This window comes from Panthera onca, chromosome E1, assembly GCF_046562875.1.
Source record: "Panthera onca isolate mPanOnc1 chromosome E1, mPanOnc1 haplotype 2, whole genome shotgun sequence".
Lineage (NCBI taxonomy): Eukaryota > Metazoa > Chordata > Mammalia > Carnivora > Felidae > Panthera > Panthera onca.
Window position 1 is genome coordinate 58,868,030 of NC_138352.1, and position 275,324 is coordinate 59,143,353.

Genomic DNA, 275,324 nt, shown 5'->3' on the forward strand with positions numbered 1-275,324 from the left:
CTGCCGACACGGCCCTTCCCCCTTCCTGGGCAGGGATGATGGTCAGAGGGGCACATTCACGCCTCACGCCTGCCACATCTGGTCCCCACGGTGCACCGTGGCTCCAGCGTGGTCTTTCCCAAAGACGTTTGGCTGCTCCCGTGAACTGGACTCCCGCCACGAAAGAGATGTCCTTGGGTAAGCGGGTTCAGAGGACTGCTGTAATCATCGGTTTTGTCTTCTGACAACCCTCCAGAAGGTTGACCCCTCGGGGTCAGCCTCGTTTTCCGAGAGCTTTTCTCCCTGGGCCTTAGCATACAATAATTTTCTGATTTACCTGCTGAGAGTCCTGAAAATGGCTATCCACCTGTGATTTCATGACTATTACAGTCATTATTGAAATTACTAAGTACTTTGAAATGTCCCTGTAGCAGACGGGGCCCATCCCACGGGTGCAGCTGTAGCTAAGGGTGTCTGTGTTTCAAGTTTCATACTATTTGCCTAATTGGGGCCAAATTTACCTTTATCCTTTTGTATTGTCCCAGAAAGGTCATGCTTCAAGATGCTTCTAGGTCCTTTGTCACGAATGCATGCTGCAGGCTGACTAATGGTGACAAAGAGAATTAAGCTCCTGTTCAGAACTTATACAGGGCGCACCCACCTCCTCCATGTAAAATCGGGAGTCACGCTGTATCTTATAAGGCCCTTTCCTATGCAGAAGTTCAGAGACCACTGCCCAACTCATACATTTTTTAAGTTTATTTATGTATTTTGAGAGAGAGAGAAAGTGCGCGCTCGTGAGCGAGTGCATGTGAGTGGGGGAAGGGCGGAGAGGGAGAGACAGAGAGAGAGAGAGAGAGAGAGAGAGAGAAAGAGAATCCCAATCAGGCTTCACATTCAGCATGGAGCCTGATGAGGGGCTCCATCTTCCAAACCAGGAGATCATGACCTGAGCCGAAATCATCAGTGCTTAACCAACTGAGCCACCCAGGTGCCCCTACAACGCGTACGTTTTTAACGGAAGAAAACCTCAGCAAATGTACCTCGGATGGTTGTATTCACTTGTTCAAAGATGATTTGGGATTCATTATAATTGTACTAAGATTTGTGCCAAAGTATAGGAAAGCCCTTTTTATAAAAAGGAGACCCTTTTGGCCCCTAAGAGTAGGGTAGAGGAGACAGAATTTTAGGGTCAAGGGCAGTCCTTTCAAAGGAACGAATTTTGTTTTACAAGACAGTCACGGGGTCTCCTTGGTATCAGTCTGCTGCCGACTGGAGAGCACGCCAGTCAGACCAGTGCAGCTTGGAGGGCAGGTGGGGGGTGGGGGGCCTGGGCTGGAAGGCAGACCTGAGTGAAAGGGAGACAGACCAGGGTCTTGCAGGAAAAGACTGCAGAGTGAAAACCCTTCTCAATGAGTGGCCCAGTTGCATGCAATTCCAATTAGTATCCCCACGGGAAAAGGGCGTACTCCGACAAAATGATCCTAGAGTTCACTTTCTAGAAAAAATAATTACTGAGAAAAATAACACTGATCAAGAGAGTAGTTGAAAACTTTCTTTACTAGATAAGTAAAACATAGAAGTTTCTAAATAATTAAAACCTTGATCATAACGACTAGATTAGATACACAGATGAATGGAATAAGCTAGAAGTTCTCCCTGCTCCCTTGCACATCCTGCTCAGTCCCTCCCAGGGCTGTGGGGTCACCACTAAACCCAGTTCTGAGGGAGGAGGGGCCGGGGCTGGGCGAGCTTTAGACCGTGGGCACCCTCAACCACCTGGCATGCCTGGATCTCTTGAAGAGTTGAATCTGGGGATGGCAAGGTAGCCCACACTTATGCTCATGGTTCCCTTTCTTATCCCATGTTCCTCCTCCACCAAGAGCACCCCACCCTGACTCTGCCAATCTGCCTCGATCTTTGGGAAGCAGCACTGGAAGGAAAGCCCCAGCCTGAGAACCAGGAATCCAGGGGTCTGTTTCAGCTCCGCCAACGACTTTCTGTGTGACATTGGACAAAGCTCATCACCTCTCTAGGTCAGTTTCCCAACTATAATATGATAAGAATCCATTCTGCCCTACTAACCATATGCTACTGTGCCAGGAGGGAAAAAGAATTTTTTAAATGGTGGCAGAATTCCTTTTAGAAATTCAACTATCTTGGGGCGCCTAAGGGGGTCGGTTGAGCGTCCGACTTCAGCTCAGGTCACCATCTCACAGTTCGAGAATTCGAGCCCCTCATCGGGCTCTGTGCTGGCAGCTCAGAGCCTGGAGCCTGCTTCGGATTCTATGTCTCCCTCTCTCTCTGCTCCTCCCCTCTCTCTCTCTCTCTCTCAAAAATAAATAAACATTTAAAAAAGAAATTCAACTATCTTTATTGGGAAAATAGCTTGAGGCCAATTCGGGGCTAAAAGGAGATTTCCTCCACCCCCAAAGTTATGGCGAAAATAGGTGAGCGGTGGTTGGCAATCTTGGCTACAGATTAGAATCACTTGGGGAGCTTTTAAAACACAGGGCTTCCCAGACTCCACTCCCAGCCTGGCGGAGACTGGCTAGATCCCAGTTCTTCTTCCTGAGTACCAAGGAAAACTACATTTCCCAGGCTCCTTTGCAATAATCCAGGGCAACATGATGAGATTCTGGCCAATGGATGTGGACAGGCTGACCTAGCCAATAAAATCCCTGAGTAATACGCTACACTTTATTCCTCTTCCGTGACCTCGGTGGAGCCTGTTAAAGACGGTGGAGTCAAAAATGGAAAGAGGCTGGATCCCTGAGTCACTGCTAGGAGTGACACCCAATTCCTACCAGATGTGATGTGAGCAAGACATTAATGTGAGCGAGAAAAAACAAGGGTTGCTAGGTATGGCAACGAAATATCCATTTTCCAAGGACGCCCTGGAGATGGGAAGAAGGTTGTTCAGCAATGAGAGGAAGAGGGTCCAGCAACACGGAGGGAGGCGGGGGAGCCCAAAGAGAAAGGTTGACCAGAAAAATATTCTATGTGCTGGGAATGATCAGGGAACATTCAGAGTTGGGGTATTTAACATTCAATTCTAAATTCCCATCAGAGCTGTTAGGCGGAAGACGTAAGCCCCTATGGTTGCCTCCAAATCACCAGTAAAGTCAGCCTCCACGCTTGTCCTCGTGCGAGTGGATGCTTTGGGGGAAATGGAAGGAAGAAAGCCAGTTCCACATTTGGTTGTTACAGGGAGAAGGGAACAGCTAGAGCCCCCTGCCGAGAATCCCCAGTGAACATTCCAGGCTCCCCCGAAGAATGCAAGGTGGGAAGGAAGGCTGATGCCTTCACCCTGAAGGATCTGACACACACACACCCACCCATGGTGACATGTGGGTGACATTTCAACCAGCTCTCTATGGCATGTATGTTTGAGCTCCTAGAACCAATCCTAGCATTAGCGCTGGGAGAGTCCATGATACTTTTACAGAGAACGAACCTAAGAGGTACAGGGGCCTGCTCCACACAGCAAGTTCTGGGTGAAGTGATTAGCCATGGAGTCCCTGGGTCCCCTGGCCCCCATGAATGTTCGCAGACCCCCAGCCCTGAGCATTTAGAACAAGCATTTTCTGGGGACGGGGCATGTGGAATGGTGGAATGCGAAATCTTAGAAGACATCACAGGACACAAGACGATTCACTCCAACTCCCATTCCAGAATCACTTGTGCTGGGTGCCCCCCTCTCACCCTGTCCAGAAGCCATCCACTGGGCCCCAAGCAAAGACAAACAGAGCCCAGAAGCCTTTGTTTTCACATTTAATCAAAGGAAAAGAAAGAAAACTAGTCAGAGCAAAAGCTCGAGAATTGACTGAGGGAGGAGAGAAGAGGGGACAGGGCCACCAGGCTGGCACTGAGTGTGGACAGTGGGGGGCAGAGTCCTCATTATCCTGAGGTGCCTCAAATACAAGCGTCTGGGGCGAGGTGGTGGGGGGGTGGGGGAGATGTAACATGATGGGCACACACCTGTTCCAACCCAGCCCTGGGCCAGGGTGGGGGGGGGGGGTGGAGTGGGGTTGGGCAGGGGAGGTAGGATGAAGTTCAGGGAGGGATGAAGACAGGAGAGGAGGGACCCAGCCCAGCCGCCCAGGCATCACTAGAGGTGACAGAACAGCATCAACACAGGAGATCTGCCCTAAAAGGCCAGGTGCCAATGCTCCAGCAAGGTGCCCAGCCTCCTATGCCAACCTCCCTCCACCCCCGTCGGAGGATGGTCTCTCCATCAGGGCACTTTGGAGGTTAACCAAGGGCAGGGGGTTTGCACCAGCAGATCCTCGGGTGCCTCTACTCCCAAGTCCTCCAGGGGAGGCGGGAACTGGCAAAGGATACCGCTGATTGCCTCGGGTGTTTTCCTCCCACTCCTGGTCCCCTTGGGCTGTGGGTAAGGGTGATGCAAGGAAGAGCTGACTTGAGGATGAAAAGAACACTGGCCAAAGGGAAAAGGGGAGTGTAAAGGCGACTGCATAGTGGAGGCAGAGCTACGCAAACGAGATGGGAGCAGGCTTGACCTTTACATCTCATTTGCATATCCTCTGCGAATGCAAATGAGATCCCTACTATAATAAATATATTTCTAACTTTGTAATAAATATTCTGTCTCTTCTCCCTCCCCTTCCCTACGAAATGGGCACACAGTGGTTCAGGGGCCAGCTTGGGCTGAACCTGCAGCGAAGACGGATTAGACACTCAGCAGAACTGGGAAGTCACGGGAGGGGGGACGGGGGGGGGGGGCCGGTGGGGGCGATGGGGTGGTCCCGGCAAGGACAGGCTGACCCCAGGCAGGATCACAAAGAAGGACGAGGGACAGATGCCTGGGGAAGTCTAGGACGGCATTATTTTCTTAAAAGGGATTCTCCTATTTTACACAATTGCCTTCCCCAAGGACTCGGGGGGGTGTCTTTTAGGATAAGGGAACAGCAGGAGAGGTGGAGGAAGACATCTGGGGAGGGCCAAGGCTCTGCAATGTGGGATAAGAGCCTCATAAGAAATGGGGGCTGATGGGGAACCCCCAAAAAAGTGACCTCCAAAGCAAAACCACCCTTTGCTTCTTTTCTCCAAAAAACTAACACTGATACACACACACCAATGGCACACACACAGACCGGGTGCCGCAGCATGAGGAACAGAAGCTGCGCTGAAACCGTGTGGATAGCGCCCCCTGGAGTTGCTCGACAAGAAGCTGGCTAGAGCACAAATGTCCTCCGCCCGAGCCCAGGCCCCATGGCCTGCTCACAAGGTCCCCTCTGCGCCCCATCCTCAGCGCCCCCCCCAGGCAGATCTGATGCAAGTGGGCGACCTGGACCCCCCCCCCCCAGAGAGACCACAATGGACAATGGTCACCAACAGGGAGCCCAGATATGCCCCACCGTGGGCCACGATCAGTAGGAGCAGGCTCCCTGTCACTTGGCTCGGTCTTCAGCCCACCCCTACCCCTGTTGAGCCCACTCACCCCTGCTGGCCTTGCCCCGCGGGGGAGCAGAGCTGACCTGTCAGGGGCACGTTGGAGAAGTCTGTGGAGAGACTTCGGCAGTGAAAAGCTGTGGATGAGGGAAGGACAGGGCGGGGTCCGCTTGTGGGACTCCGCCCGATTCCACGGGAACTGGGACGGCCCTGCTCCCCCCGCCGTGGGAGCTGGTTCAAGCTCGGGTTCCTCCAGCCTTCAGGACGGCACCAGGCTGCCACCACCTCCCAGGACTGCCTGGCTGCTGGGACCTGCACTCCCCGGTCTGGAAACAGCCCAAGGGCCACTCCTAGGCCACAGGTGTGAGAGGTGGGAGGAGCCCAGGAACTGGGTGGGCGTGGCTAGCCCAAGGAGAAAAGGTAACTGCAGAGAGGTGCCCTGGGGGCAGTGTACCTACTGACCACAGGGTCCCAAAGCAGCTTTTCTCTTCTCTGGACTAAGCACTATGGAGGTGACTCTGACACTCCTGGGCACAGCCTGGCCCTCAGAGGGACATCTGGTGGCCAGTGGGCATGGGGAGTGGGCAGCACCTGGGCACAGAGGTACCCCATGAACACCCCATCTCCTTGGCAGTGCATGCCTCTGTGCTGAAGCCAGATTAGGGCCCCCTAGGAGCCATCACCCAGGGAGAGCCAGACCACCAGGGATGAGAGCTAAGGATCATGGCTGGGGGTCATGGCTGGGGAAGGGGATGGGTCGCAACCCAGAGGGGTGAGGTCCACATGAACAGGCTCAGTACACCCAGCTGACAGGCACCCACTGGGGCTCTGTCCGCAGCTTCTCCATGGCAGCCTGGAGCTCACGAAAGGTCCTCTCCAGGTTGGTGTTGACCAGGCTGAGGTCGAAGTAGTGCCCGTAGCCTCTCTGGATGCGGCTGCTCTCTTCCACGGTCCTCCTCAGGTCTGCCTCCTGCTGGCACAAGGGGACCTCGCGGCCATCAGTGTCCCCCAGTCACCCCCATCATCACGGGGGATCTACAGCCTCCCCCATCTATCCCCCTGCCCAGAGCCCAGCCATATCAGGTACAGACTCCCTGGCTAGGGAGGCAGGAGCCATCGCACGTCTCCGGGCGGCTCTCCTGCAACCAGGGACAGACAGATGGGTGAAAAGAAGGAAGGAAGGAAGGAAGGAAATAACCTTTAGTCAGTGCCGAGCATGGCACTAACTGTTTTGCAACCCACGTGATCTTCACGATAGCTCTGCTAGGCAGGACTAATGATTCCCCATTTCCAGTGGAGAAAATTGAGGTTCAAAGAGGTCACCCAGCCAGCCAGTGGCTGCAGAGGGTCTGTCTGACCCCAAGGTCAGTGCTCCCTCCAGTGTGACCAGGCGCCTGAGATGCACCTCCCAAGCACGCCCCCACTAAGGCAATCCACGGGTGCCCCAGGCCACCGCTACCCCACACCTAATCAAAGCTGGCCAGCTGGCTGAGCAGGGGTAGGAAGGACACTTTGAATGCTGACTTAAATGAGCAGAGGTGGAAGCTCTAGGGCTGGCCCAGCTTTGTCCCAGTGGCCCCAGTTGGCTATGTTTGTGGCCAGGGGACTTCAGAGGGGAGCCCAGCCCAGACAGCCTCTGACCAGGGGCCTGAGAACTGCAGTACCAGGCATGGCCAGCAGATGGACCCCTGAGCTCAGGGTTCTGGAAACCGTACATCCCGAGAAGGCGGCTCCAAGGGGTACCTGGGGGGGAGGTAGGCGCCCTGGTGTCCTGTAACCAGTGACTTGAAGCTTCTCCTCCCAGCCTCCTCCCTGATGCTAACTCATCCCTCCAGCCATCCTTCCAGCCTCCAGCCTCCTTCTTCCCTTCAGCTTTTCCCTCCAGCTGTGAATGCCTGGCCCACTTCTGCCCAGAGATCACCCACCGGCCCTCCGGGCTCCCTTAAACACTCTGTCCCCCCACAGTGGATGGAGTGGCAGGCCTTTCAAAAGCTCCTGCACCCCAGGCTAGCTGTATCCCTGACTCTATGAGACTCTGGGCACTTTACTTCCTTGCTCAGATCTCTGTTTCCAAACGGATAAAGTGGGAGTCAGGAGTCCAACGTCACTGATACCTTGGGTGGTCCCCTCTCTCCTTTCCCCAATGCCACCTTCTTCTCCTCATCAGCTCCAGCCTACCTTCTCCCGGGGCAGCCATCAGGCCCCTCCCACCGCACCTCAGAGTCCTCACCGTAAGCTGCTTGGTGGACAGCCCACTCTCCAATGCAGCCCGGTTCATGGCCCGGAGGGTCTCGTAGTCAGGGGCCTCGATGAACACCACATAAGGGACAAACTCAGCTGTTCTCAGCACTTTCACTGCCTGCGGGAGAAGAAGGGGGTGGGGGAGTATATCCCCACGGACATCCTGGAAGGGGGAGGAGGGATAGCTGGGGGCTACCTGGGAGGGTGGGGAAACGGAACCTGGGGATGAATGGGAGAGGAACAGCTGGCAGGTGGCCGGGGACTGGGAAACCGGAAGAGGCTAGAGGGGGCCTGGGAGGGCAAGAAAGAGATTCCAGGTGGGTTGGGTCCCTAGCAGTAGTTGCGGGATATATGAGGGTGCTTGGGAGACCAGTGCCTGGAAGCATATGGGGAGTGCTGGGGGTGGGGCAGCAGAGTACCCAGCGGGGATCTCAGACCGGCTGGGACTTTACCTGGGGGTTGACATCCAGCACGCACACTTTGCCGGCGGCGACCACGCCCCGGATGGAGTCGATGCGCGTGCCATACAGGTTGCCCTCGTACTCGCCATGTTCCAGGTAGCGCCCAGCACGGATGTCCGCCTCCATCTCCCCACGGGACACAAAGCTGTAGCCCTGACCTTCCCGTTCGGAGTCCTTGGGCCGCCGGGACGTGTCTGGGGGGAAGGAGGGGCTGAGTGAGCACAAGCAGGCTGTACCATGTCAGACGCGTACGGTCCTGCAGCCTGGGAGGGGCGGCCTCCCTCCGCCTTCAAAACACTGCCGCCTCCCCACACCCGCACCCTCACCCTCACCCTCACCCCTGCCACACACGCATTCGAGACTCCCACATTGACAGGACCTTCAGAGTTCACTGCGCCAACCTAGTGCTCACAGATGGGGGGCTGAGGCCCAGAGGGGGCGATGTGCACCCCAAAGCCACACACCAAGGTCAAGGAGACCTGGGGTCAGCACTCAAGTTCCCGCCTCCAGGAACCAGGGGCTCTCACCACCCCAGCTGGTTCTGTCACCAAGAAGCCCCGTCTTCCACAAGGCCACACGCAGCCCTGTTTCACAGGGGTTCCCAGCGGAGCTTCTCGTAAGTGAAACTTGAGAGGAGGAAAGGCGAGGCCTGCCCGCAGCCCACCCAGGCCACCCAGGTTCAAAGGACTGCTTCCCCACCCCTCTCCAGCCTGCAGTTCCCCCCTACCACCTACAGAGGGCGCATTCCCCCCACGCCTCACTCAAAAGTACCCCTTGACTTGGGAGTCCATGCAGATGCCTGCTCAGTGGACCCAGCCCCAGCCCCTGCTCCCAGTCCCCTGCCCACCAAGGCCCGGCTCCCACTCACAGGGCACGGTGGTGCCATAGCGATCTGGATCCCACATGATGAGTTTGTTCTTCAGGCTGCGCCGGCCCACACCCTGGGCTCCGATGAGCACCAGGGTTTTCCGGCGGAAGGGGGGCATGCGGGCCACCTCCTCATAAATGAGCAGCTCATGCCGGTCAAACTCTGAACACAGGGAGATGGCGCTCATCAGGCTAAGCGGGAGGCATGGGTGGGGCCGGACCTCAGGGAGGCCAAGGATAAGAGGGCTGGGGCGGTGGTGTGGCGGCGTGGGGGGGGGGGGGTGCAGCAGAGAGAGACTGGGCAGGTCCTGGGGATGGGACTGGCAGCATCAGCACCAACAAGTCACTGGCGGGGGGCGGGAGGGCGCATGCCATATTAGAGGAGGACAGGGAAGGGGGCCCCCAACACCCACCTGCATTCTTCGTAGTCAAATACATCATTCGCTTCTTTTTCTTTCCTGAAAGGCTGCCACATAGGGTCCCTGGCCACAGGGAGATGGGCGAGTGAGGCCAGTCAGGCTTGTGTCACATCCCAGATTAGGGGGTCATGAGGCAGTGGGGCGGGGGGGGGGAACCCTCATACCTGAGGTGGGTGTCAGCTCCAGATCCCGTTTGACAAAGGCTTTCCGCTTCTCCTCCAGCAGCTGGCTGGGGATGAGCCCAGCGCTGCCCCCTTCGACGTGGCATGCCTGAAAACGAACAAGGGAGAAAGATCTGCCTGAGTGAGAAGACACCTCCCTGGGTGCTCACCTCCCCCACACACCACGCCTGGAGAGACAGACACCGAGGGCTCACCTGCCACCAGTTAGCATCGTCCTGGTTTACAATCTGCAGTAAGTCCCCAGCACTGAAGCGCAGGCCGGCTTCCTTGCAGGGGATAAGGCTGTCTCTCGCAGGGTCGTAGTCGAAGTGGCATTTCACAAATACCTGGATGGGGGATCAGAGAAGGGTCAAGGGAAAAAGGTAAGGCTGGAGGTCAGAACCCTTCTCAGACCAGCCCCCTACCCCACTTCCCCCTCTGAGGGTGGGGGGACCGTCACCCGGTCCACTGTCTTCCCCAGGCCCTCACAAAGGTGAAAGAGGCTAAGGCGTGGCCCCCCTAGTAGGGGCATGGTGCCCCCAGGCCCCCCTGGTAGCGGCCTCCCTTTGCATCTAGAACAAAAGGACTCAGACTGATGGGGCCTGTGGTCAGGCCTGGGGCCTGAGGCGGCCACCCGCTGAGGAGGAGGCAGATCACTGGGTAAGGGACACAATCCTGGCACCCATTGCAGGATCCCTCAGTCCACCCACAGCCGCCTGTTGGAACAGGGGGCTCTGGCAGATGGCTACAGAGCCAGTAGGAGAAAGTGGACAGAACGGCCAGACCCCCACCTTCCACCAACCAGGAGGCAGCTGTACAGGGCACCTGGCAACTCAGCATCGTGCATGCGCGCACCCGGTACACATAGGCCCGGGGCTGCATCGATACAGGTTGCCTACGCGGGTACAAACGCACGCACGTCCCTTGCACATGCGTATGAGTGCCCAAGACTCAGGCCAATGCACGAGTATGTGGGCCTGTGACCCTGGCGGCTGGGAGTCCCGGCTGCCCCTTGGGCCTTGGGCTGGGTGGGGAGGTAGGTGGAGGGACCCACCTGGCGGGGCAGATGGGGCTCCTGGTAGCTGGGCAGGATCTTGAGGATGACGCTGCCGCTGGCACTGCGCAAGAGTTCCTGCAGCGCGCGGGGGTCGCTGCCCACTGGCTGCCCGTTCACCTCCTTGATGATGTCGCCCACGTGCAGCAGGCCTTGCTGAGCCACCATGCCGCCGTGCAGAATGCGCGCGATCACCAACTCGCCGCCCTCCACACGGAACGTCACTCCCTGGGGGGTGGAGGGCGGATGTGACTAGGCCCCAGCTGCTCAAGGCAGAATCTTCAAGTGGGTTTCCTAACGGCCCCTCCATTCCCACCCTCACCCCTTCCACCCCGGACTCACAGAGTCCCCCTCTTCCATTTCTCTGCCCCAATCCTTCACTTACAGGGCCACTCATGGATGGAAGGGGGGCAGAGTGGGGAGGGTCCTGGCACGCGGACGTGTGCAGCTCAGGTGCACGGTGTCTGCGGTCTCCTGGGGCTGCACGGGCCTGGCCCTGGGCAAAGCTGGAACCATCTTCCCCTTCAGCCCTCTCCGGGCCAGATCCGGCCTCCACTGCTTACTCTCCACCCCGCCCCCCTCCGGATCCCACCCCCAGCCCTGCCCCGTGGCCTCACCAGATGCTCTCCAGCCGTCTTGCGGATGCCCACCATGCGGACCGCGTCGGGAGGCACCGGCTGGTTGCTGAAGGTGGGGTCCAGGCCAGGGCTGGGCGGGGGAGTCTCATAGGTCTTCGAGGCCACAGAGTCGTGTGTCTCCAGGAGGGACTGGGGAGGTGGAGGAAACAGGAGGGACCGTGGGACAGTGCCCCGTGGCTCTAACTCCCGGCCAGCCCCTCTCCCAGGGGCCGCCCCAGCCACCACCCCAACTCCCCGCCCCCCTCCCCTCCGGGGCCGGAACCTGGAAGTGAGGCTCTTGGAGGATGCGGGCCAGCTCCGCGGCGGTGCTGCTCTGCTCTGCCAGCTGCGCCAGATCCCGAAGGATCTCCTGCACCAGCTCCAGGTTGTTGTCCCGCACGGCCTCCAGCTTGGTCTCCTCCAGCCGCTCGTGGGCCTGGTGGGTGAGGGCGGGGCAGGTAACACCTGAGGCTCCCCGAGAACCCTGAGCTACCAAACACTGCCCCGCCCACCCCAGCGCAAATCCTGACTTCAGACCCCGCCCTTGGCTCCGCTTCTGACATCAGCTTCAGACCCTCACTCACCCAGCAGCGAGCACACTCCCACCTGCGCAGGCACACCTTGCTTTCTCCTTTCACCCCCAAAATGGTGATTAGGACCCAATTTAGGGAAGGGAGAGTACAAAGGATAAACCTTCATCCTGTTGCCACAGAGGGCCGTGAAACTTATCACACTGTCTCCAGCCCCCCCGGGGACCCTATAAGCATGTGAGTTCAAGGACAACTTATTCCACCCAACATCATGGTCTTGGACATCCTGTAGCCCAGGATGAAGAAGCCGGGGAGGTGGAGTAACTTGCTCAAGGTCACAGGGACCCAAACTTGGGTCTCCAGGCCTTCAGCCTAGTGCTCCCAGTGAGGGAGGGGACGAGAAACCGGTGCAGTTGATCTTGAACGACACGAGGGTTTGCCACACCAACCCCAGCACAGTCAAAAATCCACATATAACTTTTTACTCCACAAAGACTTAATTACTAATAGGCTACTGGTGACTGGAAGCCTTATGGGTAGCAAAGAGTTGGTTGGGGTGCCTGAGTGGCTCAGTCGGTTGAGTGCCCAACTCTTGACTTCAGCTCAGATCGTGACCTCAAGGTCGTGGGATTGAGCCCCTATGTCAGGCTCCGCACTGGATGTGGGGCCTTCTTGGGATTCTCTCTCTCCCTCTCCCTCTGCCCCTTCCCTTCTCACATGAGTGTTCCCCCCGTCTCTCTCTCTCTCTCTCAAAAAAACCAAAAACAAAAACAAAGAGTTGGTTAACACATATTTTCTACGTTATATTATTATATACTGTACTCTACAATAAAGTAAGCTAGGGAAAAGAAAATGTTAAGAAAGTCATAAGGAAGAGAAAACATTTACAGTACTGTGCTTTATTTATTGAGAAAAGTCCACAGACGAGTGAACTCGCACAGCTCAAACCCATGTTGCTCAAGGGTCAAATGCACATGGTGCCAGGAGAGGACCTTGCACCTGCTTGTTGATTTATGGACTCTGGGCTCCATGTGCTCTGAAAAGGGGGAAGGAAGGTTTTACCAGTGACCAGTCCAGCAAGGAGAGTTATGTTAGTTGGGTCAGGAAGTAAGGAGTCTTATTTCAGGGATATAAATGAAGACTTTTTTCTCTCTGAACCATTTGAAAAATAGACCTAAGTCACTTCACCCCAGACTATTTCAGCGTACATCACCTAAGAACAAGTAGGAGGCCAGCTACATAAACTATAATACCACCACCACTTGGAAGAAGTTCAACGTTGACACATTGATGTAATATCTAATAGACAGTCTCTATTTAAATACTGGTTAGTGTCCCCAAAGTATCCCTTATAGTTTTGGGGGTTTGTTTTTGTTTTTTTCTGATCAACAATCTCATCAAGGACCATGTGTTACATTTGGTTACAAAAAGGCCACATCTTTTTATTCCCCTTTAGACCAGATCCCAGTAACTTCTGGTCTTTCGGGACATTTTTTTTTTTTTAATTTTTTTTTTAACGTTTATTTATTTTTCAGACAGAGAGAGACAGAGCATGAACGGGGGAGGGTCAGAGAGAGGGAGACACAGAATCTGAAACAGGCTCCAGGCTCTGAGCTGTCAGCACAGAGCCCGACGCGGGGCTCGAACTCACGGACCGCGAGATCCTGACCTGAGCCGAAGTCGGCCGCCCAACCGACTGAGCCACCCAGGTGCCCCTCGGGACATTTTTAAGTTCAGGCAAGTAGTTTGCAAAATGCCCCACAACTGGATTTCTCTGATTGTTTTGCCATGATTAGACTCAGGTTAATCATTTTTGGCCAGGGTTCTACATAAGCAATCTTGTGTCTTTCCCACACCTTGAGACTGTGACTATTCTGTTCCCCAACAATCTTTCATTGATGTATTTAGCGTTCATTTATGACCCCTGCCTAAATCAATTCTTAAGTTGGGGGTTGCAAAATAGTGATTTTCTAACTCCGTTATCCCTTCTACATTTATTAGCTGGCATTCTCCTGTAAGAAAGAACTAGTCCTTTTTCCCTCCCACCCCACCTCCCTCTCACCTAAACTCCCCTCTCTGTATCACTATGGATTCTTTTTTATTCTGCATTATACTCCACCACCGTCGCTATCTTCGTGGTCTCAATTTATCCCAAATTGTGTTCATTGGGAGCTCCAAACACACCTGTGTCCTTTGGACACGGTTCCCATCAGTCCTCGAGCACCTTCTTCCCTCTGCCACAGGCTCATCTTGTACTCTCCCTACCCCACGTCTGGGCTCAGCAATTTCTCCAAGGAACTTGGATTCCTTTTGGCAGAGAATGGTACTTAGAAACCAAGATCTGGGGTACTCAGTGCTCATTGCTTCTGGCATGTCACTTCTTTAGTAACCCTTCGTTGACCCTGATAGTTCCAATTAAAATCTAACGCTGCAAAATTTTCCTCCTCTGCTCCCGTTCCGTATTTGTACCTCCCTTCTCCCTCAGTGAGAACTTATTTCCCAAAAATATGAATATATCTGCTTATCTGTTCCATCCTTCAAAATTCAGAAGGATTTCAAAATTGCTAAACTACTGTGACTACCTATCACAAACTTAAGTAAAAGTCAAGATTTATCTGCAGTCCCTTTTGTCCTCAGAATAGTCTAAAAGCACTTACAGCATTAGGGAGACGTTCTGTATCTGTGCTGTCCAACATGGCAGCCATATGTGGCCATCAAGCAACGGGACTAGTATGACTGAAAAACTGAATTTTTAATTCTACATCAGCAGTGCAGTGTATTTAAGTGTTTTCATTTTAATTTAAGCATTTAAATAAATACTCACATGTGGCTAGTGGCTACTGTATCAAATAGTACAGCCTTAGACTATATCTCACTTAGGGTATACAGTCAGAATACTGTGAGCAAAAGTACCAGAATTAATTCCCTTTTCTGTATAGTTACGCTAACGATTTAATATGTGGACAGATTCGCTTATCTGCACTTAATCTCAGAGTTTGCTTTTTTCATTCTTTTCAATTCATTTGTATTGTTTGAATATTTACAACACTTACATGGTTCACATTTTAAATCTAGGGGCACCTGGGTGGCTCATCCGTTGAGCATCCAACTCTTGATTTCGGTTCAGGTCATGATCTCATGGTCCTGGGATGGAACCCCACATCAGGCTCCATGCTGAGTGTGGAGCCTGCTCGGGATTCTCTCTCTCTCTCTCTCTCTCTCTCTCTCTTTCTCTCTCCCTCTGCCCCTCCCTCCCTCTCTCTCTCCCAAAAAGATAATTTAAATCTATATAAAAAGTAAACCTAGGGACACCTGGGTGACTCGGTTGGTTGAGTGTCCAACTTCAGCTTAGGTCATGGTCAGGGTTCGTGAGTTAGAGCCCTGCATCGGCCTCCCTGCTCTCAGCACAGGGCCTGCTTTGGATCCTCTGTCCTCCTCTCTCTCTGCCCCTCCCTTATTTGCACTCTCTCTCTCTCAAAAATAGATTTTAGGGGCGTCTGGGTGGCTCAGTTGGTTAAGCGTATGACTTCAGCTCAGGTCATGATCTCCTGGTTCACAGGTTCGAGCCCCTTCTTTCTTTTCACAACAGTAAGTAAATATTTCTCTTTCTTTTTTACATACAAGGTAGAACACTATACACACACACTCTTTGCTTTCTTTTTGTTTGTTTGTTTGTTTTTTAATTGGCTTGGTTTGCTGTTTGGCTTTTACTTAACAGTATGCCCTGGAAATCACTCTATGCTGCTACGTGGAGATCTTCCTTTATTATTATTATATATTTTTTTAATTACTGCGTTTGAGTCACCGCACGACCGGAGTACCATAATTCATTCAACCATTCTCAGGGGTATTTAGGTTGTTTCTAATCTCTTACTATTGCAAACAAAGCTAGAGTGAAAAACCTGGCATAGCTGTCGTCTACCTGTAGAGAAGCCTTCCATGTCAATTCCTGGATCAAGCAGTAGATACACTGTGGTTTTGCTAGATATTGACAACCCCCCTCTCCATGGGGCTTGGGCCGCTTTGTCCTCTCACCAGCTTTGGATGAGAGACTTCCCTGAAGCCTTGCCACCGGAGCGTGTGATCAGACCTTTGCGTGTCTGCCAATCACGTGGACGAGAAACAATTTCTCAGTGGGTCTTGATTTGCATTTTGCTTCCGGAGTGAAGCTGAGCATCTCCTCATATGTTTAAAGGCCATCTCTTCATCTTTCTCTGCAAATTGCCTGTTCACGTCTTCTGCCAATTTTTCTATCAGGTCTTGGTTTTTTTTCTTTGTCCCATTTTTCAAATGTGCTCTGTGTTGGAAAGATAAGCCCTTTATCTGTGCTATCTCTTGCAAATATTTTCCCCCAGTTTGTCATTGTCTTTTGATGCTTACGGTTTTCTGTCAATGCAAAGTTTATTAATACATGCATCTGATTTTTAAGGCATAGTTTAAAAGGGGGGCTTTCCCAACACACAGATCCATGTTTTCATCTAGGATATGTATGGTTTATTTTTCACATTTACATCTCCGATCTGCTTTGAGTTTATTCTGGTGTATGGTGTAAGTACGGATCTGCTTTGATATCTTTCCAAAGGACAATCCAGGTATCCCAATACCATTTATTAAAAATCTATAGGAAATTTTTTGTTTAATTTTCTATGTGTGACAATGGTAGTGTGAATATATTTTTAAGAATCTTTATCTTTTAGGGGCGCCTGGGTGGCTCAGTCAGTTAAGTGTCCGACTTCAGCTCAGGTCGCGATCTCACAGTCCGTGAGTTCGAGCCCCGCGTCGGGCTCTGGGCTGATGGCTCGGAGCCTGGAGCCTGCTTCCGGTTCTGTGTCTCCCTCTCTCTCTGCCCCTCCCCCGTTCATGCTCTGTCTCTCTCTGTTTCAAAAATAAACAAACGTTAAAAAAAAATTTAAAAAAGAATCTTTATCTTTTAGTTATATATGTTGAACTACAGATAAAATTATGTCTGAGATTTGCTTCAAAATAATTCAGGAGAGAGGGATGTAGGTGGAGGTATGGATAAAGCAAGATTATTCATGGGTTGTTACGTGTCAATGTGCAGCAATGAACGATGCAGGTTCAGGAGACATGTTTTTCAAGCCCAAGGGAAGAGATTCTAATAACACCTCATAGGGATACCCTGAGGATTCGGGGAGATGCACACAGGGCCTGGCACACAGTAGGTGCTCAGTAAAGGCTAGCTCTTTCTATCTTCTCTTCCCCAAACAGGCCAGGGGAACAGCATCTGCAGGGGGAGGCACGTTAGCCCCACAGTCACTTAAACCAGCCTCTGGCAGGTGAGAAGCATTTCAGACAGACGCCCACAGCCTGGCGGGGCAGAATGTTCCTGCGTGGGAGAAGCAGACAATTGAAGGGGCAAAGGAGTAGCACTCAGAAACCACTTATGCCTTGGGGCACCCAGGTGTCCTAGTCAGTTAAGCTATGGACTCTGGATTTCAGCCTCAAGTCATAATCTCACGGTCATGAGTTCAAGCCCCCACGTGGGGCTCCTCACTGAGCATGCAGGCTGCTTGGGATTCTCTCCCTCCCTCCCTCTGCCTTCCCTACCTCTCTGTGCATTCTGTCTCCCTCCCCCCCCCCCAAAATAAATAAACATTTAAAAAAAAAAAAAGAAAGAAAACAGTTATGCCTTGATGTTCCTTGATGTTCCCCAGGCGCTGAGGCATGTCTCTGAAGGTTCCACCAAAACGTATGTGCTCTTGTCATTTAGCTCAGCACAGCACGCCAAGCTTTCCGGGCCCTGTTACCAGCGACTAGAACAATGCCTGGAGTCCAGGGCCCAGGAACTGTATTTCAAGAATGAACCGTGGCACTGGGGCATGCAACCATCTCACAATGGCCACTTTAGCCGGTCTGTCTCTTCGGCTTAACAGGGGAGAACAGATTTCCCCAGGAGCCCTCCCTAACTGAGCCGGAAGCCAGGGCCCCTCCCAAGCTGCCTACCTCCCATCCCTCCCTTAATGACACCTCCCTGCAGGCTGCTCTATTCGTCCTCCTGTGGCTGCCCCGGGGCGTCTCACCCACTGATATAAAAGCACAGCTCTCCAAGCTGGACCTTCACGGCCCAGAGGAAACTTTACACATTTAACCATTCAAATACAAAAGAAACACTACAGCAGCGTGATCTAAACAGCGGAGTGACGAGCGCTGAGAACACCTAACAGGTACCATAATTTACAACACACTTTTCTGGGACTTTGAAAACCCAGAATTGGATTCATCCTATCCTTGCTCTGTGATATGTTCTCGTCATTGGTTTGGTTTGTGCGTGGCTCCCTTTCAGTTTAGTCGGCATTGAGTTAGACATTTTTATAGTAATATAACAAGGATCGAAGAACCCACCACTCAAACCATACATGAGGATCTTGACAATATCCTACATCTAACCACATGGCCCAGCCACCCATCCACTCCCAGAAACCGCCATCTTGATTCCCTGTCATCATCCTGCCCCGGCTTCCATTTCACGGTTTCATTATCTCTATGCATTATACATATTTCTAGAATTAGTATCATTTTTAATTATTCTTACCTTTTTTAAAAAAGGGCGAATTATGCTATATATAATTCCTGGGGGCCTGATTCTTTTCACTTAACATTATTAAGTGAAAAATTATTTTACCTACTATTTTTTTACCCACTATTATCTTGCTAAAATTTACTCTCACTTTCCATATTAAGAGATAACATTTTACTTTGTTTCACTTATTATTTTTCACTTAACATTATTCTTCTATGATTCATTCTTTTCTCCCCCCCATATCACAGTTGTTCATTTTAACCATATTATATTCCATTGTGTGAATATGCCACATTTGATTCATGCCCCCTCCTTGGGAAGCACCTGGGTCATTTCAGGATTTGGGCATCGTGAACAGCACTGCTATGAACATTCCAGTCTGTATCTCCTGGTGCACATGTAAGAGTTTCTCCCAGAAACAAAATTGCTGGGCCATGGGGTATACGTACGTTCAATGGTAAAGCAGCACATTTACAAAATATCTCATTTAAATGTCATACCAGATGGGTGCACCTGGGTGGCTCAGTTGGTTAAGCGACTGACTTCGGCCCAGGTCATGATCTCACGGTTCGTGGGTTCGAACCCTGCGTCAGGGCTCTGTGCTGACAGCTCGGAGACTGGAGCCTGCTTCAGATTCTGTGTCTCCCTCTCTCTCTCTGTCCCTGGCCCACTCATGCTCTGTCTCTCTCTCTCTCTCTCTCAAAAATAAATAAAATTTTTTAAAAAATGTCATAATGACCCTGTGAGATTAGTAGTCCCAAGGCCATTATCTGAGACTTGAGTGGGTGAAACGAATTCCTTCGGAGCCCAGAACTCATCTGGGTACATCGGGGACTCCAGTCAGTTTCCTGGGCTCCTCCACGGCTGTGGTGCCACCATCTGGGCACCTGTTTTGAGAATGCATGCAGTTGAGAGGCACTAGGCCCCACTACCAGGAAAGTTTTGAGTTTGTGTGGTAACCATTTGTTGAATTCTGCTCTGACAATCATCTTTGGCACAGCAGGGGCTCAAGCTTATTACAGACCAGAAGCCTGGGCCAAGTATACAGTTAGCTAACGGTGCAGCTGGTACTTGAACCCTGATCTGTCAGCTGCTGGTCCGGAAGCAGACTGCAAAAGTAGAAACGTCACACAGCCATTTCTCTGTGAGTTTTTCCCCCTCTGCCCTCACACTCCGACATCTCTGATTGTGGCAAAAGACAGGGAATTCTCATTTGACGCCTATGCTCATAATTAAATAGCTCAAAAACTGAAAGAAGTCCCAGAGGGTGGTGTGCCAGAAGGTAAAGTCACTCTTCAATCGTGATTTGATGATGTGATTTGCTTTGGTCGGGGAACATTAGCAAATATGATGCAAAAAGAGGCTTCGGGGCTTGTCTTCACTTGCTGCTGAGACTGCCATGTGAAGAAACCTGGGCTCTCTCCTAGAGGGTGAGGGACCCTCTAACCACATCTAGACCATCCTAGACACTGCAGCCTTCTCAGCTGAGACACCAGATGTGTGAACGAAAACATCCTAGACCACCCTGCTGAGCAGCCCAGACCAGAAAAACCACCCAAACCATCCAAAAAATCATGAGAAATGAATCATGGTTGTTTAAAGCCACTAAATTGTGGGATGGTTTGTTACACAGCAGAAACCGACTGATACACTGAGCTCCCCACCACCGTAGCTTCCACTTGTCATGTCCCTTGGTCAGAGTCTCTATTTCAGTGACAGCCCCCACCCCGACTCCTTCATTCTTCTAGGACTCTCTCACCCCGGCCTTATTACAGGAGTGGAGTCTCCCAGTGAACTCCAGTCAATGGACAAGACTGCATTGTAACACCTCTTTATGGTTTGAAATGCACTTCTACATCCTTGACTTTCCCCATCCCTACTACAACTCTGAAAGAGAGACATCATCATCCCCACTTTTCCAAAGAAATAACTAAAGCTCAGAGAGGTTGTCAGACATACTAAAATCACACAGCCAACCAAGGACTCTTCTGACTCCAAACCCCATGTTCTGTCTACCTCATCTCATGTGGATTAGATCACAGGCCCCCCAGCTGGCAGATGTCTCCACTGGTAACAGTTTGCCAGAATTTCTGAATGTCAGCTGACTTGGATTCCTCACCTTTGACTTGCCTGTTGTTGGAACACCTGCTGAGGGATCCAAGTCGGCCCTCCCTTATGTCACCCGCCTGCTAAGGCTGCCACCTGTTGTCTGCAGCCAACCCCCTGGATTTATGATCTGTCGGCCAGATTTGATTTCCCTCCAGAGCCTTTACTCTCTGGGTTTGTCCCCTCAGGCCCCGCCCCTCCATCCAAGATCTACTCACCCAGCCCCTCCCAGGCTGTCTGCCACATCCCCAGAGGGAACAGGCAAGTCCCACCCCATAGGGGAAGGGGCCGGGGCTTAATAGCTACTACAGGAAGTTCCAGCTTGTTTATGGGCCACTTTGCCAAGAGAACCAAGTTTTTACAACTGGATCTTTGATCCGAGCCCTTTTGTCTGGTAAGTTGGAAATGTATCTCTGTATGCAAGGCCATTAAAGTTGTGAGAAGGAATAAGTAGGTCCTGTTGTCCAAAGCAGGTCATGGGGTCAAGCCCAGACTGAAGAATGGAGAAACTCTGCCACTCGATGAGACAAGTGACAAAGTTCCATTGCAAAGCGTCACACGTACAGGGATGGGAAGGATTCTTACTGAGCTCAAACAGGCCTTTATGGAGATGCACTTCTTGTCTGTCTCACAGCTCAGTGGAGAGAAGTCACAGGGTCCTCTTGGCCTGTCAGCCTCGTACTGGGGGGTCTCAGAGTTGAAGAAAGGTCCACACTATTCTCTGTTGTGCTTTATGCATCTGGAACCATCCTGGGAATCTCTTGGGAGGAAATTCTGACCAGCTTATCCCCCAAGGACAAGTCTGGAGAAGGGAGTTTATGTTTCCAGTCTGATACGGTTCGTCGGTAACTTCTCAGGTAGGCTGTACCGTGACACCCCAGGGCGACAGACTTGGACTCCATCCGGAGAACAAACTATCTGACCGCTCACTCCCACAGCCCTAGCCCTGTGCCTGGTACTCAGTGAGCACACAACAGATATTCGCTTTATCAGTGATGGCTGACCGGGTGAGTGACGGGAAATCGTACAGCCAGCAATCCCCTCACTGGAGGGCCGTCTCGCGGATCAGACAAAGACACCGAAGAAGGACGCTAGCAAGGGCCATCATGCTTCAGAGGGACCTTCTAACCCCGAGATTCTGCTATCCTAAAAGCTCTCTATTTCATTGGCTGTCTCACTGTAGAAGCAACAGCTAACGTGACCCAGAGGGGACAACGGTCTAAAAAATCCAACTCTGAAATTGGCTTTGGCCGGTTACGGGTGTCGAGGGTCAAAATGTGCATATTCAGCAATGCCACTGCCAAGTGTCCACCCTAGAGAGACTCACACACGTGCAGAAGCAGCTGAATGTGAGGACACTCGCCGCAGCGCTGTCCTTAGTAGAAGAAAGTCAGCAACATCACACCTTTTCTCAGCAGAACCGATAAATAAATACACCAGGCTCTATCTCATAAACTGGAATACCACACAACAGAGAGGGAGACACAGAATCTGAAGCAGGATCCAGGCTCTCAGCTGTCTGCACAGAGCCCACACGGCGGCCCTTGAACTCACGAGCTGTGAGATCGTGACCTGAGCCGAGATCAAGAGTCAGACACTTAACCGACTGAGCCACCCAGGGGCCCCTACAACAACATACTTCCTATTTCTTGCAAAGAAACAACAAGCACTAAAGAAAACAGGGCCAGCACTCACGACCTGGAGATAGGTACTTACACAGCTGTTGGGTTTAACTCCTACACTCGTTGTATTCATTCATTCAGCAAATATTTAGTGACCACCTACTGTATGCCAAGGGCTGTTCTGGGCTCTGGGGATGCAAACAGAAGGACACCCCTGCCCTCCGGGACCTCACATTCTCTTTGTCGGAAACATGCGTGCTGCCTTGTTTTTATTTTTATTTTTTTCAATACTCATTTATTTGTTTATTTATTTAATTGGGGGGGGGGGCAGAGAGAGACGGAGAGAATCCCAAGCAGGCTCTGCGCTGTCATCACGGAGCCGGACAAGGGGCTCAATCTCCCGAACCATGAGATCATGACCTGAGTCGACATCAAGAGTTGGACGCTTCACCGACTGAGCCACCCAGAAGCCCCTTCCTGTTTTTACTTTTAATACACGAATACAGTCCTTGACCATTGAACGAAAAGCAATCGGCCTTTTCTCCAATTCCCCCCAGTCTGCTCACTTTTCTCCTCCCCAGAACATCCCACTACTGACCATTTCAGCCCTTGCCCCCTCCGTGGTTAGCAACCTCCCCAGGTCTTCATACGGAACGTTCCACACGACCAGGCTCTGTCCCCGGGGCACAGTGTCCCCTGAGTAGCTCTCTCCCTCCAGTGGGGCCTGGTCCCTCCCACACCCCATGCTGGAGCCAGCCACGGCTGTCCTGTGCCAGAGTCCCCATCCCTACCCTGAGGAAAAGCCACCACCTGGCTGTACCGCCCTCTACCGCTGTCTCAACAGCATCATTGTCACACTCCTGGTCACTCCATCGCCACTCCTTGAAACCCTGGGCCTGCCTCGGTCTTCTCCCACCCCAATGCCTTGTCGTACCCTAGATTCCCACCCCACCCCCACACAAACCTTTCCTTTCTGAGCCTCTTTAACATCAATGACCTCCCCATCCACTGCAGCCACATCCTAAATTGTCGTGTTACCCCCTAGAGCTGTGCTCCTTGGAAATCTTTCACCTCCCGCCTCCCTCTCTCTAATCTCTGCCTTCTCTTCCAGTTATGCACTCTCTCCCCAAACACTCTATGACCTCAGAGAGCCCCCAGGCCTCCATCTTTTCCCCCCCTCCCTGCTCTCCCAGTCTGGGCCCCAGAAGTGATGCTCTGAGTCCCTCCCTCTCACTGGTCCCCTTCACACTGCCCCCCTGCATCCCAGCCTCCACAGCCCACAAGACCTAGACCAAAGCCACCCCCTTTCCTCCTGGCATCCCGGGACTGAGCCCACCCCCACCTCGAAAGTCCGGCATCTGCCACGGGCAGTCTGGGGCCCTGTCAATCCTGCTCCCTGGCTTTAGTGGGGACCCCTTGCCCTCCCTTCAGCGATTAGTCAAATCTTCATCTCCAAATCCCCCTGCTCCATCCGGATCCCTAATTTCCAGCAGACCACTGCCCCCCGCTTCTCTGAAAACCCTGAGCAATCACACATGATTCTCTGCAACTCCGCTGCCTCCTCCCCAGGAGACGGGGCGCCCTTCTACCCGCCCCCCCACCCCCCGCACCTCAGCTGAGGGCACCACCAGCCTCTTACTTCCCCTATGCAGAATCCTGGGTGCCTTGCAACCTCCACCCCTCACCTTCCACACCCAAACACCAAACGCTGTCAATTTATTTCCTCAATAATTCTTTCCTCTTTCCCTCCCTCAAGCCCTGTTACTAGAGGTCTAGTTCACGGCCATCTCCAACTCAGGTCTTTCCAGCTCCAGCCTTGACCCTCCAACCATCCTCCACATGGCTGCCAGAGGGATGCTCCTAAAATGACCATGTGCCATCAACACACCCTTGCTTAAAACCCACAAAAGGCCCCATGTCACTCACAGGACATCACAGGACGAGGCCCAAGTCCCCAGCACAGCCCCCGGGGCCCGCCACAACCTGTCAGCATCTCGGCAGCTTATACTCTCTGTCTTGCACCCGAAGCTCAAGCCTCACACCGACACTCAGTCCCCCGCATACTTCTGGCTTTTTCTCACTTCTGTTTCTGCTCAAGCTCTTCCCTTGTCCCCAAATGCCCTCTCCCTCCTCTTTGTTCTTCCAGACTCAGCTCAAGTGGCCCTTCTTCCAGGAAGCTTTCACTGGCTACATCGGGCCAGGTTAGGCATCTGTCCTTATATTCCCCAAACACCTAGTGCATCTGCCTCTATCACGGCCATTGCCAACTCGTTTCATGACTTTCTCTCTTAGTGAGTTTCTCCCCCACCTGATGTGTGGCAGGTGGCTTTAAAAAAGACACCTGCACAAAATGCTCGAAGGCAGGGAGAGACAGGCAGGATGAACTCTGGAGATTCCAATGCACAGACGTGCCCGCCCCTCGGCAGACGCACCCTCCACAAGCTGGCGGTCACATCTGCCCACATGGGCCTGTCCACGCTCTCACCAGCCAGGCACGACACAGCCCCCTCACCTGCAGTCATGCAGATCCATCACCTGGGCACCATCATCATGCAGAGACCCTCCCAGGGTCTTCTAAGTGCCACATGCCCCATTCCCAGGCACCCTGTGGCCAACACCCCACAACCTCCCCAGACACCGTGCTCTTATGCCCACCTCCCCGAAGCACTATACCTTGGCCAGGGATCTTACTATGGGACTTTCCATAATGCCTCGAAGGAAGATCAGGTCCAGCTCCGCGGCCCCCGTGGCATTGGGGAGGGATCCCAGGTTGTCCAGGACTTGCTGCATGGCTGGGAAGAAGGGACGGGCAGTGAGACACAGGTACCAGCTGGGCACAGGAGGCCAAAACACACCACAGCAATCCCACCCTCCTGCCCTGTGCGCCACAGAAGACAGCCCCTCTCCAGCAGCAATTCCCTCAATGCCCAGCACCGACACTCCAGGCCCCTGAATGCCTGGGGAAGGGAGGTGGGGGGACAGGGCAGTTTGCTTGGCCTGTTCTCTAGGCCCTAGGTAATGCCAGCCGGGGCAGGTGGGGGGCTCCTGGAAGCAGAAAATGGACTCGAGGTGCGTGGGGGGAGAAACGGAAGCAGTTGTCAGGTTCCAGGTTCTGTCCTAAACCAGAGAATCACAGACTCCTCACTCAAGCTCTGGATGGGCTGGTCCCGGGACTCAGCCACCTGCACCTAGAGGGTTCAAGGATAAGACAGACAGTACTTGGGGGTGTCCCTGAGTGCAGGCCCAGAGTCAAGCAGGCAGCCATGCAGGCGGCCAGAGCCTCTACAGTACCCAGTACAAACAGTACCACTAATTCAGTGTGATTTTTCAAAAGTCACGGTCCCTCACCGGCCTCGGTCTTTCCCTCCTGTAAAACGGGTGGGTGCAACTGTGTCTACAGGCCCTTCAGTTCTGGCAGAGAGTGATCTATTACCATTGAGAAGTTAACATAGAACACAGAGAGCCAAAGCCATAGAACACAGAGAGGCCCAGAACATTGGCAGGAGCTGGGGAAACGGGCACCCAAGGGCAGAGGTTAGACCAAATCAGCCCAGGGATCAGCAAACCCGCAGCCTGGCATGGGACATAACAAGGACGTGAGAACACCTGACACTGGGCCACCAGAGTGGCTGCTGAGATCTGAGGTAGGGGCTGTCTTCACGCACCCACAGAGGTGGGAGCTCCTGGCTGTGGCAGGTTCTAGGAGGAGGACGGGAGAAGCAGAATGTGCCCAGCTGGGGGCAGAGATGGGCAGGGGGTATCATTACTCTGCCACCCAGCCACCCACGCCTGCATCTACGTAACAGCACTCAAGCTATGGAGGAGGGGTGGATACAGTCCCTGCCTCCTCTCACCACTCTTATCAGCGCCCCCTCCTCCAGGCAGGAATGGGGACGAGGAGGAGGGGGCTCTGAACTGGAGAAGCAGTCATGGCTCAAGGACCCCCTCTTTGCCTCCTCCCCTCCCCCCCTCCAGAAACAGCATCCAAGCCAGCCCTCTAGACCCCTCCTACTCAGGCCCAGGCTTGGCATTGATCAGAGACCTGCAAGGCCTTTCGTGGCCTCGGAAAGAAGCCAGGGTAAGGACTCTTCCTGCTCTGCGAGGGCATCCTGGGATCCACCCTCCCCGGCCATCCTCACGTACAGGCTCACAAGCCTGTCAGCCTTGGAGGAGGACAGAGGCAGGGGAGTTAATGCCCTCTGTCCAGGCCAGCTCTCCTGGCAGGCTGTGCCCCCAGACCCTTAGGCTCCTGAGAGCCCGCTCCCAGGACACGCTCTCCAGATGCCCAAACCCCCAGGGAGGAGAGTAGATTAAGGGTCCAGCTTTCCCCCCAGCCTCCCGCCCCGCCTTTCCCTACCTTCCCTCTGGAGATCGGCTTCCTCAGAAGAGCCCAGGGATATACCCTCCAAGGAGGCCCCGCTGCCCGGACTGCCCGCCATGGCTACCCCCCACCCCCGGCTCCGGGGCTCCTGGGGCAGCCTCCACGCAGCCGTCGCTGCCTTCCCTGCCTAAGCAGGGCAGCGCTGGAGGAGGCGGGACTCGGGGAGCGCCCTCTGCAGGATCAGCCAATAGCTAGGCTCAGACTCCCTGCCCGCCCTGCTGATTGGCCAAAGCCCGACTGGAGCAGCCGGGTGGGGAGGGGGCGGTGATAGGGTGCGAGTGGGGCCGAGGGAAAGGGAGTCCTGGTCTTCCTGGTGCTCGATCACCCCCCCACCCGTGTTCGCACCAGCGGGGGTGGGGAGGAGGCGGCAGAGAGGAGGTTTGTGGGGCAGGGGGTTCAGCCTGCTGCCTCTTCACAACTGAGGCGGTGCTCAGAGACCCCTCCTCTCACAGTCCAGCTGCAGGAAACCTAAGGCGGGGCGGGGATTTGGCCCCAGCTTGTTCCCGCCCCCCTTTTCTGGAAGTCTCTTCTCCAGTACACCCAGGCCACTTCCTCCTCTGGCCCTCAGACCTCTACCGTATGTTCCTTCTCCAGACCCAGTTTCCTTTACGATGACCCCCTCAGGATCAAAGGAAGCCCCCAAGAATGACTCTCAGTACCAGGGGCACTCTCACTGCCAGGGGCAGTGGCAGTGGCATGGGGCAGATAACCAAACCCCAAATGCCTCCCCCTACCTGCTAGCCTTGGGGGAGTGGAGGGGGGCGCAGAAGAGGTGTGGGGGGGAACAGGGAGGAAAAGGAGGGGAAGGGAGCACTATTACTGCGGGCAGGGGAGGGTGCCTCAAGCCCTTCTGACCCCACACCTCAGCCGCAGCCTCTCCCCTCCCCCATCACGCATTAGCTTCTCCCCTTAGATTAGGGATGATGCCTGGTGGGCAAGTCAGGCATCTGGGAAGGGAAAAGGTAAAGGTGCATTCTCGCAGCAGGGACACAGGTGGGCAGGAGCAAAGGACTTGGCAGTCACCCCAGCCCGCTGCCTCCATTCCTCTGATACCCTGTACCTATGAGGCCACCTCCAGACACTGCTGCTGCCACCAGCCAGCCAGCCAGCCAGCCATTCCCTGAGGAGTGGCACCAGGTCCTAACGCACCCCTGGTTGCCATGGCAGCAGGAGGGATTACACACCAGGACATTAACCCAGGGATGCAAGAGAGATTTAAAGAGACAGCTCCACCTCAAAACAGCCCACATCCCAGCCTCGATTCAAAGACAAGGGGGAGTCAAGTAAAGAGGGAAGAGAGGGTAGGGCTGCAGGTCTGGAGACTCCAGGGGTAAGTTCTCTAAATACCCAGCCCATGCCATAACCCACACATCTCCCAACCCATCCCCAAGGGGGCCCTCCACTCTACTAGAAGTAGAGTTGGGTCTCTCTGTGAGAATCCCACTCCACAATGACAATGGCCATGTTGACCCGTGGGGAAGGGTAGGAGGACATTGTTAACTTCACTATGCAGATCCCTAGGCTGGGATCTCTCGGGGAAGGGAGTGAGGAGAGGGAGGGTGACCCTGAACTCAGAGGCAGGGCACTGCTATCTGTCTATCAGGCCTGTAGAAAGTGTAACGGCCACAAATGAGCAGAGGCAGATCCATCATTAGATTTTTGAGTCCAGGGGCCAATCCAGCCTGGGGCAGGCAGAGAGGGCTGCCTGCAGGAAGGACCGAGAGGCTCATGGTCTCAGGGTCTCACATCACCTCTTTACAGAAAAGGAAACTCAGGCTCCAAGAGGTTAAGCAGCCTGCTCCTGTCCTCCTTCCTTTGGATGTGGGAAGGCAGAAGTAGCCTATGGCAAAACACCAGGGGATCAGGGTCCCCAGGAGTCCTCAGAGGAAGCAGACTGTACCCATGCCCCTAGACTCCCCTCCCTGCCTGACCCCCCACTGCACCCCCACCATGCCCCTATCAACTGGCCTGCAACAAAGAAGTCAAATTCCCCTCCCTCTACACCCCTTCCAGGCACTATTAATGGGTTTACTGGGCAGCCCCAGATTGAGAGGCCTTTAATCACGGGCTCAGGGATGGGCTTAATTAACTCCCAAGCAGCTTACAGTGGGACCCAGGCAGACTGGAGCAGAGTGGGAGCAGGCTGGACAGGAGGTAGGGGCACTGAGCCCTCCAAGGCGGTCAAAGCTGGGGGACAGTGCCTCTACTACATGGAGAAAAGGCCTTTCTTGTGGGGACAAGGGTGTCACAGTTTAGGGTCTGGCCTACTCACAGCATCCTTCACTTTCCTGGCTCACTTTCTCAGAGGAGAGGGACAGGGGAGTCATTCTAACCAAATTGGGAGGCCTGGAATGTCTTGCAGAGGCAAGGGAAGGGGCTGCATGGACAGGAGGTCAGATAGATCAGAGCAAAACAGAGCAGATTACAGTGTGAGGGCCCCTAGCCTCGAGCATAGGGAACTTCACCTGGTGGGCCCCTGAATGCACAAGGGGGTCCATGAACCCCTGGGGTAGAATGCAGATTTTGTACATAGAAGCATTGGTCTACGATGAGGGCCCACAGCTGTCATCAGATTCTCACAAAGGGATTCAGGACCAAGAAAAGTTAAGAACACTTCTCTCGTCCAATCGCCTCATGTTACAGACGGGAAAACCTAGGTCCTAAACAGGACTCAAGGTCACAGGCTAATTGAGGTAATAACCCAGCAGCACAGCATAACAACTGTGAATAGTCCTATGATGGAAATATCATCACAGCCTTTGAATTTCACATCAACCTCTTGATGGAAGAGGAGACGCAGGCCCCAAGAGGTTAAGTAATTTGCTCCTGAGGCTTCCGAGCTCATCTGGGCGGCTCACTCCCTTGCCCTAAAACCTCCTACAGAACCAGGTCCAGGCTTCCTGAACTGGCACTCCCCACACACAGGTCCTTATGTCCCAGCACACATAGACGCACATGTTGCTGGCACATGCTGGTTTACTCCACCTGTCTGGTGGGCACCGCACTTTGGACTTCTCAGCCCCAGGCTGTTCTGCTATAGTCCCTCTACTCCCAAGCCATCTTCCAAGGGCCAGCTCCTAAGGGCCACCTCCCCAACCAGCCTGGCCCCGTGCCATTGCCCTCCAGCAATACTGTGGATCGTCTCCGGAGCGCACAAGTCCCTGCCCTCCACGGAGGTGAGCTGTGCCACGTCTCTAGCCCCACCCTGGGGCAGACGCAGCAGGGCCATAGAAGCAGCTGGAAGGAAAGGCTGAGTGGCAGGATGGAGCAGCAGTGGGGGCCAGTTTATCCTTAGAGGTAGCCAGGTAGCCGTGGACGTGCCCGACTGCTGCTCTCCAACCCCAAGCCCCTGCCTGGCACTCTCTGAACCACTGATACAAACTGACCTCCTCAGCCCCTTCTTACCGGACTCAGAGTTGGTGGCAGCAACTGGCATGGTGAGGTCTGCAAGGGCTCTGCAGTGTCTCTCCTGGAGGAGGGGAGGAAAACGAATAAGAAGGAACAATGGCACAGCAATGGGGAAGGAATGGCGGCGGCGGTGGGGGGGGGGGGGTTCCCCTCAGGATCAAGGCATTACCCAGAGACTATATGATCCCACAGGAAGGCAGGAAGAGCACATATTACATGCCCATTCCTCCAAGGAGGAGGAAATGAAGGATCAGAGAGGTTCATTGCTTTGCCTAAGGTCACAGAGCTAATATAGAGAGCTACAATGAAAACCCGGGATTTTAACTGTTTCTGTCTGCCATCTGTCCTTTATTCATTTATTTTTTTTGAGGGGGGAGGGTGAGAGTCCAGAATTTGAGGCAAAAGCAGGAAAGATGGGCATTCCCAGGCTGTAAGCTGCGTGAAGTCAAGAACTACACCTGTTTTATTTTGCTTCTGGAACCTAGACGTAGCCAGTGGAGATGCTCTTACAATCTTTCGTCTGTCTGGCCGACAGAAATGAAGTCATACCTTCCCAAGCCCTCTCTGACTTCCTCTTTCTCCCTTTGCCTCTTTTTAGCCCAGAGCTGGGGCAAGGAGAGCAGTGGGCTCCCCAGTCTCCAGTGGGGGGTGGGGTGTGTGCAAGGGAGCCACCCACTACCTTTTCCTCCCTTTGCCTTCCTGGGCACTTGCTGGTGGTGAAAACCCTAATTCCCAGTTGCCGTGACAACTAGAGGCAGTGACTCCCAGCAGGGGTGGGGGAGAGGAGGGAAGCAGCTGGCAGTGCCCACTTTAGGACTGAATGCCTGCTGGGCCCTGGGCGTAGGGAGCCACACCTTCACCTCCCCCTAAAAAAAGGACTCTCCCTAGAGGGACCGATACCAGATTTTAATACAACCCTCCCTGGTCCCATGCCTGCCACCCCCAGGCCAGAGCTGGTCACCTGAACTCAGGTAGCAGTAATTACAAAGGCTGGGGGAAGACTTCGCTTCCTCCTGGATCTGCCCCTTAAAGACATGGAAGAAAGGAGTTTTAGGGGAGAAGAAGGGAACCCCCCCCCACCGTGATGTTAGCACCCAGGCTGGGAGACATGCCCAGCATCTACTGTGCCAGCCAGTGCCCCCACGCCAACCCCTGCTGTCCGGATTCCTTCCCTCCTCCCCCATCCAAAGTCCTGACCACCTGGAACCTGGGGCATTCTCCTGGCTGGTGCCGTTCTCCCCGACAGTTATTGGCAGAGGGGACTCCAGACATCTTCCTTCCTTAGAGAGCGGAAGGTGAGAAGAGGCAGGGAGGATCCTGTCCCCTGGAGTCTTGCCCAGCCTGCCTGGGTTTTTCTCTGGGTAATCCGTTCCCACAGCATCGGCTAGCTCTTCCCCACAGCATCGGCTAGCTCTTCCCCACCCCCACCCAGGCCTCTGAGAGGGCGGGGCCTGGCTTGTGCCCACATGAGAACAGCAGTGCCAGGCAAGCCAGGCTGGCTCTGGGCCAAGGTCCGGGGCCCAGGCTTCTGGGAACGCGCTCCTCGACTTCCAAAAGCCTGCGCCTCGGTGTCCTTTCACCCCTACCTCCAGACCATCCACACCACCCAGGGTCAGTAGGTGATGCGGATCCCTCCATCAATACACATACAAAGAGATGTTGAGGAGAAAGGTCTGACAAAGGAGCTTTGAAGACCGATAGATCGTGGGGAGGGGTAGACAGCCTAAAGGATGGGGGTCTAGGGACGTGCGGACCTGCACGCACCGACAGTCAGAGAGCCCCAGCCCCACCGTCTCGGCCCTAACCCGCTGGGCGCTAGGACCTGGGGGAAGGGGGGCGTGTTGCAAGCCATCAAAGGAGGCTCTTTGCAAGCGCGCCCGCGGGAGTCTAGGGGATGAGGTCACTGACTGGATGCCCCCCGCCTCATCCCCCCGCCCCTTAGTTGACCTAACTTTCTGACCCCCGCTCCTCGCTCCTGGCACCGATCCCCTCCCAGGTCTCCAGGCCGTAGCCCTGGCCTTCGACCCCGACCCGCCCCCGCTACAGCCTGGGAGGCGAAAGAAGCAGCGCGCCCCCCTTCCCAGGACCCCTTCCCAGGGTAGGTTGAAGTGTTGACCTCCCAAGGGGGTCTGAGGGGCCACGGGGACCCACGCAACCTCTGTCTCGCGCCCCCACCCCCCGGAAGCGCTAACAGCGCGGTTCTTACGTAATGCCCGGCTCCAAAGTCCCCCGAATCCGCACGGCCCCCGAAGAGGCCTCGCGGATACCGGAGCCTCGCACAGCTCACCAGCTCTGAGCCCGATGTCACTTTACAGCCCTAACCGCGGGGGCAGCATCACGGGACACCGGGCTTTGATTTCTCCCTAGGAGCCCCCGAGAGAGGAAGGGAGGAGGGAGGTGGAGAGGGAGGGGACGGACCCGAGGGAAGGGACCCGGGGAAAACCGGACCCAGAGAATAGGGCCCCAAGTGCTGTACCTGCACGAAGAGGAAGCAAGGACCTTGGGGTGAGCGCTGGCCCAGGGGTGGGGGGGGAGGCGCCTACCTGCGCCCCGGGGAGTCCGTAGCTCGGTGCGGCTCCAGCGCAACCCGGCTCTTCGCGTTTATTGCTTGTCAATCGTTACCCTGGCTCTTAAAGCGGCGAGGCCTCCTCTGCGCGAGGGGGCGGAGACGGAGAGGGGAGAGGAAGGGAGGGGGATACGGACGTCGCGGGAAAGGCCGGAGAAAGTAGCCTTCCCGAGCGGCTGGAGGGTAGGCGGGGAGGTGGTGGTTTGGGAGACACCAAACAGCCCAAGACCCCCTGCTCTCTTTCCACTAGGGGAAGCACAGGCTGGGACCTGTACCCACCCGTGTCCCTCGGCGCCCAGCGATCCCTTAAAAGGGCGATGGTGAAAGATTGCTCCCTTCTCTCCGCTTAGACCCGCGTTCCAGTTTCAGGCGGGCCTCGCCTCTCCCGGCTATCCCTCTCCCCGCTTCGGAAAAGGGAACAGGAGTTCCCTTTAGGAAGATTCCCCAAGGGGCAAGAGACCCATCCCCAGAGGGTCTCGGGCTCAGGGGCAGCTTCCAAGGACTCGAATGGTGGATAGTTGGATCCCAGCCACTCTGGAAGAATTTGCAAAAATGGGGGAAATGCCTTCCAGGAGTAGTTTGAGATCTTATTTTAAGTCTGGATCGGAGAGCTAGTCCATACCCTTCCTACGGAATAGGGAAAGAAGTAACTTGCTATCCAGTCTTCAGAGTTCCATCTCAAGAAGTAAATAAAGTGTTAAACCCAGTTAGTTGCCTGCCTTAGCCCAGCCTCTGGCTCCACCCCAGACCTGCTTGTAAAAGATCGTGTATGGCCTTGAATACTTGGAAGTTCAGCCTGGAGACCATCCTTGGTTCAAAGGGCTGAGCATTTGGGGCCAGCCACGGTACCTTTCTGACTTCAGTGTTCTCCCACCCCCTCCAATTGCCTTCCGGAATATGCAGAGATTATCCCTCTTTCTTGCTAGCTGGGATCCTAATGTCAGAAATGGAACGAAGCTCCTGGCTGTCTCAGTGGTGGTGCTTGCAGCTCTTGATCTCTGAGTTGTAAGTTGAAGTCCCACTTTGAGTGTCAAAATTACTTTTTAAAAAATCTTAAAGAAGAAAGAAAGAAAGGGGCGCCTGGGTGCTCAGTCCGTTAAGTCTCTGCTTCTTGATTTCAGCTCAAGTCATGATCTCATGTGAGATCAAGCCCCAAGTCAACTCTGCGCTGACAGCTAGCTTGGGATTCTTTTTTTTTTTTTTTTTTTCCTCTCCCCCTCTCTCTCTGCTGGTCCCTGACTTGCGCGTGCACGCTCTCACTGTCAAGATAAACATTTTAAATGAGAGAGAGAGAGAGAGAGAGAGAGAGAGAGAGAGAGAGAGAGAGAAATGGACTACATCCTGGAATCTTGCCTGGAAATCTCAGAAATGGGCTTGACTTGCGATTCCATCCAGGAAGCAGGAGACTGGCCCCAGGGCCCCAAGAGACTCAGTTCACCCCTGATGAGCTCTGGAGGGCTCTTGGTTATATAGGTATAGGGAAAAGGCATAACACCAGGCCAAACTCTGCTGAAAGCCATGAGCATCCATGCTCTCCGCCCTTACTGAGGGAGGAGAAGAAAGGTAGTTAGCGACCCCAGATGGTGAATCCTGGAATTGCAGGCTTCAGTTGCCAACCAGAAGCTTGCTGGGGCACGGTTGTCAACCCCCTCCTCAGCCCTCAAACCAGAAGATCCTCCTAATTCAACTCAGAAAAAAAGTCCCCTTCCCGTTATGAAGGCTACCCTCCACTGTCACTTGTCCACGTCTGAGCAGAGAATCACTCAGCTCATTGCATTTGGTTGGGAAGTAGAAGGATCTTGAATCCCTCTGAAATATTAATTACTTCTTTTCAATCAGGCAACTATAATGCCATAGCAACCCATAACAAACCTTCAATTCCATTCAGGATCCCCAAGACAAGGTGGAATCCCAGACTCTGGCCCACAAGGGAGGTGGAGCCCAATTTGTTATTTTTACCAGCTGCTTTCCCCCACATACACACCCCAGTAGTCAGTCAACAAGTATCTTTCTAAAAGGGCCTTACAGAATGCCAGCCCCTCACATCTTTTTAGGACCTTACAATTGATAAGCTGATTCTCACAACAGCCTGGTGAGGTTCTGGTGTGGGGAGAAGAATTTCTTGATGCAGAGTAGGATGCTCCTATTCTGTTTCAGACAAGGGGCCAGCTTCCATCATACCGAGTCAGATGCCAGCTTGGATGCCAGGTTCAGTGACTCCTGATCTCCTGGAGCTCACAGACTGGGATGGAGATCAGGGAGGCGGGTGGTGCCTGGTGGTATAGTTGAATGTCATAACAGAGGTGCAGTAAGCGGTCCCCAAGGAATGAGAGGTACTACTGGTGGGAGATAGAGTAGCTGAGAAGGGAAGCCGGTTGGAGAGGTTCACAACGCATCCCATGCCAGTCAGTGGCTGCCCACCGTGCTGGGAAAAGGGGGAAAGGGCGAGGGGGATAGAGTCTTCTCTGTGGTCTGTAATTAGTTCGGTCTTCCAGCCTCCGCAGGTCACAAGGGTGCAGGCAGTGTCTCTGCTTCCCCTAAAATCAAGGGCTTTGGGAGTCCCCTTGTTCATCCCAGGGCTTTGGGAATCAGGACACAGAGAGCGGCTGTTCTGAGTTTCAGGCAGCTCTCGCGCGGTGTAGTGTGATGGTACACTCCCGATAATGGCCAGCAGGGGCCGCCAACAGCTATCCCAAGTCTGTCTAGACCCACCTGCTTCAACTTCTCACCCCCCCACCGCTGCAACTTGCCAGTCTTGTTCTGGAAATCTTTCCTATTGGCTATATCTCTCAATAAAATAAATAAATAGATAAATAGATAAACAAACAAACAAACAAACAAGTTTGAAACTATCACTGCATATATATACGTGGGTGATGTGTGTGTCCCAGGCCAGTTACCTCTCTGGGTCTCAATTTTTTTCATGTGTATAATGGTCATAACAGCCTCCGCCTTGGGAGAGGACAGATGTAAAGTGGCTGCCACAATGCAAGGCACACAGAAAGTGCTCCGAAAATGTTCCCCTATGGGTCTGGGTCGAAGAGGCTCTAGCAAGGTGCCCTCTGGGCAGTGGATGTTTAATCTCTGCCTCTGGATATCTGGTGTGCCCATAACTGACCTCAGGTCCTCCAGGGCATGGGACATCCCAGGGCTTCTGGATCCCCAGGTATTTGGTATGGATTGTGTGTCCTCTTCCCGCTGCCCACACAACCATTGGTGGCATCTTGCCCAGCCCTGTCTGTGCCACCCACTTCTCTTTTCCTCTTCTTCCTCCATTTCCCCCACCAGGGTGCCGAGGGCTTTGCTATGGACACCATATCAGGGGGCCAGGAATAAGTAGTCCATCACCAGAGTGGGGACGAGCTTGCAAAAGGCAATGCAGACCTTAAGAGTGGGAGGGAGTCTTGCTAGCCACCCCAGTAGCCCCAAAACCCAATCTCCATTGCTGGAGACCCTCGTAAACCGATTATGCCTTGGACTGCTCCTGTAGACCCGGACAGGCAGGGATGAGGGGCCAAAGGGGGAGAGAGTGGAGGGAGGCTATAGACAGTGGGAATATACGTATGCCCTGTGGGCTGTGTGAGGCACTTGAGTTGTTGTTTAGAGACAGAAAGAAAGGAGAGAGGGGTGTCCCTGCTTGAATCGGTGACCTGGAAGAGGGCTGCATGTGCGGGCGTGCATGCACGCACCCACACCCTGGGCCGAGGGAGCACTCGCAGAGTGGGGTTGGGGCAGAGACAGAAGGGACGGGGGGCCGTGGAGATCATTAGGGCGGCTTGCTGGGAGACTTCAGGCAAGACCAGTTTGGCCTGGGCTGGGTAATATCCATCTCACAGGCCCTGTATAGACTGGAGCGGGTGACCCACATAAAAGTGCTTTGTGAACCACGGCAATGTTGCTCAGGGCATGCCCTGGCCATGGCCCCTTCCCCGGAATGCAGGGAGGCCCCAGGCCCCGATCCGTTTTCTGCCCCTCCCCTGACACACACAGCAAAGGCTCTTCGCCCCCAGCCCTGCTTGGCTCCAACTGCTCAGCTCCAAGCCTCCCCACCACCATCTTCTGCTGCCCTCCGCATCGGGGTTTAGCCACACTGGGCCCACGATGTGCACTCTCCTGTCTGAGGTCACCACCTTCAGGGTCACAGCTCACACGCAAAGCCTGCTTTGCCCGGAGCTGTCTCTAGTGCCTGCCGTGAGAACTGAACTCTGACAGCACCGAAGTGCCCCAGCCTCCTACTTCCTGGGCCAGATGGCCAGATGGGCCCTATTCCACGCTTCCTGGGGGAGGAGGAGAGATAGTATGGAATTAGGAGAAGTGGGGTAGCTCTTTCCTCTCCACTGTGTCTGGGGCATTTGCCTAGTCACTTCACCCCCACTGCTGAGATTTGCCTCCTTTTAATTTTCAGAAAGCTTACTCATAATTCAAAGCTTTATCCTGCACTCGTGGGCTGCCACTCCGTGCTCCAACCACGATCCGCACCACAGCGGCCGTTTGTGAACCCTCGGCCCGCAACAGTTCCAGTCCCTTCGCCCGTATACATGCCTTTGGTCCTCATAACAACTCCTCGAGAGGCGGACTACTATGACCCCATTTTACAGACGAAGGCACTGGGGGCCACAGAGACTAAGAAATTTGCCCAGAGGCATTCCACTGCTAGGTGATGGAGCGGCGATTTGGCCCCAGGTCGTGCGGCCTCGGCCTTACTTCATAGGTACTATTTCTGGCTTTCATTTCTTCATAGATGAAGAAATGAAAGGTTAGACGAGTTCAGTGACTTGTCTGCCCAGGATCGCACAGCAAGCAAGTGGCAGAGCTAAGCTTTAGCAGGTTTTGTTAGTAAAGAAACTTGCTTAGTTTTCTATAAATTGTTCTCCAGTCTACAAAAATATGATAACTCACAGAAACTGCTGCACTTACATAACATTTAAATGCGACTTAATTTAAGACAGTGCATAAAATTATCAGCATTACAAGAAATTAACTTCTAGACACAATTTGTAGTCTTTCTAGCTAATCCTTCGCTGTTATCCGTCACAGCTTAAAGTAATCTTGAATTTGTCTAGGCTTGATTAAAATACTTTTGCGAATGGGTCCTAAATCTTTTATTAACTTGGCATCCGACCCTGGGCTTGAGAACAGCTGAGCAGTTCTCAAGAGTGGCTAGCAGTGAAGCCCTAAGGCAAGAACCTGCTGGCTTTTAGAGACCCCCTTCCTCCTCTAGTGCAGAAAACCTGGCTACTTGGCCTTGGCTTTTCTCATCTACAAAATGGGAGGTTTGGGAATTGGAATTCGTTTCCTGAATTCCCTTCCCACTCCATCAAAATATGTATCCAAGCTGACAACTTCCCACTATGCTCATAAAGGGGCTAATAACCTTTCTTTTTTTTTTAATTTTTAAAAAATGTTTTTATTTACTTTTTAAGGAGAGAGACAGAGCATGAGCGGGGGAGGGGCAGAGACAGAGGGAGACACAGAATCCGAAGCAGGCTCCAGGCTCTGAGCCATCAGCCCAGAGCCCAATGCGGGGCTCGAACTCACGAACTGTGAGATCATGACCTGAGCGGAAGTCAGATGCTTAACCGACTGAGCCACCCAAGCGCCCCCCAAAACCCTCAGGCTTCCGGCCCCAAGTCCCCAACAGGGATTTCCAAGAGGTGGTATCTTGGTAGATCGTTCTTGAACTATTAACTAGTCCATTAGAGAAGTACCTACTCCCACTACTGTGAGGTTCTTTGAAGATAATGACTATATCTTATTGACTGCTGTAACTCCAGCACCTAAAGCCGTGCCTGCCATCAGGTGGGTGATCAATTACACGGTTCGGACCCTGGGGGCAGGACCGTATAGTGGTAGTTGGAAAGTCCTCTGGTTCATTGCAGCGTACAGCCAAGGATGGGAATAGGTAAGGGATCATCATCAGACGATGGGCCTGGCGTGCGGACGGGTGAGGACTGCCAGGCTAGTTAGTGGATATCTGCCTCTCGATATCCGGATATCCTCTCTGCAGAGGAGCCAAGGACCCCGGGGTAGGGCAGGGAGGGGACGGGGGAGGCTTCGCAGAAAAGGAACGGCCAGAACGGAGTCCCACCTGGGACTGTGCCAGGCAGAAGAGTGGAAGACGCTCATTCCAGATAGAAGGGACAAGCAAGGGCTGGGGTATGAAAGTGCAGAGCTGTTCGGGAGGCCACTGGAGTCTTAACAGGCGGAGGGTCAGACAGGTCCATTGAGGGAAGAACCTGCCCATGAGCAGGTGATGTGGCTAAAGAGAGTGGGTGGAAAAGCAAACTTCCAGGACAGGGGAATGATAAACCGATGGTCGGTACGTCCTCATCCAGGGACAGTTCTACTCAGCAATAAAAAAGAACAAATGGCTGATGTGCCTGGCAATACAAAAGAATGTCAAAAACGTTATGCTGAGTGGAAGAAGCCAGACAAAAAGAACAGACTGTTTGATGCCATTTATACGAAGTCGGAAACAGGCAAAACTAATCTATAGAGATCAAATCACTAGTCATTTGGGGCCAGATGAACTGGAAAGGGGCAGGAGCGAACCAGCTCAGGCGATGGAAATGTTCTGTGTCTTGACTGTGGGGGTGGTTACACATTTGTCAAAACTCATCCGCCTGTACACTTCAAATAGGCGAATTTTATTGTGTTTAAATTATACTCCTATAAAATTGTGTTTGAAGGCTTTGTGTGTTTTTTTAAGTGGGCTGTGGTCACATTGTGAGCGACCTCAAACGTCATGCTAAGAAGTTTGGGTTTAATCCAGGAAATAATGGAAGGCTTGTTAGCCAAAGTTTTTTTTTTTTTTTTCAGTTTGCTTTGGTTTGGCTCAGTAACAAGTAAAAATCCAATTTAAGACCAGATGAAGCAAAAGAGGGGGGTTCTCTGAAGGGTCCTGGGACAACTCACAAAATTCAAGGAAGACTCGGGGCCAGAAGCCTGAGAATCCTTCTCTCAGCTTCGTCTCCCAATAGCCCCATGACCTAGCCCTGGTGTTTCCCCCGTAGCTGAGGACATCATGATCAGAGAAGCAAAGCGACTTGTCTAGGGACACACAGCCAACGAGCGATTATGCCAGGCTTGGAACCCAGGTCATTCTGATACCAGTGCCTGTGTCTTGACCACCAGACCTGGAGGAACAGGGAAGAGTTTACTCAAAAAGGCCTCTAGGAGAAACAGAGCCAAGCAGATGGAGGGAGAATGGAAAGGGGGGAGGGGGCACAGAGCATGGCGAGAAACCCCACCCAGAGTCAGGAGTAGCTGACAGGCCAAGGGACCGAGAAGTGATCGAGGGGAACTCCGAACTGCAGATGGCCTGAATCCCGAGGGACAGAGACAGGGTGGCTTCCCAAGAAGCTGAGACCGCTTCTCCAGATCTGAGACAGTCCTGAGCTTGCGTCTCAGCCCCACTAGCCTTGGGTAGTCTCATAATTTCTCTGAGTCTGTTTCCTCAAATGCAAAAGCAGTTGATGATGCCTGAGCAACTGCAGTGATTATCAGTTATTAGTAAATAAATAGATAAGATACTCGGCAGGGCTATTAGGACTGTGATAATATTTTGTGATTGTGATAATAATATTCAGTGCTTTCTGCCTCCTTCCCCAGCCTGCTCACCCCATCAAGCATTTTCTCTTCTTCTGCCAGGAAGGAGGGTAGAGGAACACCATCCCTCAGCACATGACAGTTCCTGGAATGAGTGAGTGAGTGGAGAAGAGTGAGGGACTGAGAGTGAAAGCCCTGGGGTTTGTAAGGGCAGTTTGGGTCCTCAAAGCCAAGGCTGTACGAGGACACATCATTTGAGCTCTTTCAGGCACGGGGTCATCAACAGTGGGCTTGTGCCTAGATGAAATAAAAGATAGCCTGTTTGTGGGCACCCGGGTGGCCAGCCAGTTAAGCATCCAACTCTTGATTTTGGCTCAGGTCATGATCTCACAGTTTGTGAGTTCGAGCCACTACTTGGGAGTCTCTCTCTGCTCTGCCCTCGCTTGAGCAAGGGCATGCTATCTCTCTCTCTCTCTCTCTCTCTCTCTTTCTCTCTCTCTCTCTCTCTCTCTCTCAAAATAAACTAACTTTAATATATATATGGTCCATTTGTTGGGATTTGATATCTACATCTGATATCTACATTTGATATCTACACTGATATCTACATCTGATATCTACATTTGATATCTACACTGATATCTACATCTCCTCCCAATCTGCACTATGGAATTTTATCATAGGAACCTCATTTCTTTTTCTTGAGAGTCTTGGCTCTGTGGGAACGCAGTCCCATCTCACTTGGCTGCTGAACCATCGCAGAAACTTCGGTGACATTGACATTGAGTTTCTCATCCCTTCCCCCAAGGGAGAAGTGAGGATGGGGGCAGAGGGTGCATCCCTGAGTGGAGGGGCTCACATCATTGTGTGCCAGAAGCTGCCCAAGGGCTTCAGCTACATCATCCTACTCAACTGCTCACAACCCCAAGGCTATAGGTGTGGTCAGCTCCATTTCACAGGTGAGGATGCAGAGGCTCAGGGGAGATAATGCCCCTTAATCAGGGTCACACAGCCAGGAAGTAGTAAAGTGAGGATTCCTACCCAGAAGCCCCTGCTCTTCCTACTGTGTCCCTTCTGGGGGGTGGGGGGGCAGGGAGACAGGGACTGGCATGAAAAAGCTTCAGTCCGCTTTTTACAACCCCACCACAGAAAAGCAGCACCATTGGGCAGGTAGAGGGGCCCTGACAGGCCGCACGGCCAAAGCTCTGTGACCTGAGGCAGCTCAAGGCCTGAGTTCATCACTGAGGCAGCCAAGGCCCACCACACTTTAGAAAGTTCTGCAGGTCTCCCATCAGGGTCTCCAAGGTGGCTACACAGGCCGTGAAAATCTCCAGGATGAGCAGTAGGGCTTGCAATCCTAAAGGCAGAAACCTTAACTTCACCCATGCCCCTGCCAGCAGCCCTGAAGCCAGGAGTAGGGCTGCTGAGGCCCCGGCTGAGGGGGGGTGGGGGGGAAGCGCACCTGGTCTCTCAGCACAGCCCCCTCCCAACCCCAAGAACAGTCCCTGGGCGAAGCTCAGCCCCTTCTCAACCCCAGAGACTGTCCCTCCCTAGAATCTTTAGACTCGAAGCAAAACGTGACCCTCCTCCCCGGTGCCTCCAGCCTCCGCCGCCCACACCTCTGGGCCCCTGGCAGGAACTGTGCCCCGGGGTCAGGACAGCTGGCAGTCCATGTGCTTCCACCCCCGCTTTCTCCCTGTTCCCAACTCCCAGGTTAAGACACAGGGGCGGGAGGAGGCCGAGCTGGGGTGGGGGGACCTTAGCGGGGAAGGGGGCATGGATATAAAGAGCCCCGGGGGATCCTGGACAGATGCCCTTCCGCTGTGCCGCTCTGTGCCTGCCCAGAACCATGGTAATGTCTGATGGCCAAGTCCGGGACCCCTGTCAGCTGTGCTCTCCAGGAGCTTGGGGACAGAGGCTGGCACCAAGGGCCCTTCCCCAGGCACTAAGGGCATGAAGGAGTGAGGCCAGGGCAGCCCCTTCTGCCAATCTGATGGCCAGAACAGCTGCCAGGGTCTCCTGCCCCTGCTTTGGGCAGGGAGGATGAGGGGCGTGCCTGGTCAAGAGAGGGCTGAGGGTCCCAGAGGCCCTGGAGGGTGTGTATTAAGTGAATGGGCATCACAGTCTGCGAGTCACCAGACGTGCGCGTGGGTCGCCAGCACAAAGTTCTCCGTGCACAGCTGGGGGCATACGTGGGGATCCCCGGGCGGGCTTTCCAGGATGTGGCCACATTAGGCATTCACGTAACATGTTTTATTGAGCACCTGCGAAGCGTCAGGCACTGTTCTAGGTGCTTGTGCTACATCCGTGAGCAAAACAGGCAAAAGGCCCAGGGGTGATGGTGCTTCCACTGGCCGGGGGCGGGGCGTGCCTCTTGGGAGAGATGAAGACAATTTTTAAAAGCACAGAATATAAAGGTTAAAGGTGAAATGGAGGGGGAAAGTAGAACCAGATGAAGGGATGGGCTGCAATTGTAAACAGGGGTAGGACCCATTTAGGAGGTTGATTTTGAGCTGATGCCCGAGGCGGGGAGGAAGTTGGCCCTGCGGACCCCTGGAGGAAGTCTTCCAGGCAGAGAACGGCCTGTCTGGCATTTTTGAGGAACAGCAAGGAGGCGAGAGAGAGAGAGAGAGAGAGAGAGAGAGAGAGAGAGAGAGAGAGATTGGAGGGGGGGGGAGCTGACCGCTGGCTCCACGCAATCCTCCCGGTCCATCCGAGGGCGCGCGTCCCGGTTCATCCCCGCCAGCCGCGTTTCCCCGGTGCTTTGCGCGCGCAGGCGCATCACTGCGGGTCCAGCTGCGCCCCTCTCGGTCGGGACACCCGGGCACCGGGAGGTCCCTGACGGCCTCGCGCGCCTGTGTGCGTCCCACAGGCAGACGCGCCACTGAGCTTGAGCGCCGGCGCGGGGCTCGCCCACCCGGCCACGGGGCCCCCCCCCCCCGCGTGGGCGTCACGTGACACGCCCCTCCCCCGCGGCTCTGTCTGCCCCACCCCCCCCCCGACGCCGTCTCTGCGCTGCGCGTGCGCACTGGTCCTGGTGTGCCTGGTGCCGCTGCTGCTGCTGCTGCTGCGGCCCCGGGGCGCCCTGGGCTAGGAAATGCGGCTGCCGCAGCCCCCCGGGCCCAGGGCGGCAGATTGGCTCTCCAACTTCGCCCACTTCAACAAGTACCTGGAGAAGCTCTTCAACAGCAGGTGGGCGGGGGGGGAGAGAGCGGGAGGGAGGACGGAGGGGGTGGGGGTGGGGGAGGAAACGGACGCCACCCGCACCCCCACCCACCGCTCCTGGCCGCCCCGTGATCTGTGCAAAGACGTGTGTTCCCCAGCGTGAAGTCTAAGGACCCCAAGAAATCTAAAAACGTTAAAAACCCCAAGAATGCCACGAACACCACAAAAAGTCCACCAGCAAACACCGTGAAACCGCTACCAGAGAATGCTAGGAAACCTCCCCAACAGAACACCGGGAAACCCTAACCACTGACCTCCTCCCAGGGCCCCAGGTAGGAGAACCTGGGCAGGCTGGCACCGATCGATCGATCGATGGATCAATCGGGAGCTGCAGAACTGGGGGCAGGTTGGGCTGGAGGGAGAGGAAGCCCCTGGGGTGGGGGTGGGGATACCGGGGCCGCAGGGACTTCCTTCTCCAGGCCGGGCCTTGACCTCTAGATGCCTGGCTCAAGTCTCCTCGCCCGCCGACCCGCTTTATATTCCGCGAGGAGCCTTAACTCCTACCTGCCCACCTCCCCCACCCCCAGTGAGAACAATAAAGAGAAATCTTTCTACTGCTTTGGTGACTTCTGGGGGGTGACTTCTGGGGGCCATAGGCTGAAGGGGACCTGTCCTTCAAGGGGGAGAGGGGACCCTGGAGCGCCTACTGCGAGTGAAAAAGACTCCCCTGCGGTTCTTCCCCGCCTTCTCCCTGCAGCCCAGCCACCTGCCCTCACCTTACACACATGCACCATTAGGGGGGGCTCTAACTAGAGGGCGAGCAGAGGTAAGAGGAGTCGGTCCCAGCAACCTCAAAGGAGGGGCTTCAGCCATGACCCCCCCTCCCAAACACACACACACACACACACACACACACACACACACACACACAGAAGCTTTGATGCTAGCCCAGATGTCCGTGTTGGCACAGGAACAAGCCGCAGTGCCTTTGCCTGCCCCTCAGGGTAAAGAATGTGTCCTGCCTTTCCTTGCAGGTCTGCCTCAGCCCCTCTGGCGATGAGCAGAGCAGAGGAAGAGGCAGGAGCCCAGCCTGGGGCCTGTCCCTGAGAAGCTGGGTGCCAGCGTGCCACTCTCCTCTGGGGGCTGGTGGCCATCAGAAGGCCTGGGCAGGGGCAGGGGCTGTCAGCAGCAGACGCATCTCTCCTGAGCCAATTCTCACACACAAGTGTGTCCTGAGCAGGATCCTAATTCCTGCCCCGGGGAAGTGTCTACCTCTCTCCCTGTTCAGAGCCTATTCCCTTAGCTGCCAGAGAAAATTCTGGGGCTTCAGCCTCCGTCATCCAAACTCAGACTTTGTTCTGCTGAAACCAGCCCCCTCCCATCCACCCACTTGGGTTTGAGAATCACCTTCAGCCATGCCTTTGGCTCATAGCTGCCACACACACACACACACACACACACACTATCCCATCCCACCTACTCAAGGTGTCCAAGAAGGGCAAGGGCTGGAGAACGCCACTGGGGCCCACCGAGACTCGAGACTTATCCTCAGTGCAGGCCTCCCTGGGGCAGAATCTGGGTCCTCAGCCTCATGGAACCAGAGTGTGAAAGCCGAAGACCGGACTCCTGGGGGTGGCTGGAACTCTCGGCTAACCCAGCCTCCTCCCAGAAGGCCGACTCCCCCTGCAGCCTCCCCTCCTGCAGCTGCGTGAGCAGCTCCTACACCAGGATTTCACTACTTCTCAGGACAAGTTCTCTTTAAGTTTCTGGTCCGTCCAAGACGCTTCCTTCTCATCACGGAAAGCCTGCCCTCCAGAGCCCCATCCAGGAGCCACGCGGAGTTCACCGTCACACTCTTCCAGAAAGTGCAGCTTCGTGTGTTTCCTCTCTGCTCATCTTTCTAGCATGCTTCGTGGATGCAGCTGGTTGGCCAGGAGCTGCAAACCAGTCTGCCCCTCAAAGGCTCCCATTTACTAAGCATTTACCTGGTCGAGGACCATGCTAAGTGTTTTATGTGTTCACATCACGCTCACGACAACCCTGTCATCCTTCCCACTCTACAGATGAGGAATCTGAGGCTCAGAGAGGTTATAGCCCTGCCCCAAAGCACACAGACAGAAAGTGGCAGATCCTGGAATCAGACTCAAGTTCATCTGATTCTATAGCCAATGCCGTAGCCCTGTATTACTAGCTTGTTGTCTGCGCAGGACCTTGGATAAGCGGCTGCACCTCTCTGAGCCTCGGTTTCGTCCTCCGTAGAGTGAGGCTAACAGTATCTCCCTCACAACGTTGTTGATTGCGCCTGGCACACGGTAAGCTCCTTTTCCCAACAGTCTGCACATGACCCCATCTCCAGATCCTTCCCTGTCACAGTCCCCCTCCACCGGCCATGCTTCTGCCGGGCCCCGCGCCCCCTGATGAGCCGTGTTCCTACTGAACATGCACAGTGACACGTCTCTGACCTGTCCAGGGAAGGGTGGCTCTTAATGCCGCTGATACAGCACCAGTCATGACTTAGCACCAGTCATTCCTCAGGGCTGGGCCGTTGCCCCTGCCCACCCCGCCCCCACCCCCCCCGCCCCGTGTCAAGGACACTTTAGTATAAATGAGTACTTCACCTATTGCCTGGGTGTAGGAAAGAATTGGTGGAGGAGAGGATACGTTTAGGGGCAGGGCTGTCATCAGACTGTTGACCAGGAAAGTCTAAAGTGCTGAAATGGGAAAATTCAAGCCTCACTGACTTGCTGAATGGCCTTGAAGGAGTCCCTGCCTCCCCTGGGCCTGCCCCTCTGTGAAGTGGGGAGGAGGAGCTGAAGGGCTCTGAAGACCCCACAGACCTTCTGGATCATTGGCAATACCTTCCTTTCCCTTCTTCACCTCCCTCCCCTCCCCCTTTCTCTCCTGAGCATTCGGCCAGCCTGCTCCTCCCCCCCCCCCCGGCCCCCCCAGGGGTCCACAGAGACACACAGAGAAGCTGTGACTTTGATTTGCTTTATTTAGTCTGCGGAGGAGCAGCGGGGAGCAAGCTTTGGCCATTGCCAAGGGCGCAGAGGGGAGAGCTGGGCCGGCACTGCCCTTGGAGCCAGAGGAAGCAGGCGGTGGCATTACACGTCCATCGGGCTGAGCTCCCTGTGAGGAGAGGGCAGGACATGGCAGTGGGGGTGGACAGTCCTTGCGCCCTCGAGAGACGTCAGGCCAACTCTGGGCCTGTGTTCTCCCCTCCCCCCACCCCCATTACAGCCCCCGGGGACCTGGGCACACACAGCAGGGAAGCAAACCTACCTGGGGGCAGCTGCGTGGGGAGAGCCCCACTCCAAGATATCCAGCGTTTCTCCTCTGTCTCTTTTCCCATACCTGGTGAGGGGGCAGGTGGAGAGGCAGGGGGCGGGAAGACCTGTGCCCAGGGGCCAGCCTACCCGCCTCATGCCCACCCTTGGGCACCATCCCACCCAGGGCCCAGGGCTCCAGGCCTGGTCAGTAGACATGCTCTGCTTTCCCAAGAGCATGGCTGGGCTCGTGGGCCAGGGCCGCGGGGACAGGGATTTCTCTCCCTCTCTCGCACACACACCTGGGCCTGGTCAGCATGTTGATGTATCTGCGGAGCTCGGCCGCATACTGGGCCATCTGCTCCGGCGTGGCATTGTCCCCCGGGTACACCGGCTCCAGCGGCGCTCCCCGGGCACCCAGCGGTGGCTGCAGCAACAGAGCCACACAGGCGGACAGGAGCAGCAGGGAGAGGCAGCGGCGGGCGACAGGCATCTGAGGAACGAGGAGCAGGAGGATAGAGGCAGAGCTGAGTCCACCTGCCCGACCCCTTGACCCATCACTCATTTGTCCAAGCCTGGGGACAAAGGGGCAGAGTGAAGGGCTATTCGGCCCCCACCACCCCACCTGCTAGACCCTGCCCTGGGGGAGCACGGACAGCCAGGTCACGACCTGCCCAGCAGCCGGAGCTCAGCCAGGCCCTCGGCACCGTCGAAAGTGTGGCAGAGAAGGTGGGGGACGTGGGGCAGGGGAGCCAGGGCTCACGACATCCAGAACCTTGTGGCTCTGAGGAGGCAGACGCGGGGTGGGATGTAGGGGTGCTCCAGCTCACCGACCGAGTGGGAGCACACAGAATGAACTTGGGAACCCAAGGACAGAAATCCCCAGCCCGTGGGTCTGCCGCCCCCCTCCGCCGTCAGGGTTGACATCCAGGTACAGGTCCTGGAGAGGACGCTGTCACCCGTGTCACCCTCAGCTGATAGGCACGGTTGCACGGTCAGACCCCCCCCCCCCCGAGGTCATGGTCACGCACATTTGTGTGCGTGGCCACCACCCACTCCCCGCACACGTTTTCTGTCTTCTGGTCAGCAGACTGCTCTTCCAGGGTGGCAGATTCGTCCAGGTGTAGAGTCCACTCCAAGCAGGACCTCAGAACCCCCGACACCCACCCCTGCTTTGCAAGGCATCAAGTCCTTCCCCCATCCCAGGCCCGAGGCCCAAGGAGTCTGCAGAGGCTGGCCCCCACCCCGGCTGAGACCGCTTACCCTGAGTCCTGAGTGCGCGCGCACGCCTGCCTCAAGCCAAAGGGTGCCCGGGCCCCTCAGCCGTACCCTTTTATAGTCCTCAGCCCCCCAGAGTCCCCGCCTCCTGTCAGCCTCTCTCACTCCCCTGCCCTCACCCCTCCTCCCACCATCTCCCTGGTACCCACAACGCCAGCCCTGGGGCCAGGGCCGGGAGGGGGCCAGGGCAGTGTTGGGTGCCAGGCCAGCCGCATAACAGGTAAAAGTGAACCACAGTAAGTCTCCCGTGGGCTCCCGCCCAGGCACCATCACAGGCTTGGTTCCAGGAGGACGTGGGTTCTAGGACCTCAGGATGACTGAAAGGCTCTGGTCGTAGGCCTTGGGACAGCCCCTCAGGCCTCCTGGGGATTAACTGGGATTCTTAGATGAAATCCCTCGGGGCCTAAGATTGAGGCTCTGGGTAGGAGACTCCAGGACCGAGTCTGGACTTCCTTTCCAGGTCGTGAGGAGAACAAAGGGGGAACAGGGCAGTTGCCTGAGGTAACTAGACAGTGTGGGAAGGAGTGGGGACCCAGGCAGGGCGGAACCTTCTCCCCGCTGGTGTGTAGGGTGAACCTGAGAACCGATATGACTGGGGTCGGGGGAACTGGCGTGGGGGGATCGGGTGTCAGACCCATTTCCCAGAGCTCCTTTCCAAGGCACTGATGAAACCAGCATCACCAGCAAAGCCTTGAATTTTCCAGCGTGCTCCAAGCCCCATCAACTCACCGAGTCCTTGCGACAACTCCTCGCACGGACTCAGAAACCAACTCAGAGATACTAAGTAACTAGCCTCAGGCCACGTAACTCGTCCTTGGCAAATCCAGAGTTTAACACGACGCCTGACTCCAAAATCTGGACTCCTTTTTCCTAAGCGGGGCTGTCAAAGTATCGTTATAATTGCCCACCTTTTGGCCAAGAAGTGTGAGGCTCACAGAGGTGAAGACACCTGCCCGAGACCACACAGCTGCGTAAGACACAAGTTCTGGCTTAGAATCCCCACCCCACGATCCCAGCAGTGCCGCCTCACCTGCACCCCCCAGGAGCCGCTGGGTCTGCCCTACTAAGCGCCCCTTCCTCAACCCCAGCCCCCTCCCCAGCTCAGGCCCAGGAGCAGTAACTGGCTGGGCTACAGGGACGACCACATCCTGGCTCTGCTGTTGGCTTGGTGTGAGCCTGGGCAAGAGTCCTTTTTCCGCCTCTCTGAGTTTTGCTTTTCCGCAAGACAGGATAAAAAAGCAAGTCTCAGTAAATGTCAGTGTTCTGCCTTGTTTCTCTCAATTCTTTTGTTTGTTTATTTTTAAGTTTTTATTTATTCCGAGAGGGAGAGAGAGCGCGCTCGCGAGCTAGTGGGGGAGGGGCAGAGAGAGAGAATCCCAAGTAGGCTCCACACTGGCAGCGCGGAGCCCCAAGCGGGGCTGGAATTCACCAACCACCCTGGGATCATGACCCGAGCTGAAACCAAGAGTCTGACGCTTAAGTGACCGAGCCACCCAGGCGCCCCTTGTTTTTCTCAATTCTGATTTCTGGTAACAAGAAGAACAATAATGCTTCACCAGACACCGTTTACATCCCAAAAGCAAATTGGGAGGTGCGTCTGTTTGGGCAAGCCCTGGCCCTGGGCCCACTTTGCAAAACGAGGGTGGCGAGGCGGCAGAGGCTGCATTGTGCCACCAGGGGGCGCCAGGCTCCAACCCTAGTTCGGAGGGCCTGGCCTCCTGCCAGATCACAGCCTGGTGGGACCTGTTTGCCATTACCCCCCCCCCCCCCCCCCCCCCCCCCCCCCGTCAGGACGGAGCCCCTTCGGACAGAGGGTAGATCTGGGGATTGACCTGAGTGCCAGAGCCATGTAGAGCTGTGTCTTGTGCCTAAGAAATGACGTGTATTCCACCACGTCAACCGAACCTATAGCTTTCATTTTTCTCCTTTGCGAACCACAGATTCCCCTTCTGGGTCCTCTCCGGGGTGTTGGGACAAAGAGAAAGAGGCTGTGGATGTGCTTTCTGAGCTGTATGGCCACTTCCAGAACTGAGCTATGCTTCTCACTCGTCTTCATAGGCCCAAAGGCTGCTGTGGAGCCCTGCTTAGAGGAGGCCCCGAGCACTTCCCGGCAGGCAGACTGAAGGAAGGTGAAAACCCCCCTCTCCGCCTGCCCACCCCCATGCCCTCTAGGACGGGGAGGATGGCCACTGGGCAGCGTTGAGGGTGGGGTGAGGGCTCGGCTGAAACTAGGCGAGGAACACCCCAGGAACACGTGGGGTCCCAGGGTGAGGCCGAGGGCGCGGTCGCAAGTGGGATGGGGGGGGTCCCCACATAGGCGACAGGAACGCAAGGGCAGGAATTTGACAAGCCTCGCGTCCTCCATGACCACCTGTCCCAAGGCTGCCTCCAAAGCGGCCTGGCCCAGCTCTTAGGCCAATGCCTCTTTCCCGCACTGGGTGGTCGCAGCAAAGGTGCGGAAAGGCGGCTGCCCCCAGATGCCAGGAACCCAGGGGGTCCCCTCTTCCCTGGAGAAACCCTTAGGCTGAAGATAGCTGTCACACACACACACACACACACACACACGCACACGCCTTGAGCCCCCTTCCCACGCCCTCGAAATCAACTCAGGCCCGACTAGGGGCTCAGGTCACCCATTTGGAGCTTGGACTCTGCCCCCCACTTTTCTCCCCCCAGGAGACTCCATCTGCACCCAGGGTCCTGCAGCACAGAATTCAGTATTTTCCCCTCCCTGCCCACAGCACCTGCAAATATAAATCCTATCCTCGTCAGCCTAGATTTTTCCGAAAGCGGGGGCTGGATGGGGAAGGAGGGGGACTTTCCCTTGGGGTAGTTGGAAGGGAGAGTTGTCACGGCAGTTTGGAGAAGGGTTGGAAGTGGAGGAGAAGAGTGAAGGATAACAGAGGGTGTTAATAAGCCTGTGCCAGGCTGTGCCCAGCTGACCTGGGCTGTCCTCACGAGCTCCACCACCCACCAGCTGTGTGACCTTTGGCAGAGTACATAACCTCTCTGAGTCCCCTTAAAGTAGCGAACTGTCACTATTATCGTGCAAGGTGTAAGTCTCCCCGAATGACCGGCGAAGAAACGTGTGCAGGGAAATGAGATGACGAGGCCGAGGTCACACGGCTGCTAATGGCAGACGGGACGCGAATCCAGATCTTTCGTCTCTGAGGCCCCTGCACCAGCCGTGGGCTCCCTGCCGGTGAAGGACTCGTGGGGGAGAGCCCCGTGTGACAGCTCAGATTCAGACTCTCAGGATTCCCACCTGCTTGATGAAGAGATGGACCCAGATGATTTCCAGACGGTGTTCAAAGGAGATCGTGTTTGTAACAGATAACACGAGTTGCCCCAATACTCACTCTCTCCTCTTTCCATCACAGAAGAGCTTGGGGTCATTGGTGGTATAGCGATCAGGACAGCTGCCTTCCATAAAAGAGCCTGAGGGGCGCCTGGGTGGCTCAGTGGGTTGAGCACCTGACTTCCGCTCAGGTCATGATCTCACGAGTTGGTGAGTTCAAGCCCCACATCGGGCCTTGCCCTGACGGGGTAGAGCCCGCTACGGATTCTCTGCACCCTGCCCCTAAAATAAACGCTAAACAATTTTTTTTTTTTAATAAAGATAATAATAAAAGAGCTTGAGCTGGGCATAGGGCCACCCAGCTAAAGACCTCTCCTGGGTTGCCCTCCCGGTGAGGTGGGGTCACGTGACTAAGTGTTAATCAATGAGACGCGCGTTTACGTGTATCGTGCTGCTCTGTTTCTAGGAGTGGGCGTGGGGTCCCAAGGCAGAGTGTAGCAAAGATGACCACAGAAATAGCTCCTATCCCGTGTGTAGTTCTACAATGGGGTCCGTGTCCCCTCTTCTCGAATGCGGGCGGGCCTGTGACCGCTTTGACCAATAGAGTTGGAAAGGTGATAGGTGGCTTGTGAGGCCAGGTCATAAAAGACGGTCGTTTATGGGTTGAATGGTGTCCCCACCCCCAAATTCGTGTGTCAAAATCCTAACTCCCGGTACCTCGGGATGCAACCTTATTTGGAAATAGAGTCATTGCAGATGTAACTAATTAAGGTGAGGTCAGACTGGAGCAGGGTGGACCCCTATTCTGTTATGACTGCTGTGTTGTTGTTTTTTTCTAAATTTTTTTTCAACATTTATTTATTTTTGAGAGACAGAGAAACAGAGTGTGAGCGGGGGAGGGGCCGGGAGAAAGGGAGACAGAGAATCCGAAGCAGGCTCCAGGCTCTGAGCTGTCAGCACAGAGCCCGACGCGGGGCTCGAACCCACGAACCGTGAGATCGTGACCTGAGCCAAAGTCAGACGCCCCACCGGCGGGGCTCAAACCCACGAACCGTGAGATCGTGACCTGAGCCAAAGTCAGACACCCCACCGGCGGGGCTCAAACCCACGAACCGTGAGATCGTGACCTGGGCCAAAGTCAGACGCCCCACCAACTAAGCCACCGAGGCGCCCCAGCTGCTGTGTTTAAATAAAAGGGCGATTTGGACACAGAGACGTGCAGAGAGGGAAGACGAGGTGAAGAAATAGAGAAACTGTCTACAAGCCATGGAGAGAGGCCTGGAACAGACCCTTCCCTCACAGCCCTGCCAAAGCCTTGGTTCCAGACTTCCCAGCTCCAGAACTGCTGGGAAACCACCCGGTTTGTGGTCTTTTGTCACAGCAGCCCCAGGAATCCCCAGTCACTGGATCCTCCTGGATCCTCCTGGAGCACTCACCCTGGGGGAGCCAGCTACCCGGTAGGTCCCACTACCCCGTCAGTATCGTGCAGGTACGGGGTCAGCAGACCCAGCCGAGCCCCCAGCCAGCAGCCAGCAGTGGCCACGCGAGGAAGCCTTCTTGGGCGTCAGCCACAGGGGTGCCCTCAACCGACCGCAGCCCCAGCCAGCCTCTGACTGTCACTGCGTGAAACATTCCAAGCGGCAGGTGCCGAGCTGAGCCCTTTCCAAGCCTGGCCCACGAAAGCATGAGTGAAAGGAAAGGGTGTTTGAGACTGTTAAGTCTGAGGGTCACTGTGACACAGCATAGTGACAGCACGCCTGCACTTTCCCTTTCCCTCCCTTCCCACTGACTGGAACACAGAGGGGGTGAGGGGCCATCTTCAGTCATGTAGAGGAGGGCATTGGGATGCCACAAAATAGGACCCTGGGCTTTGGGACGTCCTCGGGGAAGGGAGCTGCTGACTCCCCAGATGCCACTTAAATTTTATATAAAAGAGAAAGAAACTTCTGGGGCGCCCGGGGGGGGGGGGGACTCAGTTAGTTAAGCGGCCAACTTCAGCTCAGGTCATGATCTCACGGATGGTGAGTTCGAGCCCCGCGTCGGGCTCTGGGCTAACAGCTCAGAGCCTGGAGCCTGCTTCGGATTCTGTGTCTCTCTCTCTCTGCCCACCCCCCGCCCCTGCTCATATTTTTTCTCTCTCTCTCTCTCTTTCAAAAATTAATAAAACAGTAAAAAATTTTTTAAAAAAAAGAGGAAAGAAATTTCTGTCTTGTTCAAGCCACTGCTGATTCTCCCTCTATTTAAAAAGCCATATCGATATTCTAGCAATACGGTGTGCGTAAGACAAATAGCTCTGTGCTAGAGCACGTAAGTGCTTCTTTCAGAAGGTAGCTATTATTGTCACCATTCATATCACATCTAAGGCCCCTCCGGCTGCCACATGGGTGGGGTCTGGTTAATCCACCGGCTCAATACTCCAAGGGAACAGGTGCACCCCCGTCACTGGCGGTCAACCAGACGTGTCAAACTGAAACGGTCTGTGGTCGCCCATAATTCACAGCAGGGGTCTCTTCCCTCAGCCTCAAACTGACCGAAGCTCTCCCAGGCAGGCCGCCAGCCAGGCGACCATGGACACCGACGCAGGCACGCGCCGTCCCACTCCTCTGACAACACAGAATGAACCAAAGCTCATGGCAGCCATTCTGTGTTCCCACCCCTCCTCTCCTGGTGCGGAGGGAGTGGGATGGGAGAGAGAAGAGGGGGACAAAATGACACGGGAAGCGGCTAGCGCCTAGTGACAGGGCAGTAGGGAGACGGAACCAGAGACGCTAACTCTACCCCCGAGAAATCAGGAGAGGCTTCTGGGAGGAGGTGAATACTACCCTGAAGCTGATTTCCAGACCTTTCCCTGCAGGCAGGAGAGTGGCCTGGACAAAGGCTTGGAGCGTCTGAGTCCGCATCGCTTGCGATGTGCGCCAGGCCCCGGGCCTGCCTTCGCTTCACCCTTCCGGCTCCACTCGAGGCAGCAGCACAGAAGAGGAGAGAGTCAGAGCCCCGGCCCCCTAGGATCTTCTCTCCTCCCATAGCCACCTAAGTGCAAATAGTCCTTGGAGACCCCTACCTCCGAAGTGACGCACGCAGCCTTCCCGACCTTCTGACCCTCTCTGGGTCTGGGGTTTGGGCTTCAATCCAATTCTCCGCCACACCCCCACCCCCAGCTCCCTGCCTTGGGCTTGTCCGTGTCCCGCTGCCCCAGAGGCCCAGGTGAGAACCCACAGATGGAAGAGGCTGTGTTTGAGCGGGCAGACATAGGCCTGTCCTTCAGGGGTTCCGAGGACTTAGCAGGGAGACCGAGCACAGCAACATGGACAGAACAGAGCAGCGGCCATGAGAGCTGGGCTGCCTCAGAGGGAAGTGTGCAGATCAGGGACAATCAGGAAGGCTTCCTGGACGAAAGGGGCTGGGAAGGAAGGGTATCAGGGAAGATCAGCCTGCAGGCAAGCTCTGGGATTCTTCTGTCATCCATACAGAGCGGTCAGGGACTTGGGTCAGACTCCAGTTCAGAGGTCCCAAGCGCCTTCAGCCTTCAGTGTCCAGTCTAGAGAAGGGCGGGGTGGGGGGCAGCACTGGAGGGTGTCACCATAGCCTTGTCACTAGGAAAGCACAGTTAGTGACTTAGCCATGGAGTGGGAATTCAGCAACGTGGGGGAGGGCACTGCTAAGGGAAGGGCACCCTCCACACTCCCACTGCCCCTCGTGCCCAGGGAATGGGAGATGTGAGAAATGACCCCTCCCCCTAGCACACATACACCCACCTCAACCCCGCCCCCTGCCCCATGACTTCCTCCACAGTCCCATCTTGGATCCCATCTCTGCTCCCAGCCACTCTCCTAGGCTGCCTCGCCGGCTCCCTTCCACCCCAGCCCCCCATCCTGTCCCAGCTCTCCTTCCGGCTCCTCCCTGCCCCTTGTCAGGAACTTTCATCCTGCCCCACTTCCAACCCAACAGGAGAGTGCCACCGAGGCCCCTTGCTTGGGCCACAGTGTCTTCTCTTAGCTCAGAGCCCAGGGGAGCTCCCAGCCCTGTCCTGGGAAGTCTTTTGTCTGGGGCGCCCAGTCTTCTCCGATCCTTCCACCCTCCCCTCCCCCCCACCCCGGATGCCACCTCCACGAAGGAGAAGGGAAAGGAAATACGCACACATTCCGTTTCAGTGAAATTTGCTCTTTATTTGGGGACCGGGGAAAGACCACACACAGCTCTCCAGCCCAGGGGCCGGGGGCACGGAGAAATGGGATGAAGACCCCATCCAGCACCCCCACCCCCTCCCAGGCACAGTAGGCAGCGAGAGGAACCCAGATTCCGGGGTCAGGAGCACACATGCAAACGAGGTCGGTGCAGTCGGCGTGTCTCCCAGGAGGCCTTGGGGTCGTCACCACATGTACGCGCCTTCTGGCCTGTAGGACGGAAAGGAAAGGAATCGCCCAGAGCCGGCCTCGGATCCAGGCGTGAGAACGCCAGGTGGTGGGGCCAGGGTGGGGGCTCCGTGGGGCCGCCCATCCCAGACCGAGCACTAGGGGACAAGACGGGTGGCCGGGGCGGGGGGGGGGGGGGAGGAGGAGGGCTTTTACCGTGACTTGACCTGGCGGTCCTCGCCGTCGGGGAAGAGCAGTTTCGAGAGGACCGCTTCCGGGCTGTCTCGTTTCCCGTACCTGGGGGCGGGGGTCGGAGGGGGCGGGGTCAGGCGCGGGCACGCCCCCGGGCGGAGGGGGAGGCGGAGGCGGGGGCGGGAGCCCCAGGGACCCGGCTCCGAGGCCGGCGCACGCGCTCACCGCTGCCGAGTGACCAGGTTGAGGTAGTGGCGCAGCGACGCGTAGTAGCGGCTCAGCTCCTCCGGCGACGCGTCTTCGCCGGGAGCCTCGGGTTTGGCGGGGTAGGCGTGGACCAGCGCCCCCAGGCAGGCGAGCAGGGCCAGCAGCACTGTGGCCACGGCGGGCCACGGCCGGCGCACGGTCACCATCTGGAGAGGGGGCAGTGGGTCGTGGGCCATCCCCCGCCTCGACACCCGACGGCGGGAGGCGGCCTGCCGTCGGGGCCCACGTTTCCCGGCCTGCGCAGGACCGCCAACGGACCGAGGCTCAGCTGCTGGCTCGCCGTGTGTTCTGCTGCACTGCCCCATCTGTGCCTCAGTTTCCCTGTCAGAGAGGCATAAGCCCTGCCGGCCTCCCCAACCCCCGCCCGTGCTAGAGATAAAGGGCTATGCTGGCCACTCAGCCCCAGTTTCCACCATCCCAGCCTCAGTTTCCCCACAAAATAGCCCGGGTTCCCCGGCAACAGACCATTCCTGGTCCCGGGCCACTCACGGCGACAGTTCTGGAAGCGGAGATGAGCAGGTGGAAGGCGAGAGGAGTCCCAAGGGCTGGACTGCTGCAGGTCGGGCTGTGGCCTCCTCCTCTGCTCAGCGCTTTCCCTGCGGGGCTTATATCCCCGGCCTGGGAAGGGAGGGGGAGTCCGAGGAGGGGGGGGGGAGCTCGAGGCGTGGGGAGGGCCCTTCCTCCTCCTTGCCTCCACCCCTGCCAGACCGCTGAGCTTCCACCCAGACAGTGCGTGATGTCTCCACCTTGTAGGAGATGAGGGGGCAGCCGCCAGGCTCAAACTCAGACTCTGGACAGAGCCTGAGCCCCATCTTCACCCCACAGCCCCCCAACAGCAGGTGAGCCTCCTGAGGAGGTGAAGCGTTTGTATCTAGACTCCTGGGGCAGCCCCTAAGGGCAGGGATGAGATTATATCTTCCCTAGCCTGCCCGTGGGTGGGAATAAGGGACACAGACCGGACCCTTGACCTCCAGCCAGTGGGACCTGTGACCATTCCGTGGAAAAGGCAACCTCGCTCAGCAATACCTTGGAGAGGGGCTGAGGAGTGGCAGGATCTGTGGGGAAAGCCTCTTTCTACTGGAGGTGGGGTAGGAGCCATGACCATGACTCTTGACCTTTATGATCCTGGAGGAGAGGCCTCTCTGGACACCCCACTATGTCCCTTCTCTGTGAAACAGTTGGGAAGAGCTGAGAGGAGGCAGAGGCCAGTCCCCCTCCAGAAGCAGCTGAGTCTGCCACCTGCACATCCAGCCTGACACACACAGACCCCCCGCCCCCAGCCCGAGCAGGCCTGGCACAGAGATCCCTCCAAAGCAGTTCACCCCTTCCCCATCCAGCTGTCATCCAGGCTCTGCTGTCTTCTCAGGTTGAGTGATGCCCATGCACGTGCCACTCTCCCCAGCCCGTTGCCGTCTCCACCCGGGTCTGAGGCCAAGATCCTCACCCAGGGCCTTTGAAAGAAAGAGGAAGGGCCCACTGTTTATCAGGCACCTACTGTGCACTGGGCAGAACAGGATTTCAGCGCGATGACACAATGAGCTGAGTTTATCCCCCTTTTACAGATGAGGAAACTGAAGCTCTGAGAGAGGAGGGAACCCGGGATGCAAACAAGAGGAAAGGGCTGGGGCAGGGCCCTCTCGGCCGAGGGGTGGAAAGGCTCACTACCTGGAATAATCAACCACAGGGCTCAGAAGGTGGGCATGGGGGAAGGGGAGGGGAGGCTAATTTGGGGGCCTGCTCCCCTTTCGGAGAGGCCAGCCGCATCGGACCTACCTGCCGCCATTGGAAAAAGGGGGTTGTTGGGGAGTCTCTCCATAAAGCCCTTTCCAGGTCTCCCCTCCCCCATCTGGCCAGAGCCCCCAGTGCTTCCCTCTGTCCCATCGGCCCCTGAGGGCAGGAGGGGCCATCTTGGTTGTGGGCCAGCCCCTCCGCCCTCTAGGACAGATGGCCGTGGGTGTTATTTTTAGAGCTCTCTCAAGGTGGAGAGTCTAAGGCTCCCTCAATCATCTTTTTACAGGTTCAGTCACCTGCACTCTCCGGAAATGGCTCCTTATCAACTAGTCAGGCCCCATGGGCCCCCGCACACCCTAAGAAAGGCCAGGGCAGCACGCTGAGTGTGGAGGCGGAAGGGGGCATAGACCCTATACTCAGAGGGAGGAGAAAAATCATTCACCCCAAGGGCAGGTCTTGGCCCTGTTCTCCAGGAACCCCAGTCTCAGAGGAGAGTCATAGCCATACCCTTGGGGATCCCCAGTCCGAGGGGAGGGGAGCAGCAGTATCACTGGGGAGCCCCAAACCAAGGGAGGAGGCACTCCACGATCCACGTAGAGCCCCAGTCTGGAGAGTTCCCAGGACACAGGGACAGGGAGGAAAACAGAGGGATAAGCCTGGGTCCAGTTGGGGGAGCGGACAGCAAAAATAAAAGAACACTCTTCCAGATGGCCATGGAAAGAAAGAGGCAGGTGCTCACCCTTGGGATGGAAAGGACAGCCAGGGGGGCTGGTTACGGCAGCTGTAACCCAGGGGTCAGAGCCTGGACAAGATCCTACGGGCTAAAGGGGACAAGGATATCTGAGAGTATGGGGGTTGGGGACACAGCGGCACCTGCTGGGGTGGTGACAGGGGGTTTCTAGTGTACTGATCCCAGGCAGAGAGAGATGATAGGGATTGTGAAATGCCCAAAGGGAATGGGTGGCCTTCCTGGAACCTTCTCATGCCTTCAGGAATATGGAGTCTGAGAATAGGTGGGAGCGGAGGAGAAACAGAGGAGCCAGAAGGCACCGGGGAAGGCCCGGATTCAGGGTACCACCCCTAAAGAAGTCACTTCCCTCTTTACGTTTAGAGTGAAAGAGAGAGGGACCTGAGAAGGTCCCTCAGGGCGGACCGGGAGCCAGCCTCCCACACCACACACAAACCTCCCTCCGTCTCGCCCCGCCCTCTGATTCCACTTCGCAATTACAGGGCAAGCCGATTGGTTCATTAATCACCACGTCCTCATTGAAGAGTTTATTAACTTGTTCATTAGTGGGGAGGATGTCTCAGCCCTCGATCAATAGGCTCAGTTACCCCCCCACCCACACACCCGCCACCATCATTGACCCATGACTCAGTTGCTATTAGACATGTCTGGGAGGTGGGGGGACTGATATTCATAAAAGGAGAAACTACAAAATAATGGTTATTGTAGACTTGCGGCCAGCATCTGCCTCCAACCTGTCCTCAAAGGGTGGTGGGGGCAGAATCACTGGGGTTGCCTTGATCCCCGTTCCCAGAATACCTAGCAAGGCCACTCCAGGGATCAGGGAGGCCAGGAACTTGGACCCCAGCTGAGCAGTCCCCTTACCCAGTGGGCTCAAGGGTCACTCATCAAGATAAGATGACCCGTGCCATGCATCCCCAGAGGCTTAGCATTCTGTACCCCATCGCACCACGCACCCACTGTCCCCCACTTTCCCCCACACAAAGGCTCTCTGTGATATACCACGTACTGGGCAGTGCTAGACCACTGCCTTCCACCCTCAGCAAGACCTCAGGCCCAAGGTCCTAGGGACAGCAAGTTGCCATGCAGTAAGAGAGAGTCAATCCTCATTCAACAAGCCCTTATTAAGCCCCTCCTCAGTGGCAGGCACCGTGACGAGCAGAGAGGACAGAGCAGTGAACCAAAAGGCAAAATCCTTGCCCTAATGGAACTTACATTCTAGAGGCGGGAAATACAAAATCAGTAAATAAACAAGAAAGCGTGGAGCATGTCTGTTTATGAGAGGTGTTATAGGAAAAAGTCAGGGTAAGGGGGATAAAGAGTCCTGGGGTGTACAGGGCTTACTTTATGTTGGGGGGTTAGGGAAGGCCTCACCTATAAGATGGCATTTGAAGGAATGCCTACCTTCTTTCTACCTTGGGAAGAATGTTCCAGGTGGGGGAAAGAGCAAGTGCAAAGGCCCTGAGGTAGGAGTGTTCTTGGCAGTTTGAGGAGGGCAAGGAGGCCCATGTGGCTGGAGGGCAGTGAGCAGTGGGGCTGTTAGAAGGAGAGATCAGGGACGCAGGAGGGGACTGGATTATGTAGGGCCTTGTTGCCTGCTATGAGGACTCTGGCTTTTGCTCAGAATGACATGAGAGCTTCAGTCCAAGGAGTGACATGGTGCGACTTAGGTGCTTTTTTTTTTTTTTTTAAGATTTTATTTTACCTTTTAAGTAATCTCTGCACCCAATGGGGGGCTCCGACCCACAACCCTGAGACCAAGAGTCTCACACTCCACCCACTGAGCCAGCCAGGCACCCCCTGACTTGGGTTTTGAAGGAAGCATCCTGGCTGCTGTGTTGAGAATAGACTGAAGGAGGGCAAGGTCAGAAGCAGGAAGGCCCTGGGGCTCCTGGGTGGCTCAGTTGGTTAAGCGTCTGAGTCTTGGTTTGGGCTCAGGTCATGATCTCGAGGTTCGTGAATTTGAGCCCCACATTGGGCTCTGCGCTGACAGTGCAGAACCTGCTTGGAATTCTCTCTTCCCCTCTCTCTCTCTGTCCCTCCTCTGCTTGCTCTCTCTCTCAAAATAAATAACTTCAGCTTAGGTCATGATCTCACGGATTGGGAGTTCAAGCCCACGTCAGGCTCTGTGCTGACAGCTCAGAGCCTGGAGCCTGCTTCGGATTCTGTGTCTCCCTCTCTCTCTGTCCCTCCCCCACTCGCACTCTGTCTCTCAAAAAAAAAAAAAAAAACAAAAAACATTAAAACATTTTAAAGAAGAAGAAGAAGGAAAAGAAGGAGGGGGGGGGAGGAGGAGGGGGAGGGGGGAGGAGGAGAGAAAACAGGGAAGCCAGTCAAGAACCTGCTGCAATAATCCAGCTAAGACTCGATGGTGTCACGGATGTGCACACACACACACACACACACACACACACATACACTCCCCATAGGTGTACATTCCCCATAACCTGCCGTTATGTCCGGACAGTGCTGACAACCTTTCATCTAGCCAAGAAAGTCTCTTGGAGGAGACAGCAGAAAATCAATGGGTGCCAACAGTAGCTAGGCAGTGGACCTGTCTGCTGTCTGATTTTTAAGGCTCCTCATTTATTAGTCCATGTGAAACTCTCCGTGTCACCTTGATTACTAGCCGTAGCCCAGGAAAATATTGGCTACCATGATGGTGCTTATCGAAATGCAAGCTTGTTCATTTTGTCACGAGTGTAAATGTCCTGTTGCCTAAAAACACTCTGGCTCTTGGCCAGAGTCAAGGTGTGAAGCTGTCACACTTTGGATTCTGGTTATATCTAGGGGGTGGGTTGGGGAGGTAGTAATGGCAAGAAAGAAAGGATTTTCACTTCTTACGACAGGAGTGTTCCTAGGAGACCTTCCCTTACCCAGACTTGTTGGTCCTTCTATAAAACGCAGCGACAGATGCCTGTGGCATGGTGGATTCCCAAGATCCAGGCTTCTCTCTGGAACAGGTATCAGCAAAGTCTCTCTGTAAAGGATCAAACAGTAAATATTTTAGTCTCTGTTCAGCGGTTCAACTTGGCTACTATAGCACAAAAGCAGCCATAAAACTATGCAAAAGAAACGAGTGGGCGTGGCTGTGCTCCAATGACACTTTATTTGTGGATATTAAAGATTGAATTTCACGTCATTTTCACGTCATGAACTATTCTTCGATTGTTTTTTTTCAACCGTCTAAAATGTAAAAGCATCCATCGTGAGACCATTTGTACTCAGGACGTAACCGACACAGACCCGCAGGACCACAGTTTGCCGACCCCGTGGTCTCAAAAAGCAGGTACTTCAGTTGCCCCCACCCCGGGGTTGAGTTGTTTGTTTACCAAGACTCAGCTGGATCTCGAGCCTCTTTCAGCCAGGTATCCTTGTCACTGTAATCCTATAATCACATAATCCTATTACCGTGTAATTCAATTAAATATTACACAAACTAATGAAATGTGATGCTCACTTGAAAGAGTCACTTCCTTGAAAACTAAGTTGGGGGCTTTGAAAAGGCTGAACGGAGAATTGCTGAAATGTTGAATTAGGCTCCGGCCCCTGCCCAGAAGGCCTGTGCACACCCCCCCCTCCCACCACATAAATGCTCCTGTTCCTGGGGATGAGCCCCCGGCCTGAGTCCGGAACGTCTCGGGGACCTACAGTCACAGGAGGCCCGTGCTGCTGGTACAGAAACTCGGGTCCTGAAAGTGACGTGATTCGGAGAAGAAGCAATTCTAACCCAGGCCGTTTGAGACTTTGTATCTGTGACTCTGGATGTCTCACGTGGTGCCACCCAGGAAATGGCTGTTGCATCAGTGAACGAGTGGGAATATTAAGTTAAAATATTGGTGCAGCTGTCTTAACAGAGACGAAATAATGGGAGCTTAAATACCATGGAGGTTTATTTCCCTCTCATAAAAGGGTCTGAGCTGGTGGATGGTCCAGAGGTAGGGCTCTGGTCCTGGCTCTGACCCACAAGGAGCCCAGGCACCGTTTGTCTTGTTACCCCAAGATTGTTGCATTCATCTGTATGCTGGGAGAATGCTCATTCCCCGCATCCCCCCCACCATCCACACTCCAGCTCATGGGAATGAGAAGAGGAAGTAGAGAGCGAGGATTTTCCTTTTAAAAAGACAATGGTGGGGGCACCTGGGTGGCTCAGTTGGTTGAGGGCCCGACTCTTGAATTCAGCTCAGGTCATGATCCCAGGGTCTTGGGATCGAGCCTAGCATGGGGTTCCGCACAGACAGCATGGAGCCTTCTTGGGATTCTCTCTCTCCCTCTGCCCTTCTACCCCTGCGCTCTCTCGCTCGCTCTCTCTCTCTCTCTCATAATTAATTAAGCGAGGAAGCTGCACATGTTACTTCGGCTTCTACGCCAGTGGCCAGAATTTGGTCACGTGGTCATTCTTCACCAGGAAGGAGGCCAGGATATGAGGTCCTCACCATGAGGATATCATCTTTCCCCCTCACCCCCCGGTTTTAACCCCCCTCTGTGGTGTTCTCCAACCTCCACAGCCAATGCTCTGATTCTCCTGACACCAGGTGGGTGCTGGACAAGTTGACTCAATTCTGATGTGAACTACGTCAGGTTGGCAGGGCTCCCACAGCTGACGGGTCCAGTCTCACAGAACTGCCCCCTACTTCAGACGCCACCGAAAGTCCTGAGCCTCCTGGACTGCATTTTTTTTTTTTTTTTGGTAATGTTTATTTATTTCTGAGACAATGCGAGCGACAAGAGTGCAAGCAACGGAGGGGCAGACGGAGGGAGACACAGAATCTGAAGCAGGCTCCAGTCTGAGCGGTCAGCCCAGAGCCCGACTCGGGGCTCGAACTCACGAACCGTGAGATCATGACCTGAGCCGAAGTCGGACGCTTCACTGACTGAACCACTCAGGCGCCCCGAGCCTCCTGGACTTCTGATTATAAATCTGGGACCCCCACGGCCCCCTCCTCAGGTTTGACAATTTGCTAGAACATCTCAAAGAACTCAGGAACCCACTTGATTGACATTTCCTGGTTTATTATAAAGGATGTTCTAAGGGATACAAATGAGCAGCCAGACAAAGAGGGATGTAGGGGAAGGTGTGAAAGGGTCCTGAGTGCAGGAGCCACTGCCCTCTTCGGGGATGGGGGTGGGGCCGGAAGTTCCAGGCTTCCCGGCAAAGCTTGGTGTCTCTGTCGACCGGCCCCCACCCGAAGCTATCTAGAGGCCCACTCACCAAGAGGCACCTCATTAAAACAAAAGATACTCCTTTCACCCGGGAAATGCCAAGAGACTTAGGAGCTCTGTCTCAGGAGCTCGGGACGAAGACCAAATATATATTTCTTATTATGCCACAGCCCCCTGTGCTAAGAATCCCCAAATCTTTGTCACCTGCTCCTGTGCTGAGTGCCTGACCCATATGACCCTCTGTCCCAGACGTATCCATTTGGTTGTCTCCCAGTCATCTAAAACTCCTTGTCACCTAGAGAGCAAAAACAATGATTCAGGGGCCCCCGGGGGGCTTAGTCAGTTAAGCGTCCGACTTCGGCGCAGGTCATGATCCCGTGGTTCACAGGTTCGAGCCCTGCATCGGGCTCTGAGCTGACAGCTTGGAGCCTGGAGCCTGCTTCGGATTCTCTCTCTCTCTCTCTCTCTCTCTCTCTGTCTGTCTCTCTCTCTCTGCCCGTCCCCAACCTGCTCTCTCTCTGTGTCTCAAATAAATAAATAAACATTGAAAACAAATAAATAAGTAATGAATCAACATTTCTCAAGTGCTGCCATACATGAGCTCAGTCTCCACTGCAGACATAATTAGCCCCATTTGGGGGGAAGATGGAGTCGAAGCTCAGAGAGGTCAAATCGGTAGCTGGCCCCTGACTTAACCCCCAAATCTCCAGGGATCCCCATCGCTTCAGGCAGCGGCCCCGGAAACCACAAATGGCTTGAATGACTCTTCGGAAGTCTGGAGACAGAGCCGTGCGAATCGAAGAATGAGCAGCAGGTCTCGGAACTGGGGGGGGGGGGGGGGGGGGGGGGGGGGGAGAGCAACAGAGGACTTCTTCATAAAGGGTTTAACTTTATTCTGTGATATTCCCCTGGAATACGAAGAAGCCAGTTGAAATCACAGCTGAGGGGACGCCCCCCCCCCCCTTAATGCTTGTAGAACACATTTTATCCGTCGGTATAAAGGGCGACATGCCGGATATACTGGGTTTTGGCCTACGTTTGTCGTTCAACAATACGTCGCAGACCTCCTTCTGTGCCAATAAATATACACCCAACCCTCCGCGCAGCCCCCCATCCTCCTCACCTGCCCGATTGTTTTCCACAGCACTTACCACTTTCTATCACACTATAGAATAGCTTATTTATTATGTTTATCGTCTGCCTACTTGCAACGGGCTGAATGTCTGTGACTCTTCAAGATTCCTATGGGGACGGGCGCCTGGGCGAGGTCATGATCTCGCGGCCCGAGAGTTCGAGCACCGCGGCGGGCTCTGTGCTGACAGCTTGGAGCCTGGAGCCTGCTTCGGATTCGGTGTCTCCCTCTCTCTCCGCCCCTCCCCTGCTCGCATGCTGTATCTCTCTCTCTCTCTCTCTCTCGTTCTCAGAAATAAAAAAACTTAAAAATAAATAAATGACATTTTTTAAAAAAGAGAAGCAAATATTCGTATGTTGAAGTCCTAACCCCCAAGGTGATGCTCTTAGGAGGTGGGGCCTTTTGTGGGGGATTAGGTTATGAGGACTCATGAAGGAGACACCAGAGAGGTCCCTCAGCCCTTCCGCCACATGAGTAACATAACAAGAACAGTCTTCATGAACCAGGAGGGGGTTCTCATCAGACCCTGCACCTACCAGTGTCTTAATCTTGAATTTCCCGGGGACGCCTGGGTGGCTCAGTCAGTTAAGCCAAACTGAGGAAGCCTGGACACGAGACAGCCGGGAATCCAGAACGTGCACTGCGGTGACGAGAGAGATTGCCCGCAGAAACGCTCTGGTTCTGCCTCGAGGGGCGAAAGGGGGGGTCTAACACTCAGAGTAGTGCAGCCCCTGGTTTTCTCTTCTGCCTCTCTCCTGCCCCAGCCCCCACCCCCACCCCTCGCGACTGTTCCATGGCAGTGGCAGTAGTGACAGTGAGCCCCCTGACACCTTAACCTCTGAGGGAGGAAAACTTCTCCCTCTGATCAAAGAGCTACGGTCCCAAGGGGCTAGGGGTGAGCCTGAACCCCGGGCACAGTCCCAGGAAGTGTGCAGCAGAGAGGGTGACTCAAGCCCCCCCCCACCCCATTTTCTCCCCGGAGAACGAAGAAGGGAAGTCCTGGGAAGTGAGAAGCACGAAAGAAATCACACACAGGGCCGAGCAACCTGGCCAAGTTGTTCACGAGCTGAGCTCACCCCCTCAGCTGTACTCCATGGGTCGGGCCCTGAGCAGTAAACCTACGGTTCTTCTAGAAGGCAGGGAGAAATTGTGCTACCAAAAAAAAAAAAAAAAAGTTTGAAGAGATAATGGCTGAAAACTTCACTTCCCAGATTTGGCAAAAGACCTAAATTTACAGATCCAAGAACCTCAGCAAACCCAAACAGGACAAATTAAGAGCATACTCATACCCCTGACAGCCAAAGCCAAAAAACTCTTGGAAGCAGCCAAGGAAAAAAAGTTGTTCATCAGGAAACAACTATGCAAACGACCTCATATGTTTCACCAGAAACTGTGAGACCAGAAGGAAGTGGAATAACATTCTTCCAGTGCTGAGAGAAGCTGTCAACCCAGAATTCCATATCCAGTGAAAATATCTTCCATAATGAAAGTGAGGTTAGGAAAACCTCAGCGAGGGGCGCCTGGCTGGCTCCGTAGCAGAGCCTGCAACTCTTGATCTTGGGGTTGTGAGTTCGAGCCCCACGTTGGGTGCGGAGGTTACTTAAAAATAAAATCTTTAAGGGGCGCCTGGGTGGCTCAGTAGGTTGAGCTTCCGACTTTGGCTCAGGTCAAGATCTCGCAGTCCGTGGGTTCAAGCCCCGCGTCGGGCTCTGTGCTGACAGCTCGGAGCCTGGAGCCTGCTTCGGATTCTGTGTCTCCCTCTCTCTCTGCCCCCCTACCCCCCGCTTGCACTCTGTGTCTCTCTCTCTCTCTCTCAAAAATAAACGTTAAAAAATTTTAATTATAAAATAAAATAAAATCTTTATAAAAAAGAAATTTTCAGTGAAAAAAAGAGCTAAGAGAATTTGCGGCCGGCATATCTACACTCAAAGAGTTGCTGAAGGAAACTCTTCAGACAGATGTCTAAAGACACAGGCATTTTCTCCTAAAGTTAAACTTTAGAACGTTTAGACCCTGTATGACCCAGAAATCGCGCTGCAAGGCATTTATCCTAGAGAATACACGTGTCCACACAGAAACCTGTACACGAATGTTTACAGCAGCTCTATTCATAATTGCCCTAAGCTGGAAACAATCCGGATGTCCTTCAACGGGTGACTGAATGAACAAGTCACGTTACATTCGTATATTGGGATATTTACTACTTAGCAATTAAGAGGAATGAATTCTTGAGATGCAGGATAAATTCGATTAATGCCAATGGCATTAGGCTGAGTGCACAGGCTGTCTCAAAAGGTCACATACCGTGTAATTCCAGTTATAGGACATTCTCAAAACTATGGTGATAAAGAACAGATCAGGGGCTCCTGGGTGGATCAATCAGTTAAGCCTCCGATTTCGGGTCAGGTCATGATTTCATGGTTCATGAGTTCGAGCCCTGCGTCAGGCTCTGTGCTGACAGCTTGGAGCCTGGAGCCTGCTTCGGATTCTCTGTCTCTGTCTCTGTCTCTCTCTCTCTCTCTCTCTGCCCTCCCCTGCTCACTTTCTCTCTCTCTCCCAAAAATAAATAAACATCAAAAAAAAATTTTAAGGGGTGCCTGGGTGGCTCAGTCGGTTAAGCGTCCAACTCAATCTCGGCTCAGGTCATGATCTCCTGGTTCATGAGTTCAAGCCCCGCATCAGGCTCTGTGCTGACAGCTCGGAGCCTGGAGCCTGCTTCGGATTCTGTGCCTCCCTCTCTCTCTGCCCCTTCCCCGCTCATGCTCTGTCTCTAGCTGTCTCTCAAAAATAAATAAATGTTAAAAAAAATTTTTTTAAGTCAATTTTACCGTACGTTAATTTTTTAACCACTTTCTTAAAGTTACTATCGCTAAAGAGCTCAACACAGTGCGTGGTAAATAGTAAGCTTTCAAAAAGCGTTCAAATAAACTCCTGTCTTTTCGAAGCCGAGGCACCTGCCCGTATAAGGAACACAGGAGAAATGCCAGCTGGGGGCGACTTAAAGACCAGGAGATTATCCCGCTTCACTGGGGTCTGTGCCTTCGTGAGGTCACCCCCTAGGTGGTGTCCCCAGATGATTTTGTGCAAGCAGAAAACAAGCGGCATGAAGATTTATGATCATCAGGTGCAAACAGCTCCCAGGAGGAGGTGAAGTGAGAAGGCACAGACTGTGGGGAGAGGGTCCAGGTGCATTTAGAGAGTGTGGGGTCTTCTAGAAGCTCAGAGTTCAGCTCCAGAGCCAGGCAAATCCTGGTTCAGACTGTGCTCCTTCCGCTCCTAGCCTCCGTGGCCAAGCTGCCTCATCTCTGAGCCTCGGCTTTGTCATCTGTGAAAAGTAGATCGTAAAGCTAGCCATAAAGTGTTATAATGATTTAATATGGTGTCTGTAAGATGTTCGGCACCGTTGCCAGCTCGTTGTAAATGCCCGATAAAATGCTACGCTTTATGGCTATTATTTGCAATAAAGAGATTGGCAGGATACACCCTAAATGTGAACAGAGAGTTATGTTTTGTGGAGGGATTTTTTTTTTTAAGATTTTATTTTTCAGAAAGCTCTGCACCCAATGTGGGGCTTGAATGCACAACCCCGAGATCCAAAGTCACATGTTCGTCCAACTGAGCCAGCTGGGGGCCCCTTATTAGGAATTTTTTTTTTTATCCTCAACATTTCATTACCAAAAAACTTCAAAGTGGGGCGCTTGAGTGGCTCAGTCGGGTTGGGCGTCCGACTTCGGCTCAGGTCATGATCTCACGGTTTGTGAGTTCGGGCCCCACGTCGGGCCCTGGGCTGACAGCTCGGAGCCTGGAGCCCGCTTCGAATTCTGTGTCTCCCTCTGTCTGCCCCTCCCCTGCTTGCACTCTGTCTCTCGCATTGTCTCAGGGATAAATAAACATTAAAAAAAAAATTTTTTTTTAAAGAACAAAAAATAAAAATAAAACAAAAACATTTCAAAGTTACGGCAAGTTGAAAAGACCGTTCAGGGAATGTTCTTAGTGAGATACAGGATGCTTTTTCTTTCTTTTTACTTATCCATAGTTTGTAATTTTCTACAATAGACATATATTGCCTGGATAGTGAAAAATAAATACAAGGGAGGGGAAAAGGAAAAAAACAAAAAAACAACAACTGTGAGGGAGAACAGGACCAAGGACAGAGTCCCATAGTTCAAAGTCACTCTCTCCCACCGACAGCCTCTGCTGTGCCATCAACTGTCTTTAGAAACGGCCCCACATCTAATTAGCAATTCTTTCAGCCATTGGGCCATTTCACCCATACATCACCCTCGTGTCCACGGGATGTCAGGAGAGATTTTGGCCAAGCGCCTTGCTGAAGTCCAGACACAAGGAATCTATAGCACCTCCCCCACCTCCGTCCAAGTAATTCCATTAATGAGGCAAATCAGATCAACCCAGAGTAATCTGTTCTTAGTGGTTTCTGATCATGTCTTCCCCTCCACACACTTGCACACCAAGGGTGGTGGAAAAGGCACGGATTCTGGGGTCAGACCGGTCTGGGTTTGAATCTCGCTTGCATCTCAGCTGGGTGACTTTGGGAAAGTTGCTTGACCTCTCTGAACCTCGCTGCAAAAAGGCAATAACAAAGCCCGTGTCACAGGCTTCTTTTGATACATAAAAAAATTGGATACACCTGTCTCCCTCCCCATCCAAACTGTGGTCTCAAGGCCAAGGCCTGGGCTTCCTATCTCTGCACCCCTCCCCCAGTGCCCAGCAGAGAGGGGGACCCTCACCCCAGCCCCTGACACCCAATACCCCCTCCACTCCTCTCTCTACATCTCTGCCCCCTGCGTCTCCCCCTCCCTCTCCAGAGCTCTCGCCAATTCCCTTTCCACACACTGTCCTCTCCTCCCTCACCCAGAACCTCTGGCATCTCCCTGTCTCCCCCTTACCTCCCTCGCCCAGCCCAGTGACAGGCTTCACCCCTACTCCATTCCACGTCCCCTGTGCAGCCCGTGGCCTGCTCCGTGGCCCTCGGTGGAGTGGTAAAGTGCTGTCGACTCATTTGCTCAATCACTTGTTAGCAGCTTCATTAGTTCTGAGGGCTCCGTGGAAAGCCATTAGTGTGACTCAGTCTGTGTCATCCATGAGGGGAGCGGGGAGGAGACAGCAGAGTCAGGGGAAAACAGAAAACAACTCACCATCCGCTCTCCTGGCGCCTCTCGGGGAGACCGAGGCCCAGGCCAGCTGCACGGAAACTAGGGTTCCGGGGGCCTCTCCTTGACACCCCCTTGCACCTTATGAGACGCAGGGGCTGCTGTCCCCAGCCGGGAGGACCCTGGCCTGAAGCCCGTTCTAGGCCTACCTGTCCCGGCCACAGGCACCACAGACCGGCCCAAACTTCGTATGAAGGGACATCTTTCTGGGGAAGAGCAACCACGGCTCCCATCAATATTTAAAGCCCCCCCACCCTCCCCGAGGTCACCCCCACTCCTGCTCTGTGGCTGGGTCCCCCCCCCAAAAAGCATAGCCCTCAACACCCTGCATTGAACCCTGCCTACTTCTCTCCATCGTGGCGTCCAGCCCAGTGCCAGGCTGGGAAGAGCCTCAGTAAATGTGTGTTGGACAAAGACATGAATGAGTCTCCATTTCATAGACAAAGATATGGGACACAAAGAGGTAAAGTGACTTGCCTTCCCTGACGTCACCCAATCTTAACCAGCTGGGCCTGATCAAGGACTTGATAAGGAGATCACCACATGCTCATATACACTACTCTATGTCTACAGTGTGAACGGTGCCCCGAGATCCGATGCTCTTGCGCAGTGCACAACCTGTATGCTAGTACTTGGTGACTTTGCTCTCAGGCAGGAGTCGGGCAAAAACAGAAGGTTTAGCCAAGGTTCTGGCCAAAGCAGGAGTACTAAGGGAACAAAACAGATTTGGGCATGTGGCAGAGACACGTGGACAGTCTTTCAAGCTAATGAGATGTCAGTAAGGCGTATGCCTGAGGCTGGGCCAAGCTAGATTCTGTGCTCAACTGGGCGTCTGGGCTCAACACCTAGGACCAGTCTGTTCAGTAGGCTTCCCTGGTCTGGGGGCAGCTGCTCATTTTGTCCTAGATAAGACGGTTTGTCCCTCAGACAACCTTGGGGACAGGGTGAACTAAGAAGGAGAAGAATGGTGGTGGCACCGAGTGTGGCTTCCAGCATCGTGCTGAGGTCCTGAAAGCAGCTGGGAGTGGAAAACAGGGAGCCAAGGAGGGTTTAGGGGCAGAGCTACAGCCCTGGATGAAGGAGGCAGAGAGAGGGCGTGGTCACCTTCCAGGGGCTCTCCCAGGGAGGCCCCTCCCCAACTTGCCCCCAGCTCTGGAGGCTGATCAGTGTAGCACAGACCCAGCCCTGCCAGGACTGGCTTTTGGGACCCCACGGGTCTGGGTGCCTGGCCCCCAAGGAGACGAAGGTGAGACCTGATAGCGAGGGGTGGATTAATCCCAGGGGCCTGGCTGGAGGCGACACTGCTGGGTGTGAGGGTTGTTACTCCGCGAGGGGTGGGGGGTGTTCATACATCAGGGGAAGAGTCCTTCAGATGCCCATCTGCACCCACTGCCCACCCTCCCATGCAAGCACGCACCCAGTTCTAGCCCTCGGGGACCTAGATGCTGCAGAGGGACACCCGCGTGCCGGTCCACCCACTCCACACCCTTCCCACCCCTCACCCCACACCCTGCCGGTCGCTGGCTGACCTCCTCGACGGTCGCACGCACGCCCCACCCTCCCGGGGGTCCTGCGCCGGCTGCCAGCCCGAGGCGAGCGGCAGGTGTTTGCACAGCTAAGTGGCGTCTGTGTACAGAGCCGGAAAGCTGCAGCGCAGCGCTTATCTCCCGCAAACACATTATCTCCCGCAACAACATCAGCGCGCCGTGCCGGAACCCCTCGCCCCGCCGCGCTCATCCGGCCAGCGCTGATAAGGACCGGAGGGAGCAGAGGGCACCCCCCACTTCCCGGCACCCCGCCGCCTCCGATCGGCCCGCGGATCCGGAAAGATGATGGGGTCACAGGAGGGCCCCAACCCGGGGAGGCTGGAGCCTCCCCAGCGCCCTGAGTCGCTGCTGCCCTGCTCCCACCCATCAGCTCTCGTCCCTCCTCTCCCAGGGCCTTGGCTACCAGCCCTGTCTGCCCTGAGCCACCTTCCCCTTGTGGCAGCGACGACACAGCCAGGGACCCATGTCTTGACCTGGATTCCCAATGGGTGGGAGCAGGAGACTCGTCAGGAATTACAGTAGTAGGAGGAGGTATGTAATTTGATCGAGGCTTAACTGGGCCGCAGGGCTGCCTGAGAAGCATTACAAGCATCTGATTTCATTTTCCCAACAATTCAGGGAAGTAGGTACTGTTATTATTCCCATTTTGCAGAGGTGGAAACTTACTTAGGTTCGAAACCTTAGCATATGGATTTGAACCTGGCACCGTCTGAACCCAGAGCCTACCCTGGCCTCCTCCTCCTAAGAGACCAGCGAGTTAGTCCAGCCTCCGCGGTTAACCGAGTTCACGGAGGAAGACGACGAGGCACATCGGGGGAGGCAGCTGGCATCTGGATGTCAGGCACACAGTCAGGGCGCTGAGGTCACTGAAATTGATCGCCTAAGTCTAGACCCGCGACCTGGCCAGATCGTTAAATCTCGATTTTGCTCTTAATTAAATCCAGTCTGGTTGCATGAGGCGGTGGTTCTGGGCATGAGTTTGTTACTCTTCCAAACTTGTACGAAAGTGCTTATATGACTTTCATAATGAAAAAGGAAAAAGCCCTCCTAAACACAAAACAAATAAAATAAATATTTTAAAATATGTGGGACTACGTTAATATGGAACACTTTTCAATCTAATAAAAAAACGAAGTGAAAAGACAGGCTTTGAAATTAAGAGAATGTATTTACAACATATAAAACTAAAGAAGCATTAATTAAGATCTGGAATATATGAAGAGTACCTACAAATCAATAACAAAATGACCGAGACCCCCGTTTTAAAAAGCAAGCAAAGGTGGGGCACCTGGGTGGCTCAGTCAGTTGAGTGTCTGACTCTGGGTTTCCGTTCAGGTTATGATCTGATGGTTTGAGGGATGGAGACCCGCATAGGGCTCTGGGCTGACAGTGCAGAGCCTGCTTGGGATTCTCTCTCTCTCTCTCTCTCTCTCTCTCTGCCCATCCTCTGCTCAGGTGCTTGCACGCTTTCTCTCTCTCTCAAAATAAATAAATAAACTTCAAAAAAAGTGAGCAAGGACAATAATCAAGTCACCAAAAAATGTGAAAAATATTGATCCTATTTCACTATTAATCAAAGGAATACATATTAAAAGAAAGAGATACTTTTTTTCCTATTAAAAAATTGGGGGCAAAGATTTTTTTCAATGATAATACCCAGTGCTGCCCAGGCTATGACCAGCCCCTCTGCAAACACTGGAGATGAGACCTGCAGGAGAATTTTCAGAACGCTGGCTTAGGGTAATGGGTGTCTACCTTTTATCCAGGTTTCCATTTCTGTGAAGGTAACAGTAGATATATCCAGAGGTTAAGTACAAGGATACTCAGCACAGTGGTAATTAACAAAACACACACAAAAAGGGAAACACAAAATTCCCAAGTGTCCAACAATGGGTAAACTATGACACATATGAAAGACGTACTATGTTAATGGAGCCGTTAAAAATCACAGTTTTGAAAACTGTTGAACGACATGGAAATATTTAGGACATATGCTTACAGGTGAAGAAAGCTGAGTACAAAAAAAAATTGTAGCGGCACCTGGGTGGCTCAGGCAGTTGAACATCCGACTCTTGCTTTTGGTTCAGGTCATGATCCCAGGGTCATGGGATCGAGCCCCTGGCCGGCTCCAAGATGAACATGGAGACTGCTTGGGATTCTCTTCCTGTCTCCTTCTCTCCCTCTACCCCACTTACACATACACACACTCTCTCTCTCTCTGTCTCTCTCTCAAAATAAAAACCTTAAAAAATTGTATAGGGGTGCGTGGCTGGCTCAGTCAGAAGAGCATCCGACTCTTGATCTTGGGGGTTGTGAGTGCCAGCCCCATGCTGTGTGTAGAGATTATTTAAATCAATTTTTTTAAAAATAAAAAAAAAATAGTACATACAAAAAAGCTCCAAGTCCCCCCCTCTCTCTTTCTCATATATATATATACATATATATATGTATATATATACACACACATACATATATATACATATATACATATGTGTATATATACACGTATATGTGTACACGTATATGTGTATACACATATATGTGTATATATACGCATATATGTGTATACACATATACACGTACACATATACGCGTGTATATACATATATACACATATGTGTATATATACATATACACCCACATATACGTGTATATATACATATATGTATATATACACATATATGTGGGTGTGTGTGTGTGTATATATATATATATATATATATATATATATATATATGCCTATACATGGAAGGAAATCTCTCAGAGATATTCTATACATAAAAATGTCAAGGATAGTTGTCTCTTGGGATGGAACTACAGGTGATTTTTTCTTCATATTTTTACGGAATTTTTATAGTTTGCAATGGGTATTACTTTTATAATCAGAAAAGTTGTAACTGAGAAAATTAAAAACAAAAGAAATAAGAACACAAAAAATGTATAATCCATCAAACATTGTTCTCTTTGTTTTCTTGGCACCCTAGCCCGGGCCAGGGAACCGTACTTTTGAAGATTGCTCTGGGGGAGGAGACCCCACTTCCTCCTCCCAGGGCCCCAGACTTCCTGAAAGCTGCCCCAGGCTGGTCACCTCCCCGCCCCCCACCTCCGCAGGGACTTCTACCCTGGCCCACAGGTGTCTCACCCGAACCCCACCTGCTGCCATCCCCTTCTTTCCTGCCTGCCTTCTGCATGGCGGGAATTCGTCCTGTCCCCCAGCTCCCTGTCCCCTCTCCCTCCATCTTGTCGTATAACTTAATGTCTTCCACTGACACCTTCCTACCCTAGTCCCAAAGCCCAGCACCCTCCCCCTCCCCCCTGCAGCCTCTAGCCAGGAATGAGACCAGAGGAAGGACCAGAGCCCAGAAGGGCTGTGGTCTCAGCAAGGAAAGTGCCTGCGCCAGGCTCAGTGCCTGGGAGGAGCAGAGACTCAAGATTGGCCAGGATTGGGCAACACGGTGGGCCCTTGGCCCATAAAGGGAGGTGAGCGCCCAGGTCTTTTTCTCCTGAAGACATATGCCCAAGTGTCTGTCCCAGAGGGATGGCATTTGGGGTGTCTGAGGAGGAGGCTAGGTGCCCCCATTGCTCCCGTGGTTCTCCCAGGGTTTCTTTCAGTCCAAAGGGAAGAGTCATTTGAGGACTGTGGCCCCAGACGGGCCTAAAGTGGAATCTCAATTCTATAGCCCACTGATTTTGCCTCTCTGAGCCTCAGTTTTCTCACCTGTAAATGGGAATAAGAATAATACCCTTGCAAGGTCATTGTAAGGAGCACAGAAAATGGAGCAGAAACACAGAGGAGGTGGCCATGAACCCGACCCACGGCTGTTACGCCTGCCCCAGCACTCGGAACCGTGTGCCACTGTCAAGGGAGCCTGCGCGCCCCTGCCCCTCCATCCGGTGCCCCGCTCGCAGGTGGATGCACTGTCGTGCCCAGCCACCACAAACTGGCTTTCGAATCCCAGCTCCGCGTGTCTGCTGCAAGCTAGGCACACTACTAAGCCGTCCCACAAGGTCTGCGTTGTCAGCTCCCTGTTACTGATAAGGAAACTGAAGCTCAGAGAGGTTAAGCAACTTGCCCCAGGTCCCACAGCAGGTAAACGGATACCAGGGCGGAAGCTCAGGCCAGTGTGGCCCCAGGCCCAAGCTCTTTCCTCTGTCTCAGGCCGTCCTCATGGAGCCAGACGCCCGCCCATTCCTCGAGCCTCTGTGTCCACGCCTGTGGGGGTCAGCACAGATGTAGGTGACTGTGGTTCTGAAGCCACGTCTCTATTACCAATATGCCCAGACCGTGCAGAGCTCTCCCCGCCTCCACCCTTATTAATTACACCAGGAGCCACCCCAGGAAATCAGGCCTCCCTCCCTGCAACCCCTGCTGCTCTGTGGCTTAATTACTTCTCCTCCTGGCTGTAATGAATGTCTCTGAGCCCCTGAGACAGGAAACTTCATCAGGAACAGCCGCCTCCGTGATTCAGCCCTGCCTCCCCCAGCCCTGTCCCTTTGGACCCAGACAGCGGCTCAGCCTCTGCCCCATCTCCCACCTAGTCCCAGCTTCAGCTACAGAGGGCATCTGGGGGTGGGAGGCTCCTTCCGGCCTTCAGCCTCCCCGCCCCCCCCCATGGAATGCAGGCCCTAAAACCAGACCACAAGGGGTCTGCCCCAGACTGGGGGCGGGGGGGGGGGGGGGGGTTCAGATCCTCAGTCCCTCATCCAGCAATCTGCCCAGAGGCATTGGAGCAGACAGCTCAGAATGGCAGCTCCTCCTGGTTTTCTGCACACCCACACCCGCGGGGGGCAGCACAGAGAGATCATTCTTTCCTCTTATTCATTCACCCCACATTCCAGGAGCACCTATTCTGTGCCAGTCCCTGCCCCAGGCACCGGGAACACGACAGGGAACAAGGCAGACAAGATGCGTGCCTTCTAGGAACTTATGGTCCAGCCAGAACAAAGCCCAAAACAAGGGAACAAGCAGATAAATAAAACTACTCTTGACTCTTGAACGACATGGGTTTGAACTATACGATCCACTTACTTGCGGGCCTTTTCAATAAATACAGTACAGCATCGTAAATGTATTTTACATTTCTTCTTTATGATTTTCTTTTTTTAATAATTTTTCTTCTTTATGTATTTACATCTTTATGGTTTTCTTTTTTTAATATTTTTTTTTCATTTTTTAAAGTTGCTTTATTTTGAAAGAGAGAGAGAGAGGGAGAAAGAGAATGAGTGAGGGAAGGGCAGAGAGAGGAGAGAGAGAATCCCAAGCAGGCTCTGTGCTGTCCGTGCAGAGCCTCTTGAGGGGCTCGATCCCATGAACAGTGAGATCATAACCTGAGGCAGAATCAGGTCTCAGACGTTTAACCAACTGAGCCACTCTGGCGTCCCAATAACATTTTCTTTTCTCCAGCTTACTTTATTGTAAGAACACAATATAGTGTAATTATAACACACAAAATATGTGTAATCGACTGTTTATGTTATCCATAAGGCTTCCGGTCAACAGTGGGCTATTAGTAAAGTTTTGGGGGAGTCAAAAATCATACATAGATTTTTGACTGTGCAGGGGGTTGACATCCCTAACACCCGCGTCGTTCCAGAGTCAACTGTATTTTTTTTAAGTGACTTTTTAAAACATTTTTTTAAGTTTATTTTGAGAGAGACAGAGACAGTGCAAGTGGGGGATGAGCAGAGAGAGAGGGGGAGGGAGAGAATCCCCAGCAGGCTTCACGTTGTCAGCGCAGATCCCGACTCGGGGCTCCAACTCACAAACCATGAGATCCTGACCTGAGCTGAAACCAAGAGTCAGACCCGGAAGCAACTGAGCCACCCACATGTCCCAGGGGTCAACTGTATTTATAGGGAGGGGGGAAAAGTGGGAGCTGAGATGGAGTGATAGCTTGAGTAGCAGGGATGGGCAGAGAGAGAGATGCCACATTCACTTCCAGCCCATCCTGTTCAATCCCTACATCAGAAGTCCTCCAGCCGTCTTCCCTACATCCTTTGTACTTCAGGGCCAACCCATGGATTATCACCTCCAATCACCCAGGGCTTTGGCTACATACCCACCCTACCTATCACCTCAAACAACCAGAGGGAAGAGGACCAGACGGTCCTCACTGTGGGAGCCTGAGCCACCATGTCAGGAAAGAGGACAGCAAAATGAAGACAGTATTCCCTGCAGCCACCCAACATCCCCTTTCTGTCTCTCCACCCTCCCAATGGGGTCCCCCATCCCCCCACCCCCTGCCCATTACTGAAGTAATTTCCAGGCAGACTCAAGAATTACAAGTAAAAGTAAACTGAACCATAGAAAATCGGGAAGAAAGAACAACCAGACCTCTCGAGGGAAGAGATCTTTGTGAGTATAAAGAAAGCACGGGACGAAATCACAGAGAAAGGTCACCGACCTTGCCCACAGAAGCGTTAAACGCATGTGTGTGTCATAAACACGTAACTGAAATTACGCACGAACCGCTTCTCTTTGCCAAGCTCACTTCTCACCCGTCCTAGATCCAGCCCGCAGGGAACTTTCCCTCACGTCGCCCCCACCCTTCACCTTACCCAGTGTGGATTGGCTGTTGCCCCTGAATGTTCCCCGGCCCCCCCGGCTGCTCCATGTTCTATCAAAGCACAGATGAAACTGTGTTGTGAGTGTTGGTTTCTATTTCGATCCTCGTGGTCCGTGGGCACCTGGACATCTTATTGATTTTATAATCTCCATGCCCAGCACACAGACTTTACAGAGTAGAATTAAGTTTTTTTTACTGAATATCTGTTATATTTTCTCCTTCCCTAGGTTTTTTTTTTTTTTTTATGTAGCAAAAGACACATAACAGACACCAGAAAAATACACATAATGCAAAATTTACCACCTTAATTTTTGGAGGAAACGCCAGCCTGTTTCCATAGCAGCTACACCGCTTCACATTCCCGCCAACAGCGCACAGGGATTCCAATTTCTCCGCATCCTCACCGACACTTGTTATTTTCCGGTGTTTTTGTCAGTAGCCATCCTAACGTGTGTGAGGTGGCGCCTTGCTGTCGTTTCGATGTGCATTTCCCAACCAGCCGTTTTTATTTCTATTGATTTTTAAATATGAAACTTATTGTCAAATTGGTTTCCATACAACACCCAGTGCTCTTCCCAACAGGTGCCCTCCTCGATACCCATCACCCACCCTCCCCTCCCTCCCACCCCCCATCAACCCTCAGTTTGGTCTCAGTTTTTAAGAGTCTCTTATGTTTTGGCTCCCTCCCTCTCTAACCTCTTTTTTTTTTTCCCCCCTCCCCCATGGTCTTCTGGTAAGTTTCTCAGGATCTACATAAGAATGAAAACATACGGTATCCGTCTTTCTCTGTATGACTTATTTCACTTAGCATAACGGTCTCCAGTTCCATCCACGTTGCCCAACCAGTCGTTTTTAAATGAAAGAGCCAACAGACTAAAAAAAAAAAAAAAAATCCATATGGCAGATATGAGAAGGGGTTGATATCTTTTTTTAAGTTTGTTTATTTATTTTTGAGAGAGAGCATGAGCAAGGGAGGGGCAGAGAGAGAGAGAGGGAGAGAGAGAGAGAATCCCAAGCAGGCTCCACGCTCTGTGCGGAGCCCGACTCAGGGCTCGATCCCACGACCGTGAGATCATGACCTGAGGCAGAATCAGGACTCAGACATTTAACCAACTGAGCCACCCAGGCGCCCCAGAAAAGGCTAATGCTTTATATGTGAAGTGACTACACAGATCTTGAAGTAAAACATTAGGGTCCCCAAAAGATAAATGGATATGAACAGACAACTCCGAAAGAGGAAAGGTAACACTGAACAAATGGCATCCCTGGTAACCCAAAAAGACAAAACAGAATACCGTGCTTTACCTGGTAAGATTTCAAGATTTAAAAATAAATAAAACTGGGGCACCTGGGTGGCTCAGTCGGTTGGGTGTCTGGCTCTTGCTCATTCATGCTCACGCACAAGGAGTGGGCATTGGTATGACCCTTTTGAAAAGCAACTTCCAAAGATTCAAGAGCATCCAAAGCACATGGGGGCGCCTGGGTGGTTCAGTCGGTTGAGCGTCCGACTTCAGCTCAGGTCACGTTCTCACGGTTCGTGAGTTTGAGCCCCACATGGGGCTCGCTGCTATCAGCCCAGAGCCCGCTTTGGATCCCCTGTCCCCCTCTCTTTTGGCCCCTCCTCGGCTCACTCTCTCTAAAAAATGAAGACACATTTAAAAAAAGAAAAAGTATTTACACACTTTAACCTAGGAATTCAGTTTCTGAACACTTACTGAAATAGACTTCTTTCAGCAATAGAAGCACAAAAATGTGTACCTCGGTTTATTTATCACAGGGAAAACGTGGAAGCATCGTAAATATCTAACAACAGCACGTTCAATATTAAATTGTAATAGATTCCTATAGTGTTAACATCACGCAGTCGCCCAAAAGGTGATTATGAATTATATGAGATGAGAAGCTGTCTTGGATTCTAAGTGGGAAAAGCAGGATACAAAATGTTACCTGCAAAATAAGCTCTCAGCTCAGAAAAAAAAATAAATAAGGGTAGTAAGTGTATGTACAAATATACAGCAGAGCATGCGACTCTTGATCTTGGGGTTGTGAGGTGGCCCTGTGGACGCCTCCCTCTAGGACTTCCAGTCTCCCCACCTGTGAGACCATACATTTCTGCTATTTCAAGTCACCCGGGCTGTGGTTCTTTGTGAGGGCAAGCCTCAGAAACTAATACAGGACCTACTATGGAAAATGTGTCTGATATCCTTTTTTTTTTTTTTTTTAATGTTTTATTTATTTTTGAGAGAGACAGAGCACAAGCGGGGGAGGGGCAGAGAGAGAGGGAGGCACAGAATCCGAAGCAGACTCCAGGCTCTGAGCTGTCAGCACAGGGCCCGATGCGGGGCTCGAACTTATGAATCATGAGATCACGACCTGAGCGGAAGACCCACGCTTAACCGACTGAGCCCACCCAGGTGCCCTTGTTTCTGCCATCCTAAGTGAAGATGAGGAAAATAATTATAGGTGCACAATAACACAGCCATATTTGTTTGTTTAATGTAGAAGAGCTTGGAAAGAAATAGACCAAAGGCAAACAGCAGCTATATTAGTAGACTAGGGAGGTTTTATTTATCCAGTTTTCAGTAATTTTCCTAGATTACTTACAAAAAATGCTTTTAATGTTTATTTTTGAGAGAGAGGGCGCGCGCAGGGGAGGGGCAGAGAGAGGGAGACAGAGGTTCCAAGGCGGAAGTTGCCACGTGTGGACAGCAGAGAGCCCCATGTGGGGCTGGAACTCACCTGAGGGGAGAGGGGGGAGATCATGACTTGAGCCAAAGTAGGCTGCTTAACCGACTGAGCTACCCGGGCGCCCCCTAAATTACTTTTATGATGAAAAAAAAGAAGTGTTTGGTTTGTTTGTTTGCTCTTAAGTATACCCTAAACATGTAACCACCAGCTCCTCTTCCAGCCCCACCCTCAGGCCTCCCGTCTCTGCCTGGGGTCCCCCACCTCCGCCCCACCCCTGAACTTGCAGGAGCCCAGCTGAGGTCGGGCCACTCTGCTCCTCCAAGCCCTGGTCTCCTCAAGGCACACCCACACCACTGGCCTCCCTTCCCTGGGCTTTTCCCTTCCGTGCCCTGGCCTGGCCCTGCCACGCTAGCCGGTTCGGGAACGCTGGTACTTTCCCTGGGGTTTCTCAGTCCGACAGGCAAAGACCAGCGAGTCACCGGTGAATGGAAGGGAAGCCAGCTTTCTCCCCACAGAGAACAGGAAACAAAAGACCCCTGCAGTGGGAGGGACCGTCTGGCTCTAAGCAAGCCCGAGGCCACTCTGTGAGGCTGGGACTCCAACGCCTGGGGTCTGACCCCAGATGAAGGCAAGGGGACCCGAGCCCTGCCCCCGGATTCACTCGCCCAGCACCCTGCCCGGTCCATACTGGGAGAGCCCTTCATGTGTCCCGACTGAGGACGGCTGAGCCCCTTCTTCCCACCTTTGCTCCCAGTAAAACTTCCCACTCCTCTCAATGCCTTTACCCCTGACTCTCCCTCCCTTTGGCTGCACCCTCAATCGCCCACCCTCCCCTACCCTCCCCACCTCCCCTCCCCTCCCCTCCCCTCCCCACCTCCCTTGCCCTCCCGGGCAAGTGCCCACCCCGGGCTGGTGGTCTTCAAGCAGGAGGGTTGGGGTTTCGAGATGCGATGCGAGAGCGACGCATGAAGATGGGGTGGCTCTGGAAGGGTGTTGGCTGGGATGGGGGCAGCCAGACCCGGAGGGAGGGGCGGCAAGCCTGGGCACCAGGGGACCAAAAGTCAACACCCCGCCCCCTCGTCCAACCCGCTGCCCAGGGCGGGTTTTCACTCGCCCCCTCGAGCAGAGCGGATCGCTGTAACTTCGGAAGGAGCGCACCTCGTGCCTCCAGGCCGGGCCGACACTGCCCTCTCGTGGCAAGAGTGTGTAATTACAATCTGCGGGCGCACGACGGAACCCGCGTCCTTATCCACTGAGGACAGGTGGGGTACCGCCCAGAGTTCCCTGAGTCCAGGAGGCTGGCTGTTCAACTCCAGGAGAGTTTCCTAAGCCCTGATACCCCACAATCGCTGCCTACACGTTAACTTCACCTTGGGACATGCGTATATTAAGATGAGCCATATGAAACGTCCATTTGCTGACTTCTGGCATATAAAAACACAAAAATATACAAAAGTCACACATGAACTCTGCCCCACACCTCACCCTTCACACATGCTAAACCCTCAAACACACACACACACACACACACACACACACACACGAGCGCCTCTACACATTCCTCTTTCCTCTGGGGGACACACACATGGGTATCCCTCCAGGGCTCTCATTCGCAGGCCAGAAAGTACCACCCAGGACTACTGCTTCACCCACGAGCCCCACATAACACCCAACCCCCACAAAGCCGTAACCACGTCACCCCTGAGTCCAGCTCCTCCCCAGCGTCTTCACCTCTTCCTTGGCCTCAAACTCACCAGGGACATCCCCATATTGAATGCCACCTCTCTTGACCTCTAGGGGCCAGCCCACATCTCTGCTCCAATACTTTTCAGATTTTAATGCCCACAGAATCCCCTGGGGACCTCATTAAAATGCAGATGCTAATTCAGTAAGCCTAGAGAGGGCCCCAGATTCCTCATTTCCAACCAACTCCCAGGTGATGCCGTGAACCATACTTTGAATAACGAGGTTCTGTTTCTTTCTCCAGCCATAATTCCCCCAGGATTTCCTATGGGCTCAGCCTAGGCCCCTCTCCAACCACTTGCTCCCTGGCTTTCCCACCCTATGTCCCCTTCCCAGCCCACTGAAATGGAAAAGTCACGTGTGAGTGAAGCCAATAGCCTTTTCTCAGGATTTGAAGCATCTGTGCCCCTTCCTTCTTGAAGCATCTCCCCCTATAGATTCTGGGTGACTTCTGGCGGGCCCCCTTCTACCTCTCCATGTGTTCTTCCCTTTCTACAGCCCCTCTCTGGCAGCTCCTGGCCACACTCAGGGCTTCATCCATCACCTGCTCCAGGGCCTCGCCAGCCCTGACCTCTCTCCTGAGCTCCAGGATCCTTTTCCACTCGTCTGCTAGGAAGCTCCACTTGTGCCTTGAAAGCACTTGACTTCCACTTGTCTAAAATCCACTCCTAGGATCTCTGTACTAATGGTAACACCTACTTCATGGTGTTAGTGTGGGAATTAAATTACGTGAATATGTATCATGGGCTTAGAATAGCACCTGAGGAAGGGTTTGCCATTATTACCTTCAAGACAGTAGCCTTTTCTAAATACCCCCAACCCCCAGAGATGCTAAACTGTAGGAAGACTTCCAATCATAGGGTTATCATAAGGTATGGACAAATTCTCCCCCCGCCCCCGCCCCCGCCCCCGCTTTCTGTGTGTGTGTGTGTGTGTGTGTGTGTGTTCTGTCACCTCAGAGGTCTCGATCAGACGCTAACGGGTCTGCAGGTCTGCAATAACTCCCTCACACTGCTGATGGTTTCCTCCTTTTAGCCCCCAGAGCAGCAGCCAGAAAGAGAGGCAGAGAATAGGGAGTCCCCTGCTGGACAAGAGGCTCATGGCACACTTGGAATTGAAACACTCATAAATTATGTATTTGTGGAGTATTTACCATTTCACACATTTGTGCCTTGAAGGCAAACTACTCATGGAAGAAGCAAACTAGCTTTTACTGAGTGTTTACGTGTCAGGCTGGTAACTTGCGCATATGGGAATTCACCGAACTTTTTTTTTCATCCGTCTTATCATACATAGGAGTCGAGAGATAGTATAATGAATCCCCTGGGCCCGCTGTCCAGTTTCAACAGATATCAACTTCTGACTCATAGCCAGCCCCGTTGCACCTGTTCCCCTACCCTGCCTTCTCCCCTCCAGGGGTATTTTCAAGCAAATGCGAGACATGTTACCATTTCATCTATAAATATGCAGTATGCACGCTAAAATCCTTGGAGTAGTTTAAAAAAAAACATAACACACAATCATAGCACACCTAAAAACTAATAGCTCAAATATCCTATGTGCAAAAAATTTTTCCAATTGTTGAATTTTTTACGGCTTGTTTCAGTCAGAATCCAAACATGGATTAAAAGAGACTTTTTTTTTTAAGTTATTTATTTTGAGAGAGAGAGAGAGAGAGAGCCGGTGTGCCTGAGCAGGGGAGGGGCAGAGAGAGAGGGAGAAAGAGAGAATCCCAAGCAGGCCCTGCACTGTCAATGCAGAGCCCAATGCGGGGCTCAAACCCACACACCATGAGATCATGACCCGAGCCCAAATCAAGAGTCAGATGCTTATCCAACTGAGCAACCCGGGTGCCCGGAGACTTTCAAAAACATCTTTTTGGAGCACCCAGCTGGCTCAGTCTGTAGAGCATACAACCCTCCATCTCAGAGTCGTGAGTTCAAGCCCCACATTGGGTTTAGAAATTACTTCATTGAAAAAAACACATCTTTTCATCCAATTCCACCTTTCCTACTCTTATAATTTACTGGTTGAAGAAACCAGGGCATTTGTGTCCCACAGGGGGGATTTTGCTGACTGTATGCCCACAGAGAACTTTTCGTCTTCACTACTACGTAAAGAGACTTAAGCTTTGTTCTCTTCCCCCCTTTTACAGGTGACAAAAGGGAGGCTCAGAGAAGTCAAATGCCTTGCCCAAACCTTTGCAGCCAAGAAAGTGGCAGATTCCAGCCTCCTGAGCCAGGGCAAGTGGGACTACATCTTCAGAGAGCCCTGCTCACTACCTGACGCATAGCGCGTGCTCACAAGACTGCGGCTGGTGCAGAAGGCCTTCGTACATTCCCACTGGGCTCGGCCCCCTCACAGCTGGAGAGCCACCTTGGGGCCACCTGCGCAGTCCTGGGGCCAGTCCCATGACACAGACTCCACAGAGCCAGGTCTCCCTTTCCACAGGCCCCTACCTCTTTTTTTCTGCCTTCTGCTCGTTCATTCATTCGTTCATTCATTCCATAAACGTCTACTGGACACTTCTCCCGCGCCAGGCACCATTGAGGCACGTGAACGAGTACGGCTCTGTGCCTCTGCACGTGGGTGGATGGATGTGCTCTCAGGAAGGGTGTCTGTTTCTACCTCTGTATGGTGTGTGTGTGTGTGTGTGTGTGTGTGTGTGTGTGTGTGTACAAAAGTCTGTACATTCATGTCCCAGATCTGAGTGTCCCTGTAGCTGTCCATGACGACAGCTGGGTGTTGTGCTCAAGGCTGAGGGCCCCCCGCTGAGGGGAAGTATCTGGAGGGGTCGGAAGGTTGTGTCTGTTCCCCAGCATCTCCAGGACCCAGGGCCTGGTGAGGGAAGACTGGAGCCCGATTCCGGGCACGGTGACAACATTTTTTGCCTTGAAAAACGAAACAAGGGCCCGCTTCAGAGGGGAACAAAGAAAATTCGAGCTGCGGGGAGCGCCTGGGTGGCTCAGTCGGTTGAGCGTCTGACTTCCGCTCGGGTCATGATCTCATGGTCTGTGAGTTTGAGCCCCGCGTCCGGCTCTGTGCTGATGGCTCGGAGCCTGGAGCCTGCTTCGGATTCTGTGGCTCCCTCTCTCTCTGCCCCTCCCCTGCTCATGCTCTGTCTGTCTCTCTCTCTCTCTGTCAAAAATAAATAAACATTTAAAAAAAAAACATAAAGAAAATTCGAGCTGGAACCCCAGACTGACAGTGATCCTGCAGACCTTCTATTCAGAGCGGTAGGGTCAGGTAGGGGTGTTGACTTCATACACCCACATCCATCCCCCCCACAAAGCAGGGTCAGTTTTCCAACCAGAGGCTGGCCTTACCCCAGGGAGAGGCAGTGGGGACACAGTGGCCCCAGGGTCATTGGGCCTGGAGTTAATCATCTACCCAGGGTATCCCTGGGCCCATTGGCTGCCTGGGGACACGGCCCTCTGGGCTAACACCCAAAGCAGTGGGAAGCAGCTCCCCAGCCAGGGTCTGCCCCACTGGCCCAGGGGCAATGGGGTTGATGCTGTTGGCTACTGAAATGAGTGATCCCCAGTCTGAGGAGGGAGACAATCATCCCTGCCCTCAGGGGAGCCCCAGTCTGAAGGGAGAAACCCATCCTTGCCCTCACATAGGCCCTGAGTTGGCAGGAGGCAGGCCTCAGCTGCAGCGAGGCGGGGAGCGGGGGGCCTGGAAGGGGCGTACATTTGGGAGGGGAGGAATGAAGAGAGGCCAGGGCTGAGGCGGAGAGACCCAGCCAGCGTAGCAGAGGTGGGAGAAACAGAGAAGGAGGAATCCTGTGCGGGGAGGGGCCAGGGAGGGTGGGAGCTCAGATGAGGGGCTTGGAAAATGATTAGGCCCCCTGGAGCTAGGACCACCTCTTCTGATGGATTCTGGGAAGTGTAGGAAAGTAGGGAGTGGGCAGCAGTAAGTGGGAAGAGAAAGAAGGCCCTAGAGGTGACCCCACAGTAGGGGGTACAGACTCTCCATGCTTCACTGTCTAATGAAACCCGGAATTTCCAGGTAGAAAAATGGAAAAGTCAGTGGAAGAGGTCACAAGTTCAACTCCGACCCCTCTGCCAGGAGTCTCCTGCCTGGGACAGTGCATGCATGTGCTGGCTGTGCACACGTGTTGGTGCGTGCATGAGGGTGTTGGCAGGAGATCCCGGGAAGAGTGTGCTCACCCAGCATCCTCCGGGAGACTCAGGAGAGAAGCAGCTCAGGCCACGACTCGCCATTCAGGCAGCGCCCCGAGAGTCCTGACTCCCGGCACCGGGAGTGTAGAGCTGGGTAGAAGGAAGGGAAGAGCAGTGGTGAGAACTCAGGATGACTAGCCTCTGGCCATGACACTAACAGCTGGGTGACCTTGGTCAAGTCACTGCTCCTCTACAGTTGGGTGTCCTACTCTACAACAGCGGAGAGTGGGACTCCCAGTGTACCTGAATGCAGGATGTGTCCAACTGATAGTGTACCCCGAGCTTTCTCGGGCAGCGGATGGATACAATATCAAGTAACAATGAATCATATTCTGTGAAAGTTGTCGCTGTCCTTTTCAACTCTTAAGAGCATGGATCTGGAGCAGACCTGCTTTGTTTGAAAGAGCAGCTGCACTGGTAATGAGCTGAATGACCTTGACCCTCACATATTTCTGTGCCTTGATTTCCTCATCTGTAAAATGGGCATTATAATAATACCCATCCTGGAGTCATTGTGAGGACTACATATGAAGTGCTTTGCCCAGTGCCTGCCATTCTACATGTGTTGGCTGTTTTTTGACCCAGGAGAAGGTCTCTCGGGGGCCCAGGGGACCTCTGACATTGGGCACCTGCCAGCCTTCTGTGTTACCAGCAGAGCAGGAAACACTATCCAGCTAGAATTTAATATTTTATTCTGGCTTTATTCTTAAGGCTTTCTTCTGTTTAGAGCAAGTGATACTGGCCTTCTAGTTACAATTTCGATAGGGATAAATTTTAAACTTGAAAACTTTAATACTAGGGGTGCCTGGGTGGCTCAGTGAAGCATTGGACTCTTGGTTTTGGCTCAGGTCATGATCTCGTGGGTTCAGGGGTTCCAGCCCCAAGTAGAGATCCACGCTGGCAATGTAGATCCTGCTTAGGATTCTCTCTCTCTCCGACACCCCCTTTCAAAATAAATAAATAAACTTTTAGATAGATGGATAGATAGATAGGTAGATAGATAGATAGATAAAAACTGTATTACTAATAAGGATGATTTACCCTCCGGTTCCCTTTCCCATCAAATCTGAACACTGGTTTTGGTGATCATAAGAGGAGGAAGAGAAACACTGAAGCTGGCCTCACAGTGCTTATGGTCTGGTATATAACCCATGGGCTAGTTTCAAACAAGGTAAAAAAAAAAAAAAATAGGGCTGGCTGAGTCAGTTGAGCCTGGGACTTTGGGTGGGAGGGGACACTTCGGGTCCTCTGTCCCCCTCTCTCTGCCCCTTCCCTGCTCTCTCTCAAAAATAAACGTTTTTTTAAAAATTTTAAAAAAATAAGGGGTGATCTGAGGATATGACAAAATTCTTCAAAGTGGTACCCAACGTCTGGAGCTTGGCATACCCTGGTAATCCCATAATTCCTGATCTTCTTTGAACTCAGAGGACAGGACAGAGGCACACCGGACCTCCAGCAGAGAGCTGGCACTCCCCCCACTCTCCTTCCACTCTTCCCCACCTCTCCTTCAGGTCTCCTTCCTCAGTCCCACGGTAACTGCCACTTTGCTCTCCCCTTTAATCATCCAGAACCCCGCAGACTGCCAAAGCCAGTCAGGGTCCCCCGAGCCCTTCCTGGAACCGGCCTTGGCAACAGATTAAAGACGCCCCACCACGGTTTATCTCTGCCTCGTGACCCGCACTAGTGGGTTCCGTCCCCCGCGGGGGCGGGGGTTTCTGTTGGCCCCGCCCCCTGACCCATGGCCTGACCCTCTTCAAACGCACCCAGAGACTACTCTGCGCCCCCAGTCTGCGCCCCGCCCCGGCTGGTCCAGCCCCTCCTTGTAGCAGGTTAAGAGCCCCCCAGAGCCGGGAGCTGCGGACAGAAGCGCACTCGTTGGGGGTGGGGGTGGGGGGGCCAGTCGTTCTCGTTGTCATGGCGACGGCGCGGGTGGCCTGGGCCCTGCGAGCCACCTCTATGGGCGGAAGGCTGCGCGGTCCCCGAGGCACCGGGGGCGCCCGGAGGCTGAGTGGCAGCGCGCGACGGCGGGCGGCCAGGGGCACCAGCCCGGGGCGCCGGCTCAGCACCGCCTGGGCGCCCGCCCAGCCCGCGCGAGAAGCGGCCGGGGACGACACCCACTCGCCTGCCGCGGAGGAGCCTGAGTGGACACCGCCCCCCGCGCCCCCGCTGCCCCCCGAGCCCCCCGGGCGCGAGGCCGGCCGCTCGCTGGTGCAGCGGGACATCCAGGCCTTCCTGAACCAGTGCGGGGCCAGCCCCGGGGAGGCGCGCCACTGGCTCACGCAGTTTCAGACCTGCTACCACTCCGCGGACAGGCCCTTCGCAGTCATCGAGGTGAGCGGAGCCCGGCGCCGGCCGTGTCACAGCGAGGGGATCGGGGTTGTGCGGCAACGTGTCACCAGGCAGGGCGGGACCGACCGCAGACTCTGCGCAGCGGAAGCGGGAAGGGGCGCGACGGAGCCCGGACAAGTGCCCCGCGGACTGGGTGAGGCTGCGCGCTCCTCCAGCAGTCTCACGCCCGGCCCCGGGTGAGGAGCCTGAGGCCCCTGATCCGCCAAGTGTGATGCCCTGGAGAACTCCCCTTCGCCGCGGGCGCAGTTAGGGGTTCAGATGGCAAGTGGGGAACCTGGACGGGAGCCGCTTGGGTTACCCCTCCCCCCAAGGAGTCCTAGAGTCCAAGGTCGCAGGGAGGCACAGAGGGAGGAACACCAGTGTGAGATAAGAGGATGGCAAGACCCAACAGGGCAAAGGGCGGAGCAGGTGCTCGCCGTTGGCCAGAAATGGGACCTGACTGCTCCTGGGCAGGGAAGGGGCACCACGGGGCCCCTGCTGCTGGAGTGAGCAGGTTCGGCAGGAGTCGGGGCCAATGTCGCCGCTCCTGAACGCTCACTCTTCCGCAGGTGGACGAGGAGGTCCTCAAGTGCCGACGGGCGGTAACCAGTCTGGCCTTCGCCCTGGCATTCCTGCAGCGCATGGACATGAAGCCGCTAGTCGTCCTCGGGCTGCCGGCTCCCACGGCGCCCTCTGGCTGCCTCTCCTTCTGGGAGGCCAAGGCACAGCTTGCCCAGAACTGCAAGGTGCTGGTGGATGAGCTGCGGCACAACGCTGCCACTGCCGTGCCTTTTTTTGGTGGCGGGTCGGTGCTGAGCGCGGCTGAGCCAGCCCCACATGCCAGGTTAGTGCGGGTCTTCCCTGCCCGGCGTCTTTAGACCTCGCTACCCCGCCCGCCCGCCCCTGCCAGCCCGGCAGGCCTGGTGGGAGCCTTCTTGAGCACCACGTCTGGCCCACAGCTATGGCGGCATCGTCTCGGTGGAGACCGACCTGCTACAGTGGTGCCTGGAATCGGGCAGCATCCCCATCCTGTGCCCCATCGGGGAGACGACCGCACGGCGCTCCGTGCTCCTCGACTCGCTGGAGGTGACCGCGGCTCTAGCCAAGGCGCTCCAGCCCACCAAAATCATCTTCCTCAATACCACAGGCGGCCTGCGCGACAGCAGTCAAAAGGTGTGTCCCCTCTTTACCGGCCCCATTCTCGCGATTCTGGGCCTGGCCGAACCCCTCTTGTGCTCCCTGCTCGCCTCCCAGACGGGCCCCAGAGTCATTCTCCAGCCGGGTGGGTCGGGAGTGGAGTGCTGCTCAAATCTGAGCCCTCCCCAGCCTAGGACTCCGAGAGGAAGGGAGGGTAAAGGGGTCAGCGAGGAAGGGTCTGTGGGGCAGGAGCACAGTCGTGGCCGGCTACGGGCCAGAGGCTCACCCCCTGGCCCCGGACGCAGGTCCTGAGTAACGTGAACCTGCCCGCCGATCTGGACCTGGTGACCAACGCTGAGTGGGTGAGCACCAAAGAACGGCAGCAGATGCGGCTCATCGTGGACGTGCTCAGCCGCCTGCCGCACCACTCCTCTGCCGTCATCACCGCCGCCAGCACACTACTCACCGAACTCTTCAGCAACAAGGGTGAGGGCCTCGCCTCGGAGGCAGGGGGGGGGGGGGGAGGGAAGGGGGGCTGGGTCCCAGGAGTGAGCAGGGGAGGTGGCTTTCTGCCAGTCAGGAAGCCGCAGGGGGCCGCCACCCCACAAGCTCTCCGCTCTGGCTGCACCTGGGGGAGGTGAGCGCAGAGCAGGTGGGCGGGACTGGATAGACGCCCGCGCCAAGTGGGACGGACCAGGCTAGGAACCTGGGGCGGGAACTGGAGGAGGGGTGGGGAGACCAGGGGCTGGAGACCGGGTTTCGGCGAGGTAGGCGGGCCTAGGGGAAGTCAGTGGGACCACAGGCGATGGACGGACGTTGAGGGACAAACTGCCAGGGAAAAGCATCTCCCAGTGTGAAAATCACCCACGTATCTATGCAGTCCGCAGAACGCATTTCATTGTGGAGGTCTTCCAAAGAGGGTCACTGTCCCACGAGCCCCTGTCCTACCTGGAACCCCCGCCAGGACGCGCAAATGCAAGAGCGGATGGGACCTGGCTCTTGGGCGAAACTAACACCTCCTCCTCCATCCCACCCCCAGGGTCCGGGACCCTGTTCAAGAACGCCGAGCGGATGCTGCGAGTGCGCAGCCTGGACAGCCTGGACCAGGGCCGCCTAGTGAACCTGGTCAACGCCAGCTTCGGCAAGAAGCTCCGGGACGACTACTTGGCCTCGTTGCGCCCGCGGCTGCACTCTGTCTACCTCTCTGAGGGGTGAGCCTGCGAGCCCCAGAGGGCGAGGGACAGAGCAGGGCAGCTTGGGGCCGAAGGGAGGTCCCAGCCTGCCTCTCCCCTGCTGCGCCAGGTACAACGCGGCCGCCATTCTGACCTCGGAGCCCGTACTGGGGGGCACCCCCTATCTAGACAAGTTTGTGGTGAGCTCCAGCCGCCAGGGCCAAGGCTCCGGGCAGATGTTGTGGGAGTGCCTGCGGCGGGACCTGCAGACGCTTTTCTGGCGCTCCCGGGTCACCAACCCCATCAATCCCTGGTAGGTCCCGCCCCTCCCGCCTCCGGGCCGCCCCACCCCCCCCACCCCCCCCCCCCCCCGCCCTCCACAGCCACGCCCCAGAAGGCCGGGCTTCCCCCAAGGAAAAGGCCCCATTCTGTGAGGCCCGACATTCCCCAAGGGAGCAGACCACACACGGAGCCTGAGATTTCCCCCTCGAGCAGAGCACACTTAACCCCGCTCTGCCCCGCTGCAGTGGATTCCTTGAAGACACTCCCCGACTCTCCCGGAGTCTTGAGAAATCCTGACCCTCCAGGCTTCATTCTAGGTCCAGTTGCCAAGCTCTGACCCCAGGCCCACTGCATCTCCAGCGGAGCATTTTCTCCTCTCTTTTTCCTTCTGCAACTATCCCTTCACCAGGGTCTGTGGGCACCAAGAGGTGAACAAGAACCCCACCCCTGGGGGGTGCCTGGGGGGCTCAGTCAGTTGAGGGTTGAGCGTCTGACTCTTGGTTTTGGCTCAGGTCATGATCGTGGGATAGAGCCCCGCCCTCAGGCTCAGATAATAGCAGGGTGTCTAGCATGTAGTAGGTCCTCAAAATAACCAGTGAGTAGTGAGCTCTGGCCTTGCCCTAAAAGATCCTTCCTCCCACCCCCCCCCCCCCCCCCCCCCCCAAATCAGGTACTTCAAACACAGTGATGGCAGCTTCTCCAACAAGCAGTGGATCTTCTTCTGGTTTGGCCTGGCTGACATCCGGGACTCTTATGAGCTGGTCAACCATGCCAAGGGGCTGCCTGACTCCTTCTGCAAGCCGGCTTCTGACCCAGGCAGCTGACCCTCACCACCAGCCCCGCAGGCCCTGGGATAACCAGGGTGAACCAAAAGCCATGCCTGCTGGAGGTGACCCCAGGCAGCCGCAGGCTGGACCAGGCTTGTTGGCTAAGGATCTGCAGAGGAGGAAGCAGCCCCTACTCTACTCTGCCCAGAGGGGGGCACCCAAGTGGGGACAAGCACAGGAAGAAGGGTGTGCCCAAGACCCCCCCCCCCCACTGGCTCCAAAGCTAGAACCAGACAGCCTTCAATTTTCAGTCTAGAGATCTTGGGGGTGGGGGGGAGGAGTGGGGGGCTTGCCTTCCAGGGCTCCACTCAGGGCTAATCTTATAGGTGGGCCAGTCTTCTGGCCTCTGTGCTGTTTTGAGGCTCCCTTGCCCACAATATTACCCTCATTTGCTTGATATTCCACCACTTATTTTAATTCTTTTGGGTCTTACAACTTTCCAGGAGGCCTCGATTAAAACACAAACACTTGTCTTGAGAGTGAAGTAAAACACACTTGAAAAGAAATGAGCAGTGACCCTCTGAGAGCAAGATCCCGAGGGCCGGGGAACCAGGGGAAGAGGAGAGCTCAATGAGATGGAGTGCCCCCAAGATCAATGCTGCCACCGTCTCCCTCAGCTGGGTGTCAGCAGCCCCCCGAGGGGCTCCCTTACTCTGGAGTTAGGAAGCATCCTCCACCCCACAGACCAGACCGACAGCAGCCGCAGCTGTCTCTCCAAGCCAGGCTCTGAGCCAAGCGCAGACTTGCATGTTTTCCCCTAGGCCCCACTGGAGGCTGTCTGCATCTGTGGGAGGGGAACACCTCAGCCTCCCGGAGCCCAAAGTCAGAGGTTTCATTCCGCATTTTTGGCCCCCACAATGCACCAGGCCCCAGGCTGGCCGCCAGGCTACTTTCAATCAAGAAGTGCATGGACAAGTAGGGGAAAGACCACCACAGCACAGCAGGGGCCACGACAGAACCAAACCCCCAGAGCAGCCTCTGACTTCCCTCGGGAGAGGGGTGGCGTGGGGGGCACGGCTATGCACGGGCATCAGACAGGCCTGACCTAGAATCCAGCTCTGCGATTGGAAGCAAGCTTACCTTCTTGGAGCTTCCATTTCCTCATCTGTAAGATGTCAAACCCTCGTAGGGGAACCTTAACATTAGCTCTCCCCCTCTCGTTGCCCTCCAAGAATTCTTCAAAAGAAAGCAGGAGGACTGAAAAGGGGAGGACAAGACAACCTACAACACAGGGACCGAGGGTATGGGTCAAAAGCAGACCACAGGGAGGGTCTTGACCAGACAGCCAAGGATTGTGGGAACTCTCAGAACAGGGCAGAGATCACGGGAAGACTAAAGTGGGGCTTAACCAGATGTGGTCTTTCAAGAAACCCAAGATCAATCCCAGCCAATGGCAAAGTGCCCTGTGGGGAGAGCGGAGAAGCAAAGCCAAACATCTATATAAAATGTTTATTTTTGGAGGACTGTGTGGTCTGGTGTTTGGGAGGGCACTCACCCCAACCAGGCCAACCATACGGCTGGAAACAGAAGGCAGGAGGCGGGAAGTTGGCCGATGCCCGCCCTACCCCTGCACACCCCAGACTGGGGCCTGCTCTGCTTTCAAGGTGGGGACAGCTAGTGCGGTTTCTGCCCCTGGCATACCCTGAGAACTCACGTGACTCCTGTGGTGCCCCGCCCCTCAGCATCTCCCGGCCCGATCCACACATCAACACACATATATGCACTCTCAGCCTCCAAAAAAGCACTGTAGAGCCCAGCTGCTCTTGCCAGGTTCGAAAAGGAATTTTTCACATTTGCTCACTTCCGGTTCGTGAGCAGTCTTCCTTCCTCTGTCTCCCACTCTCAGTACCCCCACCCGAGCCCTGCCTTACTCCCTTCTCTGGGACTGCAGACCCAGGGAGCAGTCGGCCTCGGCTCTCCTCCTAACGAACAGGAAAAAACAACCCCGTAAGGCATCATCCTCAGGGCTCCCACGCCCAAGGGCTGAGCCCAGGCACTGGGGAAGAGACCTGCGTCTTACCGACACACACATAGCAAAGAACCAAACCAACAGAGCAGAAAGCATAAAGAAACAACTGGGCCAGCAAGGAGGAAGGCAGGGTGGCCCTCAGTGGCTCCCTGCACCCGTCTCAGCCTCTTGTCGTGCAACTCAGCCATCGGTGGCCAGGATGACAGCGGCCCCGAAGATGCCCACGCTCTCTCCAAGGAGCTTCATCTGGTTCCAGAACTCAACGCGCCGTGTGTTGTGCCAGTAGGCAACGTTGCCGTCAATGAGCAGCATGACTGGGGGTAGCAGGACAGCCAGGATCTGGGCGGCCAGCGTCACGTAGTAGCCCGACAGGAAGGCCAGCGCCAGGACGCCGTAGAGCACAAAGAACAGCTGGATCATCAGCTCCCCTCCCGGGAGATGGTTCAGATACGCCAGCCGGTCCTCCTTGCTGTGCTGCAGTGAGTAGGCCTAGGGACACACATCTGCTAAGTCTCTCCAACGGGCGGGGGAGCCTGTCTGGGGAGCGCTGGCCCTGAGATGGCACCTGAAAGTCAGCCTCTGCAAGCTGGGCTTCTGGCTCCCATCTCGGACTTGGGGGTCTCTGAAAAGTAGGACCTGCGTCTCCCTCACAGACGCGGGAGCTCACGAGGTTAGGGCCTGTCTCTCCTCACCCTGGAGGGGGGGCCGCTCAGGAGGACGGAAGTGTGTCTCCACAGCCAGACTGGGGCTCTCACCTCTGAATACACAGCGCTGCGTGTGGAATATGGTGCCCAGTAACTGAGATGGGGCCAAGCGACCCGGAGCCTGTCCAGGTCCCCATCCACACTGGCCCGCCCCTAGGTCCTCCACTGGTACCATAACTGGCCACCCTAGTCAACCTCCATCAACTCTGAGTGGCAGAGCCCCGTCTGGGGCCTGGACCCCACCAAACCTCTCCTTGGCCCCCTCTCCCAGCCCTCTGGGGGCTGAATCCACGAGAGGACCGGTCCATCTCATTCTCCTGACTCTCGGGCTTGGGACTGACAGGTCAAGCCAATGTCTTCTCTCCCCAGTGCAACGATGTTGGAAGAAGGGACTCTCAGCCAGGTCTCAGGCCCTGGAAGCCGAGGCCCAGAAGCTGACCGGGGTAATTCCCAGGAGGCAGACCATCGGGAACTACATGCCCACGTCCCTGGGCTCTGCCAGGCATGGGCTCAAACCTCACGCCCAGGCAAGCGCTTCCAGCCAGCGGTCCCCCGACCTACCACGCAGATGAGGTAGATGCCCAGGAACACCTGGCCGGTGGACTGGAGGGAGCGGCTGCGGGGCTTCCGGCGGTACAGCTCCCCAGCGCCGCTGGCCAGCACGAGAAAGCCGCCGATGATAGCAACCGTCCGCGAGTACATACGGACCTAGGCCGAGGTGAGGGGACCCAGTCAGAAACTGCAGCCACCACATTTCTCCCGGCTGTCCAGAGCACCGAACTGCCCATCTCTATACACCCCATTCCATCTGATAAACCCTTTCACCAATTCCAAGTGTGGTGGGCAGGTGCAGCAGACAAGGATAACTCTTTTAATCAGAGTGGAAACTGAGGCCTGGCAGGGTTCGTAAAATTGGCCAAGGTCCTACAGAAGGTGGCAGAATCCAGATGCCAAGGGTTGCCCCATCCATCTCTACTCGCAGGTGTGCAGACTCGAATCCCAATGTTCCTTCTCCTATATAGTGCAGAGTCTGTGCCATTAAGAAAACCATTGGTCTCACTATCCTGTTCACACTTCTGCCTCCTCTACTGGATTGACAGTGCATTCCTTGAGGGTGGGTAGTGCCTTTGTCCAGGCTTATCTCCAAGGCTGCATTCTGGCGTTTTAAGGTTTAAATGCTGCACGAAGATTAATTAGATTTCATAAAAATCAGATGGTTGCAACCGGTTACTCTCCAAGGTCCCTTTTGCCCTATAGTCTGAAATTACTAAACTAATGCTTTAAAGGGTTCTGGGAACTAGGTGACCTGGGTTCTGGTCTCACCTGCAATGCTATCTGTGATGTGACCCTGGGAAAATCTGTTTCTCATCTTCCCACCTCGGTTTTCACACTCTGAAAGGCAGTCCTGCGTGGTCCCTAAGTTCCTTTCATTCTTCCAGTCTGTAATAATGTCCACAAGCCTGGGGGTTCTGCCTTCCCAGGCTTCACACTGTGCACCTAGCTGGCACCATGCATTACCCAACTGCCCCGGGGGCACCGGCCTCTGGCTCCCTATCCCCATCTCCCCTTAGGCCGAGGTGCTCACCTTCAGCCAGTCCCCGTAGTGGACGTAGCCCCCGATGTAGGCGGCGTAGGTGCTAATGGCCAGCTGGAGTGCGGCCCCCAGCGCGAACCAACGCCGCTTCACTCCAAAGGACATGAAGCTGGCGCACAGTACGGCCGCCCCCAAGTCGAAGTACAAGTAGGGCACTGGGATGTCGGGCTTCCTGCGAGCCGGAGAGGAAAAGAAGCAACGGGGACAGGATGAAGCGGGAGAAGAGCCTTGCGACCCCTTGAGTTCCCACAAGCTCCAAGCTCCCCCAAACCGGAGACCCTTCTCACGGCCAGGACCCCGGCACTACGCCCGATGCCCACCTTGCCCCAGACCAGAGCCCTTAACAAGTCCAAGGTCCCAATCCCTCCCCAGCCCAAGGGTCCCAACTTCTTCCCCACCTCACCGCACCCCCGTTCCTGGGGCGGGCCGTACCGCCCCCCACCGCGTTCGGCGGCCGCGTGGGCCCGCTCACCGGCGCGCCTCGGCTCTTTCAGCGTACAGCATGAGCTGGCTGAAGCAGCCCCAGAAGGGGCAGCGTGTGAGCAACACCGAACCCAGCTGCATGATCAGCTGCAGCATCCACCGTCGCGAACCCATCTTCGACGCCATCTTGGAGAAGGGCAGTCCGCTGCGGCGTCACTCCCGACGGGGAGGCCGGCGCCGGGATGCGACACGCAGCTTCCGGGTCCCGAGGAGCGGAGGAGGGTGAGGGGGTAGCATCTTTCCCTTCCGACGGGAAACAACGCTCTCGCTTTCTAGTTCCGGACCGAAGGAGGTGTTCCAACTGGGAGTTCGGCCTTAATCGCCGCTCATGGAGACTAAAGGATCCCTTGTGTGGCTGCAAAATTGAAAACTAGACTAGAGGAAGGTTCCTTATCAGAACCATGGGCAATAACTTGATGTAATGAAGCGAACTAGTCTTTGACTGATGCTAGACCTGGGCTCAATGCTAACTCCCAACTCTTTGACTTTGAGTATATCACCTACACTTTCCAAGACCCATCTCTAAAATGGAGAGGACACCTACCTCAGGGTTGTTCTGATGTGTACATGTGGCAGTGTGGGTCCTAGCTCATAGTAGGGTGCAACACACACACACACAAAATCTCTCTACTTTTGTTTAATTTCAGAGTAAGGTGTTCCCTTGGCTAGGTCACTTGTAGACAAGTCTGGCTTTCCCTCTGTCCCCTGAGAGGAGTAAAATCTGATGTGGATATATGGGACATCTTAAATCAGTGTATTCTCTCTAGCTCCAATGCTCCTGCTCTAGCCCAAACTACCATCTTTTGTTGGTTTGACTGCAGCAGGCTTCCAACTGGCCTCCTGGCTTCTCCTTTGGCCTCCTTGTTTATTCTCAGCTCCTCTATGTTTTCATAACTATCAGGTACCCTTCTTTTGAATCCCTGAGCACATTGTTAATTATATATTTGGGATTCTTTGCTAATGACCAGATTAACAATAGATTGTGAGTTTCTTTTTTTAACGTTTATTTATTTTTGAGACAGAGAGAGACAGAGTGTGAAGAGGGGAGGGGCAGAGAGAGAGGGAGACACAGAATCTGAAACAGGCTCCAGGCTCTGAGCGGTCAGCACAGAGCCCGATGCGGGGCTCGAACTCACAGACCGTGAGATCATGACCTGAGCCGAAGTCGGACGCTTAACCGACTGAGCCACCCAGGCGCCCCTAGATTGTGTTTCATTAGGGCAAGGTTTCTGCTCACAGCCTAGTGTAAGATGCATTCAGGAAACATGTGCTAAATAGATACAAGAACAAAGGATGTCGCCACTATGTCTCATTCATAGTACTCAGTGATTATTTGTTGAATAAGTGGACAAAAGTTCCCGGCCCTCCAGGATTGCCACCACAAAGCCACCCCACTCATCTCTCTGCACCCTCCTACCACCCTGCAACACAAATTCTTCTTCCCATATTGAAGTTAAGACTCTACAAGCACTCCCACTAGACTGTTTAATTCAGGTCTGATTGTTTCCAGTTCCCTGGGGTCGGGAGAGGGGCCTCGTGTCCAAACAGTATTTCTGACAATGTGAATTAAAAATTCCCGATCAGCCAGTGAAAGCTGACAAAACATCTCTCACATTTTTTACAAAGTCACTGGGATAAACAGTGGGTATAACAGAAATGTGATGGAGGGATAGATATATTCATGCAAAACAAAACAAAACAAAACAAAAACTAGGGAACAGGATTGTGTATGTGCATGCTGGGATTGGGGGTGGGGGAAAGGAATCTCCAGGCAAAGGGAATGAGAAAAGGCCTGGATTAAAGGCCATTTTGTCTATCTCTGCCCACGTGCCAGTGACAAACACATGACGTTAAGTTTTCCACAGGCACATAGCATAGAATCAAGTTTTCAATTGTTTTTGTTTTGTTTTGTTTTTCCCAGGCTCCATCCTTGAGTTAAATGTGACAAGATGAACAGCCCTTGGAAAGGAGCTAAGGTGTTGAGGACAACCGGAACGGACTGGGGTGTTGCCCATGGGAGCAGTACCCCTACCCCATCCCACCATCCTCATGACTTTAGCAACAACAGAGGCCAAGGACATGTGTGGGGAGGGGCAGGAGACCAGGATTAACCAAGCTTCCCTTGGTTCCCAGCCCACCCCCAGTTCCCTCTGGTCTTGTCTCCACCTTTTACTGCCCTAGTCCCCAGAGGGTTGTTGAGAAGCACTAAGGGCCAAATCCTTCTTTCTCGGGTTGAGAAAGATGCTGACATTGTGCTAGGTCAGAGAATAGATGAATGGGCGGGTCAGAGGCTCTGGGAGAGGAACACAGCCATTTGTCCCCCTGCCCCCCACTCCTCCCACTCCTGCCTGGGGTGACAACTGAGCTGTAAAGACTTCTGAAGAACAACCCTTCCCCATCTCTATCCACTCTCCCTCCTCCAGCTGCCTCCACTTCTCTCTGCAGCGCCCCTCCCCCACCTCTCCAGAGGGCTCTCCCACCCCCCAGCTCCTCTGAAGCCCTGCCTGCACTTGCGCTCTGCCACGACCAGAGCCACAGTGGCCAGCATGGTGCCCAGGATACCCAGCGTGGTAGTCGTCTCAGCCAGGCAGAGCCGGGCCTCCGCGCTGTTCAGCACCACCCCTGACTGCCGAGGGCCAGCATGTGTCAGGTTGCCAAGGTCGGCCACCCATAAAAGTACCACAGGTGGACCAAGCTTCCCAAAGGCCCACTGCAGGTCACAGTCGTGCAACCTGGTTTTTGGCCAGCAGCAGCTGCGTGCCCACCATCCAGATGTCCGCTGTCACCTTGAAACCAAAGTGCTACAGCCAGTCACCTATGAGAGGGGACGCCCAGCACCAACAAGGCCACAAAGGCCTCAGTCTCTAGCTCACTGATGTCATCCCCAGTCAGAGAGAGGACCTCCAGGCCTGGCATGGTGGCCAGGCCCCAGACAGCAGTTCCCAGCCTGCAAGAGTCAGTGTAGACAGAAGAGGCCCCCGAGCCTGGCTGTGCCCAGCTTGGTCAGCCAGTCGTGACTCAGGTCCAACTGCTCTAGGTGCCCCAGGCCCCACAGGCTGCAGGGGTCCCGGGTGACAAGCAGGTTGTGAGAGCAGTCCAGGCGGCGTACAAAGCCCAGGCTGGCAAAGAAGTCCAGGGGCAGGCAGGCCAGCTGGTTGTGGCTGAGGCGCAGCCGCTCCAGGAAACCCAGGTGCCCCAGGGCTCCAGCAGCTGGATCCCACAGGACGCTGTGAGAAACAGCAGCACCCGGTCACCACAGGCTCTGGAAGGAGCCTCCTGGCAGGCGACTCAGATCATCGTGGCGCAGCTACGACACCCACTCTGCCAGGGAGCCTGGGACGGAGCCTCAGAGGGTAGAGGCCCCCGCAGTCCACAACACTGCCGGCGGCTGGACGGGTGCGTGGTGCTGGGCATGCTGCCGCCGGATTCCCAAGGAAGGCCGATGCCACCACCGTGGCCATGGCCACTGTGAGGAAGCGGCCACACCAGCCCCAGGCACTCGTGGATGCATCGATCTTCGTGCCTCACTCCTTCACCCAGGACTCTGGGGAAGCGTGGGCATGCTAGGGGGAGAAAAATAAAGGCACCATTCAGGGGTCTCACCGTTTGCCACGTGCCCCAACATGATCTTAAGGACACCTGCCTCCATCTCCCACAAATTTACGTGCTACCGAGGCTTCTGGCAAGAGCCGTCACAGCCTGAGACCCCAGCACCCTGATCCCCCACCCCAGCCACTTCTCATTCCCTTCTCCCTACTAGGATGAAAAGCAATCAGGGAAGATGGCCTTTTTAATCCCCGGCGCCCCTTCTTTACTCCCTCTCCATACCCACCCTCACCCCCACTTATTTCCCACACAGCCCAGGAGCTACTCTGCCTTCTCCTGCCCCTAAACACGCCCTTGGTCACTCAACCAGCTAACATTCGCAGAGTCATTGTTCTGCAAGAGGACACAGCCTCGCCGAGATCCTGGCCCTATCTGACCACCTAGATGCTGGCCTAATCTGACCACCGAGGTCAGGGCCTCAGGCCATGGAAGTTCAACACACTCACCAGTGTTCCTGGCACCACCACCTGCCGAGTGCAGCCCCAGCCCAGGAATGACAGTGGAGAGATCTCAGCTCTAGTTACCTGCCCTCCTGCCCTCACCCCAGCCCCAAGCAGTAAACAGATAAGCTCTCAGGGTAGCCACAGCTCCGAGCGAGGATTGGGGGCGAAGAGGGGGGGCAGGTTGAGGAAATCTCCAAGGCCTTGTGGCCTTATATGCAGGGGAACAGGACTTTGCCCCGCTTTTCTAAGAACGCCACTCTCATCCCACCGTATGGCCTTCTCCCCGAGCCCCACACCCTGCTCTATCTCTTGTCCAGATGGCAGCTTGGAGGACCTTGGAGGCCTCAAGTCACCACATCACAGGTCCACAAGTCAGGAAAGAGCCAGGCATCTCCTCTTTCATTCTATATATACTATACTGTCTGCCTAAGACATCTGCCACCATCTATAATTCAGCTAGGTCTTGTCTAGACACAAAGGAAGATGTTCTCTCTTGTTCTCACTAGGCCAAAGGTTGAGATACCCGTTCTGGTCTTCGAGGAGTGTCCAGCATCACCTTCTGAAATAGAGAGGGATCTGGGGCCAGGTTGTCTGTACCCAGCTCTTCTGCCTTGCCCTAGGAGGCCAACCAAAAAAGTTATTTTCTAGGTTTCCTAGTGTGTGTGCTCACCACCCCCACCCAGCAAACTCTTAAGAGAATCATAATGGCCATATGGAAGAGCTGGTTACCAAGGGCCTGGCGTCTCATTAAAGGCTTCATTTAATCCTCAACTGAGACATTCATTTTACGAAGGAAACTAATGCTTGGCAAGGATACAGAAGTTGCCAAGTCATACCGCTAATTAGTGGCTGAGGTGCAATCTTCTACAACCTAGACCTGTCTGAATCCAGCCATGCTCCTGACCACTGAACTACAGTGCTCCAAAGACTGGGCCGCTGCCCCGCATGCCAGCCAAACACCCCTCAAAGAAGTTAAGGTCTACAGGTGAATAACACAGACGATCTTCAGAAAGGGAAGAAGAGCTGAGCCACCATCAACTTAGGATATGAATCTGACCCATCGGTTGATCAGATCTGAGCCCCTTTGAATTAATTCAAGGGATCTGGCTCAGAGAAATTATGGTGAAAATTTTGAAAACTGTCAATAATCTTTGAGGGGTGCCTGGCTGGCTCAGTTGGTAGAGTTTGAGCCCCACGTTTGGTGTAGAGATTACATAAATCCTTTTTAAAAAAATTAAAAGGGGATTCTCTCTGTCACTCTCTCGCACTGCCCCCCCACCCCCGCTTGCATGTGATGTCTCAATATAATTTTTTTAATGTTTAATTTTTTTTTTTAATCTTTTTAACATTTATTCATTTTTGAGAGACAGAGAGAGACAGAGTACAAGCAGGGGAAGGACAGAGAGAGAGGGAGACATTCCACGGCAGGCTCCAGGCTTTGAGTTATCAGCACAGAGACCGACATGGGGCTCGAACTCACGAACTGTGAGATCATGACCTGAGCCAAAGTCAGACACTTAACCAACTGAGCCACCCAGGCGCCCCTCAATATAATAAACATTAAAAATTTTTATAATAAGGGTGCCTGGGTGGCTCAGTTGGTTAAGCATCTGATTTCAGTTCAGGTCACGATCTCATGGTGAGTTCGGGCCCCGCATCAGGCTCTGTGCTGACTGCTCAGAACCTGGAGCCTGCTTTGGATTCTGTGTCTCCCTCGCTCTCTGCCCATCCCCGACTCCTGCTCTCTTTCTCTCTCAAAAATAAACATGAAAACAAATTTTAAATAAATTACAATAATCTCTGAGAAAATATTACAGACGGTTGCCAGAGACGAGCTCAGCAAAAGTTCCAATTTTCACAAGTCAGACAAGTGTTAACAATAGTTAAAATTCAGAGCGTGTTGTGTGACCGGTTACCTAAAACATGATGACACTAGGTGCCCACATGAGTGCACCCAAAATAAGTTCCACTCAGACAACTTTAATTCCTTTTTTGATAGGGTTAACCAGATGACTATTGCAGACAAACATCTGGATCTTATTAAAGTCTCTCATCATATCCCTCGGGATAATGAAAACACAGAAGACAGTTTATACAAATTGGAACTAATACAACCCTGGGATGGATAACTGCTATATTACAGAGTTAAGATTTTTTAAAAACTCTTAACAGGTTGGAAAAGCTGGTTGAAAAAAAAAAAAGCCATTTCACTGGAGAAAACAAGACAGCTCCCAGTCACATCTGTGTGCCCCTTACCCAGGGGCTGCGAGGAAAAGGAAACATCCTGAAGAGCAAGGGCTAGCATGCAGGAGACCTAAGCTCCAGCCACAGTTCTAGAAATGAGCTGCTGCTTAGGACAAAAGGGCAGAGTACCATGTGTTGCTTCTCAAAGCAACTGAGCTCCCCCATCAAGGAAAGTGTTCAAGTAGAAGGGTGCCTGGGGGGCTCAGTCGGTTGAGCGTCCGACTCTTGATTTTGGCTCAGGTCATGATCTCACGGTTTGGGAGTTCGAGCCCCGCGTCGGGCTCTACGCTAACAGTGCGGAGCCTGCCCGGGATTCTCCCTCCCTCCCTCTCTCTCTCCCCGCCCCTCCCCACTTGTGTGCACACATCTCTCAAAATAAACTTTAAAAAAACGTTAAAAAAAAAAAAAGTGTTCAAGTAGAGACAATCTGTCAAGGATGCTATGGAGGAGGATATTTCAACTGGAAGGCTGGACTGTTCCATATGAACTCTAACATCCCTGGCGTCTCTAAGTGCTGAGCTTCTGATACTGCCTGGGCCATCCCTGGCACTGGAAGCATCCTCTATTTGCACAATATTCACACACTGACTTCTGGATTTACACGGCTGCAGATCCTTCCTATAGCCTGGACCTGAGGATGACAGCGGGACGCTTTCAGAAAGCCTAATCTGAACAAAAACCAAAGTACATCTGATGACAGCCTCCATCTGTAGGGGTGAAGGGTCCCATTACTATAAACACTTCCTTGCAGATATCCTCAGCGGAACGCCCGTCTCCCTCCATCGTACAGACCTGATGAACACCCTTGGTTGTACCCAGTACCCACCTAAGTCACTTGACGTGACGAACATGAAGTGACACAATGGGCATCTGGTTAAACCCTAAATGCACGAGTACGAACCTGAGCAATCATGGCATTACCCGTGTTTACTGAACTACTGGACACGTGCTCCTTCACCCTCACCTCCCTGCCAAATCTACGAACCCACCAGCAACTGTATTGTCTTCTCTTGCCTTCTTCATGGTGGGAGAAAGTCACCCTCCTGTCAGAGACCAAAACATCTTCTGTGGCCACGGTTCTCACCTCCCATCTTCGCGGAGTTTGCAATAAGACAGTAACTCCTAAACACCTGGCTCCAGCCCAGTCCTCCCCACTGGACGCCAGGCTTGTCATTCAGCTGCCCATCTGCCAGCTGCTCTTTAGTTTCATGGGCAAGACAAAAATGAGAAAAGACTTGATTTTTCCACGAGCCTCTTCCTCTCCCACCATTCACCATCCACACACAAGCCACTCTCCGTTCCTCTCCCCCTCACCACCTTGGCCTCAAACCATATCCATCAGCAAGCCCTGTCAGTCGTGAAGTCATCTGTCACCACCGCGTCTTACCTAGGTTTCTGCAACAGGCTCTTACCGCGGCGGTCTTTCTGCTTCCCTTTGCCACCTGACACCAGACTAAAGCCTTCAGCAGCTTAAAACCCCCTTACAGCTCCCCATTGTGCCCAGGACAGACTCCAATACCTACAATGGCAAGAAGGCCTTGCATGATCGAGCTCCTGCCAATTCCTCCTTCTTGCTCACTAGGCTTTAGCCAACCTATCTTCTAGCATTTCCTAAACACCCCAAGTTCTTATCACCTTCAACTTAGTACTAGCTCTTCCCTCTCTCCAAGTACTCTTGGCTGGCACCTCATTCAGATTTCTACTTAAATGGCAGCTCAGAGACCATCCCAGAATATTCTCTTCAGAGCAGTACACGTACACCCCTATACTAGGCACGAGCAGCTGCTTGAAACTCCGATAGAGACCAGAAAAAAAGGGGCCGGATTAGAAAAAGTAGGGGCCAGCTACTATAGCCCCTCTGCTAAAACTAACTGCTGGAAGGGCACCTGGGTGGCTCGGTCAGTTGAGTGACCCTTGGTTTCAGCTCAGGTCATGGTCCCAGGGTGGTGGGATTGAGCCCTACGTTGGGCTCTGTGCGGAGCATAGAACCTGCTTAACATTCTCTCCCTCTCTCCCTCTCCTCAACTGACATTTGTGCTCTCTAAAATTTAAAAAAAAAAATAAATAAATAAATTTTTTTTTAATTAGGGTTGCCTGGGTGGCTCGGTCAGTTAAGCAACCAACTCTTTTTTTTTTTTTTTTCTTCAATATATGAAGTTTATTGTCAAATTGGTTTCCATACAACACCCAGTGCTCATCCCAAAAGGTGCCCTCCTCAATACCCATCACCCACCCTCCCCTCCCTCCCACCCCCCATCAACCCTCAGTTTGTTCTCAGTTTTTAAGAGTCTCTTAGGCTTTGGCTCTCTCCCACTCTAACCTCTTTTTTTTTTTTTTTTCCTTCCCCTCCCCTATGGGTTTCTGTTAAGTTTCTCAGGATCCACATAAGAGTGAAACCATATGGTATCTGTCTTTCTCTGTATGGCTTATTTCACTTAGCATCACACTCTCCAGTTCCATCCACGTAAGCAACCAACTCTTAATTTCGGCTCGGGTCCCGATATCCTGGTTCATGAGATCAAGCCCCATGTCAAGCTCTGCACTGACAGTATGGAGCCTGCTTGGGATTCTCTCTCTTCCTCTCTGCCCCTTCCCCACTGGTGCTCCCTGGGTCTCTCTCAAAATAAATAAACTTAAAAAAAACAAAAAAACAAAAAACCAAAACTGTTGAAGTCAGCATCAGAAGGGTTAATTGGGAGAAAGGGAAGAGAAGTTAGTTGAGAGAGAAGTCACTAGAAATATACTTCCCCCTCACCTCTCTTTGCCTGTTTAGGAAGAGATTTAGTTCCACTTTAGACTTTTCAACAAAATTGAGAGTTGCAGGGAAAATGGGACAGGAAGGCCACAACCTGACCAGGGTTGGTCCCAGCTGCCAAAGTTTGCTCTCCATAAACCTGAGGGACAGCCCTGCTGCTTCCACCTCACTCATCTCCCACGTCCTTTACTGGTCCCTTGTCCTCTTGCCATGCTTGACTTCAGGCGTTCCTCAAATCACGGTCAGTCCTGGATCACTTGTCAACGTGACTCAGGCAACTCATCTAGTTATTGAACTGGTAACTTTCAAAGATCTACCTTCAGTCATACAATGGCTGGGTGCTGGGGAATAATACAAAAATGAGTTAGTCACTATTTCTGCCTTGGAGCCTCAAAATCCCATTAGACCACTCAAGAGAAACCTGAACAAGTTACTATAAGTAAGTCATACGTGCCACAGGAGTGCTACAAAACAATTCTAGGAATAACTTTCCACTAATTAAAAAGTCAAGGATGACTTCACAGGTGGCTTTGAAGCAAGGCATTGTAGGGTAAGACAGATGAGATAAGATAGGCTGGGAGTAATCTGAGAGATCACCTAGCCCCATACCTTTCCTATAGAACAATTCCTGAGATGCTAATATTACAGAGCAAGACAACCAACTGGCAAGTTTCTTCTGACATTGTGAAGCACCCCGCACTGTCAGAAACGCAAGGGGCAGGGAGAAAGAAGTGTCTTAGAATCCGGAGGGCATGAGAGACGTTAACAATGGGGGGGGGGGGGGGCTGCTGGAGGGAAAATGTTTGCCTCATCTTCTAGTGTCCATATTATGAGCCACGTAAGGCTCTTAGAATATAAAAGAACAGGGGCGCCTGGGTGGCTCAGTCGGTTAAGCGTCCAATTCAGCTCAGGTCACGATCTCGCGGTCTGTGAGTTCGAGCCCCGCGTCGGGCCCTGAGCTGATGGCTCAGAGCCTGGAGCCTGCTTCCGATTCTGTGTCTCCCTCCCTCTCTGCCCCTCCCCTGTTCATGCTCTGTCTCTCTCTGTCTCAAAAATAAATAAACGTTAAAAAAAAAAAAAAAAAAGAATATAAAAGAACAAACTCGTTTTGAAACTTGATTACCTAGCAGCAGTCTACGACCAGTGGATCAGCCCAACCTGTTAGGCTGTTTTCACCTGTTAAGTACTTGGGGCTGTTATGTCAAACCCCTTAAGTTTACACAGTACATGGTGGTGACTTCGAGGTTCTCAAAGGGGAATTCCCTGGCATGAGCAGACTCCAACAGCGATGAGAAAGCAAATCCATCACGCAGAGCAGACAATGGCCAATCCCAGTTCCCAAACTTGCCCCTGCCACTCTCCCCACTGCTCACACTGCAACGTGGAAGGTCCTGGCCTTATACACTCTTACCACAGTATCCTATCAACGGACAGCCGAGTCTATCCAGGTGTAGGACTGAAAGCTCTACATCTTTTACTAACTAGTGGGTCTTGTGGAAGAACAGATTGCGACACACACATTCTTAGCTTCAAAAACGTCAAGGAGCCTTTACCCTGAATCACTGGCTCCGGGCTGAAGCCCCTGACCTAATACTGAAGTGCCTGAGCAATTTTCAAAGCAGCCAAGAAGCTGCTCAGACTCTTAACAGCACAGACTCAGCATCAACTCACCACAGGAAGGCTACATATGCCCTACAGACAGTTCTACGCAGCAGTAAACTCAAAGGCATGTGGCAGTGGGAGGTCATCAGGTGCTGGGGTGGAGAGGTCCGTGTGCACTGGGGTGGGGGGGGGGGGGGGAGAATGCCACAAAACCAAGGAGACATTGCAAAACCACCTGTACATGTGCCATCAGAGACACGAGCCCCCCGCACTGTACTCTTCAGCAGTTCAGTGTGCTTCCAACCTAGCAGGCAACCTCACCCAGTCCTGTGTTCCACCCTACACCTGGCGAACAAGTGAGCGACGCACAAGCCGTCAGTTTGGAAAGTCTCAGAGCAGTGACAGGAGTCCACGAGTGGATAAAAGGCTGGGGTTTTGCTCCAGCTCCACCACGACAGGCAGCAGTCATTTAACCCCGCGGACCCCGCTCTCCTTTTGTAAAATGAGGGCTTTTCAAAATACAATCAAAGGAATTCCCTGGGACTCCAGAGCAGAGATACAGTAAGATCTGTGAGAGACAGAGGGCAGAGCTCTGAGACCCCTTCCCCACTTGCCTGACTGCTTTACGTATTAGCTTCACTTAAAACGCCATCTAAGAAAGACCTGAGGCGAACCTAGGTGGCTCAGTAGGTTAAGTGTCCGAAACCTTGATTTCGGCTGAGATCATGATCTCACGGTTCATGAGTTCAAGCCCCGTGTTAGACTCTGTGCTGTCAGTGCAGAGCCTGCTTGAGATTCTCTCTCCCTCTCTCTCTGGCCCTCCCTCCTCACTCTCTCTCAAAATAAATAAACTTAAAAAAAAATTTTTTTTTAATAAAAATCAAGACTTCGACAGCAAAGCTGGAGCCTCTGACAATCACCTAATCCAAACTCAACCCCAGACTCAACCATCCCAGGATCCAGCTAACATTTATATTAACATTTACAGAGCACCTTCTAGGTATCAAGCAGTTGAAGTAGCTTTAACTTCCACACCAATCCTAGGAAATGGGTAGGTGTTCCACGTGTACAGTTGGGGAAGCTAAGGCTCAGACTCATGAACTGACTTACCCACAGTCTCAAAGTGAAGGATGGGAGGTGTGGGGATTTGAGCCCAACTATCCATGCGGCTAAAGCCCTTGTTCTTTCTTCTTCACCTCCCTGCCTTCCACTCGACCTTAATTCCACCTCTTGAAGTGCTTCCTACCAGAAACCGTTGCTACCTACTGTCTCCCATTCATAGACTTAAAAGGGAGGAAGTGATGGTGTGGGACATGTGACACGGAGCTTCCTTCCAGCCTTCCAGTTTCCATGATTCACACTACTTTAACGGCATCTCTTAGCATTTCTGGAGCGTACAAGGTCCCTCTCCTTTCTCCCTTTTACCTTCTCCAGAAGCTTATACTTCTGTGCAGACTAAATTGAAGGCCTGGTACTTTAAACCTAGCTCTGGCCAGGGGCGCCTGGGTGGTTGATTCAGTTAAGCATCTGATTCGGCTCAGGTCGTGATCTCACGGCTCGTGAGTTCAAGCCACCCATCGGGCTCTATGCTGACAGTTCAGAGCCTGGAGCCTGCTTTGGATTCTGTGTCCCTCTCTCCTCTGCTCCTCCCCCACTCACGTTCTGTCTCTCTCTCAAAAACAAACATTAAAAAAAATAATCTAGATCTTGCCAATGGCAAGTGGGTATGCAAGTACACGTATCAGTCTTCTCTTTTCTTCCAAACAGCCATAACAAACAGCCTTGCATACGTGCCCACCCCTCTGTGCCCCTACCCCACTCACACACACCTCCCAACCCAGGATCCCTTTCTTAAATTATATACTTTGCACTGTATCACCGGGAGAGCTCCAGGAGATGGGAGGAGAGAGAATAAAGAGTAGGAAGCAGAGAATCTAAAGGGAAAGATTACCAAACACTTACTCCCCCCTCACACCGCTCCCCCCTGGGGTCTCTAAAGCACGTACAAACCTGAGACATGAGTGATGGTTAAAAAAATTTGGGTTTTATTGTTTTTGCTAAACAATACTAAAAAAAAAAAAAAAAAAATTCATTTTGAAGGCAGGGCTTGAATTATTTTTGATCCATTTATTTAATTAAAAAAAAAAAAAGGAAGGGGAAAGAGATCATGGCCAAAAAGATAGTAGTTACCCCCCACCCCACCCCCAAAGCTCTAGCCAGTCACATGAGCATCACCCACTTCCCACTCGGTGCCTGACATTCAGCTGGTGGCACACTCTGCCCCCCCGGGCTGCCCTGAAGGCATGGGGGCAACAGGTGCCAGTTTTAGCACTCAGCAGGTTAGTCAAACCAGACAAACTGGTGGGCTAAAGTCCAGAAATTCTCTCCAGGTTTTCTGCCCATTGGCTGAGCACATACAAACTATCATAAGCTTGTAAAATTTCAGGGGGGTGGGGAAGGGCATAAAAGCAGGAGGTTGGTGGGAGCAGAGAAACTACAGGTCACCCAAGCTTTCTCCTGGGCTACTGGCTCTGGATACAGACTCCGAGAGACTGGGAGAGGTGGGCTCCAGGTTTCTTAGGAAGAAAATCATCCTTCGAGGAGGAGCTGAGACGTGCCATGCAAAATAGTTCTTCCTGCAGAGGGCACAGGAGACAGGGCAGCTGACTCTCCCATCTAGGAGACAGGAGTGTGGTGAGGAAGTTCTTCTAGTACCATGAAGTAAGACAAAAGGCAGAGGGAGAATCCTGAGGTTTTGGCCAAATGTGAGACTGGTACACACACACAGTTAAAGACTAAAAAGCCATCAGGAACCCTCACAGCCGAATCCCACCTGCAAACACCGGCTCTAGAAAGTGCTGCAGAAGATTCTTGCTGTGAACCAAGTCAAGTTAGTTGCCTGGCTATAGGTGGTGGGGAGGGGAATACATTTTTATTTTCGAAGGGAGGAGGTGGGAAGAGCGGCCATGATCTAGTAAAAAGAGACCTGCAAGAAGCAGAAAATATTTAGAGAACATTTTAATATATATTTTCATATATATATTTAAAGTTAAGAAAAATAAAACTAATTCAAGCCATGCCCTGTGCAAAAAAAAGAAAAAAAAAAGAAAAAGAAAACCAAAGACAAATTTAAAGTGAGACCTCTGTCTGCTGCTCTAGTCTCGACTTCAGTGTCACAGTCAACTTGTTACTTTTATTTTGGAAGAGATGTAAAAGTTTCTTTCAATCACTCAGAAGGCAAGTGAAGCCACTTATAAAAACAGAATGGCAGGGACAGACTAGGAAAGTCAAAGGTGAAAGGGCAGAGCAGGAAAGGAATTTTCAAAAATAAAATTAACAAGGTGACTGTTCCAGAAGGGGACTGTGAAAAGGACATGGTGGACCGAAGTCTGTTAGTCAAGTAATGATTCAACTTTTAAATTATTCTCTTGTTCTTTTTTGTTGGGTGTTTTGTTTGTTCAAGTCTAAGATTTGGAAATGCTGACCCTTTGTTAACAAGAGCCAACAGGAAATATAGGATCCCTTCCCTCCCCCGGCCTGCCTCCGCCGAAGCCACCACCATCGCCTCGCTGGCTGGATGCTGGAAGAGTCCTCCGTGTGTGTGGACTCAGGATGACAGGGCAGCCTCCTTCTGTGGTTGCTGGGCTTGTGAACGCTGCAGTATCTTTTGGCTTTCCACGTCTCTAAAATGTTTTTCAACCTGAAAGAGACCAGTTCAGCCTAGGTCAGAACAGGAGATGGGCACCGAGGCCTCCCCAACAGTTCACTCCAGGTCTCCACAGCCTCATGGACTATTCAGGCATCTCTGCCCTTGCTGTCTGCTGGTCTTGCCAGCCAAAGGTAGGCAGGGGCCTCTTGTTTCAACCACATTTGCTGCAGCTTTGGCCAAGACTATCTAGAAGAAAGTGAGTCCGTAAGCTCAAACACAGTATGAAAGGAGATTATTATGCCCCAAACTGCCTCGCCCCTCTTCATCTAAGAGCAGAATGAAAAGCTAATAGGGAATTAGCAGTCTTGGACTTTTTACATCCACGACATTGGTCCCTCAACCCTCAGAGTGTTTTTTCCTAAATGCTACAACGCAACCTAGATAGTCATGTGACATATGCAGGGTCAGAGACCCAACAGCAACTGACTTCTACCAACCAGCTCCTCCTGAGAGGAACCCAGACTGGGATGAGAGGAACTGTTCAGGTGCAATACCACAGAATGGTCTGGCTAATTCCAAAAAGCCATACCAGGGAGGACACGGGGCTGGCCGCTTGCTTTACTGCATGCTGCCCAGCGGGTTCCATCCCCACAGAAGTGGCCAAACCGTAAGCTCCAGAGCACTGCAGTGCTGGGGGCAGGTGGCTAGGCAGGGCTGCTCTCAGGCTTGTAGGTCGGAGGCAGGGAGCTCAGCACAGTGTCCTGCCCTGATGCTGGGGAGGGGTGAAGGTCAAGGAATCATCCTCTCTCTAAAGGTTCATGGCTCCTTTACTTACTATTTTGCGTACATGGCTCAGTGCACTCCCCTCTTTGCCTTTACAGTTTTCCACTTGATATGGGGGTGTAATAACAACTTCTTCCATGACTACGATGTTTTTTTCTTGCCATTTACAGTCTTTAATGCTGGAAGGAGAAGAGAGCAGGTGAAAGTTGCCTCTTGCGGCATCCCACACCTCCTGCCTGATGAATAAGTAACTCCAGGAAACTGACCCCAAGTTCTCAGCTCACAACGCAGCCAACAACTAGATGCCAGCAGCCTACAGGGAAGAGTAGCCACGACACATTTCCTGGGCACCAGTGGCTAGGAAAAGCAATGACCTGATGTGTACTTATTCTGAGAAGGGCCCAGAAGAGGCACTCTGAAGCATTAGGGACCTGGAAAACCCGAACAAACTTGGTGGCAGCCTCAGAAGTCCAAACCAAATTGAATTCAAATAAAGAGCTAGGCTCAGGCCACTAGATGCAACTTAAGTAGCAGCCTAGGGCAGGGGGTTGGCAAACTTTTTCTATGAAGAGTCAGACAGCAAATATTTTAGGCTCTGAAGGTCATACAACCTCTGTCACAACTACTGAACTCTGCTGCTGTACTACACAAGCAGCCACAGATAATACAATACATAAACAAAGGAACAGATGTGCCCACTACCTGGAGTTTGCCGGCCTTTGGCCTGGGGGGAAATGGCACCTTTAGAAAGACAGGAAAAGAAATCCCCCCATTTTCCTGTGATCTGTACTCTGCCACCCACCTCCTGAAACAGTAACTGCTCCTCAAACCGGCCCCTCTCAGTTATCAGACAGCTGGGCACTTGCCAGACTGGGAAAACCCATTCCAGTTCACACTCGGGGAAACACAGGGCAGCTGATATTCCTAAGAGTTCCTTCACATACCTGTAAATGTTCAGATACTCATACCATGGCCTCGAACAGCTCTGATGCCAGCTGCCATCTGTGCACCAGACCCAGGTGGTTAAATAGGGTAACAGAAGGCAGCAGGGGGGAGGGGGAGTGTCAAATGTTTCAGTGTTTCGGCAGCTAGGGAAGCTAGCGGAGAGTCAAATGACTTCTGCTGTGACAAAATGTCTTTTAGGAGGTGGTAATAAGGTGGCCTTCTGCTCTCCCTAACTCCCTATGTTTATCCCAGGGTACAATTAGAGACAGACTTGTAACTCCCTTAATAAAACCCCATCAGCTTCTGGAGAAAGGTATGACAAGGTCAAAATAATGAAAGAGAAAGAAGCCCCGTGTTCTAAATTATGGAATACCAGTTCTGAAAGGGACTCGGGATAATCTAATCCCAAACCAAGTTTTACACATGAAGAAACTGAAGCCCCAAAAAACCAACTTGTCCACGATTACACCATTCTCCTGTATGGAAGGGCAACAGACACCCACATCCCTGGACACCAAGGTGCTGCAGACACACTAACCAGCATCTCTGCTGACTTTCGGGAACACAACTACCCACACAGCACAGCCTGGCAGCGCTGCCCCCGGGGACAAGGGACCCCTATGCTCCCCCAACTCACGTCTTGTGTATGGTCTGGAAGAGCTGCTGGCCCTCTAGGGAAACACCAGCGCTGATTGCATAGGCCTGGCTCAGCTTCTCCTCCTTCTCTGTCCGTGCTTTGCTGGCAAGCTAGGGTGGGGGAGAGGAAAGAGACTCAGAAAAGCATTCACCTTCATTCTTCCCAACAGTCAGGACCTGTTGAGGAAAGGAGGCTGGAAGAGACTAGTTTGGTAGATTCAATTCTCTCAGAGTTCAAAAGCGAAACATACACATACATAATATGCCTGAGGGGTTATTGCCACTGCGGCAGACATTCCTTCCATCCAGTACTTACTAAGTGCCTACACATACCAGACATGCACTGTGCTGAACTAGAGGACAGCACTGCCACCGGGACTGGACAGACTACGAACAGAAACAAAGTTAACTACAGATAGTGCCAAGGAGCTGGGAAGAAAATAAAGCAGGGCAACGTTACACAGCGGGACTGGGAAGTGACCGTCAGATAAAAGGTAATGCATACATCTCTATGAAAGGAGAGAATTAAGACCTTTTATCAGCCACTGCTAGTCTCAGTTTTAGAAATCAACATCTGCAACACCTTCAGAGACCAGAATATGAGGTTCAAAAGACTATCTTTCTGGTACCACACTATCTGTGCTCACATGGGGAGCCAAGACCCAAGTAAACCTAACCCAATACTGTCCACCTTCAACTTGAGCTACCGTCACCCTGCTCTTTAGAAAAAGGAATGGTCTACATTCTACCTTATGTCTTTCCTTAACTGCCCTCTAGTGGAATGCTCACAGACTGATCAAAAGAAATTCTAGTAAAATCTAGTACAGTAGTCGCTCCCCACCCACCCCCGGCCCTGATCCAGAGTCAACCTCGGTCTGGAAGCAGATGATCCTCCTCCAGACATATCATCAGGTCAACAGTAACCCAACGCTACACCACAGCTCCTACATCATTCACCTCACTTCATCTCTTCACGTAGGCATTTTATCACCTCACATCATCACAAGAAGGGTAACTAAGAACAGTACAATGAGGTATTTAGAGAGAGACAACCATATTCACGTAACTGTCAGGACAGCACACTATTATAATTTTTCCATTTTATAGCTATTGTTGTTGATCTTTACTGCGCCTAATTATAAATTAAACTATCATAGGTATGTACGTACAGGAAAAAAGCCAGTAGATACAGGGCTCCGTACTATGCATGGTTTCAGGCAGCCTCCAGGGTCTTGGAATGCACACCCTGCAGGTAAGGGGGGAATACCGCAGTCTACTAAAATCTAGGAAATCCCTCCCAACAGGGGTGGGTTGCCCCGTCAACGCCTACTGCCCCTCTAACACACTTCTAGTCCCCACCCTACACTACTGGTTGCTAGAGACTCCAGAAGGGCAAATTCGCTAGAGCATAAGACACAACAAATATGCTGGACAAGACGGTTAAAATGAAAGGCAGACAATGCATCCGAAAGTCAAACAAATGATTTAGAGATTTTTCAGACCCATGATCGTTAAGGGCTTAGTATACTGATGCTGCAGCTCACCAAACACAGACACACAAACACACACATGAATACACATAATTTGTCCCCAAATACCAGCTCCTTAAGATAGAGATCATACCTCTTGCACATCCCCAAAGTACCTAGACATTTGGAATTCTTAAACATTTATATTCCGCCTAACAGTGACCCTTCAAACCACAGACCAAATTTAGTTGTACAGGCAAAGTGTCTAATCGCTTGTTAGCAACATGAAGCACTTTATTAAGGTGTGGGTTGGACTATGAAGAAGAGAAAAGGAGACCTTCAACTGGGTCATGGGGAGCCCTGCCTCTGAGCTTCAAAGATCTGAGCGGGGGAGGGGTGTGAGCACCGAAGAGAGAGGTCACGCGCAGGGTCATTTCAGTCTCCCTAGGGCAGAGAGGGAAGAAAGGCCAAAACTACAGCGATTGGAAGCTGGAGATCCTTTCTCACATGGTCCCCGGTACATGGAGAGAGATAGATAAAGCAGGAGTAAATAAATAATCTTTCAAGCCTGGTCCTGCCAATCTGGCCCCACCAGGCCAGAAGTCTGCAGAGAAATCAATGCACAGGGCTGACAGTATCCCCTGGAGCCTGGGCAATCCCAGCTGCAGCAAGAAAGCACACTCGGTCTCTCTGCAGAAAGAGCTGCCGCCGGTGTGATTTAAGCAGCAACAGGCAAAACTTAATCACCAAGAAAACCCTGATAACAAGGAGGTTCCTTGAGTCTCATTTTTCAAACACCCTGTACACACCTGAAGTCTCCAAAGACAGAAGGTAAAACCAGGGGGTAACAAAAGCTCCCCTGGATTAACCACACTCCTACGGGGCTCCTGGGAAGCACAAGTGACCAAGCAGATGTTTATCTTACCCCATGAACGAGCAGGAGGGTCTCACATTTTGAGGTTTTTTTAAAAAAAATGTTTATCCCCGAAAACCAAAAACATCTCCCAGTGTGGGGTCTGACAAAGCTGCATCTATAAAGCTTGTGTCGACTAGACAATACGGATACCAGAGCAAAACATCCTTGTCATCCACCTAGTAGATTAAAAACCTAACATGACCCATTCAGTGGGAGGAACTGGCTCAGGGAAACCAGGCACCTATGCAGAACGGTTAAGAATGGATTGGACAAGTTAAGCTAGAAGAGGAGGTAGAAAGGCTGGGAGCCACTTTTGAATTTTTGCCAGAGGCATAATGAAATACATATAAATCTTAGCCAGAGTGATTCGTTTGGACAGCCTGAGTAATAGCAACACAATGACTAGAGAACAGTGGTTTCAAAATACACTTCTAGCCCCCCAAAACACCTCTTCTAAAGGCTCTGCAAGCAAAGGAGAATAAACTGGGTAATTCTCCATTTCAAGTCACAGTGCAAACAGATCCCAAATGCTACATGATATACAAACCTCAGAAAAGTCAACAGAAATCAGAGTAAGCTGTTATTTCAATTTGCCCCAATATCCTCAACTACTCTACCTGGACCTGCAATTGTGCTTTGGGGGGTCTGGATGCACTGCAAACCCTGAATCCTCCAGCTGTCAGTTTATGAACTGTATTTTCACGGCAATCTGAAAAATGCTTAAATCTGACATTCAGCTATACAGATGTGCTTTCACCAGGAACTTGTACAAATGGGGTAAATCTCTCCTACGAAGGATCCAATCGGTTAGGCACAAGGAAGGTTACCCTCACAAAAGGAATCTAGAAGTCTTTCTTCTCTCAAAATTGGAGTTGAGAAGGGAAGAAGATTACCTTGCTCTTTTTAGGCAGGTTCCTTAAAACCCATGAAAAGTGTAGATAAGCGTCCCTTTGTAAAGCAAATAACTATCACTCCACCCTCAAGTTCGCAGTTACACAGATGTAAATTTCCCCACATTTTTGTAAAGTAATGCATATGTATAAATGGTCCAGTTATTCCAAGATAGTAAGTTTACAGTTTTTGTCAAACCACTAGAGGGAACCAATGGAAGCTGCCCTCGGTAGAGGTGGAGAGTGTGCCTTCTCAGCTTGGGAAGGTTAGCAGGATCATGATTTTTTAAATTCAATGACCGTCACCACACTACATCTATTTTCAATGCAAACATGCTAGCTGCTGGCCTCTCTTCCAATCAAATCTGAAGCACAAACTGGTTAGAATCTCAGAGAATACTAAAGGCACCACTTTACAAACACTGGGTTCGGGCAAACTGAGAAGCAAAACCCCACAAATATGTGTCACTAACATGCACGTGGCTTAAATGAAATGACTGCACAAGACAACCTGTGCTAACACGCCTCTCCTTTTATTTTGTACGAGACCCGGTGAAAAAGTGATTCCCTGTCTACTAACCAGCACTTCCTCCTGTGGCCATTTTATACATAGCAACTTGACACGGGCTACAGAGAAAAGTACAGGAACTTGACACCGGAGCACATCAATATTAAAAGGCATCCAGTCAGGCCTGCTGTTGGGTAACCCTTGAGTGAGTGAACGAATGAACACCAGTGACACACACCTCCTGCACTCAGTGACACGGGGAAAAGGAAGCAGCCACAACAACAAAATCCAAGCACCATGCACTTCATCTTGTTATTCAGTCACCAGCTGGGCCATCTTATTTCCACACACCCAGACCAGGAAAGCACAGGTGCTGTGGGGAACCCAGAGGGATTCCTACCGCAAGTATTTAACAGGCTGTGACAGCTGATACAACAAGGGAAGCAGAGTCCAAAGAGGAACATGCTGGATGTGACCTACTGACTCCGATGAGCCACTCTCAGTTTGTCTTCTCTGTGTACACGGGCTTTCCAACCAGCTGCCCTCACAGAGAGGTTAGGAAGCACCGCAGCTGCTGCCCGCACGGCCTGGTGGAGGCTCAGGGAAGACAGACTGCAGCGACCAAGGACAATTGTCACCAGGAGGGCCCACGCTTGTTTCCGTGGCTTCGACTCTGGGGTGCACTCTTAGAAAGCCCTCCTTCCTAGCTAGCAATAAGCGGGCTCGCAAAAATATTTCTTCCAACTATCAAATCAATATCCCCAAGTCTTCTTGTTCCCTAGCTGAAAGCTCCTGTCTGCTGGTTTCAATAAAATACAGTTCTTTACAAACAGTAAAGAAGAACCATACTTTGCATGGTTGGGAACTCCAAAAATAGAGTATCCCACTTGCCGTTGTGTCCTAGAATACATAATAATGAATCAAAACACTGAATCAAACAGGAACCGCAGAGCCCAAGAGGCCTGGCAGTGAATACTAAAATTCTAAGAACCAACTTGTTGAGAGCTTACTCCGCCCTAAGCGCCAAGCTACACACTTTACGTGTATTCAGCATTTAATCTGCACAACAAGCCTATGAAATAGGGACTAAAATTCCTCCTACTTAATAGATGGAGAAACTAATCACAGCTGTTAAGAAACTTGCCCAAGTCTACCAAGCCACAAGTGGGAGAGTGGATTGGAACCCAGTCTGACTCCAAAGCTTGCACTCTTAACCCTGTCACTATAAACAGTTCCACCTAAGGAAGTCTAAATGACTGCTGAAAATATCAATTTAAATGCAAAAGAAAGTATTTTCAGAAAGGAAAAAAGTTTTTTTCCACAAAGGAAAAATATTTTAAAACTTAGCTGCCACCTTCTCTCTTTGTCAGCGCATTCTGGCATTTCCATCAATGTCCCCAGTGCAGAACACAGCTGTCTGCTTTCTAGTAAAGGGTATCTCTTCTGAAAAGGGCCTCAGTCTCACCCTGAACTTCAAGGACAGCCTTTATTTCTTTTGTTAAAGGTAACTTGCAGGAATGCTTTTCAGAAAACAGACCTTATATAAGAAAGCAGTTCAGACCAATAATGACAGGTATTCCCTGGATCCATCTTTTTTTTTTTTTTTTTTTTTTAAATATTTAAGTAATCTCTACACCCAATGTGGGGCTTGAACTCAAGACCCCAAGATCAAAAGCTGCATGCTCCTCTGACTGAGCAAGCCAGCCAGCCAGATGCCCCACGGACCCATCATTTTCTGACTGGGGTGAGACTAGGGAAGCTAAGTCAAGCAAGTCTCTTGTACTTGCATGTTAAGGTATGTCGAGTGCTTTGAACTACGAGGAAAAACAACGTGCAAACCCAGGGGCCACAGCCCCACCTAAAATCTCCAAGCTTCAACACCATCCTTGTCACCATGATGTAGCTGCTGCACAATACAGACCAGCCTTGAGTCACAGTCCCCTCCATAGGGAAAGCTTTTTCTTTCACTGGGTTAAAACAAAAACTAGTTGTCAGTAAGTCAAGAGTTCGTCAGCTATTTGTAAGTTATGTCACCAAACACAATTCATAGCTACGACAGAAAACTAAACCTCCAGGACACTGAGTAATTTCCTAGTCCTGAGACCCTGAAACCAGTACTGCCATGGAACCTGCACATGGCCCTGTCAGAGAGAAAACTGGCTGGGATATAGGCTGAAATTTGATCTCGACAACCCATCTCTGAGAATGTGCGCTCAAATCAGCCAGCTCACACCTGGCAGTGGGGATTAAGGGAGACAGTCTGGGTGAAAGCACTAGGTGTAAAGCACTGTGCAAATATTAGCTGTTAACATCGTTATTATAACATCGTTACTGTTAGCACAGAGAAGGTGGCCCGTGGGTCATTTCAGAAAAATTCATACAATCCAACCTTCCTTTAGCCAATGGGCTCAGTGCTTCCCTTTCTGGTTTCTGTAAGAGCTGCTAGATAGGTTGTAAGTCCTAAAGAAGACATCTTTCAAAATATAACTGAAATAATCTATTGGAAATCCCTTTCCCCTTCACATGCCAAAATGGGTACACTATCTAGTGAGTAAAGAGGTGATCTTATTCATGATAGTGAAAGAGCCATGCACTGCTCTTCCCTGGGCTCTGAAAAGAGAGAAAGCAGAGGAAAATAGAAGAGCCACCCCCTTACGCCTAGATTCCAGCTCAAACCCCTGCCTACCACGCCCCAGCTGCACGAACCTGAGCAAGATGCATAACCCCTCCAGAGCCTCAGTTCGTTCATCTGGGGCCCATCCTGAAGGGTTACTGTTGGGAGTTCAGTAAGCATGGAAAGCACCTAACACCAATACGGCACACAACTCATCCCCTTACTCCCTGAGAACAACCAACCTCCGGGTTAGCTTACTAAAAGAAGTTTCCAAATTGCAGAGATGGACAAAGTGAGCACCTTCCAAATCCGCTGGATTCCATTTAACTCCCTTCCTTTTATCTAATATTCTTCAAGACCCTACTCCATTGTTACATCAGAAAAGCCTTCCCTAAAATGTTTACTACTCTATGCCAAGGACTGGCAAACTATAGCCTGTGGGCCAAATTCAGCCCAACACCTGTTTTAGTTATGCTTTATTGGAAAGACCGTGCCCATCTGTTTACATATCATCTATGGCTGCTTTTGCTACAAAGGCAAAGTTGAGTAGTTGTGACAGAATGTACAGCCCACAAACCTAAAACATTTGCTATCTGGCCCTTCCAGGAGAGTCTGCTGCCCCCTGCTCTATGCTCTCACAGCACCTCGCTCACACCCCCACTAACACTGACCCTGCCACATTGTCAGCACTAGTTAAATGCAGCTCTCCCTCACCCTGCCAACAAACAGGAGATTCTTTTTTTTTTTAATTTATTTATTTTGAGAGAGAGCAAGAGAGGAGGAGGGGCAGAGAGAATCCCAAGCAGGCTCCATGCTGTCGGCGCAAAGCCTGACACAGGGCTCAATCTCATGAACTGTGAGATCATAACCTGAGCTGAAATCAAGAGTCAGATGCTTAACTGACTGAGCCACCCAGGCGCCCCCAAACAGGAGATTCTTGTGGGCAAAGGCAGTGTTAATCATCTTGACATTCCCAGCACCTGGAAGGAAGGGGGAGCAAGAGGAAAGGAGGATAAAAGGAACAGAAACCTTGACTATTAGAGATTCACAGAACTAACAGATCCAGGTTCCAGTTAAGTGACTAACACACGGTCACACAAATTACTAACGGCCCAGCTGCAAAAAGAACCCAGTTCTTTAAATTCCCCACATTCTACCACACATACTGCTAGCTTTTGACACAGCGTGCAGATCCTTTCATTTCCCACTTCAGGTACAGTTTGCTTCCCTCTCCAGGGTAGTGTCTGGTATTTACCTAAGCTGGTCTCAAAATTCCAATGCTAGAACTTGACTGCATCACCTTTCCCCCCGGCCTTTTCCCCTCAAGCCTGTTCTGTAGCAGGAAGACCAAACCAGTTAGAATGCCCCTTTCTTAAAGCAGAAGAGATACCACCACTGACCCACCAGAAAAATCCTTATTGCCAATCATCTCTGTGTCAAAGAGTGCAGACGTGCCTTCAATAACACACCTGTGGCACACCTCCGCTAGTCACTCGAGCACAGCAATTTGTCTTTTCAGGTGGACAGCGATTGTCCCCACACCCTGTAATGTCAAGAAAGCCCCCTTCCAAAGCGAAACCGTAACCTAACGAGGGCTCACAGAGTCAGCTGGCAGCCATGCACCCTAGCTTGAATGGAGTCATGAGCCCTCGCCCGGAGCACCGCATCCCCCACTAGGGGGGTCAGTCTGACCCCAAAGTTTAAATGCCACAGAACGTGACATCCTTCAACAGACTAGTGATTTCGGAAACGGCAGTCAATCGTTCTACCTCTCTGACTCCATCTGACACCACTCGCTACTTAACGTGTCCCGTCACTCAGCAGTCACCCCCCACCTCTACCTTCGTGACACTTTCATGAAGAACAGCTGTGTCTGCTCACAGCCAGGTGCAAAACTTACTGGTGGACTCTAACCTAGTACTGGGGCCTTGACAATATATTCTAATCAAGGAGCCAATAGGTTAGACGCGACTCCTAGAGGCTAGAAAAATTTTATCTGACAAAAAAAATCCCGCTTTCTCTAGAAAAGTTCTTTCCCTTCCCATTTACACGTACTATGAACACCTTCTACCTCCTACCAATATACACATAACCTAAAATCAGGCCATCTGATTCTACTTGGTGTGAACTCCATACCCCGATACATTAGGGTCACAATATGGTCAAGGACCTGGCTAACAGGATAGGTCCGTGAACGCAGGCCACAATGCAGTAGCTATTAACTACCCCAGGAGTTTACTCACACTGAGAATTAACCCTCACATCACTGGAAAGTCTATGGTTATGCTAAATATTAGCTTTGAACTGGGAGAACTCAAAACAAAAAGAGTCAGGTCTTCCCTCCGTGTGACATCACACCTAAAGGTGAGCACTGAGGTCAGGTTTAAAAAAAAATTTTTTTTAATGTTTATTTTTGAGAGAGAGACAGAGTACAAGCAGGAGAGGGGCAGAGAGAGAGATACACAGAATCGGAAAGTGGGAGGGGGGGGGGAGAGAGAGAGAGAGAGAGAGAGAGAGAGAGAGGGAGGGAGGGATACACAGAATCAGATGCAGGATCCAGGCACTGAGCTGTCAGCACAGAGCCCAATGCGGGGCTCGAACTCACGAACCCTGAGATCATGACCTGAGCCGAAGTAGGACGCTTATCCAACTGAGCCATCCAAGGTCCCCGAGGTCAGTTTTTTTAAAAAGTCAACTTTGTGACTCTTCCATTTTCTCAGCCTTTCTTTCCAGACCTCCCCACAATCACCACCAATCTCCAAATACCCTTCTTATTCAAAGGCAGCCAACTCACTCTTCATTACCAAGGGCTAATGATAAGCCCTTTCAATCTCTTTCTTCTTTCTGGTTGCATCAGATAACTCACTGCTTGTTAGTAAAGTATAAATGGGTCATAAATGGATAAAAGAAGCTAAAAAATTAGTCAGTGGTCTGGTAAGGGAGGTGGACACCTTACCTGTGGATTTCAATTTTCGATGTTTTGTCACTTTCCCTGCCTCCCCCCACAACATACAACTATCTCAAGAAAGTCTTCTCCGACTCAGCAAAGTGAGAACTTACATCTCATTCAACGCAGACGATTTATCTAAACAAATACATACACACGTGCCTTGGCTGTGTCGGTGAGTTTTTTCCCAGGAATCTCAGAGGCTAAAAAAGCACAGCCTCCTTCGCTGTGTGACTGCTCACTCTAAACTCCAGTACTCGGCCAAGTGTTCACTTAACTATGCCACCTGATAACACTGCTCTGGAAGTTCAAGTTAATTCTGGTCACCAAGAAGACATCTCTTAAAAACACGTTTTAACTACATTACATATTAATGGTATTCAATACAATTTTGATTTTCCCCAGTCCTGGGTTGGCAAGTTTGGATATCTGAATGAATGTCAGACCAAATCCAGGCTAGAATGACATAGTAATGGCATTCATGTTCTTAGCTGCCTTCCCGCTGTCATACTGCCCCTTTTTCCCCATCTTGCCCCCATGCCATAATTCAAGGAACATCAGTTGGCTACACACAGCTAATGCAAAAGAACAGAACTAACATTTGCCAATTCCAGTCAACGTGACCTAATCCCCATAACAACTCTACGAGATAGACACTAACATTATCCCATTTTTATCGTGAGAAAACTGATGCTCAGTAAGGTTAAGAGGCAAAGTGACTTTTAAAGACTTACCCATGTAGCCCGTTTTTTCTACTAGACCGCACTCTTCCTGACCACACAATGCAGAGGTTCTCTCTACGTAGAAACATTACTTAACATGGGACTTTGCAGTCAAAATATTAGACCCGAGTTCAAATCCCAGCTCCATCACGAGTTGCAGGACACTGAGCTAGTGACTCATTTTCTCTGAGCCCCCAGTTTACTCTTCTCTAAGATGGTGATGGTAGCCACACCGTAAGAACTATTGTTAGAATTAAATGAGATATCTACCAATTGCTAGTTCAGAGAATGGCACATAAAAACATGAGCTCCCACACTACTGGCCATATAACCTAGACAAGTCACTTAAACTAATAAGCCTGTTAAATGAAAAGGAAAAGAATATACTACAAAGATCACATGGTGGTGGTGAGAATGAAATGAGAGGTGTCAAAGCTCTTTGTAATCTGTAAAGCTCTAGAAAAATAAATGTGGTCCCCGACAGAGCTTACCACAACACCTACACGAAACAGATTTCAGGAAATGTTTTATAATGCTACATAAAAGAGACCCTTGTTAATGTTGACATGTCCCAAATCATCTCCTGAGAGCACTACTAATCCATGGGCAATCTTCATCCCCAGGGAACAAGATGCTGAGTCAATGCAAAAGAACTTGTTAAGAAACACCCAACTTCATTCTGCCACAGGGACCCTAGGGTTCTTCTCACCCTAAAGCAGTATTTAAGTTCCTCACGACAGAATAAACTAATAAGCCACATAGTGAGTAATCTGAACCTCACTTATGACTGGCTTTGATGCGCTTTTGTATTTTTGCTGAAACGCTTCTGTCTTAGAACACTTTAACAGTACAATAGTACCGTGGAGTAGATTGAGTGATACTCATGAACTTCAGCAACCCCACTGTCCTCCTCCAAGCTGCCTCTCACATCCCACATCCCTGTAGACACAGGACTTCTTAGCCTGCAGTACACTGTCAACTGAAAACAAAACGGGCTCATCTCTAAGAACTGCTAGTTCATACCTTCTCTAGTTGGGCTGGAATTAAGGATTTTCTTTTATTGAAGGACCTTCTCTTCCAGTTCCTGCTGGGCCAGAGTAAACAAATATCCATTTTATATCAACAGGATTAAACAGAGGACTTACTATGTCAGCAACATGAGCCAACATGTGATGGTATCTTCCACTGGAAGTGGTACACACAGGTGGTGCTTCCCCAGACTGTGAGCAGCAAGTTTTCTTCCAGGGATCTCTGAGCACTTTAGTTCTAACATGCTTAAACAACCCTCCATCTTTAGCAAAAAACCCAAGTCCATGCTCTTCCATGGGATGAACTTTCCATGGCATTCAATCAATAGGTAAACAGCCGCCCAGATTAAGTTTTCAGTAACAGTGCAGCAGGCTCTTCTAATTCTAACTGAATCCAGGGAGGAATCGCAAAGCATCCTCAAACGCTGGGTTTCAGAAAGCCAATATAAGCTTACTCATAAACATCTCTGCAAGTGAAAGAGGGAATAAATGAAATCCAAAGATAGCCCTCCAACCTAATTTTAGTTGACTCCTCTCTCCAGAAAACAAACCCTTTTCAAGACTTGGCAAGCAGGCCACAAAGAAAAGTAAAAATTTCTGATATTCCCCAACCTATAACACAACCACTTTCTTGAAAGAGTGGGTAAACAACTAGTTTACAACAATGCTAATAAGCTAAAACTGAGCAGCAGAAAGCAAAACCCCAAAGATAATCTACAAAAGTAAATAACCAAGAACTATTTCTATTTGAGGTCAAACATAAGAGAGTGACCTTTTAACAGTCCCACCCATAACACTCCAAGCCCTCTCAGATAAATGGTGGCACTTACTGGTCACAAGAGCAGAAACTTACCATGTTTTACATTAGAGAAAATCATCCCTTTCAGATAACCTTTCCTCTACTACTCACTAAAGATTTAGTTATTTAGTGACAGACTTCTCCTACCCTATAAAAACTAACTCAGAGCCTATTTTCAACATATGAGGAATAAACTAGTTCACTTGAATCTTTTAAAATCTCTTCAGCCAAAAGAAGACGATGCAAAAAACTCCTACACTCTAGAAGGTACCTAAGCCAGGGTTTCAAAAATCTAGAAGTTTCTTAAGAATGGAAATATTTATTTAAGTTTATTTATTCATTTTTAAGGAGAGAGAGAGAGAGAGAGAGAGAGAGAGAGAGAGAGAGAAAGAGAGAGAGACAATTCCAAGCAAGCTCCACACTATCAGTGCAGAGCCCAACGCAGGGCTCGAACCCACGAACCGAGAGATCACGACCTGAGCCAAAATCAGGAGTCGGACACTTAACTGACTGAGCCACCCAGGCACCCAAGACTGGGATGTTCTATATGCAATAGCCTTTAATGCGGAACCCAAGACCTTTCTGAATCTGTCCTCAGCCATCACTAAAAAAACGAGTGGCATTTCTCTGGAACCTGGAAAGGGAGCTCCCAATCTGAGGTAAGTATATTCTGCCAGCCTCAGTTACCCTCTATTGTTTCAGCTGCCTGAGTGTTTCCTTGCTTTGCTGAATTGTAGCCAACACACCACATTCCCAAGAGAGGTTAAGAGAATATACATTATTACAAGACTCCTCTAGAGGGAAAAACTTCCACCATACGAATTCAAGAGACTAAAGGAAAGGCAGCTGCTATTAAAATCAAAGGTCTAACTTATTTATTCAAAGAATATTAAGCACCTATCCTGTGCAAGGCTCTGTATATTCAGCCATGAGCAAAACAGGTATGGTTCCCATCCTCACAGAACAAAGTTTGATGAGATAAAAAAGTAAACAAATGACACACAATTATAATTATACAAAGACTACGAACAGGTAACCTTAAAGTTCCAATTTGCCCAGGATACACTGATCTATGCTTGTCTCAGTGTAAAACAAAAGCACTCTGCTTTCCTTTCAAAAATGTCCCAAGTTGGACTATAAATGCTATGTCACCTGAACTCTGGAAGATAAGGTACTGTAAAGAGAATGGGGGCAAATTCCTTTAGCCTCTGTGATCAGAGAAGACTTCTCAGAAGAGGTGCCATTTAACTAAGTCCTGAAGGATGAGGCTCCAGACACTCTGGAAGAAAGAGCATTCCAAATACAAGGATAGCAAAGACTACAAGGCATGGAGTGGTATTATTATTACGATACGTGAACTTTGGCTGATAGAAGTGAAGAGTCAAAAAAAGTGATTTGAGGGCTCCCAGATATCAGTACGTACATCCAAGATTAAAATATCCTAAGCCTCTAATTTTATCAGACCTCAAAATTCAAACATAAAGACAAAAATGAAGCTTGAAGGCAGTAGTTTTCAATTTTTTGTATGTCATGAATTGAGAATCTCCAAAATACTCCATGTGTTCACCCAAAACCACATACACACATACACACAATTTCAGGAGGTTCACAGGCAACGCCCCTACCCAACCCCACAAACACCAAAAGTTCGCACATGGACTCCAGGTTTAAAACAAAAACAAAAAAAAAAAAAAACCCTCTTTCACAAAGGACAAAAGCAAGCTTGCAACTTTATTTCTTTATTTGGGCATTAAAAGGTTTCTTAAAATTTTTTAAGGCATGCAGGAATAAAGAGAAAACTTAAATTGGTGTTTCTTCAAAAAGGTTATCAGAACAAACCGTTAAGTCAGTGAAAACGTGAAAAACAATGGACAACGTATGTACCACCAGGGGTCAATGAGTCTCAATTTTTCCCACCATTTTAAAGAGCCAGAACTGCCCTCAAGTCCTTACCTTACTAACATTGAGTGAAGCTAGGGGAGGAGGGGTTTCTGTTCGGTCATTAATTATTTCCACTTCTGAAACATACTGTAAGTTTATGAGCAAGATGTCTGCATGGTTGGGCTTTCCACTGGAAGAGGGACATTCTGGTGAGAAAATAAAGTTAAGGAAAATAGGGGCATGGAGAACACAACTCACACAAGGCTGGTGTAGAAGGTATGTCACGAGCAAGAGGGGGGCAGGGGAGCCTCGCAAGAATCACAGCTCTCCTCAGGAAATCTCTGCCTGTCACCTTCCACCCGCTCAAAACCCCAGAACCAAAAGATCTCAAGCTTTTCAAAGCCAAGTATTATCTAAAATTGGAAGCCTCAAAAAGGGTTTCTGTCACCTCTCTACTGGTCGTATGGAGGCATAATGCTGTGTTAATGCTGTATATATAGTTTTTCTTGAACCTAAGGAATCACACAGGAGAGGCAGTGCTTTCTGTTCCTGGTATAATAGTTCTTATATCTAGATACTGCTCTTTCCACTTTTTTAGATTTCAGATTTCCCATTCTGCAGAAGAGAAAACTACAGCACTGGGAATGAGGGTCACTCAAGGTGACCCAGCCAGTTAACGCATTTGTTTATATATCCATTCATTCATTCACTCACCCATCCTCCAACTATTTATCAAGAGCATATCACATGCCAATTAAAAGTAATTCCTCATTCCAAAACCCTTCCACTAATGTAAAAGGTCTCACAGGGTCTAGGTCTGAGTTTTTATATTTTACAAAAAAAAAAAAAAAAAAAAAAAAAAAGATGTTCAGAGGACATCTTCCTAAACTGGAAATCTACAACTAGTGGTTAAATAAATTAAAATACTTGCCACTCAAATGCAGCACTCAGTAGGAAACTTCCTTTTGAAAGATGCCATAAAGGATTACGCCTCAAAAAAAAAAAAAAAAAAAAATCCAAATAAACCCACCTGTGGCTCAAAAAGAAGGGGAAAGGGTGGCACATTTATTACAACCAGGAAGTATTTTGTTTCCAAGACTGAGTTTCCTGGAGTAACTCAGAAATCATTTCCACCCCCAAAGAAGCAGGCCTTCTCTTCCATTCTGTTTAACACCGCCACTTCCAAAAGGGGAGGCAACTACTATGGAAAAGTCAGGACTCCATGTGCTGGGCTGAGCAAGAGAAGATTAACTTACTCTTTCACCTGTAACCCACACAACCCCACATAAGCCCCTAAAAAACGTGGTCTTCTCTCTGGACCAGGTTTCCAGTGCAAACATCCTCAAAACAGCAATCTTCAAATGACTGAGGAACCTAATTCAGTACTCCCCGCCCCCAACAGCACCACGCATACACACGCACCAGCAAAACAAGCCCCTATCCCCATTTCAAATACAAACTGTCCTGCAGTTACTCTCCCCCAAAGCAGGCAAGGCCCATTTGGTCACCACCCCACCGCCCTTCCTTGGACTAAATCCCACCAGGAGACACCCCCTCGTAAACTCCATAGCCTTGCCCCACTAGCAGATCCTTACTCTACACACCCCCTCCCCACATGATTCTACCCGCCCCCCTTCCATCCGGGCTCCAATCCACCAGCCCCCTCCCACGACCACCCTCTCTCCTGATGACTGTGTCCCCTCTCATAGCGTTTCCCCCCAAAAAGCATCCGCGTGTCAAGCCCCCCTCCACCCACTGACCCTCGCTCGGGGCCCAGCTCCCACAAGGGGTGGGAGACAGGGTCCCCAGAGCTGACCGAGGGATACACGAAGAGGGGGAGGGGAGCTCAGGGCCGTGCGCATGCGCTCCGGGCGCCGCGGTAGCCGGTCGCCCCTAGGCCCGGAGAGGGCCCCAGCCGCCGCCGTCGTCCCCCACCCCCCCACCACCGCACATACACGCCGGCCCGGCCTCGGGCTCCGCGCAGCGAAGGATACTTAAAGCCAGCATTTTGGACTGGTAGTCGAAGGCTACCACCTCGCCCTGCAGCCGCTGCTCCTGGCACGTCCGGCACGACACCTGGCTCCCAACGCTGAAGTACTCGCCCGGAGGAGCCGCCATCTTGGGAGAGCAGCCGCGGCCGGCGGCGGCGGCGGCAGCAGCGGGCGAAAGCCGGGCCCCCAGTGAGCGCCGCGACGCGACGCACGAGGCGTGCTGACGTCACACGCCAGGGCGTGGCCTGGCGCTGGGTGGGGCGGGAGCCTAGGTGGAAAAGGAAAGAAGAGGAAATAAAGGAGAATCTGAGTGTTTGTGCAAGTGCGCCCGCTTGGTAAAGTGCTTGCAGAGTCCATTTTAGAAGTTAAAGGTAAATAACCTACGTTGAACGAGAAGGGGAAGGTGGAGGGAGCTGCAGTCTCCATTATGTGCCCACGTTGACACAAGAGTTTAATGAATGAACTCTGTATTTTACATATGACGAATCCCAGACCCGGGGGATTTAAGGAAATTTGCTCAGAATGATTATACCCAGTCACAAAGTGGCAGTGGAAAGAACACTGGCTATAGGATTAGCTAAACTGGGATTGGGATCCCAGGTCTGCCACTTATTAAATTCTATGACCTTGAGAAAATTACTAAACCTGACCCCGTATCTTTATTTCTTCTGTATTATCACTTACTGATGATCCAACGATCTTTTGAGGTAGGAATCAACATCTTCCTTTTACAGATGAAGAAACTGAAGTCTTAGACTAAACTTGGCCAGGGTCGCACAACCAAAAAGAATTCGGTCTACCTGTTCCCCAAGATGGTTCTATTTGATGCTCTACTGTATTAGATAATACCTTCTAGAGTAGTTAGGTTAAGTGAGATAATGTGTACAAATGAATGGCATGTAGTAGGTCTTTAATAAATGATCCTCCATGATCACCCATCACCCTTGGAACTCAAGATGCTTCCCCATCTCCCTTCTTGCCCTCTCTAGAAAGCCAGGCAAAGGGCAGGAATTACAAAGATGGCCTTGGGGCAGGAGTTTTGCCCCTCCCCCTACTAGTGTCCATTCTGATCTATGACAGTTTTAACACATAAGGTGTATTTCCCAGCCCTGTCATCACCAGATTCCATCCCTAACCCACCTACCTGCCTACATCCCACCCCCACCACCCCCATAGAAATTCTGGAGCCTCATGTATGAGTAACAATAGGTTGAACTTTCTCTAGGTGGAGGCAAAGACCAGCCCTGGCACTACTTGAACACAGTTCAAAAGTGTTTCCTTGCCCTTCAAGAGACATCAACTTCCTGATGTTGGGCATATATTAGTCCAATCATTTAATAGGAATAAATATACTGATGCCTTTTAGTTGTGGTATTTCAGAGAACTTTCAACTCTGACCCCAAGTCACATGTAACTGCCGCTCCACTTTTTATATGGCATTGTGATTATAGTTTTCATATATATGACTGCCAGGTACTGTTAGGAAAAGCTTCCTGGAGAAAGTGAAAAAATCTGAGACCTGAAGGACACTCAAGATCTCTAAAAGGAGACAGAGCCTGTGGATTTCAAGGAACATAAAGTAGCTCAGAAATATTATGAAATGGAGTGGTAGGGGTAGGCTGGTAAAGGTTGTCTGGCTAGAACCTGAGCAAACTTTCAAAGACCTAGAAAATGTAGGCTTTCTCCTTGGGGCAAATGAAAAACAGCAAGGGAGTGAAGTAACGTTTATATCCAGCTTCCATTCCCCACACCTTTTTAATTAGTGAAATTAATTTCTCCCCCAAGAAGAACCATATTTACATTCTCATTTTCATTCACCCAGCAGAAAACTCTCCAAGAACAAAGTTGCTTGAGGTGGGAAGGAACTGGGGAGCCACTCAACAGTCTCCTCCCACCCCAACTCTGCCTCTAGGCAGGACCTCGCCTAGAATAGGTGAGGATTCTATTTCGTGTGTGTTCCTAGAGAGGATTATTCCAGATTTTGCCGTGGGTGTGTGCCCTTCCTCTTCCCATGCCAACCCAGCTACTACCTCATGGTTTACCTGCCCAGCGGGGTTTTGGAAGGCAAGGAGGGAGGTAAGGCAAGCTTAGAAGTGGAAGTGAGACTTGGACTGCTTGCTATGTGTAAGAATTCGCAAGCGTTTAGGTTAGACGCCTCAGAATCAAGAGGCTTATCTGTCAGCTTCCAAATCAATAGCGGACGAATTCGGGCGGGAGATTCTTGGGCTGGGGGAGAAAGGCAAGGGCCGATTAGCGGTGTCCGAAAATGTAGAGCCCCGCTTCAGCGCCGACCGGAGATGCCTGGCTCCTCGGAGGAGTCTCCGTAGCGCTCTCTCCAAGAAATCTCAGAATATCTTTGGAGGGCAGCGATACTGGAGAAAAGAGGTCTGGTCTGGAAGGAATCCTGACCTTGGAGATTACATATCCATCTTCGCAGCAGCAAAGCAAGAACCCTGGGCACGTCGCCCACCCGCAGGTTAGTCCTTCCCTTGACCCGGAACAGCAGCGGGAGCCGACTCTGCGCCCAATGCCCACGTGCCGGCAACAGCAGCCACGTGGGGCTTTGCGGAAACGCCTTCGCAAAGATTTGTCCCCTGCGCTGCCCAGTAGAAAGGAAGACCCGGGTGGAACACTAGAGGAAACGGTACCGGCTAGAGGCCGGGCTCGCGCGAGTCAGGGACTACCGGGGGAGGGGGGGGGACGGGGGAGGGGCGGGGCTTGTGCCGGTCGCTGGCAGGGGGCGGGGCCTAGGGCTCCGAAAGGTGGGCTTTTGGACGGCAGCGGGGAGAGCAGCATCCTCGTCTCCGAGGCGTCTCCGAGGCGTCTCCGACACTCCTCGGCTTCCACCATAGAGCAAACCCCCGCCCGGCCGGTCCCTCGGTCGCCATGGAGTCCACGCTGGGCGCGGGCATCGCAATGGCCGAGGCGCTGCAGAACCAGCTGCCTTGGCTGGAAAACGTGTGGCTCTGGGTCACCTTTCTGGGCGATCCCAAGAGCCTCTTTCTGTTCTACTTCCCCGCGGCCTACTACGCCTCCCGCCGCGTGGGCATCGCAGTGCTCTGGATCAGCCTCATCACCGAGTGGCTCAACCTCGTCTTCAAGTGGTGAGACACCGAAGCCCTCGGCGTCCTGGTCCCCCACCCCCAACGGCCCTGAGTCCTGGGCAAGCCCTGATCTCCCTCAGCAGGTGCCTCAAAGGCTCGGACCTCCCCCACCACCCCGCCCCACTGAACCCATGGCCTTAAGATCTCTTCACCCCTACCCCCGGGTCCCTGACTTTTTCCTTTGAGCATCTTCATGCATTTTGGACTCAGACCTAAGAGTCCCCATCTTACTCATGAGACCAGTGTTTCTCAAACAGGCCTGATGGGAGAAATCACCTAAGGGGTGCAATGCAACATTTAAAACGCAAATACCTCATCCCACCGCAGACATACTGACTTAGAAATTTAAGGGAAGGGGTTGGGAATCTGTATTTTAAGAAGCATCTGTGGTGACTTAAGTAGCAAAAGGTCCTGCTTGTCAGCTCACTCTTTCATTCATCTATTCATTCATTTGACATAGTTGTTAAGAAGCATGCTTTGTGCCAGGCTTTACACTAGCAGCTAAGGACAGAGGGCTCAAAATTTAAGGTATGTTTCCCCAGACCATGACCAGCAGCATAGGAAGCACTTTGAAAACTTGCTAGAAATGCAAGATCTCAGGCCCCGGGCCAGAGCTTCTGAATCAGAATCTGCATTTTAACAGGGACCTCAGGTGATTGCAGTGCATAGTAAGACTTGAAAAGCACTGCCTTCCAGGGAACACTTTTCTTCCTTCTCTCCTTCATTCACTGGTAGACTTCACACAGACTTAGAAGCCAGGAATCCCAGGCAAGTGGGTGGGGCCCCCAGGCCTTATCTCTTTGTGCCACCTGGTCTCTCTCGGGTGCAGCGGGGAGCTGTGCCTCCCCTCACCTCAACCTCTGCTGCCTGGGGGAGGGAAGGGAGTTCATAGGAGACACTTGAATGGGCTGGAATGACTTTGCTGAAAAACAAAATAGGAATTACCTTCCCTCCCACTCTTCCCTGCAAAGGCTTCATTCCTCCTGAAAATGGAAAAACAGCTGTCTACTCATTTCCTTCTTGCCTAACTGCCCTTTGCTTTGTGCTCTCTCCCCGCTCAGAGTCCGTATAAGCCTCCCCCTCTACTGTTCCCGACAGGACAGACCACTCCCTTGGGTAGACATTCTCAATGCCCGCCCCCCCCCCCCCCCCCAACAAGTGACAAAGCTCCTATTCATTTCCTAAGTGTGTTTTGAGCACCTGGCGTGCGAACCTAGTGGTGAGGAGAGGCAGGTGCCTTTTGTCTCCCTCCCCAGCAGCATCTTTCTGCTCTCCTGCCTTTCCTCTTTCTGGCCACAGCAGCCTCGCCTCTTCAGGATGTGGTTTCCCAGGGTCCAGTGAAGTCACCAGCCAGGGGACTTTGAGCTTTTTGTCCTCTTTATTCTTTCTCAGCCTCCTCTGTCCATTTCCCACTTCCGTTCTCAAACAAGAGAGTCTCACCCAAGGAGTTCACATGTAGGTAATTCAGACTGGAGTTTGGGAACTGGAGAGAGGAAGATTCAGGAGGGTCAGTGGGGAGTCTGGGAGCAACAGAAAGTCAAGTCCTGGGCTCTCTAGGAATGGGAAGAGCAGAGCTGGCCCTGCAGTGGGAGGAGTAAGAGCGGGACTAGTGAGCATTTCAGAGCGTTCATGTGCATACACACACACACACACACACACACACACACACACACACACACACGATCTCTTTCCTCCTTATCACTTCTTTAAAAATAGCATGTGTTCTTCTGTTCCAAGGTGAAAACTCATGGCAAGGTAATGCACAGACTTGGACTCCCTTCCCGACTCCACCCTGCAGGCCCTCCAGAGTACTCCCGGGGATCCTTCTGCTCCCGCCTGTTCCCCTGGCTGCGTGCGCATATAATGTCATCTTCTGTCTGTTCTCTTCTAGGCTTCTGTTTGGAGACAGGCCCTTTTGGTGGGTCCATGAGTCTGGCTACTACAGCCAGGCCCCAGCCCAGGTCCACCAGTTCTCTGCTTCTTGTGAAACTGGTCCAGGTGGGAAGCCCCAAATCTCCCTGTCCCAGTGTGGTTAGGGTTCAGTGAGTGTTTCAGGGTACTTTTCAGCCAGGGTGGCCTAACCAGAGGCCCAGCCTCTCAGTTACTGACCCAGAGAGCTAAGAAACCCCAGGAAGACTGATCTGAATTCCAGAGGAGGGCACCCAGGCTAGAGTGCCAGCTGCCCACCTTGTTTAGAGTAGATCTGAGAGACAAAGCAGAAGCCTGAGAGCGGTGGCCTCAGGCAGGGGTGAAGAAGGCTTCAGGGCAGAGAGAGCCGTGGACCAATGCAGGGGGTGGGCAACGGGGTTCAGCTATTGCCAGGGGCTCCTGGGTTCCACCCTCATCCTCTCACCTCAATCTTCTGGATCCTCTGGCAGGCAGCCCTTCTGGACATTGCATGATCACGGGAGCAGCGCTCTGGCCCATAATGACGGCCATCTCTTCCCAGATGGCCACTCGGGCCCACAGGTACACGTTGGCATTGCCTACCAATGAGGACAGGGGTGATGGTGCCCTGGACCCAAAGAACGCAGCAGCAGGGCAGCCTGGGAGCTGGAGTTCTGGGGACCCTGGGGGCATTTGGTCAAACCATGAAGTGCTTGGGTGCTGAGGGAAGCCAAGCTGTGTGTGGACACCCCCTGAACCGTTTGCTTTTCTTCTTTGTAGCCGCTGGGTGAGGGTGATACCTAGTCTGGCTTACTGCACCTTCCTACTGGCGGTCGGCCTGTCCCGGGTCTTCCTCTTAGCACATTTCCCCCACCAGGTGCTGGCTGGCCTAATAACTGGTGAGCAACTGGGGCAACATGGTGGGCCTACGGGGTGCCACTGGCAGTGGGAGGACCCGTATAGGATCCTCCCATCGTATAGCTGACCCCAAGGCCCTTTTATACCTGTCTATTCTGCCAAGCTGCCCTTCAGCTCAGGGGGCTCATATCCCCCAAACTCCCTGAAGCTGCTGTCACCTTACTTCCCTAGGTGCTGCGCTGGGCTGGCTGATGGCCCCCCGGGTACCCATGGAGCGGGAGCTAAGCTTCTATGGATTGACCTCACTGGCCCTCCTGCTGGGTGCCAGCCTCATCTATTGGACCCTTTTTACACTGGGCCTGGATCTTTCTTGGTAAGTCCTGCTTTGAAGTTTGGGCAGGCCGGAGCCCGTTTTGCCTCACCCGTACCCAGCCCGGTGGGTCCCTGGTTTGTCGTAGCCAAAAAGGAACATGTGACCTGTTCACACAGACTCTCCTGGGGTCACAGCACAACATGGGGGTAGACTCCAAAGGGGCTGAGAGCCATTGGCCCTCTAGGTTCCAGAGGGGGGAGGTCTCTCCTGCAAAGACCCCCTCCTCCCCACAGGTCCATCAGTCTGGCCTCCAAGTGGTGTGAGCGGCCTGAGTGGGTGCACTTGGATAGCCGGCCCTTTGCCTCCCTGAGCCGTGACTCAGGGGCCGCCCTGGGTCTGGGCATTGCCCTGCACTCTCCCTGCTATGCCCAGGTACGGCGAGCATACCTGGGACATGGCCAGAAGATAGTCTGTCTTGTGCTGGCCGTGGGGCTGCTGGGCCCCCTGGACTGGCTGGGCTACCCACCTCAGATCAGCCTTTTCTATATCTTCAATTTCCTCAAGTACACCCTCTGGCCATGCCTCGTCCTGGCCCTTGTGCCCTGGGTGGTGCACACGTTCAGTGCCCAGGAAATACCACCCATCCGCTCTTCCTGACTTCAAGTGCCTCCTATTGCCACTTGCCCCGCCCCCCCCAAAGCCAACACTCCGTGATCTGTGACCTCCCTCCCCACTCCAGGAGGCAGCCCCATCCCCTTCCAGCTCCCACAGGCCCCGGTCGTCCTCAGTCTCCCACTTCTCCAGCATCTGGTCTTCACCCCAAAGGGCCTTCTTTCTCCCAAAAATGCCGGTCCTTTTGCCTTCCCCTGAGTCCCCGGAGAGCTAAGGCAACATCAAGACCAGTGGGGTCCTGTAACACTGTGAGGGGTTCACAGAGGCCCCAATAAAAGCCCTTGAATACATCTGGATTTCTTTTTTGCCTATGCGCACATTTCCATTGAACTTGCCTGTGTGTGTGCAAGTGAGACCCTTGCCAGGCCACCTGTTGTACACTCCCCCTCCCCCTACAACGTTTGTTTCCAGAGACCCTCAGCCTGAGCCCAGCATCATCGGCTAGGCCACAAGAGAGGTCCCGTGAGATGCTATGGCTACATTCAGTGACACCTTGTCTTTAATCTACAGGACAGAGACTCCACTCCCTCCCACCCCAGCCTCCTGTTTCCTAAATTGGCCAGTCCAGGGGCTGGAGAAAAGAAGAGCCGTTTTTTTTGGCCAGGGTGGGGAATGGGAACCTCTACTCCATTTGGAAGCCCAGAGAAGAGAGACATCAGCCCCAGAAGGCACTGCCAGAAACAAGTTTATTTACATAAGGACACACAGTTTAACAGATTACAAAATACTTAACTGAAATCCATATCCAGGGAGACAAAGCAAGGAGTGGGTTTACATGAGAACCAGACCAGCCATGGGAGAGAGAGAAGGGCCTGGAGCTGGGGCTCGGCATGGAGAGGCCTGGTACACTGGGCCTAGCCCCATCCACATCCCCCAGGAGGATCTAGAATACACTAACAACACACAGGACACAAGCACGCAACGAACCAGTGGTGGTGGGGCTCCTGCCCCTCCCCTGGCTCCCTCAACCCTACTCAGGCCCCCATTAGGATAATATGTAAACAGACGGTGGGCGGGGGGGGCCCTCGGGATGGGGCAGAAAAGAAGCGTATGTGGTGTTGACAAGAGGACCGAGGAAGACGCAGCCCCCTAGGAGCCACTTCCCATCTTTGGTTTCCTACAGGCTAGACGGCATTCCCTAGGCCTTGCGGGCCCCCAGCCCCTCCTGGTCTTAGCTCCCTTGGGCTAGTGGCCAGGAGAGGCAGCCCAGGAGGAAGGGAAGCTACAGGTGAGGGCAGACTCCTGGGTTCTGGCCCTGCCCCCTTCTAGAAACCCCACTCTCACCATCCCCAGGCTTCAACGTAAAAGGCCCCAGAAGGGAGGTGGGCCAGTGACCACTGGATAGCTGGGGAAATCTAGTCCTGAACAGCAAGGGGGCTCTCACCAGCCTGGAGGCTCCACCACCCCCGGCCCTTGCAGGGACCACCTCCCCGTCCGCAGGCTGTGCCAGCAGAGGGGCAGGGAAGCCCACAGAGTAAGGCTGAGAGCAAGCCTGGTTCTAAGACTCCTCCTGGTCCCTCCGAACCCAGGAGTCCAGCCCCATCCCTCCCCACACACTTTGACCCTCTCCAACCCCTGGGAAGGGCAAAGAGGTCCTGAGGAGTATGAGGCCAGACAGCCCTGCCCACAGACCACAGGCCCACATCCTAGGGCACAAGTCTTCCCCCGGTGCTGAGGCCAGGAGAAAGGAGGAGGAGAAGGGGTCTATGCAGAGATGGTGAGGACAACAAAGAGGGAAAAGGGTGGGGAATCGCGGGGTGGGAGCCCACCTCCCCTCCACTCTGTATCTTAGACTGTAGAGCAACCTTCCGGATCTTCCCCTGAGGTTGGAGAGGGGAGGAGGGTGAAATTAAGGCATTTCCCCCAGTTAGCTGAAGCCAAGGCACCAAACTTACTGTTCCCTCCTCACTTAGCGAGACTCCAAAACTAGAAGGTACTATCTGGGCCCCACACCCACTTTAAGCCGGCCCAGTCTCCAAGGTGGAAAAGGACAGAATGCAGAGAAGCGGGTACGGGACACAGCATGGAGGTGAGGCTGGAAAGGGTACCCCCGTACCTTTCAGGGGGAGGAAACTTCTAGAGTGGAGACGTGGGTCTTGCTGGGGGGAGTTGGGCAGGAGGCCTGAGGCGGCTTAGAGGAGCAGGGGGGGGCGAGGCTGAGAGACCCACACAGCACACGTTGTTGAATGTGTGACTTTTTGTTTTTAATAGAAAAAATAAACAAAATCACAATGATGAAGCCCAGAGGGACGGGGGCCAGGGTGTCACAGGGCAGGCTCCTGTTCCATGGGCTCCTCTGCCGGCCTGTGGGAACAAGCACAGGGAGGGGCATTGAGGTGGGGGCACCGGCTTGGGTGAGGGCAGAGGTCAGGAGGAACCTTACCTGGGGCTGTGCTCCCGGGCTGCAGCAGCCTGGGCCTGCTCGGCCCCCACCGACAGCAAGGCCATGGCGCTCACAGTCTCAGCCTCCTCCGTCTCCCCTGCCTGGGCCTCCCGCAGGGAACGGCCTAGACCAGCAGCGAACCTCTGTACGCAGCTCCAGTGTTTGCCTGTGGACGAGGGGTAGACGGGGATCAGGGAGGACAGAAAGCATACTACATCCCCAGCCCTGGCAAACCCACAAGCTTCTGCCCCTTTGGCAAGCCGAGGTCTGAGCCTCTCTGCCTTGTCCCCACGCACTCTGGATCTCGATGACTTTCTCTAGCGTGGCCACTGCGTTGATGTTGGGCTTTTGTTGCAAGACTGCCTCGTCCAAGGGCTGCAGCTGGCAGGGGAAAGAAGAGAAGGCGTACGGCTTATGGTGGGGAGTGGGTGGCGGTGCCTGGCCCTCTGAGCACCCCATTCAGCCCCAACCATCTCCCGTGACAAGGGTAAACAGCAGAAAGGAACCCTGAGGAACCCAGGAGGAACCCTGAGTCAGAAAGCCCTCCCTAGCCACCGGGTGTCTTTGGAACCCAGGAAAACCTTCCCAAGGGTGCTCAGTGCTGCTTAATCAGGAAAGGGGCCCTTCCTTACTGGCCTCTCCCTGGGCCCTCACCCCCTGGCTTACTAGTCCACTTCCCCCAGTGCCTCCCTGCATCCCTTACCTCCACGCTGAGCAGAGCTGAGACACAGGCCTCAGAGGCATCACAGATGGCGGTCAAGTCGTGGCCTCCCTCCAGGGCCAGCACCACCCGGCCCCCTGCCAGCGTCATCAGCTGCCTGGTTAAGTGGCCAAAACCTTTAGGGATGGGCGAAGTGAGGAAACCAAAATGGTTTGGAAAAAAAAAAAAATTCAAAAGAAGATAAGAAAGGAGAGAAAAAGCAACGTGAGAGGAGGAACAAACAGCACAAAATAAAATAGTAGACTTAAACCCAGATATATATCCGTGATAAAATTCAATGTCAACGGACTAAATGCTCCGTTAAAGGCAAAAGACAACAGGGGAGCCTGACTGGCTCAGTCGGTGGAGCATGCGGCTCTTGATCTCAGGGTCGTGAGTTTGAGACCCACATTGGGTGTAGAGATTGCTTAAATAAATAAAACTTTTTAAAAATCTTAATAAATAAAGACAAAACAGAACGAGTGGGCTAAAAGAAATTCCAATTATGTCATGAGGAGCACCACCGAAACATAGGGATCAACAAGTCCCACCCCTATGGCTCTGGGAGGAGATCTACCCTCTGCTACCCCACACCCACATGCCTGCCCGCCACCCCAAGGCCAAGGTTGGCAGAGGGAGTGGGAAGCCCCTCCAAGATGATTCCACGTCTTGGACCTGCCCCTCCGCTTTCCTCCTCCCCACCTCCGCAATGCCAGTCTATTCCTGCTCCACGCCCTCCCTCAATCCCCCAGCAGCTCACATCTGGCGGTGACAGAGTAGCCACCCAGTGGAGACAGGTGTCCCTCAACAGCATCAAACCCGGCAGAGACCAGGACCACGTCAGGTGAGAACTCGTGGGCAATGGGCATCACCACTGTCCTGCAAAGGGAGGGCCCAAGCTGACCCTGGCAGGTGGCTAGGCCAGGCCTCCCCTCACTCTGTGTTCCCCCCCCCCGAGACAAGACCCCTCACCCACACCAACCTGAGTGCCTTCTGCCCCTCCCATGGCAGGGCCCAGGGGGCTCCCACCCTGCCCTTGGCCCTTCTCAGTGCCCACCTGAAGGCCGTTAGGTACTCCACATCTCCGATGGGGGGATCCACACCTCCCGTCCATGCCACGTTCACATTGTACCCCACACCTGGCCCTCCGCCAACCTGGCAGTGTGGTGGGGAGGGGTTATTCTCACTGCCTGGGGATCCCAGACATCGGCCCCGCCCTCAGCCCTGAGTCCAGCCCTTACTCCACTCACTGCTGCTCTTGGTGGAGGGACAGTTGGCCTGCGTGGTCCTCCCGCTAGAAGCCCGGACTCCCTGGATGTCAGCACCACCACAGGCCTCCCTGGCTCCCTGCTAGGTCCCATTCTGCTACCTCCCCAAGGGGCCCCATATTTGATTGAACCCAGGAACTGTACCTCTTCAGGAGCCCCAGAGCCTGGAAAGAAGTTCCCGTTGTCATAGCGATGCAGGGAGATGTAGAGCACAGACGGGTCATTGTAAAACGCTTGTTGGGTGCCATTGCCGTGGTGAATGTCCTAGACGGCAGAGGTGGGAGCGTCAGAAAAAAGGTCCAGTCTCGGGCCCAATGGTCAAAATTCCACTTGCCCCCCACCTCCACCCTATGGTGAACTCTGGGGATGCAAGGCAGCGTGTTCTGTCCGCAACAGTATCTCCCCACACTTCTCTACCCAGGGTCTGTGGGCCAGAACATGGCACGGTACAGAAGAGATACAAAGCCGTGGGACGAATACGGCGGGTCGCCCTGCACCATTGTCCTCAACAGCGTGGAGGAAAACCTTAAGGCTAGTAAGGAACCGAAAGCAGATACACTCCGAAGGACCCAACTTACGTGAGTTTTTAAGCCAAAGTTGGGCTTCAAAGAGTCCTCATCTTTGATGAGCACTGCTCCTGGCTACTTCCCAGTTATGGGGAGTGGCAGGTGCCTTTCCCTCTGCCGTGAGAGGCGGGGTTTGAGAAGTGGCGCCCAGGAGCAAGAGCAGAAGTGCTGGGGCCAAAAGGTCTCATCCGAAGCACAGTGCCAACATCCCAAACTCTGTGACTTTGGTCGGCTATTTCACCCAACAGCTCAGTGTCTCTCCATTTATAGAAATGCGCATCCTGACTCCTACCACTCGAGACGAACCACGAGCAGTACCGTGTGTCCTGGCACACAGCCAACCCCAGTCAAGAGTACCTCTAGCAACGGTGGCAACAGTCTACACTGCTCACGGTAGAAAATCTTGGTTGCTTGAGGCTACAAGGTCGGGGCCAAGGTGGACTGGGGCTCAGGCCACTTTTGAGTCTCTCTTAGCAAGGAGGGAGGCCCATGGGAATGGGAGGGCTGGGCTGATGCTCCAGCAGGAAGATACAAGGTAAGTCATCAGGCCCAGCAGCAGTGTGGGCACCTAAGGAATAGGTGGCAGTGTTGGGGGGGGGGGGGGGTGCCTTCCTGAAGGCTGACCCTGGTCCCACCAGCCCCCTGCCTACCCAGTCCACGATGAGAACCTTGCCCACGTTCAGCTTCTGCTGTAGGAGTTTGGCTGTGATGGCTACAGAGTTGAAGAAGCAGAATCCCCTGGTGGGTGGGGGGGAGAAAAGGATGGGGGAGGTCAGCTTTAGCAGACTGTTTACTGCATGAGCAAAAGATACACATCAGCTCAGCTGAGAGGGAGAGGGGAAGGGAGGACGGCAGCGGGTCTAGGGCAGGGCGGGCGTGGCACTCACATGGCTGTGGATTCCTCTGCGTGGTGTCCTGGGGGCCGGATGATGGCAAATCCATTCTGAAGAGGTGCAGACAGGGGGACGGGGACGACAGATAGACAGGCAAGGTGGCCACAGAAGGGGTGGACGCAGAGGAGAGAAACACAAACCAGGCAGGGAAGAGAACACAGGTCAAAAACATGTATCCCACACACTAAGAACACAGCCGCAGGCCACGTGGGCAAGTAGACACCACCTCTGATCTCAAGAGACCCACGAGAGCATCAGATGTTAGTGCCTCTTTGCCAGTCCCTCTTTACCACTCACCCCCCCGGCTGGCCCGGGAGCCATCACCTCCCCCCCACTCTGGCACCTGAGAGTTAAGGTTGCCTGCTTGCTCAGGGGAAAGCCAAGGCTGCCCCCGTCCTCTACCCCTGAGGATGCAGGACCAGGCCACGTGATGCCGAGGCCCCAGGCACACACTCACCTTGAGCTCTCCTGCTGCCACCTTGAAAGCCAGCTCTACCAGGCAGCCCACTGCCATGCGCACGGCACTGGAGGAGTGCATCTCGTTCCACACAGTGTCACTGTCCACCTGCGGGGGCAGGAGAGCAGGCTTCAGCGTGCCCCCTGCAGGGGGAGGGCAAGAATGGGGGTGGGCACCTGGACAGTGGGCCAGCGGCCATGGTGGGCGGGGAAGGGGGGTGGGGGGCAAGAGCTGGGAGTGCCGCCCATCCATCCCTACTGGCAGGTGCCCTACTCACCCCAATGCCCCCACAAGGCAGCATGGCATACATCTTCTGGCTGATGGGACCTGCAAGGAAGAGGGACAAAGCTACTCTGGAAGTTGCCTCAAGTGCCAAGGCTACAGGCTGGGGCCTCCAGAGGGCAGTGAGCTCCAGCACCAAAAAAAGAAGGCCAGACCCAAGCACAGGCCTCTGCACCCCACGCCAGCTGGGAGAGGTCTGTCCCCTGTCCTCTGGCGGGAACACCTTACCTCTGGGGCAGACGGCGGGGAAAAAGGGGCATGGATCGATTAGGGAGACGAGCAAAGCCCTCCCCCATCACTAAGCCTGACCTGTCACCCTCCACCCTCCTGCAATGCACCCCACCCACACGGTGGTCTATGTGAATGGCGCCCCCTGGAGGTGTGCAATGTGGCGGCTGTGCCACCTCGGCCAAGGGTATGATCTGTGCCCACTGGGACCCACTTGCCTACGCCGACAGCTCCCTATCCCCCAGGGCAGCGCACACAGCCTGCCCCATGCCTGCTGGCTCACCAAGCAGCTTCTTGCTGTCAAGCTTCTGTCGGTTGAGGGGGCTGGTCCCATAGAGCAGGGTGTGGTATTCGGAGTGCACCGTCTGGATCTCGTCCAGTGTGGCTTTGCGACCCCGGATCCGCTGTACGGGAAGCGCAGAAGAGGCCAGTGAGGGGATGCACTGAAGGCCCAGCTCTCCCTGATGCCCAGACCCTCTCTCTGTCCTACCGCCCGGGACACATGAAGCTGCTTTCCGGCCTTAAGAGATCCAAAGGATTTTGAGAGAGTACAGTAAGACCTTGCTTTGGGAACATACTTTGTTCCGGAAACATGCTTATAATCCAAAGCACTTGTATATCAAAGCGAATTTCAAGAACCATTGGCTCAGTGGTGATCATGTGACGTTCGGCGTCCCGTACCACTCGTATTGCAAGACATCGCTTGTTTATCAAGTTCAAATTGATTAGAGGCGTCTTGTGGAACACTCGCAGAACAAGTTCCTCACAATCCCAGGTTTTACTGTATGCCCTGGCCCCCCACGTACCCCAGTCCGGGACCACCCCCGCTCGGCAAAATGCACTATGAGGGATGGAACCGAGAGGTGGCTGAAGGGACTGACCCTGAGGTCAGGGGTTGAAACAAAAATGAGGAAGACACAGAGAGAGGCCTCATGGACACAGAGACACAAAGGCCTGGGCTGGGTTTGGGCAGTGGGGGGCAGGGAGCTGGAAGAAGGAGAGGCTCCCTCACCTCACACTTGCTAAGCAGGCCTGTCTCCTGCAGCCGAGACCAGATGCTCTGGATCCGGCCGGCATGCTCAGGGTGCACGTGTGTGTTCCCGCACATGCACTGATGCTTCAGCATGAACGTGTCGTAGACCACACCTGGACCGGAGACATACCCGTCAGCCAGCACCGCTCTGGGCCACGGCAGCCTGGCCACTGCCATCCCCGGCAGAGCTCACCAAGCTCTCCCCAGTCAGCCCTGGCCCCAGTACCTCCCCACGGCCACCCCGGCCCCACCCCAGCCGCCTTCCCACACACCGGCCCCTCTCCTCTCCTCGCGCGGTTCCTTTCTCCCATTACCGCCCGTCAAAAGCCCCCCCTGCTCCTCAAGCCTCAACCAGCCTGCCCCTGAATGTTTATGTATTTATTTGGAGAGAAGAGAGACAGAGAGAGAGAATCCCAAGCAGGCTCTGCGCGGTCAGCGCACAGTCTGATGCGGGGCTGGATCTCAGGTGAGATCATAGACCTGAGCTGAAATCAAGAGTCAGACGCTTAACTGACTGAGCCACCCAGGCACCCCCCCCCCCCGCCCCCCCGCCACTGGTTTTGATTTCTGCACATCATGCTCTCAACACTCTACTCCCTTCAGGGCACATCCACCTTTCCCCCTTCTGTCACAGCCCGTGTGCCGTTCCCCCAGCCCCCCACACCCCACTGGTGAGGCAGGGCCATCCCCAGGCAACTGTGCCCCCTCAGAGCCCAGCATAGGGCAGCTTCGTGTGGGAAAGCTTTCTGGAACGGACTGAGGCCTCACTTTTGACCCCACAGGGAGGAGGACAGGAAGCTAGAAGGGCAGGGACCAACTGAGACAGTGAGCTCTCTTCACCCAGGGCCCCAAGGGCTTATGCGGCCATGGTGCGAAAAACAGGTGGTCCCTCAGCGGGTCGCACGAGGCTGGACACGATGCACAGGCACCCTGGCACACGGTGGAAGGACAGCTGGCGGGGGTGGGGCTCACCTGTGGTGAAGAGGTGCTTGGTGGGCTGGTCTGGGGGGCTCTTCATGCCCCCAGGGGCAGCAGGTGAGGACTGGGTGCGGCCCAGGGCCTGGTGGGGCACAGTGGCCAGGCTGAGGGGTGCCTGATACACCTGAAGGGGCTGCAGCTGCTGGGCATCTGAGAACACCTGGGCAGGAGGAGAGTGGGAGGGAGCGTGAGACGCAAGTGAGGGCAAATGTCCCGGGCCCCCCAAAGGGGCCCCTGTTCCAGTCCTTCTCTTCCAAACCTCCCCCTTCCCCCATCTCCTCCCACCAGGGACAGGAGGCACTCCAGCCTTCACCATCTCCACTTCCCAGGAGATAGGGGGGTGGGGGGAAGGGATGAGTCACGCCAGAGTAGCATTGAGGTAAGAGGCTGGGAGGGACGGGGGCGTGGGAGGGGGCAGGATGAGTCAGGCCCGGAGGGCTCGGCTGTGTCCGCAATGAATGGAGTGCGTTCTAGGTGCAGGGGGACTGTAGTAACAGCGGGGTGTGTGTGTACACACGCGCATGCTCGCAGAGACCAATGCGCAACCGGCCCTACGCAAGCAGAAACGCAGATACACAGGCCATGTGCGCGCGCGCGCGCGCGCACACACACACACACACACACACACACACACAAGCAGCCTGTGGCAAGGGCAGACACAGACACAGGGAGGGGCTGGCAGACTGGGGCACAGATGGCTCTGAGACCAACACAAGCAGCGCCCCCTTCCATAGCCCCTTGTCTCTTTCCCACTCTGCTTTGGCTCTCTTCAGAAAGCCTGGGAAGCGCAGACCAGGGAGAGGGAAAGGCAAAGATGGGAAGGGGCTGCAGGGGACAGAGGGGTGGCGAACAAGGGCCGGGGTGGAGGGAGCACCTTCTTGTAACCAGCACTGGACTCCTCCGAGTCGGGCCCCTCCTCAGTGCCGCTCTCGCCCTCCTCGTCCTTGACCTGGATGCAGTCCTCCTCCTCCTCTTCCTCCTCCTCCTCCTCCTCCTCTTCCTCCTCCTCCAGGTCTTCCTGCGTACTCTCACTCTCCGTGGAGCCTTCCCGGGGGATGGTCAGGGCCCCCTCCCCAAGCAAGGCCTCCTGCTGCTCAGTCAGTTCCTCCTCTGTCTCCTCGGGGTGGGTGGTGGGCTGCCGTGGCAGCTCCCCAGTCTTGGTGAGGATCTGGGAGCAGAGCAAAGGGACACGCCGGCTGGAAGGGGGAGCGACCGTGCGGTCCGTGGCCCAGGAGGGTCCGTCCTCCCTTTGCCTCTCCCTGGTAGCCGCCCTGCCCGTACAGAGCTTCCGCGTGAGGCAAGGTGGCAACTCGGAGCAGATACGGCGTGGGGAGTGGCCCCGGGCGTCAGCCCCCGCTCCCTGCCTGCCGGCCCGGTGCCGTCCGGTGTCCTGCCCCCAGCACAGCCCTGGCCATTCGCCTCCCCCAGCTCACCTTGCCCAGCTGCAGCTGCTGTTGCTTCTGTTTCTCCAGGAACTGCTGGTGCTGCTGCTGCATGACCAGCTGCTGCAGGGCCTGGGGGCTCTGGGGTAGCGGGGAGGACTGAGTGCGGCTCAAGGGCCGGTGCCGCGGGAGCTTGCCCACTGTCCGCATGCTGGTGGCCACACGTTCACCTGTCACCAGCGGGGACTGCCCGTGGAGTGGCACTGTGCAGTGGGGAAAGGCGAGTAACCATCACTGTCGGGGCTCCGGGCTGCCCCCCCTCTACCCCGAGGCTTTCCCCCTCCTGGAACACCACCACCGACATGATCAGACGAAACCTTGGAGGGGCCTGGGGCACCCTGCCCCCAAACCTGAGCCCCCTTCTTCCTCCTCCCCACAATGCAACAGTTTTGTGGCTCAGAGCCACTGCCTCCTGTAAGCCATCCTGGACTCACCACTCTCTCTCTTTGATTCCCTTATGACTGCACATACGGTCTTAGGCCCTCAGTATGGCTGAACAAGGACTAGCTTTCCCCAACGGCAACGAGACCCCCCTGATCATAGACAAGGATCCCATCAGGTGGGGAAGTCTGGGGGCCAGGATCACTTGTCTTTTAAGCAGAACCTCTTCTGATGCCACCAGCTGCTTATGGTCTGACTGCCCAAAGCTGTGCCATCCAATCCCACAGTTGCAGCCACATGTGACTCCTGAGCACTTAAGACGTGGCCTGAGTTGAGATGTGCTCTAAACATGAAATACACACTGGATTTCCAAGACAGTATGAAGCACAAAGTAAATGGTCTCATCGGTAACCCTTTATATTGATTATATGCTGACATGATAATATTCCAGACCTAGCGAATTAAACATATATCAAAGTTGGGGCACCCAGCTGGTTCAGTCGGAGGAGCGTGAGACTCTTGATCTCAGGGTTGTGAGTTCAAGCCCTTCGCTGGGTGTGCACAATAACTAAATAAATAAAATCTTAAAAATATGTATGTGTACGTGTATATATATTAAAGTTAATTTCACCTGTTTCCTTTCACAATTTTTTTAAAGCTTTTATTTTTGGGGTGCCTGGGTGGCTCAGTCGGTTGAGGGTCTAACTCTTGATGTCAGCTCAGGTCATGATCCCAGGGTCATGGGATCAAGCCCCATGTCAGGCTCTACACTAAGCATGAAGCCTGCTTAAAGATATTCTCTCTCTCTCTCTCTCTCTCTCTCTCTTTCTCTCTCTCTCTCTCTTTCCCCCTCTGCCCCACTTGTGTGCTCTTTAAAATAAAAAATAAATGAAAAATAAAAATAAAAAGATTCTGGGGCACCTGGATGGCTCAGTTGGTTAAGTGTCCAACTCCTGATCTCGGCTCAGGTCACGATCTCACGGTTCGGGAGATCAAGCCCTTCACTAGGCTCTGCACTGACAACATGGAGCCTGCTTGGGATTCTCTCTCCCCCTCTCTCTCTCCTTCTCCCTCCCTTGCTCACGAGCTCACGTGCACACCTGTGCATGTGTGCGTGCTCTCTCCCTCTCTCTCTCTCAAAATAAACTTTAAAACAATGAAATGAAATGAAATGAAATGAAATTCAAATTAAAAAAAGATTTTAAGTAAGCTCTACGCCCAACACGGGACTCAGACTTACAATCCCGAGATCAAAAGTCACATGCTAGGCTGATCGAGCCAGCCAGGCGCCCCTCTTTTTATATATATTTTTAACGCGGTTCTAGAAAACTTTAAGTTGCATATGTGGCTTGTGTTGTATTTCTTTTTTTTTTTTTTTTTTTCAACGTTTTTTATTTATTTTTGGGACAGAGAGAGACAGAGCATGAACAGGGGAGGGGCAGAGAGAGAGGGAGACACAGATTCGGAAACAGGCTCCAGGCTCCGAGCCATCAGCCCAGAGCCTGACGCGGGGCTCGAACTCACGGACCGCGAGATCGTGACCTGGCTGAAGTCGGACGCTTAACCGACTGCGCCACCCAGGCGCCCCTGTGTTGTATTTCTACTGGACGGCACTGCTCTGGAACCTGAGCACATCGCAGCAATCGATGTCGTCGAGAACAGCACCTGGAGGGCTGGAGGTGCTCGATAATGTCCGAGCAACGCGATACAGAAGAAATCAACGATGCCATGGAGGGGAGCTGTGGTAGAGCTGAAGAGTGTCCCCGGCTACTCCCTGGTGGTTGCCTCGCGCCCTCGGAGGAGGAGCCTGACACCCACTCCCTCGCACAGCTGCCGCCCCCACTCACCAGCGATGAGGGTGCTTTGCTGCCGAGCCTGCTCCAGCAGCAGCACGTGCTGCAGCAGGGAGGCATGCCCGTGAGGGCTGGTGTCACCCTCCAGCGCCACGCCCAGCAGGCAGCCGGGGATGGAGGATGTGCTCATGAACTTGCCCGTCAGCGCGCCACCCTGCCGCAGGGACTGGAGGGCCTGCCTCTCGGCCTCCTGCTGCGTTGACAGCTTCGGGGAGGCCTGGGGGAGGGAAAGAGAGACGGAAATGAAGGAGAGGCACATACCATGCCCAGTCCCGCCAACTTTGGATCGGCATCCCTCACCCACCCACCTCCCACCGCCCAACTCTGAGGAAGGCCATCTGATCTCCTTCGGGGCCTTGTGAGGACAAAAACCCCAGCTGGGGGCACCCAGGACCACAAACCCAGACACCAGAGGGAGGATGGGGCGTGTGCCTCACACTTACCGTGAGGTGCGAGTTGGTGACAGTGACTGTGGCCTGCAGCCCTAGGGAGATGTTGGGCAGAGAGGGAGACGTGTAGAGGCTGAACTGGTTGGGGGAGCTGTCCAGAGGGAGGGCCCGGTGCTGGGGGAGCATCTAGGGAGCAGTCGGGAGAGACAGGCATGAGAGCAGGCAAAGGCAGGGCCACCTGGGGCCGAGGGCTCTGAATGGTGCCTCGCTCCCCGCTCCCCACACCAAGCCCCACCTGGGCAGTACTGAGAGATCATAGTCCTTCAGAGGCCCATGGGACAAATCCCACTTAGAGGCAACAGGTCCCTCTAGCCTGTCCACGTGGGCGGAGAGGTCCCTGCCGGGTACTCTCAGCAAGACAGACAGGAAGGAGCTGCCTTCCTTCTTCCAAGGGAAACAGAGCAGCTCTGGCCCGCCCGCCCAGCCCTCAGCAGGCCTGTACCTCAGTGGGGATGTTGGGGACTGAGCCAGTAAAGCCATTCTCAGCAATGGTGCTGTGGGAGCTGTTGGGAGAGCTGGGGCCGGAGCCTGGTGCGCTGTTACACACGGACGACACTATGGGAGAACTGGCTGTCACCTGGGCTTGCTCAGAGCCACCCCCCACTCCCAGGACCTCAGAACAGGAACAAAAGAGGAGGCCTTACCTCCAGGCCCAGCACCAGTGATCTCAACAGCTCTCTTCTTAAAGGTGCTAATGACTGTCCCATCCTTGCGACGCAGGAGGGGACTGCTTCTCCGCTCAGCCACCTTCTGCTTTAGCCTCGAACGCACTTTCAAGTTGGGTTCAGAGGCTAGGGAGAAGGTAGGCAGGGCTCAGATACAGCTACACGGATGCGCACACGCCTGCAGCCTGGCCCCTTCACACTCCCACCCCTACCTCCAAGGAGCCATACTCTGGGAGGCCAGGTTGGGCACTGCTCACCTGTTTTGCGGAGGGGGAAGTCATCGCGGCTGTCATAGGGCCCAAGCAAAGGCAGTTTGTAGGAGGGAGGCGTCCCAGGGGGGCCACTCTGGGGAGGGGAACTCTGGTCCAAAGAAGCATGGTGGGCTCCCCTGGGGGGTGTGGGGTGGGGATGGAAACAGACCTAGATTATTACCCAGCCAGCTGGGCCTGCCACCTAGTGGCAGTCACATTTAGGAAATACCCACTGCATAAAGGGACAGGAAGTGAATCTGGGGAGGGGAACAAGGAGGGAAGCCAGGGGTGGCAATCTCGTCTCCTGAGAGAGATCGCAGGGCCTGTATCTAGCTTCCGGCCAGGAGCCCCCTGCCATCCTGCAACTGGGCAGCCCCTGATGGGGGGGAGGGGGGGGACGCACCTCTGTGACCCATGCCCGCCCAGGGCCATTACCAGCATTTGGGATGCTGTGGGAGGGAATGGTTGAGGCCGCCTGGTGTGGGCTCCTTTGACTTCGACAAGAGGAATTCCTGGAGCCTCAGCTTCACCTCAGTGCTGGCGATGGCACCTGCAGGACAGGGCGCCGCTGATCTGGGTGCTCAGGGCCAGGAGTCCACAGCTTGGGGGCTGGGGGGGGGGGGGGGGCCGCAGGAGCGGGAGGCCCCAGGCCTTACTCTCTTTGCTCTTCTCCTTGTTTCGCAGGATAAGCAGCTGCTGCTCCAGCCGCTGCTTCTCCAGCTCTTCCTGCCGCTGCTGCTCCCGCTGCCGCTGCTGCTCCAGCTCCTGCTGCCTCTTGGCCGCCAGCATCTCCTGCTGCTGCTGCAGAGGCACAGGGAGGGGGCAGGGGGAAGGAGGGATGGGGTGAGCCAGGTCCGGGCGGGGGTCGGAGGTCTGGGCAGCCCCCCCGCGCCCCCCTCGCTCACCTTGAGGTGCTTCTGCAGCTGGACCTCATGCTGCCGCGTCAGGTGGTCGTGCTGTTTCTGGAACTCGGCGAACAGGAGCTGCTTCTGCAGCTGCTGCTGCTGCTTGAGCGCCAGGAGCTCCTGCTGCAGCTGCTGCTCCCTCAGTGAGGGGTCCACAGGGCCCGCCAGGGCACCCCGCAGCTCCGCGGGGCTGGGGCTGCCTCCACCCCCGCCCCCCATGGAGCTGGGCATGGCTCCCGGCAGCACCGGCTTCACCTCCACTGCAGGGAGAAGAGACAGGCGTCAGTGAGCCCGATCCTACCGCTACTAGGCCGTGGTAGCCATGCTGGGGGCCCAGAAAGCTCCCCGGCAGGCCCACTAGATCCAAGAGAATAGATGGCAGGCGGGGTGGGGGGTGGAGGCAGTCAAAGCCCTCTGCTCCACAGAATCAGTGTTCTTCCTTAATTGAGGTCCAAGCCATGAACTTCAATAAGAAAATACGCAAAAGCGTGAAGCACGGCACCGGGAAGATTGTGAGTGCTCAACGCGTAATAAATTGTCTTGTTAACACCACTGGGCATCTTACACGAGTTACCTTCCTAACGAGAAAGCCGGGCTTTAGAAAGGTTCAAGTACAGGGACACCTGGGTGGCTCAGTCGGTTAGGTTAAGCGCCTGACCCTTGATTTCAGCTCAGATCGTGATCCCGCCGTTCGTGAGATCAAGCCCCGACTCAAGCTCCACGCTGAGTGTGGAACCTGCTTGGGATTCTCCCTCTGTCTCTGTCTCCCCACCCCCCAAAATAAATAAATAAAGTTAAAAAGAGAAAGAAAATAGGTTGTTGTGTTTTTAAAAGTTTTTTTAATATTTATTTAGTTTTGAGAGAGAGAGAGAGACACAGAGCATGAGCAGGGAAGGGTCAGAGAGAGAGGGAGACACAGAATCCGAAGCAGGCTCCAGGCTCGGAGCTGTCAGCACAGAGCCTGACGTGGGGCTCGAACTCACAAACTGTGAAATCGTGACCTGAGCCTAAGCTGGCCGCTCAACCAACCGAGCCACCCGGGCGCCCCGAAAGAAAAAAAGGTTTAAGTACATGACCAAACACACACAGCCAGGTGATCAAAGAACCAGAATGTGAATCCAAACCCTATGCTTTTAACCACTATCCTTCCCATGCCGCCTCCCCACCTCTCAGCATCACACATTCCCTGCCAAGAAACCTAAAGAAACTGAAGCACAGAGGCTGGTTCTAGAACTGATGGGGCTGGCAGCCAGGGCCCTTGGGAAACCCAGGAGAAGCCTGTGGGGACCCTCAGGACACCCGTACCCTTTCCCCTTTTCTCTGCCCCACACCCAGCTAGGGAAGATGGGGCCCAAGGGAGAGGCTGTAAGAATGGCGCGGGGGGGGGGGGGGGGGGTGTGGTTGGAGCAGGACTCAGGGAAAGGGGGTGCAGGGCTGCACCAAACCAGGGACAGGAGGGGGCTGGGAGTCAGACTCTGCTTCCTTTGCTGGATTATCTCCTTTCAACAGTTTTATTGTAATTACCCTGAAAATGCCGCTATATATAGAGTGAGCCAAACAGCAGCTGTGCCTGGGGGGAGGGGGAATGAGAGAATGGGCGGGCAGGAGCAGGGAGGAGGTGGGAGGAGGAGACAGGAAAGGAAAGGGAATCAGACAGGAAGAAGGGTAATGGCAAGGGGGGCGGAGGCTGGAGTTCAGGCAGAGATCTCAGAACTCTGGTCTCAGGGAGAACCCGCTGGGGAGGGGAAAGGGGTGGAGCGGTCTGCTGGGTCCCAAGACTTCGGGTCCAGGCCCCCATGCGGGCAATGGGCTGAGGGGGCCCCAGGGAGAGGCAAATGTTCCAATGGGCTTATGGGAAGCATGGGTCTCGACCTCTTGATCCCTGTACACTGTCCTCTGGTCACTGAATGTCACTCCCCACCACTGCCCCGTGGTTGCCAGGGCAACTGGGCAAACACCACACCAGCAGGGAGCCCCAAGCCCAACCCACACTCCACAGAGCCTCCAGCAGGAAGGGGAAGGCAGGCTACCCACTGCCTAGGAAGGAGGAAGTGAGAGAGGCAGGGCCGACCCACCTTGTTTCTTTTCCATTTCATTCTCCAAAGAAAGCCCTCACTTTTCTCACTCTAGCCCAGGGAGGCCACAGGGAGCTGGGAAGACCTTCCTGTGGCAAGGAAGGGCCTGGAGATGGAAGGACCCCAACATCTTGGTGGCTACCAGTGTCTCCTCCCCTCATAAGCAGGGGTCTGCCCAGGCCCCCATCATCGATCCTCATCGGGAGTGGAGAGGGAGCTGGGAGAGGACTAAGGGCTGAGCTAAGAGAGGCTTCTAGACCCTGTGCAACTCATGGGCCTGGATCTCTCCAGGGAACCCATACTGAATGAGTGTCACCCAGGCAGGGGCAAAGCCTGCTGAAGGCTAAGGCCCCGCTACCACCCTTATGCCTGAATATGGCCCCTGGGACCCAGTGGAGGTGGGGATGGGACGGTAAAGCCTGAGCAGAGCATCTCGGTCCCCACCAGCCCCTTCTCCGCCCAGCACTGCTAGGCACATTCCTCTGCGGTTTGCCCGCCAGCCACACTGACGACTCTGTGGCCACGAGGCCAGAGCCACATGTGCAGGAGTGGCCAGATGTGGCCAGGAGGGTGGGGTTCCATACACAGACACACACACACTCGCTCACTTTCCCTCCCAACCCACGTCCTGCCCCAGCACCGGGAGGAAGCGCCCTCGGAAAGGCCCTGCAAAGGGCTTTTCTGGAGGTGGCCGACCCCACCCAGGGTGCAAAGCAGGGTGACAGCAAGGAACCAGCAGCCAGCCTCAGGTCTCCCCAGTGCTAGAAGTGCTCAACAAAGCCCCAAGCCGGCTGGAGAGTTATCTATTCCTCAGTGAGGCTGGCTTGGCCCGTGGCACTCTGACCACTCAGCCAAGAGGAGGACAGGCTTCAACCTGCTGCTCCCGACGGTGCTGGGGCTGCTGGGGCTGCAGGAGCCGGATGCCTGCCAGCCTGCCTGCCCAGGGAAGGGCAGGGGTCCAAGCACTCCTGGCTCCCAGCAGATAACCCTGCTAGGGATGGAACTACAGCCAGCAGTGCTGGCTTCCCTTGCAGGAGCCCTGCAGAGAGGGCACGGGCTCAGGCAAGGGGAATCTCCCACCAGGGCTCCCACGCAGCCGCCGCCACAGCAGAGATGCTAGGCCCCAATGCAGTGGGAGCCACAGCCCCATTGGTATGCAGGTGGCAGGACGGCCAACGGGCTCCGGGAACAGCCTTGTTCCCATGCAAGCAGGAAGCACAGCCAACTAGAGAATGTTAACCTGCAGGCCTTGGGAGGGCCTTGACAAAATGCAGCACCCCAGGGCTCTGCCGGGCCATAACCTGGCTCCATCTATGATGGAAGGGGTGACGGCTGGGCAGCTGGAGTCAGGGAAAGGATGTGGGGGAGGCACAGAACTTCCTGGATGAAGTCTGCTGGGCACAAAACCTAGAGCCCGGCTGGCCTTGCACCCCCTAGAGGATTTGTGCCCTCTGCCAGCTTGGCATGAGTGGAGCAGGTGGCAGTGGCTGCCATTAGAACCAAGCACCTGGCAGGAGAAATGGGTGTGTCAAGATAAGAGAAGGCTCTCGACCGCCTCCTGGTGGACCAAGAAAGTGGGAGGACGTTGGAAAGGGAAGAGAGGGGGGTGGGGTGGAATTTTCCCTAAGAGGAAAGGCTGGGAACTCTGGCTAGCAAAGAGCCCCCTGAAAGGCCAGGAGAGGGATCAGTTGGGAGGGCAAGGCCCTGGGTCCTTCCCCCAGCCCCCATGCCTCCTTCTGACAGAGAGCTGTAGAGAACAGAGTGGAAGCCAGACAGCCCACACAGTAATCTCTCCTACAGAGGGAAGCTAGAAGGGTCCAGGTCTACCCTGCTCCATACTCTACTCCTGAAGGACTCTGCCCCCTCTGCCTGGGAGTGGTGGCCTTAGGAAAAAGTGGCAATACCATCCTGTCCTCGGCCTTCTGCAAGACTGACTCACACTGCCTCCGTGGAGAAGCCCCAGCCCAGGTAGGTGAGTGGGCAGGGCTGCGTATTTCTAGCCATCCGAGTGGCCCCACGCATACCAGGCGCTGGCTCAGAAGGGGCCACCCTGCCTAGCTCACAGGCACACCTGGGCAGTGGCGAAATCTTAACAATGACACTTCTCTCCCATCCATCTGGGCCTCCCGCCTCTCCATGAACCCCAGCAGCCCAGTCGGGGCTCCCACGGCAGATGGTTCGGGTGGCGCAAGCAGAGATAGCCTGGCTCCTCAGGGGGAGATAGTACAGGTGCTGACGGGACAACTTCTGGGACGGCCACCAGCACAGCCTTAGACCAAAAGGAGTGTCCGGACAAAGAGGGACAGAGCGGGCAGGAGCTCTGGGACAGGAGGAGCAGGTTTTCGCGGTACTTTGGGAACAAGGGTTCAAAACGAAAAACAAATCTGGTTGCTCCAGGGCACGGCCAAGCTGTCCTCCTGCTCTAAGCATACTGCAAGCCATGCCCCAGCTCCAAGCCCTCAAATGGAGAAATCACCAACTCCAGAATACCTGTCACCCAAACCCTGGCAGCGGATAGATGGCACCTTTCATTCCCCCTGGAGAAGACGTAGATGGAAGGGGCCAGCACAGCGAGTGGACCCGTCCAACAGACCTAAAAAGCTTAACGCTGGGTTCTAAAAAGACCCTGCTCCCAGGAGCCACCAGCCACAGAAGGCTAGGGGGGAAGGAAGGGACCCAGGGTACACAGAGTGTGAGAGAGGGGTGAGCTGAGCTGTTTGGGACAAACAGGACCAAAAAAAAAAAAAAAAAAAAAAAAGAATGAGGCCTCTGCAGATACTCCCTGGATCTAAGGAGCTACCCTATCAAAAGAGGGGAAGGGGGGAAAAAGGCCTTTGAGATCATTGTTTCGGCCCCCTCTTTTGCACAAACCTCTTAGGCCTCTGTGTAGAAGATTCCACCGGCTAAGTAGCAGGGAATCACACCCTCTGAACACTAACCTAAACAGCCTGGCTCCAATGCGGGGCATCCCGGGCCCTCCACACCCGCCAGCCTGGATAACTGGCCCCACTGGAGAGCAACGCGTGGGCGGCACCTTCCACCAGCACCCCGTACCCTCAAGAGCTCCCTCTCCACGCGGGGCAGTCAGCAGCTTCCTTAAATGGCCAATGACCTCGTTCTGTCCCTCCGGAGAATGGGAAAAGGGGTTTGTCCTTTCCTCGGCCTTTGGGAAGGAGGCAGGGAACAGCCTTTCACACTCCTCCCCGTGATGCCGATGACTCCTCCCCACCAAGGACGGTTTCCCAGGATCTATTTCTGTGCTCTTACGTGACTAGTGAGGCCAATTTAGGCTCAACAGGTTCTACCACAATTCAGACGGTATTTCCACATGTGCGAGCTGGGGAAGACTCTCACCTAGCAATCGTCACAGCTCCTCACGTAACGCAAGCAGACACATCACATAATGGTTAAGAGCCAGGGCTCTGGAGCAAGAGAATGCCAGGGTTCAAGTCAGGCTCCGCCACTTCCCAGGGCAAGGCACCGAGCACCTTCTCTGTGCTCCGTGCGGGCATCTGTGAAATGGGAGTAAGACTAGTACCTTCCCCCCAGAGCGCTTAGGCTCAGGGGAGGACACGCCGGGGAGCTTGGCGCTGTGCCCGGGAAGATCTCAGGAGATGCTAGTCAGGGCTGTTACTAATGGCTCCTGGTATCTGTTTCTATCCTCGACCCCTCTGGCAGTCTAGGTGAAGATTTCGGGACCACTTCTCAGAATGTTTCTAAAGTGCATGATACAAAATACTTAGCACTACGCCAAGCTCAGACCCCCGCCAGAGCGAGGCCTCAGCTCTCTCATTTCAGACTGTTGCAAGGTCACTCTGTGGTCCTGTCCCGATCAAAGCCCTGCCTGTGGGGCACAACATGAACTGGACCGGCCAGCGGCGAGAGATCCCAGAGCCAGAGAAGGAATCCTGAGAACGGCCTCCTCCCAACCACAGCACATCCAGGCTGTTTCTGCTGCTTTGCTACCTCCAAGAAGGGCCGCTCTGTCCTCTGCGGCTCAGCCCACGGCCGTGGCATCCCTCTGGTCCCTCAAAAGCATTGCTTAGCCCAGAGGAGCAAAGGTTTCGATCCCTGCTCTGGGGGTCCCGACTCCAAGCAGTCAGAAAGCCTTCTCTGGTATCTAACCTCACTCCACCGCAGGCTCCAACTGTCTCCCCAGTACCATCCCACATCTTCCTGGGCCCCTCTTCTGGAAAGGCAGAAGCAACGTGCAATTGACTTCAGAGACTCTCAGAATATCAGTGCAGGATGGGCTCGCAGATCAGCAACTCAACTTCCCAAAGTGACAGAGGACAGTGAGGCCACAGATCAAAGAGATCTGTCCAACATCATCTGGAAGGGAGGCAGGGGAGCTAAGGCTTAGCTCAGGTCTTCTGGCTCTCCATCTGCCTCCCACTAAAAAAGAAGAAAAAACAAACAAACAAACAAACAAACAAACAGGAGAAACCTTGAGGGCTGCTCCTGCATTTAATGAGAGATGGGGCAAGGAGCCAAACTTTGCATTAAGGATGCAGGGATCTAGATGGGGCACCCCGTTGGCCTCCAGAACACCAGAGTCCAGGAGCACCAGTGAGAAGGGGGCTGAGTGGTTGGAACCCCCAGAAATCTTGAGGCAGACCGGGCCTCTGATGGACCTTAAGCCTAGGGGGTGCAGAGAGTCCTGGTGCAACGCACGAGCATCTCTCACTGGTGAAGAGAGAGTTACTCGCTCATCTCAGACAGCTATCTGGAAGAGAAACAGACTCACTTCTCCCAGCCCCACCATTTCCAGGAAACACTGGGGCACCAAGCGAGAAGCAGTTAAAAGGCGCATTAATCGCAAAGCCTGCAGCTGTCGCTGGGACTGCTCACTCCACACCTGGGGTAGACAGCAGGGGCCCCAGGGCAGGGGCTCTGCCTCCACTCCCCCTCCACCCCCCCCCCCCCCCCGCCCGCCGCAAGTACAACGCAGCCCTGAGCATCCAGCGGGGTGCCCTGCCCACCTGGCCACTTGCCATAATCCTCCACCCCAGCTGGGGTTCACACACCTGCTGCCCAGCGTCTCAAGACACCCCCCCTCTGCAGACCGCCAGGCTGCCGGGGGCTGTGTTTGACTCTGACCGGGGCCACAGCCTTCCTCCCGGTGCGGTCAACCCTTCTCCGAGGAGTCCCAGAGCCCACTGAGGGCTTCCGGGGATGCTGGTGACAACCACAGGCAGGCTGCCGGGCCCCACGACCCCGTCCACATGATTCCTGTCCACACAGCCCTTATTCCAAGCGTAGGCCGGGTCTACACACATCAGAACCATTTGACATGCGTCCCAAATCCTGGTTCCTGGGTTGCCCTACAGAATCCAAACCCTTCAGTGGGGGAGGGCAGGGGCGAAGCCTTGGAGCTCTGCATTTTAATATATTCCCTTGGTATTTTGGATACGACTGAAAGTTGGAGAACTACTTTTTCTCACTGTGTCCCCGGTCCGGCTGCACTCATTTCTGCTGCCAACCTGACAGCTGTTACAGCTGTGTGTGTGGACACAGTTAATCTGATTTCCTGTCTGGCAGCTGTGCAGCAGGGAAGGGACAGCTGAGGGTCTCAAAAACAAGAAGAGGTGATGAAGTCGGAGGGGCTGGGGGGGGGGGGGTGGGACGGGGGAGGGGAGGCTGTCTGAATGCGATGGAGTGTTCAACTTTGTTCCTGAGCCCGCTTCTCTCCTGAAATCCCTGCAGGGAGGGGGAGAGCTGACCAAGTGGCTCCCCACTACTCATAGAGAACAAAGTCTCCTCTCAGAAACCTCAGAAGTCCCCCCAAAGCCAGACTGGTCTCTACTCTCCAGGAACACAAACTGGAGAGGCACAAAGGCAGGTTGTGGATACATGCTGTGTATACAAAGAGCAACCAACTTAAAGGGGCAAGTTGGGGCTGAAATCTAGCCCACGCTCCAATTGCTAAGCCACGTGGCCTGGCGTGAAGATGTATCCACCTGGAAGAAGGACCCCCTCTAAAAAAGGTGCACAAAGGAACGCTTGTGTGGGTTGGCCGCAGCCCTTCACAGAGACCTGAATCTGAATCCCAGCTGTCACTTACTCTGCGACCTTGGGCGAGTTCCTTAACCTCTCTGATCTTTCTCAATCGTACAACATGGCTAATAATATCTTCCTAAAAGAGACGAGGTAAGGAAAGCACCTGATACTCTTGTCACTTAGTGCATTATAATATTAGTTCCCTTCCCACCTGAGCCTCGCCCTTCCTACCTTCCCCGCACCCCTACACCTACACACCCACACACCCAGCCAAGCTGGGAATGGCCTGAAGAACGTGCATAAGAATATCCAGGGGAAACCCCAATACCAAACCCCAACCCCATGGCACTTCCCAGCATTCAGAGCATCCCTTCCTGGCACAGGCAGGATTCACACCCTCCCTCACTGGGTAAAGGAGATTCCTCTTCCATGCCTGCTCAGAAAATCCGGCACGATGCCCAAGCATCAGCTCTGTCCAGTCCAGGCCACAGGGGAATCCAGAGCCCACAGAAGGGTGACGGGGGATCCCCCAGAACCGCATCTTTGGGAATCCCACACAGGGGTGCAAGCTCCGAGGCTCCCCAAGCTGCAACCAGGCCTGAGTGAGGGGAGTGCCCACTGTGGGCTGGGCTGTTGTAGAGGGGCCAGGCAGAGACCGCACCCGTCAAGGAAGACCTCTGATGGCACCATTGGCAGCTGCAATCTGTGCCCCTCATCAAGCAGCAACAGCAAAGAGTGCCCTGCATCCCCCGGGAGCACCCCCTGCCAAGGCTCTGGCTCTCCCATGGGGGCAACTCACCGTATCTGTCTACTCACCCAGAGGGCCAAGCCCCAGAATAGAACCCAGGAATCCTGACGTCAGCTCTGGACGCCAGCCCTTCAAGCAACATTCATTCACCCATGTGCCAGGCACTGTGCTAAGTGATGGGGAACAAGACAGCCCACGGAGCGAAGGATAGCCCTAAAACAGGGTTCCCAAGATTTGCCACTGGAGTAGGCAGAGTCCAGGGTAGACAGCCACCCCGGAAAGTCCTCTTCCCCAATCCCTCGGGCTGGGGAGGCCTGGCGACACACACTGCCCAAGAAGCGTCCCTGGACACCTGCTTTTTTAGCCACAGGCTTTTGCATCCTGTCTGGAGACTGATCAAGAGATGGGGAGAGGAGGCGGGAGGGGGTGGGGGTGGGGGAACACCAGGCTGCCTGGGCCCTCATGGCCGTGTTTATCCGGGGTGGATTTTTTTTAACCCAAAGGTTAAAGCGTTTCTATTTGAAACATCTATTTACATTCCAGAGTCCAAAAAAAAAAAAACAAGGCAGCCGAGCTCCAGGCCTATATCTGTCCCCAGCCGCGTCACAGACACAGCATCAGAGCTGCGCAGGGGGAACATTCTTAGCCCTCTCCCCGAGCCGCTGAGGTGACTCACACCTCCCTCCTGCCAGCATGGACCACACCACCGATCAGAAGGCTAGGCAGTGCGCGTGTGGCGGGGGCACAGGGATCTAGAGAGAGATGCTGGCAGGGGGTGGGGGGGTCTATGCAAGGACAGGAGGCTCAGGGAAGGGATAAGAGTAGCAGGGTTCCAGCCCACAAGGATTCTGAGGTCTAACTTGAAAGAAGGTAAGAGAACATGCTGAGGAGGAAACTTCAGGCCAACCGCCAGCTGCTGCTGGGAAGCAAGGGACAGCGGGGAGAAGGGCAGGATGGGTGGACCGATATGGCATCTGCCTGCAAGCAATGCTCTACACAGTCAGTCCTCTGCTCTCTAAGAGACCAGCTCGACTCCCAGGGGCTTCAGGCCGGGTCTTCAGTTAGAGCCGCTGGCTCAACCAGACCAGGGTTAGAGCGCTCCTGTGTTTATACTCCCTCCCAGTGTAGGTCCTCTGCACGGCCAGCCCCCAGGGTCATGCCCCCAACACAGGGGCCTGCGTGGGCACCCTGCAGGGCCGGTTCCCAGGGTTATGCCCCTTCCCTAAGAAACACTGCGGGCATCACTGCCCAGGCAGATGGCAGGCCTTATCCCAAAGATTTTCCAAAACTTCCCAAAACATTCATCCTCTCACGTATCCTAGTTCAGCTGCAACCTCATCCTTGGACAGCTTAGAGCCAAATCACAGGTACCCACGGAGGCACACAGCTCCCACCTTCCAATTCAAAGCCTGGGACCCACACCCACTATCCAAAGGCAAAGACTCCTGATACATATGCACACAGACACCCACACCCAAGCACCAAGGCACTGCCAGGAGGGGCCAAGCGGGCATGGGGCCAGCAGGCCCCTCCCTAGAAGAAGCATCTTGTGGTGCCGGCCTGGTGGGAAGGCTGTGCCAGAAAGGCCTCATGCTGCCAACAGGTTCCTGAGAGGAGGGAGGGAGTGGCCCAGCTCTGGGGGACCCCACCCCCCGGCAAGAGCCAAAAATGTCCCTACTGATAAAGTGGCAGTCCTAGGGGGTCCTCAAGCCCATAAGAATCAGAGTGACATGCCTTCGCCGTCATGAGATGGGATAAAATCAAGGCCAGACAGAAGGAGAGATGGGGAGCTAAGGAAGTCAAGACCCCCGACACCCCAAAGCTGCCAGCCTCTACCCAACCCTACCACAACTGCCTCGCGTCTGGGGAACTCCTGACTGGGGACTTGCAGAAGTCACTGCCCCCAAGAACTCAGTCACAGGAGCTGGGGTGGCCTTTACTCTTGTGAACACTCAGCAATGGCTCATGCCCCTGTCCAGACCTGGGGAGCAGGCCGCTGGGAGGCAGGTCACTGACCCACTTCCTCCCCTCTGACCACAGTGCCAACTAGGCCAGGATCCTCCAGTACTCCACAGCCCCCAGCAGCTTACGCCGACCCTGCCACCCTGCCGGAGGCCAAAGAGACTCCAGAATGCAGCAGAGTGCAGCTGGAGGGCACGGCGGGAAGGCAGGTTTGGGCCAGGGAGGGCAGGGGAGTCGACTTCAGTGAGCACGGCTCCCCTGACCACACATTCTCAACAAAGCCCTCCAAAAACATCTAAGCAGGACCCCATCGGGGCAATGCTCGGAGCCAGGTGCTCAGCCCCAGGGACAAGGATGCCCAATGGCAGAGGGCAGGCGGGGACAAGCAAAGCACTTACCTGCCACAGGGATGCCGTGTAGAGGGGTCCGAGGCAGGATTTCCAAGGATGGTTCCCGGCCTGACATCCCATCTGCTGAGAAACAGGATTCCGTCTCATAGATGGTCTGCAGCATCTCCACGAGCCCCTGAGCCTTGGGCACCAGCAGCATGCCAGGGAGGGGGCCGCCAGAGGCGGGAGGCGGCCAGAGGGAAGGTGGTCGGGCGGGGCCCTCACTGCTCAGGGGCTCCCCTAGGCCACTGCTGCTGGGACCCGTGCTGTGGGGAGGTGCCTCATCCGGCCCGGGCACTCCTGGCGGCAGGAGGAGCCAGGAGGCTCTGGAGCTACAGGCCCGGTTCTCCTCTAGAGGGGCATGGGACCACTGGCCTTTCCCCAGCTCCCAGGAGCCGGGGTATGGCTGGGCGCTCAGGGGACAGGAAGGGGAGCTCAGCAGGCAGGCGGGCTCTCTGTGTTCCCTCCCAGCCCTGGGTGACAGCTCTGGGCCTGGCTCCCTGCTCCTCCTTCCCGAATGAGCCGCCGGCAGCTGGCAGGAGACTGAAATAGCAGTTGGGGGAGGGCCCTGTCTATAAATAGGTGGAGCATGCTCAGGGAGCCGCCGGCCGGCTGCCAGGAGCCCGGGCCTGGCGGAGGCCCCATGGGGGGGGGGGGGGGGGGGAGGCGCGTTCCACCCCAGGAGGAAGCGCCAGGCAGGGGGATGGGAACAGGGGAGGGCCTGCACTCAGGGCCAAGGCCACAGAAGCGGGTGGCCAGAGGCTGAGCTGGAGAAGGGCACAGGCCAGAGGACCCATGTGTTCAGGAGCCGCTCTGGCACTATTCTTGGCAGGCGAGGGGCTGGAGACCAAAAAGCCAGATTCCATCTCTATGTTCCCTCTCGCCATCAGAGCAGGTAAAGAAACCAGAAGGGTCTGGGAGAGGGTGGCAGACAGGGCCACCTGGCCTAACCTCACATCTTCCCTGGAGTCCTTCTAACAGCCAGATGGGAGTTGATTTAACTTCCGCCCTCCCTCGGAGCTGGAAGGTGCCTCCCCACCCCCTCAACCAGCAGGGAGACCCCTGAGCAGCAGCTAAATGGCAGCTCCCTCCTACCCACTAGGGGTGTCGCCTCCATGGGCTGCTCCACTTCCTTCCAGGGGGCAGGGAGAGTTCCTCGATAGGCCTTGCGGCATCCATGGAAGGGAGCGGGTGGGGGGGGCGGGGCGGGGGGCGGGGGCACCTGCCCACTCTGGGCACACGGAGCTCCTCCCTGGCTATGTACCAGGTGCGATGCTAACGGCAGCACATACATCACCTCGTTTACTCTGCACGATGACCTCAGGAGATAGGTGCAGATGGGGAAACTGAGGCAGAGATGAAGTCACTCACTCTAGGTCATACAGCTGCTTAAATGGTAAGGCCGGGATGTCTGAGGCTCCAGTCTGAGTGCTAACCACCACAGCCCACTGCCTCCTACACAAAGGAACACATGAAGCTGCCCCAGGGTTTCCATTCACAGGTACGATGACCCCCAGTACCCAGGGAGGAAGACACGTGAGGACAGAGCCCCTCTAAGAAGACTCCAGAGGCTGCCAGGATCCAGCCCTTCCTGACCGGCTCCAGGCCTGGCACGGCAGCCCATGCTCCTGGGGCCTTACTGGGACCTAGGGCTAGTGCACACGAGGACCTGTGACACCCGCCTACCCTGCTCACTGCTGGCTCGTCCCTTCTCCTCGGGTTATACCTCCCACTGGTACAGAGATCCCACTTGGCCCCCTGACCTCACTGGAGCCTTTTAATAGCCTGGTTATTCCTGGGTCTCGGTCCCCCTCCCCCTTCCTGATGTCACGGTTGCTATTTTGGAGCCCCCTCCTGGCCCCTCCTTGCCCCCAACTCCAGGCACGGAGCCAGGGACACCTGTCCTCTCCCTGGACTGGATGACCTCACCCTCCTGTCAGGAGCCCTGAAGGAGCTGGCCAACCAAGGACATGGTAGCCGTGGCTCCTGCAGCCCGGTATTCTAGCCAGCTTCTGCCAAGCAGGGATGACAGCAGAGGGGCCTCCTGCCCTCAGGTGGGGGACCATATAGACAGGGAGGTGGCAGAAATGGGCTTTCCCAGGCGCTAGACGAGCTGATCTTACACAATAAGACAGACACTGGGGTGGAGGGCGGGAAACAGGACCCGAACAAAGATCTGGAGCTTCAGCTTCTCTGCCGAGGCAGACTCTAAAAAAATGGTGATGCGGCAGTGCTCCCCGCAGGGGTTTGGCGTTGGCAGACATCTCAGGGTGGGTCTGGGGACCTCATTCACCACCTCCTGCCCCAACCTCATCCTGGCCAACCAGACTCTCTAAAGAGGAAGGGAAGCAAAGACCCCAAGTCCCCTCAGTGAGGGGATGGGCAGGAGACTCAAGGCAGCCCAGAGAGCCAGGGGCAGGAGCCCCTCCCAGCTCAGGACTCCACCCACCCACGCTGGGAGCAACCAGAAGGGCTGGCTAGCCCTGTCCTGGCTCTCTCTGCCTGCCCCAGGCACGGGAGAATATGGTCGGGGAGCCCTGTTCTGGAGGAAAGGAGGTCCTCAAAAGCAGAGCCCCCAGAACCTGGAGCAGCCAGAAACATAAGGAAAGAGAACTCCTTGCATGGGAAAGATAGGAGCACCCAGGAGACTGGGCAACCAGAGGTGGCCACAGCCTGGGGCTCGGGGCAGTTCCCAGCACTGTTAGGACTTCCTGTAACAGCACGAAGTGGGAAGCAAAGCGTCAGACAACCAGACAATCCTCAACGCACTTCCCAGAATCCTCCAGGGGAGCTGGAGACGAGGCCTGGGGTGAGAACAAGTGGCTTTTCTCCTTCTGAGATTCAGGTGATGCGATAAGGTCTTCCTCATGTCCAACCCTCAGTGTTTCCCACTCTATAGCCCCTCTCCTCGTGGTTCATTTCCCTGTCTCCAGGCATCCAGCCCCCCACCATGTGTCATCCCACAAACCTCACAGAGCACCCACCAAGCCTAGGGTGCGTGAACGCCATTGGCAGCTGGCACCATCCCCTCCAGACCACAATGATCTCATTCCCTCCCTCAGAGGCCGGCCTCAGGCCTCCTAACCTTCCAAATCTAGAGGAGGGGAAGAGGCCATTGCTGGCTCCTTGAGTTCCTCCAGGCTCCCATTTCCTGGGCACAAAAGGTTGGGGTAGCGCCCTGACCTAAGAGAAGAAAGCAAATCTTACTCGTGCACAGTGAAAACCCGAGGGCTGGCTCAGGAGCACCCTGGATCGAGGGAGGGTACCAGGTGCCCTGCGGCCCTGGGGACATCAGGCCTGCCTGCCCTCCAGCTTTCTCCTGCCCTTTGAGCCCCCATCATGCTGGAGCCCGTCAGCCCCATGGCACCAGACAGAGCTGCCGTGTGCCAGGTTCCACGCTAGGTGCTGGCTGAAGCCTCCCATTTGAAACCAAGTCCCGGAAAAACGTGAACACCTACTTTGGCAGCTTTCACATCCCCTCAGGGTTGACCCTGCCATCCCATCTGAGCCTTCAATCCCTTTCGACTCATGAAGCAGGGAAGAGGAGGGCGGAGCAGATCCCAATCTACAGTAAGCACAGGTGTGCCAGGGGGCATCTAAGTAGAGAGTCCACTTCCCAGACCCCAGGCCCACGCCCATACTGACCCACTTTCTCCTTCTCGGGGCTGGGTGCCTGCCTCCCCTGATGGGGGGGGGGGGGGGGCGTCAGAGGCAGAGCCTGGGCCCGAGGCTGGGAGGCAGGACGCCGAGGTTCCTGGCTCCACCCCACACCCATGCCCCAGTTTCTCTGGTCACCCGGAGGGGGCAGCTGCCTTCCCTCCCTCCTTCCTGGGAAAGGGAAGGAGAGAAAGTGTGGAGTGTGTTGGGAGGTGCTGGCCAGGCAGGTGTTGTCATGAAGCTTGTCTCCCCTCCCACGCTGGGGATAAGGAACCTGGCCGCCTCCTCCTGGGGCCCTGCCGCCATCCAGACTGGCTCCCACGGCGGGCCTCACTCTTGCCCTCCCTTCTGAGCAACAGCACAGAGGACGGGGCAGGGACCAGCGCAGGCCTCGGTCCCAGGTCCCAGGTGCCAGGGCATCTCCTCCAACCTGGCCTGTTTGAGCCCAGACAGGTGGCAGGTTCTGTCAGTCCTTCAACCCCACTGAGGGGAGCAGAAACGACCAGTTCCAGAAAAATAAAGAAAGCCTCGATCCTTGAGCCCCCTTTGGCTCGAAGAGAAGCCAGACACCAGGGAGTGGCCTCCTCAGGGAAGCAGGCGGCCCCATCAATGGCCTCTGCCTGTACTCCCAAGATGGCAAAAGAGGCAAATCAGGTCAAATGCTGGCATTCAGCCCAGCCCAGAGGTAAGTCAATCAGCTCCTACCCCCGGGGGAGGAGGGGTGAGCCCCAGAAGCAAACTGCTCCCTCTGCCTGCCGCCCCTCACCCAGGAGACTCTCTCCCACTAACTCGTTTGTTAGGAGGACAGGGATGGACCATCTTCTATTTTCCTTCTGTGTCCCCTCCGTAGGCTGAGCTCAGGGTTGGGCACGCTGGGGATACTCAGCAAGCACTGGCCAAATAGGAAAGCTCCCACCCTGAGAGAGTGGAGGGAACCAAGGAACAGTGCTGTTCTGTGCCCTAAGGAGAGAGGAGGGAGTCTTCGGGGATTCAGGAGAGGGAGAGGGGTGCTCAGGGGCCAGGGCACCCAGGTCCCGGGCACTACCCATTCTCATCATTCCTACCTCTGTCCCCAGCCCCAGGGCCCCACGCTCTTTCTGGGGCTCCCTTCAGAGTGTCCACGGGCCAAGTGGACACCCACCTGCCCAGCTACAGTTTCATTTTACTTCTGCGGAGCCAAAGGCACGTGCTTTCCAGGCCCATGCGAGGCACAGGCACCAGGAGCCCCAGCCCAGATACCGCTCTGAGCCCTGGGAACAGGAGACGCGGGGGCCCCTCAAAAAGGAAGAGCTGTGTGGAGGCCAGCCATCCCCCCCTCCCCCCCCCCCGCCCCAGAGCAGCTCTGCCTCCGCAAGGAGAGGCAGCCCCGGAGCCCCAGGAAAACTGGACGGGAAGAGCCTCCGGGCGACGATCCCCAGCTCTGAGGCCTCTCCACAGTCCTGAAATGTGGTTCCCAGTCTCTTGGCCCCCTCCTCCTCTAACTCCTTCCCAAACGTGAGAAGACAGCATCTCCCCCTGCTGGGGGGATCTGGAAAACCAGCCAGGAGGTGAGGCCAGCTCTCCAGGCCCCAGAGGCCCCTCCTGGCCAGGCTCAGCAGCCACTCCCAGGCTGCCTGCCTCCCGCGCTGGTGGACACCTCCATCTACCACCACACTCCTACCAGCTCTGGCAGAACCAGCTGCCAGGGGAACCTGGGCCACCAGCATCTGGCAAGGCAACCTAGTGACCGCATCTAGCCAAGGGTGATGTTTTTTAGCCTTTCGCTGTAAGGGAATAAAATCCCAAAGCCGGGAAATGTCCTTCCCAAGCCACAGCCAGATGCCTCCGGGCAGTTTCTGTTCCCTTGACCAAGGGTTTGACCCAGGCTCAGTGTGACTGCAGGTGGCGCCTAGATAGGTCAGCACAGTAGCTCAGAGGAAAGGAGCAGCTGGGCCCTGCTGCTGGGCACAAGCGACCAGGGCACAAGCGACCATGCCGCAGCAGGGCCCAGCTGAGGTGGGCCCGGGACTGCAGAGAACCCACCAGGCCTCTCCCTTCCCTTGGCCAGCCCCGCCTCAGAGGAGGAAGCAGGAAGTCAGAGCCTCCCCCAGCACGGGAGTCACCCAGACCTCTCCACTCTAACTCCCGCCACAGCCCCCAAAGGTTGACTGAAGGCAAAGACAGAGACTAGAGGCTCCAAAGGGGAAACAAAAACCCTGCAGGAGGGGGCTCAGCAGGCAAAGCTGATGTGGGGAGTCTTAGGAGTACAGCCCTCACCAGCCGGGGCCCTACTCTGCCAGCGGCCCATGCCCTGAGTATGTCATGCCGGAAAGGGGAAGGGGCACAACCTTGACCAAAACAAACGGCGCAAAGCCAAACAATCCCCCCAGCTGCCAGCTTCCCTGAGTCTACAGAACCCCTAGGACCCTGGTCAGGACCTCTGCCACAGAGTGCCAGCACTGGGTCCCCACAACAGAAAGCATCAGGTCCAGGGCGCCTGGGTGGCTCAGCTGGTTAAGCATCCAACTTCGGCTCAGGTCATGATCTCACGGTTTGTGAGTTCGAGTCCCGCATCAGGGTCTGTGCAGACAGCTCAGAGCCTGGAGCCTGCTTCTGATTCTGTCTCCCTCTCTCTCTGCCCCTCCCCCACTTGTACTATGTCTCTCTCTCAAAAATAAACATTAAAAAAACCATCTTTTTAGGGGTGCCTGGGTGGCTCAGTAGGTTGAGCACCCAATCTTGGCTCAGGTCATGATCTCACGATTCATGGGTTCAAGCCCCTCATCGGGCTCCGTGCTGAGAGCTCAGAGCCTAGAGGCTCCTTTGGACTCTGTGTCTCCCCCTCTCTCTCTCTGCCTCTTCCCCGCTTGTGTGCGCTCACGCTCTCTCTCTCTCTCTCTCTCTCTCTCTCTCTCTCTCTCTCAGAAACAAATAAACAAAATAAACATAATAAAAAAAAAATTTTTTTAAGAAAGCATCAGGTCCAGCAAATCCATGATCAGCAATGAGATGGGAGAAGCCTTGGATCCTGATGCTGCTTCCATCCTGCAAATGGGTTTTCATCTCTAGGCCCTAGTTCTCTTGCCTCTACAAGATGGGGAAATATCCCTCTACCCCTACGGAAAAAGATGTGGGGGACAGGCTGGGCTGGGGTGGGGGGGCGGGTAAAATGGAACATGATAGACTCTGACCCTCTAAGACTGTGCCGAAGGAGACAGCCAGGGAAAGAAGGTAGTTATTACTCTGACCACACTGACCCATGACCCTCCTGTGAAACTCCTGAGGGTCCAGCTCGGGCCACTTGGACACATCCTCATGGGCATACACCCAGACCCACCCATCCATAAATCTGCCTGGAGACTCACCCATAGACTATTTCTGGCAGTACTAGGCAGCCTCCTAGGAGCAAAGGGGACTAGGAAATTGCAGGGCCAAAGACCCCAAATTAGGAACCCACCATGTCCAGGGCCCAAGAAGAGAGGGGGTACCCAGACTCTAAGGAGAAAGCCAAGACTCCTCTACCAACACATCACTGCACCCCTCCATCCCGGTACCACACATCCCAGCAAAGGCTAAGGCCAAAGGCCCTGCGAACCTCCACTAAGAAAAAAACATGGAACACAGGGAAACTCTCCACCAGGAGGAGAAACACCACCACAAAAAAGGAAGCTGCATTCGGCTGCTGTAGGAAATCTTCCAGTATCATCCTCAGATGGCCCAGAGACATTCAGAGATACATGTCCCCTTCTCAGGCCTGCCTGTCTTGGCAAACAGGGCAGGGCAGAAGGGGGACTGGAGGCTCCCTAGTTGAGAAGGTAAGCATGGGGACAGAGTTGGACCCATGTCCTCCCAGGGCCAGGCTGTACTGTCAGCTCATCAATTTCCAGCTCTACCCCATGGTCAATAACTTCATGTTTGCCTTGGTCTTTTTCTCCAAAGGTTTCTCCATTCCTGACCCCCCTTGTTCCTTTACAGCTCAGACCCCAAAGGTCAGCTGGCCTTGGCTGGAAACTCACACAAGCTCATTTAGCCAAAACCACCCCAGGGTGCCCTTCTCTGGCCTCCCAGCTCTTACCCGACTCGGTGGGAGAGTTCATGCCGGCTCTGGGCCCACAGGAAGCTGGCGTTGGGGGCTGGGACGGGAGGGGGTGGAGCTGCGGTGATGTCAAGAGAGACAGACGAAAACAGACAGACGGACGGGACAGGAGCCCGGGGCAGCTGTGCCTCTAATGCCCATCAGAGGCCATCCTTCGGGGCGAGGCAGTCAGGCACTCAGAACGGCATCCCTAGGGAGAGACGGAGCAGGGTTAGAGGCCCCCAACTCAGGAATGAGAGTTGAAGGAGACCTCAGGGCTTGTGAGTTTACACCTGGGGAAGAGAAGGAGGGACATCTGCCCCAGGGACCCAGAGGAAATCAGCAAAAACAGCCAGACCCTCGCTTCTTCTCTAACTGGTGAGGCTGCCAGCACTCGAGGAAAGGGAAATGGCTACAGAAGCCACGCCCAAACTCCTTTTCAGGTGACAGTGTCCACTACCAGGTGCGGAGACCTTACAGACTCGTTCGCTCGGGTCCCTGATGTGGGACTGGGCGTACACGAAAGGAAAAAAGTGCAGGGAGGCTTTGAACCGTCTACAGCAGTGGGGCGAGGCAGGCTGATCTGGAGTCTCTGGCAAAAGTTACGGGAGAAACTGGTACCCCAGCCCCAGAAGCCGGAGCTGGGATCGGAACGCAGTCACTTTCTCCCTCCTCTCTGATCCTCGTGTCACCTGACTCTGGAATCGTGAAGGGTTTCTGTCTTGGTCTCCCCCATTCAACAACAGGTCCAGGAAAGAGGGTAGCCGCCTCTTCTACCCATAACCCATGCTGTTTCCAGGGATTTGGAAAAGCAGACACACGCACCCCACATCTAGCACTCCCCGGACTAGGGTCCAGGGCCCAAACCCAGGGCTTTGCGTGTGTTGTACAGGTTGTACAACCTCCCTGTGCAAGGAGGTCTGAAGACCAACCTGTTCTCTGCCTGCCAAGCAATGAGTCAGCCAGGCTGAGACCACCCAGAATAAGGGACACCTTCTTTCCAGTTTGTACCAAGGCACCAAAGACCCCAATAACAGGTATGCCCAGACCAATACAATAATGGAGGATAGCCCAGTATTACAGGACCGTGAGTTTTCCAACCTGGCCTCACTCCTTCAGCAACTCGCCCCCCTCCCCTCCAGCCCCACAGATACTCTTCAAGCCTCAGACGCTACACAGGCACCCACCGGGGCCCATCCCTAAACAGCCCATGATCCACCCCAGACATGATCTCATTCATCTGATCCAAATGAAGGCAGGTCTTCCAATACCGAGTGAAAACTAGGTAGCTGAGTGATCCAGTGAGGCTGAAAGGAGGTATATGTTTAAGCCCTCACCTGGTTCCCCAGCCAGGGACAAGCAACCAGCTCTCCCCCCTGGACAGCCCCACCTCCTGGCAGGATTAATTCTCAGTAAGCCCTGCACTGTCATCAAGGATTCCAGGAGTGGGGTCCATTTGGAGCCAGTAGCCAGGGAGTCAGGCATGGCCCGGACACAGGAAACACACACACACACACACACACACACACACACACACACACACACACAGAAGACCTCAAGTCTTCCTAAGCCTGCTGTCCCCTGCTTTCATCCACAAGGTTTGCACTCTATAGCTGGGGAAAGGTGCACTCAGATGGGGAGTTAGGATGAGGCAGAGTAAAGGGGTTGAATTGTTCCCAGCAGGCACAGATGTGGGGCAAGGACAAAAGAGGCTGCACAGGGCTCAGGCCAAGCTCAGGAATGTAGCAGGTGGGGCTGTTGGTGCCCTGGCCGGGCCCGCGTGGGCAGGCAGCTCAGCCCGTGCCCACCCCAGGGCTGGCGCCCAGTCCTGTTCACACCCTTTCCCGTGGGCTGGGGAACACACGTTAAGAAATTCCCACGATTCCCAGCAGCCCGAGTGGCCCAGCCCATCTCGGCACCTCCATAGCAGGGCACACTCAGAAGGGGCAGGACCTCAACGGTACAAAACCTAAGTTAAGATCAACTTTGAGTCCCCCCCCCCCCGCCCCCGCCCCCATCCCTCTGACAAGCCTCCTGAGTGAACAGGGGCCTCCCTGGGAAACAAAGCAGAGTTCACTGCCTGATCTGGACAGGCAAAGATTCTTGTCTGGGGTGGGGCATGAAAGGGAAAAAGGACAGGGGAATGGTTAAAACCTGGCTCTTTGGTCCTTCCTCTGCTGCAAAAACTCCACTGTTGGCTATAGTTATACGAGGGTCTCGGTGAGCAGTGAGGGACTGACAGAGGTGTCACTTCTGGGTAACAGAACACTTTGATGCCTGACCAGTGAGCAGCCTGGCTTCCGTGACATCATCAGCAGGCAGACCCCCAGAGCCCAGTCTCCAACCCATCAACTCTCTCTTGTAGTGAGACCTCTGTCCCACTCCAGGATCCAAACCCACCTCCCACCTCCAGCCAGGATGGCAGGGCGTGGAATGAGGGAAACCGGCCCCGCCTCACCCCACAAGCTCATGGCTAGACCAGGGGAGGTAGGGCAAAGACTCCCCCACCCCATTCATGAGTAATAAAAACTCTGGCAGAGGGTGGGAGGAGAAGGGCAGACAAATAAGGGAGGCATGGAACAATGTAATGACCCCAAGGCCACAAGTTCACAGGGCTGCCCTGCAGGGATCTGTCCCTCAAACAACTCCCTCAGAATTCCTGGGGAATTCCTTCTCCCAGGTCCTGAGCACTGCAGCCTGGGGTCCCCTCCCCAGGTCACAGACAGTTGGGTGGAGCTGTCTGAACCAAACCCTGTGAACCTGAGATTACCCAGAATCTGAGATCAGTTGCAAAGACCTCATCAGAAAGCTGCAAGCCCAGACATCCCATCCCACGGGCACAAAAGACCTATGATCTTGACCCCTGCTGACTGTGGCCCTAGCAGATCACTTTCCCCAGCCTCCAAGAGCTCCCTCCACCTTGTGCCTCCCCCAAGCTGGGCCACCAGAAGCCCAGGATTATCAGAGCCAGGAGGGGTGGCTGACTTGGATCTCTAGGCCCCAAACTAAGGGAAGGGGGAGAGAACAGGAAAGGAAAAAAGGCACCAGGCTGACAAATTCATTTTTGCAATCGGCCCATTTCTGTTTGTCTGCTCAGACGCAGCTCCAGGCATCTGCACAAGCCAGATGGAGGAGGCTGCTATTTCTAGAAAAAAAAAGGGGGGGGGGGGAATGAGAGGGGAGGGAGGGAGGAGGTGGAGGCAGAGGGCAGAAGACCGGGTCTGTTTGCCCTAAAACCTCAGGCAGACCGATACCCCCCTCCCCAGCACTACCAGACAGGGTCCTCATTCAAGAAAGGGCTGAGGCGGGGGCTGGGGTGAGGTGGGGTAGGGGAGAAGAAAGGCAGAGAAAGTTTAATTAGCCAAAGTCGACTACAATAGGCCCCCTCATGGGCTGCATCAGGTTTTCATTCATGAGCAAGCGACAGTGCTCCAAAAATGCCAAGAACCGCCCCCCCTCGCAGTCTCTCCCCCACCCCCCCCCCAACAGGAGTGCGTCCTCTAGCAGGCTGGCTGAGCCTGATGCCGTGTTCCAGACATCCCTCCTCAAAGGGATGTGAGTAGGAAGAATTAATTATTAAAGAGCAGCTGGTATTTCGGCACCGACTGCACTCCCCCCAGCTCCTATAGCTGATCCCCCTCCCCCTTAGGCAGAAACACAAACTACACCACCCCCCATCCCCAGGCCCCATTTCTAAACACATAGCTAAGATGCCACCCCTAGGGAAAGGAAAGCAAACCTTTGTCTCTGCTGCTACTTGGAGTGGGTGGGGCATGTGATACCGCTGCCCCCCCACCTCCATTACTAGGTCCAGCTACTGGGGAGGATATACTGGGGAGGAAGGGAAGGCTGGCACAGAGTTAACCTGTCCTCCAGCCTTGCCCAAGTAACTTACACCTGATCTCTGTCTCTCTGGCCCCTGACATGCATATACAGGACAGAGTGGGGATACTGGGGGCCCACCCCTCTAACTCAGAAAGACCTCCGCCTGCCTTATCAAGACAGAGTCCACATTTAAGTCCAAGGGGAGACAGAGCAAAGAGACAATTCAAAAGGGGCAGGGGGCAAACCAAGATGTCCCAAGCTTTGTGTTTTAGGAAGGAGAGAAGACTGGAAGGAAGAAGCAGGCAGCCCCCAACATGGCTCACCCACCAGCCCCAGCCCAGCCCAGCCCAGCCCAGCCCAGCATCTCAACAGCCAGCACAGACTCCGGGGCCCTCGCACCTGAACTCGGACTGAGGATCCTTTCTGCCTAAGTCCTCGGAACCTGAAGAGGCCCGGGGCAAGACCCAGTCTCCAGCTCCAGTCCTGCAGGGCAGTCTGGCCAGGAGTCCCTCTGGCCAAGCCTCCTGGATCTCCCATCCCCTGCCTCCTTTTGTTCCTCAGATCTGGCATCATCCTCCCTTCTCAGGTGAACCCAATCATCACCATCATCACCCCAAATTGCCAAAACTAATTCCAGGCCCCAGAAGCACAGGGATCACTGTCAGGGTGGTGGGTCTCTTGAGCACCCCCCCCCCAAAAGTAACTGCAGCTACTCTTCCTCTTTGGGGACACACCTCATCTCAGAAGGCCAACAGTGGAGGTATCAGATGGTCACCTCTTCCCCCAAATGAGGCACCCCCACCTTCCCCTCTTCTCCCCCCAACAACCAGACTCCCAAATCAATTCCTTATCACCCAGCCAGTTCTCATCTTCCCCAGGGCCCCAGAGAAGGGTGGGGTAGGGAGGCAGCCTCCCTCAAGTTAAAAGGCAAGAGCAGACCCTGCCTCTATGAGATACAGATCCAGGATTAAAAACGGGGGGCATCTACCCCAGACAGGAAGGAGGGTAGCTTTCATCTCTCTCTGGCCCCAGGGTGTCAGACGGTGGAGAGGGTGGGAACAAACGCAATAACGCCTCACGGGGGAGGGGGTGAGAATAATGGGAGAGAGAAGTAAGGTGGGCCCACAGGCCCCCTCCTCACGCACGGAAGTCAAGGACACAAAATCAAGGATGCGTTCTTAGGTCTGGGTGGAAGCGCTGCGGGGTGGGCAGCGCCCCTCACCTCAGAGTACCAAGAAAGGAGTGTCCAGCGTAGAGGGGTCTGCATAGAATCCGGGTGCAGGGCTCAAATCGCTCTGCAACGCAACATGCGCCGCCTGGGAAGGGGCAAATCAGGAAGCCCCGGCTGGTCTCCGGGCCATTTGGGGGTGCGGGTCGCGGGGAGGCGGGCCCCTCCCTCACCTGCAGGGAACGCGCCCCTGCACGGGAGTGGCGGGGAGGGGCGCGCGCAATAACCCCGAGGCCCGGCTCCCGGGCTGGCGATGCTCCCGGGGGGCGCCGCCGGGCACCGGGAGCCGGGAGGAAGGAAGGGGGGCGCGGAGCTCGGCGCGCGCGCGGGGAGCCCGCGGGCAGCGACGGCAGGAGGAGGGGGCGCCGCCTCGCGTCGCGGGCACCCGGGGGAGATGGGATCCGGGGTGGTTCGGCGGGCTCACCCCCTGCGGCTCGAGCTCCGGCTTCGCGGGCGGCGGCGGCAGCAGCGGCGGCGGCAGCAGCGGCAGCGCCTCCTCGACGGCTCCTCCATCTTTGCGGCGGCTCCTCCGGCTCCGCTCGCCGCCGCCACCAACAACAACATTCGGAGACGTCACTCCCGTCACGTGACCCGACCCAGAGCTAAAAATAGACCCAGACCCCCCCCCCCCCCCCAACACCCTAGCTTCAGCCACCACCAACTCCTCCCCTCCCTCTCGGCCCTCCCCGCCGGGCGGGGCCAGCAGCGCCACCGGGATAGGTTCTTAAAGGGCCGACACCCAGCAAAGGGTTGGGCTGGGGAGGGGGTGGAAGGCAAGGGATCCGAGCCCTGCGAGAAGGGGTGGAAGGAGCGCTGCAGGGGACCCGGTCTGACTCCTGGGCCCCGGCCTTTGGGACGCTCGACTTTCCTCCCTGCGCTCCCTCTACTTCCTTTTCAAACCGTGGATGGTGCAATCGCTGCCTGCCTAAGCTTCTCCCTGACCCGTCCTCCCGCGGTGGGGGAGGGCAACTGGAGATGGGTTCCTGGCGACTGGGAGAGCCGCCGAGACCCCACCTAGGGGGCTAGGCTGGAGGCGGAGGGCTGGCACAGGTCCCGAATCCGCCAGATCCCACCGCCCACACTGCATCCTTGCCAGGGAAAGGAGAAACTGAGAAAGGGCAGAGTATGGCTGTAACAGTTCAAGGCCTTCAAAAGGAAGACTTCCGGTTCCCGACTTTGATGCCCTGCTCCTCTACAACTCCCCTTAGGACACTCTATGAGTATGTGTAATTAAACCTGGACAGTTTGTCAATGACCGGTAATTTCACTAACAAAAGTTTGTTCTGAGGAAATAGGAATTGCGTTCAAAAATATGTACAGAGGTAAGAAGGTTCTTTATAATAATGTGAAAAGTTGGAAACAACCTAACTAGTCATCAGTAGGGAACTGGCATACACCCACTAAGCAGCATACCATCCAGCCATTAAAAATTATGCACGTCTATGTTGACCTGAAAGATGCACACGATACACACTGTTCTCTTGAAAATGATTGATCCGGGGATGCCTGGGTGGCTCAGTGGGTTGGGCGTCTGACTTCGGCTCGGGTCATGATCTCCTGGTTTGTGAGTTCGACCCCCCCCCCCCCCCCCCCCCGTGGGGCTCTGTGCTGACAGCTCTGGCCTGGAGCCTGCTTCGGATTCTGTGTCTTCTCCTCTCTCTGCCCCTCCCCTGCTCATGCTCTGTCTCTCTGTCTCTCAATAATAAATAAACGTTAAAAATTTTTTAAAAAGAAAAAAAAAAAAGAAAATCATTGATCCAGCATTACAGAACTGTTTCATTATTGTACACGACAAACTAGATCCATATGTCTGAATACGTATGCGTATAAAAAAGCCTAAAATAATATATACCTAAATATTTACCTTTGCTTTCTTCATCTTTTTCTGTATAGCCGAAGTTTTTCTGTATATCTGATTTGCTTAATCAGAAAAAGTAAATGACCGAAATAAATGTTTCTGTAATGAATGATAAAGGTTCTTCCTACAAAGTGTCTCGGGAATCAGTCCACTCTGACCCATCTCTAACCCCACCCCTTGGTCTAAAACAAATCATACCTCACCTGAAATACTAGCTGCCTCCATGACAGGTCCATTCCCTGCCTCCATCCCAGTGTTCTTCCAAAGCCAGGGTGACCCCTTCAGAACACACATCTAATAGAGGGAGGGCTTAAAACCTTTCCATTTTTGTCACTGAAATCTGTATCTGGCCCAGAAAAGTGGTTTCCAAACTTTGGGGTACCTACAAATTACCTTTGTCAGTGGGGATGGGACCACAAATATTATAAGTACCCCAGGGGATTTTGCTGCAGCCAGCCCTTTCTTCATACTTGGAGAAAAAAGCAAACAGCCTAGAAGCTTCTACATGATCTGGTCCCTACCCACCTCACCTTTCTTCCTTTAGCTGGCTTTTTCTTATGTTCTTGAACTGTGTGCCCCTTGCTCCTCAGGGCCTTTGCATACGCTTTTTTTTTTTTTTTTTTTTTAATTTGTGGAATGCTCCACTCCCTTCTTCTCTTTGCCTGGCTAACTCTTACTCATCCATAGAACTCAATAAAATATCACTTCCTGAAAGTGGCCTTCTTTGGTTCTTAAGCTAAATTAATTCCCCTTGTTCTATATGCTTTAACTGACCCTGATAGCAACTTGCAAATATGCACCTATTTATGGCATTATTGGTTCAGTGTCCGTGTCTTCCCCTAAACTGTAAGCTTCTTGAGTGCAGAAACCCTACATTTCCTCTCAGCACAGTGCCTGGAACAACAACAAAAAGACTTAATGAATATTTGTTGAGTGAAATGAATGAGTATTAAAAGATTAAGCTGGGGTGGCTGGGTGCTCAGTCAGCTAAGCCATCAGATTCTTGATCTCTGCTCAGGTCACGATCTCACGGTTCATGAGACTGAGCCCCACATGGAGCTCTGCACTGACAGCTTGGAGCCTGCTTGGGATTCTCTCTCTCCCTCTCAAAGTAAATAAACATAAAAAAAATTGGGGCACCGGGGTGGCTCAGTCCATTAAGTGTTGGACTTCAGCTCAGGGCATGATCTTGCACTCCGTGAGTTCGAGCCCCACATCAGGCTCTGTGCTGACAGCTCAGAGCACAAAGCCTGCTTCAGATTCTGTGTCTCCCCCTCTCACTCCCCTCCCCCACTCGATCTCTCAATCAATAAATGTTACAAAAATTAAAAAAAAAAAATTAAGCCAAAGGAAGCACATTCTGACTAGACAATGGACTCTAGGCAGAAAGACCAACCCCCCCCCCCCCCCCCCCCGCCCAGGTCATCCCCTGTCGCTCCAAGACAGGGATCCTCTTGCCTCCACCCCATAAAGATGGTGCCACCCAATTGCTGTTACTCTTGATCAACCTTATGTTGTCTCTAGGGCGGTTGGGTTGGGCTGGATTGGGTTGGGATTTTGCTTTCCCAGTGCATGTTTTGCCTACCCAAAAAGAGTATAAGCCACTTGAGAAAGGAGATAAGATCATATTTCTTTGTGCTTTCCCAGTACCTAGCACTGAACCCTGCACATAGCAGGTACTCAGTCAAGGCCTCGGGATACTGAAGACTCTAGAATTTCTTCTCTCAAGATCTCAGAACACAGGGAAAGAATCTCCCCATGTGGGATCATAGATGTCAATAACTGTCACAGAGCACCTTGGCTAGGCCCTTCCCATTCCAGAGACGAGGGGACTGAGGCGCAGCAAAGCTGAGCTGACTCGCCCAACGTCACAGAGTTCACACAGGCAAGAACTGGGATTCAAACTCAGGTCCGTCTGTCTCCCAAATACAAGGGACAAGGCCCGAAGGGGCTGGGCTCCCAGCACTGTAGGTGTCTCCTCCAGATGCCCCTGAGATTATCACCTCGGTTCCCCAGGGGCCAAATGCCCCAGGGGTTATAAGAATTCACCACGAGGAGCCCTCAGATTTCCCCTTCTCAGGTAAGCAGGGGTTAAATAATCCTGCACTCACTCTACATTATGTTTTTGAGTACCTGTGGTAGGTGCTGGGGATACAGAAACGAATCTGCCTTTAAGGAACTTAGAGTTCCTCACAGAAAATAAAACTGTCTTTTGTTATGAGTCCCTAGAGTAGGCCCTTGCTAAGACCATTCACCATGGAAACAGGGATCAGGGGTCTGTCTCAAATGCTGCCTCAGTTTCCCAATGTAGAATGAGCCTGCAGATAGAACCTAGTAGATGATTAGGGAACTTCTGTCCCTGGGATCCAATAGTGAATTTGGCCCCTTGGTAGGAAGGAAATCAATCTTGGAGGAGAGCTGGACATTTAACCTATTAGCCTGACAGGTTGGCAGCGCTACTGGACTTTAAGAAGAAGCATCAGGGGCACCTGGGTGGCTCAGTCGGTTGAGCGGCCGACTTCGGCTCAGGTCACGATCTTGCACTCTGTGAGTTCGAGCCCCGCGTCGGGCTCTGTGCTGACAGCCTGGAGCCTGCTTCGGATTCTGTGTCTCCCTCTCTCTGACCCTCCCCCGTTTATGCTCTGTCTCTCTCTGTCTCAAAAATAAATAAACGTTAAAAAAATTTAAAAAAAAAAAAAAAGAAGAAGAAGAAGCATCAGGGGAGAAGAATAAGGATGGCGAACAACGTTGCTAAGGGCTATGGGAGTTGCAACTCCCATTTGGAATCATGAGAAACGCCCTGGCCAGTACCTGGACCAGGAGACAGAACAAGCTTCCTCCGTGATCAGTGGACACTCCTGAACTGATAGCACCCGCTGCTGCCACACCCCTCTGGCTCACCCAGGCCTAGGCCCTCCAAAGTTAGCATAGCCTAGGGGCACCTGGTCGGCTGCTCAGTCAGTAAAGCAGATGACTTTTGATCTCAGGGTTGTGAGTTCAAGCCCCATGTTGGGTGTTGGGATTACTTAAAAATAAATTTAAAAAAAACTAATACAAATTTAAAAAGATAAGGTTAGCATTCCTGGGGAACAGACAGGGCACCCTTACTTCCAAACTCTCACCCAGAATTTCTTATGCAGTAGAAATCCTCAGATCCACAGACAGGATTCCAGAGGCTCTGGTCAGTTCCAGTCTATGGTGGAGGAGCGCTTAAGTGGTCTTGCTGGCCTCCAAAGAGTGCCTGGGGTGGAAATAGTCCAATTGTGCCTAAATATGGCCTCCGGCAGAAAATAATATAGAACAAGGGAAAAGTGAGCTGATAAGCCCAAGCAATAGATATTTACTAGATATTTATCAAAGGAAATGTACATTCTTTAAGTCTTTTGTCAATTACCAAGGGTGATTTGTACATAAGGCACCTTGTTTCTATTCCATCCAGCAAGAACTTATTGAGCATATTGAAAGGTTATGAGGCTAACACAGTGCAAGGTACTGTGGGGACTGCACAAAAAAATAAGAAAACAGGACAGGAAGTGAGACAATCTGGGTCCTACGATCAGCTCTATCCCGGTGTGTTGCTGGATGAGTCATTTTCCCTCTGGACCTTCGTGTCCTTATCTGGGAAACAGGACTTGGACTTCTGTTCTCTAAGGTCTCTTTCAGTTCTGACATTCTGTGAATTCCAAATTAGATGTGATGGCAGATGTGACCACATCCAGCATAAAGCTGGACTTCAAAGTTTGGGCTGGACCTTCATTCCCTGAGATGCTTTAAGTCCTGCCCTTGGGCTGTTTACAATGTTGTTCTAGGGGCAGAAGAGTTTATTTCAGGGCAAACAATTCATGTGCCCTGAGGCACAAAGCAAAGGCATCACTGAGGACTGAGTTGTGCAGAATATAATGAAAACTGCCCCCAGGATGCCTGAGTTTGGCTCAGGTCTCTCTATGTGACCCTGAATAAGTCCCTTCCTCTCTCTGGGCCTCTGCTTGTGTATCTGTAGGATTAGAGGGTTGGACTGGATTCCCTTCCTTCCAGCTAGAGACTTTTCTGGATGGTCCAACAAGGTGAAGTTGAGAAGGAAGGATGGAAAAGGAGTTCCTTCTTCCTGCCCTTCCTTCCTCTCCCCTAGGGCCCTCTTCTCTGGGCTTAGGGCTGAAGGGAACTGCTTTCAGGCCAGCATCCAGGAAGAGTCATCTTGACTGAGATGTTTTGGGGGAAGAGTGACAGGTGCCTGGCAAGCTGCCATTCCTCTGCCAGTTTCCTCATCGGTAAAATGGTATGATTGGATGGCTAACTTCCGAGGATTTTTCCAGCTCTGCGAGCCAACAATTCTACAGTTGTAGCTCACAAAAACAAAACCAAAACCAAGAAGGCCTGGCTGGAGGTGAGAGCCTCAGTCATTCACTTGAGTGTTACCTGGCCCTCAACACTTTCTGTCCCTTCCTACGCCACCCAGCTCCTGCCTTCCTGGACCAGAGATCAGGAGCAGGTCCCTGTCTCTATACTCAGTAATGACCAAGCCTGGGGAAAGCCAGCCAGCATCATGGCTCATAGATTAAGTTATGAATTTGTTTTTTTTTTTTTTAAGCTTATTTATTTATTGTGAGAGAGACAAAGACAGCGTGAGTGGGTGAGGGGCAGAGAGAGAGCGAGAGAGGGAGAATCCCAAGCAGACTCAGCATGGTCAGCACGCAGAGGCTGACGTGGGACTCAAACTCACAAAACCACAAGATCATGACCTGAGCCGAAATCAAGAGTCAGACACTTAGCTGACTGAGCCACTCAGGCCCCATGAATTTGCTTAAAATAGACTGTTCTGGGGGCGCGTGGGTGGCTCGGTCAATCGTCCAACTTCAGCTCAGGTCATGATCTCGTGGTTCATGAGTTCAAGCCTGGCATTGGGCTCTCTCCTGTCAGCACAGAGTCCACTTCAGATCCTGTGTCTCCCCTTTCTGCCGCTAACCCCTCTCAAAAATGAATAAACATTAAAAAAAAAATAGACTGCTCTGGGCGCAGCTACCACAATTTGTCATGGTGCATTCACACACACACACACACACACACACACACACACACACACACAAAGAGAACGAGCAGAGGGGCACCTGGGTGGCTCAGTGGGTTAAGCGTTTGACTCGATCTCTGCTCAGGTCATGATCTCATGGTTTGTGAGATCAAGTTCTATGTCGGGCTCTGTGCTCACAGCACAGAGCCTGCTTAGGATTCTCTCTCTGCCTCTCTCTGTCTCTCTCTGTCTCTCTCTCTCTCTCTCAAAATAAATAAACTTAAAAAGAGTGGGGGGGGGTGGAGAGAGCAGCTTCTCTGCCAGACCTCTGGTCACATCTACCAAGAGCCTCCCACAGCAGCCAGGTAGGTACCTGCTAAGGGACAGCAGGTGACCAGAAGGCCTAGCACAGAAGACAATGCTTCTTAGCCCAGGTTCCCCCACGAGCCTGGAGCGGTTCACACAGAACCTTCTTACCCCTCTAACAGCAAGAAGAGTAGGAGGTCCAGGGGGATGGCTGAAAAGGAAGCCTATCCTCTCCCCCACATCACTGCTGGGACCTGGAGATGAGGCCCGGGATTTCCTGGACTATACAGGGCTACTCTCTGCCTGCTCAAGAGTCGAGGCCACATGAACACAAGACTGGAAGTGACAGCTGTGGTCAGTCACATCCCACATGTCCGCAGGTTCCTCCAGAAGCTCTTCTCTGGGCAGAGCATGGGTGTTTGGGAGGGAACAGAGTATGCAAATGTGCCTGCCCTCTCAGAACTTTATGATCCTTTGGAAACAACAGAGCCCCAGAAAACAAGATGGAGCAGTGGGGAAGGAGGGAGTCCGGGAGACACAGGTCAGGTTGGCCTAGAAGCTCACGCACATCATCTGCTCTCTCTGAGCCTCAGTTTCCCCTCTGTGATTGGAGGTTTGGACCCTCTGATTCTGGAAGACCCTCTTGGCCCAAAGGTCATAAAACAAAAGAGAACAAGACATGGACTTACATGCTATGTGGAGGGGCAAGGACTATCACCACTCAAAACCCGGCCTAATTGCCTTCCCTCCAGCAAACAGTCTTCAGGTGACATACGTTTCGCCCCCCCTTTTTGTAAATATTTGTCGAGCGACTTCCTTTTTGAAGGGCCTTGTCTCCTATGTTCTCGTTCTCACAACTCTACAAGGCCGATATTATGAACTCCATCTTGTAGACAAGGAGAGGAGGACCAGGGAGGTTGAGCAACCAGTATGTGGCAGGCCAGGGCACAACCCAGGCTCTCTGGGTACAGCACCAGGTGAGGTCTCCCCAGCTTTGAGGGGGTCTTCCCCAAACGGGCGGAGACAGCTCTGTCATCTTTCTCCAGGAAACTCCTTGAGGACCCAGGACCTCCGCAGGAAATCCTTGATTCATATGTCTGGAAGGCACATTCCATCATCCTTAAGCAGCAGGGTCTCTGGCACGTCCATTCTGCCTGGCAGACAGAGCAGCAGACAACAGACTTTCCCTGTACCATTCGGTGTCATCCTCTGACCCATAGGTAGGTGTGATTGTTATTAGCTCACTTTTAAGATGAGGTTCAGGAGGGGCGCCTGAGTGGCTAAGTTGGTTGAGCATCCGACTCTTGGTTTCGGTGCAGGGCATGATCCCAAGGCTCCTGGGATCAAGCCCCGCATCGGGCTCCATGCTGAGCGTGGAGCCCGCTTAAGAGTCTCTCTCACTCTCACCTGCTCTCTATCTAAAAAAAAAAAAAAAAAGATGATGTTCAAGAGACTTAACAAACCTGCCAAAAGCCACAAACCCAGTAAGTGAAGATGCCTCCCTGGCCCAGACCCCTGTCTCCACACTCAGCAACAGCCATGCCTGGGGAAAGCTAGCGTCATGGCTCCTACGACAAGCTAGGCATTTGTTTAAAAACAAAGACTATTCTGGGGCGCCTGGGTAGCTCAGTTGGTTAAACGTCTGGGTCTTGATCTTGGCTCAGGTCATCTCACTCAGGTCATGATCACTCAGGTCATGATCTCACTTGATCTTGGCTCAGGTCATGTGTGATCTGACAGCAGGGAGCCTGCTTGGCCTGCACGGACAGTGCTGGGATTATGTCTCTCCCTCTCTCTGCCCCTCCCTCGCTTGCTCGTGCTCTCTCTCTAAAAATAAATAAATAAACTTAAAAAAATAAAATAAAGTAAAAACAAAGGCTATTCTGGGTGCAGCTATTGCCCAGGTTTGTGGAACCCAGAGCTTGCTTGTTTTAACCATTGGATTCCACCCCAAAGACGGAGTATAAAGACCCAGTTGGCCACTTCCTAGCCATGAACTTGGAAACGTACTTAAAACTCTTCCAATCTGTTTTAGACGGACAACATCCTCCTCACTGCGTTGTTGGGGCCTGACGCCCAGTACTTGTGTGAAAGGCTGGCCGGCTAGGCTCCAGGTAAGCCCCTCCTCCCCCTGCAACCTCGGAGTTACCACTCCAGGGTTCTGAGGTGGTTGATAGGCTACTGGCCACTCCCATTCCCTGGGCAAAGTACTCACCTTCCTCACCGGAAATGACTCCTTCCCCACCCTCTCTCACCTTGCTGTTTCTGGCTCCTGAGCTCCCCATTTCACACTCCCAGGCTTTATAGAATTGCCCTGGGGATGGGTGGGGGTGCAAGCCCAGATATCCACCCCCAAGTCTGTTTCCCTGCTCCAGGAAACCTGCAGGAGCAAGGACTCCAGGCGAGGGTAGCCAGAATTAGCAAATAAAAATACATACAGGATGCCCAGTTATATTTGAATTTCAGATAAAGAAAGAATAATTTTGTATACTTATTATATTAAGTTCATAACTTTTTAACTTATTCATTTTTATACTTATATTAAAAGATTATTCCTTATCTGAAATTCAAATTTAAGTGGGTGTCCTTTATTTTATCTGGCATCCACGCCCCAGATCCCCTTGGAAGACTGACCTTAATGGCAGACAGCCCAGGAAATGGCTTTTATCAGGAGTTTTTAAGCACTTTTAAGTACAATTTGCATAACATAACAGTTACCCATGTTCGGTGTACAAGTCAATATTTGTTAGTAAATTTACCACGTTGTACAACCATCACAAAAATCCAGCTTTAAAACATTGTCATCACCCCAATAAGTACCCACTTACAATTAATTCCCATGACTGTGCCCACAAATTGCTTTTTTAAACATTTAATAAATCGTTTTTTTCTCCTGTATAAAGCCACAATTTCTTTTTTTTTTTTTTTTTTAAGTTTTTAAAATTTATTTTGGGAGAGACAGAGTGTGAGCAGGGGAGGGACAGAGAGAGAGGCAGAAAGAGAGAATCCCAAGCAGGCTTCTCACTGTCAGCACAGAGCTGAAATCAAGGGTCCCACGCTTCACCAACAGAGCCACCCAAGCGCCCTTCAATTATTATTTTCTTAGGATAAATTCTTAGAAGTGGAGTTGTTTTGTCAAAGGGTCTACACATTTTTAAGGCTTTGGATAGTATTTTCCGACCCAGTAAGTGACACTACCATGGGACCCGTTGTCCAAGTCAGAAGCCTCAGGTAGGGGGTTCAGTACAAGAGAAGACGACTGATGGCTGAAGGCTGACGTGGGAGTGGCGGTGTATAGGTGACAGGGGGAACAAGCGGGGGGGGGGGGGGGGGGATGCAGAGGAGAGAAGCTACCAGGCATTGAAGACTGTCAGGTACTGGGGATACTGGGGAGACACCATGTAGGACTTCCTTGGAAACCAGAGGAATACTCTTGCCCCCCCTTCCCCCCACCAGCCACAGGTGCTCGAGGCAGCACACTTCGGGAACTCCTTCCCTGCCACCCCCTGTTCCTCTTGAAGCTCCTCCAAGCAAGCTGGATGCCAGCTCTCCAAGATCCAGCCAGCTGCAGCCTGCCCAGAGTCCTGCCCACCCCCACAGCTCTGAGTGGGTCAGTCTGGCTTCCAAAGGCGGACCCTGGCACCCCACCAGGGGTCCAGCCTCCTTTCCCCTCCCCCTCCCCCAACCTTGGAGGAAGACCAACTGGGAGAGGCTAGAGCAGGTGGGTGTCGGATTGGGGGCGTAGATCTTGAGATGACTCATAAGGCCACCCGCCACCCGACGGGAGAAAGGGGCTGGGGGATGAATGGATTGCAAACCAGAGGGAGGGGCTGAGGAGATGAGCTTTGGTGCCTTGATTCGCCCGCGTCAGTTTCTTCAACATCTGCAGTGCGTGGGGTTGAGCGATCCCACTGGGGGGTTGTAGGGGGTAGGGCTGGGAGGCTGGCTGACGTTTGCTTCCCGCCTGCTGGGTCGGCCGAGCAGTTCATGAATGACTCACCTCATTGTCAGGCTGATTCACTGCTCTCCTGGGGACTTGGAGGGCGGGGGGAGGCTGCAGCAGCCCCCTCTGTACGACTCAGACTGTCGCACACACACGCACACGGGCGCGCACACGGGCGCACACGCGCGCGCGCGGGGGGGCGGGGCTCCAGCGGGTCCACTTACCTGCTGGGGTCAGTGCCCCATAGATGGGTTTCTGGGATAAGACGGAGGGGGTTGCACACCACTTGGTCTGTGGAGAACAAGTCTTGAGGTTCCTGTCTAGTCTACCCATGGCTATTTACATTCAAATTAATTAAAATTAAATACAAAAAACTTCAGTTCCTCAGTTTCACTAGCCACATTCCAAGTGCTCAAAGCCTCAGGTTACTAGTGGCTACTCCATCGCACAGAGTGGATAGAAAACACCTCCATCAACACAGAATGGTCTATCAGTAGCGCTGGTCTGCACAACCTTCACGCACACAAAGCCACACAAACAGATCAGCCCTCCCCCAGCCCAGACGCTCAGCACCCCCACCCACTATGCAGCACGCAACAGTCATTTCATTCCATACACACGCTCACACAGCACCCAACTGCCAACGTGGCCACGCGAGACTCACAATGTCCATACCAAGGAAAATCTAAACACAAACACACAAACGCACACATCAGCACACCGATTCACATACAACTGTTGGCACAATAAAAATACAAGTTAGGGGAAAATGCATTTGCAAACATGCTGAAATAGATACAAACTCAAACCATGTGGTTCTCATAACAAATCTCAGCACATGTTTGCCAACTCAAGTAGGGGGGAAGGGAACCCACATTGTTGAGTCCCTGCCAACGTGCCAGGCATGGAGTTAGCCATTTCAATGCGTTAATTCAGTTAATCTCACAGCAACTTTGCAAGGAAGGTATATTGTCCCATTTCTATAGATGAGGCAGCTAAGTTTCAGAGAAGAAAAGTAACTTAACGCAAACGGTCACACAGCCAGTTAGCAACAGGGTCAAATACAAACCAAGATTTGTTTAACTTCTTGGTCAATGCAGCATGCTGTCTCCAAACACACATGCACTGGCATTGGTGCACGTGCACACACACACACGTGCACACACACACACACACACACACTCAAGGTGCGTCCTCCTTTGTACCTAAGAAGGTGAGTCTCCTCATCCAGCAACTGCAGGATTTGGGGAAGTAAGCAGATTCATTTATACTCCCTCTTGACAAATGGCATTAAGTCATTCAACAAACGCTTGCTAAGTGTCTTCGGTGTTCAAGTCCTATTCCAAGTACCAGTTCACAAAAGGAACGCCACAGTTGTCACCCTGAAGGAGTTTGAAATCCAGCAGAGAGGTGTGAGGGAAGCCTAAAGACAATACAAGGTATATAAGAGACCCAAGTCATAATGGAAGTAGGCCAAAATTGCAGGGGACCAAAGAGAAGGTAAGCTCTCTTACCTTCTGGGTAAGATCTCCTGGGGCAGTAAGGAAGGCTTCTTAGAGGAGGCAGCCTGTGAGCCAGGGCATGAAGAACGAGTGGGGTGGAGAAGGATTGGTATTGATTAGGAGATTGGTTGAGAGATGAGCTAGGGCAGGGAGGCACACACCAGGCCATTGCAGGCCCTGGGGATTTTATATGTCATCCCTCAGCAACTGAGAGGACTGAAATTTTTTTATGATGGAAACTAGTATCCCGTTGGCATGTTAGAAAGAATGGACAGAGGGAAGAGAGCTTGGACTAGGGAGACCATGCAGGAAGCTACCACCATAGCTCAGGTGGGAGTTTGTAAGGCCTGATGTACATACAGTTGGAAGGCATCTGGACAAGGTGAGGGATAGATGGGGATGGGGGAGTTGGGGTGTATCCTAGTCCCAAGAAAGAGCAAGGCAACAGGTTTCTGACCCCTGAAAATGTGATCAAAGCCATGGCTTCTCGCTCAGAACAGGGCATATAGGCATAGGTGCACAGTTTTTGTGCATAATTAAAATTATAGGGGGCTTATATTCCCTGAAGCCCCAGGTTAAGAACCCCGTTCCTTGGAATTCTAACAGGCAGAACGACATAGTGGTTAAACCTGTGTGGAATCAGACTGCCTGCTTCCTCATCTCAGCTCCACCACCTATTAACTATAGGAGCTTGGGCAAGACATTGACCTTTTCCTCCTCTGTAAGGCAGAAGTAGTCCTAGCACCTATGTCGAGGCTTGTTACGATGATCAAGTGAGCCAATACATGGAAAGTTCCAGAACAGTGCTCAGGAAGTACCGGCTGTTATAACAGGTTACGTCAGAGTGCTATTAAGACCCTCTCACTACACTCACTCCTTTTTGTACCCCACTTCATAGCTGGGGGGCTGGTGTCTTCTCGTGTGGCCCTCTAGCCCAAGTCCGGGCAGCCCACTTTGCCCTTTCCTGGAACCCACCCCTTCCTTTTTGGCCTGAGTCTCCATTATCCTCAAGGCTGGTTCTTAGAGTGAACACTAACCTCTCTTCTAGGAGGAGGGAGAAAAGGATCGAGGTCCCATCACCATGGAGACCCAATCCTTGCTTTTCCCTTAAGATGACATTTGATTTGGGGGAAGGGAGACCCTTCAGTACGGGGGTCCTTCCCAACTGTAAAATCGCAGACCACCTCCTCACTGTGTCCTGCCATCTCCTCTCTAAAATGTCGCAGGTCCACATTTTCCCTTTGCTCCAACCACCTATCCCCAACTCCATCCAGGTTCTAACAAGAGGTGGGGCAGTAGATGGCCAAGTTCATTTAACTTAGAAAAGTGATGGAGGAGAAAATAGGATTTCCCATCAGAAGATCCACCACTAAGTGACTGTGTGACCCTCAGGGGGTCTCTTATCCCCTGGACCTCAGTTTCCTAACCTGTAAAATAATACTGGCCCCTCACTCTTCACGGGATCTTTGTGGAGACAAAATGAGCTCGTGATTAACACTGGAAGGCTCAGACTCCAGTGTGGATAGGAGTTGCTGTTAGTCCTCTTGGCCTTTTGGGGTCTGTGATCCCCCTTCAGCTGGAGCTGACAGAGCCCGGATGCCTGAGGGGCCCTGAGACTGGGTCTCCAGGATCATCCATAGCTGAGCAGGAAGAGCTGTGCCCAGGATTCCAGTAAGGAGAGGAGGTCCCAGGTCAGACGAAGCACAGAGGCTATGAAGGAATTCCCAGCTTGGATGAGAGGAGTCCAGCTTTTCACCTCCCATTGCCATTTTGGCTTCCATTCTGACATGTGTTGGGTAAACTGGTCCACATGAAGCTAGGACGGCTGTCCAGAGGTGAGGCCAGTCCAGGCCACCCTAGAGAAGATCCAAGGCTGGCTCAGATCAGATCACATCATTAAGAACTTGAATCAGCTACCTTCCTCCTGCCTTTTGAGTCCTCAAAACTATGCAGCTCTAGGGGCACCTGGGTAGCACTGTTGGTTAAGCCTCAGACTCTTTTTTTTTTTTTTAATTTTTTTTTTAAACGTTTATTTATTTTTGAGACAGAGAGAGGCAGAGCACGAACAGGGGAGGGGCAGAGAGAGAGGGAGACACAGAATCTGAAACAGGCTCCAGGCTTCGAGCTGTCAGCACAGAGCCCGATGCGGGGCTCAAACTCACGGACCGTGAGATCATGACCTGAGCCGAAGTCGGACGCTTAACCGACTGAGCCACCCAGGCGCCCCTTGCCTCAGACTCTTGATCTCAGCTCAGGTCTTGATCTTAGGGTCATGAGTTCGGGCCCCACGTTGGGCTCCAAGCTGGGTGGGAAGCTTACTTATAAATAAATAAATAAATAAATAAATAAATAAATAAATAAGTAAATACATACATACATACATACATACATACATAAATAAATGACTATGCGGCTCTCATGTCACTCCCTATAGTGACAAGCAAGAAGGAAAACAGGAGGACTGAGGACTGGCTCAGTGATAAGAGCTAACTAGCTATGCCAGCTCACTGGGACCCTGTGCATCTCTCTGCACAACTATCCTAAACTATTTTTTGACCTATGTCTCCTTGACTTGTGAACTTGAGGGACAAGGACTCTTCTTAACGTCTCTATCCCCAGTGTTAAGCATTGTGCCAGATACACGGTATTCATTGTGTCATTCATTCAATAATTCTATTGAGCGTTGTGCTAAGTGCTGGAGATACAAAGTTGAACAAGCCAAAGTCCCTGCCCCCATGGAACTCATATTTTTTGCTTGTTTGTTGTTTGTTTGATTGGTTTGTTTTGGTTTTGGTACTGAAACCCGGGAGCTCATATTTTAGTGAGGAAGACACACAATAAAGATGTAAACCATGGGCGGAGGGATGTTACCTGAGAGACCAGTGACAGGGAAGATCTGAGATCTAAGCTGAAATATGAAGGATAAAAGAGCAAGACCAAGAACATCTTTGCTTAATACCTACGTGTTGCAAGGATGGATGGACAGATGAATGGATAGACAGACCAATGGGGCGGATTCTGATGTGAATGAGACTCACGCTCTAGTGCCAGGTCCCTGGTGTGCTTAACTCTAGAGAGGAGGGTGTGGGCGGCACTGGGGACCCAGGATTCCCAGCCTGCTCTCCCAGAACTCCTGTTGAAGCCGCCGACCTGACCCGAGGGGCCGCTGGGGGGCGACCGAGAGCCCATTCATTTCCCTTTAAGGCCGAGGCGGAAGACTGACGGAGGAAGGGCCTTTGTGTCGGCGGGATAGAAATAGGCCAGCCCCTTTAAGAGGGCGGAGACTCAGGAGTCGCGGCCACTTCGAAAGTGGCCTCGGGCGCTGGTGCTCGACTTCCCGGGTTTGTCGGCCCCCGCCAGGGTCGCTGAGTAGCCTTTCTCCGACCACGCCTCAGAGACCGTGCGGCCCGGACTCCGACGCTCCCACCGCAACCAAGACCGAGGCCCCGGCGACCCCTCGAGTCGGGGGCTTCCCGGCCACCCCCCCTCGCCGGAGCCCGCCGGCCGTCGCCATGGTAATGCCGCGCCCGAGGCCGCAGAACTGCCTTCCGGCTTCCAGCCCTTCTCTCGTGCTAGCTGCAAGGCCGGCTAGGGTTTGGGTCAGAGCTTGGTGGCTTCGGGAGACCTAGGTTCTAGTCAGTGCTTGCCCGGAGACCCTTGGGAAGGTCCTCGCCACACACCTCCCTCCCTCTGGGCCTCAGTTTCCCTCCTGTTGCCTTCCATCTCTTCTTGGAGAACTCCTGGTCATCCTCCCCGCTGGGCTCAAACGTCACGCCTCCGGAGCCCCCACCCCCTCCACCTAACCCGGACACTCTGATCCTTGGACGCTTGGGGGTGGGGGTGCCTAACTGTAGCTCTTGCTCTTTTGGCAACCGGGGTTTAGGCACAGCCCGCTGCTCTTGAGTTTGACGCCAGTCTAAGAGCTGGCCACAGTAGCCCTGCTGCCTAGAAAGAAGGAACCGTGGACTGGGACATCCTACCCTCCTGGGACGCTGGCTTTGGGGCATGGGATTAGATAGAAGGAAACCACTGGTTTGGCTTTCAGAAACAAGGACACTAGCACTGCTGGGCATGCTTGGATTTATGGTGGCCTCTCTCTTGTTTGACATGGGTTCCCCAGGCCGGGTCTTTGGGATGTTGCAAAATCCTTAGGCCCATGTGCACGGCGCAGAGTCCAAAGAATGACCCAGGTTCCCTCTGGCAGCCTTCCTCTTGCCTCCTCCCCCCTCTCCCAGGGCTAATGCAGCTGTATCTGGGTGGATTATTTTACAAGAAGGGATTCTAAATCATCCAAGCCTTTAAGTAAATCCCATCTCTCCCCTCCTCATCCCTTATTCCTCCCTCAGCACTAGCAAAAAAATAAAAATAAAAAACAGTACACCTGGTGGTCGTGTTAGAATTGGAAAGAAGCGTAGTGAGGACAGAATGTACTTGCAAGCAGAATTTCTCCTCCAACCTCAATTGCTTTGTTTTCCTCTCAGGCATGCAGTTTGCAGAAGCTGTTTACTGTGGAAGAGGAGTTTGAAGATGAGGTAAGGAAGTGTTGGTGATCAGAGATAGCAGAGGAGGTCTTGAGTTGTAAACACCCAGACTCAGAACATTTCGAAGCAGCCTGCCCCAGCCTCCTTTCTTTTGACATGTATAGCTTTTTTGTCTGTGAGAGGCTGAGAAAACATGAGACATGTAAACAGCCTACTTAACCGTTTTAGAAACACAAAGCCAGAGACGTGAGGTGCCTAAATGGTAAGGGCCCTGGTCTGGAAGCGATATTATGTGGATGATGCGATTCACCTTTACGATGACATACTTGAGGTGGGAAAGAAAGTTTATGGAGAGCCAGAGACAACACAGTGACTGGATGACGGGAGGCCTGAGGTCAGTCGCCAAGTGGCTATGTGAGCCAGGGAAAATTACTTCATTCTCTGGCCTTCTGTTTTCTACAGTATGAGAGAGATTCTTTTGCTCCAAAGGCTCTTCCCTTCCCTCTTTCTCAGAAGATGAGGGATTAGACTGGATCGGAAGCCAGCACATTAGAATCACCCCTGCTGAGGCCCTAACACATACCAATTAAACCAGGACTTCTAGGGATGGGCCCAGGCAGGGCTATTTCTAATCTGGGGGTATAGTCAGAGATCACTGAACAAGCTAGCCATCCCCACAGCTCTCTTCCTGCTCAGATCCAATGGATATAGTTTCATCTGGGAGGCCCAAAATTGCTACCTGAAATCCTTTTCAGAAAGAGGTAGGATTGAAGTGAGTAAAACCCAAATAGGTAAATTAACCTGCTTAAGAATACAGCACCAACAATCCGGGTGAGGTCCTCGCCTCCTGATTCCAGTCTACATATATGGAAACTATTAAGCTGCATTTATAGAGTAGAATTGCTTTACTTTATCGGCGACAAGCCATTCCAGCCTATTTTTTGTCTCCCAGCTCTGTGCTTTAAAAATCATGTTTAAGGGGGCGCCTGGGTGGCTCGGTCGGTTAGGCATCTGACTTCGGCTCAGGTCATGATCTCACGGTCCGTGAGTTCAAGCCCCGCGTCAGGCTCTGTGCTGACAGCTTAGAGCCTGGAGCCTGTTTCAGATTCTGTGTCTCCCTCTCTCTCTGCCCCTCCCCTGTTCATGCTCTGTCTCAAAAATAAACGTTAAAAAAAAAAAAAAAATTAAAAAGAAAAATAAAAATCATGTTTAGGAATGGGGCGCTCAGTCAGTTAAGCATCTGACTCCAGCTCAGGTCATGATCTTACATGGTTCGTGGGTTCAAGCCCCACATCAGGCTCTGTGCTGACAGCTCAGAGCCTGGAGCCTGCTTCAGATTCTGTGTCTCTCTCTCTCTGCCCCTCCCCTGCTCATGCTCTGCCTCTCTCTCTCAAAAATAAACATTAAAAAAATTTTTTTTAATCATGTTTAGTAAATAACATAAAAATCACATTTAGAATTTGTCCAGATGCCCAGTTTGTACCTAGTATGGTGATGAATGCTGCACCGGGGCCCCACAGTCCTTTTCACAGTTCTTTTGAGGCTTTTGGAACCTGAGGTTTGAAAGGGAAAACAGAACTTCCTCAGATCCCTTAAAAATCAGTCTCTGGGGGCGCCTGGGTGGCTCAGTCGGTTAAGCGTCCGACTTCAGCTCAGGTCATGATCTCACGGTCTGTGAGTTCGAGCCCCGAGTCAGGCTCTGTGCTGACAGCTCAGAGCCTGGAGCCTGTTTCAGATTCTGTGTCTCCCTGTCTCTCTGCCCCTCCCCTGTTCATGCTCTGTCTCTCTCTGTCTCAAAAATAAATAAACGTTAAAAAAAAAAAAAACATTAAAAAAAAAAAATCAGTCTCTGGCTTTGCTCATTCACAGAAGCCCTAAGACATAGTGACAGGGGCACATAGGAGTTCTAATCCTGATTCTGTGAAAGTACTTAACTTCTTTGAGTCTCCATTTCTGAATCCATAAAACAGGAATAATAATATCTATTAGGGCCATTGTGAAAATTCATTGCGAGAATTCTGGTAAAATGTTTACATGGTCCCTGGCACCCGGCATGGTTTCAGATTGTTACATGTTTTTGTTATCACTTGGGGACTTTAATTCGGTTTTAAAAAAAATTCAAAATTGCCAGCTTTGTCGAGGAGATGTGTCCTTGTCCTTGTCTTTCAGCTTTGTAGATGTGTATTTACAGGCTGCAAAAGTGGCTAAGTGCCCCACTTGGTTCTTACCAGGTGATGGTAGGACGGCTGGGCCAGTAATGGGATTAAGGATGAAGGTCTTGGGACACCTGGGTGGCTCAGTCGGTTGAGCGACTGACTTCAGTTCAGGTCTTATGACTCACGGTCCATGAGTTCGAGCCCCGCATCAGGCTCCGTGCTGACAGCTCAGAGCCTGGAGCCTGCTTCTGATTCTGATTCTGTGTCTCCCTCCCTCTCCACCCCTCTCCCACTCATGCTCTGTCTCTCTCTGCCTCAGAAATAAATAAACATTTAAAAAAGTTTTTTTTTAAAAAAAGAACGAAGGTCTGTGGGGTGCCTGGCCAGCTCAGTGGGTAGAGCACGTGACTCTTGATCTTGGGGTCGTGAGTTCAAGTCCTACATTGGGCATAGAGATTACTTTAAAAAAAAAAAAAGAAGAGTGAAGGACTCTGACAGTTCAAGTTTCTGTTCCATGGCCAGTCCGTTTCCCCCTTCCCAAGGCAGATGACATCATGTCTAAGAGTGAGCTCTTTTCTTTTTTTTAATGTTTATTTATTTTGAGAGAGACAGAGCTTGAGGGTGGGGTGGGACAGAGGGAGAGACACAGAATCCAAAGTGGGCTCCAGGCTCAGAGCTGTCAGCACAGAGCCCGACGTGGGGCTCAAACTCACAGACGCGAGATCATGACCTCAGCCAGAGTCGGAAACTCAGCCGACTGAGCCACCCAGGCACCCCTATGAGTGAGCTCTTTAGGAGAAAAGGGATCTGTCAACCTCCAGGATCATCAGGATTTTATTGCTGCTGTAATTCTAATATTGTTATTATTGCTAAATCCCATGATAGTCCTGCTAGAGTATGCTACACCCCCGATAATACACAAAGCCAGAAAAAACCTTTCTCTGGCCCAGACACTCCAATGCAGCAGCACGGGTTGGGGGTGGAGGGGACCTTCCTGTCAGTTAAATCAGCAGTTCTAACTCAAAAACACCCTCAGAACAGGTCTGTTGCTCTCGAAGGTGTCAATCTCACCTTGCTTCCCAACTGGAATCCATACTTAATTTAACTTGCCTGAAAAGCTATATTTAACTTCTGCCTATTTTGCTGGATCCAAGGCCTCTGGCTTAGTGAAGGCTGTGTGTGTGTGTGTGTGTGTGTGTGTGTGTGTGTGTGGGTGGGTGTGTGGTGGAAGAGGGGGGAGGAGTGCGTTGAGAACAGGCAGCATGACCAGCTGGATAGACCCCTGTTGCACAGGCTGGACACCAGAAAGCTTGTTTTCTTGAGATGGGTGTGTGGCCTTGGGTGATTGGATTCCTTTGTGCCCTGGTATGTTTGCTTCTCCTGCCACTCCCCTGACTGCCACCGCTTCCCTGTCCCCCGAGAGAAGCTACCTGAAGACTTAGCCTTAGAATGTTTGTTTCTTGGGGCACCTGGGTGGCTCAGTCGGTTAAGCGGCCGACTTCAGCTCAGGTCATGATTTCTCGGTCTGTGAGTTCGAGCCCCGCGTCGGGCTCTGTGCTGACAGCTCAGAGCCTGGAGCCTGTTTCAGATTCTGTGTCTCCCCCTCTTTGACCCTCCCCCATACATGCTCTGTCTCAAAATAAATAAACGTTATAAAAAAAATTTTTTTTAAAGAATGTTTCTTTCATTCCTTATTTCCTTTTTTTTTTTTTTTAAAGATTTTATTTTTAACTAATCTCTATACCCAACGTGGGCTCAAACTTACAACCCTGAGATCTAGAGTCCCATGCTCCACCGACTGAGCTAGCCAGGCATCCCACCACCTCCAGGCTTCTACCAGAAACATTCTGGGGCACCTGGCTGGCTCAGTGGGTGGAACATGAGACTTTTTTTTTTTTTTTTTTTAACATTTATTTATTTTTGAAGGAGAGAGAGACAGAGCATGAGCAGGGGAGGGGCAGAGAGAGAGAGGAAGACCTAGAATCTGAAGCAGGCTCCAGGCTCTGAGCTGTCAGCACAGAGCCTGACACGGGGCTCAAACTCACAACCTGTGAGATCATGACCTGGGCTGAAGTCAGATGCTTAACCGACTGAGCCACGAGGCGCCCCTGTGGAGCATGGGACTCGATCTCTAGGTTGTAAATTCGAGCCCCACGTTGGATATAGATACTACTTAGAAATAAAATCTTTAAAAAAAAAAAAAAAGTCTGGAGGTGGGCTCATAGACAAGGTCAAAGATGGTGAGAGACTCCACCGTTGCCTTTCATGGCTTGGTTTCTCACTTACATATATCTGTGCTTATATACACGCCACATACATGAAACAGTAAGAGCAAGAGTGTTCCTTTGGGGCACCTGGGTGGCTCAGTCGGTTGAGTGTCCAGCTCATATTTTTGGCTCAGTTTCACAGTTCCTGAGTTCAAGCCCTGTGTTGGGCTCTGTGCTGACAGCACGGAGCCTGCTTGGGATTCTCTTGTCTCCCTCTCTGTCTGCCCCACCCCCCACTTGTATGTGTGGGTGTGTGCTCTCTCTCTCTCTCTCTCAAAAATAAATAAATAAATGTTAAAAAAAAGAGAGAGTGTGTTTCTTGATTTCCAGATGCCAAGACCCACTATCTCTGCTTCTTTGTAGGATTTTTTATCTGCTGTGGAGGATGCAGAGAACGAGTTTGCTGGCTCACGGCCTTTGAATGCTGGATGCCTGAGACCTGTCTCTTCTAGGCCACAGGAAACCGTGTCGGCACAGTCTTCTGGGCAGCTGCCGTCATGCCCCACTGCTCCTTCAGAGGCTTTGGGCCCGTCAGCCCTGGGACTCCGCCTTCCTACCTCCAGCATGCCCAGGGCCATCAGGGACCCACCTTCCATAGGAACAGCCCCCCTAAGGCCTGTCTCGACTTCTAGCAACTGGACTGGCCATCAGAGACGAGTGACCCTGCCAGAAGTGCTCAAAGAGCCAGCGAGACCCCAGACATCAGCCTCCCGCCCCCTGCTCACCTTTGAGAGCCAACAGCAGGTGATTAGTGGCTTTGAGGGGCCTGAACAAGATGAATTTGATAAGGTCCTGGCAAGCATGGAGCTGGAGGGGCCTGGCGTGGAGCTGGAACTTGGAATCAGCAGTGAGGCCACGGGAATCCCGCCCACCTGGCAGCAGGAGGACTTAGCTTTGGCTAAAAAGGCTCGCGTAGCTGAGCTGAGCAGGTCTTGCCAAAAGGGGCCCACGCCTGCCTCCCACATAACGAGTGTCATGTCAGCCAACGATGAGCCCCCAGCACCTGGGGTCCACTGTAGGACTGCACAGCCCCACCTGAGACCCGGTGCCGTGAGCAACCTTCCTACCCCAACTGCCTCAACAGTTCCTGCTCAGCAACCCCACTCGGAAGCCTGCCCTCAGGGGCCCGCTCTTCGAGCGGCACAGCCTCTCCAAGCTGCTGGTCGGCCTGTTCAGAGCAGCCCGCAAAGTCCTTTCCCTGGTCAGTCATTCCAGCGTCCAAATGCCTGCTTACGTGGCAAATCTCACCTTCCTGGACCACGAACTCCCAACTCGATCTGTTCTACTCCCTCGAGGACTATCTCTGCGCTATTTCCTCGGAGCCCCTTACAACCCCGAGCTCCAGCGGCTTCCGTCAAGTGTCCTGCCGGCACCCCAAAGAGCCCCCATTCCTCCCTGGTTCCCCAAGCAGTTCTCCAGCCACCCATAGTCACCAACCACCTGGTGCAGCTGGTCACTGCTGCCAACCGGACACCCCAGCGACCCGCCCGCACCAAAACCCGCCGCTTCCCTGGCCCCGCAGGGATCCTGCCCCACCAGGTGAGTGACGGCTTCTCGTTGGCAGAAGGGGTCCAGGACATTGCGGGGACAAGGGGGAGAATCTGGTCCCAGAATATCTTCACTCCTGGGGGAGGGAGGGAAGGAGAAAGTGCAGAGAGAGGGCTGTTTTGTTTTTTTTTAGTGTTTATTTTATTTGAGAGAGAGGGAGACACAGAATCCGAAGCAGGATCCTGGCTCGGATCTGTCAGCACAGAGCCTGACGCGGGCCTCGAATCCACAAACCGCGAGATTATGACCTGATCCGAAGTCGGGTATTTAACCAACTGAGCCACGCAGGCACCCCAGAGAGGGGGGCTTTCCAAGTGGTAGAAGAAGTCAAAAAAAGTGGGAAGAAAGAAATCAAGTGCTTGAAAAACCACAGGCGAGAGAGGTGCTTTGGCTCTGAGAACCTCACAACCTTTATTCTTCTGTTGAGCACCTCCTGTTTGCTAGCACTAAGGCAAGGCAGATTCATTCACGTCTGTTTCCTAAGGACTTGTATGTGTTGGTCAGTTCGCTTGGAACTGGGAATGCAGAGGTTAAAACAGAAGTAGTTCCAGCGCAGTGGAAGAAGCAGACGCGAACGAGCGATTAGGCATAAGATGCATAGTGTGAGTAGAGGTCATTCCCTAGGTGCAGGGGAGACACTGGACTCCTTATGCTTACCGAGTGGGCTTTGGAGGGAGGGCTAGGACGTTAACAGGTGTGTGTAGGAAGGCTGTGCTCCGGGAGGCATGTCAGCGGTGGCAAGACCGGGGAGAGCGCGTGCGAAGGCACAGCGGCGTAAGAGCAAGATGCCATCAGAGGCGCAGAGAACAGCTCGCTGTGGCTGGTGTGCGGGGTCGGCGTGGGGAAGCCGGGCTGTGCTGAGAGTTTGAATTTCAGCGGTGGTGGAGGGACAGTATCCGTCAAACCATCTTGGATCAGATCCCAGATAACGGGATTCTGCGGGTCTGGTCTGGTGGTGATTGGTGTGCTCCTTTTCTCACGTTTTAGGGCGGTTCAGATAATTTCTACCTGTTCCTTGCTCTTCGCTGGCACTTTAAGGGAAATCCAAGGAGGCCATCTACCTTCGTCCTGGGCTAGATCTCTGCAGGGAAGGGTTCGGTCCCTGAGAAGGGATTTGGGGAAAGCTGCCCCTTTGCCTAGCCCAGGCCTCTCTATCCGGGTCATTGCCTCCTTCAGGAAGCCCTGGGTTTTGTTCCTGGGCCAGCTCCAGCTCCCTCACATTCCCAAAACAGTCCCCAAAGCATCTTTTTTTGAGCTGCCAACAAGGCTCCTGAGACTTCGTTAGGAGAGACGTAATATGTGTTAATTGTCCCTGATAGTTTCCTGAACTCATTATGTAACCCAGACAAGAAGCTGCAATTTGTAAATAACAGCTGCTGAGCTCGCTCTCGCCTTCTTCTCTCTCCCCTTGCAGCACAGTGGGAAAAATCTGGAGGAGATCATGGTTTCCACACCCCAGACTCCGACTCATGGTGCCCTGGCTAAATTCCGGGCCGAGGTAACTGGTTCCCTGCGGATGTTCACTTCCTGGGCATCACTTAGGAGTGAGGGACATCCCTGCACGTTTTAGGAGTTGAGAAGCAGAGTCTATGCTGCTAGGCCTCCCCGTGGTGACGCACCAAAGGGCACGTGGCGAAGGCCCTTTGGGGAAGTGGCGATTCTCCTGGCACAAAGTGAAGCCCGTCCTGATGCTGACCGAGGCCAGGGGTCCGGTCTTCCCTACTCCTCTAAGAAAGAAAGGCCCAGCTAACTCCCGTCTTTCCTCAGGGGAGGGGAGCGTAATAGGTATTAGGAAATTGTATCTCAGGAACCCCTCCTCTCAGGTTTCTGAGAATTGAGTGGGGAACAATCTGCCTTCATCTTGCCTCCAGTGGATTCCTTTTTGGTGGGGGAGACCCATCTTTCCTCCTCACTGGGATTCTCGTTGACCTACTCTGCCCTCACACCCACTTTTGCTTTTAATTCTCTAGCAGTTTTTCTCTTTGCTGTAGTTCCACAGATCTATCAGTCCGCTTCAGGTCCAAAGCAGCAAATACTCCTCTGGGTTCAAAGCATTTTTTTTTTTCTTTTTAACGTTTATTTTTCAGAGAGGACACAGAGTGCGGGCAGGGGAGGGTAAAGAGAGAGGGAGACACAGAATCTGAAGCAGGCTCCAGGCTCCGAGCTGTCAGCGCAGAGCCCAACCTGGGGCTCGAACCCATGAACCACGAGATCATGACCTGAGCCGAAGCCAGACGCTTAACCGACTGAGCCACCCAGGCATTTTTTTAATATGAGCATTTTTTAATATAAGAAGGTTAATAGTTAAGCCAGAGGCATCCCAAATAAAATATGACTGTTTCGAAATGACTTAAGGCACTGTGAAAGCCTATCATTGTAAGTGGGGGCTCCCTGGCCCTAAGACTTTTCGAGGCTGTTACACAAGAGACAAGCATGGATAGACCATCATTTGCTTCGGGACAACTAAAGTCAGGAACTGATTTAAAATTTAAAAAAAATTTTTGAGAGAGAGGGTGCAAGTGAGTGAGGGACAAAGAGAGAGAGAGAGAGGATCCCAGGAGGGGCAGAGGGAGAGAGAGAAAGAGGGGTGAGAGAGAGAGTGGGGCTCACCCGAAGCGGGGCTTGTGCTCACCCAATGTGGGACTCGAACTCATGAACTGTGAATCACGATCTGAGTCGAAGTCAGATGCTTAACGACTGAGCCACCCAGGTGCCCTAAAATGAAATAAAATAAACAAGGAGCACCTTTGCTATTGCTGTTAAATGAAAGATGTGCTGTGCAACCAGATCTCACGTACCATTCTGAGACCTAGGGGATAAACGAAAGCAGAGACTGTGGCTACCGTGTTGCAGGGAATGTGCCCTTCCCTCCCACCCCTCCATCCTGTCTCGGTCAAGGTCTGTAGCAAGGTGGGTCCATTAACACAGGCTCCCCCTCTGCTCTGTGGTGCCAGATTGTTACTAGTTCCCAGGCGTCGGTGGAGGAGGATTTTGGGCGAGGGCCCTGGCTGGCCATGAAATCTGCTCTGGGCCTGGAGGAGAGAGACCCCACCTGCTTTCTCTGTACCTATAGCATCGTCATGGTGCTGCGGAAGGTAAGGGTCCTGGGTGCTGAGATGTGCAAGAAAGACCGTTTTTACCCTTCCTACCAACCTGCTGTCCTACTCCACCTTAGGAAAGGGGCTGTCCGTTTGCTCCCTCTTACCCCAGGCCTGTCTCTGAGCAGCAGCACGGGGTCCCTTTTGGTTGTATCATCTTCCGCTCACCTAGCATTTCACTAGCATCGACAGTATCAGGCACAGGTGGAAGCAGAAAGTGGGTTATGGCTATGTCTCTGCACGTCCAGGCCCTGGATGAGGTGGGGGTAAGCACACGGTTACCCTTCGAGCTCCCTAGAGGTCAAGGGTCATATGCAGACACATTCTCGTGGCCTGCTGTGATGTAGCTCTCTATAAATACATATATGCTAGAGAAAGGAAGCAGGGGGCAGAAAGGACCTGCCAGCTTCGGGTCTGCTAGAGAGAGACAGGATGGGTCCTTCAGACGGCCCTTTTGCCCCCCACAAAAAGAGCATCACCACACCTGTACTCTCCTCCCCTCCTCCTCCCCTCCGGTTGCCCTGGTGCACTTGGGAACCTTACAGGTGGGATGTGGCTTACTCAGCAAATGCCTCTCCTTGTAACCAGGCAGCCCTGAGGCAGCTTCCCAGGAACAAGGTCCCCAACATGGCAGTGATGATCAAGTCCCTGAGTCGGAGCACGATGGATGCCAGTGTGGTTTTCAAGGACCCCACGGGTGAGAAGTTAGGTCCTGGGGGTGTCTGATGAGTGGCCTTCGTGGAGTTCAGGAGATGAGGAGGAGTCACCCTCTTCATTTGCAGATGGGAAAATTGAGGCAGTGAGCAGCCCACTTCCCAGCCAGGGCCCAAACCAGTCACTGCGCTGTCCTTGACCCAGACTGATGGGCCGCGCGGTATTTGCAGGAGAGATGCAGGGCACGGTGCACAGGTTGCTGCTCGAGGCCCGGCAGAGTGAGCTGAAGCCTGGCTCAGTGCTGCTGCTGAAGCAGGTATGGGGGGCTCCAAATGGGGACCTCCTCTCCAACCCTCCCAACCCTGGAGAAGGCCCCTGAGTTGTCCGTCTGGCTCCCTTCCCTCCCCGGTCCCCAGGCCAGGAATGGTTGGGCTGGTGCTAGACCCCGCCTCCTATTCTGTGGGGCGGATGGGGATGGGGTGGGGGGTTGTGTTGTGTGGGGAGGAGGGTGTGGTATGTGCTTCTACAGGGCGGGGGCAGGAGCGGTTTGGGTGAGCCTGGTGCAGAAGCCAGAGAGGGAGAGGCAGGCGGGGACCAGGTGGCATGGGACAGCATCTTAGCGCCCCGTCAGGGCACTGACCTTCCCCTTCCTCGACCCCAGGTTGGAGTGTTTTCTCCTTCGCTCCGAAATCACTACCTCAACGTGACGCCCAACAACCTGGTCCATATTTACGGCCCAGATTCTGGGGATGGGAACTTCCTCAAGCCATCTCCGCCCTTCCCTAAGGTAAGAGGAGCGGGATGGAACGGGGCCCGGGAGATCCGCTTTCTGCCTGTATATTCTGGTGTCTTCCCCTCCTTCACCCTGGGGAGCAGAGGTGTGAAGGGGGCAGTTGCCCTGAGGTGAAGAGATGCCTCTGGGGACAGGGTCATCTCCTTCTGTTCCTGGTCCAGCCGCCTGCCAGATGGCACAGTAACAGGACCTAGAGCAGCTGGCTTCTTGGGGATCGTGATCTGATGGCAGGCTTGAGCACTGGAGAGGATAGGAGTCACTTGAGAACTAAGCAAGTTGTGCGTCCCCCAGAGGGTGTGGCCCTCAGTAAGTGACGGAGGCTCAGATCTGCTGCAGGTGGCAGAGAACAGTGAGCTACATACAGACTGTCGGGTGAGCTGGCACTTAGTCTGCATCTTCCCTCCTGGCCCCCACCTACGCTCGGTGAGGCGGCACCCACACAGAAGCCAGGTGGGGACACCCCCCTTGGGAACTAAAGGAGCCCGGGGTTCCAGGCAGCTCCACTCCAGGTTAAGAGTGCAGAGCCTGGCCTTGACTTGGCACACAGTGTCCCCTCTGTGGCCACTTCCACACTTCCCGGGATCCTGGGTTGTTATCATGGCCCAGCCTGGAGGTCAGGAGACCTGGGTCATGTCCCCACTCTGCTGGTAATTTGTAACGTGACCTTGGGCAAGTCCGGTCCCTGCCCCTGCTGTTGCTTCATCTCTGAAATGAACGGGTTAGACCTGATGACTTCTGTTCATGCTCCACCCTTGGCTCTAATGGCCTACTTCCATTTCTCTTATCTTTCCCCTTAACCTTCCACATTTTCTCAAAATCACCCTGCTTCCAAAAGATCATCTTTCTTTTTCTTTTAAGTTTCAAGATATCCATACCCCTTGACAAAAATCGAAATGGTACAGAGAATAAAGCAAAGCTTGTAACTTACTCTTCTCCGCTGCCATCCCCTAGGGCTAACCATAGTTAACAGTTTAATTACTAATTTCCACTACCTGCTCATATATCAGCTAGTGTGGGGATTATTAAAAGCTTTTTAATCCCAGGCTAACTCCTCAGCATATTTTTGAATGGCTTCTTCACTCTCTGCTCCAACTATATATAGATTTCCTAAAGCACCAGATGCCAACAAAATTAGGAAAGAAGAGTGCCCAAAAATCGTTTTGTTTTTTTAATTACCTGATGTTTTGGGTGTTGGGTATTTTTATCTCCCTCCCCTGGGTGACTGGCCCCTGCCACACTCCTCTGTATTGTCTTTCCTGAACCCCCACCTATTCCATTGAGGTCATCTGGGTGGATGTGGAATTGTCCAGAGGGGTATCCAGAACACAGGCTTTGGTAACCAGGCCGTCTGTCCCCAGGACCCAGGGAGCTTCCCTGGCAGCCTCCACCATGAGACTGCGAAGTCTGGAAGAGGCCTCAGAACAGCGCACGATGCAGAAGCAGGGGCATCCCCTGAGGAAGAACTCCCAGAAGCAGGTAAGGCAGTCAGCTCCCCAGGAGCAAAAGAGGTTCTCCTTCTATTTCCTCTTGAATAGCACAGCCAGAAGAACCTGGCTGCATCTTTCTCCTCCTCCTGTGAATCTTTGGGTCTTACACAACCTTACAGAAATCGGATGTGGTGTCTTTTCTGGCCAGGCTGCAAGGCCCCGAACTAACTACCGGTGTGATAGGGGCCACATGAAGCAGATACAGCGTGAGCCACAGGTCTCTCCCATTTCCAGGCCGTGTGCTTTTAGCCACAAGGAGGAGATGAACCGGCACCGTCCTTCTGCCACAGCTTGAGTCTTCTGTGGGCTGATGGCCAGGCCCCAGAGGCAGATTTCCGTATCCTGACCAAGCTCAGAGGCCCTGCAGGCGGTGCTGAGGACTCACACGTCCGTGTGGGACCAGGACCCAGACCCGAGAGGCCCAAATACTGGGTTAGGGTACAGCCAGCTTGTTCCTTGGGGGGCAGCATCCCCCAGATGAAGCTAGCACAATCCAAGTCTGCGCCTTAGCTTTTCGATTCCATAAATTCAACCCTGTCTGGCCTCACAGTTCATTATGGGTAAGTGTCTCGTGTTAGGGGCGCCTGACTAGCTCAGTCGGAACAGTGTACGACTCTTGATCTCAGGGTTGTGAGTTCAAGCCCCACACCGGGTGTAGAGGTTACTTAAATAAATAAATAAATCTTTAAGTGTCTCACATGAACCAATTTCGCATTAGACCAACGGATAAACCACAGAGCCCATTTACTTATAGCCTATGAGAAAGTACTCCTTATGCTGGAATCTTCTCTGCAATGTCCTTGTAAGTAAGCTTGCTGACAAGCCAAACCATCCTCAGGAGGTCGCCGGTGGTCAGGGAGGGAGACTGAGGAGACTTGCCTGTACGATATTGTGGCTGGTGTCACGTCTCCGCTGTAGGGACAGACATGCCGAGCGGACAACTACTCGTGGTGGCTGGACAGGGCCTGGAGACGCCAATACTCGTTCTTACTCTGATTCCCAGTTTCCTAGGCCCTCACTGATTGCTCATTCCCCTTCATTAAATATAGAGTTTCCCCGAACCGTCCTAATGTAGCTAGTGAGGGGCACCTTTTTTTGTTGCAAATTTCAGTCCCACTTCCCCGAGTACAGGGCTGGTCACCTTAATCAAATTCTGAATGCCCCCAAACAGGCTTCTATCCTTCCAGCAGCCATGTTTATCACGTGGCCAGACCAGACTCGCCTCTGCAGGGGTAGTTTCCAGCCCGACTTACTCCGCGGGCGGCCTGATCCCGTCCGTGGCGCGGGAGTTTTCTAGCTGGAAGCCGTGGCTCTGGCATGGGATGGAGCTTGAGTAGGCTCACCACGGGCAGGCCGTTTGACCGCTTTGAACTCGGTTCTCTCAAATAAAGTGGGGATTCTAACAGGAAGCACCATGAACTGCCCCGTGAAGTATACTGTGAGGACTGGAAGGAAGGGGTGAGTACGGCGGGTGCGGCCCCGCACCCGGTACAGCACACGCTCAGTACGTGTTAGCTGCTGTGTCAGCAGTAACAGTACCAAGCTCCATTTCCAAGTTCTCAGACACAAGCACCCGTCTGAGAACTACAGTCAGGGCCAGTTACTTTCATTCCAAACGCCCCTGAATGCCCTTTGGGGAAGGGGATGATGTTGTCTCACGCTCTTGAGGTGAGAAACCAGATTAGGGAATGCCGTGATTCTGAACACCTGAAATGGCTTTCCCCGCCTTTTTTCTCCCTCTGGCCAGTGAGAGGGTAGCACTAGAGAACGTCTGTCTGCGCAAGCACTCTGGATGGAAAGAGAGGAACCACTGAGGCCCAGGCAAAGCGTCTTTCTTGACAGAACGGCCCAGGCATTTTGTCCATACCCTGTGTGTGTGTGTGTGTGTGTGTGTGTGTGTGTGTGTGTGGGAAGCAGAGGGAAGGTGGGAGTCAGGCCGGCCTTGGGCCCATTAGTGCGGTCACCACTGCCCAACTGTGTGGCCTGGTCCAGGCCTCCCTGAAGGGCAGGAGCTTTGGACCTGAGTCACGTGGAACCCTAACGCTGACACTAAGTCTGCCTACCCTCTCCATCTCCCCCTGCAGATGACCTAGATGGACTCCTGAGTGAGCTCCCTGAGGACTTTTTCTGTGGGACCAGCAGTTGGGACTGCCCCGAGGCAAGGCACCCACCGTGAGCAGGCAGCCTCTCAGCACCCGAGCAAGGCCCCGGTTGTGTCTGATCGGGTCCCCGGGAGAGAGGAGGCCTGGCACGACTGGGGAATAAACACAGCTGAGGACTTTTATGGCCGCCCCCACCCTGGATGCTTTCCCTGGGAACGCCCTTGTCCCTCGGACTCTCCGCTGCTGTCACTCATACCGGAACTCAGCCCAGGGGTGGCCCTTCTGCTCCTCTGTCCTCCAAGCCCTTGGGTGCATCCGTTCCTTCTGCCATCAGGGAAGGTGTGGCACTCTCCTGCCTCACCTTGACTTTGGAGGCCCCTGAGCTCCTTACTCCCTATCCCCTGAACACCTGAGGAGCCACACCACAGCAGTGGCGGCCGTCCCCCCGGTCGGGGAAGGAACACACTCAGACTTCCCTCTGCTTTGTCTCTTGAGGCCTGTGGCTGCCCAGCTCACCCGTGCCCAAGGTTCCCAGGTGTGGGGGGCAGGGGTGTGGCTGTGGTGTCTTGTTCTGAAATAAAGCAGCTGCCTGTTCCGCCCGCCTCCCTCTCCCCTCCACCCTCGCTGCTCCTGGTCCTATCTGTCCTGCCAGCGGGGCTTTGGCCAGGGTGGAGCCAGGCCGCTCATTTTCCTTCTCTCTCTGTCTCTCTCTGTCTCTTTCTTCATAAACTTTTCTTCTGGACAGTTTGAGATTTACAGAATTATCGCAAAGATAATACAGGGAGTTCCTGTGTATCCCACACCCAGTTTCCCTGTCGGCATCTTACGTTAGCATGGACACTTCTTACAACCAAAGAACCGGTATCCGTACATGATGATTATTAACTGGACTTCGTGCTTGCTTCAGATTTACAGTTTCCCTGCTGTCCTTTTTCTGGTCCAGGACCCCACATTCCATTCAGTTGTCCTGTCTCCTCAGGCTCCTCCTGGCTCTGGCAGACTCTCCTTGTTTTTTATGAGTTTGACAGCTTGGAAGAGTATGGGTCCAGCATATTCCAGGAGGCCCCCTATTGGAATTTGTCTCATTAAAAAAAAAAAAAAAATGAGACTAGGGCTACATGTCTTGTGGAGGAAGACCACAGAAGTAAGACCACACATCAAGGGTTGATGTTGACCTTGACCACCTGGCTGAAGGAGGCGTTTGTCAGGGTTCTCCACTGTAAATTTTCTTCTTCTCTCTTTTCATACTGTCCTCTTTGGCAGAAAGTCACTAGGTGTTGCCCATGCTGAGGAATGAGGAGTCCTGTTCTACCCTCTCTAAGGGCAGGATGTCTGTATAGATTATTGGGGATTCTCCCTCATTTCTTACTCAGTCCTACATTTATATCAGTGTGGGCTCATGGGTATTTGTTTTATGTGTCGGGTCATAACCCAACGCTACTTTATCGTGTTGTCCAACAGTTCCTTGTCCTGTAGCTTTGCTGTGCTACCTTTCAGACCAGAGTTGGACAAGGGGCATGTGTACAAGGTGTGATTATACGAAGTTGTCAACCTTGTTTTCCTCTCTGGAATGAAGGGAAGAAAGGAATTGTCCCCCAGCTCATGGTTGAGGGGGTGTGGGTTAAAGACCCTAGTCTGACTGCCAGCCTCCCCTGTGTTGGCCTCAGCCTTCCCTAAGCTGCTGTGCGTCTGAGGCCTCCAGTGGGTCTGGTGCCGCTCTGGGGGAAGGCGCTAATCTCTTTCTTCCCGAAGAAAGGCTGATCCCCTGGCTCCCTGTCTCAAGGCTGAAGTGAGTGAGTGCTTTAAGAACGCCATGTTCAGCTGGCTTCTGGTTGCCGTGGGGCCCTGCTCTGAAAGGCTTTTGTGTTCCAAGCCCAGGAGCAAGAAGGGGCTAATTTGCTAGCAACCTTCCTACCTGAACAGATCCTGCACTTCTCCCTCTTCTAGCCACTGCGAATTCCCCAGCCCTGCTGACGCAGCTCAGATCTGGGACACGGCCCACCTGTGCTGGGGGGTCGTCCGGTACCTAAAACCGCTCCGTGCCCCTTGGCCTGCAATACCACTCCCCACTCAGTCCCCTTGAGCCCCGCTCTCTACCACTCACAGTCCTGACCGGCATCCTGGAATCTTGTGTCCTTCCTTACCCTACAGGCTCAGCTCCCAGAGGGCAGGGTGGGTATCCAGTCACCTGGCACTGTTCCCACCACTCGAACTGGGCTCCCTGGGGGTTTGTGTGGGGGTTGGAGTAAAAGCCTCCATTTTCTGCCCTCAGGAGGCTAAGGCTAAAGACAGGAGACAACACACGGTATCTCTGAGGACTGGGTTGTAGTCAGAGCACCTTCAGGCCTGCGTGACAGACAAGAAGGCTGCGGAGGGGCTGAGGAGGTCAACACAGCCCTTCACCCTACACATCATGACCACTGTGTGCCTCAGAAGGACGGGGACACCCACCCCAGCTTGGCCCCTCTTGGCCCCACCTGGCCCATCGGCTCCCAACCCTGGGAACCCAGCTGTGGGTGCTGAGCTAGGCCGTTGGCGGGGCAATTAAAACACCAAATGGGTTCCAACAGGGTTAATCACAGCCGCATTTATAGAGGCGCCTTTCTCTGAGGATCTCCAAAGACCTCGCTGCGCATGATGTCATTCCTCCTCTGGGATCCCCCACCCTGGAATACCACCAAGAAGCTGGGGCCAGAGTGGGTGAACAGCAGGGTAAGGGCAGTGCCGGAAACAGCCCAGGCTGCTGCCACCCACTTGGGCAGGCAGATGAGTGTTCGGGCTGGCAGAGAACAAGGGCCCTCAGTCAATGCACTACACATAAGGGGCCAGCCTGCTGCCAGCCAAGCGCTTCTAAACACCACATCCAGACCTATTGTGTGCCAGGCCCTTGCTGGGCCACAGAGACCCAGCTGAATAAATCCTGGCCCTGCCCTGGCCCAGCATGGCTGACTTCTGTCCACGGGACACTGGGCTAGGTCCTTCGCAAAGTCCGTGTGAAGTCCTCCTGGAGCGCGGGGCAGGGGAGTGGCAGGGAAGGGTGAGGAGCCTCAATGAGGATGCTTCGGGCCCGAGGAACTGGGCTTCACTTTGGAGAGGGCAGCTGTTGGAAGCCAGCAGACACCGTCAAGCTAGGAAATGAACCATTTTAGATCCCTCCACTTGGGTGGCAGAGCAGAGGGATTGTGGCCAGAGAAAGGAACAGCAGGAGGCTGGGCCCGTCTGAGTTAAGGGCACTGAGATGGTGACTGACAGTGCGAGAAGCAGCGCTGGGACTTTGTGTGAGGGATCAGGGGGAGGAAGTAGTCGGAGGTAAGGGAGCAGGGGCTGCTGCGGTGCCAGGGAGGGGAGGAGGTGCTGCGGGCCGAGGAGCCAGGAGAGCCCGCAGCGCTGGGGCAGATGGACCGGGGCGCCGTGGGGCTTGGCTGGCCCTGAGGGGCCGAGGGGCCTCCTGCCAGCACACTGGGAGAGGTCGGGGATTGGGACAGCCGAGGCTGGGGCATCCCTTGTACCCTCCCCTTCCCCCCGGCTTGGCCGCAGCACCAGCCAGTGCTATTTCACGGCCTCGTTCCTCCCCCTAGAGGCTCCTGGAAGGACAGCTGCTTTCTCTTGGTGAATGAGTTTGTGGTTTGTAGGTGTCTTTGGTCCTAGTGCCCAGTTGCCAGGTGGACCCCTTGCCTGGCAGGCAGGTGAGCCCTTTCAGGTGCCGGGGGATGGGGGGGGGGCGGGGACACAAAATTCATTGCAGGCAGTTTCTAGAGATCATGCTGGCCTGCTGGGAAGGTGGGGAGAGGCTCTCACCACTGTCCGCCCTCATGTGGCCACAGCAGCTGGAGCCAAAGTGCACCATCTATGCAGTCTGGCCACCTGGGGTCCTAATCCTGGCTCCGCTCCAAGCGGTGACCTTGGAGCCAGTAATTTCCCCTTGTTAATTTCCCCTTAAGTTCCTCATCGTTAAAACCGACATAAAACCACCCACCTCAGAGGTGCTCAAGTGTGATCAGTGGCTTGATTGTATAATTTATTGTCAAAACCAAGCTTTTTACCTCTGTGAGCCAGGAAGTATGGCCCTTGGAGTGAAGATGGGTGTAAAAGTTGGGGTGCCTGGGTGGCTCAGTTGGCTAAACATCCATCTCTTAATTTCGGTTCAGGTCATGACTTCATGGTTCGTGGGTTTGAGCTCTGAATCAGGCTCTGCGCTGACAGCGAGGCACCTGCTTGAGATTCTCTCCCCCCCCCCCGCCCCCCCGCCCTCTGCTCCTCCCTGCTTGCACATTCTCTCTCAAAATAAATAAATAAACATCAAAAAAAAAGAAGATGAACGTAAAGGTAATGTAATTACTTGCAAAGCCCTGTGCATATGTGTGCAGAGTTATCCCTACCACGGCAGACGCTGGAAGACCTGGCTGCATCCTGTCTCCACCTGCCCGTATCTCCTGGGCTGGGCTCCGCCCTCCAGCCAATAGCTGAGAGGCAGGAGCACTCAGGCTCTTCCTCCCTATCCTCCCCGTCTCCCAGATTGACTGTTTCACTCCCCTCGGCCCTTGCCAACCCAAGATGCTCTCTCCAGAGAAGTAGGGGATGCTGACCATGAAGTTCCGTCCCGGATGGCCTCAGCTGAGGGCTACTGCCCCATTGGGAGGCTGTCAGCCGGGGCAGGCGTTGGCCCAACACCTTCTCTGCACCAGGATCACGACTCTGGGCAAACGGTGTTTACTAAACCAGCGAAGGACCTATTTATAGCCTCAGCTGCTCTTCTTGCTGGGTCACGAGTGAGGGGCAGGGTGGCTGCTCAGAGCGAGGGAGGCAGTCGGCCGAGGGAACCGGGCTGTGCCCAGCTGCCACTGCCCAGACCCCTGGGCCCCTCCGCATGGCAGAGGAGACCTTCCCCTTCACCTCCTCCACGCTGCGCGCGCTCCGCCTGCAGCGGGAGTGGCTGGAGTGGGAGGACCGGCGGCGGGCTGCGGCCCAGCAGTGCCGAAGCCAAAGGTGCCCGCCCAGCACCCGGGCCCGACTCACCAGGCCACGCCGCTGCTGCCGAGACCCGGCCGTGCACAATGCTCTGTTCTCCGGTGACCTGCCACAGGTCCAAGCCCTGTTCCAAGATGAAGACGCTGCCAACATGATTGTGGAGACTGTGAGCAACCAGCTGGCCTGGTCAGCTGAACAGGGTAGGGAGCACCCAGTGGGGCAGAAGATGAGGGAGGGTAAGGGGGTGGGGGTGGGGGTGGGGAAGAGGACAGCCTTGGCCCCGCCGCCTCCCTCCCGACCACAGCCTTGACCATTCCTTCCTACAGCCCATTCTAGCTCCCTCCTAAGCAGAGATGAAGCGTAGTTAGTGGTTTGTATGTCTTTTCAGAGTTAAAGTTATATTAACATATCAATTACATGGGAACAGTTATTCTAATGCAATTTTTTCTCTGAATACATATATATATACACACACACACACACACACACACATATTTAAGGTTTTTTTTTAAGTTTTTTTATTTTGAGAGAGAGAGAGAGAGAGTCATGTAAACACGATCGCAAGCAGGGGAGGGGCAGAGAGAGAGGGAAGGAGAGAATCCCAAGCAGGTGACGCAGGGTTCAATCTCACAAACGTGGGATCATGACCTGAGCCGAAAGCAGGAGTTGGACGCTTAACCGACTGAGCCACCCAAGCACGCCTAAGATTTTATTTTTAAGGATTTCTGCTCAGGTCATGATCTCATGGTTTGTGAGTTTGAGCCCCGTGTCTGGCTTTGTGCTGACAGTGCTGAGCCTGCTTGGGATTCTCCATCTCCCCCTCTCTCTGCCCCCCCATCCCCGTGCATGCGCGCACATGCACCCACTCACTCTCTCTCTCTCTCTCTCTCTAAAATGAATAAACACTTTAAGATTTTTTAAATAAAATAAGTAAGATTTTATTTTTAAGTGATCTGTACACCCTATGTGGGGCTCAAACTCACAACCCCAAGATCAAGAGTCACGCACTTCACTAACTGAGCCAGCCAGGCGCCTCCACATAATATTTTAAATAGATGCATAAATTATATTGTATGAGTGTGCCATGATTTATATAACCAGCCCCCAAATAGACTGGGTAGATAGGGTTCCCTTTTTAGAAAATTATTTTAAATAGCAATATGATGAACATCTTTGTGTACTTGCCAGAGAATTTCCTTAGGTGCTATTCTGACCCGTGGGTTTGTCCATGTAAACCAAATACCTCAATTGAGATCGCCCTGCTCTTAAGACCGACAGAGATTGCCTCAAATCCCACACATGGATCTGGGGGCTCAAAATCCTCGGAGAGCTTATGTTCTCACAGTCACTGCCAGCGTCAGGCTCCTGCTTGCCCTTAACTGTTAGAGATGTGACCCGACCCAGGGTATCCTGGTCTCATCCTGCAGCATATCTATCCCCAAATGGAAGTCGGCCTTAATTTCAATCCTAATAAAAAACAAAGCATGCTTTACCCCAAATTTGGCAAACCCAGGAATCTCCTTCACCGTAATGCAAACAACTTACAGTTGGATATTAGGCATCTGCGTCCTAAGCCCTTGGGGGTGCCTGGTTGGCTCAGTCGGTTGAGCATGTCTGACTCTTGATTTCAGCTCAGGTCATGATCTCACCTAGGATCAAGCGTCGAGTCAGGTTCCACACTGAGCGTAGAGCCTGCTTGGGATTCTCTCTGTCTCTGTCTCTCCCTCTTTCTCTCTGCCCCCTTCCCCCACTCTCGTGTGTGTGCTCTCTCTCTCTCTCTCAAATAAAAATTTAAAAATTTAAGTAAAATAAAATAAAAGGCTGTCCCAATTTATATTGAGTGAGCCCCTCTCCATAGGTACAGCTCTGCACAGCGTTCGTGCTCAGCCAAGGGTGCAGAGGGAAGGCCAGGGTCAATTGCATGCCACAACCTGCCCTGTGGATATCACATACCCCGCCCCCAACACTGCCTCCTCTCCCCAGGGTTCTGGGTGCTGACGCCTAAGACGAAGCAGACGGCACCCCTCACCATCACTGCTGCCCGAGGCTACACTGACTGTGCCCGCCACCTGATCCGGCAGGGAGCTGAGCTGGACGCCCGGGTCGGAGGCCGGGCAGCCTTGCATGAGGCCTGTGCCCGGGCCCAGTCTGACTGTGTGCAGCTGCTGCTGACCTTCGGTGCCAAGGCCAACGTGTTGTCCGAGGAGGGCACGACCCCCTTGCACCTCTGCACAGTCCCTGAGTCCTTGCAGTAGGTGCCCAGGGGAGGGGTGTGTGTGTGTGTGTGTGTGTGTGTGTGTGTCCAGCTCACATAGCCGGAAGAAGGGGAAACACCTCACATACACATGTCCTCACAACAACCTGGGAGACAGGTGTCATCCTATGGGTGAGAAAACTGAGGCTCAAAAAGTTTTAGTAACTTGTCCATCATGTGAGCTAAGCCCAGGGGGCAGAAGCCTTGTTGCTTTTTTGGAAAACCTATCCCAACCACAGTCTCTTAGCCTCTATGCATCCTCTGTAGCCAAATTCCTACCTGTTTTAAGGCAAGCATCAAGAAAGATGTAGCCCAGTGTTTCCCAACCTTAGTACAAGCCCTGGCCACACACACACCTCCTCCTCCCAAATTTTAAGATCGACAAGTTTTTCCAGGGGTCGAGGGTTGTGCCAAATGGGTGAAGGGGAGGGGGAGATACAGGTCTCCAGTTACGGAATGGATAAGGCAGGGGAATAAAAGGCACAGCATAAGGAACATTGTTATAGCGATGTAACAGGACAGACGGTAGCTACACTTGTGAACATAGAATAATGTATAAACTTGTCAAATCACTAAGTTGTACACTTGAAATTAATGTAACATTGTGTGTCAACTATACTAAAAAAAAAAAAAAAAAAAAAAAAAAAAACTTAAAAAAAAAAGATTAACAGGGTTTTGGCCCCCCCTACATGACAGTATTCGTACTTTTCCAAATCAGGTCCCCAGCCAGGGCTGGCAGTGGTAGGGAGTCAAGGGCTTCTGGGAGACACTCCGCAGCCCACATGCTGGGGACCTCTCCCCAGCTGGATCTAGATCAGCGATGGACCCAAGTGATTCTAAGTTTCCATTCCTTTCTTGAATTCTTACCAGCACACGGTGCACTTTCCAACCGACTTTATCCTTTTAAGTGAAACTTACCGAAACCCTCCTGAGTGAGCTCTCCAGTGTTATTTATTTATTTTTCATTAAAATTTTTTTTAATCTTTATTCATTTTTTTTTTGAGAGACAGAGCGCGAGCGGGGGAGGGGCAGAGAGAGAGAGGGAGACCCAGAATCCAAAGCAGGCTCCAGGCTCCGAGCTGTCAGCACAGAGCCCAACGTGGGGCTCCAATGCCCCAACCACGAGATCATGACCTGAGCCGAAGTCAGATGCTTTACCAACACTGAGCCACTCAGGCACCCCTCTTCAGTGTTACTTAAGTGTAGTATTTAAATTTTTTTTTTCAACGTTTTTTATTTATTTTTGGGACAGAGAGAGACAGAGCATGAACGGGGGAGGGGCAGAGAGAGAGGGAGACACAGAATCGGAAACAGGCTCCAGGCTCCGAGCCATCAGCCCAGAGCCTGACGCGGGGCTCGAACTCACGGACCGCGAGATCGTGACCTGGCTGAAGTCGGACGCTCAACTGACTGCGCCACCCAGGTGCCCCTTAAGTGTAGTATTTAGAGACAAAAATTAGCCCATGATTAGAACTGACCGAGGAAATAAAGTTTACGGATGACTGGGCTGCTACTCCATTCTTGGCCACGGAGCATGGAGCCTCCTGCATCTGTGAACTGAGGGGGGTGGTGCTGGAATACTGGCCATTTGGGGGAGGGACACTGACACCTGGTCATCAGGGTTTTGCTGGGGATGCCGGATCTGCTCCTGGGCTTCCGGTGGCTCCCATTCTGGCTTTTTAATTATAAATTACTGTTAGTTTAATTGCATCATTAATGGAGTTTGTTTCGTGTTTGTTTTACCCCGTGGTGGTTAATGATCTATGTTTGCCTCAACAGCGTTCTGGCCTATAATTTTTCCAGGGACTGGAAGACCGTGAAACATGTGCTCCCTAAAATCTGGGTTTTGTTGCTTTCTCTAGGGGAAAGGGGAGCGGGTGGGTCTTCAGGTGCCTTCCTCTGCTTGAGTGGATATCACTGGTCCAGAAGGGTGGTCTTCCAGGTTGGAGGCATGAAGAAAATATTAGGACTTCTATTTCTTTTTCTTTCCGTCTCATACTCTAATTTTCTATGCGTAACATTCATCACGGACACAGTAGTGGGTTTTCAAAACATTTTGTGCTATCAAAATGTTAGGAGACCACTGGCAAGGGGATCAGAACCAGGCCCGGGGGGGGGGGGGCGGCGGGCGGGGTCCCAATCCGCTTGGGGAGTCAGGTTTCAGAAACAAAAATTAGCCCATGATTAGAATTTACCGAGGAAATAGATTCTGGGAGGAACTGTCTGAAGCAGTGAGTACTAATTCTGACGCTGCCTCTAACTTGCTGTGGGTCCTTGGCCGTGCTGAGCCCTTTCTTGGCTGAGGTTTTATCTGAAACCTGGAGATGTTCCTGGTGACGATAGGCCTTGAAGCTCTGCCGTCTGTCCTGGGGCTTCTGTGAGTCTGATGGTGCACACCACGCTCGCTTCCAGCCTCTAGGCGAGCGGGATGGGAAGCAAGGGGGAAGGGGATGACCGCAGGCCAGGCCTTGGTCCCTCAGCATTGGCCTCTGGGCCTTGCGCCTTGCCCCCAGGTGCGCCAAGCTGCTGCTGGAAGCGGGCGCGACTGTGAACCTGGCGGCGCAGGACAGCGCGATGACACCCCTGCACGTGGCGGCGGCTCGCGGCCTGGAGGAGCACGTGGCCCTCTACCTGGAGCACGGCGCCAACGTGCACCTGCGCACCAGCCAGGGCGAGACGGCCCTGAACGCGGCGTGCGCGGGGGCCGAGGGCCCAGGCAGCTGCCGACGTCACCAGGCGGCAGCGCGCCGGCTCCTGGCGGCCGGGGCAGATGCCCGCGCCGCCGGGCGCAAGCGCCACACGCCGCTGCACAACGCCTGTGCCAATGGCTGCGGGGGCCTGGCCGAGCTGCTGCTGCGCCACGGGGCCTGCGCTGGAGTGCCCAACGGGGCGGGCCACACGCCCATGGACTGCGCGCTGCAGGCCGTCCAGGACGCCCCCAACTGGGAGCCCGAGGTCCTCTTCTCAGCGCTGCTTGACTACGGGGCCGAGCCTGTGCGCCCTGAGGTGTGCAGGGAGGGCCTGTGCAAGGAGGCCCGAGTTGGGTGGGGAGCTCACAGCTGGAATCCCCCCCCCCCCCCCCGCCCCCGGGAAGAGGGGGACCGAGAGACTGAGAGCCCGGCTCTGTGGTCGTCTGTCCCCACCTTGGAAAGGACCACTGAGGGCTATAGGGGAGCGTGTCTAAGGAGAAGAGAGCTCCCAAGGAGACTGGTTGGGGCCAACAGGTTGCAGCCCACTTGAAGGTGGGGTAAACCGAGGCATGGGAAAGAGTGGGGAGAGACTCAGACTCTAGCCTCCCAAATTTGGGTGTGAATGGGGCTTCGGCTTCGGCTGGGCTTGGGTCTGCCCTTGGCTGGGAGAGCCATGGTGACCCTAAGACCCTCTTTTGATTCCTAGATGCTGAAACACTGTGCCAACTTCCCTCGGGCCCTGGAAGTCCTGCTTAATGCCTACCCTTATGTCCCATCCTGTGATACCTGGGTGGAGGCAGTGCTCCCAGAGCTGTGGCAGGTAAGCATGTCCACCCCAGGGGCACAGCTCCTTCCTGGGCTCTGGGGGAGATGGAGAGGAAGGATGAGCCCCAGGCCTTATCCGTCCGGGATGGGCTTCCCAGGGCCCCCCTCCCCCTGGCACCTCAGAACAACCTCTAATCCCACACACCTCTCCTGCCTCTGTCACTTGTGCCAGCATGGGCATTTATCATCGGGCTGTGTTGGCATCTTTGGAGTTGGGCATGGGTGCAGTCATGGCTGAGACCCTGCCCTACAGCGCGGCCCCATCTCCCGTGACCCCTGCCGAGCCTCTGGGCTCTGAATCTGAGTCTTTCAAGATGCACCAAACACCTGGGGCGGGGGGTGCATGTTGCAAATGCCCCCGGGGCCCCCAGCTCTAGGTCATCCTGAGAGGTCAGAGTCAAGGGTACTGGGCCATCTGATCCCGTTCCACTCCTGGCCTAGGAGCACGAAGCCTTCTACACCTCGGCCCTGTGCATGGTGAACCAGCCCAGGCGGTTGCAGCACCTGGCCCGGCTGGCTGTGCGGGCCCAGTTGGGTGGCCGCTGCCGCCAGGCCGTCGCCAGCCTCCCACTGCCCCCGGTCCTCAGGGACTACCTGATGCTGCGTGCTGAGGGGCGTATCCAGTGAGCCCCACGCCAGCTCATCCCTCCGGCGGCTTCCCGAGCTGCTTGCTGACCTCCAACCCCACCCGGGCTTCCGCTGTCCGATGGGAAGATCTGCACACTCCGCCTTCACCCACCTCCATCTCCTTTGCTTACGTGGATGCCCCCCCCATCCACCCGGCCCCCGGGTGAGGAGGGGGGGATCCTTGTTGTTCCCCCCATCCCCTGCCACCCGTGTACTTGTCTGGCCTCATCAAGAGTCACAGACTGCCTGTACCTGCACTGCCTCTGCCCGAACTGCCTTTGTTGCTTGAAGGGAAGACCTCGCTGCCTGGTCTTGAGACCCATACCCGGCAAGGATGCCGGAACTCCCTTTGGGAATCACAACTCTGATCATGCCCTTCAGCGGCTCCTCACTACCTGCAGGCTAAAATCCAAATTCAGTAAGATTGATACATCTTCCACCGCTGCCTCCGCCAAGCTCTCGGGTCCTCTGACCCTCCCCCCCTTCTCCCTCTGAGGTTCCTGTGACCCAGCCTTAGCAAACTTAGCAGCTGGTTGCTGGATAAGAGCCACCCTGCTTCACTTCCAGGCACCTGTATGCGCTGTTCCCTCTCCCTGGTGTACCCTTCCCGCATTTTTTTGGTCTGGTCGAAGCTGAGGACAAAGTAGCACTATCAGCCCAATAGCACGATCTCCTCAGAGCCCTCTTTGGATTGCACTTTTAAAAATAAGAGCCTGTGTCTGCATCGGCTTGGCTGAGACCGGGACTGCATTCCTGGAACAGGCATTTCAGCAAATGGTTGTTGAGGAAGGAATAAATGCGTGATGCCTGGGACCTGTTTACGGTCGTGCCCCCCTGTGCCCCCACCGGTGATGCATGGTGTCTTAAACAATGGTCACTACACTTGTGGTCTCTAAGGGCCTGTGACAGGAGGACAAGCCAGCAGCTGTCCCCCTTCTCACTTCCTCCTCCGACCCCAGAGTCTAAAGTACCATCATTCATCTTTAAGAGGAACCTTTTGAGCCAAAGCAGTTTTTATGAATGCAAATAAATGACTTGTGCCCAGAATCAAAGCGTGGATGTGTGAGGTTGAAATGTGGCTGAGATATGGGGCACCTGGGTGGCTCAGTCGGTTGAGCGTCCGACTTCGGCTCAGGTCATGGTCTCACGGCTCAAGGGTTCGAGGGTTCGAGGCTTTGAGCCCCACATCGGGCTCTGTGCTGACAGCGCGGAGCCTGGAGCCTGCTGCAGATTCTGTCTCCTTCTCTCTCTGCCCCTTCCCTGCTCACGCTCTGTCTCTCAAAAGTAAACATTAAAAAATTAAAAAAAGAAATGTGGCTGAGGTCCCCCTCACTCCATTTCTTTCACCCCACCTTTGTGCTCTTCCGTGGTTCCCAAGTTTTCTGCACGGAGCACCTGTTACTCCTGTGATAGGAAAAAGGGTATAAGAACAACAGAAGGCCCCTGCCAGACCCTGAGCCTGTCGTACCCACCGCAGGAGAGTCCTTTTGCTGAGGGACCTGGGCTGTCCCCTGCCATTACTACCTGGAGTCACACGGTAGAGATGGGTCAGGAGTCCTGGGGGCCGCCTCCTGCTGCTGTCGCCCGGCCCGCACTCCTCCGTGGAGAGTTGCATCTGAGGATCTTCCCTTCCCCCAACACAAGGACGGTTTTGTACCTTGGCATGCAGAGAGGCAACCTCTCCTTTCTGGAAGAAAGTTTTGCTTTAATTTCGCAGTCCCAAAGAGAAGAAAGGGAAATCCTCTCTAGTCCTGGGCCCAAGCCGGGAGCCTCGATCTCAGGGAAGGATGCTGAGGGGTCCACCCCTTAACAGTAGGCAGACCCCAGTGAGCTCTGCCTTTTCTGTTCTTACAGCCATGACAAAATACCCACTTAATAAAACCCCCAAAGAGATATGAGATTATGTATGTTATTTGGGGGTAGGAGAAGATCTTCCAGGGTGAAAGCATACAAGATTAATAGATTGGATACAGAAAAAAAAATTTTATTTGGTTATAAAACCAGCAGATCATAAGCACAAGTAAACGACAAAATAATGGGGGGGGGCCCGGGTGGCTCAATCGGTTGAGCGTCTGACTCTTGATTTCGGCTCAGGTCGTGATCTCACAGTTCATGTGTTCGAGCCCCCACTGGTAGCATGGAGCCTGCTTGGGAGTCTCTCTCTTCCTCTCTCTCTGCCCCTCCCCCCTCAAAATAAATAAACTTTTTAAAAAAAGACAAAATATTGGGGGGAAATCTGCAACTAAAAGATTTCACTTCCTTCATCTGTGAGGATAGGAACAGTATCTGGGTTTTTTGTTTGTTTTTAATGTTTATTTATTTTTGAGAGAGAGACAGAGCGGGGGAAGGGCAGAGAGAGAGAGACAGACAGTATCCAAAGCTCTGAGCTGTCAGCACAGAGCCCGACGTGGGGCCCGAACCCACAAACTTCGAGATCATGACCTGAGCCAAAGTTGGACGATTAACTGACTAAGCCCCCGGGCGCCCCAGGAACAGCATCTGGTTTATTCACCACTGGTGACTGGGTGCCTGTGCAGGGCTTTGCGGAGAGTGGACCCTCCGATATCTGTCGAATCCATGAATGGTGATGCTCAACCTCGCCAGCAATCAGGAAAATGCAAACTGAAACAATAATAAGATATTATTCACCCACCAGGTTGAGGGAATTAATTGGTAAAGACTGATAACACACAGTGCCCAGGAAGATGGAACTTTTTGCTCATCCTGTTGGTGGGAAGGGAAATTGCCTTTTTGGTGGGCGATTTAGCAGCACCCTTAAACACTGCTCCCCAGTTACACAAAAGGCTGGCACACATGGGAACGTTCGCCCCAGCACTGCCTGCAAGGAGGACACAACGAAGAGGGAAATAGTGAACAAATCCATACTCTGGCGTACGACGCGGCCCTTACAAAGGGTAGTGCCTCCAGCAGGAAAGAACTGGGGAGGACTTCCACGTGACCAGCACAAGGTATTACCTTGGAAAGATTTTCAAGGCCGTTGTTGAAGAGAAAAAAATAGGTTGGAATGCGATACGTCCAGCAAACAAACAAAACCAGACCCCACGATCGCAGATGAAGAGAGAAAGGCCCAGAGGCAGGTGCCCAAAAATTCTCCTCTGGGAGGGGAGAAGGACTGTGACGGTGGGGCATTTCACGGTCTGTATTTAAGGGGCGCCTGGGTGGCTCAGTCGGTTAAGCGTCCCACTTCCGCTCAGGTCATGATCTCGTGGTTTGTGGGTTCGGGCCCCACATCGGGCTCTGTGCTGACAGCTCAGAGCCTGGAGCCTGCTTTGGATTCTGTGTCTCCCTCTCTCTCTGACCCTTCCCCACTCATGCTCTGTCTCTCTCTGTCTCAAAAATAAACATTAAACAACAACAACAACAACAACAATACACATTTATTATCTTATGGTTCCTATGGGTTAGAAGTCCAGACATGGACTTCTATTCATTCTCTCTATTCTATTCTCTTCTATTCTCTCTCTCAAAAATAAACATTAAAAAGGAAAGAAAAAATACATGGTCCATATTTTAAATTTTTTAAAAAAATTCAATCCCACCATGTGTTTGTTGTTGTTGTTGTTGAAGTAGGCTCCATGCCTAGTGTGGGGCTTGAACTCACAACCCTGAGATCAAGAGTCTCATGCTGTATGACTGAGCCAGCCAGGCACCCTGCCACTATGTGGGTTTTTTTTTTTTAAGTTTTTTTTTTTCATATTTGAATTTTTTACAAACAAGTAAAAAATCCATGGATTCTTGTGAAATTAAAAGTTTTTTAAGGGAAGAAAACACAAAAGGCCTAAACAATTAATTTACAAAGTGATTGAAGAAATAACGAAAAATGGAAAACTCTCTAGTAAGCCAATGAAGGAAATCAAAGGAACAGACACGCCTCTCTCTATCAGATTGGCAAACATGGATGAATGACACAGAGTGCTTGGGGAAGGAGCAGTTTTAGTAAAACAGACTTACTGTACACATTCCAATCCAGGTGCCCCGGAAAGCCCCTTTCAAAACACTCTTAACTGTTTCTTGTCCTTTTCTCTCCACATCCATAAAATGCATCCTTTGCTAGACTCAACCTCCCCGGTTTCTTTTTTCTCTTTAAAAAAATTTTTTTCTTAATGTTTATTTATTTTTGAGACAGAGAGAGACAGAACATGAACGGGGGAGGGTCAGAGCGAGAGAGGGAGACACAGAATCTGAAACAGGCTCCAGGCTCTGAGCTGTCAGCACAGAGCCCGACGCGGGGCTTGAACTCACGAACCGCAAGATCATGACCTGAGCCGAAGTCGGATACTTAACCAACTGAGCCACCCAGGCGCCCCTCTTTTTTCTCTTTAAAAAAATGTTTAGGGGCACTTAGGTGGCTCGGTGGGTTAAGCGTCTGACTTCAGCTCAGGTCATGATCTCGTTGTTTGAGAGTTCGAGCCCCGCATCGGGCTCTACTGTCAGCGCAGAGCCTGCTTCAGATCTTCTGTTCCCTTCTCTCTCTGCCCCTCCCCTACTTGGTCTCTCCCCTCCCCTCTCAAAAATAAATAAACATAAAAAATGTCTACTTCTGGGGGCGCCTGGGTGGCTCAGTCGGTTAAGCATCCATGTTGGGCTCTCAGGGCTCTGCACAAGGAGCACAGAGCCTACTCGAGATTCTCTCTCTTTCCTTCTTTCTCTGCCCCTCCCCTGCTTGCTCTCTCTCTCTCTCTCTCTCTCAAATATAAATAATCTTTAAAAATTTTTTTGTATTCTTGAAGTATGGTTGACATACAATGTTACATTAGTTTCGCATATACAACATAGTGATTCTACAATTCTGTACATTATGCCCAACCTCCACTTTTATCAACCCTTCATCCCAGCAGCTGAGCATTCCAAGTCTACCTCACCCCTAGCCAATCCTTCTTCCTTTTCTGTTCCATCCATTTTCTTCCCTGCCACGGCCGTCTTAGGACTTCACCTTTGGCCAGCAGAGAAGAGAACTCTCTCAAATTCCCCATCTCTTCCCTCCAGCTTCTCCGAATCCAACCATCATTCATTGAATATATCTTGACCAAGTAACTCCTGTAGGCAGGCACCGGAATCGATTGGGGGGATAGTGGAGTAAAAATAAATAAATAAATAAATAAATAAATAAATAAATAAATAAATAAGACACGAAAATAAATAAGTAAATAAGACACGAAAACCGCAGCTCCTCCCTTTAAGGAATTTGGTAAAACCAAAAAATTAAAAATGACAATACAGTATGATAAGCGTCCTGGCAGCAGTCGGTCCATGCAGCTTACGAAACCCGAGAGTGTTTGTGCCTAGTCCCCAGATGGATTAGTCAGATAGCTGGGGCAGTCAAAAAGCCGGATTTCCAGCCTCCTATGCAGGGCAGCCCTGGCCACTGGCTCCGCCCTCCTGGGCTTCAGAGGTCACTGCTCAGTCAAGTATTCCCTTCTCAGATAGCCTTGATTTTCACTTCCCCCTTTCCCTCTGCTCTCTCCTCCTTGTAGGATCTTGTATCAGGATTCTCAGAACCTCCCCCCATTAATCCCCGTTCTCTCTAGCCTCCACCCTGTTTTGGGGGAAGGAAACAGTAGTGGGTGCCACTCACGCTGCTACAGGAATGGAAATAGGTACAACCTGCTAGAGGGCATGTATCAAAAACCTTGATAATGTGAACACCCTTCGATCCAGCAATTCCATTTTTAGGAATTTATCCTAGGGAAAAAATCATGGATGTGTACAAAAATCTGTCATCAAAGACACACAAAAATTTTTATTGAGACTCGGTTAAGCGTCCAACTTTGGCCCAGGTCATGATCTCATGGCTTGTGGATTCAAGCCCTGCGTTGGTCTCTGTGCTGACAGCTCGGAGCCTGGAGCCTGCTTCGGATTCTCTGTCTCTGTCTCTGTCTCTGTCTGCCCTCCCCCGCTCATGCTCTCTCTCTCTCTCTCTCAAAAACAAATAAACATTAAAAAAAGATTACGGTGCAACATGGAAGATAATACTGTTGAACAGCTATTTAAAGCTACGCTATGATGCTATAAAAATATTCAGTGACATAGGAGACGCTTCATGGTATACAATTAATGAAAAAAGGAAGGGACCAAATACTGACAATAAGATCACACTGACAGAGAGATAGAGAGAGAGAGAGAGAAAGAGAGAGACAGCTCGAGCACAGGCACTGGATGACTTCAGCTATAGCACAAATGGCCTCATTATTTATTCTCTGTGAGCCTCAGTTCCCAAACCTATAAAATGTGTATAATAAGAGCTACTTGATTGGGCTCCATAAGATAATGTATATGAAGTACTTAGCACAGTACCTGGCACATAATAAACTCTCAAAAGCGCTAATAGTGGGTCAGCTCATTGGCTTATTCGTTCCCTCAAGTATTTATTGAGAGCCCTTGAACTTGCTACTCTCTCTGTTTGGAACTTTGCTTGATAAATCTCTATTCACTCTTCAAAACTCCGTGTAGCTATATTATGATGCCCTGCCCCCTCCAGCATTCTTCAAAATAAAAACACTAAATTTTAACCCCCCAAAATACACATATGCAGGCATTAAAACAATACCTTACCTTTCAGGGGCACCTGGGTGGCTCAGCCGGTTAAGTGACCGACTTCTGCTCAGGTCATGATCTCACGGTTCATGCGTTCGAGCCCTGTGACAGGCTCTGGGATGACCGCTCAGAAACTGGAGACTGCTTATGATCCTGTGTCTCCCTCTCTCTCTTTTTGCCCCTCCCCCACTCGTGCTCTCCCTGTCTTTCAAAAATAAATAAACATAAAAAAAAAAAACCCTTGCTGGGGCCCTGGGTGGCTCCTTCGGTTAAGCGTCCGACTTCGGCTTAGGTCACGATCTAGCGGTTTGTGGGTTCGAGCCCTGCGTCGGGCTCTGTGCTGACAGCTCGGAGCCTGGAGCCTGCTTCGGATTCTGTGTCTCCTTCTCTCTCTGCCCCTCCGCAACTTGTGCTCTGTCTCTCTATGTCTCTCAAAAAATAAATAAATGTAAAAAAAAAATTTTTTTTAAATACCTTGCATTTCACAAATATACTGTTGATCAAAAGAAGCCAGACAAAAGAATTGAAAGCAGGGACTCAAATAGATAACTCGTACATCAATGTGCGAAGCAGCACTATTCACAATAGCCACAAGGTGGAAACAACACAAATGTCCATTAACAGATTAACGGATGAAGAAAATGTGCTATAAAAAAAAAAAAAAAATTAAAAAAAAAAAAAAAAGAAAATGTGCTATATACATACGATGAAATATTATTCAGCCTGAAAAAGGAATGACATTTTGGTAGAGTCTACAACATGGATGAGCCCTGAAAACATGGTTAAGTGAAATAAGCCGGATACAAAAAAGACAAATATTGTACGATTCCACTTATATGAGATACCTGGAATAGGAAAATTCACAGGAAGTATAATAGAGGTGGGAAGGAGGCATGGGTATAGGAAATGGATAGTGGTGATGTGTGCATGACATTATGAATGTCCTTAATGCCACTGACTTAGCCACTTAAAATGGTTACAGTGGGGGCGCCTGGCTGGCTCAGGTGGTAAAGCATGTGACTCTTGATCTTGATCGCGGTCATGAGTTTGAGCCTCAGGTTGGGTGTAGAGATTACTTACATAAATAAAACAGGGGCACCTAGGTGGCTCAGTCAGTTGAGCATCCGACTCTTGGTTGCAGCTCAGGTCATGATCCCAGGGTTGTGGGATTGAGCCCCGCATCAGGCTCCATGCTGAGTGTGGAGCCTGCTTAAGATTCTCTCTCCTTCTGCTCCTCTCCCTCACTTGCGCATGCTCTCTCTCTAAAACATAAATCAACCAGTAAGTAAATAAATCAATTATATGGTCACAACGGTAAATTTATGTGTATTTCACAATAAGACTTGGGGGAAAAAAGCTAGATGGTTTGATTCCATTTACACAAAGTACAAAACCAGAGAAAACTAATCTATGGTGACAGAAGTCAGTGGCTGGAAAAGGACATGAAGAGGGGTTATGGGGTCACTTGCTATGTTTTTATCTGAGTGTGGGTTCCACTGGTATTCAATTGGTGAAAACCACCAGCTCTTCACTTATAAGTTTACCCCTGTCTGCCTTTTTTATACTTCATTCAATAGTTCACCAGAAAATGACAAAAATCCTAACATGTCTTTTGGGAAAAAAAATTTTTTTTTAATTTTTTTTTTTTTAACGTTTATTTATTTTTGAGACAGAGAGAGACAGAGCATGAACGGGGGAGGGGCAGAGAGAGAGGGAGACAGAATGGGAAGCAGGCTCCAGGCTCTGAGCCATCAGCCCAGAGCCCGACGCGGAGCTCGAACTCACGGACCGCGAGATCGTGACCCGGGCTGAAGTCGGACGCTTAACCGACTGAGCCACCCAGGCGCCCCCCCAAAAAAAAATTTTTTTTAAATAATCTCTATGTCCAATGTGGGGCTCAAACTCACACCCCCAACTGAGCCAGCCAGGCACCCCTAAAAGAATTTTATTTTTGAGAGAGAGAGAGAGAGGCGCAGAGTGTGAGCAAGGGAGGGGCAGAGTGAGAGGGAGACAGAATTCGAAGCAGGCTCCAGGCTCTGAGTCGTCAGCGCAGAGCCGGATGAGGGGTTAGAACTCACGGACTGCGAGATCATGACCTGAGCCGAAGTTCGACGCCCAACGGACTGAGGCACCCAGGCGCCCCATGAAAGAATTTTAATTGCAAAAATCCGGATAAGTTCTTGGGAGATGAACCTTTTTCCCCCTGTCTTTTTCTGTGCTCCTTTTCTTGCGCCTTAAGCCTGCGCTGAATCTGTGCCTTCTTTGAAATGCTTTCTCGCCTTATTCACCAAGGTCCCACGCTACCTGGGGCCACATTCTTGGAGCAGCCGGCCGGTGACTAAATTGCCTCCTGTCTGTCTCTGGACTAGCCTGAGTTGAACTTTTGGAGGTCAGTCCTCACTGATCCCGCTAACCAGGAACTCAGTGCACAGGACAGAGCAGTATTAAATCCAATCAGCCCGGGAGGCTGGGAACAAGACCGGAAGAACAGGCTGCGACAAGGGAAGCGCCGCTCACGTTCTGCCCAGCTGTGCCAGCCCGCCTCAGTTTTCCAGACGCGAAGCCACGCCCTCCCCCAAGCACCTCCCCCAATCCCATCTGGCCCCGCCCCCCACCCATGGGCTCCTTAGGCCCCTCCCAGTGAGTGTGGCCCCGCCCCGGGAGGGCGACGATCCCGCCAACAGTGACTCCGCCCCTCCTTCCGCTGAGAAACCTGTCCCTTTTATTTAAAGAATACATTTACGTCAGCCCGCCTTACGTAGATTTACGTCATCAGTGCAAAGCGCGGAGGCGGGACTTCCTTCTCTGGTTCAAACAGCTTCCGGGAGAAGCCGGAAGAAACCGGACCCTGGACAGAATCGGGGATAGCCAGCCCCTCCCCCGGCCCCTACGGAAAGGTGAGTCCATGGGCCTTCCTGGCGAAGTCAAAACACTTGGTCTGGCCCTTTCTGGTGAGGATCTCCTTCCCTATCCAGGCACCGTACTGGTCCAATCCCCCTTTAATTTCCCATGACTCCCCGCGTACTCAAGCCCCGCCCCCAGGCCCTCAGCCCCGCCCCGAAGTTTGAGGGGTGTGGATGGTTTGTGACCCCCTCTTCCGACTCTACCCCTTACGGGCTGGGAGAACTGAGCTTGCTGGCCAGGGACCGGGCAGCCTTTCGGCTCAGGTGGGCCCACGGACTTCTCTCCGGCGCCGCGGGAATAGGACCGCCCAACGCGGAGCCTGCGCCTCAGAAAACGCAGGGTCGGGACCCCTCCTCACCGCTCCGTCAGTGTCGCTCACAGGCTGAGGAGAGAGCAGAGGCCTCTGAGGCCGGAGACCTGGGGTCCTGCCTGGCCCCTGCCCCCGAAAGTTCCCTGTGTCTGTGCCAGTCGTTTTCGCTTCTCTTCGCCGCAGTTTCCTTTTCTGTAAATCAGGGTTGGTGACATTAACCTTCTTACCATCAGGGGCTAGTCTGGGGAGCGAGAAGTAACTGCTACCATTTATTTATTGAACCGTTGCCATGTGCCAGACCCTGTGCTAGGTATCTTGCTTCGATGATTTCCCGTCACCGTCAAAACAACCTTATGAGGTAGGTGCTATTTTTAACCCCATTTTACTGATCAGAAAGCTGAGGCTCTGAGAAAGTTGTCCGAGGTTACAGAGCTAGTAAGAGGCAAGAGCAGGATTGTAATTAGTGTTCTGTTTTTGTTTTCACTCCAGGGCCCATGTTCTAAATAAGGATGTGGAAGCTATTCAGATGTTGACATGTCACGCACATATTCTTTGAGCAGTTTGTATGGCATCATGCTAGGCACTAGGGTACAGAGAAAAATACTTGTCATCCAGAAGTCTAGTAGGGAGAGATGGACAAGTAGATGAGTGTAATGAAATGTTATAGGTATCGTGAGAATAGTTTATTAATGATGATCATCCGATCGGATTTGCCCGGGGCAGCTGTGAAAACAGCACACTCTCCAAGGGAAAGAGTAGGTCCTCTAAGGAGCAAAAGAAAGGCTTTCCTGCCTTTCTAAGGAACTACCAAGGGAGAAACTACACGGTACGAGAAGAGAGATACAGGTATGGATTGTGAGAGCTTTTTTGGAATCTCTTCCAAGTCATTTCCACCTAGGTAATGGTTTTGCAGTCGTGAGCCTACGATGACCCAGAAGGGTGGTGTTTCTGGTGTCCGTCCTCCTTCGCTCCCTAGGGCTCGCCGGAAGTGTTTCAGAGGCGGGAGACACAGTGCCTGCTGCATAATGTCTGCTGATGGGCCCTACACAGTTGTCCCTTTGGGGTGGTCTGTGACTCTGCTTCTGGTGAAAAAATGTTTTTTTGGTTCTTGACACCTGCACCTGAATAGGTGACCACGAACGAGGTAGGGTTCAAATGAGACAATCTGGCAAGAGTGGCCGCACTGTGTTTCCAGAAGGCCCTAGAATGAAATATTTCAGGCTCTTTGGTCTCTCTGAAGCCTCCTTGGAGGCTTCTCGGGGCGGGCATAGTTGCTGGACCAAGTGATAGAAATCCTAGAGAAACTCAGGGCTCAAAGAGGCAAATGTTTTTGCCCGCCTACCAAAAAAGCAACGACGGGTTGCAGCAGCAGCAGCAACAAAGTCATGAGGTTTTCCTGATGATCCATGCTCTCGGGAGGTTGAAATGTGAGAGAGGGAGGGTGTGGATCCCGAAAGCTAGTGTTTCGCATTGGAGACAAAAGGGAAGTCCTCAGCTTTAGGTTGGGGGTCCGGAGGTAGGAAGGTTTGTTCCCCCTTCTACGGGGAGCCGAACTCCCATTTTCTTTCAGGGCTGGCTCAGTTAAACGTAAACAAGCTAGGGACCTGGCTGCAACCCCACATACCCTGCTTATGCTATCCCCCTTTGTTCCTGCAGTGTCGACCCAGTCAGCAGCCAGGCCATGGAGCTCTCTGATGTCACCCTCATTGAGGGTGTGGGTAATGAGGTGACTGTGGTGGCAGGTGTGGTGGTGCTGATTCTAGCCTTGGTCCTAGCTTGGCTCTCTACCTACGTAGCAGACAGCGGTAGCAACCAGCTCCTGGGCACCATTGTGTCAGCTGGCGACACATCCGTCCTCCACCTGGGACACGTGGACCATCTAGTAGCGGGCCAAGGCACCCCAGAGCCCACTGAACTTCCCCATCCATCAGAGGGTAATGACGAGAAGGCTGAAGAGGCTGGCGAAGGTGGGGGAGACCCCACAGGGGAGCCTGGAGCCGGGGGTGGCGTTGAGCCGAGCCTTGAGCATCTGCTTGACATCCAAGGCCTGACCAAAAGACAAGCGGGCCCAGAAAGCAGCAGTCCAGAGGCCCCCCTGAGACCTGAGGATGGCAGCTGCCTCCCCCCCAGCCCTGGCCTCATCAATGTGCGGCTCAAATTCCTCAATGACACCGAGGAGCTGGCTGTGGCCAGGCCGGAGGATACTGTGGGTGCCCTGAAGAGGTGAGTGGCCTGGAGAGCGGGAGGCTTCTCGTAGCCCGTGCCCTCAGCCCTTGGTCACCTGGGAGGAGGCTGGTGTCCACATGGGAGCAGCAGGGATGGGTCAGGTCCATCCAGCCCCCACTAGGATTGTGGAGGATACTTCTTAGAAACTCACCCTTTGGTTTTTCCCCTCGTTGCCCTGCTCTGTCAGTCCAGGCCTGTTTGCCTTCTCATTCCTCGCCTTCTGTGTTTCCTTCTGCCTCTTTCATCCTTACAGTAAGTACTTCCCTGGACAAGAGAGCCAGATGAAACTGATCTACCAGGGCCGTCTGCTGCAGGACCCAGCCCGCACACTGCGTTCTCTGAACATTACCGACAACTGTGTGATTCACTGCCACCGCTCCCCCCCAGGGTCAGCTGTTCCGGGCCCCTCAGCATCCTTGGCCCCCTCTTCGGCCACTGAACCCCCCAGCCTTGGCGTCAGTGTGGGCAGCCTCATGGTGCCCGTGTTTGTGGTGCTGTTGGGTGTGGTCTGGTACTTCCGTATCAATTACCGCCAGTTCTTCACAGCACCTGCCACCGTCTCCCTGGTGGGGGTCACCGTCTTTTTCAGCTTCCTAGTATTTGGGATGTATGGACGATAAGGATACAGGGCGAAAATGAAAGGCATGGTCTTCCTTCTTTATGGACTCCCCCCTTTCCTGGCCAGAGCTGGGCCCAAGGGCTTGGGAGGGAGGGGTGGAGAGGATGTGGTGGGTCCTCCTCCTTAGGACATAGGAGGCAGGTACGGGGCCTCCCCTTCACGTCCACGAGGGTACAGACGTCCCCTCTGTGCAAGCACAACTCAGGTAGAAAACGAGGACGTCCTCTTCTTTCACTTTTAGGGTCCAGAAATTCAGAGCTGAGCTGGCGGTCTAGCTCAGTGGGCAGCCGGGGCTCGGAGGATTCCCTCCCAGCTGTGGCCCTAGCTCTTTCCATTGTCTTGCATGTCTGCTCCTCAGTACCCAGGGCTGCCTGCCAGGGCAGCTCAGCATGGCCCCAGCATACTTCTGTAGGGAGCCTGGAGTATTTTTCTGTTTCTTAAGGGAATATCCATCTTTTGAGACTAAAGTCACACAGCAGGAATGAAGGTTGTGTCCGCTTCCCCTGTAGGCACCTAGCCGCCTCTACCTTCTCCCTCCACCCCTGTAGCAGGAATAGGGTGTTCTCTGTGTTCTGGATAGTTTCCAGTGTTCTCCCCTTTTTCAAAGCACTTTGCTTGTATTTTTTTTTTTTTTTTCTAATAGTCCTTTATAGAGCTCAGTCAGGAAGGGGAGTGCGGCACAAAGCCAAGCCCCCAGCATTGGGAGAGGCCAAGCCACAGCTGCTGCTACCCTAGGCCTAAGGCTGTAAGCTAGAGACAGCTCTGGCCCTCAGCCAGTGTCCTACCCTGCCCAGCTCCAAGGACGAGCTCTGGGTATGGAGCCCTGGGCCCCAGGCCCTTGCCTCTGGGGCTCATGGATGGAGGGTCAGTGTCTGTGACTAAATAAAGTTCCGTTTTGTGGCTGTGGAGCCTCCTTCTGTGACCTTAAGAGAATGGCTTTGCTCTGTCCCCATCAACATGGTAATGAGGGTGGATAGGCTGGGCTACCAATGGGAAATGCAGTTTATTTACACCAGCAGCCATGGGGGCGGGGGGAAATACACAGCGTTTACAAAGTTAGCTACCTGTACAGGATGGATTACATATGCAAAAATAAAAATCTCAAGACCACAGGACAGCGTGAGCCCCACCCCCCTCCCCCAATGACCCCAGCATGCGGTAATGCCAGGCGGGTGGCCCCTGGGCATGCGGGGGGGAGTGATGCATGGAAGGAAAAGCCACCGGCCATGGAAATTAGTACAGAACCCCCCCCACACACACTCAGACACATGATAGGATACAGGGTGGACGACACCTAGCCGGGGTGGGAAGGATGGGAATTGAAACCCACACAGCCTGCTGTTAGAGGGGAGTGGGGAGCTCCTAGCCCCTGTTCAACTACATGGTAGGGGGGGCACACTCTCCCCGGAAGGAAAAGGGTTTGCTCCCTCAGGGTCCCTGCTGGACCAAGCCCATCTCTTACCCAGCTTGGGCAGGGGGCTCTGCCCTGAGGGCGGGCCAAGGAACAATGGGGAAGTGGATGTGGACAAACCAGTTCCCAAACTACTTCCCACTTCTCCCTCCTCCAACCAGAAGGGGGAAAGGGAGAGGCCAGAGGGGAAAGGGTATGGTAGGGCCTGAGCTGCAGCTGCCTCTCAGAAGGGAGAATGGCCTGTGGCCTTCCTCCCTTCACCTTCAACCCACTCCCAAGACTTCATTTGGAAGCAGGCTGGAGGCTGGCTGAAATCCTCCTTCCCCTCTGGCTTCCCCTTAGAGGGAGAAGGCTACAGAGGGTCAAGAACAGAGGAGCCCAGGCCCTAGGATTTATTCTAACTCCTGCCAAAATTTGGCTTTTTAAAAAATAATCACAATTCGTGGGTTAAAAACCAATTTGTAACCAGGCGTCAGCCACAATCAGAACCACCCGGGGGGGGGGGGGGGGGGGAGGGGAGGGGAGGGGGGGATTGGGGTTCCAGACAGGGTACTGCAGCCCTAGCTCTTGTTGTTCCCTTAACCCTCTAGGGTCCCTAACCCAAATCAGTCCAACCAGTCCTGGGTACTAGCTACCCAAATGTGGGATGGCTCCTCCTGGGAAGAGGGCAGGGGACACATCCAGCAAATGCCAGAGAACACAGCTCAGGGTCAACTCCGTGCCGTGTCATCAGTCAGCTCTGCTCCCAGCCCAGACTGCAGTCCTCCAGCTCGGCTCCTGGGAGTGATGGCGCCCACATGGAGGCGGGATGGTGTAGCTCTTCAGGATGTAGACCAGGCAGGTGGCCGCGCTGGCAGGGTAGTCCCACCGGAGGGCATGACACCCCTTCCCCCTCCACGGACGACCCAGAGCACGGAGACTAGCCTCTTCCCACCCCACTCCTAGCAGGGGGGGAGAGGTAAAAGGTCAGGATTTTCCTCAGAGCCCCAAACCACAAGTACAGAATAAATAACTTAAAAGCGGCTAAGGAAGGGGGAACAGGGCAGGCTTCGGAGGCAGGAGCATTGAGAGAGGAACTGAAGCTGGTCAAGGTGAAAGAGGGGGGTAGCAAGCAGCAGTCGGGAACTTGGGCTGCCCTGCTAGGGCAGTGGGGCAGGGGAGGCAGGAGGAACATGGGGCCACCCCAGGAGGGTGAGGCTGGGCCCCTTCCTGGGGCAGGGAATGAGGTAAGAAAACATTTCAAATAAAGCAGCACCGTTCCCTCTCACCTTGGGGCCCCACTCCTCACCAGCCCTGGGTCAGGGAGGAAAGGTAGGGGGGAGTCATTTTGATACACAGCTCCCTCTTCCTACCCTCCCCTTGCCCGTTCCGTGAAGCTGTAGAGGCTGGAGGCCCTTTCCTGGCACCCAACAACAAAAGGACAGCTCCTGCTGCCAAGGAGGCCCATGGGGACTGAGGGGAAAGGGCTGCCCCTGTGAGGGGCAGGGAAGGCGGTGGCAGTTCTGGACACCCACCTCAGCAGACAGCTTGCTGTGCCTGCCTACCCCTGGGATTGGGGGCATTTGATAGGATTCTGCACACAGACAGGACACGCCCAGCCCTGCCCCTCAGCTCCAAGCACCGGACCCATTCACATTGCTGAGGGCAGCTGGGGGAGGCCCCCTCCAGGCTCAGCTTCCAGCCCACAGCCTCCCGGGTAGCCGCGATGCTCCTCGGCAGGGCTGAGTCCAGTTCCTGGGGTGGGGGGCAGGCAGTGCCCTGGCACAGTGCCCAGGTCAGGCCCCTGGCCTAGCTGGACATCCAGTAACTCACAGAATAAATAGGAAAACCGCCTCCCCACCAAACTTATGTCCAAGGCATAATATGTCCAGGTCTGAGTCCTGCATGCCAAGGGGTCGTGCTCCATCGCAGAGGACCCTGACACCCCCCAGGGGCGCATAACTGGATCCTCTGCTTGCCTGGCCCACCAAGCTTCCCAAGCCCAAACCCCCAGCAGCCGTCCATTTGCCAGGCTTCGCCACCTGGGTGGGGGTTGGGAGAGAGGGCTCTGCTCAGCCAAAGGCTATCCCTTGCACCCAAGTCAGTTGATGTCATCGTAGATGCTGGGCGTTGGGGGTGCCGGTGGCTTTGGCTTCTTCTTCTTGTTGGAGCCTAGGCTGGAGGCAGTCCCTACCAGGCTCAGATGGGATTTCTTTTTCTTGGTTTTCCGTGACTCTGAGCTGTTGGTACCTGAAAAGAAAGAGGCACGCGGGATGAGGGCTGGGCTGTGTCAGGAGAACGCAGGTGTCCCCACATCCTCGGCTTCGGGCAGAGAGACCAGGGGGCCCAGATGTATCACCTACCTAGACCCCATCCCTGATTCTCACTCGTCTTGGAGGAGCCCGAATCAGAGGGTGAGAGATCAGAGGAGCCGTCCCACTGAAGCCGGCTGATCAGGGCCTGGCTGTCAGTCATGTCAAAGCTGTCGTTATCCAGGGAACTCTCGACCTCTGGAAGGACGCTGGAAAGAGAAGGGGCCAAAGAAGGGCTTGAGGGATACCAATCATGATCTTAATCTTTCACAACCCACCACCCTTCTCGGGGGGTCACTTACGCTGAGGGTCCGAGGAAGTAAATCCGCACGGCTCGCCGCTGCTCATCTGTGTGCTGGGGGCAGCGCAGGGACCTGGCAAGGACAGAATTAATCAGACCCTCCTGACAAGGCAGGAAGAAGGGTAGGAGGAACTCAGGTGAAGCCCCTTCCCTCAACAGAGGAGGGACAAACAGACAGACAGGGGAGGGATACACAGGGTGCCCCCAGATCGTGGCCTAAGGCCTGACCATTAGAGGAGGGAGGGGAGGAGTGGGGGCCCCATTGCTGAAGTCCAAGGGTACTCCCACCCCATGCCCAGGATGCGTGTGCAGGAGGCCCCTGGGCGCCTTTTCTAGGTTCTGAGCTCACCTTGTGCACATCTTCTTGGTGTGTTCAGAGATCACCCCACATTGCTGGAAGAGGAACAGAAGCTGAAAGGAGGGGCGGAGGGGAGCCCACTCCAGACACTAGATATTCTCTTCTGTACAAACTCTAGATTGCACGAGCAGAAACGGCCCCGGGGTGTCCAGAACAGACAGTCCCAGACCACCACTGGCCAGGAGACCTAATTCCAGAGAGAGTGAGCTATATGGCCCTGCCTGCTGTCACCAGCCTCCTCCAGGGACGTGACCACCGCCTGTGGCTCCAGCCCACTCCCAAGGGCCTTCCCTTCCCTGGTCTCTCACCGTGGTGAGCAGGCTACGCAGCTCCTCCGGCCCCAGGGTCTCGTAGCTGATCCCAGTTGAGTTGTTATACTGGGCGAGAACCAAAGGCACAGGTCAGAGAAGGGGCAGCCCAAGAGTGAGGGGGGAGTGGAGGACAGGGAACCCATCCCTCTCATCCTTTTCTACATGGGACTGCCCAGCAGTTCTCCAGTGATTCTTTCCACCCCACCTGCTCATCGGGGAGGGGCTGGGACCCAGCGAGAACGTCAACATGCCAAGACCTAAATACCCCATCTAGTGCTTGGGGCCATCAGCATCCTGACCCCACCTGCCCAAATCCCACCCAACTCCCAACAAGAAAAACGGGAGAGAACCTAAGAGGGGCAGCACCTACTCACCTTAAAAGGATCCGAATTGCTAAGTTCCCCTGAAGAAGAAAAAAGAAGGGGAAGGGTGTTTGATGCAGAGGTACAGACAGAGAACCCTGAAAATAACCAGAGAGGAAGTGGGGGTGACAGAAGGATCACAGGCCCTCCCTCGATACCCCTGTCCCCTAAGCTCCCCACCTCCACCCTCCGGCAATGAGTCCCAGAAGACACAGCTAGAATCGCTCCCATTGTTCAAGACCCACTTACCATTTTTGTGTTTTAAAGACTTGGATCTTCGAGGGGAATTGGGGTTCTGGAATGGGAGATACCATAGCTTTGGGGAAAGGGTAACGATAAGGGGGAGCCGAGAACCCAGGGAAGGAAAAAAGATTTGACAAAGAAACATCCTCAAATTCCTACTCTTCCTCCCCAGTAAGAGGCCCATCTACCCATATTCCCTCCTCCCCCATTCCCCCAGGGCCTCCGCTGCCCTCCTGCCCACCACAGACACCCTCATCCCGAAACCCAGAGAGGCACCCGATGACCTCAGACTTGAGTCAAGAGACCTGAGGACTCCCTGCCCAAAAGGGAGGGTGTCTGTCCTTTGCCCAAATTTCCCTCATGCTTGCCCCCGCTCTCACCTTGTCTGATTTCCTCTTCTTGGCTGTGTAGGACAAAAGGACAAAGCACAGGGTCACTTTAAGTTCTCAATTTAAGGACCTCTACGGAAAAGGACAAAGCTGCATTCTCTCCTCCTCATTCAAGATAACTTGTGACCCAACTCCCACTTGCCACCTCACCCCAATGCCCCCCAAGTTCCCCCAGATCCCCAAACACCTTTCTTCTCTGAGCCGTACGACCAGTCGTTGTCATTGATGTCGTCATTATCCTCTTGGTCACTCTCCGACTTGTTCATATTGTTGCTGTTGGCAATCCTGCCGACGGGAGGGGAGAGAACGGGTCAAGGCGGCCACCTCTCTGCCCCCAACTTCACGGGTACAGTGCAGCGTCGGAGGCCAAGCACGAGCCACCCTCTGTGCCCTACCAACGCCCCCGAGGGACTACACCACGGCACAGGGTACAGAAGACGCGCAGCTCTGGTTCCGGCAGCGGGAGAAGCCCTCACCGGCGGTTGGCGATCCGGCTGCTGTTCCGGCCCATTCCCAGGCACTTCTCCAGATGTGGAGCAAAGCGGGAGGCGGCAATGCTGCGGCTGCAATTGGGGCAAACACACTCCTTGCTCTTCCACTGGTTGAAAACCTGTCCAAAGATGTCCAACCCCGGCTGGTCCACGATCTCTGGGGACAGGAGAGGCGTGGCGATCAGGGTGGGCAGGGGACCCTCACCTCGTGTTCCCGCCCATGGCCCCGTGGCCTCGTGAAACCCCCCCGCCTAAGCTCACAGGAGCTCCAGGCACTACTTCTGGCGCAGTTTCCAGAGAAGGGACCTCCGAGCGCCCCCGGGGCTGGGCTGGACTGCTCTCCTTCAACCCTGAAGCTCACCAAAATCCTTCATGCTATCAGGGTCCGTGTCGTCCAGGAAGAAGTAGCCACACTTGACAGCCCGGTGTACCTCAAAGCAGAATCCCAAACAAGAATCCTCGACCAGGTCCGCGTATATCTCCTGAGCGATGGCCTGGGCCCAGGGGAGAACATCCGCGGTCAGGAGCGTCACAGCCCCCTGGACTGAGAGCAACTCTCTCTCACCAACCAAGTCTGCCAATTCGCCCTGGCCAAAAATAATGCTTTCTTTGCCATTTTCCCCATCTTGACTTCGCGTCCTTTCTTCTTCCGGAGCCTTGGACCTTTTCAGCTGGCTATTCCCTTTAAGGAACCAGGCTGACTACCCAAATTCCTCTTTGGTGTGAATGCCAGATATAGCGACGTAGAGACATCAAGAGAAAGAACTAGAGGCACACGTGGGGGAGCCCTCACCTCTAGTTTGCTGTTATCCAGGCCAGACAAAGACATTTCCTCCATTTTCATTTGTAAACTCTTGTGGAGACGGCGCTCTGACTGCTCATAGCACAGCGGGCGGCAACACGGCTGCACACACGGGGGTGGGGGGTGCTGGTGTGAGTCCAAGGCACCTGTGAAGACTGCCACCTCCCCTCTGCACCTCACTGCCCAGAGCTTAATCCTGGCATCAAGATATACCCCTCCCCAAGGCCTAGGCTCACTAAGTCTGGATGGTCCTGCAGGGCCCGAAACCCAAAGGCGGCCTAGTCTTTCCCAGGACTGAACTCAGGCCCTGGACTCGGCTGCCAGTCAGTGTCTGGGTCTATAGGAGGCAGCAGCTCAACCCAGGTCCCCCAAACTCAAACCCCTCTTCGATACCCATGGTGCAATGCAGCAGGGGGAGGAGAAGGAACTCTAAGGCCTCAAAGCAAACCCACAGGGTGTGGCAAAGAACTGCACAGACTCCTAAATACCCCCCCCCCCCTTCCCTAGGCTCTCCTCAGAGTCACCTCTGCTTTCAGCCAGGATGTCCACTTGGGGGGGTACTGCTACCAGAAGTAGGAACGGCCCTAGAACCCTACAACCTTCACCCCACTCTGTCTTCCCTTGAAATAAGCCTGTGACCACGGAAGGGGAGCAGAGCCCACAGAAACCTAGAGCCGAAGGAGCATTTCTAGCCCCCATGAGCAAGAAGAGGGGGTAGAGCCCGGTTGGGATGGCATGCCAGGAGTGGGCACTCCCCTTACCAGCTCTTCTTTTAGATAACCACCCTCCCTCCCTCAGGACCAGCCCGGAAGTCTCTCCAAGAGCCCCAAAGTCCAGGAATCCCCACCAAAGGATTCAGAAACAGCGCCCACAGTCCGGGGCCCCTCTGAACGGTGGGTACGAGTTTAAGGAGCTGCCGGCCTAGAGTGGGGTGGGGACTGACAAATGAGCCAGGGGCACTGGGGAGGGTAGGAGGCCGGGCCTCGGCTCTTCCCCCGTCCCTGCGGCACTGCTGCTGCATCATACCGACTGGGGGGAGGAGAGCCGAGCCGCCCGAGGCCGGCGCCGGTCCGGGACAGACCGACCCCTAGAGAGTGGGCAGAGTGGGACGCGTCCCGGCCCCTCTCCTTCCCCGCCCGCCGACAGCCCCAGCCGGCCGGGGAGAGGAGTCCGGGAGGGTGTCTCTATTGTCCCGGGGGCTGGGGCCTGGCTCCCTAACAAAGGCCCCGCGCCCCCTCCCCGGCCGGCCCTGCCCCGCCCAGGGGGGACCCAGACAGGGGGAGAGCTGGGGGCCCCGGCCGGGCCGGGAAGCCGGGGGAAGCCGGGCGTTTCCGCGTCGGCCCGGGGGGAGGGGAAGGGGCGCTGACCCAGACCTGGGGGGAGGGGGCCCAAGCCCCGCCTCGGGCCCCGCCCCCCGCCCCCCGCAGGCCCCTCCCCCGTCCCCGTCTCCGTCCCGTACTCACCCCGCCCGGGGGGCCGCGCCGGGGCCCGGCGGCCTCTCAGGGCCGCGTCCTCCGGCGGCGGCGGCGGCGGCGGCTGCTCCGGAGCCCCATGTCCGTCGGTCCGTCCTCGCCTCTCCCCGGGGCCCAGGGCCCGGGGCCGGGGGGTCGGGCCGCCCCCCCGCCTCGCCGCCTCACCGGGCGGCCATGGCCCCTTCCCCTCCCTTCTCGTCCCGTCGCCGCCTCCTCCTCCTCACCTCACCCCGCCCGCGCGCAGTCCGCGCGCCGTCCGCGCGCCCCTCCCCCCGCCCCCCACTCCAGCCCGCCTCTCCCGGGCGGGGGGTGCGGCGCGAGCCCGGAGCGCGCGCGCGTGCCGCGACCGGAGGATGGATGGATGGGGCGAGCGAGAACGCGAGCGTGCGCGCGCGCGCCCCTCTCCCCCTCCCTCCGCGCGGGCGCGAGGCCAAGCGCGAGCGCGCTCCAACCTCCTCCTCTTCCTCCTCCCGCCCCTCTTCAACACCCCGCCCCCGCCCTCCCTTCCTCTTCCTTCTTTCGCTTTCGCGCGCCCAGCGACTGCTCGCGCCTGCTAGAAGGGCCCGAGCGCGTGCATCTGCCCCGCGGCCGCAGCTCGGCAGCATTTGCTCCAGGGGGCGGGGACCGGGCGGGGAGGAGGGGCGCCACGCCGCCGTCCAAAGTACCGGCGGACGGGGACGGGGGCGGGGAGATGGGCGGGGCCTTCTGGAGCCACCTCGGCCAATCGCCGTCTCGCCTCGGTCCGGTCGGCCCAATAGGATGGCGGTGGGTGGAGCGACGTTCAAGGTGAGGTGCGCGGTGCGCTGGGGGCGGAGACGTTGTGCCGTCCCGGCCGGCTCCGGGGCGGGGGCAGCGGGTGGCGTCGAAAGAGAGCGCCGGCTCCCAGCCGAGCCTGGGACGCCTTCCGGCCCAGGCTCCCCCGCCCTTCCCTCGGGGCTCCCGGCTCTTCCCCCCCCCCCCCCCCCCGCCCCGTGTAGTCCCCCGGCGCCCCCACTCCGGCATTTACCCCGAAGCGTGCAGCCACTTCTCTGAAGAGGCCGGAGTTGAAGTGGGGCTCTGTTAGCACCTCAGGGCAGAAAACCTATGGAGCCAAAGGGGCTCGTCTGAGCCTCCGTTCCCCTGTTTCTGGGCGGGTCTCAGCCCACTCCAGGCCTGCGAGCCAACGAATGCCCGAGATGAGGGTCCTCCACTGAGAGCGAAGGCCGAGCTGTGCCCTTCTGAGCCGAGCGCCCTCCCCGCCCTCAGCCTAATTTAGATCCCACACCTGCTCGCTTTTCCTGCTTCCGGAACCCACGCTGGACCCCCACCTCTCAGCCAGCCTGCCCGGCACTAGCCAGACCCTTCCTCCGACCCAGTGCTACTCCCCTGGGTGTGCCCGTATCCGCGGGCTCTCACGGTCCCCCATTACCTTCTGGAGGAAAGGACCTTTCCTAGCCGCACCGATACCCAGACTAGCGCTTCAATCTGGGTTATTCTCTAGGTCTGGAGTTTTGGAGCGGGTGTCTGACAGCTCTCTCCCCCCTAGAAGATGAGATTAAACGAGGAAAGTCTTCATATACTTGGTTGGGACCATCACTGGCTGTTTAGTCTTCAGCAAACATTTTTTGCGACAATAATCCTAAGTGTTTCAGACCAGGAGTCAGATTAGAATTTAAATCTGTGGATTTGAAAAATGAACTTGGCCAAATGAGCTCTCTGTTGCCTCAGTTTCCTCTGTTGTCACTGGGTATAATGATAGTACCTATCTCATTAGGTCGTTGTGAGGACTGACAAGTCAGTGCATGTGAAACTCTTAGCTCAGTGTAAGTGCTTTATAAATCTTACCTGTTATTCTTACGTGCCCTGTAAGAATTCTTACAGTGCGCTGTGCTGGGATGCAAAGATGAAATAAGACAGTTGTGCTTCCTCAAGAAGTTCACAGTTTGTCAGATAAAACTGTAGGAAAATAATTGCCAAACACTATGATAAAAACAGAGATGCACAGGGGATGGGGTGGCCAGAAAGATAGATAAAATGATGTAAGAGAGTTGGTCAGTAAAGGCTTTTTGTAGTGGGAGATTAGGAGGGCACTAGACATCCTAAACAGCAAGCTTCAGGAATATGGCTCAGTTTGGGGACTGGCTGGAACACAGGAATGAGTGGGGAAGCAGCAGGAGGTGAGCAGGTCAGACCATAGAGGACTAAAGGTGTGTTGAGCAATATGGACTTAAACCCTATAGGCCACGAAGAGTCCTCAAGGGGAAGGACTCATTTGACCAGATTTTAATTTTTTTCAATGTTTATTTATTTTTGAAAGGAGAGAGAGAGAGCACAAGCAGGGGAGAGACAGACAGCAAGGGAGACAGAGGATCCAAAGTGGGCTCTGTGCTGACAGCAGAGAGCCTGGTGCGGGGCTCGAACCCACAAACTGCGAGATCATGACCTGAGCTGAAGCCAGGAATCGGATGCTTAACCAACTACGCCACCCAGGTGCCCGTGACCAGATTTGAATTTTAAGTAGAATCACTCTGGCATGTGGATAATTATCAATTGGGGTATATGGGCTAAAGGACAAAGAGGCCCTGAAAACATCTTTAAGCTCTGAGGAGGAGATGCGAGGATATAAGGAGAATGACAAGTTCGACTTGGTTTATGTTGTAGGTGCTGTGGGATGAGCTGGTGGAGACTCTGAAGGTCGTTGAACTTGCAAAAGAATGAGGCCAAGTCTTCAGGAAGCTCCCAAGTGTGAATCAGGAATTCTCCACACCAGTGATGCTGATCGGCTTCCTAGTCTCTAAATATGCCCAGCGTATCTGCCCTGAGGAACTTACACATGCCCAAGAAGCCTTCCTGTCTCCTCTCTGTTTACCTAAATACTTCCTCACTTTCCCACCCGTGGCCATCCTCACACCAACTCCTTTACAACTGGATGGTTCTGTTCATCCAGGCCCTGGCCTGGGCTGCTCTGTGGCGGTGACCTCTTTGGGAACATGCCTGGCCTCCCCAGGTAGCATCAAGCAGTCCGCAAATACTGAGGACTGTGCTGGTCTGGGCTGTGGGTGAGGCCGTGGCGTTAGGGCAGCGAGCCAGAGAAACCCACAGACTTTGTCCTAGTAGAGTCTACACCCCAGCAAAGCCTGATGTGGGTGAAACAAGACTGTGAAGGCATCGGGCTGCTGAAGAAACAAATGGCATGGGCACTTGGGTGGCTCAGTTGGTTAAGCATCTGACTCTGGCTCAGGTCATGATCTCACAATTCATGAGTTGGAGCCCCGCATTGGGTTCTCCGCTCTCAGCAAGGAGCCTGCTGTAGATCCTCTGTCTCCTCTCTCTGCCCCCTTCCCTGCTTGCTCTCTCTCTCAGAAATAAACATTAAAAAAAAAAAAAAAAAAAGGAACTGGGGGCACCTGGGTGGCTCAGTTGGTTAAGCGGTGAAGCGTCCAACTTCGGCTCACGTCGTGATCTCATGGTTCATGGGTTCAAGCCTCGCCTCGGGCTCTGTGCTGACAGCCCAGAGCCTGGAGCCTGCTTCCGATTCTGTGTCTCCCTCACTCTCTGCCCCTCCCCCACTCATGCTCTGTCTCTATCTCTCAAAAATAAATAAAAGCATTAAAAAAAAGGGGGGGGGGACAAATGACAGGAAGATGTTCTTGTCAAGGGGTCAGAGAAGACCCCCCCCCCCGGGAGAAGTGATCTTTTAAGGGGAGCCCTGAATTAACTACACAGTGAGGTGACGAGGAACATGGGGGCAGAGGGAATGGTTATGTGTATAGGCAGAATGGGTACCAGCCCCGGAGGAGAGACGTGAATGGCTGGCGTAGCTGGGGTTGGTGCAGAGGCAACAGGCAGCAGGAGCAACAGATCTGCCAGGGCCTTGTCAGCCATACTTTGTCTCTCATTCGACAAATGTTTCTTGAGTGTCAAGTTTGTGTGCCAGGGCACTTTAAAAGGCGCTGGGATTACTGTAATGGACAAGCAGATAAGGTGTTAAGCGTCTTTTACTTGGGGAGATAGACAAGAAACAAACAAATAGTAGAAACAAGATGTAGGAGGAGGCCTCACCAGAAAGGGTTGTTAGGGAAGGCCTGTCTGTGAGGTGACATTTAATCTGAAGCCTGAGGGTTAAGAAAACCAGCTATGTGTAGAATTGAGGGATTGGCATCTGGGGCAGAAAGAACCAAGTACAAACGCCCTGTGGTAGGCATGTCTGAAGAACAAAAGAGAACACTTGGCTGGATCATTGTGGGTGAGCGAAGGTGGGAGATGGGAAGCAGGGGCCAGGCCTTGTAGAGTCATGCAAGTTGTTAGTACAGAGGTCATGAGATTTCTTTTTAAAAGATAACTTTGTGGCTGTGTGCAGAATGGACTGAGGGGGCAGGAGTACAAGCAGGAAGACCAGTTTTAGGAAGTCTTTGCAGAAGTTGGGCAATGGTGGTGGCCTTGAATAGGATGGGGATGACAGCAATGGCGAAAGGGTAGACAGATTTGAGAGAGACACAGGAAGTGGAATGGACAGGGCTAGGTGAGCAAATGAACATGGAGGTGAACGAGAGAGAAGTCAAGGCTGACACCCTAGTTTCTAGATTGAATAACCAGATGGCGATCATTTTGGGTCTTGAGGTGAGGTGCCTGGCAGATATTCCAGAGGGCACACAAATCTACAGATTTGCAGCTTGGAAGACTGGTCTCTGGAGATACCACCTTTTGGATTGGTTACCTACGGGTGACAATTAGAGGTTCATAGGGTGACATGAACACCTAGGATAGAACGAGGAGGAACCAATGCCTGCAGAATAGACCAAGAAGTCAAGAGATGGACAGGTGTCCACCAGATGGGATGATGAACATGCTTGGTGAATTGAGTCACCCCAGGGGAGGTGAGGAAATGGAGACCACAAAGGGCAGTGAGTTTTCTAGCAGTTTGACCAAGAACAGGAGAAGGGTGTGGGGCCAAGGGAGAGCTCTTGGATGAGGCCTAGGTCTCCAGCGTCGGTGGCTGCAGGAATCCAGCCAAGGCCTGTGCAGGGATTCACTTTTTTTTTTTTTTTTTAACTTTTGAAGTTTATTTATTTATTTATTTATTTTGAGAGAAAGTGTGAACCGGCGAGGGGCAGAAGACAGGGGGAGAGAATCCCAAGCAGACTCCGTGCTGTGTGGAGCCCCACGCGGGGCTTGATCTCACCAACCATGAGATCATGACCTGAGCCAAAACCAAGAGTGGGGTACTTAACCAACCGAGCCACCCAGGCACCCCAGGAAGGCCATCTTCCTTAACTTCAGAGGAATCGTCTAGGTTCAGCCTACTTCCTATCAGAGCCCTGGGTGGAGTTAGGAAAGTCATCTCTAACCCTGGGAGAGGCGGACGGCTCAAGGTGGGAGAGTTACCCCAACTCCCAATGATAAACCTTTGCATGGTTAGGGCGAATAGTCATAAAGTGACCCCTTATTAGGGTCAGGGTTTCACCCTAGTCATGCAAAGCTGATCATCACCCCTAATTTCCCAAGGCAACGCACTCTGGGGGAAAATATTGTTACCTGTTCCCTCAAATTCTCCGAGTCCTTAGTGGTCTGACAACCCAAGGTGTACAGACAGAATCGGAAGCTCAGTAACAACCCAGAACAATGTGAAGGTAGGTTGCCTGTGGAGCCTTCAGCAAGAGAAAGCTGGTTCTAGAGAGAAGCGCAAACAAGCCAGACTTCAAGTCTTTCCCATTGAACCTGTTGGGTCACCCCTACACCCTGCCCTTGATTCCAGTGACCAGACAGCAGTCAAACCTTTGTTTTTTGCTTTATTGTACAAAAAGAGGGAAAACAAAACTTCTACAGTTGGCCTTAAGCTTAGGCAGACACCTCTAAGACATTCCCTCCCACCTCCCGTGGTACAAATTCAAGTTGCGGTTGTTGTTGAAACCTACAAAAACACTCCTTAAATATTAGAAAAAAAGGGGAGAGAGTGGGGGGGTCCTCTGACTCCAACCATCCCATCCCAGTGCCAAAATGCACTCAGAGTGACCTCTTACAGCACCAACACCCCCACCCCCACAGCCCTGTTTGTACTGTAAGAATTTTTCAATTTTTAAAACAGGAAAAAAAAGCGCCCCATTCAAAGTTGTTTTTAAATGAAAACACATTCCACTAAAACACAACAGCGCAGGGGCATTCAAACAGGGAAATGGGGTTCTTTGCAGGGGCTCCTGGGAAGAAATAGAACCTATGAACCCCTGCGTCAGGGTCAGGACAAAGGAAGGGGAGTGGGAGCGGGGAGTGTCCCCCCCCCCCCAATTCCCCCAACCCCAGCACCATGTCCAAGGCAAAGCAGATTGTCTGCCTTCCTTTGGGAGCGGGACCCACCTTTCCCATTCCACCTCCTGGGTAGAATTCCCACTCTTTCCCCATCACTTGACTTTCATTCAGGGGGAGAAGGCAGAAAAGCACAAAGCCCCAATTAAATAGGTCATTGACATGATTATAAGGAGAGAAAAAAAAGGCGCCAAAATGTAATCAAAAATTAAAAAATTTAAATCCACAGAGACCAGGCGGCTTGGCTTACTAAGGTTCTAGGAATCAGGGTACCCCAAATTTTGAGATGGCCAGGAAGGGTTAAAGGGACAGCCGCAAAAGCAGCCTTTGCAGACCCCTTCCCCAGCTGGGGGTTTGGAGGGACGGGGAAGGGAGCAGACCTGAGAAATCATAGGGAATGGGGGTGGGGAGCTGGAAGAGAGAGGGACAGGGAGGAGGGATGTGTGTTAAGAGCTTGAAGCCCAATTTCTGAGCCTCAGGTGGCCAGGCAACCTCTCAGATGAACTGGAAAGGCCTTTCCCACCAAGTAGAAGCTCTCGGGTCCACCCAATCTGTCCCTCTCCCCGGTGCCCTGCTGGAGACCAGCAGCAGCTCAGAGCCCTGTGGCCCTGGCAGAGGGAAGCAGGTACAGGAAGCATCAGAGTGGCTTCAGTAACCCCCCCGCCCCCCCAAATTGAATCAGAGATTAGGCAAAGCAGAGGATGTGGAGAAAGGGGCTGACCCAGCCTGTTCCCACCAGGATCAACGTCTCCCTGGGCCTCACCAACCCATTCAACCAGATTCACAGACTGAAGTGGGCTCCCCCTTCTCTCTTCCACACACACACTCACACGTGCCTTTGCACACATCCACAGGTGCACCCATGCTATGTACAGGCGACACACACACACACACACGCACGCACACACTTTTCCATTCGTGCCAAGACCGTTTTAAAAAAGTCCCAAACCTACCCCCCTAAACCCACCCTCTCCCAGAAATGACAACAGAGACGGCAGCCGAGATCGGTAGGAAACGTCTCGTTGACAGCTCAGAGCTTAAAAAAAAAAATATATACACATATATAAAAAACACTTCTGCCCCCTCCCCCCATGAGTGGGTCCAGGCAGCTCCTTCCTGCAGAGGGCAGGGGAGAGGGCTATGGGGCAGTGCCTGTTTGCTCTTAGGCACCCACCCTCCTCTCCCCACCTGTTCCCTGCCTCCAGTTCCAATGTAGGGGTCCAGTCGGCAAGCCCCTCTGGGAAGGGAGGGGTCTTCCCCAAGCTTCCACCCTCCCATGGGTTGGGCTGCAGGTGTAGAGGGCCTCACCGAACTCTTTGGGACCCCCCACCCCACTCCCAGGTCCATTGTCCATGACGGAGCCGCAAGTGCAGAAGAGGGGTGGGCCGGCCCGGTCCAGTGGTGGCTCAGTCTGATGGTTGCGTTCCCTGGAGGGCCCCCCAGGGCTGATGTCTCTGAGGCAGCAGAGTCCTGGCCTGGGCTCCTCCAGCCCCTCCCCCACCGTATTTTGTTTAAAAAAAAAAAAAAAAGAAAAGAAAAAGAAAAAAGAAAAAGAAAGTGGGGGAGGCCAGGGAGTGGGGGATAGAACATGGGGGAGAAACAAAGGTGGTTGGTTGGGGAGGGGAGCCCCGGGTGGGGCTGAGCCTCAGTTGGAGTCAGAGTCCGAGGAGTCTCCCGACGAGGAGGAACTGGAGCTGCTGCCCTCAGACTCGTTGTCCTCGTCCTCGTCGTCATCCTCGTCGTCGTCCTCGTCCTCATCATCCTCCTCGTTCTGGGGGGCAAGGGGCGGGCAGTCAGCGGGTGGAGTTCGTGGCAAGGTCCGCCCGACCCTCCCACCGAGCCCGGCCGCCTCGCCTCGTCTCCGTCCTCGCTCTCATCCTCGCTGCTGGACTCGGAGGAGTCCCCGCCGTCCTCAGAGGAGTCCCCGTTCTCATCCTCCTCCTCCTCTTCATCCTCGTCCTCGTCGTCCTCGTCCTCATCCTCGTCCTCCTCAGACTCCTGGGAGGGAAGGAGGTGCGTCAGTGGTCTCCGTCCCGGCACTCGGGGCACCGCAGACCCCTTCCTGGCCTTCCCCCGGCCGGGCGGAGCTCCTTACCGACTTGGACTGCAAGGCGGTCCGGCTGGACTTGGGGTTCGGGCCTCGCAGCTTGGTCATGCTCTTACGTTTCTGTAGGAAAGGCCAGAGACAGACAAAGGGAGCAGCCGTGAGTTCCACACGACTCCCCGAACCCTTCCTTTCCCCGGCGCCGCCCTGCTCCCCGACTCACATTGGAGATGTACTCTTTATATGCTGCACGGTCCTGGGGAGACAGACTCTGTGGGAGACAGAGGAGGAGGGAAAGGTCGGAACACGCCGCCCCCCCCCCCCCCCGCCCCCTTGAACTTCTGCTGACCAAGCGTGTTGACCAAGAGCCAGGCAGTGGGCTAAGCATTGAATGCCATCATCCCATCTTTACCCCTGCTTCCCTCCCCATACCTTGGGCCTCCGCAGAGAGCCCCCCCCCCCAGGATCTGAGAACACAGCTCCCGTACTACTGCTTAAGATGCCCCGAATCCTTTTCTAAGCTACCTCCTCCTAGGGCTGTTGGTTTTCCTGTCCCTCCTGTTGTTTTACCCGAGTGCAGACTCAAGTTAGGGCCTTCCTCAGCTCAGAGAAGCCTCCCCCCCCCCCCACCCCGACAATGGCTAACATAGCCTGGCATCATCATTCCCACCCAGCAGGCCTGGAGCCACAGATGAGGCAGTCTGGGGCTCCCCAAACTTCTGCACACCTAAACCCTGCTAACCTAAACCTATTTCCCAGGGTCCCTGGCGAACCTGCCCGGATGGCTGGTCAGGGACACAGGGGACTCTCCCGTTACAGATCTGACCACTCAACCAAGGGACAGAAGGGGAGCTCAGAGGCTTGGGGCCAAACCAGAGTCTGGGAGAGGTCCTCTGGTCCTGGATGGAAGTAGGAAAAGACAATCTGATTTGGACTATTCTGCCTACTAGCTGTAGGACCTTGGGTAACCTACTTAACCTCTCTGAGCCCTAGTTTCTCTTCTTTAATAGCAACTGCTGGGACTTCAATAGCAACTACAGGGCTGCTAGGACGCTGACTGCAATCACGAATGCGGACCAGCTAGATGAGGCCTCCTTCTTCCCAGGGTCCAAGCCCGCTCACCTTGACCCAGAGGTCCAGGTGTACTTTGTACTGCTTCTGCTGCTCCTCTGCCAACTTTTTGTAGTGCTCCTTCTGGCTCTGGGAGATGCGCTGCCAGCGGCTGCCAATCTCGACCATGCGCTCCTTCAGCGGCAGGTGGTTCAGCTCCCCGTTGGACAGCAGCTCCTGGGAGAACTTCTGGTAACCGTTCCTAGGAGGTGGGGTGGTGCAGGCAGGGTTAGAACCCTGGCCCAGCAGCCCTTCAGCCGTGACCTTCCCCAGCGCCAGGGTGGGTTCCGGACACGGGACTCACATGGGAGGCTTCTTGGGCTCTCCTTGGAACTTCATCTTTTTGGACGAGTTCGCGGCAGCTGGGGGTGCCCGCATCTCGCTCAGCTCTCTCTGCGGGGACACCCCGAAAGGTCACACTCGCTCCACCCCCCCTCCCACCCAGAAACATTCCTACCTCCTGCCCCGTGCCATCAGTGCCTGAGCCGGCTCTCCTCTTACGTCCCGGGGGAGGAGGAGAAACCGAGGCAGAGCCAGGGAGCCACTTCCCAACAGCTCACACCTGGGTCAGGCGCCGTTGCTCGAAAGTGCAGTCACAACCGCACCCATGTGACCGGCATCACTGTCCCCACTTTACTGATGTGTGACCGAGGCTCAGAAAAGGAAGTTGGGAGATTTGCTCGGGGTCACACAACCGAGGCTGGGCCTTTTGGGTCCATGGCCCACCCAGGGAGGAAAGCTGCCCACCCAAAAGGATGCTCCCACCAGTGCAGTGGAGGGAGGCAGCCCCAGCTCCACCCCGCCCACTGGGCCGAGCAGCAGAATCCTTCCCACCTCGTATCGCTTTTGGTCTTCGGCTGCCTTCTTAATCCACATCAGTTTCTCCTTCTTCTCCATGTTGTTCCAGGTCATCTCCATGGCTTTCAAGGCCTTTACCCGGTCATTCTGGAGACAAACAGGGGTGTCAGCTACGGCAAGGGTCCCCTGGGGCCGGAGGCGGCCCGTGTAGGCAGCCTGCTGAGCAACCCCTTTCCAGCTCCCTGCCACCTTGAAGCGGGCCAGGTAGTCCCCGATGACGCTCTGTTGCCAGATCTCCTCAGCTCTCTTGGGCGACTCAGGCAGCTTGCCCCGTTCCTCGCGGTCCCCGCCTGGCTTCCTCTCCGACTGGGCCTTCAGCGCAGCCTCCCGGGCCTTGTACTTGGCCTGCGGAGGGATGGCAGTGGCGTCAGCCTTCCGGCCGCCCCAAGGGGGCGCGCGTTCCTCAGCCAGCAGTTGAAATCTCCCCCCCCCCCCCCCAACCCCCTCCGCAAGGGCGGGGAGCGCAGAGCAGAGGCAGAGGCGTGGGCTGGTGCAGATGTCTCCAGCCTGGGGCTCAGCCCGCCAACCGGCTCTGCTCCCCAGGGAGCCAGAGCCCTCAGCTGACAGCTTCCCGCCTTCCGGCCTGCGGAGCTCCCAGCCTCGCTCGCTCACTCACTCACTCGCTCGCTCGCTCGCTCTGAGCTCAGGCACACGTGTGGCTCACACAGGCCAAGGGTGAGGAAGTGAAGCTAGCCCCTGGGGGAGAAGCGGCCTGGTCTCGGCCCGGCAGCCCCTCTGGCCTAGGGAGCCTGACCTTCTTCTTTTCCGACAAGTCGTTCCACATGCGGGCCAGAAGCCGGGTCAGCTCGCTCTCCGAGAGCTCGGGCCGTTCCTCTTGCAGCTGCCGCCGCTTTTCTTCAGAGAAGATGAACATGGCCGACACGGGCCGCTTGGGCTTCTCTGAGCCTCCCTACAGGTGAACGAAGAGGGCCGGGTTCCATGGGGTGTTGGTGGGGAGCCGCATCTTCCCCCCTCCGCCCCAGTTCTGCCCCCTGCCCACCTTGCCCCCTTCCTGGGAGGGCTTCTTGGAGGCTGGGCTGGTGGCCTGCTTCTTGTTGATGCTTAACATCTTCTCCTCCCCCAGGACCCGCTGCTGTTCCTCCTCAGGAAGGCTCTGGTCCAGAGACAAGAGGTGGCATGGGGTTGTGCACCTGGCTCCCAGCCTGCTCCCAGGTTGTCCAAAGGGACTTGTTCCATCCCAATGCCTGTCTGCCCAATGCCCCGCCTATAACAACGCTCACCTCTAGAAAACGGAGCAGCTCCACTTCGTAATCTTTCTTTTTCTGGGGAAGGAAGGGGGAGTCAGAGTCAGACCCTCCAGTTCTCAAGGGACAGTAGTCCTCTGCAAGATGTCCAGAACCTGGACAGGACCTCGTTTTCCCCTATAGATGGTAGACATCAGCCCAGACACCACCAAGTCTGCAGCAGGCGCCCGAGATCCGTTTGGTCAATTCCTGACTGACCCCTAGCTGGGGCCAGATGTCATGCTTCAGGTTTCTGAGGCCAGGCCCAAGGGTCTCCAGAAGTTCCTCAGCATAGCTCACCTGGTCACACTTCTTGTGATAGGCATCCTTCTCCTTCTGGGAGAGCAGCTTCCACTGCTGGCTGCATAACACCATTCGCTCAGTGCTGGGCACGTCCTTCATGTTGGCCATCAACTCCGCGCAGTACAGCGAGTAGCTGTTCCTATCAGAACCAGCAGGAAAGGAGGAGCATCTCCCTGAGCGACCAGGGCGGCTCAGGGCGACAGGCTTCCTCAACTTCGGACGCTGGCCAATGTTGCTGGCCCAGCTCCCTAGATGCCCGCTTGCCCACTCGCCCACCCCACCCCAGGGCAGCGCTCACGGAGGTGGCTTGGTGGGTCGCCCATCAAACTTGTCCTTGAGCTGGCGTTCGGCCTTGGTGAGGGTGGACTTGGTGATGCCCTCCTCACTGATGTTCAGCTCGGGGTGCTTCTGGATATAGTCACGCATAATCTCCTGCAGAGTGAGGTGGGGGGACGGAGGGCAACGGGGTGTGGGGTTAGCCGGGGCCGGGGAGGGGGGAGAGCCGCTGGGGAGGGGAGGCAGGGAGCAAAGCTGGGGGGGTGGCCGTGTGTCTGCTATGTCACACGAGACGTGGTGCCCTGCCCTGCCCTAGCCTGAGATCTCATGGAGGGGAGGGGGGCGGGGAAGGTAGGGGCAGAGGTGAGGGGCCCAGAAGGCCCCTCCCTCAATGGAGGGACAGGGAGTGACCGCCTCCCGCAGAGTGCGGAGGTCACAGAGATGGAGGGCAGAGGCTCTTGAAGAGCCGGATGGGGAGGAGCGCAGCGGAAGCCTAACCTCGTACTCCTTCCGCTGCTCCAGGGCCTTATGAATCCATTTCAGCCTCTTTTTGTCCGAGAGCTGAGACCACTGCTTCCCCAGGGAGTCCTTCACCTCCTTCGTAGTGGCCTGCAAACCAAAAGCCGTCAGACACACACAGGCAGCCAGGGGCAGGGAGAGGGGAGGGGGAGGGGGGCACAGAGGCCCCCGCCCCCTCAGGCCACAGGAGGTCACATGAGTGTCCCCCACAGGCCAGGAGGGGAAGGTGGAGAGGCGGGGGTCCCGCCTGGGTGCAAGGGGACAGGCTCACACACGCACGCACACACACGCTCGCACGCCAGCTGGCCCAGGCCCTGTCCATGCAGCCCACCCCTGGGGAGGGGCCTCCTCTCCTGCTCCCCTGCACCGTGCCCGGCCGACCTGGCGCGGCTCCCCCCTTGCCACCACCGTGCGCCCTCCATCCCCACCCCCTGGCCGGACACTCACATCTGGCCGCACTTTGAGATACACCTTCTTCTCATGGGTGTACCACAGCTGCTGGGGGGTTTTGGGCTTCTCGGGGATGTCCGACTTCTTGGCATTCTGGATTAGGTCAGGGTGATCCTCCCTAGCCAGGGCACGGGGAGCAACAATCAGCAGGTGCGGGGGGTGGGAATCCTGCCCGGGAGACCCCGTCTAGCTGCCCCACCCACCCAAGGCTCCTAGGCCTATCAATCGGGGCCTCTTGGGACAGCAGCCGCCTGCCTGTCCCTGCCCTTGAGCATGACCCACTAGGGTCTACACATGACCCATCCATCTTCCGTGCCTCACAAATGGCAAACTCGAGGCTCTGGTCAGTGTCACCCTATCCTGCCACACCCAATGCCCTGTGGCCCTCCTCTGGGCTCCACTGCCTTACCTGAACCGGGCCAGGTTTCGCTCGAACTCCTGTTTTTCTCTCTGGAAGTCCTGAATATATTTCATCTGGGGGAGGAGGGGACGGGGTCATCCAGGACCCAAAGCCTGAGCTATAAAAACCACCGAGTCCTCCTTGCTAGCTATTCTGCCTCCCAGTGGTGACGTGGACAGAGGGTGGCATGAGCTCGCAGGAGATGGTGGCCTGCCTTCCAGTGGGTTGGGGAGACTCAACCGTAGCCAGTCACAGTGAGCAGTGACCGGGCTGGGACTCCCCCTGACCCTACCTCCCCACCTTTCCCCAGCACCGCAAAACTCTCCATGATGAGGAGCTGGGGGTGGGGGCGGGGTGTAGGCCTCCTCCGGATCATTCCCTCCTCCAATGTCTGTAGCAGCTGATAATGGTTTGCTGCCTCAGGGGTGGCCCACAGGGCCAGGGCCAGGCTGGACCCTGTTTTCGAGGGCTGAGGGGAGATGGTGTTGAAGGAACCTAGAGTGAGTTCTTGCAATGTAAATGACATTCTGACAGATCTGTCTCTTGAATTTGGGTTTTCTTCCCAAGCCACTACATCCAGTTCCCATTCCTAACCCCCTCCCATCACCTTCTTCCCTGCCTCCAATCCTTTCTTCCAGGCTCCTTCCTCAAACTTCCTTTCCTTTCCTCATCTGCCTCCTGTCCTGGCTCCCACTCGATGTCCAGCTCTCCTTTCTCCCCCATTCACAAGAGTCAGCCTTAGAAGGGACCAGGGGCTCATGACAACCGAGCCTAACCCCTGCCTCTCACAGAAGAGGCACGAGGCACGGGAAGGGACAGCTTCACTTTCCCCTGTGGTTCCTGCAGAAGACAGGGAGCAGCGCCCAGCCTACCCTGCCCCAATTTTGGCCCTCCTCACACAACTCAGCAGCCTTCAGAACAGGAAGGCACCGTACGGATCGGGCTTACTCTCTGCACCTCAGATAAAGACCATGTCCAGAGAAACGAAGTAACTTACCAAAGGTCACATACAGAGCAATTCAGTGGTAGTCAGGACACCAGGCCCCAGTCTTGCGTCCCCCAGGCCAGCACCCTGTCCACCCTAACATGTAGCTTCTTGTCCTTCCCTGGTCCTTGGACCCTCTGCCTCTCCCTCCCATCCTGTGTGTGTCTGGGCATCGTGTGTGCAGCCAGCTCTGCAACATCCCCATCAGAGGGGTCAAGGAGAACTCCGCCAGTTCCTACTCCTGCTTGGCCTGGGCAGCCGGTTTCCCCCAGCCAAGCTGGCTCCTTTTTGGGCACAGAACCAAGGGCACGTGAGCCTGCAGCCAGAGTACACAGACCAGAAGAGGGCTGCGCGTGGTGTGCCGGCTGGGTTATGGCTTTGTTTCCTCTTCCGGCAAACGTGCCCTCTTGCCTCTCCCGCTGCCCCTCCCCGACTCCTCTCCCTGGCTCCACCCTGCAAGTCCAGCACCAGCGGTGTCTGTCTCTCTCCCCACCCCACCTCCCTCGGGCCCTGCTACAGGCTTTGCTGCCAGCTTCTGTGAGGGTCCACCTGACCTTACTGCGCTTGTGTCCACCCCTGCCCTGGGCGACTCGGGTAACCTCCGCCCAAGGTTAAGGATCTCCGATGGCCCGGGATAGCACAAGGCCCCAAAGGACAAGGTATGTCCTTGGGTGAACATGCGTATGAAGGAAGGAAGCCCACCTAATAATGTACGGACGGACATGGCAGTGAGAAGAGCACCGGACCCAAGTCCTGCTCTGCTGTCACTAGTTGTGGGACCCGGGACACGGGTGCCACCTGAGCCTCAGTTCCTTGCCCACAGGATCGGAATAACCCCTCCTCCGGGGGGTTACCTTTCCAAGGATACGGCACACGTCAAATGAGACCACGCTGGGAAATGTCAGAGGGTGGACCTGCTGTGCCAGCCTCAGAGCGAGGATGCGTGCACAGGGGCAGAGCCGTGTGAGAGAACGCGGTGAATGGGCCGGGGGGCAAAATGTTGGTCTGAGCGCCTGCTTCAGTTTGGATTACACCTTCGACAGTGCCCGTGCCTGACGGTGTGCGGGACGGGGAGATCAAGTGTGGCTGCCCAAGACCCTACACTCTGCTACGCTGACCCACCCGTATCCCTGACACCGAGTCCCTCTGTCTGAGCCTCCCCCCGACGGCTGACCTACACCACACCGGCTGCTCCCTGCCTCTCCCTTCCTCCCGCCAAAGCCCCCCTCCCCCCACCTTCTTCTTCTCCGGCAGCTCCTTGTATTTCTTGGACAAAATCTTGGTCAGGTCCAGGTTGCTCATCTCAGGGTGGAGTTTCGCATACTTGGCCCGCTTCTCCATGAAGAAGCGGAAATAAGGGGTCAGGGGCTTCTTTGGGAAGTCCGGGTGTTTCTGGAAGGAGGGTCAAGGACACGGTGAAGGTCAGACAGCATCCGTTCTTTGGACCATTCCTCTCCTACATGCCATGCTCCTCCTCTTGGAAACTCACCTTGAGTTTTTTGCCTTTGTAAGGATTTTTAACGTGTTCCTGAGCATCAAGGATCAATTCTGTCAACGTACGGAACTTCCTCACCTGGAGGAAGAAGGGAAGTGAGTGCAAGAGGACGTTCAGGACAGGGAAACACCACCCCAGAGCCTACCCCCTTTTCCAGCGGGTCTCCTCTATTTTCCACTAGGCTGAATTTATCACGGGAGGAGCAGAGGCCAACAGCCACACAACTCAGACAGCCCCTGACACCCCAGGCAGGCACCCAGGCGCTGGCCCATGCCTACTGCAGAGGACCAGGCAGTCCGTATACACCAAAGGACAGCAACAAGGTGACCACCTGACCTCGATGCGGTTGTCCATGCCAGCACCTCATTCAATCCCCAGAACAGCTCAGGCGACAGAAGCTCCAAGACGGTAAGTATTCAAGGCCACACAGCTAGAAAGTGGCAGAACTGAGAACTCTAGGCCAGTGCTGTCAACCATGCCACCTCCCAAACGCACAAGGGCGACCACATGAGCACCTCGCCTGGTCTCTTTCCTTCCTGTTTACAGACTTCTGTTTCCTCTCCCCCACCAGGAAGGTTGAGGCAGAGTTCGTGTAGCTGTGTCAGGAAGGGGGGGGGGGGGGGGAGATCAGTTACCTCATTAGAAATCTCCACCCATTTGAGCTTGCACATATCTCCAGAAAAGTCTTTAAATGCTACTTTTTCCCAGTCCATATGTGACTCGGTGGTTTTGAACTTGGAGCTGTCGTTGGATGGAAGGTTGTTCTTCATGCATTCCAGCAAAGTCAGCATGTCTTCCTGAGACCAGCGGTCTGGGGAGGGGGAAGAAAGGCAGTCATGCCCAGCTCCATCCTTTCCCCTCATCTCTTCCCTAGTCCTTCTTTCCCAGAGAACCCCACATCCCTGGTTGCCTCCTATGGGAAGGCACGGACAAGACACGACCTTGTCATAAGGGAAAACTGTGACCATATGGATTAGAGCTGGGATTCCCGTCCAGAAGGCATCAAGACTACGACCGTTTCTAACACGCTAGGCCGCCACAGGCTACTATTTATTACAGGGGAGAGGAAGAAATGAGCTACAGTGATTTGGGGCTCGGTGGGAAAACAGCTAACTTACTGGGAGAGGGGAGGGAGGCACAACACATTTATATGTGTTGCCAAGTTTAAGTTCTAGGCAGACACCGGAGATGTGCAAAGACAGGATGGAGTGTGGGCAGTAAGGAGAATCCGTGCAGACGTTTTTCTCCAGCGTAACTGGAAACTAACCTTAAAGACATGGGTATCCCATCATCCCCCACTCCCTCTTGGCCTCTCAGGGAAGACCAAAGGAAAATTTGGGGCAAGTAAGAAAAATGGAGTGGAAACAGACGAACCATACAGGGGAGTTGGGAGGCAAGACGGGCAGGTGGGCAAAGGGCTCTGGCTCCAGGGAGAACCGGATCCCCTGGGTCCAGGGAGTTGAGCCCAACTCCCTAGGGAGGCAAAAAAAAGGGGTGGGTCTGAACCAGCGATTTCCAGTCACTGAAATACAGCTCCAGAAGGCCTCCCTGGAGGTTGGTGACTCTGGAAGGTGAGGTAGGAGAACAGATATCCAAGGCTAGTAGTCAAAAGGGCTCTTCATTTGCATTTGCATCTGGTCAGGGTTTCCGCAGGGTGGGTCACATGGACCCATAATCCTTTCTCCTCTCAGTGTCCCACAGTCATGGCCAGATGCTCATCTTCATCCTACCCCCTGCCCCCCCCCCCCCCATGGGATCCCTACTGGATGGGGTAGGGTCTAGTTATGGACGGCCTATGGCTTGGAGCCTCAAAGCCACCAAAACATCCTCTCTCTCCACCTGCCTCACCAAAAATCTTGTCCTCTTAATAACAATAAAAACCTGAAAAGCCTTTCCAATCCCTCTTTTCTCCCTCTTCCCCCCACATTCCTCGTCCTACCTCCCATTCCCCGACACCGGGTGTAGAGAGGGCACACTGGGGTCTGCCTGGGAACCCCAGAAAGAAGGCTCGCACAGGCCTCCCTCTCCCTCTCTAAGAGAGGAAACGGAGTGTGAAAAATACAGCTTACTGTCTCAAGGCCAAATAATTTGGGTTTGGTCGAACTTAACTCATAAAACTGAAGACGCCGACCTCATCTCAATTCAGAGAATGCAGACGGCAACCCTTTTGAAGGAGAGCGGACCCTGCAGACAGCCATGTGAAAAAGAGAGCTTAAGTTAAAGAGCTCCTACCTTGGCCTTTGGGGGCGGCCATTTCCAGGTCTGTGGGGCAGTCAGCTTCTCCGTTCATTCTTCAGCCGTCCAGCCACCTCCTCCAGCCACCTCCTCGGGTCGTGCTGGCCGGGCAACCCGCGGTCAAAACCACCTCACCCTTTAGGAGAGATACCAGTCCCCACTCAGGCGGGATGCGAGGTGAGGGACTTTCTATTCCTCCCTCCCCCAAAGGGGAGGGGGGCACAAGTCCACACTTTCACGGAGACTGCCAAGACCCTAGTAGACCCAATGGGTCGGTGGGTGTGGGAGCGCCCCCCCTCCCCCCCGCCCCAGCCCCTGCAGCCCGGCTCCACCGCGTGCGCCCTCCCCTGCCCACGCGAGAGACTGCTCCCAGCTCCCGCGTGCAGCTAGCGCCCGCCCTCCACCCTCCTTCCCCCACCCGGGCCAAAAAAAAAAAAAAAAAAAAAAAAAAAAAATCTCCTCCTCCTCCTCCGTGCGCCCGCCCCGGGGAGGCCCCAGGCTGGAGGGCGGGGGAGGAGGAAGGGCGGGTAAAGGGCGCGCGCGACCGCGAAAGCGGGCACGCGCCGCAGTCTCCTCCTCCCGCCTCCCCCCGGCCGGTTCCCCCCGCCTCCGCAACCCGGCGGGGACCCGGACGCAGCGCAGCCGCCGCCGGCCCCGGAGCGCAGCGGCCGCACCGCCCCCGGGGACCGGATCCGGATTCCCGCCGCCCCCCCTCTCGGGCTCCCGACGCCGTCCCCGCCCGCCTGGGCGGGCGAGCAGCCGGAGAGAAGCGGCCTAGCCTGCCCCCCGCCCCCGAGCCACCCACCCCGGCCAGAGGCGCCGCCACCGCCCAGCCACCCCGACGCGCACGGAGGAGCCCGGCGCAGAGGCGCGACCACGGCGGGAACCGCCGCCTCCTCCCCCGAGCTTGCGGCCCAGCCCCGCCGGCGCCCCCGCCCCGGCCTCCGGGGAGCCGAGCCAAGGAGAGGGCGGGAGGACGGCGGCCGGGAGGCGGGGGCGCAGCGCTCACCGGCCCCGCCGCCCCCTCCGGCGGCCGGCGAGAACTGCGCCTGCCGGCTCGGAGAAGCGCGGGCTCCTCTGCCCGTGGCCCGGGCCCGGGCCTCGCTTCCTGCCCTCCCCTCCCCCGGCTCTCGGCGTCCTCTCCAGTGCCCTGATCCTCTTTCGTCCAGTCCCCCTGCCTGGAGGGCGCCCCGGGTCCCCCTCGGCGTCTACGGCACCCGCGGCTCGCTCCCCGCCGCCCGGCCCCGACCCCGGCGCGCGTCCTCAGCCGCCTCGGTTACCCGGCGCAGCGCGGCCTCCGGGCTTCCCGCTCCGGCGTCTCCCTCCCCGGCTCTGAGCGGCGGCGCCCTCCCCCGCTCGGCCGGGCACAGCCGCAGCTCCCTCCCGCGGCGGCAGCGGCTCCTCCTCCGGGCGCGGCGGCGGCGGCGCTGGGGCGGCGGCTGCTGCTGTGGCGGCGGCGGCGGCGGCTGTGGCTGCTGCTGCCTGCTGCTCCTCGCGGCGAAAAGCACAAAGCACAGCGCCCTCCGCCTGCAGGCAGCCCGCCCGCCGCCCGCCCGCCGGCCCCGGCCTCAGCTCGCACACCCCCCGCCGCCGCCGCAGCCTCCGCCGCCGGAGCGGGGAGGAGGAGGGAGAAGGGAGGAGGAGGAGCGGGAGGGGGGGCGGGAGAAGCGGGGCAGCGAGCGCGTCCTTCCCCGTAGAGCGCACACCGACCCCCGGGGAGCGAGCGCCAGCCCGCCCGCCTCGCCGGCTCCGCTCCCTCCCACAGCCTGCCCGGGCGGGCTCCGCGGGGGGCAGCTGGGAGGAGGGGCGGGAGCTGGGGGGACCCGGGCGGCCGAGGCGGAGGGAAGGAAGGAGGGGAGGGGGGTGGTGGTGGTGCTGGTGCTGGTGGTGGTGGTGGTGGCGGCGGCGGCGGCTGCTGCTGCTGCCGCCGGGGAGGGGGGGGGCCGGGGCAGGGAGACACGCAGCCGCCCGGATGGCGGCGGGGCTCGGAGCCGAGGCGGGCGGGCGCCGAGAGCGACCTCGCCAGACCCGCGGGGGAACTAGCAGACTCGGCCGGCGCGGGAGGGAGGGCGCGAGGCGCGGCCGCGAGATGGTGCCCGGAGGGGCCCCCCGGCGGCTGGGAAGGCTGAAGGGGTGCCTGCAGCCCTGCTTCGGAGCTCTCCCCCAAGTCCTCCCAGCTCAGATTCGGGCTTCCACGGCCGTCCTCACCAGCTCCCCTCTCCCGCCTCCTGGAGCGGGCGCTCCGCGCCCACCCTCATCCCCGGAGCGTGGCCACCGGCTTGGGGCGCACGCACGCCCATCGCGGCGCCAGTCTTCGGTGCCTGCCTCGCGGTCCCCTTGCTGCCGAACAGCACACACACACACACGAAACTTACATAAAAAAAATTTGTTTTACCCCGACAAAATGCCCTCCCTGCGAATTAAAAAAAATAATAAAAAATTCCCTTTGCTCCTTACACCCCGGAAAAGGTGAGGAGGCGATGGGCTCCGGCGGAGGAGCCGCTCTGGGAGCCGGTTCAATCCAGCCCGGCATGGCTCCCCAGGCCTGCCCGGGCGCATGGAGATCGGCGCCGCCGCCACTCGCAGCAACCCCTCTCCCCCGAAATCCGCGGAGCCCGGGCTCACTTACCGAGCGTGTGAATGGGAGCGCGGGCCAGGGGCACCTAGGGGTGCGGCGGGCCGAAGAGCTCCGCCGCAGCTCCGCCGCAGCCGACGCCGGGGCAGCGAGTCGCCAGACAAAGCCCGAGATGGCGAAGCGGAGCGACGGCTAATGGCGAGCCCCACGCGCCGCGCTCCGCCCGCCCCGCTCCGCCCGCCCGCCCGCCCGCCTCGGCGCAGCGCAGCGCCGCTCCGAGCGCTCGCCCGTCAGAGCCGCCTCGGCGCCGCCGCCTCCCGGGCCACACCGGCCTCGCCTGGCCCCTCCGCCTCCTCCGGGCCACTCCGCCTTACCCCTTCCCTCCCACCGCGATGGGGGCTGCAGGAAAATAAAAAAAGAAAAATAAAAATGCTTTTCTTTCTTTTTTTTGGGGGGGGGGGAAGGGTTGGCGTGTTGAGACTTTTGGGGTTTTTTTGCCCCCAGCTCGCACTCACCTGCGGAGCCGCCGGGAGGGCTGGGGGTGGGGGCGCGCGGGGCTGGAGCCGGCGAGCGCGGGTTGAAAGCTAGCCAAGCTCTGCAGCGCCCGACCCGGGCGTATACGCCGCCGCCAGTCCCCGCAGAGAAATCGTCCTCCTACCCCCGCCTCCATCGCTCTGCGTTTCTCTTCCAATCAGCCGGTCGCTTGGCGGCTCCTCCATTCTCCGGCCAAGCCCGCTGCCTAGAGCGAGCTCCACTCCTCCATCTGCTAGCCCGGCTCTTCGCTCCCCTGCCGGGGCCGGCGAAGCGACGTGGGGCCGGAGGGGGATTTGCGAGGGAACCTGCCTGCTTCCCGCTCCCATTGCTCCCTCCCCACTGCCTCCTGCCTCCTGCTTCTCTCCTGCGTCTTTCCAACTCTCCCCTGTCGCCACTGGTGTGTGTCTGAGTGTGTGCGCGGGTTTTTTTTTTTTTTTTTTTTTTTTTTTTTTTATTGCTCTTTGCTTTTGCAACCCTGAAGCCAAAGCGAGGGGGTGGGGGATAAAGGAGGGGGGGGGGGGGTGTTACAAAAAAAAAAAAAAAGAAAAGGCAAGAAAGAAGCTCTTAGATTTGCAACACATTGAAAAACCGGGGGAGCACCCTGCCTCGCTGGATCTCGGCTTCCCGCGAGGGCCTTCCGGGTTTTAGAGCGAGCCTCTCGTTGTTCTCAAAGCCCCTCACCTCCGCCGGGTTTAGGATCCGAGGAGTCCGAGCAAAAAGTTCTCCCCCTGGGCCGTAGCAAAGGGTGTCAGGGTGGGAGTTGGGATTTCTCTAGAAGCAGCAGCCATCCCCCCAACCCTGGTGTCGGTAGTTGGGCCGAGGTTAGGGTGGAGAGCATAATCCCGTTGGGTCTGAGCGAAGGGGGTTCCGGGGCGAAGTGGGAGCCGGGAGACCGCGCTTCGCGCATCTCCCCCTCGGTCTCTGCCTCCGGTCCCCTGCCAGCTCCCCCTTTAATTTTTTTTTTTTTTTTCCCCTCTCCTTTAATCTAATTTCTTCCAACTCCACCTTTGTTGTTACCGGCGTCACGCCCGGACCAGCCAATCCCCGCCATGCAATCAGCTTGTCAAAAAGACTCGGCCAGCCCTGGGAAAGCAGGCCGCGGGCGCTGCTCCCCCCTTCTCCCTCCAGCGGCGGCGGGGAGCCGCGAGGGGAGCCTGGCACCCGGGCCTCGTCGCCTGAGCCGCCCCGGGGCAGCCTTCGCGTAGGCCTCCGGCACTCCACCATCCTGCGGAGCGGGTGTCGAAGGGCCTGGGCGGGCACCACCAGCCACCCTCCCGCTGCCGTCGGTTGCGGTCGCCCGTCCCGGCCTCCCCTCCTCAGAGGAAGGGTTGTCGGGACGCTGGGAGCCAGAAGACTGAAGAACGCCTGCTTCCAACAGGCGAGCCTGCGGTCTGGGCCGTCGCTCCCCGGGCAGCGCCATGCCTCCAGGCTCCCGGGGCCCGCGGGCTGCCAGTCTCCCACCCCGACACTGCTAACTGCCCACATCTCGTCCGACCGGGTCACCGGCCCCTTGGACTCTCCCCTGGCACACAGCCTTTTCTGTCCTCAGCGGCCTCACTGCTGCTGTAATTCCTCATGTCTCCTGGGAGCAATGAGATTCCTTTCCCAGGACTTCCACAGCCCACATCTGCCACGTTTTACAGACAGGGAGGAAAACCCTGTCAAAGATCTGGTGTGACCGGATTTTTTAGTCGGCAGGGCACGTAGGAGAGGCCGATTTACCTTGATGCTAATGAAGCTTAAGCTAATGGGCCCTCTTTTGCAGGGCCTGTGCGGTGCCCTGTACTTAATTTTGTTTCATCATTTGATATTATTTTTGTTAAAGACCCCCCGCCCCCCCCCCCAATTATACAAGTTAGGTCTCCACAAATCCGGCTCTGCCCTTGCAGCATATTTAGAGCATTTTGCTGTAGGATCAAGCCATCTCACACTGTACTTGGAGAAGGCAGGGACTGACTTTCTTATTTTGACTGGGAAAGAGCAAAGCCTTTGGAGTTAGAAGTCACAGCTCCCAGCTTCTCGGCTTTCCCACCTTCTTAACTGTGTGCATGTGATCAAGTCTCTTACCCTCATCTGATTCCAGTTTCCTCATCAATAAAATGAGAACAGCAATCCTATGTTTTCTGCTTTCCCCCTCGGGGGTTGGAGGGTCAACTGAGATGATATATGTAAACTGTAGAATATTCCACCGTGTCACTTGCCACAGTTGAGAAACTTAGATCCCAAGAAAGTTCCCCAAGTCTTCCACATACAGATCCAGGTGTCCTGGCTCTCGTCCCTGAACTTCTTGGCTGGGCCAAGGGGCCTTTCGGTAAAGTGCTCTGGAATAAAACAGGACGAACATGAATCATAAAAATGATTATTATTGATTTTTCATTCCTTGGGCAGCAAGAATCACGGCTGGCACTCTTCCCACTTGGAAACCAATTGGCTTGTTTTACATCTATTGCGTCTCTGGTGAGGTCAGGAGTCTAGGACTTGGGCTATGGGCCAGAGCATGAGGGAATCTGCCCTTGGTCCTTTTTCTTTGCCCCCTCTCTCACTTTACCCTCCCCCCTTTCCAGTTTTCTGCCCTGTACCTTGAAGCAGAGCCTCAGCATTCCACAACTCCAGCCCAAGCTGGTGACAAGGCATAATCCTAGCTACACACTCTCCACTTGCCCCAGCCCTTCCTTCGGTTGCCAGTATCCCAGCACCCGGCTCATATCAAACCCCTAGTGTGCCTGGAATGCGTTAGCCAAAGTGTGCTCCTTGAATTCCTAGCGTACGTGGAGTCATTTTTATTTATTTGATGCTCCACAATGAATATTATTTTTCAAGTTATGTGTATTTTATTTTATTTAATCCATTAATTTTTTTTTAGAGAGAGAGCATGAGCAGGAGAGAGGGGCAGAGAGAGAGAGACAGAGAGAGAGAGAGAGAGAGAGAGAGAGAGAGAGAGAGAGAATCTTAAGCAGGCTCCACACTGAGCTTGGGAGCCCAACACAGGGGTTGATCCCATGACCCTGAAATCATGACCTGAGCCACTCAGGCGCTCCAGAACGTTTCTAATACACATTAAAATACACATAACATTGGAGCACCTGGATGGCTCAGCCAGTTAAGCCTCGATCGGACTCTTGATTCGGGCTCAGGTCATGATCTCACGGTAAATGACTTTGAGCCCCGAGTCAGGCTCTGTGCTGACAGTGCAGAGCCTGCTTGGGATTCTCTCTCTCCCTCTCCCTCTGCTCCACCCTTGCTGGTGCTCTCTCTGTCTGTCTCTATAAATAAATAAATAAATAAATAAATAAATAAATAAATAAATAAATGTTTTCAAAAAATAAATGTTCCGTTTTTAAATTTTTATTCAAGATAATGACATAAAGCCTCCATTTTTTTCCCCCTGAGCTACTCTTCCTTATTTATTTTTTTCTTTTTTATTGAGGTATAACTTACAGATAATGAAGTACTCACATCTGAAGTTCAGTTTGATTTTTACATATATATTTTTAATATTTATTTATTTATTTGAGAGAGAGAGAGAAAGAGAGAGAGCACGAGCCAAGGAGGGGCAGAGAGAGAGGGAGACACAGAATCCAAAGCAGGCTCCAGGCTCCAAGCCGTCAGCCCAGAGCCGGATGCAGGGCTGGAACTCATGAGCTGTGAGATCATGACCTGAGCCGAAGTCGAAGTCAGATGCCTAACTGACTGAGCCACTCAGGTGCCCCTGATTTTTACATATGTATACATAGTATATATATATACCATGTAACTAACACCCAGATCAAGGTATGGAATGTTTCTAGCATCTAGCAAACTTACTCAAAGTCAATATTCCCCTTCAAATATCACCAGTATTCTGAGCTCCATCGCCATAGATAAATTTAGCCTGTTTCTGGAGTTCACGTACATGGAATCATGCAATATGTACTCCTTTACACCTGGCCTCATTCACTCAATGTTACGACTGAGATCAATTTGTGATGTTGCATATAGCAGAAGTTCATCGATTTTCGTTGCTATATAGTGTTCCATTGTATAAATACACCACAGTTTGTCCTTTCTACTTTTTTTCTTTAATGTTTATTTATTTTTGAGAGAGAGAGAGAGAGCTCGAGCAGGGGAGGGGCAGGGAGAGAGGGAGACCCAGAATCCGAAGCAGGCTCCAGGCTCTGCGCTGTCAGCACAGAGCCCGACTTGGGGCTCGAACTCACCAGCTGACCTGTGCGGAAGTTGGACGCTTAACCGACAGGCCCCTGTCCTTTCTACTTTTAATGGTCATTCAGGTTATTTCTAGTTTTTCACTATTAAGAATAAAACGGCTTCAAACATTTTTGCGTGTATCTTTTGGTGGATATGTGCATACATTCCTCCTGGGTATATTTCCAAGAGTGGAATTCCTGCATCATAGAATATAAATATATTGGACATTAATGATATCGCCAAATGGTGTTGTCAAGGTTTTTGGATTTGGGCCGTTCTAATAGGTGTGTAATGATATCTCTTTGTTTAATTTGCAATTCCCTAATGCATATGATGTTGAATATCTTTTCATAGGCTTAGTTGCCCTCTATATATCTTTTTTGGTGAGATGTCTGTTCAGATTTTTTGCCCATTTTTCAATCAGGTTGTTCATTTTCTTATTGTTGACTTTTATGACTTCTTTATATATTTTCAATAATAGTCCATTATCAGATGTATCTTTTGCAACGATTTTCTCCCAGTCTGTGGCTTGTCTTCTCGTTTTCTTGACATTGTCTTTCATAAAGCAGTACTTTTTTTATTTTAATAAAATCCAGCTTATCAATTATGTCTTTCATGCCCTTGGTGTTGTTTTATCTAAAAAGTGATCACCGGGGCACCTGGGTGGCTCAGTCGGTTGAGCGTCTGACTCCGGCTCAGGTCATGATCTCGCAGTTTGTGAGTTCAAACCTGGCGTTGGGCTCTATGCTGACAGCTCAGAGCCTGGAGCCTGCTTTGGATTCTGTGTCTCCCTCTCTCTGTGCTCCTCCCTCATTTGTGCTCTGTCTCTCTCTCTCTCTCTCTCTCAAAAATAAATAAACATTAAAAAAGAGAGGGAGACAGAATCTGAAGCAGGCTGCAGGCTCTGAGCAGTCAGCACAGAGCCCGACATGGCTCTCACAAACTGCGAGATCATGACCTGAGCTAAAGTCAGATGCTTAACCAACTGGGCCACCCAGGCACCCCTTGAGGGTCCTTCTTAATACCCAACACCCATCTAGCTCATCTCCTACCCTCCTACCTCCATCAACCCTCAGTTTGTTCTCTGTCTCTGGTGGTTTGTTTCCCTCTCTTCTTTCCCTGCCCCTTCCCATATATTAATCTGTTTTGTTTCTTAAATTCCACATATGAGTGGAATCATATAGTATTTGTCTTTCTCTGATTGACTTATTTCGCTTACCATAATACATTCTAGCTCCATCCGAGTTATTGAAAATGGCAAGATTTCATTCTTTTTTTTTTTTAATGTTTATTTATTTATTTATTTTCAGGGGGGAGGGGCAAAGAGAGAAGAAAGAATCCCAAACAGGCAACTTGTGCACTGTTAGCACAGAGCCTGACTCAGGGCTGGACCCCACGATCATGAGACGAAACCAAGAGTCGGATGCCCAGCTGACTGAACCACCCAGGTGCCTCCAATATTTCATTCTTGTTGATGGCTAAGTGATATTCCATTGGATATATATACACCACATCTTCCTACCTTTGTGATTTACATTTAGATCTATGATCTATTTTGAGTTAATTTTTTGATGACAGATATAAGGTCTAATTAGATTACATTTTTTTTTATATATTTAAAAAATTTTTTTTCAATGTTTATTTTTGAGAGACAGAAAACAGAGCACGAGATGGGGAGGGGCAGAGAGAGAGGGAGACACAGAATCGGAAGCAGGCTCCAGGCTCTGAGCTGTCAGCACAGAGCCCGATGCAGGGCTCGAGCTCACCAACGGTGAGATCCTGACCTGAGCCGAAGTCGGACACATAACCGACTGAGCCACCCAGGTGCCCCTAGATTAAAAAAAAATTTTTTAAGACTGTCTTTCATCCATTGTATTTCTTTTGCTCCTTTGTCCAACAGTTGACTATATTTATGTGGGTCTATTTCTGGGCTTTCTGTTATGTTCCATTGATCTACTTGTCTGTTCTTTTGCAAATACCACACTGTTTTGATTACTGTAGCTTTCTAGTATATCTTGAAGCTGAGTAGTATCAGTTCTCCAGTTTTGTTTTTCTCCTTCAATATTGTATTGGTTATTCTAGGTCTTTTGCCCCTCCATATAAACTTTAGAATCAGTTTGCCAATAGCCACAAAACTACTTGATGGGATTTTGATTGGAATTGCTTTGAATCTATATATCAAAAAGGCAAGAATGACAACAATATTGGGCTTTCCTACCCATGAACTTGGAAATCTCTCTGTTTATTTAGTTCTTTGGTATCTTTTATCAGAGTTTTGTAGATTTCGTCATACAGTTCTTGTACATATTTTGTTAGATTTATATTTAAGTATTTCAGCTTGAGTGCCAATATAAATGATAATACATTTTTTATTTCAAATTCCTCTTGTTCATTGCTGTTATATAGGGAAGTGACTGACTTTTCCATGTTAACCTTGTGTCCTACGATCTTTTTATAATCATTTATTAGTTCCAGGAAGTTTTTTATTGTTGTTATTGTTAGTTCTTTCAGATTTTTTTTTTTTTTTTTTAATTTGAGAGAGAGAGAGAATCTTAAGCAGGCTCCAGGCTCAGCTCAGAGCCTGACTCAGGACTCTATCCCATGACCCTAGGATCATGACCTGAGCTGAAATCAAGAGTCACTCAACCAACGGAGCCACCCAGGTGCCCCTCTTTCTGATTTTCTACATAGACAATCATGTCATCTGCAAACAAAGACAGTTTTATTTCTACCTTCCCAATTTGTGTACCTTTTCCTTTTTTTTTTTTTTTTCCTCCTCTTATTGTATTAGCTAGGATTTCCAGTATGATGTTGAAAATCAGTGGCAAGAGGATAGGTACATCCTGCCTTGTTCCCAATCTAAGTGGGAAAGTGAGTTTCTCACCATTAAGTATGATGTTAGCTGTATGCTTTTTGTAGATGTCCTTTATCACATGGAGGGGATTCCTTCCTAGTACACTAAGAGTTTATATCATGAATGGGTATTCAATTTTGTCAAATGATTTTTCTCATCCATTTATATGATCATGTAGTTTTTCTTCTTTGGCCTATTGATATGATGGATTATATTAATTGAGTTTTGAATGTTGAACCAGCCCAACATATGTGAAAGATAGCCTACTTGGTTGTGTTGTATAATTCTTTTTATGCATTGTGGAATTAAATTAGCTAATATTTTGTTGAGGATCTTTATATCTATATTTATGAGAGATATTGATCTATATTGATCTTATAATGTCTTTGATTTGGGTATTAGGGTACTGCTGGCCTCACAGAACACATTAGGAAGTATTTCCTCTGCTTCTATATTCTGGAAGAAATTGTACAGAATTGATTTAACTTCTTCCTTAAATGTTTGGTAGAAATCACCAATGAACACATCTGGGCCTGGTACTTTTTGTTTTGAAAGCTTATTAATTTTTGATTCAATTTCTTTAATGGATATAGGCCTATTCAGGTTGTCTATTTCTTCTCGTGTGAATTTGGGCAGATTGTATCCTTTTAAGGAATTGTTTCATTTCATCCATTTATCAAATTTGTGGAATTATTTAGAATATACCTCTATATCCTTTTAACATCCATGGGATCTGTAGTGATGGCATCTTATTTCTGATATTAGCAATTTGTGTCTTCTCTCTTTTTTTCTTTGTTAGCCTAGCTAGAGGTTTATTGATTAAAAAAAAAAAAAACAAAACAGCTTTTTTCCTGGGGTACCTGGGTGGCAGGCTTAACCTGCCAGTCAGATGCTTAACTGACTGAGCCACCCAGGTGCCCCTATTTTTCCCATTTTTAAAAATGGTAGCAAAATACATTTTGAGCTGAAGTCAGACGCTTAACCGACTGAGCCATCCAGGTGCCCCTTTTATTTCTATTTTTAAAAAATGTTTATTTATTTTTGAGACAGAGAGAGAGCATGCTTGTACATGAGTGGAGGAGGAACAGAGAGAGAGGGAGATAGGGGATACGAAGCAGGTTCTGTGCTGACAGCAGAGAGCCTGATGCGGGGCTCGAACTCATGAACAGTGAGATCATGACCTGAGCCGAAGTGAGTTGCTTAACTGAGCCACCCAGGCACCCCATCTTTACTGCTTTATGTTATCCAACCGTCACTACCATCTATCTCTAGAACTCTTTTTATCTTGTAAAACTGAAATTCTGTCCCTATTAAACAGTAACTTTCTGCTCTTTCTCCCCCCAGCCCTTAGCAACCCACCATTCCACTTTCTGTCTTTATCATTTTTGACTACTTTAAGTATTTCCATGAATGGAATCATACATTGCCTTTTTGTGAATGGTTTATTTCACTTAACGTGTTATTTTGAGCGGGGAGGGGCAAAGTCAGTTAGGGGTCTGACTCTTGGTTTCAGCTCAGGTCATGATCTCACAGTTCGTGAGTTCAGAGCTTGGAATTTCTCTAGCCTGTCTCTCTGCCCCTCCCCAGGTTGCTCTCTTTCTCTCAGAAAATAAATATATAAACATTAAAACTAAAAAAAAATCATTCCTTTTGTAAATAATTTCCATTGTAAATAATATTCCATCCACATTTTGCTTATCCATTCATCCATCAATGGACATTTGGCTTGCTTCCAAGTTTTAGCTATTATGAATGCTGCTGCTATGAACATAGGTATACAAATATCTCTTTGAGACCCTGCTTTCAATTATGTTGGGTATATAGCCAGAAGTAGAATTGCTGGATCATATGGTAACCCTATTTTTAATTATCTGAGGAAGCACCATATTGTTTTCCATAGCAACAGCACCATTTTACATTCCTACCAACATTGCACAAGGGTTCCAATTTCTCCATATCGTCACCAACATTTGTCATTTTCTGTTCCCCTTTCTTCCTTCCTTCGTTCCTTCCTTCATTCCTTGCTTCCTTTGTTCCTTCTTTCGTTTGTTCCTTCCTTCCTTTCAGTAATCATCCTAATGGGTGTAAGCTGGTATCTCATTGTAGTTTTGACTTGTATTTCCCTAATGATGAGTAATGCTGATCATGTTTTCACGTGTTTATTGGTCATTTGTAGATCTTCTTTGAAGAAATGTTCATTCAAGTCCTTTATTCATTTTTAAATTGGGTTGTTTTATTATTATTGTTGTCTCTATTTCTTTTTCTTTTCTTTCTTTGTTTCTTCCTTCCTTTCTTTCTTTGTTCCTTTTTTTCTTTCTTTCTTTTTTGAGACAGAGATAGAGAAAGAGCATGAAAGCTGGGGAGAGGGATGGAGGCAGAGAGAGAGAATCTTAAGCAGGCTCAATGCTCAGCATTGAGCTGGACGCCGGGCTCGATCCCATGACCCTGGGATCATGACCTGAGCCAAAATCAAGAGTTGGATGCTCACCTGACTGAGCCACCCAGGTTCTCCTCTATTTCTTTTTTAATGAGCTTCAAAAGTTTATGTTTTTCAAGGAATTTAGTTTCATCTAAGTTGTGAAATGTATGGCTATGTTTGTAGTATTCATTCACTATCCTTTTATGTCTTAGGGTCTGTAGTGATGCCCTCTAATTTCTGTTATTTATAATTTATATTTCTCCTTTTTTTCTTGGTCAGCATGGCTGGAAGTTTATCAATTTTATTGATTTTTTCCCCAGGGAACTAATTTTTGGTTTCATTATATTTCTCTCTTATTTATACTCAATTTCATTGATTTCTGTTCTAGCTTTATTATTTCTTTTTTCTGTCTGATTTGGTTCTAATTTGCTCTTCTTTTTCTAGTTTTTTTTTTTTTCTTTAGTAAACTCTATGCCCAACATGGGGCTTGAACTCATGGCCCTGAGATCAAGAGTCACATTCTCCACCAGCTGAGACAGCCAGGCGTCCCTCTCTAGTTTTCTAAGGTAGAAGCTTAAATTACTGAGTTGAGATCTTTTTTATTTTCTAACCTAAGTATTTAATACTATTTCCCTCTAAGCACTGCTTAATTGCATCTCACAAATTTTGATCTGTTTTCATCTTCATTCAGTTTAAAATATTTTCTGTTTCCCTTGTGACTTCATCTTTGATCCATGGGTTATTTAGAAGTGACTTGCTTAGTTTCCAAATACTTAGGCTTTTTTTTTTTTCCAAATGTCTTTCCATTACTGATTTATTTTTTTATTTTTTTTAAGTTTATTTTATTTTATTTTGAGAGAGACCGAGAGAGCACGAGTCGGGGAGGGGCAGAGAGAGAGGGAGACAGAGAATCCAAAGCAGGCTCAGCACGGTCAGCTTGGGCCCGATGTGGGGCTCAAACTCATGAAACCATGAGATCATGACCTGAGCTTAAACCAAGAGTCAGAGGCTTAGCCGACTGAGTCACCCAGGCACCCCCCATTACTGATTTCTAATTTAATTCTGTGATGGGCATAGATTATACTTCCTGGGACTTCAATTCTTTCACATTTGTTAAGGTTTGTTTTATGGCCCAGAACATAGTCTATTTTGGCGAATGGGTGTAGTTAAAGAGAATGTGTATTTTGCTATAATTAGTTGGAAGGCTCTACAAACATAAATTAGGTCAAGTAGGTTGATAGTGCACTCCAGGTGTTCTATGTCTTTAATAATTTTCTGCCTACTTGTTCTATGGTTAATTGAGAGAGTTGTAGTTTCCTACTGTAATTGGGGATTATCTAGAGAGACAGAATCTGAAGCAGGCTCAAGGCTCCAAGCTGTCAGCACAGAGCCCCACGTGGGGCTCGAACTCAAGAACTGTGAGATCATGACCTGAGCCAAAGTCGGATGCTTAACTGACTGAGCCACCCAGGTGCCCCTGAAATTGTGTTTAAAAGTTATGTATGATCTATTTTCTTAAACTAGGTAAATTAGTGTTCCCATATAAGTCAATCTGCAGGAGAATATTCTAAATGATTAACAGTGAGTGATTACCGGGAGGTTTTCTGGAGGCTTTTGTTCTCTGTATTAGATAGTTCTATAATTTTAAGTGTTTCACATACAGATTTTTAATAATTGAAAAGATGGGGGGGCACCTGGGTAGCTCAGTAGGTTATGCATCCAACTCTTGATTTTGGCTCAGGTCAGGATCTCATGGTTGGTGAATTCGAGCCCCACATTGAGCTCTGTGCTGACGGCGAGATGCCTGCTTGGGATTCTCTCTCCCTCTCTCTCTGCCCCTCCCCTGCTCACACTCTCTCTCTCACTCTCTCTCTTTCTCTCAAAAGGAAATACAGAAACTTTACAACAAAAGAAAATATGAAGATATGGTTTAAAGAGAGATGGTTGCGTGCCTATGAATGTGTCCTCCCTACCTGGAAAGCAGCCTCTGGATCACCTTGGAGAAGAGTCAGCTGGGCTCTCTCTGCCTGCCCATTCCTGCCAAGCTCCCCAACCATGGCCTACACCTCCTGCTTCTGCTTCCTCACCAGCTCTTCCTCACCTCCTGTCATCTGGCTCCGGGCCCAGGTGCCTGGGAAAGAAACAACTTTCTGAGGTCACCATGTGGCCTGCCAACCCAGCAGGCTTTCCACCATGTCATTTGACTTTGCCGAGCTTTTCTTTTCTTTTTTTCCTTTCTAAGTAATCTCTACACCCAACACGAGGCTCAGACCCCGAGATCAAGGGTTGCACACTCTACTGACTGAGCCAGCCAGGCACCCCTGAATATATTCATTCTCTAGACCTTTATTCCCCGAAGATGTTCCCCCTCTCTCATCACTGGGCCAGCTCTTACTTTCCCCTTAGGAGTCAGAGCAAATGTCTCTACCTCCAGGAAGCCACGCCTAATTCTAGCCCCGCTCTGCTCCCACCACTCTGTGCAAATCCTCACCGTTCTTGTTGAATGCCATGGTCCTGTGCTTATTGCAGGGCCTGTGAGGGTGGGGGCTATGTCTGTTTGCCTCTGCTATTGGCTCACTTACCTTCAGATTCCCAATTTGCCTCCTGCAGCCAGTCCCTCCTGTATATAGCTCCCACGTGCCTCACTTTAATCATGTCACTCCCCAGTTCAAGAACCTGCAATGACTCCCTGGTGTCTACTGAATCAAGTCCAAACTCTTCCTCTTGGGTATATTTAATTACATCAAAATTAAAGATTTGATCAACGAGGTAAACAAAATGAAGACAGAGCTGACAAAATGGGAAAATATTTTAACAAGATCTCAAACCAACAAAGGATAGAGAATGTCTTGCAAATCAACACCCAGAAAAGCATCAACCTCAGTAAGAATATGACCAAATGATATGACAAAACCGTGTATATAATGGGAAATCATTTTTTGAAGTTTCTGAAAAATTTATTCATTTTGAGAGAGAGAGAAAGCTCAAGTCAGGGCGGAGCAGAGAGAGAGGGAGAGAGAGAATCCCAGGCTCTGAGCTGTCAGTGCAGAGCCTGACGTGGGGCTTAAACCCACGAACTGTGAGATCATGACCTGAGCCAAAGTCAGATGCTTAACCAACTGAGCCTCCCAGGTGCCCCTATATAATAGGAAATCTTTTTTTTAATGTTTATTTATTTTTGAGAGAAAGAGAGTGCCCAAGAGAGATCGGGGAAGGGGCAAAGAGAGACAGAGACACAGAATCACAGAATCTGAAGCAGGCTTCAGGCTCTGAGCTGTCAGCCCAGAGCCCAACACGGGGGTCAAACTCATGAGCCGTGAGATCATGGCTTGAGCCGAAGTCAGACACTTAACTGACTGAGCTACCCAGGCGCCCCTAATAGGAAATCTTTTTTTTTTTTTTTAAGTTTATTTATTTGAGAGAGAGAGAAAAAGAGAGTGCGTGTGCGCAGAGGAGGGGCAGAGAGAGAAGGCAAGAGAGAATCCCAAGCAGGCTCCAAGCTGTCAGCACCGAGCCCCATGAGGGCCTTGAACTCACCCACCATGAGATCATGACCTGAGTGGAAATCAAGAGTCGGACGCTTAACCGACTGGGCCACCCAGGCGCCCCTGTAATAGGAAATCTTAAAGACTAATCAGCAAATGCAGAGATACTCAAACTCTACAGTGATCAGAGAAATGCAGAAGAACAAACAAGCAAACAAACCCCAAAAACAAAGAACAATGAGGTAATTCCTCAGTCAGACTAGCAACAATCAAAAGGGCTGAATAATGTCAATCACATGGGGACATAGGAACCTCGTGGGCTGCCCGTGGGAGCGCTGAATGGTGCAGACAACGTGGAGAGGAATATAGCCATATTTGGTCAAGACAGACCTATTTATACCCTATGACCTAGCAAATCCACTCCTGGCCCCTGGATACATAACCCAAAGAGGTTCTCACCAGAACCAGAAGGGGACAAGCCTGAGGACGCTGCAAGTCATTTATGGGAGGGGAGTAGGGTGCAGCAAGGTGTCCCTTCTTGGGAGACAGAAGAAGCCAAAGGTAAGGTGCTCCATGGAGCACCACACAGGAGCTAAGGCAACTCAGTGTTCAGCTTTGGATCCTAAAACCACAGTGTGGGGCAGAAAGAGCACCAACAGAGCCGGGACTAGAACATGATGCTGATAATGTATAGGAACAGACAGACAGACAGATACACACACACACACACACACACACACACACACCCCAACCGCAAACAGACATCTTGAGAAATTTATTGTAGGTTGGATATTTGATAATATCAGGCACGAGTGCTCATTTTGTTGGGTGTGATGGTGGCACCGCAGCTGGTTAAGAAAATGATCAGTGTTGGTGGGAAGGTGCACAGCTGAAGGGTGCGTCTGAGATTCATTTTGAAGCATTGCGAGAAAGATGAAACAAACAGATCTACCCTGAACTGAGGATGATGAATTTAACCCTTTGCCCTGGAAGTCCAGGCGAGGGAGGGAAAAAAAATACCCCTATAACTCTACCACTGTGGCGTTTTCATATTTCCCGTCTAAGCCTCTAAACTTCGTTCCTGTGCACGCTATCCTTTCCTGCATGGCTGTCACCTTGACTGTCACAGCACTTCATGCTTTGCTTAAGAAACAGGAATAAACGTTTTGCTTACTAAATGCCAGCACCGGGGGCACCTGGGTGGCTCCATTGGCTGAGCATCCGACTTTGGCTCAGGTCATGATCTCACTGTTTGTGGGTTCCAGCCCCGCGTCAGGCTTTGTTCTGACAGCTCAGGGCCTGGAGCCTGCTTCAGATTCTGTGGCTCTGGCTCTCTCTGCCCCTCCCCCGCTTGCGCTCTGTCTCTCTCAATAATAAACAAACAATAAAATAAAATAAAATAAAATAAAATAAAAAAATAAAGGCCAGCACCGGGCTAGGACCTCGAGGCGGGTGATCTCAATTTATCCTCTCAAGAACACTGTGAAGTCAATATCGTTACCACCGTTTTACAAATGCAGATGACGTTTTCTGTCCTTCTCCAACTAAATCACAAAGCTGGAATTCCAAACTCATTGACCTCAGAGGCCCAGGATCACGTGATTGCACCAAGCTGATTCAGCAGCTTCTTCATCGTCATTATTATTTTGTGGGTCTTTTTCCTAAGTAGGCACTTGAACCGACAACCCCAAGATCAAGAGTCACATGCTCTACAGACCGAGCGAGTCAGGTGCCCCTCATCATTTTTTTTTTCATGTTTATTTGCTTCTGAGAGACAGAGTGTGAACAGGAGAGGGGCAGAGAGAGAGGGAGACACAGAATCGGAAGCAGGCTCCAGGCTCTGAGCTGTCAGCACAGAGCTTGACGTGGGGCTCGATCCCACGAACTGTGAGATCACAACCTGAGCTGAAGTCGGATGCTTAACCCACTGAGCCCCCCAAGGCGCCCTGCGCCCCTCATTATTATTATTTGTAAGGCCTGCCTAGTGGCCTATCATATTGAGGTAGGGTGATTTGCTATAATTTACTAACCACCCTCCTATTACAGAGTGTTTGGCCTCTTTCTAGTTTTTTCTTGTTACCATAGAGAGTCCTATTAAAAAAATAGCTTCGGGGCGCCTGGGTGGCTCTGTCGGTTAAGCGTCCGACTTCAGCTCGGGTCACGATCTCGTGGTCCGTGAGTTCGAGCCCCGCGTCGGCCTCTGGACTGATGGCTCAGAGCCTGGAGCCTGCTTCCGATTCTGTGTCTCCCTCTCTCTCTGCCCCTCCCCTGTTCATGCTCTGTCTCTCTCTTTCTCAAAGGTAAATAAACGTTAAAAAAAAAAATAGTTTCAGGGGCCCCCGGGTGACTCAATCAGTTAAGCGACTGTCTCTTGATTTCCACTCAGGTCATGATCCCAGGGACTAGGGATGGAGCCCTGCGTCAGACTCCCCACTGAGCATGGACCCTGCTTAAGATTCTCTCTCTCCCTCTGCCCCCTCTCCTCCACACACACACACACACACACACACACACACACACATGCACTCTCTCTCTCTCTCAAATTAAAAAAAAAAAAGGCAATCTTCAGGTATAGGAGTACGTAGTTGGCTGAGTGGAGCATGTGACTTTTGATCTTGGGGTCCTCAG

General features: G+C 53.4%; 13 protein-coding genes, 3 long non-coding RNA genes and 1 other non-coding gene across 45 annotated transcripts; 8 read left to right on the forward strand and 9 right to left on the reverse strand.

Moving 5' to 3' along the window:
- Positions 1-3,740: 3,740 nt before the first annotated feature.
- Positions 3,741-32,465, reverse strand: MPP2 (MAGUK p55 scaffold protein 2). 8 transcript variants are annotated; one of them, XM_078437097.2, is made up of 14 exons: positions 32,346-32,455; positions 30,764-30,827; positions 29,800-29,863; positions 24,687-24,805; positions 11,498-11,650; positions 11,215-11,364; positions 10,598-10,825; positions 9,759-9,890; positions 9,547-9,652; positions 9,377-9,445; positions 8,965-9,126; positions 8,088-8,290; positions 7,625-7,753; positions 3,741-6,364 (listed from the first exon to the last, which is right to left on the reverse strand). In XM_078437097.2, the coding sequence occupies exons 3-14, from the start codon at positions 29,828-29,830 to the stop codon at positions 6,188-6,190; spliced, it is 1,659 nt and encodes a 552-aa protein (XP_078293223.1). In that variant the 5' UTR covers positions 29,831-29,863; positions 30,764-30,827; positions 32,346-32,455; the 3' UTR covers positions 3,741-6,187. The 8 variants fall into 8 exon arrangements, with proteins under 8 accessions (XP_078293223.1, XP_078293224.1, XP_078293226.1 ...); XM_078437098.2 differs by having other exon boundaries at positions 32,279-32,413; XM_078437100.2 differs by lacking the exon at positions 32,346-32,455 and adding an exon at positions 32,009-32,221.
- Positions 32,466-42,975: 10,510 nt separating this feature from the next.
- On the forward strand, positions 42,976-43,695 carry LOC144614228 (uncharacterized). 2 transcript variants are annotated; one of them, XR_013551854.2, is made up of 3 exons: positions 42,976-43,108; positions 43,240-43,413; positions 43,580-43,695. It is a non-coding gene; the product is annotated as an uncharacterized LOC144614228 (long non-coding RNA). The 2 variants fall into 2 exon arrangements; XR_013551853.2 differs by having other exon boundaries at positions 43,240-43,695.
- A 379-nt stretch (positions 43,696-44,074) lies between these two features.
- Positions 44,075-47,354, reverse strand: PPY (pancreatic polypeptide). Its single transcript, XM_060647841.3, has 2 exons — positions 46,650-47,354; positions 44,075-46,435 (listed from the first exon to the last, which is right to left on the reverse strand). The coding sequence occupies exons 1-2, from the start codon at positions 46,910-46,912 to the stop codon at positions 46,360-46,362; spliced, it is 339 nt and encodes a 112-aa protein (XP_060503824.2). The 5' UTR covers positions 46,913-47,354; the 3' UTR covers positions 44,075-46,359.
- A 7,714-nt stretch (positions 47,355-55,068) lies between these two features.
- On the reverse strand, positions 55,069-56,354 carry PYY (peptide YY). The gene is made up of 4 exons (XM_078436959.2): positions 56,224-56,354; positions 55,693-55,880; positions 55,492-55,572; positions 55,069-55,317 (listed from the first exon to the last, which is right to left on the reverse strand). Exons 2-4 carry the CDS (start codon positions 55,878-55,880, stop codon positions 55,293-55,295), a joined length of 294 nt encoding a protein of 97 aa, XP_078293085.1. The 5' UTR covers positions 56,224-56,354; the 3' UTR covers positions 55,069-55,292.
- Positions 56,355-87,446: 31,092 nt separating this feature from the next.
- Positions 87,447-87,579, forward strand: LOC132688672 (small nucleolar RNA SNORA61). The gene has a single exon (XR_009614651.1). It is a non-coding gene; the product is annotated as a small nucleolar RNA SNORA61 (small nucleolar RNA).
- A 373-nt stretch (positions 87,580-87,952) lies between these two features.
- Positions 87,953-92,354, forward strand: NAGS (N-acetylglutamate synthase). 2 transcript variants are annotated; one of them, XM_078437092.2, is made up of 7 exons: positions 87,954-88,738; positions 89,305-89,579; positions 89,695-89,908; positions 90,178-90,358; positions 90,912-91,083; positions 91,175-91,357; positions 91,997-92,354. In XM_078437092.2, exons 1-7 carry the CDS (start codon positions 88,322-88,324, stop codon positions 92,148-92,150), a joined length of 1,596 nt encoding a protein of 531 aa, XP_078293218.1. In that variant the 5' UTR covers positions 87,954-88,321; the 3' UTR covers positions 92,151-92,354. The 2 variants fall into 2 exon arrangements, with proteins under 2 accessions (XP_078293219.1, XP_078293218.1); XM_078437093.2 differs by lacking the exon at positions 91,175-91,357 and having other exon boundaries at positions 87,953-88,738.
- Positions 92,355-93,588: 1,234 nt separating this feature from the next.
- On the reverse strand, positions 93,589-97,085 carry TMEM101 (transmembrane protein 101). The gene is made up of 4 exons (XM_060627603.3): positions 96,893-97,085; positions 96,412-96,592; positions 95,388-95,534; positions 93,589-94,611 (listed from the first exon to the last, which is right to left on the reverse strand). The coding sequence occupies exons 1-4, from the start codon at positions 97,027-97,029 to the stop codon at positions 94,303-94,305; spliced, it is 774 nt and encodes a 257-aa protein (XP_060483586.1). The 5' UTR covers positions 97,030-97,085; the 3' UTR covers positions 93,589-94,302.
- Positions 97,086-109,575: 12,490 nt separating this feature from the next.
- On the reverse strand, positions 109,576-129,567 carry LSM12 (LSM12 homolog). The gene is made up of 5 exons (XM_060645953.3): positions 129,335-129,567; positions 127,413-127,546; positions 113,568-113,677; positions 112,038-112,164; positions 109,576-111,253 (listed from the first exon to the last, which is right to left on the reverse strand). The coding sequence occupies exons 1-5, from the start codon at positions 129,456-129,458 to the stop codon at positions 111,161-111,163; spliced, it is 588 nt and encodes a 195-aa protein (XP_060501936.1). The 5' UTR covers positions 129,459-129,567; the 3' UTR covers positions 109,576-111,160.
- A 2,477-nt stretch (positions 129,568-132,044) lies between these two features.
- G6PC3 (glucose-6-phosphatase catalytic subunit 3) lies at positions 132,045-136,455 on the forward strand. Its single transcript, XM_060645952.3, has 6 exons — positions 132,045-132,435; positions 134,327-134,433; positions 134,814-134,904; positions 135,103-135,221; positions 135,412-135,553; positions 135,787-136,455. The coding sequence occupies exons 1-6, from the start codon at positions 132,218-132,220 to the stop codon at positions 136,148-136,150; spliced, it is 1,041 nt and encodes a 346-aa protein (XP_060501935.1). The 5' UTR covers positions 132,045-132,217; the 3' UTR covers positions 136,151-136,455.
- Positions 136,456-136,834: 379 nt separating this feature from the next.
- HDAC5 (histone deacetylase 5) lies at positions 136,835-175,412 on the reverse strand. 5 transcript variants are annotated; one of them, XM_078437089.2, is made up of 28 exons: positions 175,262-175,412; positions 169,785-169,995; positions 163,371-163,528; positions 162,083-162,154; positions 150,900-151,159; positions 150,651-150,795; positions 150,430-150,544; positions 150,001-150,131; positions 149,723-149,869; positions 149,521-149,633; positions 149,073-149,204; positions 148,624-148,846; positions 146,387-146,598; positions 145,828-146,121; positions 144,948-145,113; positions 143,955-144,088; positions 143,226-143,346; positions 142,710-142,759; positions 142,433-142,540; positions 141,970-142,025; positions 141,733-141,820; positions 140,661-140,780; positions 140,306-140,403; positions 140,009-140,127; positions 139,252-139,385; positions 138,845-138,929; positions 138,549-138,714; positions 136,835-138,469 (listed from the first exon to the last, which is right to left on the reverse strand). In XM_078437089.2, the coding sequence occupies exons 4-28, from the start codon at positions 162,147-162,149 to the stop codon at positions 138,430-138,432; spliced, it is 3,324 nt and encodes a 1,107-aa protein (XP_078293215.1). In that variant the 5' UTR covers positions 162,150-162,154; positions 163,371-163,528; positions 169,785-169,995; positions 175,262-175,412; the 3' UTR covers positions 136,835-138,429. The 5 variants fall into 5 exon arrangements, with proteins under 5 accessions (XP_078293215.1, XP_078293214.1, XP_078293213.1 ...); XM_078437088.2 differs by lacking the exon at positions 163,371-163,528; XM_078437087.2 differs by lacking the exon at positions 163,371-163,528 and having other exon boundaries at positions 162,083-162,157.
- Positions 175,413-182,455: 7,043 nt separating this feature from the next.
- On the reverse strand, positions 182,456-186,112 carry LOC132687566 (uncharacterized). Its single transcript, XR_009614188.2, has 2 exons — positions 186,007-186,112; positions 182,456-183,424 (listed from the first exon to the last, which is right to left on the reverse strand). It is a non-coding gene; the product is annotated as an uncharacterized LOC132687566 (long non-coding RNA).
- Positions 186,113-190,741: 4,629 nt separating this feature from the next.
- Positions 190,742-210,325, forward strand: HROB (homologous recombination factor with OB-fold). 3 transcript variants are annotated; one of them, XM_060645948.2, is made up of 10 exons: positions 190,742-190,966; positions 191,933-191,983; positions 196,719-197,894; positions 199,318-199,401; positions 200,858-200,998; positions 201,590-201,698; positions 201,886-201,971; positions 202,317-202,442; positions 203,807-203,924; positions 210,186-210,325. In XM_060645948.2, exons 1-10 carry the CDS (start codon positions 190,964-190,966, stop codon positions 210,218-210,220), a joined length of 1,929 nt encoding a protein of 642 aa, XP_060501931.2. In that variant the 5' UTR covers positions 190,742-190,963; the 3' UTR covers positions 210,221-210,325. The 3 variants fall into 3 exon arrangements, with proteins under 3 accessions (XP_060501931.2, XP_060501930.2, XP_060501932.2); XM_060645947.2 differs by lacking the exon at positions 210,186-210,325 and adding an exon at positions 206,020-206,734; XM_060645949.2 differs by lacking the exons at positions 201,886-201,971; positions 202,317-202,442; positions 203,807-203,924; positions 210,186-210,325 and adding an exon at positions 201,784-201,878.
- A 94-nt stretch (positions 210,326-210,419) lies between these two features.
- On the forward strand, positions 210,420-219,294 carry ASB16 (ankyrin repeat and SOCS box containing 16). Its single transcript, XM_078437085.2, has 5 exons — positions 210,420-211,205; positions 212,989-213,256; positions 215,773-216,265; positions 216,656-216,769; positions 217,216-219,294. Exons 1-5 carry the CDS (start codon positions 210,905-210,907, stop codon positions 217,399-217,401), a joined length of 1,362 nt encoding a protein of 453 aa, XP_078293211.2. The 5' UTR covers positions 210,420-210,904; the 3' UTR covers positions 217,402-219,294.
- Positions 219,295-226,728: 7,434 nt separating this feature from the next.
- On the forward strand, positions 226,729-230,917 carry TMUB2 (transmembrane and ubiquitin like domain containing 2). Of its 4 annotated transcripts, none has more exons than XM_060645943.2 (4): positions 226,729-226,853; positions 227,404-227,528; positions 228,827-229,393; positions 229,650-230,917. In XM_060645943.2, the coding sequence occupies exons 2-4, from the start codon at positions 227,494-227,496 to the stop codon at positions 230,014-230,016; spliced, it is 969 nt and encodes a 322-aa protein (XP_060501926.1). In that variant the 5' UTR covers positions 226,729-226,853; positions 227,404-227,493; the 3' UTR covers positions 230,017-230,917. The 4 variants fall into 4 exon arrangements, with proteins under 4 accessions (XP_060501926.1, XP_060501928.1, XP_060501929.1 ...); XM_060645945.3 differs by lacking the exon at positions 226,729-226,853 and adding an exon at positions 227,660-228,016 and having other exon boundaries at positions 226,931-227,528; XM_060645946.3 differs by lacking the exon at positions 226,729-226,853 and adding an exon at positions 228,147-228,314 and having other exon boundaries at positions 226,931-227,528.
- An 82-nt stretch (positions 230,918-230,999) lies between these two features.
- Positions 231,000-239,215, reverse strand: ATXN7L3 (ataxin 7 like 3). 5 transcript variants are annotated; one of them, XM_060645936.3, is made up of 13 exons: positions 238,438-239,215; positions 236,966-237,076; positions 236,534-236,666; positions 236,158-236,329; positions 235,869-235,966; positions 235,673-235,695; positions 235,299-235,365; positions 235,062-235,147; positions 234,685-234,753; positions 234,368-234,411; positions 234,020-234,091; positions 233,769-233,926; positions 231,000-233,655 (listed from the first exon to the last, which is right to left on the reverse strand). In XM_060645936.3, exons 2-13 carry the CDS (start codon positions 237,014-237,016, stop codon positions 233,507-233,509), a joined length of 1,122 nt encoding a protein of 373 aa, XP_060501919.1. In that variant the 5' UTR covers positions 237,017-237,076; positions 238,438-239,215; the 3' UTR covers positions 231,000-233,506. The 5 variants fall into 5 exon arrangements, with proteins under 5 accessions (XP_060501919.1, XP_060501921.1, XP_060501922.1 ...); XM_060645938.3 differs by having other exon boundaries at positions 235,299-235,344; positions 238,438-239,214; XM_060645939.3 differs by having other exon boundaries at positions 235,062-235,090; positions 238,438-239,213.
- LOC132687562 (uncharacterized) lies at positions 237,766-241,818 on the forward strand. Of its 2 annotated transcripts, none has more exons than XR_013551926.1 (3): positions 237,766-237,871; positions 240,743-240,915; positions 241,087-241,818. It is a non-coding gene; the product is annotated as an uncharacterized LOC132687562 (long non-coding RNA). The 2 variants fall into 2 exon arrangements; XR_009614187.2 differs by having other exon boundaries at positions 237,779-237,867.
- A 3,911-nt stretch (positions 241,819-245,729) lies between these two features.
- On the reverse strand, positions 245,730-260,131 carry UBTF (upstream binding transcription factor). Of its 6 annotated transcripts, none has more exons than XM_078437080.2 (21): positions 259,735-260,131; positions 256,642-256,780; positions 255,045-255,220; positions 254,404-254,487; positions 254,151-254,306; positions 251,939-252,003; positions 251,527-251,647; positions 251,059-251,169; positions 250,583-250,716; positions 250,282-250,423; positions 249,979-250,020; positions 249,738-249,851; positions 249,492-249,647; positions 248,927-249,082; positions 248,714-248,824; positions 248,184-248,272; positions 247,892-248,081; positions 246,993-247,040; positions 246,821-246,892; positions 246,580-246,723; positions 245,730-246,496 (listed from the first exon to the last, which is right to left on the reverse strand). In XM_078437080.2, exons 2-21 carry the CDS (start codon positions 256,697-256,699, stop codon positions 246,371-246,373), a joined length of 2,295 nt encoding a protein of 764 aa, XP_078293206.1. In that variant the 5' UTR covers positions 256,700-256,780; positions 259,735-260,131; the 3' UTR covers positions 245,730-246,370. The 6 variants fall into 6 exon arrangements, with proteins under 6 accessions (XP_078293206.1, XP_078293203.1, XP_078293204.1 ...); XM_078437077.2 differs by lacking the exon at positions 259,735-260,131 and adding an exon at positions 259,274-259,604; XM_078437078.1 differs by lacking the exon at positions 259,735-260,131 and adding an exon at positions 257,925-258,037.
- Between the last annotated feature and the right edge of the window lie 15,193 nt (positions 260,132-275,324).

Coding starts and splice junctions, on each gene's coding strand:
- MPP2 (XM_078437095.2), bottom strand. CDS start 26,452: ATGGCGGGCAGTCCGGGCAGCGGGGCCTCCTTGGAGGGTATATCCCTG. Junction 24,806..26,370: donor AGCCGATCTCCAGAGGGAAG/GTAGGGAAAGGC, acceptor CCTTCTTCCCAG/CCATGCAGCAAGTCCTGGAC. Junction 9,891..10,597: donor AGCCCCATCTGCCCCGCCAG/GTGGGTCCCTCC, acceptor TCCCCCATCCAG/GTATTTGTGAAATGCCACTT.
- PPY (XM_060647841.3), bottom strand. CDS start 46,912: ATGAGTGATGGGTCAAGGGGTCGGGCAGGTGGACTCAGCTCTGCCTCT. Junction 46,436..46,649: donor AACATGCTGACCAGGCCCAG/GTGTGTGTGCGA, acceptor CCCCCTCACCAG/GTATGGGAAAAGAGACAGAG.
- PYY (XM_078436959.2), bottom strand. CDS start 55,880: ATGGTGACCGTGCGCCGGCCGTGGCCCGCCGTGGCCACAGTGCTGCTG. Junction 55,573..55,692: donor AACCTGGTCACTCGGCAGCG/GTGAGCGCGTGC, acceptor CCCCGCCCCCAG/GTACGGGAAACGAGACAGCC. Junction 55,318..55,491: donor GACCGCCAGGTCAAGTCACG/GTAAAAGCCCTC, acceptor TCCGTCCTACAG/GCCAGAAGGCGCGTACATGT.
- NAGS (XM_078437092.2), top strand. CDS start 88,322: ATGGCGACGGCGCGGGTGGCCTGGGCCCTGCGAGCCACCTCTATGGGC. Junction 88,739..89,304: donor GGCCCTTCGCAGTCATCGAG/GTGAGCGGAGCC, acceptor ACTCTTCCGCAG/GTGGACGAGGAGGTCCTCAA. Junction 91,358..91,996: donor ACCAACCCCATCAATCCCTG/GTAGGTCCCGCC, acceptor CCCCCAAATCAG/GTACTTCAAACACAGTGATG.
- TMEM101 (XM_060627603.3), bottom strand. CDS start 97,029: ATGGCGTCGAAGATGGGTTCGCGACGGTGGATGCTGCAGCTGATCATG. Junction 96,593..96,892: donor GAAAGAGCCGAGGCGCGCCG/GTGAGCGGGCCC, acceptor TCCGGCTCGCAG/GAAGCCCGACATCCCAGTGC. Junction 94,612..95,387: donor GCATCTACCTCATCTGCGTG/GTAGGTCGGGGG, acceptor GTGTGTCCCTAG/GCCTACTCACTGCAGCACAG.
- LSM12 (XM_060645953.3), bottom strand. CDS start 129,458: ATGGCGGCTCCTCCGGGCGAGTACTTCAGCGTTGGGAGCCAGGTGTCG. Junction 113,678..127,412: donor CTTCACTCAATGTTAGTAAG/GTAAGGACTTGA, acceptor CCCCCACCCTAG/CTTGCCAGCAAAGCACGGAC. Junction 112,165..113,567: donor TTCCAGACCATACACAAGAC/GTGAGTTGGGGG, acceptor TTCTCCTTCCAG/CATTAAAGACTGTAAATGGC.
- G6PC3 (XM_060645952.3), top strand. CDS start 132,218: ATGGAGTCCACGCTGGGCGCGGGCATCGCAATGGCCGAGGCGCTGCAG. Junction 134,905..135,102: donor ATGGCCACTCGGGCCCACAG/GTACACGTTGGC, acceptor TCTTCTTTGTAG/CCGCTGGGTGAGGGTGATAC. Junction 135,554..135,786: donor CTGGGCCTGGATCTTTCTTG/GTAAGTCCTGCT, acceptor TCCTCCCCACAG/GTCCATCAGTCTGGCCTCCA.
- HDAC5 (XM_078437086.2), bottom strand. CDS start 162,233: ATGCTGCTGGTGCCCAAGGCTCAGGGGCTCGTGGAGATGCTGCAGACC. Junction 149,870..150,000: donor CTTCCCCCTCCGCAAAACAG/GTGAGCAGTGCC, acceptor CCTTCTCCCTAG/CCTCTGAACCCAACTTGAAA. Junction 143,347..143,954: donor GCCTGCTTAGCAAGTGTGAG/GTGAGGGAGCCT, acceptor CTTCCCGTACAG/CGGATCCGGGGTCGCAAAGC.
- HROB (XM_060645947.2), top strand. Junction 191,984..196,718: donor AAGAGGAGTTTGAAGATGAG/GTAAGGAAGTGT, acceptor GCTTCTTTGTAG/GATTTTTTATCTGCTGTGGA. Junction 197,895..199,317: donor CAGGGATCCTGCCCCACCAG/GTGAGTGACGGC, acceptor CTCCCCTTGCAG/CACAGTGGGAAAAATCTGGA.
- ASB16 (XM_078437085.2), top strand. CDS start 210,905: ATGGCAGAGGAGACCTTCCCCTTCACCTCCTCCACGCTGCGCGCGCTC. Junction 211,206..212,988: donor GGCCTGGTCAGCTGAACAGG/GTAGGGAGCACC, acceptor TCCTCTCCCCAG/GGTTCTGGGTGCTGACGCCT. Junction 216,770..217,215: donor TGCTCCCAGAGCTGTGGCAG/GTAAGCATGTCC, acceptor CTCCTGGCCTAG/GAGCACGAAGCCTTCTACAC.
- TMUB2 (XM_060645943.2), top strand. CDS start 227,494: ATGATTTCCCGTCACCGTCAAAACAACCTTATGAG. Junction 227,529..228,826: donor CGTCAAAACAACCTTATGAG/GTAGGTGCTATT, acceptor TTGTTCCTGCAG/TGTCGACCCAGTCAGCAGCC. Junction 229,394..229,649: donor ACTGTGGGTGCCCTGAAGAG/GTGAGTGGCCTG, acceptor TCATCCTTACAG/TAAGTACTTCCCTGGACAAG.
- ATXN7L3 (XM_060645936.3), bottom strand. CDS start 237,016: ATGAAAATGGAGGAAATGTCTTTGTCTGGCCTGGATAACAGCAAACTA. Junction 234,754..235,061: donor GCAATTCGGATCCTTTTAAG/GTGAGTAGGTGC, acceptor GTTCTCGCCCAG/TATAACAACTCAACTGGGAT. Junction 234,092..234,367: donor ACCAAGAAGATGTGCACAAG/GTGAGCTCAGAA, acceptor TGTCCTTGCCAG/GTCCCTGCGCTGCCCCCAGC.
- UBTF (XM_078437080.2), bottom strand. CDS start 256,699: ATGAACGGAGAAGCTGACTGCCCCACAGACCTGGAAATGGCCGCCCCC. Junction 250,021..250,281: donor ATCACAAGAAGTGTGACCAG/GTGAGCTATGCT, acceptor TTCCTTCCCCAG/AAAAAGAAAGATTACGAAGT. Junction 246,893..246,992: donor ATAAAGAGTACATCTCCAAT/GTGAGTCGGGGA, acceptor CCTTTCCTACAG/AAACGTAAGAGCATGACCAA.